The sequence below is a fragment of the Aplidium turbinatum genome, chromosome 3 (assembly GCF_918807975.1).
Source record: "Aplidium turbinatum chromosome 3, kaAplTurb1.1, whole genome shotgun sequence".
NCBI classification, from domain to species: Eukaryota; Metazoa; Chordata; class Ascidiacea; order Aplousobranchia; family Polyclinidae; genus Aplidium; species Aplidium turbinatum.
In genome coordinates this window covers 22,094,197-22,382,554 of record NC_137474.1, presented here as the reverse complement: position 1 = coordinate 22,382,554, position 288,358 = coordinate 22,094,197, and the positions used below count along the sequence as shown (strand labels likewise).

At 36.2% G+C, this 288,358-nt stretch overlaps 2 protein-coding genes across 2 annotated transcripts; both read left to right on the top strand.

Moving 5' to 3' along the window:
• The first annotated feature begins 68,089 nt into the window (after window positions 1–68,089).
• On the top strand, window positions 68,090–280,624 carry LOC145767602 (vacuolar protein sorting-associated protein 33A-like). Its single transcript, XM_082579455.1, has 10 exons — window positions 68,090–68,222; window positions 137,917–138,198; window positions 147,190–147,411; window positions 215,297–215,471; window positions 228,406–228,590; window positions 229,022–229,148; window positions 245,837–246,042; window positions 277,934–278,068; window positions 279,485–279,647; window positions 280,291–280,624. Exons 1-10 carry the CDS (start codon window positions 68,106–68,108, stop codon window positions 280,482–280,484), a joined length of 1,806 nt encoding a protein of 601 aa, XP_082435581.1. The 5' UTR covers window positions 68,090–68,105; the 3' UTR covers window positions 280,485–280,624.
• LOC145765960 (uncharacterized) lies at window positions 139,513–140,232 on the top strand. The gene is made up of 2 exons (XM_082577616.1): window positions 139,513–139,743; window positions 140,047–140,232. The coding sequence occupies exons 1-2, from the start codon at window positions 139,513–139,515 to the stop codon at window positions 140,230–140,232; spliced, it is 417 nt and encodes a 138-aa protein (XP_082433742.1).
• Window positions 280,625–288,358: the final 7,734 nt, after the last annotated feature.

Genomic DNA, 288,358 nt, shown 5'->3' with positions numbered 1-288,358 from the left:
ATTATTGAAAAAAAGTTGTCTTTCCAAAAAACATTTTCAAAAATTTTTCTAAGACATTTCATACAGTGAAAAATAATTTTTTTTTGCGAAACTATCTAATTCTTTCAGTTTGGAACTAACGTCATTAAAAATTGTCTAAGAAAGTTTTTTTACGTACTATAAGTGAACATTATTGAAAAAAAATTGTCTTTTCAAAATCTTTTTCAAAAATTTTTCTAAAACATTTCATACAGTGAAAAATAATTTTTTTTTGCGAAACTATCTAATTCTTTTAGTTTGGAACTAACGTCATTAAAAATTGTCTAAGAAAGTTTTTTTACGTACTATAAGTGAACATTATTGAAAAAAAATTGTCTTTTCAAAATCTTTTTCAAAAATTTTTCTAAAACATTTCATACAGTGAAAAATAATTTTTTTTTACGAAACTATCTAATTCTTTTAGTTTGGAACTAACGTCATTAAAAATTGTCTAAGAAAGTTTTTTTACGTACTAAAAGCGAACATTATTGAAAAAAAATTGTCTTCAAAAAACTTTTTCAAAAATTTTTCTAAGACAATTCATACAGTGAAAAATAATTTTTGTTTCGAAACTATCTAAATCTTTTAGTTTGGAACTAACGTCATTAAAAATTGTCTAAGAAAGTTTCTTTACGCACTAAAAGTGAATATTATTGAAAAAAAATTGTCTTTTCAAAATCTTTTTCAAAAATTTTTCCAAAACATTTCATACAGTGAAAAATAATTTTTTTTTGCGGAACTTTCTAATTCTTTTAGTTTGGAACTAACGTCATTAAAAATTGTCTAAGAAAGTTTTATTACGTACTAAAAGTGAACATTATTGAAAAAAAATTGTCTTTTCAAAAAACTTTTTCAAAAATTTTTCTAAGACATTTCATACAGTCAAAAATAATTTTTTTTTGCGAAACTATCTAATTCTTTTAGTTTGGAACTAACGTCATTAAAAAATGTCTAAGAAAGTTTTTTTACGTATTAAAAGTGAACATTATTGAAAAAAATTGTCTTTTCAAAAAACATTTTCAAAAATTATTCCAAGACATTTCATACAGTGAAAAATAATTTTTTTTGCGAAACTATCTAATTCTTTTAGTTTGGAACTAACGTCATTAAAAATTGTCTAAGAAAGTTTTTTTACGTACTAAAAGTGAACATTATTGAAAAAAAATTGTCTTTTCAAAAAACTTTTTTTCAAAAATTTTTCTAAGACCTTTCGTACAGTGAAAAATAATTTTTTTTTGCGAAACTATCTAATTCTTTTAGTTTGGAACTAACGTCATTAAAAATTGTCTAAGAAAGTTTTTTTACGTACTAAAAGTGAACATTATTGAAAAAAAATTGTCTTTTCAAAAAACATTTTCAAAAATTTTTCTAAGACATTTCATACAGTGAAAAATAATTTTTTTTTGCGAAACTATCTAATTCTTTTAGTTTGGAACTAACGTCATTAAAAATTGTCAAAAAAACTTTTTTACGTACCAAAAGTGAACATTATTGAAAAAAAATTGTCTTTTCAAAATCTTTTTCAAAAATTTTTCTAAGACATTTCATACAGTGAAAAATAATTTTTTTTTTGCGAAACTATCTAATTCTTTTAGTTTGGAACTAACGTCATTAAAAATTGTCTAAGAAAGTTTTTTTACGTACTAAAAGTGAACATTATTGAAAAAAAATTGTCTTTTCAAAATCTTTTTCAAAAGTTTTTCTAAAACATTTCATACAGTGAAAAATAATTTTTTTTTGCGAAACTATCTAATTCTTTTAGTTTGGAACTAACGTCATTAAAAATTGTCTAAGAAAGTTTTTTTACGTACTAAACGTGAACATTATTGAAAAAAAATTGTCATTTCAAAAAACTTTTCAAAAATTATTCCAAGACATTTCATACAGTGAAAAATAATTTTTTTTTGCGAAACTATCTAATTCTTTTAGTTTGGAACTAATGTCATTAAAAATTGTCTAAGAAAGTTTTTTTACGTACTAAAAGCGAACATTATTGAAAAAAAATTGTCTTCAAAAAACTTTTTCAAAAATTTTTCTAAGACAATTCATACAGTGAAAAATAATTTTTTTTTGCGAAACTATCTAATTCTTTTAGTTTGGAACTAACGTCATTAAAAATTGTCTAAGAAAGTTTTTTTACGTACTAAAAGTGAACATTATTGAAAAAAAATTGTCTTTTCAAAAAACTTTTTTAAAAATTTTTCTAAGACATTTCAAACAGTGAAAAATAATTTTTTTTTGCGAAACTATCTAAATCTTTTAGTTTGGAACTAACGTCATTAAAAATTGTCTAAGAAAGTTTTTTTACGTACTAAAAGTGAATATTATTGAAAAAAAATTGTCTTTTCAAAATCTTTTTCAAAAATTTTTTCAAAACATTTCATACAGTGAAAAATAATTTTTTTTTGCGGAACTTTCTAATTCTTTTAGTTTGGAACTAACGTCATTAAAAATTGTCTAAGAAAGTTTTATTACGTACTAAAAGTGAACATTATTGAAAAAAAATTGTCTTTTCAAAAAACTTTTTCAAAAATTTTTCTAAGACATTTCATACAATAAAAAATAATTTTTTTTTGCGAAACTATCTAATTCTTTTAGTTTGGAACTAACGTCATTAAAAATTGTCTAAGAAAGTTTTTTTACGTACTAAAAGCGAACATTATTGAAAAAAAATTGTCTTCAAAAAAAAATTTCAAAAATTTTTCTAAGACATTTCATACAGTGAAAAAGAATTTATTTTGCGAAACTATCTAATTCTTTTAGTTTGGAACTAACGTCATTAAAAATTGTCTAAGAAAGTTTTTTTACGTACTAAAAGTGAACATTATTGAAAAAAAATTGTCTTTTCAAAAAACTTTTTTAAAAATTTTTCTAAGACATTTCAAACAGTGAAAAATAATTTTTTTTTGCGAAACTATCTAATTCTTTTAGTTTGGAACTAACGTCATTAAAAATTGTCTAAGAAAGTTTTTTTACGTACTAAAAGTGAATATTATTGAAAAAAAATTGTCTTTTCAAAGTCTTTTTCAAAAATTTTTCCAAAACATTTCATACAGTGAAAAATAATTTTTTTTTGCGGAACTATCTAATTCTTTTAGTTTGGAACTAACGTCATTAAAAATTGTCTAAGAAAGTTTTATTACGTACTGAAAGTGAACATTATTGAAAAAAAATTGTCTTTTCAAAAAACTTTTTCAAAAATTTTTCTAAGACATTTCATACAGTAAAAAATAATTTTTTTTTGCGAAACTATTTAATTCTTTTAGTTTGGAACTAACGTCATTAAAAATTGTCTAAGAAAGTTTTTTTACGTACTAAAAGCGAACATTATTGAAAAAAAATTGTCTTTTCAAAAAAAAATTTCAAAAATTTTTCTAAGACATTTCATACAGTGAAAAAGAATTTATTTTGCTAAACTATCTAATTCTTTTAGTTTGGAACTAACGTCATTAAAAATTGTCTAAGAAAGTTTTTTTACGTACTAAAAGTGAACATTATTGAAAAAAAATTGTCTTTTCAAAAAACATTTTCAAAAATTTTTCTAACACATTTCATACAGTGAAAAATAATTTTTTTCTGCGCAACTATCTAATTCTTTTAGTTTGGAACTAACGTCATTAAAAATTGTCTAAGAAAGTTTTTTTACGTATTAAAAGTGAACATTATTGAAAAAAAATTGTCTTTTCAAAAAACTTTTTCAAAAATTATTCCAAGACATTTCATACAGTGAAAAATAATTTTTTTTGCGAAACTATCTAATTCTTTTAGTTTGGAACTAATGTCATTAAAAATTGTCTAAGAAATATTTTTTACGTACTAAAAGTGAACATTATTGAAAAAAGATTGTCTTTTTAAAAAAATTTTTCAAAAATTTTTCTAAGACATTTCATACAGTGAAAAATAATTTTTTTTTGCGAAACTATCTAATTCTTTTAGTTTGGAACTAACGTCATTAAAAATTGTCTAAGAAAGTTTTTTTACGTACTAAAAGTGAACATTATTGAAAAAAAATTGTCTTTTCAAAAAACTTTTTCAAAAATTTTTTTAAGATATTTCAAACAGTGAAAAATAATTTTTTTTTGCGAAACTATCTAATTCTTTTAGTTTGGAACTAACGTCATTAAAAAATGTCTAAGAAAGTTTTTTTACGTATTAAAAGTGAACATTATTGAAAAAATTGTCTTTTCAAAAAACTTTTTCAAAAATTATTCCAAGACATTTCATACAGTGAAAAATAATTTTTTTTGCGAAACTATCTAATTCTTTTAGTTTGGACCTAACGTCATTAAAAATTGCTAACAAAGTTTTTTTACGTACTAAAAGTGAACATTATTGAAAAAAAATTGTCTTTTCAAAAAACTTTTTCAAAAATTTTTCTAAGACCTTTCATACAGTGAAAAATAATTTTTTTTTGCGAAACTATCTAATTCTTTTAGTTTGGAACTAACGTCATTAAAAATTGTCTAAGAAAGTTTTTTTACGTACTAAAAGTGAACATTATTGAAAAAAAATTGTCTTTTCAAAAAACATTTTCAAAAATTTTTCTAAGACATTTCATACAGTGAAAAATAATTTTTTTTTGCGAAACTATCTAATTCTTTTAGTTTGGAACTAACGTCATTAAAAATTGTCTAAAAAACTTTTTTACGTACTAAAAGTGAACATTATTGAAAAAAAATTGTCTTTTCAAAATCTTTTTCAAAAACTTTTCCAAGACATTTCATACAGTGAAAAATAATTTTTTTTTGCGAAACTATCTAATTCTTTTAGTTTGGAACTAACGTCATTAAAAATTGTCTAAGAAAGTTTTTTTACGTATCAAAAGTGAACATTATTGAAAAAAAATTGTCTTTTCAAAAAACTTTTTCAAAAATTATTCCAAGACATTTCATACAGTGAAAAATAATTTTTTTTTGCGAAACTATCTAATTCTTTTAGTTTGGAACTAACGTCATTAAAAATTGTCTAAGAAAGTTTTTTTACGTACTAAAAGTGAACATTATTGAAAAAAAATTGTCTTTCCAAAAAACATTTTCAAAAATTTTTCTAAGACATTTCATACAGTGAAAAATAATTTTTTTTTGCGAAACTATCTAATTCTTTCAGTTTGGAACTAACGTCATTAAAAATTGTCTAAGAAAGTTTTTTTACGTACTATAAGTGAACATTATTGAAAAAAAATTGTCTTTTCAAAATCTTTTTCAAAAATTTTTCTAAAACATTTCATACAGTGAAAAATAATTTTTTTTTGCGAAACTATCTAATTCTTTTAGTTTGGAACTAACGTCATTAAAAATTGTCTAAGAAAGTTTTTTTACGTACTATAAGTGAACATTATTGAAAAAAAATTGTCTTTTCAAAATCTTTTTCAAAAATTTTTCTAAAACATTTCATACAGTGAAAAATAATTTTTTTTTGCGAAACTATCTAATTCTTTTAGTTTGGAACTAACGTCATTAAAAATTGTCTAAGAAAGTTTTTTTACGTACTAAAAGTGAACATTATTGAAAAAAAATTGTCTTTTCAAAAAACATTTTCAAAAATTTTTCTAAGACATTTCATACAGTGAAAAATAATTTTTTTTTGCGAAACTATCTAATTCTTTCAGTTTGGAACTAACGTCATTAAAAATTGTCTAAGAAAGTTTTTTTACGTACTATAAGTGAACATTATTGAAAAAAAATTGTCTTTTCAAGATCTTTTTCAAAAATTTTTCTAAAACATTTCATACAGTGAAAAATAATTTTTTTTTGCGAAACTATCTAATTCTTTTAGTTTGGAACTAACGTCATTAAAAATTGTCTAAGAAAGTTTTTTTACGTACTAAAAGTGAACATTATTGAAAAAAAATTGTCTTTCCAAAAAACATTTTCAAAAATTTTTCTAAGACATTTCATACAGTGAAAAATAATTTTTTTTTGCGAAACTATCTAATTCTTTCAGTTTGGAACTAACGTCATTAAAAATTGTCTAAGAAAGTTTTTTTACGTACTATAAGTGAACATTATTGAAAAAAAATTGTCTTTTCAAAATCTTTTTCAAAAATTTTTCTAAAACATTTCATACAGTGAAAAATAATTTTTTTTTGCGAAACTATCTAATTCTTTTAGTTTGGAACTAACGTCATTAAAAATTGTCTAAGAAAGTTTTTTTACGTACTATAAGTGAACATTATTGAAAAAAAATTGTCTTTTCAAAATCTTTTTCAAAAATTTTTCTAAAACATTTCATACAGTGAAAAATAATTTTTTTTTGCGAAACTATCTAATTCTTTTAGTTTGGAACTAACGTCATTAAAAATTGTCTAAGAAAGTTTTTTTACGTACTAAAAGTGAACATTATTGAAAAAAAATTGTCTTTTCAAAAAACATTTTCAAAAATTTTTCTAAGACATTTCATACAGTGAAAAATAATTTTTTTTTGCGAAACTATCTAATTCTTTCAGTTTGGAACTAACGTCATTAAAAATTGTCTAAGAAAGTTTTTTTACGTACTATAAGTGAACATTATTGAAAAAAAATTGTCTTTTCAAAATCTTTTTCAAAAATTTTTCTAAAACATTTCATACAGTGAAAAATAATTTTTTTTTGCGAAACTATCTAATTCTTTTAGTTTGGAACTAACGTCATTAAAAATTGTCTAAGAAAGTTTTTTTACGTACTATAAGTGAACATTATTGAAAAAAAATTGTCTTTTCAAAATCTTTTTCAAAAATTTTTCTAAAACATTTCATACAGTGAAAAATAATTTTTTTTTGCGAAACTCTAATTCTTTTAGTTTGGAACTAACGTCATTAAAAATTGTCTAAGAAAGTTTTTTTACGTACTAAAAGTGAACATTATTGAAAAAAAATTGTCTTTTCAAAAAACATTTTCAAAAATTTTTCTAACACATTTCATACAGTGAAAAATAATTTTTTTTTGCGCAACTATCTAATTCTTTTAGTTTGGAATTAACGTCATTAAAAATTGTCTAAGAAAGTTTTTTTACGTATTAAAAGTGAACATTATTGAAAAAAAATTGTCTTTTCAAAAAACTTTTTCAAAAATTATTCCAAAAATAATTTTTTTTTGCGAAACTATCTAATTCTTTTAGTTTGGAACTAACGTCATTAAAAATTGTCTAAGAAAGTTTTTTTACGTACTATAAGTGAACATTATTGAAAAAAAATTGTCTTTTCAAAATCTTTTTCAAAAATTTTTCTAAAACATTTCATACAGTGAAAAATAATTTTTTTTTGCGAAACTATCTAATTCTTTTAGTTTGGAACTAACGTCATTAAAAATTGTCTAAGAAAGTTTTTTTACGTACTAAACGTGAACATTATTGAAAAAAAATTGTCTTTTCAAAAAACTTTTCAAAAATTATTCCAAGACATTTCATACAGTGAAAAATAATTTTTTTTTGCGAAACTATCTAATTCTTTTAGTTTGGAACTAACGTCATTAAAAATTGTCTAAGAAAGTTTTTTTACGTATTAAAAGTGAACATTATTGAAAAAAAATTGTCTTTTCAAAAAACTTTTTCAAAAATTATTCCAAGACATTTCATACAGTGAAAAATAATTTTTTTTTGCGAAGCTACCTAATTCTTTTAGTTTGGAACTAATGTCATTAAAAATTGTCTAAGAAAGTTTTTTTACGTACTAAAAGTGAACATTATTGAAAAAAAATTGTCTTTTCAAAAAACATTTTCAAAAATTTTTCTAAGACATTTCATACAGTGAAAAATAATTTTTTTTTGCGAAACTATCTAATTCTTTCAGTTTGGAACTAACGTCATTAAAAATTGTCTAAGAAAGTTTTTTTACGTACTATAAGTGAACATTATTGAAAAAAAATTGTCTTTTCAAAATCTTTTTCAAAAATTTTTCTAAAACATTTCATACAGTGAAAAATAATTTTTTTTTGCGAAACTATCTAATTCTTTTAGTTTGGAACTAACGTCATTAAAAATTGTCTAAGAAAGTTTTTTTACGTACTATAAGTGAACATTATTGAAAAAAAATTGTCTTTTCAAAATCTTTTTCAAAAATTTTTCTAAAACATTTCATACAGTGAAAAATAATTTTTTTTTGCGAAACTCTAATTCTTTTAGTTTGGAACTAACGTCATTAAAAATTGTCTAAGAAAGTTTTTTTACGTACTAAAAGTGAACATTATTGAAAAAAATTGTCTTTTCAAAAAACATTTTCAAAAATTTTTCTAACACATTTCATACAGTGAAAAATAATTTTTTTTTGCGCAACTATCTAATTCTTTTAGTTTGGAATTAACGTCATTAAAAATTGTCTAAGAAAGTTTTTTTACGTATTAAAAGTGAACATTATTGAAAAAAAATTGTCTTTTCAAAAAACTTTTTCAAAAATTATTCCAAAAATAATTTTTTTTTGCGAAACTATCTAATTCTTTTAGTTTGGAACTAACGTCATTAAAAATTGTCTAAGAAAGTTTTTTTACGTACTAAAAGTGAACATTATTGAAAAAAAATTGTCTTTTCAAAAAACATTTTCAAAAATTTTTCTAAGACATTTCATACAGTGAAAAATAATTTTTTTTTGCGAAACTATCTAATTCTTTCAGTTTGGAACTAACGTCATTAAAAATTGTCTAAGAAAGTTTTCTTACGTACTAAAAGTGAACATTATTGAAAAACAATTGTCTTTTCAAAAAACTTTTTCAAAAATTTTTCTAAGACATTTCATACAGTGAAAAATAATTTTTTTTTTGCGAAACTATCTAATTCTTTTAGTTTGGAACTAACGTCATTAAAAATTGTCTAAGAAAGTTTTTTTACGTACTAAAAGTGAACATTATTGAAAAAAAATTGTCTTTTCAAAAAACTTTTTCAAAAATTATTCCAAGACATTTCATACAGTGAAAAATAATTTTTTTTGCGAAACTATCTAATTCTTTTAGTTTGGAACTAATGTCATTAAAAATTGTCTAAGAAATATTTTTTACGTACTAAAAGTGAACATTATTGAAAAAAGATTGTCTTTTTAAAAAAATTTTTCAAAAATTTTTCTAAGACATTTCATACAGTGAAAAATAATTTTTTTTTGCGAAACTATCTAATTCTTTTAGTTTGGAACTAACGTCATTAAAAATTGTCTAAGAAAGTTTTTTTACGTACTAAAAGTGAACATTATTGAAAAAAAATTGTCTTTTCAAAAAACTTTTTCAAAAATTTTTTTAAGATATTTCAAACAGTGAAAAATAATTTTTTTTTGCGAAACTATCTAATTCTTTTAGTTTGGAACTAACGTCATTAAAAAATGTCTAAGAAAGTTTTTTTACGTATTAAAAGTGAACATTATTGAAAAAAAATTGTCTTTTCAAAAAACTTTTTCAAAAATTATTCCAAGACATTTCATACAGTGAAAAATAATTTTTTTTGCGAAACTATCTAATTCTTTTAGTTTGGACCTAACGTCATTAAAAATTGCTAACAAAGTTTTTTTACGTACTAAAAGTGAACATTATTGAAAAAAAATTGTCTTTTCAAAAAACTTTTTCAAAAATTTTTCTAAGACCTTTCATACAGTGAAAAATAATTTTTTTTTGCGAAACTATCTAATTCTTTTAGTTTGGAACTAACGTCATTAAAAATTGTCTAAGAAAGTTTTTTTACGTACTAAAAGTGAACATTATTGAAAAAAAATTGTCTTTTCAAAAAACTTTTTCAAAAATTTTTCTAAGACCTTTCATACAGTGAAAAATAATTTTTTTTTGCGAAACTATCTAATTCTTTTAGTTTGGAACTAACGTCATTAAAAATTGTCTAAGAAAGTTTTTTTACGTACTAAAAGTGAACATTATTGAAAAAAAATTGTCTTTTCAAAAAACATTTTCAAAAATTTTTCTAAGACATTTCATACAGTGAAAAATAATTTTTTTTTGCGAAACTATCTAATTCTTTTAGTTTGGAACTAACGTCATTAAAAATTGTCTAAAAAACTTTTTTACGTACTAAAAGTGAACATTATTGAAAAAAAATTGTCTTTTCAAAATCTTTTTCAAAAATTTTTCCAAGACATTTCATACAGTGAAAAATAATTTTTTTTTGCGAAACTATCTAATTCTTTTAGTTTGGAACTAACGTCATTAAAAATTGTCTAAGAAAGTTTTTTTACGTATTAAAAGTGAACATTATTGAAAAAAAATTGTCTTTTCAAAAAACTTTTTCAAAAATTATTCCAAGACATTTCATACAGTGAAAAATAATTTTTTTTTGCGAAACTATCTAATTCTTTCAGTTTGGAACTAACGTCATTAAAAATTGTCTAAGAAAGTTTTTTTACGTACTATAAGTGAACATTATTGAAAAAAAATTGTCTTTTCAAAATCTTTTTCAAAAATTTTTCTAAAACATTTCATACAGTGAAAAATAATTTTTTTTTGCGAAACTATCTAATTCTTTTAGTTTGGAACTAACGTCATTAAAAATTGTCTAAGAAAGTTTTTTTACGTACTATAAGTGAACATTATTGAAAAAAAATTGTCTTTTCAAAATCTTTTTCAAAAATTTTTCTAAAACATTTCATACAGTGAAAAATAATTTTTTTTTGCGAAACTATCTAATTCTTTTAGTTTGGAACTAACGTCATTAAAAATTGTCTAAGAAAGTTTTTTTACGTACTAAACGTGAACATTATTGAAAAAAAATTGTCTTTTCAAAAAACTTTTCAAAAATTATTCCAAGACATTTCATACAGTGAAAAATAATTTTTTTTTGCGAAGCTATCTAATTCTTTTAGTTTGGAACTAACGTCATTAAAAATTGTCTAAGAAAGTTTTTTTACGTACTAAAAGTGAACATTATTGAAAAAAAATTGTCTTTTCAAAAAACATTTTCAAAAATTTTTCTAAGACATTTCATACAGTGAAAAATAATTTTTTTTTGCAAAACTATCTAATTCTTTCAGTTTGGAACTAACGTCATTAAAAATTGTCTAAGAAAGTTTTTTTACGTACTATAAGTGAACATTATTGAAAAAAAATTGTCTTTTCAAATTCTTTTTCAAAAATTTTTCTAAAACATTTCATACAGTGAAAAATAATTTTTTTTTGCGAAACTATCTAATTCTTTCAGTTTGGAACTAACGTCATTAAAAATTGTCTAAGAAAGTTTTTTTACGTACTATAAGTGAACATTATTGAAAAAAAATTGTCTTTTCAAAATCTTTTTCAAAAATTTTTCTAAAACATTTCATACAGTGAAAAATAATTTTTTTTTGCGAAACTCTAATTCTTTTAGTTTGGAACTAACGTCATTAAAAATTGTCTAAGAAAGTTTTTTTACGTACTAAAAGTGAACATTATTGAAAAAAAATTGTCTTTTCAAAAAACATTTTCAAAAATTTTTCTAACACATTTCATACAGTGAAAAATAATTTTTTTTTGCGCAACTATCTAATTCTTTTAGTTTGGAATTAACGTCATTAAAAATTGTCTAAGAAAGTTTTTTTACGTATTAAAAGTGAACATTATTGAAAAAAAATTGTCTTTTCAAAAAACTTTTTCAAAAATTATTCCAAAAATAATTTTTTTTTGCGAAACTATCTAATTCTTTTAGTTTGGAACTAACGTCACTAAAAATTGTCTAAGAAAGTTTTTTTACGTACTAAAAGTGAACATTATTGAAAAAAAATTGTCTTTTCAAAAAACATTTTCAAAAATTTTTCTAAGACATTTCATACAGTGAAAAATAATTTTTTTTTGCGAAACTATCTAATTCTTTCAGTTTGGAACTAACGTCATTAAAAATTGTCTAAGAAAGTTTTTTTACGCACTATAAGTGAACATTATTGAAAAAAAATTGTCTTTTCAAAATCTTTTTCAAAAATTTTTCTAAAACATTTCATACAGTGAAAAATAATTTTTTTTTGCGAAACTATCTAATTCTTTTAGTTTGGAACTAACGTCATTAAAAATTGTCTAAGAAAGTTTTTTTACGTACTAAACGTGAACATTATTGAAAAACAATTGTCTTTTCAAAAAACTTTTTCAAAAATTATTCCAAGACATTTCATACAGTGAAAAATAATTTTTTTTTGCGAAACTATCTAATTCTTTTAGTTTGGAACTAACGTCATTAAAAATTGTCTAAGAAAGTTTTTTTACGTACTAAAAGTGAACATTATTGAAAAAAAATTGTCTTTTCGAAAAACTTTTTTAAAAATTTTTCTAAGACATTTCAAACAGTGAAAAATAATTTTTTTTTGCGAAACTATCTAATTCTTTTAGTTTGGAACTAACGTCATTAAAAATTGTCTAAGAAAGTTTTTTTACGTACTAAACGTGAATATTATTGAAAAAAAATTGTCTTTTCAAAATCTTTTTCAAAAATTTTTCCAAAACATTTCATACAGTAAAAAATAATTTTTTTTTGCGGAACTATCTAATTCTTTTAGTTTGGAACTAACGTCATTAAAAATTGTCTAAGAAAGTTTTTTTACGTGCTATAAGTGAACATTATTGAAAAAAAATTGTCTTTTCAAAATCTTTTTCAAAAATTTTTCTAAAACATTTCATACAGTGAAAAATAATTTTTTTTTGCGAAACTATCTAATTCTTTTAGTTTGGAACTAATGTCATTAAAAATTGTCTAAGAAAGTTTTTTTACGTACTAAAAGCGAACATTATTGAAAAAAAATTGTCTTTTCAAAAAACTTTTTCAAAAATTTTTCTAAGACATTTCATACAGTGAAAAATAATTTTTTTTTGCAAAACTATCTAATTCTTTTAGTTTGGAACTACCGTCATTAAAAATTGTCTAAGAAAGTTCTTTTACGTACTAAAAGTGAACATTATTGAAAAAAAATTGTCTTTTCAAAATCTTTTTTAAAAAGTTTTTCCAAGACATTTCATACAGTGAAAAATAATTTTTTTTTGCGGAACTATCTAACTCTTTTAGTTTGGAACTAACGTCATTAAAAATTGTCTAAGAAAGTTTTTTTACGTACTAAAAGTGAACATTATTGAAAAACAATTGTCTTTTCAAAAAACTTTTTCAAAAATTTTTCTAAGACATTTCATACAGTGAAAAATAATTTTTTTTTTGCGAAACTATCTAATTCTTTTAGTTTGGAACTAACGTCATTAAAAATTGTCTAAGAAAGTTTTTTTACGTACTAAAAGTGAACATTATTGAAAAAAAATTGTCTTTTCAAAAAACTTTTTCAAAAATTTTTCGAAGACATTTCAAACAGTGAAAAATAATTTTTTTTTGCGAAACTATCTAATTCTTTTAGTTTGGAACTAACGTCATTAAAAATTGTCTAAGAAAGTTTTTTTACGTACTAAAAGTGAACATTATTGAAAAAAAATTGTCTTTTCAAAAAACATTTTCAAAAATTTTTCTAAGACATTTCATACAGTGAAAAATAATTTTTTTTTGCGAAACTATCTAATTCTTTCAGTTTGGAACTAACGTCATTAAAAATTGTCTAAGAAAGTTTTTTTACGTACTATAAGTGAACATTATTGAAAAAAAATTGTCTTTTCAAAATCTTTTTCAAAAATTTTTCTAAAACATTTCATACAGTGAAAAATAATTTTTTTTTGCGAAACTATCTAATTCTTTTAGTTTGGAACTAACGTCAATAAAAATTGTCTAAGAAAGTTTTTTTACGTACTATAAGTGAACATTATTGAAAAAAAATTGTCTTCAAAATCTTTTTCAAAAATTTTTCTAAAACATTTCATACAGTGAAAAATAATTTTTTTTTGCGAAACTATCTAATTCTTTTAGTTTGGAACTAATGTCATTAAAAATTGTCTAAGAAATATTTTTTACGTACTAAACGTGAACATTATTGAAAAAAGATTGTCTTTTTAAAAAAATTTTTCAAAAATTTTTCTAAGACATTTCATACAGTGAAAAATAATTTTTTTTTGCGAAACTATCTAATTCTTTTAGTTTGGAACTAACGTCATTAAAAATTGTCTAAGAAAGTTTTTTTACGTACTAAAAGTGAACATTATTGAAAAAAAATTGTCTTTTCAAAAAACTTTTTCAAAAATTTTTTTAAGATATTTCAAACAGTGAAAAATAATTTTTTTTTGCGAAACTATCTAATTCTTTTAGTTTGGAACTAACGTCATTAAAAATTGTCTAAGAAAGTTTTTTTACGTATTAAAAGTGAACATTATTGAAAAAAAATTGTCTTTTCAAAAAACTTTTTCAAAAATTATTCCAAGACATTTCATACAGTGAAAAATAATTTTTTTTTGCGAAACTATCTAATTCTTTCAGTTTGGAACTAACGTCATTAAAAATTGTCTAAGAAAGTTTTTTTACGTACTATAAGTGAACATTATTGAAAAAAAATTGTCTTTTCAAAATCTTTTTCAAAAATTTTTCTAAAACATTTCATACAGTGAAAAATAATTTTTTTTTGCGAAACTATCTAATTCTTTTAGTTTGGAACTAACGTCATTAAAAATTGTCTAAGAAAGTTTTTTTACGTACTATAAGTGAACATTATTGAAAAAAAATTGTCTTTTCAAAATCTTTTTCAAAAATTTTTCTAAAACATTTCATACAGTGAAAAATAATTTTTTTTTGCGAAACTATCTAATTCTTTTAGTTTGGAACTAACGTCATTAAAAATTGTCTAAGAAAGTTTTTTTACGTACTAAACGTGAACATTATTGAAAAAAAATTGTCTTTTCAAAAAACTTTTCAAAAATTATTCCAAGACATTTCATACAGTGAAAAATAATTTTTTTTTGCGAAACTATCTAATTCTTTTAGTTTGGAACTAATGTCATTAAAAATTGTCTAAGAAAGTTTTTTTACGTACTAAAAGCGAACATTATTGAAAAAAAATTGTCTTTTCAAAAAACTTTTTCAAAAATTTTTCTAAGACATTTCATACAGTGAAAAGTAATTTTTTTTTGCGAAACTATCTAATTCTTTTAGTTTGGAACTAACGTCATTAAAAATTGTCTAAGAAAGTTTTTTTACGTACTAAAAGTGAACATTATTGAAAAAAAATTGTCTTTTCAAAAAACATTTTCAAAAATTTTTCTAACACATTTCATACAGTGAAAAATAATTTTTTTTTGCGAAACTATCTAATTCTTTTAGTTTGGAACTAACGTCATTAAAAATTGTCTAAGAAAGTTTTTTTACGTATTAAAAGTGAACATTATTGAAAAAAAATTGTCTTTTCAAAAAACTTTTTCAAAAATTATTCCAAGACATTTCATACAGTGAAAAATAATTTTTTTTTGCGAAGCTATCTAATTCTTTTAGTTTGGAACTAACGTCATTAAAAATTGTCTAAGAAAGTTTTTTTACGTACTAAAAGTGAACATTATTGAAAAAAAATTGTCTTTTCAAAAAACATTTTCAAAAATTTTTCTAAGACATTTCATACAGTGAAAAATAATTTTTTTTTGCGAAACTATCTAATTCTTTCAGTTTGGAACTAACGTCATTAAAAATTGTCTAAGAAAGTTTTTTTACGTACTATAAGTGAACATTATTGAAAAAAAATTGTCTTTTCAAATTCTTTTTCAAAAATTTTTCTAAAACATTTCATACAGTGAAAAATAATTTTTTTTTGCGAAACTATCTAATTCTTTCAGTTTGGAACTAACGTCATTAAAAATTGTCTAAGAAAGTTTTTTTACGTACTATAAGTGAACATTATTGAAAAAAAATTGTCTTTTCAAAATCTTTTTCAAAAATTTTTCTAAAACATTTCATACAGTGAAAAATAATTTTTTTTTGCGAAACTCTAATTCTTTTAGTTTGGAACTAACGTCATTAAAAATTGTCTAAGAAAGTTTTTTTACGTACTAAAAGTGAACATTATTGAAAAAAAATTGTCTTTTCAAAAAACATTTTCAAAAATTTTTCTAACACATTTCATACAGTGAAAAATAATTTTTTTTTGCGCAACTATCTAATTCTTTTAGTTTGGAATTAACGTCATTAAAAATTGTCTAAGAAAGTTTTTTTACGTATTAAAAGTGAACATTATTGAAAAAAAATTGTCTTTTCAAAAAACTTTTTCAAAAATTATTCCAAAAATAATTTTTTTTTGCGAAACTATCTAATTCTTTTAGTTTGGAACTAACGTCATTAAAAATTGTCTAAGAAAGTTTTTTTACGTACTAAAAGTGAACATTATTGAAAAAAAATTGTCTTTTCAAAAAACATTTTCAAAAATTTTTCTAAGACATTTCATACAGTGAAAAATAATTTTTTTTTGCGAAACTATCTAATTCTTTCAGTTTGGAACTAACGTCATTAAAAATTGTCTAAGAAAGTTTTTTTACGTACTATAAGTGAACATTATTGAAAAAAAATTGTCTTTTCAAAATCTTTTTCAAAAATTTTTCTAAAACATTTCATACAGTGAAAAATAATTTTTTTTTGCGCAACTATCTAATTCTTTTAGTTTGGAACTAACGTCATTAAAAATTGTCTAAGAAAGTTTTTTTACGTACTATAAGTGAACATTATTGAAAAAAAATTGTCTTTTCAAAATCTTTTTCAAAAATTTTTCTAAAACATTTCATACAGTGAAAAATAATTTTTTTTTGCGAAACTATCTAATTCTTTTAGTTTGGAACTAACGTCATTAAAAATTGTCTAAGAAAGTTTTTTTACGTACTAAACGTGAACATTATTGAAAAAAAATTGTCTTTTCAAAAAACTTTTTCAAAAATTATTCCAAGACATTTCATACAGTGAAAAATAATTTTTTTTTGCGAAACTATCTAATTCTTTTAGTTTGGAACTAACGTCATTAAAAATTGTCTAAGAAAGTTTTTTTACGTACTAAAAGTGAACATTATTGAAAAAAAATTGTCTTTTCGAAAAACTTTTTTAAAAATTTTTCTAAGACATTTCAAACAGTGAAAAATAATTTTTTTTTGCGAAACTATCTAATTCTTTTAGTTTGGAACTAACGTCATTAAAAATTGTCTAAGAAAGTTTTTTTACGTACTAAACGTGAATATTATTGAAAAAAAATTGTCTTTTCAAAATCTTTTTCAAAAATTTTTCCAAAACATTTCATACAGTAAAAAATAATTTTTTTTTGCGGAACTATCTAATTCTTTTAGTTTGGAACTAACGTCATTAAAAATTGTCTAAGAAAGTTTTTTTACGTGCTATAAGTGAACATTATTGAAAAAAAATTGTCTTTTCAAAATCTTTTTCAAAAATTTTTCGAAGACATTTCAAACAGTGAAAAATAATTTTTTTTTGCGAAACTATCTAATTCTTTTAGTTTGGAACTAATGTCATTAAAAATTGTCTAAGAAAGTTTTTTTACGTACTAAAAGTGAACATTATTGAAAAAAAATTGTCTTTTCAAAAAACTTTTTCAAAAATTTTTCTAAGACATTTCATACAGTGAAAAATAATTTTTTTTTGCAAAACTATCTAATTCTTTTAGTTTGGAACTACCGTCATTAAAAATTGTCTAAGAAAGTTCTTTTACGTACTAAAAGTGAACATTATTGAAAAAAAATTGTCTTTTCAAAATCTTTTTTAAAAAGTTTTTCCAAGACATTTCATACAGTGAAAAATAATTTTTTTTTGCGGAACTATCTAACTCTTTTAGTTTGGAACTAACGTCATTAAAAATTGTCTAAGAAAGTTTTCTTACGTACTAAAAGTGAACATTATTGAAAAACAATTGTCTTTTCAAAAAACTTTTTCAAAAATTTTTCTAAGACATTTCATACAGTGAAAAATAATTTTTTTTTTGCGAAACTATCTAATTCTTTTAGTTTGGAACTAACGTCATTAAAAATTGTCTAAGAAAGTTTTTTTACGTACTAAAAGTGAACATTATTGAAAAAAAATTGTCTTTTCAAAAAACTTTTTCAAAAATTTTTCGAAGACATTTCAAACAGTGAAAAATAATTTTTTTTTGCGAAACTATCTAATTCTTTTAGTTTGGAACTAACGTCATTAAAAATTGTCTAAGAAAGTTTTTTTACGTACTAAAAGTGAACATTATTGAAAAAAAATTGTCTTTTCAAAAAACATTTTCAAAAATTTTTCTAAGACATTTCATACAGTGAAAAATAATTTTTTTTTGCGAAACTATCTAATTCTTTCAGTTTGGAACTAACGTCATTAAAAATTGTCTAAGAAAGTTTTTTTACGTACTATAAGTGAACATTATTGAAAAAAAATTGTCTTTTCAAAATCTTTTTCAAAAATTTTTCTAAAACATTTCATACAGTGAAAAATAATTTTTTTTTGCGAAACTATCTAATTCTTTTAGTTTGGAACTAACGTCATTAAAAATTGTCTAAGAAAGTTTTTTTACGTACTAAAAGTGAACATTATTGAAAAAAAATTGTCTTCAAAATCTTTTTCAAAAATTTTTCTAAAACATTTCATACAGTGAAAAATAATTTTTTTTTGCGAAACTATCTAATTCTTTTAGTTTGGAACTAACGTCATTAAAAATTGTCTAAGAAAGTTTTTTTACGTACTAAAAGTGAACATTATTGAAAAAAAATTGTCTTTTCAAAAAACATTTTCAAAAATTTTTCTAAGACATTTCATACAGTGAAAAATAATTTTTTTTTGCGAAACTATCTAATTCTTTCAGTTTGGAACTAACGTCATTAAAAATTGTCTAAGAAAGTTTTTTTACGTACTATAAGTGAACATTATTGAAAAAAAATTGTCTTTTCAAATTCTTTTTCAAAAATTTTTCTAAAACATTTCATACAGTGAAAAATAATTTTTTTTTGCGAAACTATCTAATTCTTTCAGTTTGGAACTAACGTCATTAAAAATTGTCTAAGAAAGTTTTTTTACGTACTATAAGTGAACATTATTGAAAAAAAATTGTCTTTTCAAAATCTTTTTCAAAAATTTTTCTAAAACATTTCATACAGTGAAAAATAATTTTTTTTTGCGAAACTCTAATTCTTTTAGTTTGGAACTAACGTCATTAAAAATTGTCTAAGAAAGTTTTTTTACGTACTAAAAGTGAACATTATTGAAAAAAAATTGTCTTTTCAAAAAACATTTTCAAAAATTTTTCTAACACATTTCATACAGTGAAAAATAATTTTTTTTTGCGCAACTATCTAATTCTTTTAGTTTGGAATTAACGTCATTAAAAATTGTCTAAGAAAGTTTTTTTACGTATTAAAAGTGAACATTATTGAAAAAAAATTGTCTTTTCAAAAAACTTTTTCAAAAATTATTCCAAAAATAATTTTTTTTTGCGAAACTATCTAATTCTTTTAGTTTGGAACTAACGTCATTAAAAATTGTCTAAGAAAGTTTTTTTACGTACTAAAAGTGAACATTATTGAAAAAAAATTGTCTTTTCAAAAAACATTTTCAAAAATTTTTCTAAGACATTTCATACAGTGAAAAATAATTTTTTTTTGCGAAACTATCTAATTCTTTCAGTTTGGAACTAACGTCATTAAAAATTGTCTAAGAAAGTTTTTTTACGTACTATAAGTGAACATTATTGAAAAAAAATTGTCTTTTCAAAATCTTTTTCAAAAATTTTTCTAAAACATTTCATACAGTGAAAAATAATTTTTTTTTGCGCAACTATCTAATTCTTTTAGTTTGGAACTAACGTCATTAAAAATTGTCTAAGAAAGTTTTTTTACGTACTATAAGTGAACATTATTGAAAAAAAATTGTCTTTTCAAAATCTTTTTCAAAAATTTTTCTAAAACATTTCATACAGTGAAAAATAATTTTTTTTTGCGAAACTATCTAATTCTTTTAGTTTGGAACTAACGTCATTAAAAATTGTCTAAGAAAGTTTTTTTACGTACTAAAAGTGAACATTATTGAAAAAAAATTGTCTTTTCGAAAAACTTTTTTAAAAATTTTTCTAAGACATTTCAAACAGTGAAAAATAATTTTTTTTTGCGAAACTATCTAATTCTTTTAGTTTGGAACTAACGTCATTAAAAATTGTCTAAGAAAGTTTTTTTACGTACTAAACGTGAATATTATTGAAAAAAAATTGTCTTTTCAAAATCTTTTTCAAAAATTTTTCCAAAACATTTCATACAGTAAAAAATAATTTTTTTTTGCGGAACTATCTAATTCTTTTAGTTTGGAACTAACGTCATTAAAAATTGTCTAAGAAAGTTTTTTTACGTGCTATAAGTGAACATTATTGAAAAAAAATTGTCTTTTCAAAATCTTTTTCAAAAATTTTTCTAAAACATTTCATACAGTGAAAAATAATTTTTTTTTGCGAAACTATCTAATTCTTTTAGTTTGGAACTAATGTCATTAAAAATTGTCTAAGAAAGTTTTTTTACGTACTAAAAGCGAACATTATTGAAAAAAAATTGTCTTTTCAAAAAACTTTTTCAAAAATTTTTCTAAGACATTTCATACAGTGAAAAATAATTTTTTTTTGCAAAACTATCTAATTCTTTTAGTTTGGAACTACCGTCATTAAAAATTGTCTAAGAAAGTTTTTTTACGTACTAAAAGTGAACATTATTGAAAAAAAATTGTCTTTTCAAAATCTTTTTTAAAAAGTTTTTCCAAGACATTTCATACAGTGAAAAATAATTTTTTTTTGCGGAACTATCTAACTCTTTTAGTTTGGAACTAACGTCATTAAAAATTGTCTAAGAAAGTTTTTTTACGTACTAAAAGCGAACATTATTGAAAAAAAATTGTCTTTTCAAAAAACTTTTTCAAAAATTTTTCGAAGACATTTCAAACAATGAAAAATAATTTTTTTTTGCGAAACTATCTAATTCTTTTAGTTTGGAACTAACGTCATTAAAAATTGTCTAAGAAAGTTTTTTTACGTACTAAAAGTGAACATTATTGAAAAAAAATTGTCTTTTCAAAAAACATTTTCAAAAATTTTTCTAAGACATTTCATACAGTGAAAAATAATTTTTTTTTGCGAAACTATCTAATTCTTTCAGTTTGGAACTAACGTCATTAAAAATTGTCTAAGAAAGTTTTTTTACGTACTATAAGTGAACATTATTGAAAAAAAATTGTCTTTTCAAAATCTTTTTCAAAAATTTTTCCAAAACATTTCATACAGTAAAAAATAATTTTTTTTTGCGGAACTATCTAATTCTTTTAGTTTGGAACTAACGTCATTAAAAATTGTCTAAGAAAGTTTTTTTACGTGCTATAAGTGAACATTATTGAAAAAAAATTGTCTTTTCAAAATCTTTTTCAAAAATTTTTCGAAGACATTTCAAACAGTGAAAAATAATTTTTTTTTGCGAAACTATCTAATTCTTTTAGTTTGGAACTAATGTCATTAAAAATTGTCTAAGAAAGTTTTTTTACGTACTAAAAGCGAACATTATTGAAAAAAAGTTGTCTTTTCAAAAAACTTTTTCAAAAATTTTTCTAAGACATTTCATACAGTGAAAAATAATTTTTTTTTGCAAAACTATCTAATTCTTTTAGTTTGGAACTACCGTCATTAAAAATTGTCTAAGAAAGTTCTTTTACGTACTAAAAGTGAACATTATTGAAAAAAAATTGTCTTTTCAAAATCTTTTTTAAAAAGTTTTTCCAAGACATTTCATACAGTGAAAAATAATTTTTTTTTGCGGAACTATCTAACTCTTTTAGTTTGGAACTAACGTCATTAAAAATTGTCTAAGAAAGTTTTCTTACGTACTAAAAGTGAACATTATTGAAAAACAATTGTCTTTTCAAAAAACTTTTTCAAAAATTTTTCTAAGACATTTCATACAGTGAAAAATAATTTTTTTTTTGCGAAACTATCTAATTCTTTTAGTTTGGAACTAACGTCATTAAAAATTGTCTAAGAAAGTTTTTTTACGTACTAAAAGTGAACATTATTGAAAAAAAATTGTCTTTTCAAAAAACTTTTTCAAAAATTTTTCGAAGACATTTCAAACAGTGAAAAATAATTTTTTTTTGCGAAACTATCTAATTCTTTTAGTTTGGAACTAACGTCATTAAAAATTGTCTAAGAAAGTTTTTTTACGTACTATAAGTGAACATTATTGAAAAAAAATTGTCTTCAAAATCTTTTTCAAAAATTTTTCTAAAACATTTCATACAGTGAAAAATAATTTTTTTTTGCGAAACTATCTAATTCTTTTAGTTTGGAACTAACGTCATTAAAAATTGTCTAAGAAAGTTTTTTTACGTACTAAAAGTGAACATTATTGAAAAAAAATTGTCTTTTCAAAAAACATGTTCAAAAATTTTTCTAAGACATTTCATACAGTGAAAAATAATTTTTTTTTGCGAAACTATCTAATTCTTTCAGTTTGGAACTAACGTCATTAAAAATTGTCTAAGAAAGTTTTTTTACGTACTATAAGTGAACATTATTGAAAAAAAATTGTCTTTTCAAATTCTTTTTCAAAAATTTTTCTAAAACATTTCATACAGTGAAAAATAATTTTTTTTTGCGAAACTATCTAATTCTTTCAGTTTGGAACTAACGTCATTAAAAATTGTCTAAGAAAGTTTTTTTACGTACTATAAGTGAACATTATTGAAAAAAAATTGTCTTTTCAAAATCTTTTTCAAAAATTTTTCTAAAACATTTCATACAGTGAAAAATAATTTTTTTTTGCGAAACTCTAATTCTTTTAGTTTGGAACTAACGTCATTAAAAATTGTCTAAGAAAGTTTTTTTACGTACTAAAAGTGAACATTATTGAAAAAAAATTGTCTTTTCAAAAAACATTTTCAAAAATTTTTCTAACACATTTCATACAGTGAAAAATAATTTTTTTTTGCGCAACTATCTAATTCTTTTAGTTTGGAATTAACGTCATTAAAAATTGTCTAAGAAAGTTTTTTTACGTATTAAAAGTGAACATTATTGAAAAAAAATTGTCTTTTCAAAAAACTTTTTCAAAAATTATTCCAAAAATAATTTTTTTTTGCGAAACTATCTAATTCTTTTAGTTTGGAACTAACGTCATTAAAAATTGTCTAAGAAAGTTTTTTTACGTACTAAAAGTGAACATTATTGAAAAAAAATTGTCTTTTCAAAAAACATTTTCAAAAATTTTTCTAAGACATTTCGTACAGTGAAAAATAATTTTTTTTTGCGAAACTATCTAATTCTTTCAGTTTGGAACTAACGTCATTAAAAATTGTCTAAGAAAGTTTTTTTACGTACTATAAGTGAACATTATTGAAAAAAAATTGTCTTTTCAAAATCTTTTTCAAAAATTTTTCTAAAACATTTCATACAGTGAAAAGTAATTTTTTTTTGCGCAACTATCTAATTCTTTTAGTTTGGAACTAACGTCATTAAAAATTGTCTAAGAAAGTTTTTTTACGTACTATAAGTGAACATTATTGAAAAAAAATTGTCTTTTCAAAATCTTTTTCAAAAATTTTTCTAAAACATTTCATACAGTGAAAAATAATTTTTTTTTGCGAAACTATCTAATTCTTTTAGTTTGGAACTAACGTCATTAAAAATTGTCTAAGAAAGTTTTTTTACGTACTAAACGTGAACATTATTGAAAAAAAATTGTCTTTTCAAAAAACTTTTTCAAAAATTATTCCAAGACATTTCATACAATGAAAAATAATTTTTTTTTGCGAAACTATCTAATTCTTTTAGTTTGGAACTAACGTCATTAAAAATTGTCTAAGAAAGTTTTTTTACGTACTAAAAGTGAACATTATTGAAAAAAAATTGTTATTTCGAAAAACTTTTTTAAAAATTTTTCTAAGACATTTCAAACAGTGAAAAATAATTTTTTTTTGCGAAACTATCTAATTCTTTTAGTTTGGAACTAACGTCATTAAAAATTGTCTAAGAAAGTTTTTTTACGTACTAAACGTGAATATTATTGAAAAAAAATTGTCTTTTCAAAATCTTTTTCAAAAATTTTTCCAAAACATTTCATACAGTAAAAAATAATTTTTTTTTGCGGAACTATCTAATTCTTTTAGTTTGGAACTAACGTCATTAAAAATTGTCTAAGAAAGTTTTTTTTACGTGCTATAAGTGAACATTATTGAAAAAAAATTGTCTTTTCAAAATCTTTTTCAAAAATTTTTCTAAAACATTTCATACAGTGAAAAATAATTTTTTTTTGCGAAACTATCTAATTCTTTTAGTTTGGAACTAATGTCATTAAAAATTGTCTAAGAAAGTTTTTTTACGTACTAAAAGCGAACATTATTGAAAAAAAATTGTCTTTTCAAAAAACTTTTTCAAAAATTTTTCTAAGACATTTCATACAGTGAAAAATAATTTTTTTTTGCAAAACTATCTAATTCTTTTAGTTTGGAACTACCGTCATTAAAAATTGTCTAAGAAAGTTCTTTTACGTACTAAAAGTGAACATTATTGAAAAAAAATTGTCTTTTCAAAATCTTTTTTAAAAAGTTTTTCCAAGACATTTCATACAGTGAAAAATAATTTTTTTTTGCGGAACTATCTAACTCTTTTAGTTTGGAACTAACGTCATTAAAAATTGTCTAAGAAAGTTTTCTTACGTACTAAAAGTGAACATTATTGAAAAACAATTGTCTTTTCAAAAAACTTTTTCAAAAATTTTTCTAAGACATTTCATACAGTGAAAAATAATTTTTTTTTTGCGAAACTATCTAATTCTTTTAGTTTGGAACTAACGTCATTAAAAATTGTCTAAGAAAGTTTTTTTACGTACTAAAAGCGAACATTATTGAAAAAAAATTGTCTTTTCAAAAAACTTTTTCAAAAATTTTTCGAAGACATTTCAAACAGTGAAAAATAATTTTTTTTTGCGAAACTATCTAATTCTTTTAGTTTGGAACTAACGTCATTAAAAATTGTCTAAGAAAGTTTTTTTACGTACTAAAAGTGAACATTATTGAAAAAAAATTGTCTTTTCAAAAAACATTTTCAAAAATTTTTCTAAGACATTTCATACAGTGAAAAATAATTTTTTTTTGCGAAACTATCTAATTCTTTCAGTTTGGAACTAACGTCATTAAAAATTGTCTAAGAAAGTTTTTTTACGTACTATAAGTGAACATTATTGAAAAAAAATTGTCTTTTCAAAATCTTTTTCAAAAATTTTTCTAAAACATTTCATACAGTGAAAAATAATTTTTTTTTGCGAAACTATCTAATTCTTTTAGTTTGGAACTAACGTCATTAAAAATTGTCTAAGAAAGTTTTTTTACGTACTATAAGTGAACATTATTGAAAAAAAACTGTCTTCAAAATCTTTTTCAAAAATTTTTCTAAAACATTTTATACAGTGAAAAATAATTTTTTTTTGCGAAACTATCTAATTCTTTTAGTTTGGAACTAATGTCATTAAAAATTGTCTAAGAAATATTTTTTACGTACTAAAAGTGAACATTATTGAAAAAAGATTGTCTTTTTAAAAAAATTTTTCAAAAATTTTTCTAAGACATTTCATACAGTGAAAAATAATTTTTTTTTGCGAAACTATCTAATTCTTTTAGTTTGGAACTAACGTCATTAAAAATTGTCTAAGAAAGTTTTTTTACGTACTAAAAGTGAACATTATTGAAAAAAAATTGTCTTTTCAAAAAACTTTTTCAAAAATTTTTTTAAGATATTTCAAACAGTGAAAAATAATTTTTTTTTGCGAAACTATCTAATTCTTTTAGTTTGGAACTAACGTCATTAAAAAATGTCTAAGAAAGTTTTTTTACGTATTAAAAGTGAACATTATTGAAAAAAATTGTCTTTTCAAAAAACTTTTTCAAAAATTATTCCAAGACATTTCATACAGTGAAAAATAATTTTTTTTGCGAAACTATCTAATTCTTTTAGTTTGGACCTAACGTCATTAAAAATTGCTAACAAAGTTTTTTTACGTACTAAAAGTGAACATTATTGAAAAAAAATTGTCTTTTCAAAATCTTTTTCAAAAATTTTTCCAAGACATTTCATACAGTGAAAAATAATTTTTTTTTGCGAAACTATCTAATTCTTTTAGTTTGGAACTAATGTCATTAAAAATTGTCTAAGAAAGTTTTTTTACGTACTAAAAGCGAACATTATTGAAAAAAAATTGTCTTTTCAAAATCTTTTTCAAAAATTTTTCTAAAACATTTCAAACAGTGAAAAATAATTTTTTTTTGCGAAACTATCTAATTCTTTTAGTTTGGAACTAACGTCATTAAAAATTGTCTAAGAAAGTTTTTTTACGTACTATAAGAGACAGTGAAAAATAATTTTTTTTTGCGCAACTATCTAATTCTTTTAGTTTGGAACTAATGTCATTAAAAATTGTCTAAGAAAGTTTTTTTACGTACTATAAGTGAACATTATTGAAAAAAAATTGTCTTTTCAAAATCTTTTTCAAAAATTTTTCTAAAACATTTCATACAGTGAAAAATAATTTTTTTTTGCGAAACTATCTAATTCTTTTAGTTTGGAACTAACGTCATTAAAAATTGTCTAAGAAAGTTTTTTTACGTACTAAACGTGAACATTATTGAAAAAAAATTGTCTTTTCAAAAAACTTTTTCAAAAATTATTCCAAGACATTTCATACAGTGAAAAATAATTTTTTTTTGCGAAACTATCTAATTCTTTCAGTTTGGAACTAACGTCATTAAAAGTTGTCTAAGAAAGTTTTTTTACGTACTAAAAGTGAACATTATTGAAAAAAAATTGTCTTTTCGAAAAACTTTTTTAAAAATTTTTCTAAGACATTTCAAACAGTGAAAAATAATTTTTTTTTGCGAAACTATCTAATTCTTTTAGTTTGGAACTAACGTCATTAAAAATTGTCTAAGAAAGTTTTTTTACGTACTAAACGTGAATATTATTGAAAAAAAATTGTCTTTTCAAAATCTTTTTCAAAAATTTTTCCAAAACATTTCATACAGTAAAAAATAATTTTTTTTTGCGGAACTATCTAATTCTTTTAGTTTGGAACTAACGTCATTAAAAATTGTCTAAGAAAGTTTTTTTACGTGCTGTAAGTGAACATTATTGAAAAAAAATTGTCTTTTCAAAATCTTTTTCAAAAATTTTTCTAAAACATTTCATACAGTGAAAAATAATTTTTTTTTGCGAAACTATCTAATTCTTTTAGTTTGGAACTAATGTCATTAAAAATTGTCTAAGAAAGTTTTTTTACGTACTAAAAGCGAACATTATTGAAAAAAAATTGTCTTTTCAAAAAACTTTTTCAAAAATTTTTCTAAGACATTTCATACAGTGAAAAATAATTTTTTTTTGCAAAACTATCTAATTCTTTCAGTTTGGAACTACCGTCATTAAAAATTGTCTAAGAAAGTTCTTTTACGTACTAAAAGTGAACATTACTGAAAAAAAATTGTCTTTTCAAAATCTTTTTTAAAAAGTTTTTCCAAGACATTTCATACAGTGAAAAATAATTTTTTTTTGCGGAACTATCTAACTCTTTTAGTTTGGAACTAACGTCATTAAAAATTGTCTAAGAAAGTTTTCTTACGTACTAAAAGTGAACATTATTGGAAAACAATTGTCTTTTCAAAAAACTTTTTCAAAAATTTTTCTAAGACATTTCATACAGTGAAAAATAATTTTTTTTTTGCGAAACTATCTAATTCTTTTAGTTTGGAACTAACGTCATTAAAAATTGTCTAAGAAAGTTTTTTTACGTACTAAAAGTGAACATTATTGAAAAAAAATTGTCTTTTCAAAAAACTTTTTCAAAAATTTTTCGAAGACATTTCAAACAGTGAAAAATAATTTTTTTTTGCGAAACTATCTAATTCTTTTAGTTTGGAACTAACGTCATTAAAAATTGTCTAAGAAAGTTTTTTTACGTACTAAAAGTGAACATTATTGAAAAAAAATTGTCTTTTCAAAAAACATTTTCAAAAATTTTTCTAAGACATTTCATACAGTGAAAAATAATTTTTTTTTGCGAAACTATCTAATTCTTTCAGTTTGGAACTAACGTCATTAAAAATTGTCTAAGAAAGTTTTTTTACGTACTATAAGTGAACATTATTGAAAAAAAATTGTCTTTTCAAAATCTTTTTCAAAAATTTTTCTAAAACATTTCATACAGTGAAAAATAATTTTTTTTTGCGAAACTATCTAATTCTTTTAGTTTGGAACTAACGTCATTAAAAATTGTCTAAGAAAGTTTTTTTACGTACTATAAGTGAACATTATTGAAAAAAAATTGTCTTTTCAAAATCTTTTTCAAAAATTTTTCTAAAACATTTCATACAGTGAAAAATAATTTTTTTTTGCGCAACTATCTAATTCTTTTAGTTTGGAACTAACGTCATTAAAAATTGTCTAAGAAAGTTTTTTTACGTACTATAAGTGAACATTATTGAAAAAAAATTGTCTTTTCAAAATCTTTTTCAAAAATTTTTCTAAAACATTTCATACAGTGAAAAATAATTTTTTTTTGCGAAACTATCTAATTCTTTTAGTTTGGAACTAACGTCATTAAAAATTGTCTAAGAAAGTTTTTTTACGTACTAAACGTGAACATTATTGAAAAAAAATTGTCTTTTCAAAAAACTTTTCAAAAATTATTCCAAGACATTTCATACAGTGAAAAATAATTTTTTTTTGCGAAACTATCTAATTCTTTTAGTTTGGAACTAACGTCATTAAAAATTGTCTAAGAAAGTTTTTTTACGTACTAAAAGTGAACATTATTGAAAAAAAATTGTCTTTTCAAAAAACTTTTTCAAAAATTTTTCGAAGACATTTCAAACAGTGAAAAATAATTTTTTTTTGCGAAACTATCTAATTCTTTTAGTTTGGAACTAACGTCATTAAAAATTGTCTAAGAAAGTTTTTTTACGTACTAAAAGTGAACATTATTGAAAAAAAATTGTCTTTTCAAAAAACATTTTCAAAAATTTTTCTAAGACATTTCATACAGTGAAAAATAATTTTTTTTTGCGAAACTATCTAATTCTTTCAGTTTGGAACTAACGTCATTAAAAATTGTCTAAGAAAGTTTTTTTACGTACTATAAGTGAACATTATTGAAAAAAAATTGTCTTTTCAAAATCTTTTTCAAAAATTTTTCTAAAACATTTCATACAGTGAAAAATAATTTTTTTTTGCGAAACTATCTAATTCTTTTAGTTTGGAACTAACGTCATTAAAAATTGTCTAAGAAAGTTTTTTTACGTACTATAAGTGAACATTATTGAAAAAAAATTGTCTTTTCAAAATCTTTTTCAAAAATTTTTCTAAAACATTTCATACAGTGAAAAATAATTTTTTTTTGCGCAACTATCTAATTCTTTTAGTTTGGAACTAACGTCATTAAAAATTGTCTAAGAAAGTTTTTTTACGTACTATAAGTGAACATTATTGAAAAAAAATTGTCTTTTCAAAATCTTTTTCAAAAATTTTTCTAAAACATTTCATACAGTGAAAAATAATTTTTTTTTGCGAAACTATCTAATTCTTTTAGTTTGGAACTAACGTCATTAAAAATTGTCTAAGAAAGTTTTTTTACGTACTAAACGTGAACATTATTGAAAAAAAATTGTCTTTTCAAAAAACTTTTCAAAAATTATTCCAAGACATTTCATACAGTGAAAAATAATTTTTTTTTGCGAAACTATCTAATTCTTTTAGTTTGGAACTAACGTCATTAAAAATTGTCTAAGAAAGTTTTTTTACGTACTAAAAGTGAACATTATTGAAAAAAAATTGTCTTTTCAAAAAACTTTTTTAAAAATTTTTCTAAGACATTTCAAACAGTGAAAAATAATTTTTTTTTGCGAAACTATCTAATTCTTTTAGTTTGGAACTAACGTCATTAAAAATTGTCTAAGAAAGTTTTTTTACGTACTAAAAGTGAATATTATTGAAAAAAAATTGTCTTTTCAAAATCTTTTTCAAAAATTTTTCCAAAACATTTCATAGAGTAAAAAATAATTTTTTTTTGCGGAACTATCTAATTCTTTTAGTTTGGAACTAACGTCATTAAAAATTGTCTAAGAAAGTTTTATTACGTACTAAAAGTGAACATTATTGAAAAAAAATTGTCTTTTCAAAAAACTTTTTCAAAAATTTTTCTAAGACATTTCAAACAGTGAAAAAAAATTTTTTTTTGCGAAACTATCTAATTCTTTTAGTTTGGAACTACCGTCATTAAAAATTGTCTAAGAAAGTTCTTTTACGTACTAAAAGTGAATATTATTGAAAAAAAATTTTCTTTTCAAAATCTTTTTTAAAAAGTTTTTCCAAGACATTTCATACAGTGAAAAATAATTTTTTTTTGCGGAACTATCTAACTCTGTTAGTTTGGAATTAACGTCATTAAAAATTGTCTAACAAAGTTTTTTTACGTATTAAAAGTGAACATTATTGAAAAAAAATTGTCTTTTCAAAAAACTTTTTCAAAAATTATTCCAAAAATAATTTTTTTTTGCGAAACTATCTAATTCTTTTAGTTTGGAACTAACGTCATTAAAAATTGTCTAAGAAAGTTTTTTTACGTACTAAAAGTGAACATTATTGAAAAAAAATTGTCTTTTCAAAAAACATTTTCAAAAATTTTTCTAAGACATTTCATACAGTGAAAAATAATTTTTTTTGCGAAACTATCTAATTCTTTCAGTTTGGAACTAACGTCATTAAAAATTGTCTAAGAAAGTTTTTTTACGTACTATAAGTGAACATTATTGAAAAAAAATTGTCTTTTCAAAATCTTTTTCAAAAATTTTTCTAAAACATTTCATACAGTGAAAAATAATTTTTTTTTGCGCAACTATCTAATTCTTTTAGTTTGGAACTAACGTCATTAAAAATTGTCTAAGAAAGTTTTTTTACGTACTATAAGTGAACATTATTGAAAAAAAATTGTCTTTTCAAAATCTTTTTCAAAAATTTTTCTAAAACATTTCATACAGTGAAAAATAATTTTTTTTTGCGAAACTATCTAATTCTTTTAGTTTGGAACTAACGTCATTAAAAATTGTCTAAGAAAGTTTTTTTACGTACTAAACGTGAACATTATTGAAAAAAAATTGTCTTTTCAAAAAACTTTTCAAAAATTATTCCAAGACATTTCATACAGTGAAAAATAATTTTTTTTTGCGAAACTATCTAATTCTTTTAGTTTGGAACTAACGTCATTAAAAATTGTCTAAGAAAGTTTTTTTACGTACTAAAAGTGAACATTATTGAAAAAAAATTGTCTTTTCAAAAAACTTTTTTAAAAATTTTTCTAAGACATTTCAAACAGTGAAAAATAATTTTTTTTTGCGAAACTATCTAATTCTTTTAGTTTGGAACTAACGTCATTAAAAATTGTCTAAGAAAGTTTTTTTACGTACTAAAAGTGAATATTATTGAAAAAAAATTGTCTTTTCAAAATCTTTTTCAAAAATTTTTCCAAAACATTTCATACAGTAAAAAATAATTTTTTTTTGCGGAACTATCTAATTCTTTTAGTTTGGAACTAACGTCATTAAAAATTGTCTAAGAAAGTTTTATTACGTACTAAAAGTGAACATTATTGAAAAAAAATTGTCTTTTCAAAAAACTTTTTCAAAAATTTTTCTAAGACATTTCAAACAGTGAAAAAAATTTTTTTTTTGCGAAACTATCTAATTCTTTTAGTTTGGAACTACCGTCATTAAAAATTGTCTAAGAAAGTTCTTTTACGTACTAAAAGTGAATATTATTGAAAAAAAATTGTCTTTTCAAAATCTTTTTTAAAAAGTTTTTCCAAGACATTTCATACAGTGAAAAATAATTTTTTTTTGCGGAACTATCTAACTCTTTTAGTTTGGAACTAACGTCATTAAAAATTGTCTAAGAAAGTTTTCTTACGTACTAAAAGTGAACATTATTGAAAAAAAATTGTCTTTTCAAAAAACTTTTTCAAAAATTTTTCTAAGACATTTCAAACAGTGAAAAAAAATTTTTTTTTGCGAAACTATCTAATTCTTTTAGTTTGGAACTACCGTCATTAAAAATTGTCTAAGAAAGTTCTTTTACGTACTAAAAGTGAATATTATTGAAAAAAAATTGTCTTTTCAAAATCTTTTTTAAAAAGTTTTTCCAAGACATTTCATACAGTGAAAAATAATTTTTTTTTGCGGAACTATCTAACTCTTTTAGTTTGGAACTAACGTCATTAAAAATTGTCTAAGAAAGTTTTCTTACGTACTAAAAGTGAACATTATTGAAAAACAATTGTCTTTTCAAAATCTTTTTCAAAAATTTTTCTAAGACATTTCATACAGTGAAAAATAATTTTTTTTGCGAAACTATCTAATTCTTTTAGTTTGGAACTAACGTCATTAAAAATTGTCTAAGAAAGTTTTTTTACGTACTAAAAGTGAACATTATTGAAAAAAAATTGTCTTTTCAAAAAACTTTTTCAAAAATTTTTCTAAGACATTTCAAACAGTGAAAAATAATTTTTTTTTGCGAAACTATCTAGTTCTTTTAGTTTGGAACTAACGTCATTAAAAATTGTCTAAGAAAGTTTTTTTACGTACTAAAAGCGAACATTATTGAAAAAAAATTGTCTTTTCAAAAAAAAATTTCAAAAATTTTTCTAAGACATTTCATACAGTGAAAAATAATTTATTTTGCTAAACTATCTAATTCTTTTAGTTTGGAACTAACGTCATTAAAAATTGTCTAAGAAAGTTTTTTTACGTACTAAAAGTGAACATTATTGAAAAAAAATTGTCTTTTCAAAAAACTTTTTCAAAAATTTTTTTAGGCATTTCATACATTGAAAAATAATTTTTTTTTGCAAAACTATCCAATTCGTTTTGTTTGAAACTAAAGTCATTAAAAATTGTCTAAGAAAGTTTTTTTACGTCCTAAAACTGAACATTATTGAAAAAAATTGTCTTTTAAAAAAAATTTTTCGAAATTTTTCCAAGACATTTTCTACTGGGAAAAATAATTTTTTTTGCGAAACTATCCAATTCGTTTTGTTTGAAACTAACCCAGTAAACATTGATTGTTGGGGCAACATTGGCAAGATGCAGACACCAACGTTGGCAAGATGTTTTTTGCACCATTTGGATGCATCTGTCCAGCGTTGGCGTCTGCATCTTGCCACCGTTGGCTTCTGCATCTTGCCAACATTGGATTATGCATCTTGCCAACGCTGGCTTCTGCATCTTTCCAACGTTGGCAAAATGTTTTATGCACCATTTGGATGCATCTGGCCAGCGTTGGCGTCTGCATCTTGCCAACGCTGGCTTCTGCATCTTGCCAACCTTGGCTTCTGCATCTTGCCAACACTGGCTTCTGCATCTTGCCAACGTTGGCAAAATGTTTTATGCACCATTTGGATGCATCTGGCCAGCGTTGGCGTCTGCATCTTGCCACCGTTGGCGTCTGCATCTAGCCAACGTCGACTTCTGCATCTAGCCAACGTTGGCTTCTGTATCTTGCCAACATTGGCAAAATGTTTTATGCACCATTTTGCTTCATCTTGCCAACGTTGGCATCTGTATCTGGCCAACGTTGGCAAGATGGCTTGTGCACCATTTTGCTTCATCTGGCGCTGTTCCAGACAATTGTTCACCTAATCAAACGTCATATAAAAACCGTTCAAGTCTACCGAATATTACGTCATGGAAATTCCTAAAACATGTGCCAAAATTGCACCATCGTTCGTAAGACTGTGTCAAACCTGTTTAAACCTGTTTCAGTTGAAACCTGTTTAAACATGAAATGTTGCGTCGCGCTAACTGCTGGCGTGCCTTTGAGTTATCACAAATTTTTCTGATTCATTCTCGAAGTTGTTTGTTGGAAGTCGGTCGCACATTTAACTGGTTTATTTGGTGCTTGCTAGCTGGACAAATTCTCCGTCTTTTATCCAAGTAATCTGTATCGTAGTGACAGTTTTAGAGGTGTACGGCTTTGCATCTCGATTTCGATAGCCGCGGGCTAATTTTACAGGAATACACTTTAAGAATAGACGTTTCGAGGAGTGTTTCTTTTTCGGTCACTACATGCAGACAAACGGATCCGGGAACTTTATGTTACAATTTTCCCACGAAGAGATTATGGTTTACCGCTGTGACCAGGCGCCTAAATTTTGGTTGACTTTTATGCACCATGACGCTGCTTCATCTGACCTATTGACTATTGTGATGCCCGCGCTTTGACCAAGGTTGGCCATGCGAAGCAAGCTGGTGCATAAAACATCTGAACAGCATTGGCATTTACATTTGCCAAACGTCTCTGTACCTAAACTTCGCTCATCACCAAAAGTTTATTGTTGAACCTAGCTAATCCTTGGGCAAAAGAACAGCAGCAACACGGATTTATAAGCAACACTAATCCCTTTGTGACAAAGCAAAGTAACAGACGAGCTTCTTATATTTTCACATTTATTAGAAACAAGCCACATCAAATCGTATTGACAGATGGATATTCATTGCACATCAGCAGCTTTTTCTTGCGTATTTTTATCATTCTGAATTCCTGCGAATGAATGAAAATATTTAATTCCAGAGGGCTGTTTGGCAACAGTGTAGGATTTAGATCAGTTGTCGTCCAGGATAATACGAAGTTAATTGACAATCTGCAATATCAATGTAATATCCCTCTCTCCAACGTGCGTGACAAAAAACTTATCATTCGATTCTGCGCCACGCAGAGCGATAATCAAGTTCCAATACATTCTAATTGCGTGTACAGATAGTTATTCAACAACTAAAGCAACACATTTGCAGTTGTCTTTCAAACATACAACAAGCTCACCAAAAGTTAGTTTTTGCCATTTTCGGTCACCTTGCCTGTCCTTCCAATTTCGAAATCACTCTGAAACTCTTCATCAATTTGTGCACGGCAGCAGCTTTGTCGTGCGCCATCACCATGTCTAATCATGAAAGTAAAAAAAGAAGTGTTAAATCAGTATATAAATGCCGACATAGCCTACTAACCACCATGTTCGTTGTTCACATCAATGCGAGTACACCACTAAAACATTTTCATACATTACTCAATACTCTACATAATTACATCATACGTTAATCAAAAGAGCAAAATGGCATAGTTATGACATAATCATTTAGTCGTAGTAGAAACATTTATCCGTACTCACCAAGAACAACCTTTTTCAGATTCTTTTTTAAACAATCAAACGAGTGCTTAGACTTCACGATGTTTTTTTTTTCTTTCTTTGTTCTCGACATGACTTGAGCTGTGTTGTGTTCGATAATAATAGTTGGAATAAGTCCACTGATACAATCGCTTGCATTTTTGCCAACAACTTGACTTAGATTTGCCACCTGCAAAATGTAAATCGAATGTAATGACAGGGGTTTCATCCATCATATTAAAAAGCTTCAGCACTTGTTACAGAAATTTTCGACTGTTACAAATGACAGCCAACGTTTAAAGTTTTATTTGGGATTCCAGTCGTCTGTTGTGTTGCGTATGTAGGTCGCAGTGTAGGCTATGTTGTCGCAATGGGCGCAAAATAAAACATGTTATTATTATTATTATTCAGTTGACGGCAATGAAAGCTACATTTGCAAATACTCTACAACCATCACAGACCTATCCACACGACATAAAAATACAAACACATTCAAGCAGTCAGGCAAACACTGCCGGAGCAGCAGAATCAAAGATTGAGCAAAACCTTACACATGTTGTGGGACATCACAAGCTCTGCTACTTTGCTGATATCTTCTTAGCACTCATCTAGGAGCACTGGCACTAAATTTGTCACGAGAATATTTCATATGAAAGTTTTCCATTGGTCATTGAGTTTTATAACTTTCTCTAAATTGAGTTTTATAACTTTCTTTAAATTGTGTAAACGTAGCCTAGTGACAAAAACGACTTTACACAATTATTTCAGGTTCAATGAATAAAAGACATTCACTTACCAGGTTTTCATAAACATTGTCGTAAGTCATTCCTATAGTTTCATTTTGATCATTTCTAAAACTTCTTTTGGCTCATTTCTAATTGATCATTTCTAAAACTAATATCTCAATTGAATTCGATTTTTTATATTTTCGATGCAAGAAGCGAAAATTCCTCTTAGCGCTGTTCACATAAGCATTGTGCTTTCGGCTCTCCACGTAATTGTGTATTGCGCACAACCGCCATGCTTGAACAGTCGAAGTGAATCGAGTGACGTCATAATCCCTTTAGCAAAGGATTAAGTCATGGCCTTTGTCTTCCTTCATCAAAACAAACCAAGTTCTTCTGCTAAATTGCATCTCCCCACGTTGATATAACACATCGCCGCATTCTAAAGCTTTGTTGCCTATTTCACTTCAACGCGTCATATTGACCAGTCAAAGTTTAAGTAGTGACGTCATAATGGAGTTTTCACAACAATTATTGTGCCTGCAGTGTTGTTCTATGCACCGCGGGAGGAGAAAAAACGATTCGCTGGATCGTTGAAAGTAAAAGTAGCAATCGTTTTGTGAAATCTCGCTTCAAGAAATTGAGGAGAGATTTCGACGCAGCATGACTGCTCCTGAAGCTGGGATTTGCCCACCAGTAGCAGTGTCAGGGGAGTTCAGGGAGTACTTTTGAACTCGGGCCCTGGATAATCAGGGGCGCCGGAACGATTTTTGACTGGGGGGGCAAGATTACGAAAAAAGGGCACTTTTGTTTACTAAAAGGCCAATTTTTTTTCAAGTTTTAAGATAAGATATAGCGATAATGCTAATCTATCAGCTCACTATGTGTTGAGTAATGATAGCATACAAGTGTCCGGTATGCAAAGAAGGGCATCATGCTATGTTATTATAGGCTTGCCATACGTCCTGGTTTAGCCGGGACAGTCCCGATTTTAAGGCCTTGTCCAGTTGTCTCGCCCGGTTAACCAATTTGTCCCGGAGTTTTCAATTTGAGATTTGCAAAAAAAAATTCTTGAGCTAGTCATCTTAAACAATTCTTTCTCAAGTGGGTCTGCGGAAAATATCAACAAAATGTTTCAGAAGCAAATGATCAACATCGACTTCTTTTTCGATGAGCACGTTTTGGTAAAGAAATAGATGTCTAAGAGTGAGAGGAAAGAATCATGGCAAAATGCAACGACATCTCTTGAACAAAAGTAAACTTTTAACAAAAACATAACCATTCCAAATTTTCAAAACCTTGTCGAGTTTGTGTTTTGTTTGCCTGGGACATCAGCACCAGTTGAACAATTTTTTTCAATTATGAACAATATGTGGTCTGATGACAGAGGCCAAATGCTAGAACAGAATGTCAAAGCTCTCCTCACTTGCAAAATTAATGTTGCTTTGACATGTAGTGAATTTTATGAAAAGATAAAATCTAACACTGTAGCCTACTTTCGAAAAAGGTACTTAGCACAGAAAAATATTATTAGGCCTGATTCATGTGCTCATAAATATTGTTAAGTTCCCTTGCTTTCGTTGGAGAAATAGGCTTAAATATATTGGTAATTTTCCCATATTAAATAATTATAGTTGCATTAAATTATTTTGTATTAGGCCTACATTAAGATTATTTGCAGTTTTATATGCGTCCCGGATTTGCATTTCTAAAAAATGGCAAGCCTATGTTATAATGATGTAACCTACTGTCAAGCCTTAAAGCAGCCTGCGGCCATGGCCGCTAAGTAGTGCTTGAATGACCGCCGGTGCTACCTCCTCAATCGGCCAAGTTTGGCCGCCAGTCTCTTCTAGCCAATTATTTAATTTCGCAATAGAATGATCGTGGATTAACTGTCGAAAATATGTAGTGTCAAAGAGTGACGCAAAATTAGATCAGCGCGTCATAATCGCCACTGTTGCATTGTGCGGGAATATTTGTTATTGCTGGAATATATCCATCTGCGATCAACAGCGCTGTAAGTCTTGTTTGTAATTCCCGATGTATATTTGAATAAAGTCTTATTCGAAAGTGCTAATTTACATCGGCTGGCAATATTGTCATTTTTATGTCGAATCGATGTTGTCGGACATTGAATCGTTGTTAAAAAGGAGAACTAGGTTAGTTGACATCCGAGGGGAAAACATTTTATCATCCTATTTTGCAAAAATGATGCTTCTTTTAGTAATGTCCTTCACATCATTGAAATACTTATTTTATTACCTTGCCGTCATTGTCAACACATGTCGAACGTTGCTTTTCGTTGCTAAAAACAATTCTAGATGAGTGGCGAACTTCTTTAAAATCAGCCACATTGGAGACACTCGTGGGAGTGTCGTTAGATGGTCTCGCAGTACTGGATTACAATCCCGATGAAGCAGTTATTGCGTGGTGCAACGATTCTATTGTAGGACGTCGCCCAGACCCAGACTTCAACAACGCTAAGTGATGATTTTAGCATTGTTGCAAGTTTAATTCTATTTACTTGTGCTATCGTTATTTTGTATTTTGGCCTCCAAGCACGCAGATTTGGCCGCCGAGAAGGAGCTCCCGGTAGGCCACGATGGCTGCCGAAAAAACAACGAGTTTTAAGGCGAAAAGCAGAAATTGTTATATTGTAGAATGTGCAGTAGCTTACATGACTTTAAAAGGGCACCATTGCCTCCCCTGCCCCCCCATCTGCAGAACAATTGAGGGCAGGGGGGCATTCGCCCCCCCTGCCCCCCCGCTTCCGGCGCCCCTGTGGATAATGTTAGGAACCCGTAACTTCTTCAAGGTGTCCGGAAAAACAAACAAACTACCGCGTATATTTAGATGTAGTGCGTTATTCTTAAAACTGTTTAGAGGCCCAAAGATCTCATTGGTACCGGGCCCAAATTATCTTCTCACTGGCCTGGTCTGTAGCAAATGATGGTGTACATTTGCATAAATTGAAAGAAAACTTTAGAATAGTTGTTTAATTGGCACGGGCTAGGGAGGGGCACGAAATTGCAAAATCAACAATTCAATAATGAGTACACCTGAACTTTATGCTATGGGTCAATGTTGAAGCATTACCAACTTTTATTTTTATTTTGGTTGAAAAAACCCCCCGGATAATAATCAGATATCAAAAATGGGGGGGGGGGGCGCAAATGGTTTTTCAGAGATAATTCCAAAACCACTTGTCAGAAATGCTTGCAATTGGTCTTAAAAGATGCAGAACAACAGTCTGAGAAGTTTGGTACCTTATTTTATAATCTAACAGAACATGAACATGATATATTTCTTTAAAAAGTGAGATTTTTCCTTTTTCTCACACCTAAAAAACGTTAATTTTGCATATTCTCAGAGTTTTGAATGAAAAAAATATGCTTACAACCTACCAAATTAGGCTAGTGATGGAGTAGTTACAATAACAGTTGCCAGTCTTCTTCTGTAGATTGGAAGAAACAGTTAAAGTGTTCTATGGTCTTAAACGGAGGGAACATAACAAGTATATATATAAACTGGGTAAAGTAGCCTACGCAAAAATACATACAAACAAGTACACAAAATAACCTCTAAATACACACATTAAACACAGAAGAGGGCTGCAGTATGTAAAGAGATATAGTCTACAAAGTTACAATACTGTGAACACATTCTCCAAGAAAGTTCATTCAGCGTTAGATGCGGTTAACGTTTCGATGGCAGAGTCAAAATCTTCCCATGTTACAGTTGAGGAACACTGAAGTTTACTCAGGTAAACTTTCAGGTTCTGGGCATATGTTTGCATGGGCAAACGTTTGTAGTTCTTTTTCAATCTAAACAGTTCACTCGGTCTAGGAAGTGACAAACAGGTATCACGAGCATATCTTACTTGGTAGTACATAACATTTTCCTTAGTTTTATCATCATAAACACTCAGTTCTAAAAATGAATCAACATCAGCAGCATTACTAAAAGGACCACCAAACTTCTTCAAGAAATTAAGATCACAAATTTTTCTCTGATCGTTGTGAAGGTGTTGATGCAAGGCCATGTTTTACTAATTCTGATTGTGTTGTATCCCATAGTTCTATTATTTGGGTAACTTTTTTGGCATTTTTGTAGTGTTTTTTTAATTCTATGTTTTCCTTCAGCTCGACTAAATCCACCAATTTTGCTTTGACACGTGATGCACTGCTAGCATTCAACTGTTTGGCCCCACTAATTTTGAGTTCATAGTTAATGGAACCCACATCTCGTTCACTGTCCAGGTTATTGATTGGTGCCATATCCAGTTGCGCACTGTCTTTCTTTGTAAGGAGCTGAGCACTCTCTTGCGAAAAGTCTCCAAAGCCAAATACATCACCTCGTTGTTGAAAAAATCCAGCAGCCAAACGGGGAAGAACTATTTTTAAAACGTCAGTGATTCGGCCTTTGTTGGCGTTGATTTGCTGCTGAACTTCCTGCATCAATTCTTGTGGCCATTTTGTACAATTTTTAAATCTTTCAACACTGATGAAGTCAAAGGCAGGTCTTGATAAGTCTGTCATTCGCTCGGGATCACAAGTGGTCAGATCATGATAAAGGGTTTGCATGGTTGGGATTAAACTGCTGTATTGCAATTGATCATAGTAAGTGATGCTGAGATATGGCTGAACTAAATGAATTCCAATCACAGCACCAACAGCGCAAAAAACACTAAGAAAATCTACGTCTTGAAAAGCCCTAACAATGCAAGCTAAGGTATTAGTGATGTGGTCATACTTTTGTAGAAATAATTGCACATCCTCTTGAATGTACAAAGCAACTGCACAAAGATACACAAATCGATTAAAACGTTCCATCTTCAAAGAAACGGCCAAATTTTTCTTTGGTTTAATAAATAAACTGAATTCATTTGCATAATTCCACGACTTGTGATCAAAATTTGGGGAAATAAGGCGAGTCAAACAATCAATATATTGCTCAAACACTGTTCCATGTGTTGTCGTTGCATTCACTAGGAAAGCTGAATATATTTTTTGAGGACCTAACGTACTCTCAATGTCACTGATGACTTGCAAAAGTTTCCTGTTGAACATGAGGCAAGGATGTGTGTGACAAAAGAGATGTTGAGGAATATGGTCAACACCAAGATCTATAGCAACCATTTCATCCACATGAAGGTTATGTGTAGCTGAATCTGTCATCTGAAATGTAATTTTCTTGAAAATTTCTTCAACTGCAACTCCACTCACAGTGGATAAAATAGCAAGGATGGTCTGCTTTAATAAGGCCAAGTTTTCTCTGCATTCACTGCTCACAGGTAAAGCTGGGAGCCTTCTATAAGTACCATTAATGGTGATTCCTTGAACACAATATCCTCCAGTTCCCTGGACCTTAGAGCCATCAGTGTGATAGGTTACCACAGCATCACCGCTATCCATAATCTCCTCTACCAAGCAACCTAAAGACAAAGCATGTATGGCACCTCCAGCTCTTCGAATGCTTCTGCGGTGGGGAGCAGTATCAAGGTCAATCAGCTCTTCATTTTCATTATGATATTTCCAGTTTTTCCGCCCAAACATCATGCGACCAGTTTCAATCACTGCAGCTGTTGCTTGCATTTTGGAGCAATGGTACTTACTAATCAACACATCAACTGTTCTGTAAAAAGTTGGCCTTACAATGTTTGAGCTCTCTCTAATATGTCTGTATTCTTTCGGAATGCTATCGCTTGAAGATTCATCAGTAATAATGTGACTATAGTGCCTTTTCTTGCTTTTAGATTGTTCCATTTCTGGAGAATAATCATCATGGTCATCAGTTTCCATTGCAACTTCAACATCTTGTGCATCAATAGCTTCAACAGCACTTGCTACAGCCAACTCTTCTTCTCTCCTTTCTTTCTCCTTTTGCTGCATCTTCTCGAATGTACGTTCTTGAGCAGTTTTCCTCTCCATGCATTTTTGCCATCTTCTATCTATTGCTTCTTCACAGTATTGCTTGCGAACTGTTCTCATGTCATCCAGAAACTTCCACTCCATTTCTCCCATCTTTACTCCATACATTTGTTCCAAAGCCACTCTTCGTTCTTTATCTTCACAAAATATATCAAATAACCTGGTCATGGATGCATTGAAGTCAGTGAAGATGGACTTCTTTACTGGTTGCATATAAATTTTTGCTTTGACTTTTTCAGGGTATCTTTGAACAAATTATAAAGACTAATAACACGCTTCTTGACTGTCTTCAAACTCACAGTGTATACGTTGCAATACATCCAATGATCCATTAGATTACATGCCATGATATGACATGCCTCATCTACAGTTCTTAGAGCTTTTCCAGCACGGTGATCACGCAGCAAATATATCATACACTGAACAATATCTTTTTTGGATGGCAAAATTCCTTTTTTCAACTCTTCTGCTTCAGTGTACGTTTCCTCTGCAACTACTCTTTGGGTTTTTGATCTTGTGGTGTATACCCCACTAACAGATGCCATCTAATTTGGCTAATTACAACAAATATATGTTTTAAAAGTTTTGCTTACAATATAACTCTGAAACATACCAACAGAGCACATTAAAAGGTACACTGGTACAGTATACTCACATTCATTGAAAAAGCATTTACATTTTTGGATCTAATATTAGTTTTCTCACTCCTAATATAGCCCACTATATAGCTCATGGAGTATAGTTTAAATAATTTTTGTTATTAAAGCACTTCAATACTTAATCATTAACAAGTAAATGTGATATTAAAGTGCATTTTCTCATGAAAATATTTAAAATCTTTTTTTTCTGGAGGGAAAGTAGTAAAAATTGACATATATTTTATGATTTTAGAATATATTCTTTGGTTGAAGCTCCAAAAGTGGTCCTTAATTACTCACCTAATTTTTCTGCATCTTTTGAGACCAATTTGAACAGTTTCTGACAAGTGGTTGTTCAATCATCTCTAAAAACCACATTTTTGCCAGCGCGACCCCCCCGGATTTTTTAAAATCTCATTATCCGGGGGGTTTTTCAAACCAATTTCAATTTTTTTTTTCTCAGTGCTCTAAGTATGTCTCATAGCATAAAATCAAGGTGTACTCATACCAAAGTAAATTTTAAGCTCCCCCCCCTAGGCCACAACGTTGGCAACATTTTTAACCGATGTTTGCTCACACAAGCATATTTTTAAACAAAACCGCATAAAAAAGGTTTGTAGGCTATTGATATTTTTAAAAATGGAAATAAGTAATAAAAGCATTGGCTACTCTTCTGACCAACGCTGGTCTTAAATATTCATAATATACTTGTACGATATCAGAAAATAATAACAGCATTGATAGCCTATTATTAAAATTTAAAATTGTAGCGAAATGATGGCATAGCCTACATTTGCTTAATTTGAAAAAAACACCGAAATTGTTATGAATTGGCACAACGTTGGCAATGCTTCTGACCGATGTTAGCCAATCACACAACTGTGTTTTGAAGCAATACCACATGAAAAGAGGTTTGTGTTAGTATTTTTCAGGTTTGAAACAAATAAACCTGAAATAAAATCTTTGAGACCTTTTTCAACGCTTAATAAGAAGTATTGAAATTGTTGGCGTATTGTTGGCAATGTTGGACGAAATTGCCGACCTTGTGCCCTCACATCCAGCATATAGCCAACGTTGCAATTGTTTATTTTGTGGAAACGTGTAGGCTAATGAAAACTTTAAACTGTTTCGGTATCAAGCACGTTATCGCGTTCGCTTTTGTTGCTCATACCTTTTTCTAGACCTCTGCTCATTTTGGCATAAACAAACTGAAATGAAACTACTTTGTTGGCAAAGCATTGGCTACTCTTCTGACCAACGCTGGTCTTAAATATTCATAATATACTTGTACGGTATCAGAAAATAATAACAGCATTGATAGCCTATTATTAAAATTTTAAATTGTAGCAAAATGATGGCATACATTTGCATAATTTGAAAGAAAACACCGAAATTGTTATGAATTGGCACAACGTTGGCAATGCTTCTGACCGATGTTAACCAATCACACAACTGTGTTTAGAAGCAATACCACATGAAAAGAGGTTTGTGTTAGTATTTTTCAAATTTAAAACAAATAAACCTGAAATAAAATCTTTGAGACCTTTTTCAACGCTTAATAAGAAGTATTGCAATTGTTGGCGTATTGTTGGCAATGTTGGCAAAATGTTGGACAAAATTGCCGACCTTGTGCCAACATACCCAGCATATAGCCAATGCTGGCCCAGCAATCAATGTTTGCTGGGAACTTAAACGTGAGTGATTCAAACAATTTGTGTATCATGTGTTTTTATTCATTGGCTCACAATTGTCGTCAATTCTTTTTTAGTTATGCCATGTCAGACTGTCATAACTAGGGGCCGCTATGTTCCCGACAATTATTCACCAAATCAAACGTCATATAAAACCGTTATGGTCTACTTAACCTAGCTGGCATCTTACGTCATGGAAATTGCTAGAAAATGTCCAAATATTGCACCATCGGTCGTAAGACCTGATGAAATATTGCATTAGCCGCTTGAACACCTGTTTGAATGACTTCATAATTGTCTTTCATTATTGCGTCACAGTTACTGTCTACGTGCATTTGAGATATCGCAAATTATTCTAGTCATTCGTAAAATTGTTTGTTGGAAGTCAGTCGCAAGTTTAATTGTTTGCTTGGTGCTTGCTAGCTGGACAAATTTTCCGTCTTTTATCCAAGTAATCTGTTCTGTAGTGACAGTTTTAGAGGCGTACGGTGTTGCGTCCCATTTTCGATAGCCGCGGGCTAATTTTACAGGAATACACTTTTGAATAGATGTTTCAAAAGAGTGTTTATTTTTCGGTCATTACATGCAGACGAACGGATTTGGGAATCTTATGTTACAATTTTCCCACGAAGAGATTATGGTTTACCGCTGTGACCAAAGACAACTTTGGTTAACAAAACGTTACAAATATTCATTCTATTCACTACGATCTTTGGTTGCCGGTCCGCGAATTTTTTTTTAAAAGTTTGCCGGTCCCCCACTACCACTGGTCTAACACAACCGCCGGCTTGCCAGCCGAGTACTGTGTAATGTGCAAGCAAGGTGCATATATTGCCAAAGCTAAGCAACATTTCAACACATAAAAAAACCAAGAAACACCTTGTTTATTATGTCTCTAGCTTTATTGCGAACGTAGTTGATACGAAGCACTTCATTAACAGAATGATAGCGTGTCACAATAATGGCGGTAACGGATTAGCTCACGTGGTCATAGAATAGAAAAAGGCGAAGTGACTGATCTCTGGACAGGTATTGTGTTGCGTAATGATATTGTAGCGATCCATTATTTCAACATATAAGTTTTCCTGCCTTTTACTAAAGTTTCTGTAGTTTTCCGTGTAAACTGCTCCCGAAGTAAATAGAAAAAAGGGAACAGAAAATAAAAGGGTTTGTTCGCCCTTTGACGAGAGTTCTATCAAATCGGACCTGCTCTATCAAATCGGACTAGCTCACATCAAACCAGCTCAGTTAGACCAGTTCAGCTCTCAGAAAAACATTAAATTGGTTGTTTAATTAAAATGTAATAACTTGTGATAATGTTTCACGATTCTGTAATTTCATTATTCTGTACTGTTTAAATTCAAATTGTGTTATAGACCTACAACATTATACGAACACCTTCTGATAATTTAAAATTATAATTCGAATAACAATTGTGTGGAAATTAGTTCATGGAGTCAGATAGCCAAACTAGATAAATTAGATAGATAGAAATTTCATCAGGTAGTTAGACAGCCTTCATCTTAATTCAAATTATAAACAAACCATTCTCATACTTAAACTTATACTTAAATATAAACTATCCTTACACTTAAACTTATACGTTAAATATAATAATAATAAATATTACCACATTGATGACCCCGCACGTAAGTAGGTTTTTAAAAATAAAAGTAAGTTTAACAAGATAACCAAAATATGGAGACTCTGGTAAGTACATTATGCTACAAAACTTTTATTTCTACGTCAATAAAAAAAAAAAAACACGAGCTCACAATTATTTTGTAAAAACATGTCACCTTTTATAATTTCACGCGTCGGTTTTTAACAATTTTTCTGTAGCGTATTGTAGCCTACTTTTTTAAAGCACCATGCCGGCAATTTATTGCTTGTTAAACGTAACTGATTTTTCTTGTTCGCTCAATAAAGCGAATCGTTCAACGGCAGACTACTCCTTTCAGCAGCCGATGTCGACAATTTATTTAATTTTATGCCGAAACGCCAATTGCCAATGTAATGTTTTTAAACGTTGCTTAGATAAAGCCTACTAATTGCCAACAAGTTGCCGTTGCAGGGAAACATAATTATGTAATTTTTTGTAGATTTATCGCAGTGTCAAATGTTACTTAAATCCTTAGCTCATTTTAATATATATTTTTTATTTTTGCCTTAACCTAAACATGCAACTAGCGTGCGAGATGACGAGGTTCGAGCCTCAATCTCACTTTTTATACAGACGTACACGTGCAGGCACAGCTCTGCAAAGCGTTATGGTGTCGCTTCCAAGCAACCATCCGTGAGTTTGTGCGTCTTTTTACTCCGACAAGGAGATCTCCGAATAGGAGAAATCATTGTGAAGACTTTGCTTCACAACTTTGCCACCCTTATGTTCTCAGCTGAAGCATCAGTTTGTATAACTCTGTGGCGCAAAGACAGGGGAAATTATGCGAAGCCACCCCAAGAGGGTGTACTTTTCGTGTGCCCCAATTTTTTTTAATATTACTAGGAGCTAACACGATTTAAGAAACGTTGTTTCTGTTTCGAAGTGGCTATTCTTACAACATATTGTAAAAATAGCCTCTGAAGCTATTCTTACAAGCACCACTCAAGCAAGACGTTGTTTACTCGAGCAAGACCTTAATGCGCTCAGGCGTTCACCCGTCGCTCATACGTAATTTCGCGCGCTAATGCGCTCAGGCGTTCACCCGTCGCTCATACGTAATTTCGCGCGCATGCGTATTGGCTTGTGCTGCACACGTGATCGTAGAGTGGTGGACCGCGGTACTAGTTGCTGATTTTGCTGATCGAAACTACACGTCAATGAATCCATCGTCATCATGATTACGAAGGGAGCATTATATTACAGTTTTGAGACACTTTCTTCGGCTATTAAGCAATGGGAAAAAGAAAACTTTGTCAATGTTTATGTGAGAAATTCCATAACAATTGAACGCGCAAAACGACGTCTAGCACTTACATCCACAAAAACCTGGAATGAACAGTTGAAGTATCGTACAATACAGTATGCTTGTGTGCATGGAGGAAGAACACCCAAATCATGTAGTCAAGGAAAAAGACCAAATCAAAGGTAAGTAATGATGGTTTTGTCCTTGGTGCCCATAGGTTGAGCTACTCATATATATGCATAAGTTTTGCTAATAGATTGAGTTTTGCATAAGTGCAAATTGCCTACATTCCTTATGAATGCTGAGAACTTATCCGTAAGTCTCATAGAATTATCCATAAAGACATGCCTTATGGGTACTTCAACGCAGCTTTTTGGCAATTTGACGTGACTTATGGGTTAATCGACTAGATTTATGAGAATGCTCGGCTGAACTTGTGGTAATTTAACGTGACTTTATGGGTAATCCAGCCGGACTTATGGGTAATTCAGGTGGGCTTATAGGTAATTGGATGCAACTTATGGGCAATTCGACATGACTTGCAGGTAGGCTACTTCAACGTGAGTTATGGCTAATTCAGGTGTACTTATGGGTGATTCAACACGGCTTATGTCACCTCATCTTTGTTGTTTTTCAGTACTTTTATCAAAGGTTGTCCATTTGGAATCAAAGTAAATGCAACGGCAGATGGAAAAGCGCTATGCATCACTGAGATTAGTAATGTCAATGATCATAATCATGATTTCAATGAAGTAAGTGGAAATAACCCTTTGTAGTAGTCATAGCCTTTGAGCTATGGTCACACTAGCCCTGTATATGATAGGGAGGCTTTCATCAGAAATTATGTGAAGGATAAAAAAGAGCAATAACATTAGGGGGGGGGGGGGGTTAATCGGCTTTTTTTTCAAATTTTAACCCGGGTTTTAGGATACAACAGTACATTCTAAGACCTCTAGTAAAAAAAATTTGAAATTTTCGTCCAAAACCCCCCCTCTATCCAAAAAATTACTTTTCGTGTATAATTACATTTTGATTATGACACTTGAAGTTCAAATATTGTTTGCTACTGTACTAAAACACGTTAAAAATGTTGCAAGACAGTTTTTCTAATCTTGACTTCATCGTAAGACACGGTAAAGTGGTCATTTCACTTTGCGCGCATGACTACGCACATGCTGAATATGACCAGTGTGTGCGAAACTGGTCATATTCAAGCCGCCGATTCACCAAACCTGGTGATCTTGCTCATCTCTGTGGGTTGGACACCTGTCAAAAGATATGTCGTTTTCTTGATTATGTGCATATAAATTATTTTTCAGAATGCATTTAATTTGATGCCTAAACAACGAAGATTAAATGAAACAGAAAGCAGTGTGATCGGAGAAATGCTTGCCACCAAAGCAAATAAAAAGTTGGTACAAAAGCACATTGCAGCTTCTACAGGAAAAACAGTTATTCTTAAAGATCTCCATACTATTGCCGCAAAACAGAGACCTTTGTATGAAAACACCTATGATGAACTTATTAATGAAATGAAGAAAGAACAAGGTTAGTTGACAGACAAAACTTTTTTGTCTGTTATACAAGATATGTTCATGCTAAATAGTAGAGATGACTTTCCATGTGCAGTATGATAAGTAGTGATAGAATGAGCTCCGGTTCCGGTCAAATTCTGGCTCTGTGCTGGAGGTGATGTGACTCCGGCCTAGAGCCGGAGGTGTGTGTGCATTGCAAGCTGTGGTTAGGGTCATGACCTTGGATAAATCTAATTTTTTTGCATCATTGTAGTACTGCAGCAATGCAAGAATAGGCTACCAGGTTGCCTGTAACATTGGTCAACACCGTAGGCGTATTTGCAATCTATAGGTTGCTGCTGCAGATTGAGTGTCACATGATATTGTGAGCATTCTTCCTGAACCATTTCAGATATAATGTCAATTAAGCAATTCGCGATTGACCTCTCGCCGTAATGGTTTAGACTGCAGATGAATTATTTCGATGACGTGGGTTCAATTCCCACCATTGCCAGTTCAATTTAAAGTGTTGACCGCCTGGTTTACCGGTCAATAGACTCCGTCTACTGCAGTGAACTGCGGATTACCAGTACGCACATCATAGTAGGCTACACAAGAAAAATATCTAATTTTCAGACGTTTTTCTATTCAGAAAACGTTCGTCTAGTATAACCAACACAGAACATTAGCAGTACCCTACAACGTGTGGAAAATTTGCAACATTGAGCTATAAAGGGTCAATTGAGAGTATTTTTTGCTTCATTTTCTTCACAAGAATTCATTCTACTTTCCCAAACTCATGCTCCAAAATTTTTTGTTGCAACATAAGGCGCTATGGGGATTGTAAGATTAAAAGCGGGATCAAGGAATTCAATCAAAGGTCTTCAATATCTTGAAACAATTCTACATTGAGTGGATAGAAATAGAAAACATTGCTAAATTTGAAATCTACGTAAAAGTTTACTCCTAATGGATCCTTTTAACGGACCCTAAGCATTGCCATGTGGCATCTTTTAGAGAATTGGGCGAGAGTGGTATACAACTGCTCAGTTGGAACATTGATTATATGATGTAAATATTACCAAAGGCCTAAACATCCTTCCTCTGGCCAATAATTAGAATAACATAGAATAGAAAACAAATTTCACTAAAAGTTGATGTTTTTGCTTTTAAATCTGATGGAGTGCCTAATAGGCCTAATTGTTTCGTGCTATTTTAGTCTGGCCTAGGATTGCCAAGATTCTTGCTTTGTAGGGTATACTAATCCTCAGTTTATTTTCATTTTAGGTGCCGCAGTAGATGTGTTTGCAGATGATGACAAACAATTGCAGGCGATATACTTTCAAACGAAAGACATGCGGGAAACCTTTGCGGCATATCCCGAAATGCTGCTGATTGATGCAACCTACAAACTTAATGACTTGAGAATGCCATTATATGTTATGCTGAATGTTGATGGCTTAGGTCAGAGTGAAATTGTGTGTCTGTGGCTGGTAGCCACTGAAGACAAACTGACTATCAGCAAGCTCTTAACTCAGTTTAAACTCCACAATCCAGCTTGGGATAAAGTGGAGGTTGTAATGGCTGACAAAGACATGACAGAGCGGGATGCCATGATGAAAATGCTGCCTACTGCAGAAATTTTAATTTGCTATTTTCATACCCTTCGCACTTTTCGTAGAGAAGTTTCCATGGAAAAATTAGGAATTTCTTCAGCCCAAAGGCAGGTATCACTGGAAATTTTAGGAAAACTGGCAAATGCCAAAAATGGGTCAGCTTATAATTTACTGTATAACCAATTTGTTGAAACAGTCCCAATTGCTGTCACAACATATTATAACGATAACTGGCATGCTATTCGACATCAATGGGTGGATGGACTGAGCAATTTGAAAGCTAATTTTTTGAACAGAACTAATAATCGACTGGAATCCATCAATGGAAAGTTGAAAAGTGTCATAACAAGATACTCAGGAATGACCATGTTTTTTAAAGATCTGATGGCATGTATCCAATCTCTTTCCACCGAACGTGACCACAAAGCGTCAAATGCTTTCCTTAAGGTTCCAATTGATGCGATTTCGAGTGTGGCGGAGAGACAATACCAACAGCTACTGACACCATTTGCATATATTCATGTGCAACAACAATTCAAGTTAGCGGAAAAGGTTGTCATGTCAGAGATTTTGAATGATTCTGCCATAGTAAAATCTCGTGTCCATGGGGAATTGGCAATCACAACAACAGCATGTCCTTGTGGATTCACATCATCAATGCTGCTACCTTGTAGGCATGTCTTGGCAGTTAGAAGGCAGCTCCATATGTCAGAGTACAATCCCAATCTTTGTTCAGAACGGTGGACAATGCAATATTTTCTTAAATCCCATCGCCTGACAAGAAACTCACTGGACAACGGTCCTGCATCCACATTACCAGCTGTTGAGATTCTTAACAAGCCTCAAAGAAGATGTGTTTTATCAGAACAGCAAAAGTATCGCCGGGTTCAAGATATTTCCCAGAAGATTGCGTTAATGATATCTGAACAAGGAATGGATGAATTCCAGTACAACCTGGATAATTTACGACAAATTGCAGAGTTCTTGCAGGAAGGAAAGAAATTCCAAGTTGTGAACTTTTTGGGTCAAACTCAGAAAGGTAGGCCTATATGCTAGCACTATTTACTAAATCAGAAAAACTAGCCTACTTTTTCAAATATCTGAAGAGATATGGGTTACTGCAACTTGCGTCGTGATTTTGCAGTCAATTCTTTTTTGAGCAATGGTTTTTATGGCGTTGAGCTATCCAATATGTGGGCTAATATGTACTGCATGCGCACTAATTTACGATTATACAAGGTTGCAGATGCTCAGTAATTCTGCTCTTGTGAACAACTGCATGATCAGTTCAGTTCAGTTCAGTTGTTTTTATTTCTGACCATCATATCAAAACAATACACGTCAGCATAGCAAAGGTCGAGAAAAAGGTAGAAGCGACAAAACGCGAACGTTAAAACGTGCTTGAGACCGAAGTAAGTTATTGAGTTGAAAGAAATTTGGCACGGTCGCAACACCTTCAGAAAAATTTAAGATATAAAGGGAAAATAAAAAAAGAAAATGTTACGAAAACAACATATATTTAAGCTATAGCTTTATTAGCCCACATAGCTTTAGCTGATATATTTAAGATTTGTATGGACAGTTGCTATGAAGATCGGCCATGGTGCGTTATCAAGAGTGCTGATGGTCATAAGGGGAACATGTCTTGATGCGTTTAGCTCATAGCAAAGAAGAGCAAGGCAGGCAAAGAAAACCCCACAAAGAAATCCTACCACGGGCAAAGCCATTTCAAGCGCAACGCACCATAGGCCTTGCACGACTCACAAAATAGATAGGCTATAACTTGACGACATAAAAACAATGAAAAAAACAAGTAAAACAAACTAGCAAAAACAACATCATCATCTTGCGGAAATTTAATTATACCCAGGGAAGTTATGTCTTGAAGATATCAAGCGTGCTTTGATAAAAGTTGCGTTGATAAAGCGATAATTTTAGACCTCAGTCAGCTAAACTCGTCACCTCCACACTGATCCAACGTGAGCAAACGTTGAATCAATGCAAAAACGACAGGCATCGCCAGCTGGGATGTAGTAGTGGCATGACACAGTTATATGATAAATTTGGGTTACCGTATGTTTTACACGTTAAACCATAACAAAAATGAAAAAAAAAAAAAAAAAAAAAATCCAATTTGGCATGTTAGAAAAATAGATAAACAATCAAACAATAGCATGACGATCCAGTCCAAGATATTGATATAATAACAACTGGTTGGAGCACATGGCCACCGCTTCACCGAAAGATGGCGATTGGTCGAAGAGGATGGAAAAACTTCTGCAGACTCTGTCGAACTTCTGTGGACAAAAAAAAAACAAAAAACACAAGAACCAGAAGGCCAGTAGGAGTACTTACAATCTTACTATTTTGCTAATAAATCTACACACATTGGCCTATCATTTCTGGGCAAAAAAAAAATATATATATATATATTAGTAAGTTTGGTGCATGTAATACTTAGATAGGATTATTTCAAGAAAGTTCATTTTTGATTGTTCATTTTTGATTTAAAGCCTTTTACAGTTTTGCATTCATTTCTTATAGTAGGGGAAAGCTTGTTCCAAACTGTTGGCCCCATGTACCGTATTGATTGTTTGCAAGTGTTTATTCTGCAATATATCGGAATATAAGGAGAATTACTTCTTGTTGTTAGGCTACTTGATTGTTTACACATAATTATATCATTGAATGTTGTGGGAAGTAGCTTTTTTGAATATTTAAACATGAAAGTTGCAATCTCTGTATTTTTCATGTGGTTAATTGATTTTAAATTATTGAGTTCCATAACTCCTTTTATGCTTTCTCTGCGGTTAATGTCAAATACAATACGAAGAAAGTTATTGCATGTACGTTGCAGCTTTTGCAATGAAGTTTTGTTTTCATGACACCATGTTGAGATACAATATAATATCTGACTCTCAACTAGAGAATGGTAAATGGAGAGAAGTGCTTGTTTGTTTAGGAAAGGCTTAATTTTTTTTGTCACGCAGAGTGTTGATCTTATTTTTTGAAGTAAGATTTCCATATGAGATTTCCATGACAAATGCTCGTTTACAATTATTCCCAGAAACTTTATTGAGGCAACTTGTTCTATGTTGTTTTTTCGAATATTTAAGGGTGGGTTGCATGATAGTGTCTTGCTTCCTTGACTTGAAAATAATATATGTTTGGTTTTGGTGACATTTAGAGACATTCGATTTGTTGATAGCCATTGATCTATGCATACAAGCTCTTGATTTGCCATATCATATACAGTAGAAACGGTTTTATTTTTATATATAATGGTGGTGTCATCTGCAAACATAATTGCAGTTCCGTGTTGAAGGCAGTTAGGAAAGTCATTTACATAAATCAGGAATAGAAGAGGGCCTAAGATAGACCCTTGTGGGACACCCAAAGATATGTTGTTAACATTAGAAGATAGTGTGCCATTGAAAACCACTCTTTGTTTTCTATTACTCAGGTAACTCATGAACCAGTCATAGGCCACGCCTCTTATTCCGAAATGATATAATTTAGCTAGCAATATTTTATGGTCAATGGTGTCAAATGCTTTAGATAAATCAAGAAAGATTCCTAATGCAAGATGGTTGTCATTGAGTATACTGGTAATACTTTCTATTAGCATTGAAGCAGCATGGCTTGTGGAATGATTTTTTCTGAAACCAAATTGATTGTTATAGAAAAATTTATGTCTAATTAAAAACGAGTATAATCTGTTGTACATGATTCTTTCTAATATCTTTGAAAAAACAGGTAGTAGGCTGACTGGTCTGTAGTTGTTTGAATCTTTGCAGCTACCCTTTTTAAAGATAGGTATCACCTTCCCCAATTTAAATGAATTTATAAATTTTCCACTCGTTAAAGATAAGTTAAATATATGAGTTAAAGCATGCAGTATATTGTTTGGGGTTGACTTTACAACTATGGATGGTATTTCATCGATGCCACTGCTAGTTTTTGCTGGCATAGCATGAATAATATTGTTAATTTCATTCAAAGTAGTTTGATAAATATAAATTGTCTCAGAGCATGGAGAATCAAGATATGTTGAAAATATTGTATTTGATTTGGGAATTTTTTTTGTAAGGGAATGGGCAGCACAGGAAAAGTGATCATTGAAGTGATTTGCAATAGTTAATTTGTCAATGACTGTACTATCATTTATTTTGATGCCATGGTTAGTCTTAGACTGGGATTTACCTAATAGATTGTTGATTGTTTGCCTTTTCAGGCACTGATACTGGAAGTGCTGCTGCAACATCTTCCAGCAATGATCCTGGAATTGTATTTCCTACGGTCTCAAACAGTACTTTACAGCACACACCCGGTGACGTCTTGTCGACCGTTGATACCAGTGCGATTATGATGCAGACTCCGTCCAGTTCTGTTCAGTCTTTTACAAGTATGTGCTGTTTCTGAAAGCTTCATTTCTGATTAGTTGTTTTTTTTCTTGCATTGCATGCTGCGCTTACACTACGTTTCATGTTTCTTAAGATTATAGCACGGTCTGCATTATTTGATAACTAATGAGTTTATTGACAGGTGATGCAGCATTGCAAATAATCATCGAAAAACACCTAGCAGATTTTGATAGATACTGGATTGGTTGGCATTCGGTAACCACGCCAGAAGCATGTTTTGGCTGCAACAAAATCTTGTTTTCAAAGGGTTAATGTAGATTTGTTGACACCTCAAGTGCTCGCTTCCGACTCAAAATACGGTATATCACAATATCTACTGCCAGTGCACGTATTTACGATTATACGACATTATGTTCCGCCCAGGACCGTAACCTCGTCAGTTTGGCCCCCATTGCAACAGTGCAACACATCCAATAATTGTCCAGTAAAGACTCGTGCAACGCTTCTATTGTTTCTTCATTGCTCAGAGGTGATTCTTTTCAGGCACTGATACTGGAAGTGCTGCCGCAACATCTTCCAGCAATGATCCTGGAATTGCACTTCCCACAGTCTCAAGTAGTAGTTCACAGCACACACCCGGTGACGTCTTGTCGACCGTTGATACCAGTGCGATTATGATGCAGACACCGTCCAGTTCTATTCAGTCTTTTACAAGTATGTGCTGTTTCTGAAACATTCATTTCTGATTAGTTGTTTTTTCTTGCATTGCATAATGCACTATGTTTATTAATTTTTTAATAAAAACGTTGAAATAGTGATGTTTTCTACGTTGTAGCCTATATTCGATTCTCGTTGTGTTTATTAACAGATGATGCAGGATCAATTAAATTTCCACCGAAGATGATGAAACGTGGCAGGCCAAAAGGAGCTGGATTGACAGTCATTGGGTTACCACGCAAGAGACAAAAAAAGAGCGGACCAATTCCATTCAGACTGAAGTCGTCTTTTCAGAAAGAAGCAGGTTTGTTGCATTTATGTTTGTGTGACTTCATTTTTGTTATAGCCTACGTTAGTTTAAAAAACTACACTTTGACTTCTGTGGGCCTGCCTAGCCGATAGGCTACGTCAAAGCGTACGTAGGCTACATCAAACAAAGTCACCCATGGTCATATTTTTCAGCAATACTCAGTTGGTTTGTCGATTCTGAGGTAGTAGAAGAGGTCTTGCGTCCATTCAGCGATCGACTGATCGAAGAAAATGAAATTGAAACATTGCCCGTTGGGTGTGGTTTTACCGTTCTGACAAGGTCAGCATCACGTTTCACACCAACAATGGAGTAGAGCGACAGAACAGGACTCTGAAGGAATACATCAGCTCCAGAAGAGATAAATCGTTATCTGCTCTTGTAACGCTTCTCCGCAAGGAATTTCTCCCTGACAACAAACGTCGGTTAGTCACTTTCTAGAAAAACCGTTGAATGTTGCCACTTTCTGCATGTTTGTCTGCTATTAATAACCATAGACAGATAACACTAAGCAACCACAGGGCATTTAACAAAATGAGTTACAGTGAACATAAATAGTAAAATACGAACGTTTTCGGCCATACACATGTTAGCCCTTTTGAAGTAACGAAAATTAACTAATTTTACACCATCCACATTGAAAATAAATAACTGATCTACACAATGAATTGAAAAAACGAAATGCGTAAGAATGAAATGACAAAGCAGGGTAGAAAGGCACATCACATGGCGGCACACCCATTAAAGACCATATATTCGATTGCCAATCATGTTCAAACAACAAACCACCCTTGGAATTTATTGTGTTAAATGCCGTGTGGTTGCTTGATTTTATCTGTGTATAGTTGAAGAAAGTCACCTCTTTACCAAAATTGTGCTACTGTACTAATAATTCTGTTATCTTTGCAATGTTTAGGTACGAACAAGAAAACATGTTCTCACCGGAATTTTATCGGAATTATAACTCTTCGATTCCTGATTACTTGAAAAATCGGCCCAAACATTTTATTCACGAATGTTTGAATCGTATCATTTCATCCCAAGACGTCACCGCCAGCTCCATTGTTCAAGATGGAGATACGTTTGTTGTGAAAAGCACTTCATCAGAAGTATGCTACAGAACAACCTTTGGCAGTTACAACTGAAGAACTGCAGTTACAACTAAATCTCTGAAGGCAAAACGAAAGCGCGGATCGGCTAGAAAAGTTGCGTGTGATCCACTGCCACAAAAACGTGCGATACCGAACCCCTACGCTCACCGTTATGGAGAGCATGCAGATGCAATGAGGGCTGCTTATGGTGCAACATCTCTGGACGCAATGAGGAAAGCAACTACATAGAACAGACTTGTTTGCAATCAAACCAGGCGACAATGAGCGATTGGCACTCGCGATACCCCCCGTATTCAGGGATAATATGCGTGTCTGTGACCGCAGGGGACCTGGAGCCGAGTTGTTTTGCACGTTGATAGCACCATGCAGTTGCAAGCACAGTAATAGGCTACTGAGCTCACATTTTGAACAATTCTGTGATCTTCACACCAAGGTTTTTTTCAGTTGCTAACACGGCCACAAATCGCAGCGCATATGCGTGCTTAGTGTTAAGTAACAGCCTAGTGGAAAGCATTGTGGATTGAATTTGCTAGTTCAAATATATTGATTCCGGTACCCAAAGCCTCAAATGAATTCACGAATATCGCAATTGTTAACAATGGCATATAAATTAGGATGTTGCTTAGTGTACACAAAGTGGGAAAGTATTGCTTGAAGAGTTGATTCCTAGGACAAAAATTGAACACTGTAGGGCGTAGGCTATGTCGAGCAGAAACTGGTTTAGTGTTTTAAGGTGGTCAAAAATGTAAGCATGCGTCTATTTGCATCCAACAAATAACGAAACTCTAAACTTCTCAGTTTGGTCGGGAAACAAGAAGGGTTGCGAGAACAAATGGCAGGTATCTAGGTAAGGAGAGGAGGGACACATGAGTGATGATCTGGGCTAACAATTACTGTGCTGTGCTCAAAATATGTACAGTTTTTGTTTAACATGTGCGGTATTAACTTTTTGTAAATAGCCAATGCACTATGGTACTTCCACAATTATAGTGGAAGTACCACAGGCGGTACCGAGTTTACGAGCGGTACCTACATTTTATGCATGACATCGCTGCAATTATGCCTTACACAGTTCCATTTTTACAACACTTTTTCCGTTGCCGCTGATTGCGAGTCGATAATGGTAGGCTATGTGGCATAACATGTAGGCAACCCTTCTTTTGTCTCCGACACGTTCACGAATGAAAAAGCGAATAATCTGACTAAAGTGGCTTCATTTGTATTACTTTATTATAGGGAATGTTTCATAAATTATCCTTGGTACCACGGCAAGAACGCGCCACATTACAAGCCGAGATTTTGCGCTTAGCTTTCGTATTTTTTTTTCAGATTTTGGGTTCATCCATAGGACCGTAAATCACAGTCGGGAGTATGTTTCAGCCACAGGTGTTCACACGAACCACGTAGAAAGCCTGTGGCTGAACTGTAAGCGAAAATTTAAACGAATGAATGGAACTAAAAGGGAGGTGATCCCAGGATATTTAGATGACTTTATGTGGCGGCGCCAGTGGACCCGCGATCATCATTTCACATTTCAATCATGTCCCAGACAACCATTTTATCTGTTCCAGATCTGCGAAAGATCTGGTCAGATCCGTACTAGATCTGTTAATATAAAGAGCGTGCAGTAATGCAGTTGTAGCTTCCTGCGGTGTTTTCTTACGCTTTCTCATGTCACTTTACTGTTATGATAGCTGGAAGCCTTGAAAAAGCTATCAACCTCAACTTTTGCTTGTCAATAGACAGAGATATGTTCTTTAGATTAGCGTTTATTAAATGCTGGTATCTTTAAAGGTATTTTTGGAATAAATGGTTAAACTCGGTCAAGTTCAACTCTTTACCTAAGAAATATTTTTAACTTTTAGAGTCTGGCTGACCTTCATTTAGATAGACGATAGCTTGTGCTTTCCAGCAATGGTTCAATTGTTAAAATCGAAGCAGAAACAAGCAACTTACAACTAATTTAATAAAGACATATAATGATCGCAGACCGGGGAGACTTGTATAATTGCTTCGATTCGGAAATGCAACGAGTCATCGGGCGCTATTTCCTTGTGTTTGAAGCCCGGTTGCTCGCTTTGTGAAAAAGCTATCAACCTCAACTTTTGCTTGCAAATAGACAGAGATATGTTCTTTAGATTAGCGTTTATTAAATGCTGGTATCTTTAAAAGTATTTTTGGGATAAATGGTTAAACTCGGTCAAGTTCAACTCTTTACCGAGGAAATATTTTTAACTTTTAGAGTCTGGCTGACCTTCATTTGGATAAACGATAGCTTGTGCTTTCCAGCAATGGTTCAATTGTTAAAATCGAAGCAGAAACGACAGAGATGTGTTCTTGATTAAATGCTGGTATCTTTAGAAGTATTCTTCGGATAAATAGTTAAACTTGGTCAAGTTTAACTCTTTTCTAAGGAGATATGTGGTGTTTTTCGGGCCTGTGTTACATTGCTATTTAGTAAAGGCGGACACTTGCATGCTTTTTTTGTCATGGTTGACTGATTTCACCCCACTTTTCCACCATTTTTTGGTGGATTCCTCCTCCGTGACGTCATCGCCTTTTTAACCAGGGCGGCGAGCCGGCGACTTGTATACCAGCTCCAGATCACGCATGAGCGCATATTGATGTCAAACGTAATGCTTGAGTGGTGCTTGTAAGAATAGCCTCTGAGGCTATTTTTACAATATGTTGTAAGAATAGCCACAGCCTTTCTGTTTTTTAGTTTGCATTGCACTACTGTAGATGCACAAGTTTTTTTTTACCCTGTAATGGAACTTTTTGTGTAAGCTTGCTTGGCATTTGGCCATTATCTTTTGTCTCTTGAGAAGGCAGAATCGCTGTCACGTGTTCTGGTGCTGAGATCGACAAAACAGCACTATCCATCACACTTAAACTTTTACTATCCATTGATGACATCACTCGCATCGACTCAACTGACACTATATAATTTCTTCCATTTGTAATTTTGTATCGAAATATGGCTGATCAACGTTGGATAACCGTTTTGTAGCAAATCCCTGAAAATCTTCCCGACAACCCATAGGGTTGACTGCAAATCTTAGTGTTCAGTGTTCACTGTTCACGTTGCATGAACAGTTTTCGATGTTTTAGTTATGTTGCTGTATAACGTTTTTTTTCGTCAACAGTGCTATTATCGCCACCAATGATGTCACACGCTGTGAACAACAGTGATGGACCTTCGAACCCCAGAAATGTAGCTAAACAACAACCTCATCAATCAGTGACGTCATCCGCCGAACAGTCGACGGGCAGCTCATGTGATTAAAAGCTGCAAAACCTTGCGTTTACGTTGTATTTTAATATTGTAATTACGTAACTTTTTACTGTAGTGTTTGTGTATTTTTAACAGCACCAAGCTGTTGTGTTGAGACGAATGGTCTTAAGGATTGTCCACTCCAGCATTCGTCCATTTGTTTATTTTGAAGTCTGCAGACTCGCAGCAATTTAGGTTATTTTTGTTTGTTCTAAATACATGTGACTGTTTAATCATCCTATGTAGTTCTTTGCAGGACAGTACAGCGTCTTCCAGTATAGCCATCTCAAGTACGCCTACTTCGGAAAGAGATGCATCTCAGCCAATTGGCAATTCTTTTTCAAGTCTCTTGTAGACTACAAGCTGGCCAACCTGCTTTTCAAAAGCTCTTGCCTATACACTGTAGGTTATATAGCTTCATCGCAAGAAAAATGCAAATATCGCATTAATGCGAATTCGTTGTCTTTTTCTCCAACTGTCTGCATTCTTTCCAATGCAGACCTAGTGGTTGTCAATTTCAACCTTTCTCTCTGTATAAGTTGTCTGCTCAATGTTTTTGTTTTATTGTGTATGGTTGAAGTGACTGCAATTGAGAGTGTGGCATGCAAACGGTTGGCATGGCATGTTACTAACCTAATTAACCTATGTTGGGCAAGCATGCATATGCCCACGAAACATTAGTTTACATACTGTATGAAACAACCGCATGGTTTTAAATCATGTACTGCATCTTTTTTATTTCTGTGTTGTGTTTGCAGTTGCTGAACGACTGTTCAAACTTATGCACATTTACGATTTTGTGAATGGTATTTAGACCTGTCGATGCCTATGTTCTTTTGTTTTAATTAGTTTTGTTCGCCTTTCAAATCGGATCTTTACATTTTGTACAGGTCGACTTATAAACCAAGTCGCTAAATATTTCAAAGTTGAACTTGTAATAAATTTGCTTTGCCTTTCTCAGAAATCATCATGAACAACCAAGATCAAAAACGCAAGTGTTCTGCCCTTTTCATCGCCTGCAACGAAAAAAGTGCTTCAGAGCCACTTGCAACCGATTCTCTAGCGCCTCACAGCGAATGCAAAGGCCGAATGTCAATGATCTCCAGCTGCGTTGATCTCTAGCAAACAAAAAGGAGACAAGGCTGCTGCATTTGCATCAACTCAATCGGCATGGTCTGCTTTTCAACAGAAAGAGCCAGACAAACAATGAATGCCTGCTACGGTTTTCAACGGCGCTTACAAAACAATTAATGTTTCTACGAGGTGGACTCTTCAACACAGCACAAACTCAGACATTCCTTTGCGGAAGGCGGTGGAACCACGCAGAATCACTTCGCGACACGATATCACAAACACAACACCACATTATTATCATAAACACTAAACATACCTATTTCATATTATGTCTGTCACAATTGTGTTAACGTTTTAACTCCTTAAATTTGAACTAAACTTGGTACCCTTGGTTCCAATTTAGCCCAAATTTGGGGGGGCCTCTGTAGCGATCCATTATTTCAACATATAAGTTTTCCTGCCTTTTACTAAAGTTTCTGTAGTTTTCCGTGTAAACTGCTCCCGAAGTAAATAGAAAAAAGGGAACAGAAAATAAAAGGGTTTGTTCGCCCTTTGACGAGAGTTCTATCAAATCGGACCAGCTCTATCAAATCGGACTAGCTCACATCAAACCAGCTCAGTTAGACCACTTCAGCTCTCAGAAAAACATTAAATTGGTTGTTTAATAAAATGTAATAACTCGTGATAATGTTTCACGATTCTGTAATTTCATTATTCTGTACTGTTTAAATTCAAATTGTGTTATAGACCTACAACATTATACGAACACCTTCTGATAATTTAAAATTATAATTCGAATAACAATTGTGTGGAAATTAGTTCATGGAGTCAGATAGCCAAACTAGATAAATTAGATAGATAGAAATTTCATCAGGTAGTTAGACAGCCTTCATCTTAATTCAAATTATAAACAAACCATTCTCATACTTAAACTTATACTTAAATAAACTAAATAAAATATAACCACAATATGACGTCATCACCATCCCCCTTTCAATGAAAGGCGTTATGCATAGGATCGCAGGTTTACTATAGTATGAAGGAGAGATCATTTGGGGGTTAGGTTACATAATGTAAAACGTATGGCAACACATATGATTACGATATGGCTAGTCTAGTGATGCAAGCCGCGCCGCGCCGCGTACGCGGCCGCTTTTGACTTTTTCGCCGCGTGCCGCGCCGCGCCGCGTGGAAGGTTGAAATGACAAAGCCGCGCCGCGCCGCTTGCCGCGTAAACTTTCAAGAAATTAATTTTTCGTAAACGTAAACTTTCAAGAAATTAAACTTTCGTAAACGTAAACTTTCAACTTTTCAAGAATCAGCTATGAAACTTCAAATTTAAATTGGAAACACGGATCAGTTATTTTTCCCTTCGGAAACCCTAAGATGGAAAGCTATGCAAATGCAAATTGCAAATGGCTTGCAGTTGACAGGGTTTTAGGGCTTGCTTGTCAGGGAAGCTGTACGAATGTTTTTGGTTAGTAGCCTAGCTGATAAGCTCAGTTACCAGGCTATAGGCCTAGCGCAACTACCGCATTATTTACTATATCAGTTAGCCCAGTGAGTTCAGGCTATAAGTTTTACTCTTGTGTGTGTAGTTCATATAGCCACTGGCATTATAATTGCATTATTGCTTACAAAAAGTGTTCAAAAGTCCTGATACTGGATCCAGGAACATTCTATTTGTCTTAGTTTGTATTATGTCTTAGAACTTAGATGCATTGCTGATAAGAGAATATGATCTGGTTAGCCTGGCCAATTAGTGCACAACTGTATTGGTACTAGGTTACCAGTTATATGCCATGGATGCTTTTTCCTACAATTGACTTTCTAAACAATAACTCGTTAAAATATTTTTTTTTAATTTTGTAATTTGCGGTGTGCGGTGCGGTGCAGTGTCAAAGTTCCAGATAAATTGCGGTGTGCGGTGCGGTGCGCGGATAGATGAGTCAGTTGCGGTGCGGTGTGCGGATAAAAATTTTGGGTTCGCTGCATCTCTACTACACAATGCAAAACGTATGGCAACACATATGATTACGATATGGCTACACAATGCAAAACGTATTGTAACACATATGATTACGATATGGTTACACAATGCAAAACGTATGGTAACATATATGATTACGATATGGTTACACAGTGCAAAACGTATTGTAACACATGTGATTACGATATGGTAATTATATTTACAGCGAAAGGGTAAATGCTCAAGAGGTGAAGATGCAAGCATAATGCTAGAAGTTTTCAATGATATCTGGGCTAATGCAGTTAAAATAAGTTTTCAATGATATCTGGGCTAATGCAGTTAAAATATATCACATATAACTCCATACACAAATGCAGAATGTCATCAGGCTGTAGGTTGTTAAGGAAATTACGTAGTATGGTAATCATTCAACCACACAGGGGCTCTACGCATCCGTCTTGGTCGTTCTGAAGAGCTACTTCTGGGGTAGCTTTCAGAGGGTGCGTCATGGTTGTCTAATGGGGTTATACTGTTTGGTATATCGAAGAGCAGGTCGCTTTTGTCGATACGAAGGTGGACCCTGTTCCTTTTATACCTTGTGCCAGAAGCGGAGTCGATTATGTAGGTGCGCGAAGAAGGTATTGCGGTCACTCTCCCTCGTTCCCAGCTTGTACTGGGTGGGCTTTGAAAATAAATTCGTTGTCCAATTGGAAATGGACTCATATCACGAGCGTTTTTATCATAATTCCTTTTTGTGGCATTTCTGCGATTAAGCCTTTTTTCGGTGTGCATGGTGTTGCTAGGTTTGGTGATTATAGGTATCACTGATCTAAGTTTTCTGCCAAAGAGGATCTCTGCCGGGCTGATGTTTACGTCTTGGCGCGGCGTGTTCCTGATTTCAAGCAGGGCTTGGTATTGGTCGGTTTGGTTGAGAAATGTGCGCTTAAGCATGGTTTTTACACATTTAACCGCTGACTCTGCTTTCCCGTTTTCTCGTTGATGGCCTGGGCTGGAAGTTATATGGATGACCTGCCATTTTTTGCAAAATGCGTTAAAGCCATCAGACATAAACTGTGGACCGCAGTCTGATACCACACATTTGGGAATGCCGTATCGCGCAAAATGCTTTTTTAAGCAGCTTATAACTTGTCTGGTGGTGGTTGACGTCATCACGTCGATTTCAATGAAATTAGAGTAGTAGTCGACCGTTATTAAATAACTCTTTCCTTGAAACTCACACAGATCAATACCAATTTTCTCCCATGGCGCCGTTCCTTCGTTGTGTTGTTTGAGTGTCTCTTTCTGGTTGCTTGGTTTTGTTTGTTGACAGATTATACAATTGTCTGTCATTTGTTTTAGTTCTTTTGGTAATCCTATCCAAAACACGGTCTCGCGTGCTCGCCGCATCATGCTGTCATAACCTAAATGCGCAAGGTGTAAATTGTCTTTGATCTCGCGGCGCAAATTTTTTGGGATAAATATGCGCTCTCCCTTTAGTATTAAATTCTTTTCTTGCGTCAGGCATTCTCGAAGCGAAAAATAAGGTTTGATGTTTTCAGGGAGATCATTTTTGGTAGCTGGCCAACCTTCTGTTATGATCCTCAACAGTGTTTTTGCTTCGTCATCGCTTTGCATGGCCTGTTTTACTGCAATTAGACGTTCGTCTGGTATGTCCTCTAAGACGTTTAAGTTCATTATGTGATTCGGTTGATTCTCTGAGTCGTTAAGTTCAGGGAAGGCTCTACTTAGAGTGTCGGCAATGACAAGGCTGGCTCCAGGCATGTATTTGAAATCAACATCGTATCTATTCATGCGCATCAGCAGGCTCTGTATCCGTTTGGGGGCCTGGCTTAGTGGTTTTTTAAGTATGGTTTCGATAGGTTTGTGGTCGTTGTGTATTGTGATTTGTCGGCCATAGGTGTATTGGTCAAATCGCTCCAGACCAAATATGACTGCTAATGTCTCTTTCTCTATTTGTGCCCAATTTCGCTCAGATTTTGTGAGGGCGCGAGATGCATATTCGACAGGTTGATCGTCCTGCAAGAGAACAGCACCAAGTCCATCCTTGCTGCTGTCCACCTGTAGAATCACTGGCTTTTGCGCGTCAAAATAGGCCAGTATTGGGGGTTGCTCGATTTTCTTTTTAACCTTTTGTATTGCCTGCTCACACTCCTCACTCCATTCCCACTCTACGTTTTTTCGGGTCAGTCTTCGTACGGGCTCGAGGTCGTTTGCCAGATTTGGCATGAACCTCGATAGATACTGAATCATGCCGCAGAATCGTTTTACGCCAGATATATCTGTGGGTGAGGGCATGTTTCTTATTGCTTCTATCTTTGATGGATCGGCTTGGATCCCGTTTTTCGTTACCTTGTGACCCATAAACGTGATTTCCGATTTCTTAATGATCGCCTTTTGATCATTGAGCAAAATTGGTATATTTTTGCAGCGCTGTCGCAAAGCTCTCAGGTTATCGTCATGGTTATTGATGGCCTGGTTTTCATTTGACCCACAACCAACAACAATGATGTCATCTGCGACAGCGAAGACACCGTTTAGGTTTTGCAACGCCTCCATTAGTCTTTTTTGAAAAATTTCGCTGCTTACTTTGAGACCGAATGGAAGTCTATTCCACCGATAGCGACCATGCGGCGTGATCATTGTTGTTAGTTTGCTCGCTTCTTCATCTAGTTCGATATGCCAATAGGCGTGTTTTACATCGACCTTTGAGAATATTTTGGCATTTGTTAAGGAAGGTAAGATGTCGTCAAGCGTTGGCAATTTGTAGTGTTCTCTTTTTAATGCTGTGTTTAGTGGCTGGGGATCGATGCAGATACGTAAATCTCTATTCGGTTTTTTTACTATTGCCATTTGACTAACCCAGTCTGTTGGTTCATCAACGGGGGATAGTACGCCTTGCTCTACCAGCGATTCGAGTTCGAGTTTGACTTTCTCTTTGAGCGCGACTGGCACATTGCGACAGGGTAGGGTTGTAGGTTTTACCCTTGGGTCTACTGTTAAAGACGCACAACCGATGTAACCCAGTTTTGTGTTATTTACATTGGCGATAAAAGCATCATCATTAATCGAAATCAAATTCAAGTTTTTAACTGTGGATAATCCTAGAAGACAGTTCAAGTTATTATCTACAACAGTGAATTTAACACAGTAGGTTTCCTTAGTTCTCGGATTGATAACATCGAGTAGGGCCGTACCTGCTGGTTTGACTGTCGTTCTATTCCACATCGTCAATGTTTGTGTAGTCGGAGTTATCTGACTTCTTTTTACAAAGCACTTGCATATGGTGTTGACGTCAGCTCCGGTGTCTAGCTGGAAACGAACTTCCTGTTCATTTATATTGAGTACTGCGGTTAGTCCTCGTTTCTCACTTCCTTGTATAGCACACAAATATGCGTCTTCTTCTTCTGAGTGCACGCTTGGTTCCATGTTGTGGACCTGGTGTAGGCGGCTTCGGCATTTTTCTGAAAAATGATTTCTTTTCCCGCAAGTGGAACACGTTTTTCCATACGCTGGGCACATGCTTCTGTTGCGGGGATGGTTTTGGCCACAAAATTCACATTCAGCGCTTTTCTCATAGCGTGAAAAGCGTCTCTGTGTTGCCTTGTTGGAATGGTGTTGTACAACTTTGTGTATGGACTCAGCAGGCTTTGTTTGCAATTCTTGCAATTGTTTGTGCGATGCTTCACGGGCTCGGCAGATTTGTATTGTTTTGTCAAGCGTGAGTGTCGCTTCGCATGAAAGCTTCTCTTGCAGCGCCGTCGGGACAGACAGTATGATTTTGTCTCGCAAAGCCCTGTTTCTGTCTGGAAATTTGCAGTGTTCGGCTTTTGCTTTCAATTCGGTCAGGAATGCGTCGAAGGGTTCTTTATATTCTACTTTGTAAAGCCTCAATGTGGAGATAACATCGTTCTGTTTTGGGCTGCAATATTTTTCAAGTTTTTCCAGCAATATTTTCGGATCGTCTTTGCTCTCTTCTGCGGTATATTCAAAATGTCTCATTTCCTGGATCATGCTCCAGCCTGCGCATTGTTTAACGATTGCTGTCTGCACCTTGTTGTCATCATTGTATGCTTTGGTCGTCAGCAAATAGATATCCACCATTTCACGCCATTGGTGATAGGACTCGGCAAGGTTGCTGTCCAGTGGATCAAGTGGTGGGGGCAGTCTATGTTGGCGATCTGACATCTTGTCTGTCTATGACGCTGGTTCAATTTAACCTTAGTGCCACTTCTATCTGTATGTCTTCGATTTGCTGACGCTACGGCTGAGTTCAAGAATCTTACGCTGCCACCATGTTTATTATGTCTCTAGCTTTATTGCGAACGTAGTTGATACGAAGCACTTCATTAACAGAATGATAGCGTGTCACAATAATGGCGGTAACGGATTAGCTCACGTGGTCATAGAATAGAAAAAGGCGAAGTGACTGATCTCTGGACAGGTATTGTGTTGCGTAATGATATGACGTCATCAACACACCTAAATAAAATAGGCTACCAAACTCCTCTTAAAGTTCTCTCACTAAATTTGTCCATGAAGTCACTGATTCAGAAAAAATAGCAGAAATGGATCTTAGTTTAACCATAGCGTGCTCAATTGATCACATTGGTAATGTGAAGAAGTATCATGGTAACATTTTCACTAGTTATTGCTGTAAAAATAAAACCTAGAAACAGAACACAAATTCAACTATTGGAAGTTGTCATAAGAATTCGTTCTCACCTGTTGGACCAAAAAATGTGTTGCAAAATCTTCAAGTGCACCCCAAATATGATTGAATTGCACAACAGTGAGAATTTGTATATTTCATCAGAAAATGAATAAACCAACTATTCAGAAGAAATTCTTCAATAATCCAATAAAATATAAGTAAATTTGTTAAATATATATGTATATTTCATTATTTTTAATATAAACAGGTAAATATCCATTTAGCCTTTTTTATCTAATATTTTCCTTGTTTTGGTCTTTTTTTTTGTATTATTTTGCATTAAGACCTTTCCATAGTCTGGAAACCGTGATTACAATGCTTATTTTACCTTGTTTGAGTTTGGCTTATTTTTGGCCTTTTTTCTACCTATTTGGCCTCAAGTTGGCCTTTTTTCTTGGTGAGTTTGGCCTTTTTTGCAAATTTTAGTCTGGCAACTCTGTGGCGGATTCTATACTTGCACTAACTTGCACTCAAGCCTCTATCCTAAATCCTACTCCACAGAATATAGTTATTTTAATGTAATGGGTCTGAATATGAATTCAAATCATTTATCGTCTGGTTGCGTTAATTTTAGTTTAATTAGAGAAGACTCAAGAAAGGAACTTCTTCATCTATTGGATAAATGTACAGGGAGCAAGGTATGGAGGTTGTTGAAAATATTTGTCCAGAAACATTTGCAAATGGTTTTCTTTTTATGTCGCTTAGCCTGCCAGACAGGCTTAATTTCAGAGAAAGTTAACATTTTTATTGTAATTTTGTTTTCTGAATTGTTGCTCTGTTTGATGATTTCCCCGGTGCTTGATGTAGTTATGATACCATTAATATTAAAATAATATTTCAACGACACCCGTCTATTTCTCAACAGTCAAAATGCATCCTTGGACTTTTTTCATTTCATAATAATAATAATAATGTTAGTTTTTATATAGCGCTGTATCCATCGCAGAATGCGTTTCTCCTCAGCGCTTTACAAAGCAGACAGTGTCAATGCAGCCGTATAGAGGCGCAACTGAGTACATTATTACCCGAATCCACTCCATTACTCAGTGCCAAGCAGAAATTAGATTCAGTACCATTTTTAAAAAGCCTTTGGTATGACCCGACAAGGTATCGAACCCATGCCTACCGATTCAGAGGCGGGCGCACTAACCACTAAGCCACCGAGCCGGTTTTTATAATTAAACATAGCGAATTGAATGTGGCTTATGGATGCAACATAATTCGTACTATGAACAATTCGTACCGTCAGTTCGTACCTTGAAAATATAAAAAAAAAAATTAAAAAAAGCCGAAGTTGCTGATTGGAGTTTCCGCAAACAAACAAAAACTCTTAGGATGATTAGACTACCGGAAATTTTAAAATGTTTGCGGAAACTCCGACTAACCCTAACCCAGCGACTTCGGCAAACTCTTAGGATCATTACTGGAAATTTTAAAATGTTTGCGGGAACTGCGGATAAACGGAAACTGCGTTCAGCGACTTCGGCTTTGTTCTATCGGAAACTCCGATGATCAGCGACTTCGGCTTTTTTTAAACTTTTTCTCTCCGGATTGGGGTTTTCGCAAACAAGCAAAAACTTTTAGGATGATTACCAGAAATTTTAAAATGTTTGCGGAAACTCCGATCAACCCTAACTCCTAACTCCAACCCAGCGACTTCGGCAAACTCTTAGGATCATTTTCGGAAATTTTAAAATGTTTGCGGAAACTGCGGAAAAATGAAAACTGCGGTCAGCGACTTCGGCTTTGTTCTATCGGAAACTCCGATGATCAGCAACTTCGGCTTTTTTAAACTTTTTTTTCTCGATCTTTTTAAGGTACGAACTGACTGTACGAATTGTTCATGGTACGAATTAGGTTGCACTCGTGGCTAATATGCCTTTTAATATACTAAGGGTCGAATGCACCAACACTGATTAACTTAAACAATGATTAAAGTTAATCATTGATTAACTAAACAGTGATTAAAGTTAATTCGTTGTTGGTATGCACCAACAAAATTTTGTGCATGATTAGTTAATCAATGATTTAATCAGACTGTTGATGGTTTTTGCTGAGTCATAACTCTAGCAATGAGTATTTCTATGATTTGTTATGGGGTTCAGTACAGTTCAGTGGTGGAAAAAGGTAGGCCTACATACATTGTTTGTTCATAGCAATGGCAAAGAGCATTACATTTGCTGATAAATTATTTGGTAGAAACGTAAGCTGGACCGGTATTCACAAAGTTGCTCGAAATGATATCTGGTGTAATATGTGAGCCAGGCACTAAGCAGCCCTTTTGTCAGGTGCCAATGAAGCACCTTTTTAAAGTGCTCCCTGGTTTTAACTACTGAAGTTGGTGTGCCGTAGGGGAGATGTGTCACCAACGGGTCATTTTTCACATATTTGTTATTTTCTCTCCATACAAAGGTCATGCATCCTCCTTTTTTGGCATAACAGTAGGTTACATACCCTGGTATATTCAGCCAAAAAAGTTTTTTAATTTTCCAACTACTAACTGCCGAAAAATAACTTTTAAATGATAATAAAAAGTGCCCCGTTGGTCAAACCCCTATACCACCAACGGGCCACTGCTATTCGACCAACGGGTCACTTCTACTTGGCAAAAAGCTGATGCACTGGTGCTTATTTTGGACTATTTAATACACGAACAACATACAAACAACACAACAACATAAGCAACAAGCACTAGAAACATGCTTTTATTATGAAATTTCATTTCATATTTTCATATTCAATTCAATTTGATAATATGAGATTCAAGGGTTTTTGGTGTTTATTTTACTCTTTTTAAATCTCATATTTTTCTAAAGTTGCAGAAAACTGTAAGATAGGCTATGAGACAGGTGTTTTGTAGATGCCACGGGTGTTGGTGCAGTAGTTTTCTCACTATCCATTGATTCATTCTTTAACATAACGAGCCAACGTTGTTCGTGATATATCATATTTTTTCACCGAGTTTCGAACAGAAATATTTTGTTTCAAAACATCTTCGACAGCTTTGTTGAGATTTTCAGAAGTAAACAACCTTGTTTTATTGCTAGTTGTTTTAATTTCTGACATGTTTAGTCTGACTACATAAAGAAAGACGTTGTTGAACAATTAGCTAGTGACCCACTGGTCAAACAGGTGGGTGGTCCGTTGGTCAGATACATGATAGTTCTTGGATTTTATGACCTAGTTTAATGATGGATAAAATTTAAACATTTAACTCATTGCAATTTCATTAATCAATGAATAAGCAATCAGCAAACAAAAAATAGTCTTGAAAAAATAAACCGATGGGTGAAAAAAATTGCAGAAAAAAAATGTTCAAAATTTACTGTCTACCTTGTAAAACATACTTTCCTTCATAACAATATGAAAAAAAATCACAGGTCCCCGCAAGGAAGATTTCCAAACCCAAAAAGGTTAATCTTGATACCACAATAACATTTTTCGTGCTTCCAACTTTTATTTTAAGAAATAGAAGGGTGGTCCGTTGGTCGTACCCTGTCCGTTGGTGGAACATCTCCCCTACCTTTCACTACATTGCAGAAGCAGCCTGAAATCAGCTGAATTTAGCAGATGCAGTTAGGCTACAAGGTTGTTCATCAGAAATTTGAAAGTGAATCTTTGAGACAATTCCACAGTGTTTTCTAACCGGGGGTAGGAGAGGTGTTATGACAATATAATATCAAGAAACCATTTCTCATGCTTTTTAAGAAGTTGTGAAAGGGCATTTCAAGTGTCAGCAACGGTTGTGCAAGGTCACTTTGCTTTTCAAAACTTTAGGGGCCCGGATTTTTGCTTGGTATCGGGCCCGAAATGTTCTCTCAATGGCCCTGATAGAAACCATTGCATTTTGAAAGAGGTTTATCTTGTTTTTGACCATTTTGTGCTCGAAATACTCAGAATGAACTAAATTTAATGTAATTTTTTCAAAATTTTCTGAGGAAGGCCTCCACCTGTTACTGGGGTTGCCTAGGTCAACACACTGGAGGGGGTCCATCTGCATGGATTAACTCCTTGCTGTTTGAACTCCTGGCAATGCCACTACAAGACTACAGGGTGCTAAACTGTCCAGACCAGTTTACAATAGTGCTCAGGCTTTGTTAAAAACAACATGTTTTATTTTACGCCCATTGCGACAACATACAGTACACTGCGATTACTCATGCAACACAACAGACGACTGGAAGCAGCGAAGGAACCATACAGTTATCAAGCAGACGCTCTCACCACTCAGGCGGCTAGATGTTAAGGTGGAGGTAATAGAATGCTTTTCATCAAGACACAACTGCCAACTAGAAATTTATTTTCATAAACATTGGGCTAATGTTAATTTTTCTGAAATAATTTGACTACATTATTTTACTGTTTTGTATTTCAGTGTAGGATTAATATTTCACAATTTTTTCTTGACTGTTAAATTTAATTCATTTATAAAATGTCAAAACAACGATTGCAAAATTTTTCTCCACACGAAAAATACCTGTTTCTCACTTGCATTGCAATATATCGCAATATTACTGAATGCAAGAAGACTGATGGTGTGACTATACACAGGGCTGCGATTTTTGCCTTTTTCGGTGACGAGGTCACTCGACACGCGCCATCACTATTCGACAAACGCTGTGCCTTACAGAAAAAAAAAAAAAAAACGAAAAAAAAGGAAAATAAAAAGGAAAAAAAACTGAGAGAGGACTAAACATCGTCAGGTCGAGAAACAATCGGGGGGGGGGGGGGGCATCACGTGATCCAATCATAAGAGTGCTGACTTACGTAAACTTTCCTTCGCCAGGTACTTCAAAGCAAGGTCTAAAAGCGACGCTTCACACGAGAAACTCCCAAGGCGTCAGCGCCGCCATTTTGAACACTGCGGGAGAATGCTTTGATCGAAGTTCCAACGCCTGGCATCAAACATTTTGCAACACACGTTTCGTGCTATTCGACACAACGGGTTTCTTTTATAGATGAAATAACCTAGGCTACGTTGAGTTGTCAACGTCTATGCCAGTTTGTATTTCGCAGTTTGAGCTAATTAACAATATTGCTCTGGTAAAATGACTGTTAGATTCTTGCTATGAAAGTTTTTCACATGTAGAAAACAGCCTAGTTTCCGACCAGACGTTCAGAAATACAGATGAAAAAAGCCGCTATTTTTATCGAAAGGAACGTTTTGAACACTGCGGGAAAATGCTTTGATCGAAGTTCTAACGCCTGGCATCAAATATTTTGCAACACACGTTTCGTGCTATTCAACACAACGGGTTTCTAACTTTCTTCGAAGTAGGCTACTTTTACTTGTCAACGTCTATGCAAGTTTGTATTTATGTCTGACTTATGCACTTGTTGTTCCAAGAATGGAGAATTTTTTGCAATGTGAATAAAGAATAGTAGACAGATAAACACGGTTGCAACTCGAATTCCTTCCACTAAAAGGGTTTCTGTGATTACGTAATGGGCGATTTTGCACTTGCATTCACAAAAGCACACAACCTAGCTAGCAAAACCCGTCGTTTTTACATTGATTCAATGTCTGTAGACGTTGAATCAAAAAAACGAGAAGCGAAAAATATACTAGAGTAGTCTATCACGACCGCACTGTTTGATTTGTTGTGATGTAATAATACCAAAAGTAGCGATACGCACGCTGTTACGTTAATTCACCTTAAATAACTCAGGGAGGAAAAGTAAGTTAATTTTGGGTTACCTTTAAAGTAAGTTAACAGCACAAATCGATTTAAATTTCCTGGAGGGTTATATTGCATAGGCTACCCAGACAGCAAAAATCATCATATTACATTGATTCAACGTCTACAGACGTGAAGTCAATGCAAAAATAACAAATTTTGATGCCTGCGTATCACTGCCCAAGAAGAAATTTACGTTTGTTTTACATTAATTCGACATCTAGCGACGTTGAATTGAATTATCATAAAAATACGTTAATTGTTCAACCAGGTACCGGTAACAAATTAATAGCTCACTGCGAGATGATTGCCTCGATTGACGTTTACACTAACATAATTTCGGCACAATTGGGACACTGCGAGCAAACACGAGTCTGTTTGATAAAGAACTAGCTGTCAGAATCGGAATTATCAGATACTGTATCGGAGGATGAGGTTGTCGCTTCGTCACTAGAATACTTGAAGACGCAAAACTGCCCGTTCATGAACGCGCGATGCCATATGATCGAAAGCATTACTTTACTGCCCAAGAACCATTTATCAAATTTTGTACTACTTTTTTAACTTGACCCCTTAGCTTTTCTAATTCCAATTTGTTTCCGTCATAAAATTCTTTACAAATTTTGCAAAATACCTCACTAAGTTTTCCTTCTGTTTGATAATCTATAGCAGGTAAATTCTACTTTTTAACTGTATCTTCTTTCACTATAATTTATATTCGCAATGACATCGGTTAACAATAAGCATTCGATGAAAAAATAACTTTTGCGTAACAATAAGCCGGTATTTATAAGGTTGCAAACTTTTTACAGTTCACAAGAGCATTGTCAGCGCATAAAATAGCTTGCGTGATGCTCTGGGCTACCGCCGTGTGACACGCGATGAAGAAACGCATAAAATTTCGTTTGATTAAACACTAAAGCATACGGCAATTGCCGCCGTAATCCAAGGTTTGTTGATTTGGCGACGGCAATGTTTTTGCCGTCGTAGATACAAGCTAATTTCGAGGGCTGTATACATGTCCGGTAGGTACATAACTTAGCGCTTGATACTCCTTTGCAATCACTCAACCAGCGTGCGATCAAAAGCTTAAGTAAGTGACTCTGATACCACACAACTTGTGCGGTAACTCGCGGCCAAACGCTTATAATCTGACTCCTGTGACGTCATATTACTATTCGACAAACAAACGCAGAATTTTTGGTCGTTCGACAAGAAAGAAAAAATCGCAGCCCTGACTATACACAACAAAAATGATGCCTGGCGGGAACTCACCAAAGATTTTAATGGTGCCTCAACCTTCGCAGTTAGAGAAGAGGGTACGCTTCGAAGGTTGTGGACAAACATGAAGGCTCCGGCAAAAAAAAGGGTCTCTTTGGCCCGCCAAGAACACTTCACCACTGGCGGTGGTCCACCCCAAAAGAGTAATGACACCAAAAAAGAAAATTTGAATTAGCTGAACAACTGATACAGGCACAAATCGAGCAATGTAAGAAATAACAAATTTGAGCTTTGCTACTCTGTTTAAGTATTTATGTGATAACTAGGGCGATTTTTGTAACCAAAGTTACTTTTTTATAGTTGTACCAATTAACAAAAGAAATGTGTAACCAAAATTTCATGGTTGTGTGGAGTCAATGTTTAAGATGCTATAAAGTTACCAAAAGTCACTTTTTGTGTTTTTAGATTACTTTTCATTTGTTAGGTCACTTTATTTTGCATACTTTTTTGCCTAATTCTCCTATTTGTATATCTTTTATTGCTACTGGAGAGATGAATTTACATTTTATGTAATGCCAAGACTTTTAATATATCTTCTACTATGGTATGGATTTTAGGTATGCACGAGCCCATGCTTGTTCGTATCACGTGTATTACCGAAAACTCGTTAATAAACTTTTGCGATCAAACAAATTGTGTTAACTATATTTAACCAATTGTTTTCCCTGCAACAGCTAAATTGTTTGTTTTTTCCTGCTGTTTTCCCTGCAACAGCTAAGTTGTATAAAGTGTTCGATTGACAGAAACTTCTTCCCAGAGAATGTAAAACATTACATTGTGTAATTTGAATGTGTAATTCTGATTTGAGTACAAATTGAAACTAATTTAGATGCTTTTTTATGTAGAATTGCTGCCATTTCTTTCGCTTTCTTGTTTTCGTTGAATAAAGTTACTTTTTGGTGACTTTTTTGCAAAATTGAAGTAATTTTGGTTACAAAAAATCGCCCTAGTGATAACATTTTGTATATGTACAATTGAATGGTTGTAACTTTTCGCTGTTCGTAATTGTTATTCTTACAGAACAATTTAGAAATAAACACACCAGGTAGCTGTAGCCATGGTTTCATAACTTCATTAAAACAGACAGAAAAAACTAGTACCGTACCTCAGGATACTACCCTGCCAGCAAATCAACCACTATTTACATTGATTCAACGTCTGTAAATGTTGAATCAATGTAAAAAAATTATTTGCTGGCTGAGTATTTACTCACAGATCCCTCATCAGGTGTACAATGAAAGAAAACAGCAACCGGCTCGTTTACAGCACTGGGTGAAAATCAATCGATTATGCTAAAAACATTACTTTAGTTTAAAAATATTGACAACCCATGTCCTCCTGGTGACAAGATTGGTGTATGAGTTTCAAGACCGGATTACTTTAGAAGTATTGATTGATAATTTGCCGTCTCATTGCGTTTCCACCAACTGTGGACATGGGTTGCTGTTGGCTCCTTATGCTGGAGTTGGCGTGAGATAAAGATTCTTCAAAATCCACAAATTCACCACGGCGAACAGCAAAATTATGCAAACAAGCAGTTGCGACTATAATGGGAGGGGTGTTGTCCAGTTTAGTTCAGAGAGGAATTCGCAAGCACCGAAACCTTTGCTTCCAAACTTCGCTTTAGGAGGTCTTCAGCATCAAGTTCAGCACAATCCACTACATTCACTGCATTAACCATGTTGTTATTACTATTTTTGTATCTAATTGTACACACTGGTATTCATAAATTCCATACATGTAATGAAAATACAAAGTGATAGGTGTGCATGGTCACTGTGATTAGGTAAACATTGATGACAAGCAAAAGGGTTAGGAATGGACAATGTACAGGCCTCGAAATTCGTTTTTGTTGACGGCCGACAAACGTGTCCGGTCTGAGCAGCTATCTCGGCGGACAAATTAAGTCTCGCGGCGGACACACCAGTTTTAGCGTCGATTGTCATGCTTAATCACATAATCTTGATAATTCTTCGGCATTTGAGAACTATAGCTACGGTTTAGAAGGCTTTTTTAAAATCCAGCGAAGTCAGTCTGAAAGGCTTTCATCTGACCAACGACGTGCGCTTGAAGAGTCAAAGCGCCGTGTGGCTGCTTAATTCGCTGTATAACTGGTTAACTTCCACCCAAACGAGGTCGCGTGGCTTTTTGCATCACAATCCTCTGGGCACGAGTCGGAAAACTTCTACGCGAACGCCACTATTTTCTGCTGTGCAAAGTTCACTAGGCTTTTTTCTTTAGGTTTATTTTTGCGTGTCATGTGAACGAAAGTGAATTTTCCCTGGGTCTTTTCTTTCTTATTGTAATACTAAAACGTAACAAATTTTGCTGCATCTTGCTATAATAGCCTACTCGTGCAATCTAATTTTGTAACCAACCTTGCTTTATCAACATCGCTCGGAGATCAAAGCCAGACATTGTGACGTAAGACTTGAACTAGGTTGCGTGGGATTAGTGTAAAAGTACCGGTATTCCCATCGGTTCTTAGCGAAGAATTCACCTTTGTTACGCTATTTTATTGTCACCAATCGTTGAAGCAACGTAAAAATCGAAAGTTTTCCTGCTTGAATAGAAGCTAAGGGATACAGTATTCACATTTTCTAGTTGCGCGCTAGAATGCGCGGGAAATTATACATATATTTGCAACAATTATTCGTGCTATGCAATGACGATTTGTATCGCTATTTCTCGGCGGACAAATATGACCGATCTAGATGGTACTTGCCGCGGACATCACATGCTGTGACGGCGGACATGACCGCCGTGTCCGCCGTGAATTTCGAGGCCTGATGTAGTATGAGTATCAAGTATGTATGGTGTACAACAACTCCTAACATAAAAATAGTTCTATATGTCATGAAATACCAAAATATGAACAGTCACATATATAAATATATAAAAAAACAATGAAAACTATTAATACTACAAAAAGTGCTCAATGCCAAGCAAAAAGGCAAAGCAGAGCGAATTAAATCAAATGTAGTTATTACTATCTGAAGCCTTTACAAATTGTTTCACCTAACGGATCATCAGAAGGTCTTATTCAAATAGAATCTATTTTAATAATAGATTCTATTTGAATAAGACCTTCTGATGATCCGTTAGGTGAAACAATTTGTAAAGGCTTCAGATAGTAATAACTACATTTGATTTATATAAATATATATATGTTCAAACAGCTTGTCATACAATTTTTAATAGGCCTGGGACAATGTATTCTGGAACATCCCTAGAAAGGGGTCTAAAAGTAGTATCTATGTTGTACAACAATTCCTACCATAGAAATAGTTCTATATAACATATCATTAAATGCTAAAATATGGACAGCCACATGTATATATCAAATATAGTTATTACGGTATCATACTCTCTAAAACCTCTACAGCCTGTTTCACCCTAAAAGAAGGATCAGCAGAAGGTCCTTATTCGAAAACAGCATGTTAAAAAATTTGTTATAGGCCTGGGACAGTGTATTACAGGTATCAAGCCATCAGTAACAGCGCATATGCTACAATCAGGGGTGCCGGTAAGCTACTGCACATATTGCAATATAACAATTTCTGCTATTCGCTTTTAGCCTAATTATAATCTTTCATTTTGCCTCAAAATAATATTCACGGCACAAAATTCTGCAACACAGTAGGTTACATCATTATAACAAAGCATGATGCCTTTCTTTGTATACCGGACACTTGTTCATTACTCAATAGTGAGCTGATAGATGAGCATTATCGCTATATCTTATCTTAAAACTTTTAAAAGAATTGGCCTTTCAGCAACAAAAATGCCCTTTTTTCATAATCCTGCACCCTCCCAGTCGAAAATTGTTCCAGCACCCCTGGCTACAATAACCAAATTTTGGTAAGCAACCCATAACCTCAACTATTTTATATACAATTATAAATCAGTTGCTGTCCATGAAAAGTGAAGAACCTTTACAATTACATTTTGGTCATTCTAATCCTATCACACCTTCCATAGTTCAAAAGGTGCAGCCTGATGTTGCAATTACCAAGAACTAATACAATACCAGTACTAGAAACCTTTGCTGGAAAGTTAATCAAGCTTTAAACCTACTCTGGAGCTGTATTAACTCTGTTACTTAACTTGCCTAGTTAATCACAGTTTAATCATGGTTTAAATAGCCCTTGGTGTTGGTGCATACGAAAGTCTCACTTAATTGTAGTTTAATTCATGATTAAGTTAAATACAGTTTAATCACTGTTGGTGCATTCGACCCTAAATATCTTTATCAACTCCCAAAAATTTAGGTCTGGCAGCACTGCTTTCTCAAAATGCAGTAGGCTACCAGGTTTGAATGATTGTGTGTGCATTAGAAAAATAGTATGGTAATGAATTATATAAAAGCATTCATTTCCGTCAATATCAGTTGAGCCAGATAAAATAAAATGCAATGGGCTGGATTTGCTTGCGTGCCGTAGTTTGCCCATTTTTGGTATAGCTGATACATGTGTGAAGAAAGTTTTGAAGTTTTCCGGTAGTTTGGTATTATAGAATTTGAACATAAATTTGCTTATTTCTAGTTTATAAGTGGAATTTACATTTAGTACACACTGGGTTTTTTTTTTCGGTCATTTATCGGTCATTGACCGATTTTTTAGCACAATGTTCGAAAAAAATATAGTCAATTCGGTCAAAATGTCCGAAAAAATACGTACGCGCTCAAATCGATTTCAGTGATTGCAAAGAAGCTTCTTGCGCCACTGTACGATTTCTTGTCAATCGGAAATACAAGACGTAGACTTAGTGTTTAAACGTTGATCCAATGTCTTATTGTATGTGATAACGCAAATACAGAAGTCAGTCTTCGAAATTAGCGTGGGCAATCGGCACTTGCCGAGCTGATTGCCGACGCAGATGCGTAAATGGCGCATTAGCGTTGGCAATAAAAATGCTGAGGCCACAGGAGCGCTTGTAAGGACTAAAAGATTACAAAAAAAAAATAATTTTCTTGGACTACACCAGACTCTTACTATTGCTGGATGTTTTATTTAGGTTACTTCCTACTTCGCCGGCGCTTAGACACGTGCCCAGCTGAGAGAATTGAATCTTTCATAAAAATATCATCCTATTTGCATTGATTCAACGATGGTAGACGTCAAATTAGTCTAAGCATCTACTCCTTATCGCGCCTCGCGACTTTGTGTTGCTCGCAGTATCTCAATTGTGCCGAAATTATGTTAGTGTAAACGTAAATCGAGGCAATCTTTTCGCAGGAAGCTATTAATTTGTTACTGGTACCTGGTTGAGCAATTAACGTTATTTTATGATAATTCAACGCCACTAGATGTCGAATTAATATAAAACAAACGTAAATTTCTTATTGGGTACTGTTGTTACGCAATATAACCCGCCGGGAAAATTAAATCAATTTGTGTTGCCTCGAACATTAAATCAACCCAAAATTAACTTACTTTCCCCCCGTCAGTTACATAACGTTTATTACTTAACAGCGTGCGTATCGCGTTGCTCGCTGTATCGCTAGTTTTTGGTATTATATTACATCACAACAAATCAAACAGTGCGGTCGTGATAGACTACTCTAGTATATATTTTGCTTTTCGCTTTACATGTTTTGGTACAATTTTTTCGTAATAAACGTTTACATGCAATTGCCGAGGCAATTTCAACTTTTGCCGTTTGACCTTGACAATGTTTTTGCAAAAATAAAAATATGTTAATTTCGAAGACTGAAAGTAACGTTTGTCTGTTCTAACTTTTCTCAGATAAAACACGACAACGTTTCTCAGCGAAACTTAATGTTGTAGCTAGTCAGGAAGTGCAAATTTTCGTTTGTATCAGCTACTTCAAAGGAAATATTTTCATCAGAAAAAATGATCGAAATAAATAAAAAATGACCGAATTTTTTCAAGTCATTTCGGACAAATGACCGAAAAGTCTCAGCGAAAAAAAAAACCAGAGTGCACATATATGTATATACCATTATCTTGTACCGTTATAGAGTGGCAGTAATTTCGTTTTCATTTCAAATGCTCCTGGAACAATTTTAATTACCTTATTTTGTACATATGCCTTGGATTCTATTCAAGTATTTTGTGACTGCGCAATGCGCATCCCCAGCTAATAATGGGTCCACGTCTATTAGGCGCTGACAGTTAGGCGCTGGTCTAATAGGCGCGCACACTGTGGCGTCTGGATATTTAGGTGCGGAGCACTGTGGCGCCCGGTCATTTAGGTGCTATTCCTAGTAAAGTCTGCAGATTGTATCAGCTTGGCAGGTAGGGGCGTAGGGCAATGCTTTTCACACAAAATATTATATTGAACAGAAAAATATGTTGTTTTGTTAATGCGTGTGCGTTGTTGGTCATGGCTTCAGTGAGTGAAGTTGCTTAAACCGGCAATGCTTTTTCACACAAAATGTTAAATTGAACAGAAAAATATGTCATGGCTTCCGTGAGTGAAGCTGCTTAAAACGGCAATGCTTTTTCACACAAAATATTATATTAAACAGAAAAATATATGGGTGCAGCTGCTTGAACCGGCAATGATTTTCACACAAAATATTATATTATTATCGTAGCCAAAAAAGGACAGGCAAAGACTATGGATCTGCCATGATTTACGACGTAGGGATACTTCCGTAGGATTACTTCCAATAATGTTCGGAAGCTTGAATAATTTATTGACAAAGCTTTCACCAACGCAAACCTGGACTAACAACAAATAAAACAATAATAAATCAATAAAACAACAATATATTTTTCTGTTCAATATAACATTTTATGTGAAAAGCATTGCCGGTTTAAGCAGCTTCACTCACGGAAGCCATGATATAATTTTCTGGCAAGCTGCCAAGCTGTTACAATCTACAGACTTTACTAGGATTAGCACCTAAATGACCGGGCGCCACAGTGCTCCGCACCTAAATATCCAGACGCCACAGTGTGCGCGCCTATTAGACAAGCGCCTAATTGTCAGCGCCTAAAAGACTTGCTCCCCTAATAATTCCATGTTGTAGATGCGAGCAGGACTGCGATTTTTGCCTTTTTCGGTGACGAGGTCACTCGACACGCGCCATCACTATTCGACAAACGCCGTGCCTTACGGAAAAAAAAAACAAATAAAAAAGGAAAAAAAAACTGAGAGAGGACTAAACATCGTCAGGTCGAGGAACAATCGGGGGGAGGGGGGCATCACGTGATGCAATCATAAGAGTGCTGACTTACGTAAACTTTCCTTCGCCAGGTACTTCAAAGCAAGGTCTAAAAGCGACGCTTCACACAAGAAACTCCCAAGGCGTCAGCGCCGCCATTTTGAACACTGCGGGAGAATGCTTTGATCGAAGTTCCAACGCCTGGCATCAAACATTTCGCAACACACGTTTCGTGTTATTCGACACAACGGTTTTTTTTTATAGATGAAATAACCTAGGCTACGTTGAGTTGTCAACGTCTAGATGCCAGTTTGTATTTCGCCGTTTGAGCTAATTAACAATATTGCTCTGGTAAAATGACTGTTGGATACTTGCTATGAAAGTTATGCTTGTGTAGAAATGCACATGCACATGTAGAAAACAGCCTAGTTTCCGACCAGACGTTCAGAAATACAGATGAAAAAAGCCGCTATTTTTATGGAAAGGAACATTTTGAACACTGCGGGAAAATGCTTTGATCGAAGTTCTAACGCCTGGCATCAAATATTTTGCCACACACGTTTCATGCTATTCGACACAACGGGTTTCTAACTTTTTTCGAAGTAGGCTACTTTTACTTGTCAACGTCTATGCAAGTTTGTATTTATGTCTGACTCTGACTTATGCACTTGTTGTTCCAAGAATGGAGAATTTTTTTGCAATGTGAATAAAGAATAGTAGACAGATAAACACGTTTGCAACTCGACTTACTTCCACTAAAAGGGTTTCTGTGATTACGTAATGGGCGATTTTTCACATTCACAAAAGCACACAACCCAGCAAGCAAATCCTATCGTTTTTACATTGATTCAACGTCTGCAGACGTTGAATTGAAAAAACGAAAAGCGAAAAATATACTAGAGTAGTCTATCACGACCGCACTGTTTGATTTGTTGTGATGTAATAATACCAAAAGTAGCGATACGCACGCTGTTATGTTTCAACGTTACAAATCAACCTTAAAAAACTCAGGGGGGAAAAGTAAGTTAATTTTGGGTTACCTTTAAAGTAAGTTAACAGCACAAATCGATTTAAATTTCCTGGAGGGTTATATTGCGTAGGCTACCCAGACAGCAAAAATCATCATTTTACATTGATTCAACGTCTACAGACGTGAAGTCACTGCAAAAATAACGAATTTTGATGTCTGCCTATCAATGTCCAAGAAGAAATTTACGTTTGTTTTACATTAATTCGACATCTAGCGACGTTGAATTATCATAAAATAACGTTAATTGTTCAACCAGGTACCGGTAACAAATTAATAGCTCACTGCGAGATGATTGCCTCGATTTACGTTTACACTAACATAATTTCGGCACAATTGGGATACTGCGAGCAAACACGAGTCTGTTTGATAAAGAACTAGCTGTCAGAATCGGAATTATCAGATGCTGTATCGGAGGATGAGGTTGTCGCGTCGTCACTAGAATACTTGAAGACGCAAAACTGCTCGTTTGTGAACGCGCGATGCCATATGATCGGAAGCATTACTTTACTTCCAAAGAACCATTTATCGAATTTCGTACTACTTTTTTAACTTGATCCCGTAGCATTTCTAATTCCAATTTGTTTCCGTCATAAAATTCTTCACAAATTTTGCAAAATACCACACCAACTTTTCCTTCTGTTTGATAATCTATAGCAGGTAAATTCTACTTTTTAACTGTATCTTCTTTCACCATAATTTATATTCGCAACGACATCGGTAAACAATAAGCATTCGATGAAGTAAATAACTTTTGCGTAACAATAAGCCGGTATTTAAAAGGTTGCAAACTTTTTACAGTTCACAAGAGCATTGTCAGCGCATAAAATAGCTTGCGTGATGCTCTGGGCTAACGCCGTGTGACACGCGATGAAGAAACGCATAAAATTTCGTTTGATTAAACATTAAAGCATACGGCAATTGCCGCTGTAATCCAAGGTTTGTTGATTTGGCGACGGCAATGTTTTTGCCGTCGTAGATACAAGCTAATTTCGAGGGCTGTATACATGTCCGGTAGGTACATAACTTAGCGCTTGATACTCCTTTGCAATCACTCAATCAGCGTGGGATTAAAAGCTTGAGTAATTGACTCTGATACCACACAACTTGTGCGGTAACTCGTGGCCAAACGCTTATAATCTGACTCTTGTGACTTCATATTACTATTCGACAAACAAACGCAGAATTTTTGGTCGTTTGACAAGAAAGAAAAAATTGCAGCCCTGGATGCGAGTGTATTATGCTACAGTCCTCGAAGCTAGCGGCCGTAGTAACTGCTGCCAGCAAACGTCATAATGGCCATTCTGTTACGGCAATAAAAATGCCGTCGCAGCTGCACATCTAACCTTAGCTAAAGGTTGGTGAAGGGTTCTCATTGAAAGAGCTTTGTCATTTACAACTCCAAAAGTTTTAAAAAATACCAAAGTACCACCTTACCGATCATTGCTTCTGTGTGATAAATATTGTGAAGTATTGCAAAGTAACAGAACAGCACTGACTTATCGAAGTATATATACAATCATCCATTGTTTCAGTGAAACTTTACCAGTTTTAACTTACTTTACTCTATTAGTGAAATATTTCACAGAAGGTAATATGCTAGAAATGTAAAATTTCCTGACATTTAGTTTTTATTCTTTGCGAATTTTCTAAACCTACACTGGTAATTTTTCTACCTTCCTGCCCTTCTCAATAAGCATTTCGTTTCAGGTGGCTAGACATTTTCATGCAATGCTAGATATACTGCATATAATTTAATGTTAGTGCAATTACTTTGAAATGTAAAAACGCCCAAAAATGCCTTATGTATAATTGTATATTTATGAGTAAGTGTAATTTTTTGTTTAGTTTAGCGTTACTCAATGTCATAATTCCAAAATTTCAATTTTGAAGCTATTTTCGGAAAACTATAATAAAAACCGACTTTCTGACGTTTTTTCATCTCAAACACTTTATTTCATTAAATTTGTTGGGTAAAAAATTGATTTCTATACGCACAATACACATGGCTTTTATCTTGTAAAATATTTTGGCTATGTGATTTTCATAGCTCCCGTTATTAGCGATTGATTAGCACGGGGCTAAGATAGCCCGTGATGTACTTTCCACGTACGAAAACAGCTTGTGCTAAGATAGGGTTAAGACCATTTTTAAATGCAAGGAGTTTTGTATTTACAAAATAATAGTAGCTTGCATTGCTACTAACTAACCAACTTACTAATGCCAAAAATGTACAATGCCAATAAGGAAAAAAGCTTTATTACTGGCTCTGCAATGAGTCTGCATATATAATTACGTCTCAGTCTTTGAAATTGTGATAGCGTCGGCAATTGCCGAGGTGATTGCAGATGCTTGAATGGCGCATTAGCGTCGGCAATAAAAATGCCGAAGCCACACGAGCTCTTGTAAGGTTAGGGTTAGACTTGAGGGTTACAGGTAGAGGTAGGAGAGTACAGGTAGAGGGTTACACTAGGGATTCCTCCCAGTCGTTATGCCACAGCCATAGATTTGTTCCTTAGTCAACACCCTGATGGATCTCTATGAAAAAGAAAGAGGCGTGTGGAATCACTGTGGATTGGTATCAAAGCCCGAAAGTCGCAAAACCTGGATGCTTCATGGCGAACAGCGAAGACAGTGTAGATTTACAGCCAAGCGATGAGCCTCTTGATTAGGGTGTACCAAAAAAAATAAAGTTGTTTGGATTTTTTAGCCTATTTGCTAAAACTAGCATTTGGGGTCACAATCAACTTTGCAACAAACATTTTTTAATTTCAAAGACGTCTTACGCCGGTACTCTGCATTTCCGTGACGATGCGGCCAAAAATTCATGTTTTGGTCATATATTCAGATCCGTCAGTGCTAGAGACTTCATTCTTGGTGCTATGGATGCAGAATGTCCACTTTCCTATCACCATTCAATACATTTATATACCCTAAGAAAGTCTTTACTTTTTGAGTTTTTTGCCAAAAACTGATTTTTGCCCTGTTGTCATAGGAATTTATCCAAAATTAATCTTAAAAAACATGAAATTCAACAGATAATTCATGCTGAATGTGCATATTTATACTGGTACCAGTATGTATGATAGTTTAAATCCAGCTGCTTTACTAACTGCTTTTCATTTGTTTTTTGAGACAATGCAATTTAAGTGGTGTAATTAGCACAGTACAAACCGCATCATAAGCCAGTTATATTACAAAGCAACATTACAAAGCAAGAAACACTAACAGTTAAAACAAGAATGTTTGTCTTGTTGCAGACAAATATCAAATTAGCCAATAGTAAGGTTGTAAAGGGGTGGAAAGTTTCCGGGAATTTTGGAAACTTTCCTGGAAACTTTCCGGGAATTTTGAAGGACCCGGGAATATTGGGAATATTGGGGAATTTTCATTTGGCATTTATTATGTTTAAAAATTTTGTTAAATATTTCATCAATTAGAAAAAAATATCAAAAACCAATCTTAAGCATTTTTTATTTTCTTTAATTATTCTAAACACTAATTTGGTGTTAATTAAGAATGAGGCTTATGCATACTTTTTCAATATTTAAAAAAATACTGATCATATTTGGGAACACTCACACCAAGGTCCGCAATACGCTCGCAAATGAAAGGGTGGAAAAATTAGTATCAGTCAGGTCAAACTTGGCATTGTTTGAGCCCTGTGAAGACAAATCAACTCAAATTGAAGTTGACTCTGAAGTCGGTGACGCTGCCAGAACAGTCATTAGTACGGTACATCATCTGAAGAAGCCGAGCAGGAGGAGATGCTAACCGGCAGCAACTAGAACAACGACTTTGTAACTGACTCAGTATTGTTTTTCTTTGTAAAAAACAGATTGGTGATAATTCATTTTTGGAGATATTAAACTAAACCATGTGTTTGTATGTTCTTAAGTATTTTAGTTATACATAGTACTTTTATTCTAAACAGTATAAAGCCATTATTTTCCTGTTTCAACATCAAATTGAGATTGTTTTGAATGTTTCCGAAAATTCCCCAAAATTCCCGTTAATTCCCAAAATTTCCATGGAAAGTTTCGGCTCTGAAAATTCCCGGGAATTTTGCAACCCTAGCCAATAGCAATAGGCCATTAACACAACTTGTATTTGCAATAGGTTCAGACTTCAACAATAAAGAACCAGAAAATCGTACATGTGGTACCGGTATATCTGTAATGACCACCAAAAAAACGTGGGATAAAATTAGAACTGAAATGGGTAGTCAAATTAAGAGAAACAGTGGAAAACTCCCAAAAATGCTCAACATTTGCGGTACAATCTACTGTACAATGGGATCGCCAACTTTTGCATCCTATACAGCACACTCAAACAAAAACGCAACACATGGCTATACTTTTGTAATGCCTCATTGAAGATGAAGAGATCCTTTTGTCTCTAAGTGATGTTAAATAGTGACTCTGAATCTGATGCGATAATTCAACAATTACAAAAAATCTGATATGGCTGGTTTAGTGTTTGATACCACTTCTGTGAACACTGGTTGTAAGAAAGGTATTGTGAAACGTCTTAAAGAATATTTTAGACGAAACCTCCTTCTATTTGCTTGCCGGCACCACATCTTTGAGTTAGCAAGTGGTGCTGCATGCAAAACTGTTTAAGTGTTTATGAACTGGAGAGACGTCCTCTCCAGAAAACAGCACATTTAATGCTTTGAAGGAACTCTGGTCATCACTGAACCTTGATGATTACGATATTTGTGACAACAGTGCTTGGCCACGATGGACTAACACCAGATGTGCTGATGTTTTGTTACCTGGCTCTGAGTATTCAAACAAATTCCGTAAGAATTATAGAGAACTTCTTGTGCTTTCTGTTGTGTTTCTCGGAGGAGCATTACCAAAAAAGGAGAACTTTGCATTTAAAGCTCCAGGTGCCACCAGTTATGCTAGAATAGATGGATGGCAAAGCTACTCTACACTTTTAAAATTGCTTTATTTCGATCGCAGTTGAAAGCAAAAAGTGTTTTTAATGAAGAAGTTCTGAATAAGGTGTATTCTTTGGCAACTTTTCTTTAAACTCTATATTATGTAGAAAGCTGGTTAGAGTGCGCTAGTGCATGCGATGCCTCACTGAATGACTTACTGCTGCACAAGCAGCTGAGTAAAGATATTCCATTAATGAAGAATTATGCATCTTATCTCCCTGCTCAATTGAGGCACATTGCTGAGGAAAATTTGAAGAAGCTAGACTGCCATCTCTGGTATCTAACTGATATCTAACTGAACGCTTGGTGGTGATAAGCTTGTTTGGTAAAAAATTAACTGCGTCGGAAAACTCTATTTTAAGAAAATCCTTTTTAAATGCAAAAAAAAAACTACACGTTACCATAAACCAGATAACTGAACAGCAAATGCCCAAAAACATCAGCAAGGACACGCAGCTGCGAGATTTATTTGGCTCACAATCATGGATTCTTCTGGACACAATGGGAATAGACTCTTCTTTTCTAAACAGCCATCCAAGGAAATGGGCAGAAGACAGCAATTTCTGATGAAGAGATGGTTCACAACATTTGTGTTGTTAATGATTCATGTGAAAGAGTATTAAGTTTGTTTCTCGACAGCCGATTTGTAGCAAGAATTGACAGCGATAGACACGTGTTTCGCCCATGAGGCTGGGCTCATCAGTATCGCACCGTATTCTGCCACAAATTTATTCGACCACCGCTTTACCAGTCAGTTTAACTCTTATCTTTGTGGAAACAAAGAAAGAGCCAACAAAACCAGCAGGCGCCAGGGCAGAGGACATGTGAAGAGAGGGGCGTTCTTCCCGGCTATCAGCACAAGGCTGAGCACTCGCTAGTACAGCGAGCAGCTGCGATTCGCTAACCATAACGGTGTAGCTTCCACGCAAGCCATTCAGACTTTCCAATCAACGATATGTTTCTCGGCAGCCGATTTGTAGCAAGAATTGACAGCGATAGACACGTGTTTCGCCCATGAGGCTGGGCTCATCAGTATCGCACCGTATTCTGCCACAAATTTATTCGACCACCGCTTTACCAGTCAGTTTAACTCTTATCTTTGTGGAAACAAAGAAAGAGCCAACAAAACCAGCAGGCGCCAGGGCAGAGGACATGTGAAGAGAGGGGCGTTCTTCCCGGCTATCAGCACAAGGCTGAGCACTCGCTAGTACAGCGAGCAGAATACGGTGCGATACTGATGAGCCCAGCCTCATGGGCGAAACACGTGTCTATCGCTGTCAATTCTTGCTACAAATCGGCTGCCGAGAAACATATCGTTGATTGGAAAGTCTGAATGGCTTGCGTGGAAGCTACACCGTTATGGTTAGTGAATCGCAGCTGCTCGCTGTACTAGCGAGTGCTCAGCCTTGTGCTGATAGCCGGGAAGAACGCCCCTCTCTTCACATGTCCTCTGCCCTGGCGCCTGCTGGTTTTGTTGGCTCTTTCTTTGTTTCCACAAAGATAAGAGTTAAACTGACTGGTAAAGCGGTGGTCGAATAAATTTGTGGCAGAATACGGTGCGATACTGATGAGCCCAGCCTCATGGGCGAAACACGTGTCTATCGCTGTCAATTCTTGCTACAAATCGGCTGCCGAGAAACATATCGTTGATTGGAAAGTCTGAATGGCTTGCGTGGAAGCTACACCGTTATGGTTAGCGAATCGCAGCTGCTCGCTGTACTAGCGAGTGCTCAGCCTTGTGCTGATAGCCGGGAAGAACGCCCCTCTCTTCACAAGTATTAAGTTTGTTGACAAAATTCCACAGCAACCTCATCACCACAGCGGAATGGCCCGTTTCGGCGAGTCCGATTCGGCGAGTCCGATTCGACTAGTCCGATTCGGCGAGTTCCCTATTCGGCGAGTTTTTGAAATTTTTTTTTTATTTATTTTATTTATTTGGTTCAGACCAGAAGATAGAGGTCCATAGAAACACGCCAGCACACACATACAAATAAAATAATTGAAAATCAAACAACAAGCATTGTACGGTTATAATGTTGTAAATACATTGAACGAGCGAAACACTCAGAGGTCATTAACGCTTTGATATAGGAGTTAGAAGAGCTGCAACACCGATTTACAAAGCTAGCAATGCTCTTCCGTAGCAGGGCATAAAAAGAGTTCACGTTGTGGTTTACTTGGATGTGACTAATGCTGCAAATTTTAGGCAATTTGAACAGAATTCTGAACGAGTTGTTATATGCAACTTTCAGACGATTAATAGCAGACGATTTGAAATTTATGCAACTTTCAGACGATTTGAAATTTTTAAAAGGAAATTATCGGGTACCGTAGCCTAATTGCAATTGCCGTTTTTACATCGTTTTAACGTCGCTAAACGTTGAAATCGTGCGGAAAGGAATAAAAATAAAATGTTTGAACTATTAATTAAATTAAAATTCGTCATGTCAGTTCAGTTGTTTTTATTTCTGACCATCATATGAAAAACAATACACGTCAACATAGCAAAGGTAGAAGCGACAATTCACGTCAACATAGCAAAGGTGTAGAAAAAGGTAGAAGCGACAAAACGCGAACGTTAAAACGTGCTTGTGACCGAAGTAAGTTATTGAGTTGAAAGCAATTTGGCAAGGTTGCATCACCTTCAAAAAAATTTAAGATATGAAGGAAAAATAAAACAAAGAAAATGTTACAAAAAAAATAATGTTTATGTCTATAAGTTAGTACTTTTGAATAGTTAAAATCATAGGCGCCTAACTATTTTTTTGGCCGTGGGAGCGAAAGCGTGTTTCATCAGCAGCAACGTAAATTCAGCGAAATGTCACGCAGATGGATGACGTAATTATGTCGTCACACTAGGATTGCTTTTATTGCCACACTCGGAGTTATCGCTACGTTCGACCTACCGTTAATTATTATAAACAAAGCTCGACCAAAACACATGCTATGCGTCTGCGTTGGCTAGCGGTTGATGGACTGCGACTCTTTAAGCTAAGCGCAACATAAAGTTTAGCAACGAACTAGATTTATTAGCATGAAACAAGAGACGAAAAGGTTTACTAAAAGGTATACTGTAAATGGAATGAAAATACTAACTTGATCATATGCTTGAAAATATACCTGTTGAAAGCAAAATCATTCATGTTTACATCAATTCAACAGCACGTCACCTTTAACAGGGTTCGATCTTAGCGCTGGTCCTCTGGCCAATGTCTAGTGCGAGTTCCCCGCGGACCAGTACGAATCGTTTCGCACTGGTCCGACTGTCCAGTGCGAAAATATCATTGTGTTATGACTGTCGTTTGATCGTTTAGAGTGCGTGGTTTTCGTTTGCGCTTCTATTCAAACAGGAAAACACGTGATCCATGCCTGTTAAACCGTAAGAAAAAGGCAGCAACATCACGTGTTAAATCATAAGAAAAAAGCAATCGCAACATCACGTGACGATGTTAAATCGGAAGAAAAAGGGGAATCGCAACAACGCGTGAGCTCTGGTAGCCTAGTACAGTACTCTCAAGAGATTTGATGCATAAAAATGTTAAGATTGTGCTAGAGTTTAGAGAGCATTTGAGTGATGAGGCCATAGACGCCTAAGCCGTGGGGGCCTGGCCCCCACGCATATTTCTGCGTGGGAGCAACTTTTTATGCTGCATTGATACATAAAACAATAGGTGAACTAGCGATCGGCAGCAGGAAAACATTTTTTAATGCAAACCGCAACAGCTTCGCGATAAATAATCACTAGAAGGAGTAGCGATGCTACAATCCCACCCCAGACAAAAAAAATCTGTCATTTTTACATTGATTTAACGTCTGCAGACGTTGAATCAATGTAAAAATGACTGATTTTGCTGCCTGAGACATAGCAAAAATCTGCCATTTTGCGTCGATTCAATGTCATCAGATGTTGAATGCACCCAAAAACAACATAATTTGCTACGTTGATGCATCGAAAGTCGAAACCTCTGCAGAGAGTTGTCGCGGCAGTGAATCCCTTGCTGTGAAAATGAACTTGACGTCTCGGCCCGAGGTAACCACTAACCAACGTAACAAGGGCTGGTGCAAACTGCATGGCGCACACACGGCATAATCAACACAACAACGGACTCGCGCAAACTGCATAGCGCACACACGACCGTTGCCATAGAAACCCGATCAAAGGCGGGGAATATGCGGATCTTTTGTTTCATCTGCAACACGAAAACGGGCTTATTACAGCGAATTGAAACTTGAAAGCTGGTCAGCGATAAGTTGCGATATTGTAGTGAAAAGGGAGCAATGTCAAGTCAAAAACTTAATCAAACGTCTCTCTGTAACTATTTTTCAAGGGCTGTTTACGGATGTCAGCAACTTTTAAATTTATTCAAGGTGACGTGATGTTGAATTGATGTAAACATGAATCATTTTGCTTTCAACAGGTATATTTTCAAGCATATGATCAAGTTAGTATTTTCATTCCATTTACAGTATACCTTTTCGTCTCTTGTTTCATGCTAATAAATCTAGATCGTTGCTAAACTTTATGTTGTGCTTAGCTTAAAGAGTCGCAGTCCATCAACCGCTAGCCAACGCAGACGCATGGCATGTGTTTTGGTCGAGTTTTTATAATAATTAACGGTAGGTCGAACGTAGTGATAACTCCGAGTGTGGCAATAAAAGCAATTCTAGTGTGACGACATACTGTAATTACGTCATCCATCTGCGTGACATTTCGCTGAATTTACGTTGCTGCTGATGAAACACACTTTCGCCCCCACGGCCAAAAAAATAGTTAGGCGCCTATGAGGCATCAAATTAACTTAATAAATAGGTTAAATTAATAATGATTGTTGACTGTTATTATTGAATTGGGTACTATTGAATAAGAATACCGTACTTAAGGTTTATGCAAGATTGCTTAAAGAATTCGCGTTCTGTTCAATAAAGTTCTCTTTATTACAAAATTTATCAGTAAACGGACGGACCAGTGCGATCTCGTGCGGACCAGTGCAAATGGTGAGCCACTGGTCCGGTTGGCCAGTGCGAAAAAAAGTTAAGGTCGACCCATGGCCACCTAAAGATGGTACCCGGTCAATTGGTCGAAAGACAATTGGTCGACAGTCATTTGGTCGACAGACATTTGGTCGACAGGACGTTTGGTCGACAGACATTTGGTCGACAAGACATTTGGTCGACAGGACATTTGGTCGACAGGACGTTTGGTCGACAGACATTTGGTCGACAGACATTTGGTCGACAGGACGTTTGGTCGACAGACAATTGGTCGACAGACATTTGGTCGACAAGATATTTCGTCGACAGGACATTTGGTCGACAGAACGATTCATTTTAGGGTTAGGGTTAACTAACCCTAACCTAACCCTAACCCTAACCCTAACCCTAACCCTAGCCCTAACTCTAACCTAACCCTAACCCTAACCCTACCCTAACCCTAACTGTAACCCAAATGTCCTGTCGACCAAATGTCTTGTCGACCAAATGTCTGTCGACCAAATGTCTGTCGACCAAATGTCTTGTCGACCAAATGTCTTGTCGACCAAATGTCTTGTCGACCAAATGTCCTGTCGACCAAATGTCTGTCGACCAATTGTCTGTCGACCAAACGTCCTGTCGACCAAATGTCTGTCGACCAAATGACTGTCGACCAAATGTCTTTCGACCAATCGACCGGCCACCCTAAAGATACGGCCTGATTTGTCACATTTTGCAGAAATTTCCAGGTTTTTCTAACTTTGGGCGAACGTTTAAATAAATTTTTCTAAAAATTAGATTTTTACGTTTTCTTTATTCTTTTCCCCAGAGGACACAATAGGTTTTAACATCCTCACATGTTGAAAAACAAAGAAAATTTGATTTTATAGATTTTAGTCAGACTGTTAATTTTCAATAACAGTCTGATTTAGCGTTTTTCAACTTACTTTTTCTCATTTGCTACTGCTTCCCCAAGGCAACAAAAAAGTTTTTTGTCATTAGGAAACCGCAAAAAGTAAAAACATCTCGAAAAATGTCAGTTAAGCACTAGCAGTAGCTGTAATCAAAATCTGCAAAATGTGACATATCAGGCCGCATCTCCAGGTGGCCATGGTCGACCCCTGTTTAATAAATTTAAAAGTTGCTGACATCCGTAAACAGCCCTTGAAAAATAGTTACAGAGAGACGTTTGATTAAGTTTTCGACTTGACATTGCTCCCTTTTCACTACAATATCGCAACTTATGGCTGACCTGCTTTCAAGTTTCAATTCGCTGTAAAACGCCCGTTTTCGTGTTGCAGATGAAACAAAAGATGCGCATATTCCCCGCCTTTGATCAGGTTTCTATGGCAACGGACGTTTGTGCGCCATGCAGTTTGCGCGAGTCCGTTGTTGTGTTGATTATGCCGCTTGTGCGACTGTGGGCAGTGCGGTTTATACCAGCCCTTGTTACGTTGGTTAGTGGTAACCTCGGGCCGAGACTTCAAGTTCATTTTCACAGCAACCGATTCACTGCGGCGACAATTCTCTGCAGAGGTTTCGACTTTCGAAAGCGACAGGAGGCTGTTTGCAAGCGCATTAAGTTAAACGCACGCTGCGTCAACGTAGCATATTATGTTGTTTTTGGGTGCATTCAACATCTGATGACATTGAATCGACGCAAAATGGTAAATTTTTGCTATGTCACAGGCAGCAAAATCAGTCATTTTTACATTGATTCAACGTCTGCAGACGTTAAATCAACGTAAAAATGACAGATTTTTTTGTCCGGGGTGGGATTGTAGCATCGCTACTCGTTCTAGTGATTATTTACTGCGAAGCTGTTGCGGTTTGTATTTAAAAATGTTTTCCTGCTGCCGATCGCTAGTTCATGTATTGTTTTATGTATCAATGCCGCATAAAAAGTTGCTCCCACGCGGAAATATGCGTGGGGGCCTGGCCCCCACGGCTTAGGCGCCTATGGTTAAAATGATTAGTTTGGATCAACAAATGTGTGACCTACACTCCTACAGCTTAGATTGAAAGGAAATTATCGGGTAGGCTACCGTAGCCTAGTTATACCGACCAGCAAAAATTTGTTCCAAGAACCCAGTTAGCCTAACAGTTCATTTTTACATTGTAGTTAACAGAATGAAAAGGCTAACCAAATGTGTGGCCTATCGTTTTAACGTCGCTAAACGTTGAAATCGTGTAGAAAAAGGTGCTTTTGCTGACTAGGATACGTTGAAACTGAGAAACATTCACAGAAGCCCTACGATACGTTGCATTTTTAAGATAATGTATTCAGACGTTGAATCAATGTACAAATGAAATGTTATGCTAAATGGGTTCTTGAAACAAATCGTAGGGCTTCTGTGAATGTTTCTCAGTTTCAAAGTATCCTAGTCAGCAAAAGCTCCCTTTTCTACACGATTTTCAACGTTTAGCGATGTTAACACGATAGGCCACACATTTGTTTAGCCTTTTCATTCTGTTACTACAATGTAAAAATGAACTGTGTTCTTGGAACAATTTTTTGCTGGTCGGGATAACTAGGCTACGGTACCCGATAATTTCCTTTCAATCCAAGCTGTAGGCCACACATTTGTTGGTCCAAACTAATCATTTTAACTATTCAAAAGTACTAACTTATAGACATAAACATGATCTATTTTATTATTTTTTTGTAACGTTTTCTTTGTTTTATTTTTCCTTTATTATATATCTTAAATTTTTCTGAAAGTGTTGCGACCGTGCCAAATTTCTTTCAACTCAATAACATACTTCGGTCACAAGCACGTTTTAACGTTCGCGTTTTGTCGCTTCTACCTTTTTCTACACCTTTGCTATGTTGACTAGGGTGGCCAAAAAAAATGGAAATTTTTTATTTTTGTTTGCACACCCTCTCATTTGAGGAGGATTCATGAAAAAATGACACTGTGAAAATTTGAAGTGAATCCGACAAGAGGAAGTGCTCTCCCACCGACCTCTAAATTTGCTTTCTTTGGCATAATTCATCAAAATTCCTTGAATATGTGACGTAATTCTTTTTTGACTTATCTACATTGCAGTTGCAGCATTTTTGTGTTAACCATTGTTTTACTCTGAATTTATGATATAATAAGTGTTTCCACATGCAGAAAAACATAAATAATGCACAAAATAGATCACATTAACAAGCGTTTGGAATGAAATTACATGCACTGAACTTTAGCGAAAACCGTATAAAAGTACGTTCACCAGTCACAATCGCAACGCTTCAGGTGATAACACATTGCCCAGAAAAAGCAAAAGAAATGGTTGTAAAGAGTCAAGCGATTGATTTTATTTAATGGAGCTGTTGGCACGTTGGCGTTTACTTGCACTTGTTGGAAGCAGCTTTCTGTGGTGCTCGATCACCTGATAGAGGAGCTGGCGCTGTTGTTCATTTTCCGTAAGGACTTCATTGAAGTCAGTAGCTAATTTGACTGCCCAGTGCCCGCTCTGCACAATCATTGACGACTTTGAGATCATGGCATGCAAGAACTAGCAGCCTTCGATTAAATGCCTGCTGCATGACAGTGATAGCTCCAGTGTGGATTCCCGTATTGCTTGATGTCGTGTCAAAACAAAGTGCAGCTAAGTGCTCTGCTACAACTCGTGTATGAATTCCACTACTTTTTGGCCCATTAGTGATCCCGTTCCAACAGGCAGCTTCGGAATGCCAAGCAGTATCTCAACATGCATACCAGAAACTACAATGGCCAAAGATTCGCACTTTGTGCCATTGGCATTAGTCAAATATTTACCATGAAAATGAACAACAAGTGGAACTGTAACTGTTGGTTTAAATTTTTGCAGCACTGCAGCTGCCAGGCTTTCACATGAGGTGTTTCGAGCATTCATGACAGAGGAATGTGACATTGTCAATTCATTTATATCAATTCCAGCTGCAGCAAGAGCAGGAGTGACGATCATCATTGCTTGACGACTTGATGTTATAGTTCTGTTCAGTGCTGCATTAAACAGTGGATTATCGATAATGCAGCGTTTTGGTAATGGCTGCTCCTACTGGGTTTTCTTTTGTTTTGGTGTTATTTGGATTTACGGTGCAAACAGTGGGTCACTGGAAGAATCTTCATCATTTGCTAATCATTTTCAGATGAGAAAGCAGCAGCACTTGATGGTACTGGATCAATGCGATTTCCGTTGCGTCTCTGTTCATCATCTTTGCGCTTTCTATACTTTGCAGCAGCTTGCCGATGCATTGGGTCCTCTGTTGTCATCAGTATCTGTCATGCACCACCTTGGTCTATCAAAAACTGGCAATCTTCTGGTATTGTTATGCGGCATTCCCAGTTAGCATGTGCAATATCAAATAATGCACTTAAGCTCTGGGTGAAGTCAGCTTCTGAGGTCAGCTGGGAAGCTGAATTTCGCCTCCCTTTGTGCTTTGATTCTCTTATATGCTCTAGACGGATGCGTTTTAGTTTGGTAACAACGTGAGTCTTTGCAGTGGTAGCGATATTAGCTTTCACTCACAAGAACTGTACTGCAAGCAAGTGGCAGTGTAACCTTATTGATCTTCATCTCGTAGAACCACACCCCATACAGGCAGCTGACATAGCCCCTCAAGGGAGTCAACACTAGAGAGTGGGTGTCCATTTGTTGACTCTCTTGAGGGCCATGTCAGCTGCCTGTATGGGGTGTGGTTCTTCGCCGTCTACTACGAGATGAAGGTCAATAAGATTACACTGCCACTTGCATGCAGTACAGTTGCAGATGAAGTAATATTAACTACTACCATCTATGCCACTTTTTGGTTTGCAGCACCTTCATCAATATCTGCCCCTACAAATGACCTAGCAATGTTACAGCTCACAGAGGATTAGAAAGAGGTTGACAATGCAATTTCTCAAGTGGCAAAAAAAAGTTGAGGTTGCGCTTGTGGTACATCAGTGAGGATCTTGCTGCACTGCCTTTATTCAGTGATAATAACACAGATGATGAAAAGAAGGCAATCGTTAATGCTCTTAAGAAAGACCCATTTCCCGAAGATGTTCGTCGTGTTGCCCCAAACAAAATTGTCAAGTTTTAACGTCTCTCTTTGGCACAGTTTGTAACATAGCGTTCACTTAACCTTTTCGAGTCACTGCTTCTGTTGACACATGGCGTGATCGTGATGATTATAAAGAAGCATGCAAAGTTTGGCGTCATCTCAAAGCCGTCAATGATTGTGCAGAGCGGGCAGTCAAATTAGCTACTGACTTCAATGAAGTCCATACAAAAAATGAACAACAGCGCCAGCTCCTCTATCAAGTGGTCAAGCACCACAGAAAGCTGCTTCCAACAAGTGCAATAAAGTCAACCAATGGCTTGACTCTTTACAAACATTTCTCTTGCAATTTCTGGGCAATGTGTTGTCACATGAAGTGTTGCGATCGTGACTGGTGAACGTACTTTTATGCGGTTTTAGCTAAAGTTTAGTGCATTTTATTTCATACCAAACGCTTGTTAATGTGATCTATTTTGTGTATTATTTCTGTTTTTCTGCATGTGGAAACACTTATTATATCATAAATTCAGAGTAAAACAATGGTTTACACAAAAATGCTGCAACTGCAATGTAAATAAGTCAAAAAATAATTACGTCACATATTCAAGGAATTTTGACGAATTATGCCAAAGAAAGCAAACTTTGAGGTCGGTGGGAGAGCACTTCCTCTTGTCGGATTCACTTCAAATTTTCACAGTGTCATTTTTTCATGAATCCTCCTCAAATGAGAGGGTGTGCAAACAAAAATAAAAAATTTCCATTTTTTTTGGCCACCCTAATGTTGACGTATTGTTTTTGATATCATGATCAGAAAGAAAAACAACTGAACTGACATGACGAATTCAAGCACGTTTTAACGTTCGCGTTTTGTCGCTTCTACCTTTGCTATGTTGACGTGTATTGTTTTTCATATGATGGTCAGAAATAAAAACAACTGAACTGACATGACGAATTTTAATTTAATAGTTCAAACATTTTCTTTTTATTCCTTTCTGCACGATTTCAACGTTTAGCGACGTTAAAACGATGTAAAAACGGCAATTATAATTAGGCTACGGTACCCGATAATTTCCTTTCAAAAATTTCAAAACCTCGCCGATTAGGGCACTCGCCGAAAAGGGCTCTCGTTGAATAGGGAACTCGCCGAATCGGACTAGTCGAATCGGACTCGCCGAATAGTAGCAGACCCTCACCACAGACAAGCAACAGAAACAGTTTTTATATAAAATAGTCCAACAGTTTTCGAAAGAACAAGCTATTACGCAACATCATCCGAAAAATTCACCAAACGCAATATGATCAAATACTTTGCTTAGCTTCTAACACAAAGAGCCTTTTGAAGACTGCTATAATGCTATATACCGTAGTAGTTTTATAGACTGTGTTATTGAGATTGGACTCCAGGGTTAAGTTGTAGATTATTCTGCATTGTTGCTGTTAGTTTTAACTATTTTAATTTTAGTTGGTATGTAAAACTAATGTCTCATGGTATTATCCTATACACTGAATAGTCCATATTTTGTGTACAGTATTGTGATGATGTTCTGCCACAAACTTGCACTGCTAGCATGTAACTAGCTTACTGCAACATATCAGTGCTTAAACAACAGAATTATACATCGCATGCTAGAGTAATGAGTATGAAATAATGTAGTTTGGTATATGCGACATTGATTCGTAAATGTAATGGTAGGCTACATTCACTTACCCAGTAAATAACTGATTCGGTGATGTATGGTCATTGGCCAATTCTTTTCTTTGATTTATAGTAATCACTGTCTGTCAGCTGAATACCAGAAACAGGTGTAAAATTACATATCAGCATAAAATTCATATTTCCATGAATTTTTTGTTGAATTTCATGTTTTTCAAGATTTTTTATGGATTAATTCCTATGACAACAGGGCAAAAATTAGTTTTTAGCAGAAATCTCAAAAAGTAAAGGCTTCAGGCTATATAAATGTATTGAATGGTGATAGGAAAGTGGACATTCTGCATCCATAGCACCAAGAATGAAGTCTCTAGCACTGACGGATCTGAGTATATGACCAAAATATGAATTTTTGGCCACGTCGTCACGGAAACGCAGAATACCGGCGTCAGACATCTTTGAAATTAAAAAATTTTTGTTGTAAAGTTAATTGTGACCCTAAATGCAAGTTTTAGAAGCTATAAAATCCAAAGAACTTTATTTTTTTTGGTACACCCTACTCTTGATGTGTCTGATTCCAGGGCTGACGCGACAACCTCATCCTCTGATACAGCGACAACCTCATCTGCACATAATAACATTTTCTTTGTTTTATTTTTCCTTCATATCTTAAATTTTTCTGAAGGTGATGCAACCGTGCCAAATTTCTTTCAACTCAATAACTTACTTCGGTCACAAGCACGTTTTAACGTTCGCGTTTTGTCGCTTCTACCTTTTTCTACACCTTTGCTATGTTGACGTGAATTGTTTTTGATATCATGATCAGAAATAAAAACAGCTGAACTGACATGACGAATTCAAGCATGTTTTAACGTTCGCGTTTTGTCGCTTCTACCTTTGCTATGTTGACGTGTATTGTTTTTGATATGATGGTCAAAAATAAAAATAACTGAACTGACGTGACGAATTCAAGCACGTTTTAACGTTCGCGTTTTGTCGTGCTATGTTGACGTGTATTGTTTTTGATATGATGGTCAAAAATAAAAATAACTGAACTGACATGACGAATTGTAATTTAATAGTTCAAACATTTTATTTTTATTCCTTTCTGCACGATTTCAACGTTTAGCGACGTTAAAACGATGTAAAAACGGCAATTGTAATTAGGCTACGGTACCCGATGATTTCCTTTTAAAAATTTCAAAAAATCGCCGAATAGGGCACTCGCCGAAAAAGGCTCTCGCCGAATAGTAGGGTGTTGCAGGCGCCCCATGAAATTTAAATCTTGGTTTCACCATGCTTACCTTTTTTGTGGTACTGTGTTTAGATCAGTAGACCACAAATATGAAGTTTCATAAATTTTCATCGACGTTTACCTCCACCGCCGGGGCCATTTTGAGGCCCACTTTTTGAAATTTTTCATGTATTTTGCCACTAGAGGGCAGTGTATAAGTTTTGCAATATTGGGGTATATTTAAAGGATGCCCTATGATGTTCTGAATTGTTTAAAAAAAAAATTGGAGAAATGGGATAAGTATATCCTAAAATATTCAAGTTTTGTCACTCATTTTTTGCACAATACTGCCCCTAGTGGTAAAAAGAAAAATTAAAATATTTTGAAAACTACTCATCATATTGTTATGGAACTTGCATGCACCCCCCCATTTTCATGGGTAAGGAATTTGATTTTAGCAATATTTTTGCAAAATATTACTAGTATTAGTGAGAGCTGTGATGTCTATGTATGAGGATGCAAGAACAAAAGTAAGAGTTGGATCAAATTATTCAAACGAGTTTTTTGTGAAGGTTGGTGTACACCAAGGATCAGTTTTGTTACCTCTGATATTTGCTAATGTGGTTGACGTTGTAACTGAAGGAGTGAGGGAGGGCTTATTAGGTAAAATTTTGTATGCAGACGACCTGGTCTTGACAAGTAATAGTATGGAGGGACTGGAGAGAAAGTTTGAGAAATGGAAAGAAGCATTTGAAACCAAGGGTATGAAGGTGAATCTTGAAAAGACAAAAGTGATGGTGAGTGGAGCAGAAGGAACAGTTGTTGAGAGCAAAGTAGATCCCTGTGGAATATGTGGTAAGAGAGTGATGAGAAATTCAATGCAATGCAAGGAATGTGGAAAGTGGGTACATGCAAGATGTGCTAATGTCAAGAGAGCCGCAACAAGATTGGCGAAGTGTTTTGTTTGTGGGAAATGCAGTAAAGGAAGGAATGAAGTGGAAGGCCATGATGATGAGTTCTGCCATGGCATCGAAACAGTGACAGACTTCTGTTATCTGGGTGATCGGATAGATGGAAGTGGTGGATGTGAAGCAGCGGTGACAACAAGGGCAAGATTGGGCTGGGCAAAGTTCAGGGAATGTGGGGAAATGTTGTATGGCAGAAAATTTTCACTAAGGATGAAAGGAAAAGTATATCGGAGCTGTGTGCGGCCTGCAATGCTATATGGTAGCGAGACATGGGTATTGAGAGAGAGTGAACTGGCAATCCTGAGAAGAATGGAAAGGTCAATAGGTGAGAGCAATGTGTGGGGTGAAAACGAGAAGGGAAAAAAAGACTGAAGAATTGTTGGATATGCTAGAGATGAGAGAGACCATAGACCAACTGGCAAGGGCAAATGGAGTAAGATGGTATGGACATGTGATAAGGAGGGAGGAAGGAAGTTTTCTTAGAAAGGCACTAGATCTAAAGGTGGATGGGAAGAGGAAACGCGGTCGTCCAAGAAGAACGTGGAAACAACAAGTGAAGGATGAATTTAAAAAAGTCGGACTGAAGGAGGAAGATGCAAGGGACAGGGTGAAATGGAGAAAAGGGATAAAAACAATTGCTGCGCGGAAACAATCGGCCACCCCCACTAGTGGGGAACAAACCGACGATGGATTATGATGATGATTACCACTAGAGGGCGGTAGTTCTAATTTTGAACTATTTTCCTGTGAAAAGACGATATTGTTGCATTTCTTGAGCTGTGCTTCTGAAGAAGACAATTTCATGGCTTATGCACAACAAAATTTATTCAATTGTAAAGAAACTGCATGCATACCTGTACTATATCAATAAATCCAAACAGGCAATGTGAGTCTTAGTTAACACAATTTCCGCAAAGGCAGTTTTGTGTTGATAAACGATGTTTTCTAAGATTTGGTATCTTTCTTCAATCCTCCTCCACCGCTTGAATATAGTTTTGCGGATTTTTTTCTTGTTTTGCTACATGAAGAAAGTCGGATACCACGTTTTACCCCTCTCTCTGCTGTGTCATTACAGACTCTGAGTGCACTTATGATACCATTAGCAGAAGCATTGCCATCATCTATTTCCCACTCTTTTGGGTGTTTGACATGAAAAGTTGTTGAAATGTGCAAAAGTTCAAAAAACATTTTGCTGCTGGCATTTGCATAGGAGCACAATGACAATGAGTTATCATTAACAATGTCTGGCAGCTCTGGCTCACCGTATCCATTACCAAACCTGTTTGTAACCTGGCCATGGAAACTTGCATTTAAATGCAGCAGAGGTTTAGCCAAAGCTTCCTTTTCATCAATAGTGACTTGTTCGAATGTTCGTCCCTTAGAGCTAAGGGGATCAGCTCCCCAGTTACATACCATGTGTGCCTACCTAAAGCTTTTAAAGCAGCAATACTGATAGTTTTGTCTACTGCATCATAGCTTTTGATATTACTTACCAGTTGCAAATCTTCTCGGGGTGCTGATGCAGCAATTGGACAGTTGAACCACCATACATTAAATTAATACAAAAGTACAAAGGTCAACAAATCACTCTAATTTTTGTATTTGTGACTTGAAAATGATTCTTTGCGGTAGAAAGTCTTACAGCATAACTATCTTATAGCAATAGAGCTGCTTTCCCATCCACCTTGCTCGATGGACTGTACCACATTTCATGAAGTTGTACTGTCCACTGTTGATTCCAATCTACACCGTCATCAGGTCTAAAAGTTCTTTGTAATCACCCCTCTGATAATTTTGCATATCGCTCACCTAGAACCGAACTATGTTATGTCCACTTTTTGCAAAAATCACTTTTTCAACTTTTCTTGGGTTTTGGACATAGCTCTATCTGATGGGATGCTCAGATTTCTCTTATGTCCATTATTTTAGCTTTTAGCCTATGTTAAGTCCTGCAGAAATTTCAAAATGTTCAAACTAAACTGTGCTATGTCCTCACCTGGACTTAACATAATGTCAACCTATTAACTGTGTCTGGACATAACATAGTTTGTTGGACTTAAACTAGTTGCTACTTTAGACCGATTGAAAATGCTGGACATAATACATGTTGTGAAAAGGTGATCTTCAAGTTTATTTATTGATGGTAAATTCTCAGCACCTTTTTACCATTGTGTCACTCAGAGATGACACAGGCTGTGTAAGGCTGGTTGCTATGGGTCAGAGAACATCCCACAGCTTGTTTTCTGTGTGACAGGCTGCTATTTTGACAAATTGATAATGCATTAATGATAATGACCAACCTTTCAGTTTTTCTCCAGTCCAGTCCAGTTTTTTCTCCAGTCTTTCTAAACCAATCCTACCATAGTGACAATCACTGAGTTTAGCCAAGTTGTTGACTTCAAAAAATTTGTGAATGATTTAACACAATACTCACAAATCATGCGAGGCTAAACTTTTGATTTTGATGGTGAAAAAATACTGTGGACCAAGATTATGCAATTAAAGTTTTGCAAGGTAAATCCAGTCAAGCTATACTTCAAGTACAAATATTCAGAGCCTTTCAGTGAGATAGACTTCATAAAATCAAGTCAACAGAGCAGGAGACGACTTGCAAAGCTGAATTTTCATTGCCGTTAGTTATGGTACTACCCAAACGTTACAAGTCACAGCTTGCAGTAAAAAAGGACAAAAAAGCCGATTTGATGAAGTTATTGTAAAAAAACCTCATTCCTCCACACCACTTTTATACAGACATTCCAGAAGTAGCTGAACAATGAACACCAATGCTAGTTTTGCTTTTGTTTCAGCTGCACTCATCTTGACTACCAAAAGAACTGTTGAAAATTCTGAGATCCTATGTATCAATTTTGCTAATATTTAGGTCGCAGAGTCATTATCTTTCCTTGTAATTTCATTATGTTGTTTGTTCGTTCTGTAGATAGCCTTCTGTTGGAAATTAGCATAGAGATTTTATTTAACGATTCCTTGAATTCTAGTTTTATGAATGCATCACTGGTTTGCAGTGATGTACGTGCATACAAAAAATATTGACGCCGTCAGCGTAAACGCAAACGTTCGAAAAACCATACACCGTATGCGTCAATGTAACTTGTGAAAAAAGTTGACAACGTCAGCGCATACACTAGCGTAAACTCATTTGGTTTGCTAGGTGCCAAACATTCACACGGTATAAACCACTCGAAACAAACAAGTTTTATTTTGAATTTCCACGAAGAAACACAAGCATCTGAAGTGTTCATCTGACATTTTGCTGCGTTTTGGTTTCAATATGTCTTTGCCCATTGAAACCATTCTTTCAACTGCAGCACTGGAAGGTATTGGCGTGTTGTAGCGAAAAAAATACATAAAAAAGTATGCGTTGACGGTTGACGCTATGCGCTAAAAAAACGCGAAAACTTTACGGCGTAGCTAGGCTCAAGCGACAACTATCCAAAAAAATGTGGTTGTAAGTGTTAGCGCAAACAAAAAGTCTACGCCGCAAGGCGTAGAATTTGAGGCGTATACGTACATCTCTGCTGGTTTGTGATAATGATTAAGATTGTCAGATCAACTAATCTAGTAAATACAGTATTATATTGTTTAATAACTTAGTGTTTTGATTGGGATGTTTTTTTTAACGTCCAGATGTTAATTTAGTTGAGCTGTTAGGGAGATTATTTCAAAGTCTGATGAAAGTTGGTGATTAGGCAGCTAAACTAGAAATTCAGAAATCTTAGTTATAGTTCTATCTAACAAATGTGATTGCAGCATAGAACAATAAAGCTATCAGCTATTTACTAACTAGGTCTTTTGAGGAAGCCATGTTCCAAAAGTCCAAAGAAGACCAATCAGATTTTATAGCACTATTGCAGAAGATGTGTAAGATGGCAAAGAAACAATTGAACATAATATCACATACGACTAAGTGAAAAGATTGTGTAGTATCAAAACAGGAAATCATGGTTCTACACTGTCAAAAAAGTTTACAAATGCTACCTGGAGGCTACTATCTCAATTTATAGCTCCATCTCAAGTTATTTCAATGTAAAAACAGTGGTTGCAATACTTTAATCGATTTTATAAGTATGCTATGTCCGTTATTTCATGAAATTGCCAGTTAGAATTTTCAAAATCAAACAATGTTAAGTCCGTCCGATGCTTGAAAAAACACTATATTGCTCACCCTAGTGGTTAAAAAGTATCATAAATGATGCCTAACAACTAGCAAGGTATTACTAGTCACACTGGTACAAAATATTGCATACATATCGGGAGATAATTTACAAAAACCCAATTCAAAATCTATTTTCCTGTTTTTCTCAAAACTTGAAAAATGGACATAACATAGTTCGGTTCTAGGTGAGCGATATATGTGCTTACACTTTTCTGCTTTGAGTTGTTACAAATTCTCCCAACTCTTTTGAGGATTTTTGGTGTGCAGTACAGCTGCAGCATGTGGGGTTGCATTGAATCCTTTGTTCCGGAATCTTTCGAATAGTTCAATGCCTGGAGATCTTGACGTTTCGACTTACAGGGCTTCCCACACATGAGAAAGTATAACTTCTCCAATATGTTTTCTGCATGCTAGGCAGAGAAGTGGTTTGTCTAGCTTTATTTGAAGAAAAAATGCATGCAGCAGAGAGATGGCTTGAAAAAAGTTTTTGGGTGTTGTTGTTTTAAATTTTTCTTTTTTTTAAGGCCATTTCTCTGCTGCATGCATTTCTCTCTGCTGTCCATCGAGCAAGGTGGATGGGAAAGCAGCTCTATTGCTATGAGATAGTAATGCTGCAAGACTTTCTACCGCAAGGAATCATTTCCAAGTCACAAATACAAAACATAGAGTGATTTGTTGACCTTTGCAGTTTTGTATTTAACGGATGGTGGTTCAACTGTCCAATTGCTGCATCAGCACCTCGAGAAGATTTGCAACTGGTAAGTGACATCAAAAGCTATGCTGCAGTAGACAAAACTATCAGTCTTGCTTCTTTAAAAGCTTTAGGTAGGCACACATGGTATGTAACTGGGGAGCTGATCCCCTTAGTTCTATGGGACAAACAAGTCACTATTGATGAAAAGGAAGCTTTGGCTGGAACTCTGCTGCGTTTAAATGCAAGTTTCCATGGCCAGGTTACAAACAGGTTTGGTAATGGATACGGTAAGCCAGAGCTGCCAGACATTGTTAATGGTAACTCACTGTCATTGTGCTCCTATGCAAATGCCAGCAGCAAAATGTTATTTGAACTTTTGCACATTTCAACAACTTTTCTTGTCAAACACCCAAAAAAGTGGGAAATAGATGATGGCTATGCTTCTGCTAATGGTATCATAAGTGCACTTAGTGTCTGTAATGATTCAGCAGAGAGAGGGGTAAACGTGGTATCCGACTTTCTTCATCTAGCAAAACAAGAAAAAAATTCGCAAAACTATATTCAAGTGGTGGAGGAGAATCGAAGAAAGATACCAAATCTTAGAAAACGTCATTTATCAACACAATGAAGATGCACAACTGCCTTTGCGGAAATTGTGTTAACTAAGACTCACATTGCCTTGTTTGGATTTATTGATATAGTACATGCATGCATGCAGTTTCTTTACAATTGAATAAATTTTGTTGTGCATAAGCCATGAAATTGTATTCTTCAGAAGCACAGCTCAAGAAATGCAACAATATCGCCTTTTCACAGGAAAATAGTTCAAAATTAGAACTACCGCCCTCTAGTGGTAATATTTTGCAAAAATATTGCTGAAATCAAACTCCTTACGGGTCATTCTATTATAATACAGTCACACTGTGTAACCCACCCTCTCAGAATTTCTTCATTTTTTAATATGTTAGAGCTACTGGAAAATAATAAAGATTAGCATTTACGCTGTCAAAATCCATCAAGTGGTTTTCAAGATATCGACAGTTACATTTTTGCCACTAGAGGCGCTGTTTTCGCATCACAAAAACAAAAAAGGCTTATAATTCTTATTTTTTAAGATACAGAAATAATGAAAATATGTATTCTTATAGTTTTTGGGGCAAGGAATTCAAATATGTTATTACATTTGTGAAAAAGCAAAGAAAAACACTTTAATTTATTGAACAAAAGTTTTGGGGTGCTTCATTTCAATGCCCCATATCTCAAATCTGCAAAAAGATTTTTTGCCCCAACCAATGCTAAACTGTCAAGAAAAGCTACCTGCTTCATGTGCAAAAGTATGATAAATACGTTTTGTTTCAAACTTCTGCAATTGACAAAAATGTTTCATTGCTATATTCACAATGTTTTCAATCAATAGACTTGAAGTGTAATATGGTACCTAATACATGATCACATTTTATTCTGTTTGAATTAAGGCACTAATGATGCTCTACAGTAGCAGAGCGAAATGCATATTCCATAAATAGGGCTCTGCTGATTCTCCATGCACTTTTAATAAAAAATACATGATCACACAGCATATGCAATATGCATTATGATGTCAATCATGGTAAATGTTCTGGAGTAACAAGATATCCAGGCTATTGTTTCATGTGTAAAAGTAAGATCAATGTAATTTGTTGCAAACTTTTGCAATTGTCATGAAAAAAAACAATATTAGACAAACAACATTTTATGGGTAGCCTACTTCAAAATGCACTTCTACACAGTACACAATAGTTAGTGATGCTATCTATGATTTGATATGTAAATTGAATGTAGAGCATACACAAAACTGCAATATATCAGGACTGAAAAGTGCCAGTAATAAGTCAAGGAGAAACCAGAATAATGAGTGCAAGATTTTGCAGGGTTGATCGGTTTAAACTGGGGCGGTGTAAACTGCCCGGTTAAAACCTGGTTTAAACCGGGCAGTTTTGACCACCTATTACTGGTCAAAACTCCTTTAGTGTATGAATCAAGTTGCTTTTCAATTGAATTAAAAATATTACCCTCCATGTTTAGTAGTGATGTTCAACTATATTTTGTTTTGATCAACAATAACCTATATGCTGGATTTGGAACAAAAAATATTCAATTTCTCTGTTTATTTTTGATATTTCAGTCAGTTGGTATTTTAATTATTGACATTTCAATTGCGTGGTTATTTTTATTATTGAGAAAATTCAAATTCTAAAAATAAGTTTCTGATGAACCAAAAAAAGCTTAGTAGAATGATGAACCATTTGCACAGCCAACTGAACTACAAGAATTTATTCTAACAATCTTTTTTATGAAAAACATTTGCCATAAAATTTGCGCAACATTTGCCCTCCCGTTGCGTAGCACATAAGACGTAGCACATAAGACGTAGCACATAACACGTAGCACGACATGTAATGTCTTGTTTTTGGCGGCGCTGAAACAAGAGAAAAATCCAAGATAATTATAATCTTTCGTATGAATTTTGCAGGCAGCCATCTGTGGCTGCCTGACAGGTCGGTATTGGCGGCCATTAATGAAAGTTCAGGCGGCAATGGCCGCCAGCTATTTCGAGGCCTGCATATCAAAATGGTCACAACTGCTTTTCTATTTCCTAAATAGCCCATAGCCCAGGTAGCCGACCATTCACTACATAAAAATATTTTTCTGGGTTTTCACCGGTTAAAACCAGGTTTAAACCGCTTTGTGGTCAAAACCAGTTTTGACCACTTAGAGATCAACCCTGATTTGATAGTTTGACAAAGATTTCTAGCTAATTAGTACAGTGGCAGCCAACCCTCAAATAAAGAGAGGGCACTCAATGATGATGAATAGAAAATTACAGCTTCCACTAAGATAATAACGCAAACTCTGCATCAGTAATTTGATAAACACGTCCAGTTCTGCTGATGCTCGGTGCAGCAACTTTTGATATAACTTAAAATTGTCTTAGGAACATATAAAATATCATCATGGTTTGGCCATTGAAACGTTTGACGTGGCCCACTGGGATGCATGAACTTGACTAAAAGTTCTTCATCAGCTGCTGCATCATTCAAGATAATACCAATCCACTATGCCTGGTCGTATTTCACTGCAACATACTCCTCAACATTGAAGTTTTCAGTTTGCTGATGGCTATCAAAAAATTTGAAACCACCTGCAAACAAATGATCCTCTGCTATGAATTTAAACCTGATGCTTGCAATACATTCCGAGGAAAACAAATGATAGCTTCTGGTCCCTGGTATTGTGTGGCCTTGAATGTATCTTTTATTTGAAGCTAGTCGAATATCAATGAGCTTTTCTTTGGATAAAAATAAAAACTGATTGAAGGCATAGCTGATTTGCAATAACTGTAAGCATCTTTCGCTGTCAGAATTTGATTTTGGCATGGCTGAGCTAAATTTTTGTGGAAAAGTTTTCGCTTAATTGCCCCACCAAGTCCATCACAAGAAGTCTTGTCATGACTTGTAACAAAGAAATTCTAATTTGCAGAAAATCCAAAGAGCTGTTGATGATAGGTCAGACTTAAAAAAATTTGAAGTTTTTTGTATTGCCCAGCACACCCATCTGAAAAGTACATACTCGATGGGTTGAATGAATGGATAGTTTTGTTTCAAATAGTGAGCCAATTCTTCTTGTATTGCAAACACAAACCTTGTATTCTGATTCAGGTCATCAGAAAAGAAGGCCATGCTCTGTTGAATATAAGATGAAGTAGATACTGCAGAGCATCATTAGTGCCTTAATTCAAACAGAATAAAATGGGATCATGTATTAGGTATATACCGTATTACACTTCAAGTCTATTGATTGAAAACATTGTGAATATAGCAATGAAACATTTTTGTCAATTGCAGAAGTTTGAAACAAAACGTATTTATCATACTTTTGCACATGAAGCAGGTAGCTTTTCTTGACAGTTTAGCATTGGTTGGGGCAAAAAATCTTTTTGCAGATTTGAGATATGGGGCATTGAAATGAAGCACCCCAAAACTTTTGTTCAATAAAATAAAGTGTTTCCCTTTGCTTTTTTCACAAATGTAATAACATATTTGAATTCCTTGCCCCAAAAACTATAAGAATACATATTTTTATTATTTCTGTATCTTATAAAATAAGAATTATAAGCCATTTTTGTTTTTGTGATGCGAAAACAGTGCCTCTAGTGGCAAAAATGTAACTGTCGATATCTTGAAAACCACTTGATGGATTTTGACAGCGTAAATGACAATCTTCATCTTTTTCCAGTAGCTCTAACATATTAAAAAATAAAGAAATTCTGAGAGGATGGGTTACAAAATTTCAAAATTTTGACTGTATTATAATAGAATGACCCTTACCCATGAAAATGAGGGGGTGCATGCAAGTTCCATAACAATATGATGAGTAGTTTTCAAGATATTTTAACTTTTCTTTTTACCACTAGGGGCAGTATTGTGCAAAAAAATAGTGACAAAACTTGAATATTTTAGGATATACTTATCCCATTTCTCCAATTTTTTTTTTAAACAATTCAGAACATCATAGAGCATCTTTTAAATGTACCCCCAATATTGCAAAACTTATACACTGCCCTCTAGTGGCAAAATACATGAAAAATTTCAAAAATTGGGCCTCAAAATGGCCTCGGCGGTGGAGGTAAACGTCGATGAAAATTTATGAAACTTCATATTTGTGATCTACTGAGCTAAACACAGTACCACAAAAAAGGTAAGCAAAATCCGAGAGGGTCGGGGGCGCCTGCAACAGGTCTGCTACTATTCGGTGAGTCCGATTTGGCGAGTCCGATTTGGCGAGTCTGATTCAACTAGTCCGATTCGGCGAGTTCCCTATTCGCCGAGAACCCTTTTCGGCGAGTGCCCTATTCGGCAAGTTTTTGAAATTTTTGAAAGGAAATTATCGGGTACCGTAGCCTAAATATAATTGCAGTCTTCGAAATTAGCCTCGGCAATCGGCAATTGCCGAGGTGATTGCCAAGGCAGATGAATGCATGGCACATTAGCCTCGGCAATAAAAATGCCGAGGCCACACGAGCGCTGGTAAGGACTACAAGGTTACAAAAATAACCCTAATTTTCTCAGACCACACCATCCTAGGAGGTTGATTCAATCTTACTATTCTTCTTCTTCTTCAATTGCCTTGCCTGAACCAGGCATCGACGGCCTCAGATGAATAATTAGACCAAATGTTCCTATTATATGTTGCATGGATGATTGTTTCTGTCTTGTCGTTAAATTGTTCCAGATGTGTTTGTCTTTGTCTGCCAGGTGCCCGCTTTCCAAAAATTTTACCAGTTAAAGAGAGATGCTCCAGTTTTTGTTTTCTTACTACATGGCCGAGAAATTTATATTGTCTGGTTTTCATACTTTTTAACAGAGTTCTGGTTTGGTTCACTTGATGTAGAATTTCTTTATTTGTTTTCTTTGCCAGCCATGAAATGCGTTGCATTCTACGGAAGCACCACATTTCAAAAGCATTAATCTTTTCTGCCATTTTTGTTGAAATATTCCAGGTTTCAGAGTTGTAATGAAAAACAGGATAAATATAGCATTTTAAAACTCTAGATCTTGTTTTGAAAGAGATATTTTTATTGCAAAGAATTGGTTTCATTTGTTGGAAGCTTGCTTTTGCTTGGGCTGTTCTTATGTTGAGCTCTGTTTCGTCTCTTGCATCCCAATTCACCATAGTACCGAGGTATTTGAATTTTTGGACCTGTTTAAGAATTGTTCCATTAACTGATAAATTACAAATAGGAGTTTCGGTTGCTTTTTTCTTTGTTATAACCATTGTTTCTGTTTTCTTTTTATTTAATTCCATGCCAAATATCTTGCTTTTCGTACACACAATATCTAATATGTTCTGCAGTTTTACATCCAAGTCGGCTATCAAAACGGTGTCGTCAGCATATCGTATGTGGTAAATGTTGTTTCCTCCAATACTAATACCTCTTTCATCTTCAATATGTCTTAAAATTATTTCGCTGTATAATGAGAAAAGGTCAGGTGATAGCACACAACCTTGTCTTACTCCTTTCTGAATGGGCGTGTAGTCACTGCAGTCATCATTTATCCTGATTGCAGCTGATTGTTCGTAATATAAATTTTGAATGATTCTTAGATCTTTGTCGTCTATTCCAATTCTATCGAGCATGCATAACATTTCATTGTGTTGAACTCTATCAAAAGCTTTTTTATAGTCGATGAAGCACAAGTACAGGTCTTTTTGCATTTCGATTGATCTTTGAGCGAGGTTTTTCAGAATGAAGACCGCATTCCTTGTTCCTTTATCAGGCATAAACCCATATTGGCATTCGTTTATGTCTGGGTGTAATTTGTTTCTAACTCTGTTCATGATGACTCTCAGCAGTAGTTTAATAATATGGGATATTGTAATGAAAATAGATTTTGTCATATCAGTTGGAATTTCACCGGTGTCATATATTTTGTTGAAGAGTGCGTGGAGTACGTCAATGCCAATGTCATCTAGTACTTTTATCATTTCTGTGCTTATTTCATCTGGGCCTAATGCTTTGTTTGTTTTTGTTTTACTTAAAGCAAATGTTATTTCACTTTTTAAGATGGTTGGTCCTGAAAGTGGCTCAGAGAATTTAAACGGTTTTGTTGTTCTTTCTGGGTCCCCATATAACTCTTCAATGTATTCTTTCCATCTGTTAAGGATCTTGTCTTCTTCCAAAAGTATTTCACCTGATTTAGACTTTAAACACCCAGATTTGTGTACTGATTGGAATTTTCTTGTTATTGCTTTAATCTTTTGGTGTGCTTCACCTGATGTGAAATTGTAGATTTTTTCAATAGTAGCACATTCGTTATTGAGAAAGTCTTCTTTTGATTCGTTGCAAGCCTTCTTTATTTTGTTGTTTAAGCGTTTATATTCTAAGTCATTCTTGTTCTTATATTTTCTTCTCTCTTTGATCATATCTAAAATTTCGGGTTTCATCCAGTTCTTATGCTTTGAGGCTTCAACCGTGGGAAAAATTTCAGCTGCTTTGATTAGAGAATGTTTAATCACGTTGAAGTCTTCCTCTGTTGATGTTGCGTTTTTGTTGTTGGTTTTTGAGCTGATCATTTCATTTTCGAATTTTTGTTGATATTCATTTCTTAGGCTAATATCCTTGCAGAAGTTCCAATCAATTTTTTGTTTCTTTTTAAGTTTCTTAACTTTTTGTAGTCTGAGTCTAAACTTGGCAACCAATAGGTTGTGATCGCTGTCGCAGTCGGCTGTAGGAATTGTGGAAGCATCTGTGATAGTATTTCGAAATTTTTGAAATGTCAGAATATAGTCAATTTGATTTCTCGTGTGATTATCAGGACTCTTCCAAGTCCAAAGTTTTTCAGGGTTTTTCGTAAACCAGGTGTTGGCAATGTACAAGTTTTGTTCGTGACACCATTCAATCAATGTTGTGCCTCTTTCATTCATGTATCCTAAACCGTTGTTTCCAGTTGTTTTTCCATGAGCAATATTTCCGACCTTGGCATTGAAGTCACCCATTATAATTGGTATTTCGTTGTGTTTACAGTTTTGTAGGGCTCTTTCAATGTCGCCGTAAAATGTGGTAATTTCTTCATCACAAGCAGTACTTGTTGGCGCATATACTTGTATTAGACTAATGTCATGTTGTAAGTTCTTTAGTTTTACGAGAAGAACACGGTCTGAAATTGCCCAGAACCCAGACAAATTAGCACAAACTTTGGGATGAAGTATTATTCCAACTCCATTAGAGTGTTTTTGATTTCCTGAGTAAATTACATTGTAACCATTCTTCTTTATTTGCCCACTATCGTTCCAACGCATTTCAGCCAAACCAAGAATGCTGATCTTCAATCTCTTCATTTCTTCAATGATATTATCAAGTTTTCCTTTTTGGTAAAGTGTTCTAACGTTCCATGTTCCAATTTTCAATGTTTTGTTTTTCCATTTTTTTCTGAGTTTCTTTTTCATTTGTTGCTGTGTTGTTTGTGGGGCAGTAGCATTGTGACGATCTGGTCCAGCCTGCCCACAAACTGGAGTCCTACCGAGCGAGGAACCTCCCAAAGGGATTGTTCCCTTTACGCTGTTCTTGTTATACTTTATCTTTGTAATATTCATGAGGTATGTTGAGCCATGATTTGACTAGCACAGGCCATTGCTAGTGCCAGAGCTCCGTTGGCCTACTAGGACTTTGCCCCAGCGTTTCCCGATCCTTACTACGAGGAAGTGGAGTTGGTCTTTCAAGGATCTATTGCTTGCTTGCTATCTATTGCTTGCTTGACAAAGCTCACTCTAAAGGTTAACACGTTAACCTATTACTTACATGTATTCGACGTCTGTTGATGTTGTGTGGTTCGTTGTGAAAGCGGCGTGATTGTTTCTGATATAGCTGGACGAGATAACGGAAGGCGAAGCTTGCTTACTATTGCTTGATGTTTTTATTTGGGTTACTTTCTACTTCGCAGGCGCTTATAGAAATATCACCCTATTTGCATTGATTCAACGCCAGTAGACGTCAAATTATTGCAAGCATTTACTCCTTATCGCGCTTCGCCTTCCGTTATCTCGTCCAGCTATATCAGAAACAATCACGCCGCTTTCACAACGAACCACACAACATCAACAGACGTCGAATACATGTAAGTAATAGGTTAACGTGTTAACCTTTAGAGTGAGCTTTGTTAATTGCGGTTTGTCAATTCTTGCTACAAATCGGCTGCCGAGAAACATATTAGTGTAGTATTTTGCAAAATTTGTAAAAAATTTTATCACGGAAACAAATCGGAATTAGAAAAGCTATGGGGCCCAGTTAAAAAAGTAGTACAAAATTGGATAAATAGTACTTCGACAGTAAAGAAAAGTAATGCTTTCGATCATATGACATCGCGCGTTCATGAACGGGCAGTTTCGCGTCTTAAAAAATGACGTCGTTGTCATTTCTTATTGGGCGTTGTTGTTACGCAATACAACCGGTCGGGAAAATTAAATCGATTTGTGCTGACTCGAACGTTTATCGCTACGTTTGGTATTATTACATCACAACAAATCAAACAATGCGATCTTGATAGACTACTCTGTTATATTTTTCGCTTCTTGTTTTACATGTTGTGGTAGCCTACAATTTTTCGTAATAAACGTTCACAGCAATTGCCGAGGCAATTTCAACTTTTGCCGTTTGGCCTCGGCAACGTTTTTGCCGAAGTAAAAGTATGCTAATTTCGAAGACTGAATTGCCGTTTTTACATCGTTTTAACGTCGCTAAACGTTGAAATCGTGCAGAAAGGAATAAAAAGAAAATGTTTGAACTATTAAATTAAAATTCTTCATGTCAGTTCAGTTGTTTTTATTTCTGACCATCATATGAAAAACAATACACGTCAACATAGCAAAGGTAGAAGCGACAAAACGCGAACGTTTAAACGTGCTTGAATTCGTCATGTCAGTTCAGTTGTTTTTCTTTCTGATCATGATATCAAAAACAATACACGTCAACGTAGCAAAAGTGTAGAAAAAGGTAGAAGCGACAAAACGCGAACGTTAAAACGTGCTTGTGACCGAAGTAAGTTATTGAGTTGAAAGAAATTTGGCACGGTCGCAACACTGAGAAACATTCACAGAAGCCCTACGATTTGTTTCAAGAACCCATTTAGCATAACATTTCATTTGTACATTGATTCAACGTCTGAATACATTATCTTAAAAATGCAACGTATCGTAGGGCTTCTGTGAATGTTTCTCAGTTTCAACGTATCCTAGTCAGCAAAAGCACCTTTTTCTACACGATTTCAACGTTTAGCGACGTTAAAACGATAGGCCACACATTTGGTTAGCCTTTTCATTCTGTTACTACAATGTAAAAATGAACTGTTAGGCTAACTGGGTTCTTGGAACAAATTTTTGCTGGTCGGTATAACTAGGCTACGGTAGCCTACCCGATAATTTCCTTTCAATCTAAGCTGTAGGAGTGTAGGTCACACATTTGTTGATCCAAACTAATCATTTTAACCATAGGCGCCTAAGCCGTGGGGGCCAGGCCCCCACGCATATTTCCGCGTGGGAGCAACTTTTTATGCGGCATTGATACATAAAACAATACATGAACTAGCGATCGGCAGCAGGAAAACATTTTTAAATACAAACCGCAACAGCTTCGCAGTAAATAATCACTAGAACGAGTAGCGATGCTACAATCCCACCCCAGACAAAAAAATCTGTCTTTTTTACGTTGATTTAACGTCTGCAGACGTTGAATCAATGTAAAAATGACTGATTTTGCTGCCTGTGACATAGCAAACATTTACCATTTTGCGTCGATTCAATGTCATCAGATGTTGAATGCACCCAAAAACAACATAATATGCTACGTTGACGCAGCGTGCGTTTAACTTAATGCGCTTGCAAACAGCCTCCTGTCGCTTTCGAAAGTCGAAACCTCTGCAGAGAATTGTCGCCGCAGTGAATCGGTTGCTGTGAAAATGAACTTGAAGTCTCGGCCCGAGGTTACCACTAACCAACGTAACAAGGGCTGGTATAAACCGCACTGCCCACAGTCGCACAAGCGGCATAATCAACACAACAACGGACTCGCGCAAACTGCATGGCGCACACACATCCGTTGCCATAGAAACCTGATCAAAGGCGGGGAATATGCGCATCTTTTGTTTCATCTGCAACACGAAAACGGGCGTTTTACAGCGAATTGAAACTTGAAAGCAGGTCAGCCATAAGTTGCGATATTGTAGTGAAAAGGGAGCAATGTCAAGTCGAAAACTTAATCAAACGTCTCTCTGTAACTATTTTTCAAGGGCTGTTTACGGATGTCAGCAACTTTTAAATTTATTAAAGGTGACGTGCTGTTGAATTGATGTAAACATGAATGATTTTGCTTTCAACAGGTATATTTTCAAGCATATGATCAAGTTAGTATTTTCATTCCATTTACAGTATACCTTTTAGTAAACCTTTTCGTCTCTTGTTTCATGCTAATAAATCTAGTTCGTTGCTAAACTTTATGTTGCGCTTAGCTTAAAGAGTCGCAGTCCATCAACCGCCAGCCAACGCAGACGCATAGCATGTGTTTTGGTCGAGCTTTGTTTATAATAATTAACGGTAGGTCGAACGTAGCGATAACGGGTCCACGTCTTTTAGGCGCTGACAGTTAGGCGCTGGTCTAATAGGCGCGCACACTGTGGCGTCTGGATATTTAGGTGCGGAGCACTGTGGCGCCCGGTCATTTAAGTGCTATTCCTAGTGAAGTCTGTAGATTGTATCAGCTTGGCAGGGAGGAGCGTAGGGCAATGCTTTTCACACAAAATATTATGTTGAACAGGAAAATATATTGTTTTGTTAATGCGTGTGCGTTGTTAGTCATGGCTTCAGTGAGTGAAGCTGCTTACACCGGCAATGCTTTTTCACACAAAACGTTATATTATAATATTAAGCAAAAAGTTTACGTAATTTAGCCTACAGTCTTTTTCATCGAGAAATTCCAAAGTAAGGGGTTGCCTAGTCAGTTTTGACTGCCAATTCCAATGAGTGAAAGAAAAAAAATCCACTGCGTCCCCATCTTTAAGAAGTCCTCATCTGATAACTGCACCGCCAAAATATTTTTTTTAATTAGCCAAAAAAGGACAGGCAAAGACTATGGATCTGCCATCATTTACATTATTTTTTTGCTTGAAATAAGCTACCTTTTAACCTTGGACGTAGGGATACTTCCTTGGTCATCATGGCAAAAATCTCAAGGCGTGTGTAATGTATACGTCCGTGGTCGCGAAAGAGTTAACTAAAAATGAACTCAGTAATGTTCGGAAGCTTGAATAATTTATTGATAAAGCTTTCACCAACGCAAACTTGGACTAACAACAAACAAAACAATAATAAATCAATAAAACAACAATGTATTTTTCTGTTCAATATAACATTTTGTGTGAAAAGCATTGCCGGTTTAAGCAGCTTCACACACGGCAGCCATGATATAATTTTCTGCCAAGCTGATACAATCTACAGACTTTACTAGGAATAGCACTTAAATGACCGGGCGCCACATTGCTCCGCACCTAAATATCCAGACGCCACAGTGTGCGCGCCTATTAGTAGGGGGGGGACTTAGACCAAAAGTTATGCTCTAACCCCCTGAAAATATGGAGAAACATGTAAAAACACCAACCATCTTACTTTTAACGCGTAAAAATAACGTTTACCCCCTTGAACATAGGGGTTGAAAGTTTTGGAATTTTTCAAATTTTTTGCTGTTTGTGGTACGTAAACAGTGACTAAACACTACTTTTTTGATTCAGTCACAATTGTTGTGATTGCTTCACTGAAGTCTTCCATTGTCACATCAGTCTTTGATACAATATTTTCAAGGTATAGTTTCAAGTTTGTTATGTATGTGTGAAGTGGAAGCTTCTTGTGTCCTTTTTTCAGCTTAAAAATATCGCTAGTTTTGGGAATGGATAACGATGTGTCCCTGGCGTAACGTATTTCCCTGTACAATCTGTCTGTCTTGGTCCTTTCTGCTTGAATTGAATTTGCGTAATTGTCGAGCTCCATTGGTGAAGTAAACGGTCCACCTAAGGATTTGAGAGCTGCAAGATCTTTTTGGCGTCTTTGGTCTAGTGCAATATTAGCGGACATTTTGTTTTCTGATATCGTTTTCTGCAAGTTATCTTGAAGTTTTCTCCACTCTAGCTGCAATTCGGGAATAAGGATGGTTTTTTTGGTATAACGTTTGAAAGATCCAGAAGGCATACTTTCAATTAGATCTTGGGATTTATTTTTTACTTGTGATGAAGAGGCTGCTGGTAGTTCTCTGGCCCCTCTGCGAGATAGTTCATAGTTAATGAACCCAACACTTCTCTCAGAGTCAATGTTGTGGATAGGCATTTTTTCCAGTTTTTCCTGATCCATGTGGGCTAAGGATATATTTGCCTTTGGGTTATGATCTCCGAATCCAAAAATGTTTCCTTTTTGTCTCTGGAATGCTTCAGCGATAGTTGGAAGAAGAACTTGTAACATGCTTTTAAGTTGTGCTTTGTATGTGGATGTCACTTGTGCAATGCTTGCACATATTTCTGGGCTGTACTTTGTGGCATGAAAACGATCGGATGACACGAATTGGAATGCAGGGTTATCAAGATCGAATAGCTTTTCAGGATTTGTGTTGTTCAGATCCTCATAAAGTTGATGGAATGCAGGTGTTAGTTTAGAGTATGTATTAGTTTGGGACAGAGTGAGTGACAAAAAAGGTTCAACCAGATGTAAACCCAGAAGAGCTCCAATACAAAACATAACATCTAAAAATTCGATGTCAAGGAAAGACCTAACAATGCATGCTAGCTGATTTGAAACATGACAAAATTTACGCAAAAAATCAGCTACGTCTTCCATATGATACAATACAATAGCGCAGGACAAAGTCAAACGATTAAATCTTTCATCTTTGAGGCTTACTGATAGATTTTTTCTTGGGGCAATGTGAAGGTCAAAGTCTCTGGCTTTATTCCATGGTTTGTGATCAAAATCATGATTAATTAGCCTTGTTATGCAATTAAGAGCTTGTTCAGTGACACTTCTTGCTGATGAGGTTGCATTAACAAGAAAGTTTGCATAAATTTTGTCTCTTCCAATTGCGTTTTCCAAACTTGCCCAGTGCTTATTTATTTCACGATTGAACATCAAGCTTGGATGAACATTGCAGAAGACATGATCAGGTAGTTTTTTTGTTTGAAACTTTTCAGCCACTGTGTGGTCCACTTGAAAATTATGTGAAGTTTGATCAGTCAACACAAAGTCAATCTTTTCATATATATCTTTAGCCTCCACATCACTAGCCACAGAGAGGATCCGTAGTGTATTCATTTTCAAGTCTGCCAAATTAGCTCTGCTTTCTGAAACAATGGACAAGGTAGGCAGTGCTCTATATTTTCCATTTATTATTATTCCCTGTACAATGAAAGAACCAGCTCCTTGTTTTTTTGATCCGTCATTAGCATATGTAATGGCTGCATTATTCTCAGAAAACATAATTTCTTGAACAATGGAATCAAGAGCCATTGTTTCGATGCTTTTGCCGGTTTTCCTTATAATATGTCTGTCCGGCAAAGTGTCCAAATCGAGTTGATCCGGGTCACTACCATGAAACTTCCAAGTTCTTCCAAACATCTTGTTTGCTGTTTCCACGATAGCTGCCTCTGCTTGGAACTGAGACATATGATAAACACTTTTTAGTTTGTCCAAGGTTTCATAAAATTCACTGCGAACATTTCGCAAAGTAAGTCGAACATGCTGGTATTGCTTTGCCATAGTGTCATCAACCACATGATTAATAGCTACTTTCCTCCTCTTTGGCTTAGGCTCTTCATCATCAGTTGGAGTGTCGTCTGAAGTGACCTCAACAGCACTAGATTGTTCAGAGTCTGAAAGCATCTCATTTAATTCAGTTAAACCTTCATTATATTCTTCCGTGATTCTTTTTTCGGAGCACCTCAATCGTTCAAGAGCATGAAGATCTTGCTTTCGCCTTTCCATTGTTTTACACCACTGTTTGTCAATGTAATCCTCACAATACATTTTTCGTTCTGAGCGTTGATCTTTCAGAAAGTCCCATTCCATACTGGTCATCGTTACTCCATGGAGAGCTTCAAGTTTTTTTCTTTGAACGTTATTTTCACAAAATATATCAAAAACACCACTGGATCTGTCATTGAAGTCATTCACTCGTTTCTGATGCCGATTGTTTTGACGAGATTTTCTTATTCTCAAAAGATACATAAATTCATCATAAATTTTAACAACACGATTTTTAATTGCAATAGTGGAAACTGTATACAAATTGCAGAACAACCAATGTTCTTGCAACATCATTGCTATCATACCAGCAGCATCCAATTTACTTCTCTCATTTGCACCTGCTCTCTTAGGCTGTAACAAGTACAACATATTTTCAAGGACTGCCTTTTCTACAGGAAGGGATCCTGCTGGAAAGCCAGCTGCTTCAGTGTAAACAACATCACCTAATTTCTTTTTTGCTTTGGACCGAGTTTCAAAAGCAGACATTATTAGGTGTAAATAGACTGCTAACTGCTCAAAGGGGATAATAGTACACTTTCAGATTTCTGTATCTTCAATATAATATAGGTTTATAGTACATCTAAAAAACAATAAAAATCAATGTTTGCTCTGGGTCTGTTTTGGTTATGGTATACTTGACTGCAATATTAGAACACACCATCAAGGTGTTGGCCAAACAAAAGTTGTTTCAAAGAGCAAATTAAACCTTATCCTCAAAATAAATCAAAAAATCCAAATAAGGTTAAGGGGCAGTGGCCCCTGCTCCATCCTTCTCTACACCATAGTAAAACTCTGTAGATTTAAAACTGAACCAAAATAATCATTTTATTGCAACTGTTGTACTGATAGTCACCAATGGCTAGGTTGGTTTCGCCACAAGCTATAGCCTAGCTTCTACAAGATTGTAGGCTAAGAGCTGTCAGGCATTAGCCTAATATGGCCTACTACAACTTTGAATTGTATCTAAATCAGTACTCTCTTCTCCATTGGAAAGGCTTTATACTCATTGATCAGGCAATATTCCAATGTAAAGTAGCCTAGTTGCCTTGCACTATCACTCATACTAACGTGTACTGTACACTGTACAAACAATCAAAAGGCACACGCTTTTATGACATAGTCTCCAAAGCAGAACACATGTTGCCATTCACAAAAAAAAATACTATTTTTTAACTTAAATTCAATAAAGTGTGTCACTAAACAACTAAAATATCTTTCTACATACTGGTAAATTATCAAAAACTGCTTAAAACTACAAAGGAACAAGTTTTGCGAGATAAAATGTGTTAAGACTTGATCGTATTGGTTTATATGGCAACACTGCAAGAAAATATCCAAAATCTCAAAGTGGTCATCTTCAAGGGGTATGTTCAAGGGGGTAAACGATCTTCCAGAGGCATAAATTTGGGCTTGCTGGAGTTTTTATATCTCGGTCCATATTTTTAGCCCATTAGAGAACCGTTTTTTGCCAAAAAGCGTTCTAAGTCCCCCCCCTACTATTAGACCAGCGCCTAACTGTCAGCGCCTAAAAGACTTGCTCCCGCGATAACTCCGAGTGTGGCAATAAAAGCAATCCTAGTGTGACGACATAATTACGTCATCCATCTGCGTGACATTTCGCTGAATTTACGTTGCTGCTGATGAAACACGCTTTCGCTCCCACGGCCAAAAAAATAGTTAGGCGCCTATGATTTTAACTATTCAAAAGTACTAACTTATAGACATAAACATTATTTTTTTTGTAACATTTTCTTTGTTTTATTTTTCCTTCATATCTTAAATTTTTTTGAAGGTGATGCAACCTTGCCAAATTGCTTTCAACTCAATAACTTACTTCGGTCACAAGCACGTTTTAACGTTCGCGTTTTGTCGCTTCTACCTTTTTCTACACCTTTGCTATGTTGACGTGAATTGTCGCTTCTACCTTTGCTATGTTGACGTGTATTGTTTTTCATATGATGGTCAGAAATAAAAACAACTGAACTGACATGACGAATTTTAATTTAATTAATAGTTCAAACATTTTATTTTTATTCCTTTCTGCACGATTTCAACGTTTAGCGACGTTAAAACGATGTAAAAACGGCAATTGCAATTAGGCTACGGTACCCGATAATTACCTTTTAAAAATTTCAAATCGTCTGAAAGTTGCATAAATTTCAAATCGTCTGCTATTAATCGTCTGAAAGTTGCATATAACAACTCGTTCAGAATTCTGTTCAAATTGCCTAAAATTTGCAGCATTAGTCACATCCAAGTAAACCACAACGTGAACTCTTTTTATGCCCTGCTACGGAAGAGCATTGCTAGCTTTGTAAATCGGTGTTGCAGCTCTTCTAACTCCTATATCAAAGCGTTAATGACCTCTGAGTGTTTCGCTCGTTCAATGTATTTACAACATTATAACCGTACAATGCTTGTTGTTTGATTTTCAATTATTTTATTTGTATGTGTGTGCTGGCGTGTTTCTATGGACCTCTATCTTCTGGTCTGAACCAAATAAATAAAATAAATAAAAAAAAAATTTCAAAAACTCGCCGAATAGGGAACTCGCCGAATCGGACTAGTCGAATCGGACTCGCCGAATCGGACTCGCCGAAACGGGCCATTCCGCTGTGGTGATGAGGTTGCTGTGGAATTTTGTCAACAAACTTAATACTCTTTCACATGAATCATTAACAACACAAATGTTGTGAACCATCTCTTCATCAAAAATTGCTGTCTTCTGCCCATTTCCTTGGATGGCTGTTTAGAAAAGAAGAGTCTATTCCCATTGTGTCCAGAAGAATCCATGATTGTGAGCCAAATAAATCTCGCAGCTGCGTGTCCTTGCTGATGTTTTTGGGCATTTGCTGTTCAGTTATCTGGTTTATGGTAACGTGTAGTTTTTTTTTTTGCATTTAAAAAGGATTTTCTTAAAATAGAGTTTTCCGACGCAGTTAATTTTTTACCAAACAAGCTTATCACCACCAAGCGTTCAGTTAGATATCAGTTAGATACCAGAGATGGCAGTCTAGCTTCTTCAAATTTTCCTCAGCAATGTGCCTCAATTGAGCAGGGAGATAAGATGCATAATTCTTCATTAATGGAATATCTTTACTCAGCTGCTTGTGCAGCAGTAAGTCATTCAGTGAGGCATCGCATGCACTAGCGCACTCTAACCAGCTTTCTACATAATATAGAGTTTAAAGAAAAGTTGCCAAAGAATACACCTTATTCAGAACTTCTTCATTAAAAACACTTTTTGCTTTCAACTGCGATCGAAATAAAGCAATTTTAAAAGTGTAGAGTAGCTTTGCCATCCATCTATTCTAGCATAACTGGTGGCACCTGGAGCTTTAAATGCAAAGTTCTCCTTTTTTGGTAATGCTCCTCCGAGAAACACAACAGAAAGCACAAGAAGTTCTCTATAATTCTTACGGAATTTGTTTGAATACTCAGAGCCAGGTAACAAAACATCAGCACATCTGGTGTTAGTCCATCGTGGCCAAGCACTGTTGTCACAAATATCGTAATCATCAAGGTTCAGTGATGACCAGAGTTCCTTCAAAGCATTAAATGTGCTGTTTTCTGGAGAGGACGTCTCTCCAGTTCATAAACACTTAAACAGTTTTGCATGCAGCACCACTTGCTAACTCAAAGATGTGGTGCCGGCAAGCAAATAGAAGGAGGTTTCGTCTAAAATATTCTTTAAGACGTTTCACAATACCTTTCTTACAACCAGTGTTCACAGAAGTGGTATCAAACGCTAAACCAGCCATATCAGATTTTTTGTAATTGTTGAATTATCGCATCAGATTCAGAGTCACTATTTAACATCACTTAGAGACAAAAGGATCTCTTCATCTTCAATGAGGCATTACAAAAGTATAGCCATGTGTTGCGTTTTTGTTTGAGTGTGCTGTATAGGATGCAAAAGTTGGCGATCCCATTGTACAGTAGATTGTACCGCAAATGTTGAGCATTTTTGGGAGTTTTCCACTGTTTCTCTTAATTTGACTACCCATTTCAGTTCTAATTTTATCCCACGTTTTTTTGGTGGTCATTACAGATATACCGGTACCACATGTACGATTTTCTGGTTCTTTATTGTTGAAGTCTGAACCTATTGCAAATACAAGTTGTGTTAATGGCCTATTGCTATTGGCTAGGGTTGCAAAATTCCCGGGAATTTTCAGAGCCGAAACTTTCCATGGAAATTTTGGGAATTAACGGGAATTTTGGGGAATTTTCGGAAACATTCAAAACAATCTCAATTTGATGTTGAAACAGGAAAATAATGGCTTTATACTGTTTAGAATAAAAGTACTATGTATAACTAAAATACTTAAGAACATACAAACACATGGTTTAGTTTAATAACTCCAAAAATGAATTATCACCAATCTGTTTTTTACAAAGAAAAACAATACTGAGTCAGTTACAAAGTCGTTGCTCTAGTTGCTGCCGGTTAGCATCTCCTCCTGCTCGGCTTCTTCAGATGATGTACCGTACTAATGACTGTTCTGGCAGCGTCACCGACTTCAGAGTCAACTTCAATTTGAGTTGATTTGTCTTCACAGGGCTCAAACAATGCCAAGTTTGACCTGACTGATACTAATTTTTCCACCCTTTCATTTGCGAGCGTATTGCGGACCTTGGTGTGAGTGTTCCCAAATATGATCAGTATTTTTTTAAATATTGAAAAAGTATGCATAAGCCTCATTCTTAATTAACACCAAATTAGTGTTTAGAATAATTAAAGAAAATAAAAAATGCTTAAGATTGGTTTTTGATATTTTTTTCTAATTGATGAAATATTTAACAAAATTTTTAAACATAATAAATGCCAAATGAAAATTCCCCAATATTCCCAATATTCCCGGGTCCTTCAAAATTCCCGGAAAGTTTCCAGGAAAGTTTCCAAAATTCCCGGAAACTTTCCACCCCTTTACAACCTTACTATTGGCTAATTTGATATTTGTCTGCAACAAGACAAACATTCTTGTTTTAACTGTTAGTGTTTCTTGCTTTGTAATATAACTGGCTTATGATGCGGTTTGTACTGTGCTAATTACACCACTTAAATTGCATTGTCTCAAAAAACAAATGAAAAGCAGTTAGTAAAGCAGCTGGATTTAAACTATCATACATACTGGTACCAGTATAAATATGCACATTCAGCATGAATTATCTGTTGAATTTCATGTTTTTTAAGATTAATTTTGGATAAATTCCTATGACAACAGGGCAAAAATCAGTTTTTGGCAAAAAACTCAAAAAGTAAAGACTTTCTTAGGGTATATAAATGTATTGAATGGTGATAGGAAAGTGGACATTCTGCATCCATAGCACCAAGAATGAAGTCTCTAGCACTGACGGATCTGAATATATGACCAAAACATGAATTTTTGGCCGCATCGTCACGGAAATGCAGAGTACCGGCGTAAGACGTCTTTGAAATTAAAAAATGTTTGTTGCAAAGTTGATTGTGACCCCAAATGCTAGTTTTAGCAAATAGGCTAAAAAATCCAAACAACTTTATTTTTTTTGGCACACCCTAATCAAGAGGCTCATCGCTTGGCTATAAATCTACACTGTCTTCGCTGTTCGCCATGAAGCATCCAGGTTTTGCGACTTTCGGGCTTTGATACCAATCCACAGTGATTCCACACGCCTCTTTCTTTTTCATAGAGATCCATCAGGGTGTTGACTAAGGAACAAATCTATGGCTGTGGCATAACGACTGGGAGGAATCCCTAGTGTAACCCTCTACCTGTACTCTCCTACCTCTACCTGTAACCCTCAAGTCTAACCCTAACCTTACAAGAGCTCGTGTGGCTTCGGCATTTTTATTGCCGACGCTAATGCGCCATTCAAGCATCTGCAATCACCTCGGCAATTGCCGACGCTATCACAATTTCAAAGACTGAGACGTAATTATATATGCAGACTCATTGCAGAGCCAGTAATAAAGCTTTTTTCCTTATTGGCATTGTACATTTTTGGCATTAGTAAGTTGGTTAGTTAGTAGCAATGCAAGCTACTATTATTTTGTAAATACAAAACTCCTTGCATTTAAAAATGGTCTTAACCCTATCTTAGCACAAGCTGTTTTCGTACGTGGAAAGTACATCACGGGCTATCTTAGCCCCGTGCTAATTAATCGCTAATAACGGGAGCTATGAAAATCACATAGCCAAAATATTTTACAAGATAAAAGCCATGTGTATTGTGCGTATAGAAATCAATTTTTTACCCAACAAATTTAATGAAATAAAGTGTTTGAGATGAAAAAACGTCAGAAAGTCGGTTTTTATTATAGTTTTCCGAAAATAGCTTCAAAATTGAAATTTTGGAATTATGACATTGAGTAACGCTAAACTAAACAAAAAATTACACTTACTCATAAATATACAATTATACATAAGGCATTTTTGGGCGTTTGTACATTTCAAAGTAATTGCACTAACATTAAATTATATGCAGTATATCTAGCATTGCATGAAAATTTCTAGCCACCTGAAACGAAATGCTTATTGAGAAGGGCAGGAAGGTAGAAAAATTACCAGTGTAGGTTTAGAAAATTTGCAAAGAATAAAAACTAAATGTCAGGAAATTTTACATTTCTAGCATATTACCTTCTGTGAAATATTTCACTAATAGAGTAAAGTAAGTTAAAACTGGTAAAGTTTCACTGAAACAATGGATGATTGTATATATACTTCGATAAGTCAGTGCTGTTCTGTTACTTTGCAATACTTCACAATATTTATCACACAGAAGCAATGATCGGTAAGGTGGTATTTTGGTATTTTTTAAAACTTTTGGAGTTGTAAATGACAAAGCTCTTTCAATGAGAACCCTTCACCAACCTTTAGCTAAGGTTAGATGTGCAGCTGCGACGGCATTTTTATTGCCGTAACAGAATGGCCATTATGACGTTTGCTGGCAGCAGTTACTACGGCCGCTAGCTTCGAGGACTGTAGCATAATACACTCGCATCCAGGGCTGCAATTTTTTCTTTCTTGTCAAACGACCAAAAATTCTGCGTTTGTTTGTCGAATAGTAATATGAAGTCACAAGAGTCAGATTATAAGCGTTTGGCCACGAGTTACCGCACAAGTTGTGTGGTATCAGAGTCAATTACTCAAGCTTTTAATCCCACGCTGATTGAGTGATTGCAAAGGAGTATCAAGCGCTAAGTTATGTACCTACCGGACATGTATACAGCCCTCGAAATTAGCTTGTATCTACGACGGCAAAAACATTGCCGTCGCCAAATCAACAAACCTTGGATTACAGCGGCAATTGCCGTATGCTTTAATGTTTAATCAAACGAAATTTTATGCGTTTCTTCATCGCGTGTCACACGGCGTTAGCCCAGAGCATCACGCAAGCTATTTTATGCGCTGACAATGCTCTTGTGAACTGTAAAAAGTTTGCAACCTTTTAAATACCGGCTTATTGTTACGCAAAAGTTATTTACTTCATCGAATGCTTATTGTTTACCGATGTCGTTGCGAATATAAATTATGGTGAAAGAAGATACATTTAAAAAGTAGAATTTACCTGCTATAGATTATCAAACAGAAGGAAAAGTTGGTGTGGTATTTTGCAAAATTTGTGAAGAATTTTATGACGGAAACAAATTGGAATTAGAAATGCTACGGGATCAAGTTAAAAAAGTAGTACGAAATTCGATAAATGGTTCTTTGGAAGTAAAGTAATGCTTCCGATCATATGGCATCGCGCGTTCACAAACGAGCAGTTTTGCGTCTTCAAGTATTCTAGTGACGACGCGACAACCTCATCCTCCGATACAGCATCTGATAATTCCGATTCTGACAGCTAGTTCTTTATCAAACAGACTCGTGTTTGCTCGCAGTATCCCAATTGTGCCGAAATTATGTTAGTGTAAACGTAAATCGAGGCAATCATCTCGCAGTGAGCTATTAATTTGTTACCGGTACCTGGTTGAACAATTAACGTTATTTTATGATAATTCAACGTCGCTAGATGTCGAATTAATGTAAAACAAACGTAAATTTCTTCTTGGACATTGATAGGCAGACATCAAAATTCGTTATTTTTGCAGTGACTTCACGTCTGTAGACGTTGAATCAATGTAAAATGATGATTTTTGCTGTCTGGGTAGCCTACGCAATATAACCCTCCAGGAAATTTAAATCGATTTGTGCTGTTAACTTACTTTAAAGGTAACCCAAAATTAACTTACTTTTCCCCCCTGAGTTTTTTAAGGTTGATTTGTAACGTTGAAACATAACAGCGTGCGTATCGCTACTTTTGGTATTATTACATCACAACAAATCAAACAGTGCGGTCGTGATAGACTACTCTAGTATATTTTTCGCTTCTCGTTTTTTCAATTCAACGTCTGCAGACGTTGAATCAATGTAAAAACGATGGGATTTGCTTGCTGGGTTGTGTGCTTTTGTGAATGTGAAAAATCGCCCATTACGTAATCACAGAAACCCTTTTAGTGGAAGTAAGTCGAGTTGCAAACGTGTTTATCTGTCTACTATTCTTTATTCACATTGCAAAAAAATTCTCCATTCTTGGAACAACAAGTGCATAAGTCAGAGTCAGACATAAATACAAACTTGCATAGACGTTGACAAGTAAAAGTAGCCTACTTCGAAAAAAGTTAGAAACCCGTTGTGTCGAATAGCATGAAACGTGTGTGGCAAAATATTTGATGCCAGGCGTTAGAACTTCGATCAAAGCATTTTCCCGCAGTGTTCAAAATGTTCCTTTCCATAAAAATAGCGGCTTTTTTTCATCTGTATTTCTGAACGTCTGGTCGGAAACTAGGCTGTTTTCTACATGTGCATGTGCATTTCTACACAAGCATAACTTTCATAGCAAGTCCCCAACAGTCATTTTACCAGAGCAATATTGTTAATTAGCTCAAACGGCGAAATACAAACTGGCATCTAGACGTTGACAACTCAACGTAGCCTAGGTTATTTCATCTATAAAAAAAAACCGTTGTGTCGAATAACACGAAACGTGTGTTGCGAAATGTTTGATGCCAGGCATTGGAACTTCGATCAAAGCATTCTCCCGCAGTGTTCAAAATGGCGGCGCTGACGCCTTGGGAGTTTCTCGTGTGAAGCGTCGCTTTTAGACCTTGCTTTGAAGTACCTGGCGAAGGAAAGTTTACGTAAGTCAGCACTCTTATGATTGCATCACGTGATGCCCCCCTCCCCCCGATTGTTCCTCGACCTGACGATGTTTAGTCCTCTCTCAGTTTTTTTTCCTTTTTTATTTGTTTTTTTTTTCCGTAAGGCACGGCGTTTGTCGAATAGTGATGGCGCGTGTCGAGTGACCTCGTCACCGAAAAAGGCAAAAATCGCAGTCCTGCTCGCATCTACAACATGGAATTATTAGCTGGGGATGCGCATTGCGCAGTCACAAAATACTTGAATAGAATCCAAGGCATATGTACAAAATAAGGTAATTAAAATTGTTCCAGGAGCATTTGAAATGAAAACGAAATTACTGCCACTCTATAACGGTACAAGATAATGGTATATACATATATGTGTACTCTGGTTTTTTTTTTCGCTGAGACTTTTCGGTCATTTGTCCGAAATGACTTGAAAAAATTCGGTCATTTTTTATTTATTTCGATCATTTTTTCTGATGAAAATATTTCCTTTGAAGTAGCTGATACAAACGAAAATTTGCACTTCCTGACTAGCTACAACATTAAGTTTCGCTGAGAAACGTTGTCGTGTTTTATCTGAGAAAAGTTAGAACAGACAAACGTTACTTTCAGTCTTCGAAATTAACATATTTTTATTTTTGCAAAAACATTGTCAAGGTCAAACGGCAAAAGTTGAAATTGCCTCGGCAATTGCATGTAAACGTTTATTACGAAAAAATTGTACCAAAACATGTAAAGCGAAAAGCAAAATATATACTAGAGTAGTCTATCACGACCGCACTGTTTGATTTGTTGTGATGTAATATAATACCAAAAACTAGCGATACAGCGAGCAACGCGATACGCACGCTGTTAAGTAATAAACGTTATGTAACTGACGGGTGGAAAGTAAGTTAATTTTGGGTTGATTTAATGTTCGAGGCAACACAAATTGATTTAATTTTCCCGGCGGGTTATATTGCGTAACAACAGTACCCAATAAGAAATTTACGTTTGTTTTATATTAATTCGACATCTAGTGGCGTTGAATTATCATAAAATAACGTTAATTGCTCAACCAGGTACCAGTAACAAATTAATAGCTTCCTGCGAAAAGATTGCCTCGATTTACGTTTACACTAACATAATTTCGGCACAATTGAGATACTGCGAGCAACACAAAGTCGCGAGGCGCGATAAGGAGTAGATGCTTAGACTAATGATTGGCAAATAAAGTTATTTCTCTCTCTCTCTCTCTCGCTCTCTCTGTTGGATACTTGTTACAAAAGTTTTTCACATCCAGAAAACAGCCTTGTTTCCCACCAGATATTCAGAAATACAGATGAAAAAAGCCTTTATTTTTATGGAAAGGAGTTTTCATGCAGAAGAACATTTTGAACACTGCGGGAAAATGCTTTGATCGAAGTTCCAACGCCTGGCATCAAACATTTCGCCACACCCATTTTGTGCTGTTCGACACAACGGGTTTCTTTAAAAGATAAAATAACCGAAGTAGGCTACTTTTAGTGGTCAACGTCTATGCCAGTTTGTATTTTGCCGTATGAGTCAATTAACAAACTTGACTCTGTGAGATACTTATTACCATAGGCGTCATTTCAGGGGTGCGAAGGGTGCTTGAGCACCCCAAAATGAAAATCTGAGGTAACAACATAAATGCGAGAGCACCCCTGGGTCCTGGTTTGCATACAAAATACACCGATTCAAATGGAAATTTGCATTGCTAAATAACGTTTTTTTTTTCTTTCTTGAAAGTCGTTTCACCAAAGCGCAATATTTTCAGTGTTTTACATTTGTGTGTGGCACGCAGCGCCACACATATCAAGGGCAGACATGATTGTACTATTGCGTAACAATTAAGCACAAACACGCGCACTGCGTCAAGAAGTGCCGTTCGAGAGAAAACAATTTGTCTGGCTCGAAGAAAATTGCTGTTTTCTACTCAAACGTCTACAAAAACGTTCTGCAAACGGCGTCAGGTGCAATCGTTAGCCGTTTCCCTTCTTCATCATACCGAATGGCAGACTTGCTACGAGAGCTGCTAGAGAATCCCACAATGAAAGACGACGAAATTGCTGTTTTCTACTCAAACGTCTACAAAAACATTCTGCAAACGGCGTCAGATGCAATCGTTAGCCGTTTCCCTTCTTCATCATACCGAATGGCAGACTTGCTACGAGAGCTGCTAGAGAATCCCACAATGAAAGAAGCCGATGTTACGAAAGTAAGCCAATTTTATGATGGTGATTGGGAACGCAAGGATTTGCTGCGTGAACGCAAACAGTGGTTCGCTTGTTGCAAACGTGACGGTGATGTTGTGACAGTGAATACGCTACGTCAGAATTTCATTGCACAGCCGTCAATGGTCGATATAATGCCAATTATATATGCAGCTTTGGTAACTTACATTGTTATGCCGACTTCTTCCTGTGAAGCCGAACGTTCCTTTTCGTTATTACGACGCTTGAAGACCTACCTTCGCAGCACTCAAACGCAACAACGACTGAACAATTTGGCCGTTAATAGGTAGTTATCGCGAATTGGCGGAGAAATTAAACATGGAAGAACTTGTCACGGAGTTTGTTTCCAAGACAACGACCCGCAGAAACAAATTTGGATGTGATTAATTTATAGCAAGCCGCATTATAAGGCAGACGTGAACAAATTAAAGTCGAATATATTTCAATATTCAATGCATTTCAATATTCAATATTCAAGACTCTGTAAAATACCTGGGTGTATTTATTGAGAGTTCTCTCTCAGATGAAAATGATATTTCAAGGCAGGTACGCTCTCAGTACTGTGCTGCAAATAATGCAAAATTTCACTTCGCTAAATGCTCACCCGCTGTAAAAAACATTCTATTTCGCTCTTATTGTATGTCCTTTTACGCATCCCAGTTGTGGAACAAGTTTAGATCTTCTAGTATAAATCGATTACATGTTGCTTACAATGATTCTTTTAGAATATTGCACAACTTGCCTCGTTATGTCACTTATGTCAGTGCCCGTGAATATCAAGTGATGTATAATATAACGTTTGATGCTTTATTGAGGAAAAACATGTTTTCGTTTATCAACCGTTGCATTCACTCCTCAAATCGCTTTATATCAGACCTGATGTCATCTGATTGTTTTTATCGTTCTGAATACTTTCAATTCTTCCAACGCTCATTATATGTAAATTTGTAACAGTAGATAGCCCATTTAGTGAAAGGTTAAATCGACGGCATCCAAAGTGGCTCTCTGTGACCTTTGTGCATTTGCAGTTTGTGTATTATTTCGTTGTTTTTGTTTTTAGATATGGACAACTTCGTCTGACGCAAATAAACAATAAAATAATAATAATAATATTCGTTCAGCTAACTACAGTACAGGAGCCTACCACTGCTACAGTTGCTGCTATTGTTAGTGTGAAGTTAATCATGCCATTAAAGTGCTGTGTTCCACTGTGTAAAGGAAACTATGATTCAAGCTTATCAAAATTATCAGTCTATAGGTTTCCGAAAAATGAGCAGGAACGTCTTAAATGGATTAAAGTTATCCCACGAGCAAACTTGAATGTGACGAAGCATACAGTTGTGTGCAGAAAGCACTGGCCTAGTGATGCTAAATTTGCTTCAGTGCTATATATTTGAGTAAAAAACTAGAGTTTATTTCAATGATTGTTAAAGTCTGAAAAGTGTAAAAATATACTAGGAAGCATAATTATACTGTAGCTGCAAATGCACATACACCAAGTGAGTTGGAAAAATCGAAGTATACGTTGGAGCATATGAGGTTAAGTTCACATATTCGTTGATTTTCAAGCAAGGTAGATTAGATCCAACAATAACGTTATGTTGATGATAATTGTGCCTTGTTAATGAATATTGATGTTTGTGTGCTACCGCTGTCAACAGCATTTATTTTTGGCTGGTTCTCAACTGATAATTATTGTAAAATCATTCAGTTATGAGATGCGTTCTTTTGCCTGATGAAGTGTGGTTTATGTACAAGAAAGCTTAGTAGAAAGGCCACATTACACTTCAGCTTGTGTGCAACTCAGTGCTGCTTGGTTTTGCTTCAAGATATCAAATTATCCGAGATAAACGCCAGACAGCAAAATCCTGACAATCAGCCTCCAGTCCAGACAGCAGCATGAGCGTTGTCAAGACCTCTTATATAGGCCACCATGATTCAATGTAAGATCACTTTCGCCTCGCATGTAATACTTGTTTTCATTTCTATCTGATCGTTTGACACACCGCTGCAGTCTATTCGATTACACATACAACAAAATTATCTTTTATGTTGATTCGACGTTTCATGACGTAGGCTAAACATGGTTGAATTTACTATTAGATTGAGTCATTTGTTTTAACATTTTCCATCGGTCAGATTTTCAATTGATTAGCCTATATTGACAATTTTCATAAGATAACTTAGAGCACCCCTAATTTCGACAAATTTAAAAAAAAAATTACGCCAATGCTTATTACGTAGATTTTTTCACATGTAGAAAATAGCCGAGTTCCAACCAGATGTTCAGAATCAGAAATACAGATGAGTTTGCTTCCAGAAGAACAGTAGGAAGTCACTGGGTGTGGACAGGGCAAGTAGTAGTGGTAGTAATAGTCCAGTTTTAATCCGGTGAAGTCCTGGTTGCCGAGGGTGGCCGGATTCACCTCCAGATGCCGCAATCGCCTTCACACCCTGCCTCCACATCGATCTGTTTAACGCGTCCTCTCTTGTCAAGCCCACCTTGCTGCTTTCTACCTCAACTTGCCTTTTCCACGTTTTCTTGGGCCTTCCTTGTTTTCTACGACCTTCCACTTGCAACTCCAGCGCTCTTCTCAAAACATCATCTTCATCCCTCAATACATGCCCATACCACCTCACTCCATTCGCTTTCGCCAACTTATCAACATTTTCATTCAACCCAAGCAAGTTCATAAGTTAGTAGGCAAGTTGTAAGAAAGTAGTAGGCAAGTTGCGTAGCTCTGCCTGATTACAGATAGGACAGTCTTCAGTTAGTCAGTATCCCATTATGACCAAAAAACAAAAGAATCCTCCACTAACACGGATGGCAAAAGCTTCTGACTTGCATACTTCGCTAACTGTGTTAGCGTGCGGGTATGTGCATAACCATTTACATACTAAACGAGACTGCGAGAATAAAGTGATGCCAAAGGAAAACATCTCACAGTGAGTTAAGGGCTTTTTTCTTTTGTGATCCTCAGTTTTGCGTTTACAACACTTCTCTTCCTGGAGCAAACACAAATAATGTATATTACAGACGAAATCGGTTAATAGTATACTGCTTAAACGTATCAATCGTTTATTTGAATCAAAACCTGAAATCCCAAACCAAATCCAATCTGATGTTAAGTAAAAACATCGGTTAAGCGCATACCGCTTAAAAGAATAAGTCGGATAAAAGCATCAGGATTTGCTTCTAGTTTACATACTTCATTCATTTAATCGTATAATTATACCCGTTAGGGAAAAGAGAATGTCTCTTTTTTGCTTCGCATTATTGTCTGCAATGTTCAAAGGCGAAATGAAGCAAAGGTGAGACAGACGCATGCGCTCAAAACAAAGACAAGTGTCTGTAATCCCAGACCATAATCTTATGTGCTAGACATCGCACTACAAAGAACCAATTTTCGCACAGCTGGGCTTCATTAAAACAGAAGAGCACACAAAAGGAATAATCACACTAAAGAAGTTTAAATGCTTTTGATGTCACCCGTCGGTGACTGGCCTTCCAAGAAATGGACATGGACAAATTATTTCGGCTTGAGAGGGAAGTGTTGGAAAGCATGTCCAAAAGTTTTTACCAGAAAACTTTGGAGAGTTTTTTTTAAATTGCTGAATAAAAGTAGCCTACTGTTGTGAAATGCAGTGCATAATTTCATTTGTACAGTCTCGTTCAGTTGAAGAACATTGCAAATTAATTATTTTACCAGACAGCGCAAAAGACTTGAAAAAAACTTTGCGATTTCAAAACAATGTGTGTGAGCGGTGTTTTTCTACCATACCACTATTTTCGTAGGCCACGTTCCATACTCAAAACTACACAGCTGGTACGAGCTAAAAATAGCACGCTTGAATCAAAAACTTCAACGGTCAAAGTTCGCGTTGTGACGTCACAGAGATCGGTGAGATGAAAACAAGTCCGATTGCTGCAGTTTGCAGAAAAATGCTTTGATCATACCTGCTCAGCCAAGTCAGCAAAGCTGGTCTTTTTTGCATTGTTTCAACGTCTGCAGATAATAAATCAATGTAAAAAGGACCAGTTTTGCTGGCTGGACATACAGCATAGTGTTATGTAACACAGAACTAGTAAACTCTTTAAAGTTTAACCAGAATTGTAAACAGTTGTAGGAATCATCAGTTGTAATGTGCGTTGCAGCCTAGTCAGCACAGGCATCTTCCCTACAATTACGCCCATTCACAATAAAGCTTTTTTTTAGTAAATTGGTTAAACGAATCAATCGTATAATCGTATCAAAACGTCTGGCAAATAGGTGATTCGATTAACCGATTTCGTCTGTATATACAATACAGTCTTCGAAATTAGCATAGTCTTACTTCGGCAAAAACGTTGCCAAGGCCAAACGGTAAAAGCTGAAATTGCCTCGGCAATTGCTGTGAACATTTATTGCACAAAAGATTGTACCAAAACATGTAAAACGAGAAGCGAAAACTATGCTAGAGTAGTCTATCATGACCACATTGTTTTATTTGTTGTGATGTAATGGTAATAATACCAAAAGTAGCGATACAGCAAGCAACGCGATACGCACACTGTTATGGTAATTTACGTTAAATAACTCACGGGGGAAGTACGGTAAGTTAATTTTGGGTTGATCCATTGTTCGAGTCAGCACAAATCGATTTAATTTTCCTGGCGGGTTATATTACATAACAACTATGCCCAATAAGAAATTTATGTTTGTTTTACATTAATTCGACATCTAGCAACGTTGATTTATCATAAAATAACGTTAATTGTCCAACCAGGTACAGGTAACAAATTAATAGCTCCCTGCGAGAAGATTGCCTCGATTTATGTATAAGCTAACATAATTTCGGCATAATTGGGACACTGCGAGCAACACAAAGTCTGTTTGATAAAGAACTAGTCAGAATCAGTATCATGTATCAGCGTGACGAGATAACGGAAAAGCGAGGTGCAATAATGAGTAGATGCTTACAGTAATTTGACGTCTACGGGTGTTATCACTCAATCAATGCAAATAAGGTGATATTTTTTATAAAAGATTCAGTTCTCCCAGCTGAAAACATACAGCAATAGTAAGATTGAATCAACATCCTAGTCTGGTGTAGTCTAAGAAAATTAGTTTGTATTGTAATTTTGTGGCTTTTACAAGCGCTTAAGTGGCTTCGGTATTTTTATTGCTGACACTAATGCGCTATTCATGCTTCTGCTAATTTCGAAGACTACAATATACAATTTTACATGTCCGGTAAGTGCACAACTTAGCGCTTAATACTCCTTTGCAATCACTCAACCAGCGTGCGTTCAAAAACTTAAGTGACTCTGATGTACATCCACACAACTTATGGGGTAATTCGCGGCCAAACACTTATCTGACTCTTGTGACGTCATATTATTATTCGACAAACAAACGCGGAATTTTGGTCGTTCGACAAGAAAGAAAAAAATTGCAGCCCTGGTTATATATATTTAATATCTTTTCAGGTATTACCGATTTATTACCCTTTTAGGGTAAAATAGTGTACACTGTACAGGTTTTAGAAAGTAATAACTATATTTGATATTGATTGCAGGCTTTGGTTTGGGATTCAGATCTAACTGAACAGTTTGGACTTATTGCTGAATATTCACTGCTTAAAGAGTATGAAGTCGACAGAATGTTTCCTTTGCGTGCCTCTCGTCTTCCAAAATCTTCTGCTCAGCATGTTGTGTTTGTGACACGGCCAATTCTCGCATTGATGGAGCTCATTGCTCTAAACATTAAAAAAGAGGAAGAAGGTGATGGCTTTGGAAGAAAGGAGTATCACATCTTTTTTGTGCCTTGGAAAAGTTTTTTATGTCTCCAAAAGCTGCAGGTTTATTGTTTTTTTCATATTTTAGTTTATAACCGGCTCAGTGGTTAATGTGTTCGCCTCTGAATCGATATTCGATAGGCACTGGTTTGATACCTTGTTGGCCGTTGGGTCATACCAAAGGCTTTTTAAAAATGGTACTGAATCTAATTCCTGTTTGGCACTGAGCAATGGAATGGATTCGGGTGATAATGTACTCAGTTGTGCCTCTATAATACAGCTGCATTGACACTGTCTGCTTTCTAAAGCGCTGAGGAACAACGCATTCTGCGATGGATACAGCGCTATATAAAAACAAACATTATTATTATTTTAAGTGGCATTTTGACATTAAACTTCATAACTTTGTTTTTTATTTTATATCATTTTGTTTTTCATCATTAACGCGTCTGAGACGAACATACTAGCTACTATAGGCTTGTTGATACAGACGAAATCGGTTAATCGTATCACCTATTTGCCAGACGTTTTGATACGATTATGCGATTGATTCGTTTAACCAATTTGCTAAAAAAAAAGGTTTATTGTGAATAATTGTTAAAAAGACGTCTATGCTGACTAGGCTGCAACGCACGTTACAACTGATACTTAACACTATGCTGTATGTTCCAGCCAGCAAAACTGGTCCTTTTTACATTGGTTTATTGTCTGCAGACGTTGAATCAATGTAAAAAAGACCAGCTTTGCTGACTGGGAGAGCGTGTAGGATCAAAGCATTTTTCTGCAAGCTGCGGCAATCGGACTGCAAATCGGCAATCTTTCATATCACCAATCTCTGTGACGTCACAACCCGAACTTTGACCGTTGAAGTTTTTGATTCATGCGTGCTATTTTTAGCTTCCTACCTGCTGTGTAGTTTTGAGTATGGAACGTAGAAAAACGCCGCTCACACTCACTGTTTGTTTTGAAATCGCAAAGGTGTTTTTTCTAAAGTCTTTTGCGCTGTCTGGTAAAATAATTAATTTGCAATGTTCTTCAACTAAACGAAACTGCACAAATGAAATTACGCACTACATTTCACAACAGTACTTTTATTCAGCAATTTTAAAAAAATTCTCCAAAGTTTTTTGGTTTAAACTTTTGGACATGCTTTCCAACACTTCCCTCTCAAGCTGAAATAATTTCTCCGCGTCCATTCCTTGGAAGGCCAGTCGCCGACGGATGACATCAAAAGCATTTAAAACTTCTTTATTGTTCGGAGGGGGTAGTTCATCGGTTTCCTCGTCAACAATTTCAATGTCGTCGGCTTGATCATGCACTACTTCGGAACACAGTTCTTCATCTGTTTGCACTCCCGTCACTTATAAATTGTCATCTATGCAAACAAACTCGGCATACGCTTCTTGTGTCAACGCTGGGGGGACTTCTTCTGGTAAAAATCCTAAAAAAGGTTCATCCGAACCAGCAGGAGTTAATCCGCGGAAAAAACAATTTTGTATTGTCTGTGCAGTGACGTCCTGCCATGCGGCGCACATAAAATTTATAGCGTCTAGAACATTAATTGCACGTGCTACGTTGGTGGCTGTAGCGTTTTCATCAGCATCGATGGTGACCAGAAGTTTTTGCAACATACTCCGTCGATAATGATGTTTGAAATTCTTGATGATACCTTGGTCTAAAGGCTGGACAGAAGAAGTTGTGTTAGCTGGAAGAAACACAACTTCTACTTGCTTAAGGTGAGTTTTGTCGATGTTGTGTGCAGAACAATTATCCAGCAGCAAACAAACTTTTCTTCCTTCTTTTTCCATCTTTTTTTCGAATTCGTTTATCCATTCTTGAAAAATAGTTGCCGTCATCCATGCATTCTTGTTAGCCTTGTAGCTTACTGGCAATACACTCATGCCCCTAAAGCATCTGGGTTTTGCCGATTTTCCGATCACTAACGGCTTTCTTTTATCAGAACCATCCAGATTCGCCGTCAGTAGGACAGTTAAACGCTGCTTTGATTTTTTAGTTCCAAATAGCTTTTCTGTTTTAAAACACATTGTTCCTTCGGGCAACGCTCGGAAGTACAGGCCTGTTTCGTCACAGTTGTAAATATCACAAGCTGCATACTTGGAGTGTATGTCAGGCCATACCTTTGACACCCAGTGTTCGGCTGCTACATAGTCGTGATCTTGTTTTTCGCCATGCTGTCTTTTAAAAACAATGCCCTGGCGTTCTCGCCATCGCTGAACCCAACTCATTGATGGGTCAAAAGTGATGCCCATTGACTGGGCCAAGTCTTTTGCTTTTTGTTGAAGCATTGGACCATTGATTGAAAGTCCTCTCGTTTTGGCCTGTTTGAACCAACGCAACAAGACCTCTTCCACATCTTTTTGTGAACTGTTTCTGCAACGTTTCCTCGAGGGATTGATGTTGTTACGATGGTTGTTCAAGAGCTTTTCCCGTGCCTTCCATATCCGTGAAATTTGCGCCTGTGACACATCAAATTTTGCTGCAACAACTCTTTGCGGAGTTTTCTTCTCTAACTCTTTGATTACAATTACTTTTTCAGCTAAAGACAGATCTTTTCGTTTTACAGATTTGCTTGACATGTTGACTTCACAAAGCGGATAACTAAATGATTTTTCAAAAGTTGTTTAGATTTATCATTACAATTCTAACAGCGTTTTTCCTATCCAAAATGTTGTTGTCTCAATGTTTGTTTCACACGTTAATATTGGGAGGTGTGATTTTTCCTTTTGCCTGTCTGTCATCTTTGTTTCATGTCGCCTTTGAACATTGCAGACAATTAAACGAATCAAAAAAAGAGACCTTCTATTTTCGCTTAAGGGTACAATTATACGATTAAATGAATGAAGTATGCAAACGAGAAGCAAATCCTGATACTTTTATCCGACTTATTCTTTTAAGCGGTATACGCTTAACCGATGTTTTTACTTAACATTAGATTGGATTTGGTTTGGGATTTCAGGTTTTGATTCAAATAAACGATTGATACGTTTAAGCAGTATACTATTAACCGATTTCGTCTGTATACCATACCAGCACGACACACGTCAATGAATTGGAATAATAGTTTCTTTAACACCTGTTGTGTGCAAAATAGCGTCAATAAAGAATTTTCATATTTGGGGATTTTTAGCCAACTGTCACTCTTTTTTCTAATTGATTTGATTAATTGAATCTTTATTCTCGGACTGGGAAAGCTTCTTGTAGAACTTAATCCTGGCAGTTTCGCATACCGTATTATTTATCTGTCTATAAGTCGCATTTGTGTATAAGTCGCACCCCAAATTTGGCTCAAATATAGGTACAAAAATTTTTTTAGCAAATTTTATTGAAAAACAACAATCAATACTTTTCACACAAAATAATAAAAATGCCGCATCAATTCGCAAAAACAATTGTTTTGAAATGAAAAAAATACCGTACTTTCATGTCGCCACGTGTTTGCTTGCCGAGACGTGCCTTTTTCTCATTGCAATCAAGCGTGCCGCAAACGCACATGTGAGATGTTCGTGTTAAAATTCACATACATGCTGTGCAGTGAGCATGTTAATGCGATGCTCGCAATCCTCGCACACAAAATACAAACGCTTAATAGCAGCGCTAACGCGCGATCTGTAGCATTTGTTTGTCAGAAGTTCAGAACCTTGTGTACAAGTCGCACCCCAACCTTTTTGGGCAAGATCTGGTGCAAAATTTTGCGACTTATACACGGATCAATACGGTAGAGATGCAGCAAACCCAACATTTTTATCCGCACACCGCACCGCAACTGACTCATCTATCACCGCACCGCACACCGCAATTTATCTGGAACTTTGACACTGCACTGCACCGCACACCGCAAATTACAAAATTTTTAAAAAATATTTTAACTCGTTATTTTTAGAAAGTCAATTGTGGCAAAAAGCACCCATGGCATATAACTGGTAACCTACCAGTAAAAGTACAGTTGTGCACTAATTGGCTAGGCTAACCAGATTATATTTTCTTATCAGCAATGCATCTAAGTTCTAAGACATAATACAAACTAAGACAAATAGAATGTTCCTGGATCCAGCATGAGGACTTTTGAACACTTTTTGTAAGAAATAATGCAATTTTAATGTCAGTGGCTATATGAACTACACACAGAAGAGTAAAACTGATTTTCTTGAAAAGTTGAAAGTTTATGTTTACGAAAGTTTAATTTCTTGAAAGGTTACGTTTACGAAAGTTTAATTTCTTGAAAGTTTACGCGGCAAGCGGCGCGGCGTTGTCATTTCAACCTTCCACGTGGCGCGGCATGCGGCGAAAAAGTCAAAAGCGTACGCGGCGCGGCTTGCATCACTACAATACGGTACATGTAGACTGTAGAGGCTTTGAATCCCTGATGCAAGCTCGGTCACTGAGATTGACGGGAGCACGTTTTTTAGGTGCTGACAGTTAGGTGCCGGTCAAATAGGCACACACTGTGGCATCAGGATATTTAGGTGCGAAGCACTGTTGTGCCCGGTCAATTGGTCAATTAGGTGCTATTCCTAGAAAAGTCTGCAGGTTATATCAACTCGGCAGGTGGGCAATGCTTTTCACACAAAATGTTACATTGAACAGAACAACATGTCGTGGCTTCCTTGAATGAAGCAGCTGCTTAAAGTGCAACTGCACAGTCGAATTAACATTGGTTAGAATCCATTACTAAGACATTCGGTTCGGTACTGGTTGAAAAACTCACTTCCTTGCAATTGAGGCCCACAGCCAACAAACCAACCTTTTTCCCATGCTTTTTTCTGCTTCTCTCACACACTACCTGGAAGTGGCAAACTCGTCAATGCCATCTAGTGATACGACGTCAGTTCAAGGCAAACTTAGTGGAGACCAAACTAGCCGAGATAGGCTTGGTTGCTAGTTATTGTGCAAAAAGCGATTGTCTCTCCAAGGTCTTATGCACAGCTAGAAAGTTAGCCATTTTGCACAAGTTAGCACCTTACAGGTCTTCCTTTCGTTACCGAAATATTGCATACTTCCTGCAAATTTTCCCATGCTTTAATTTTTCAAACTTTGTGGGGCTGCGCACCCTATAAAAGTCGTCCAATAGAGAAAATATTTTGGTTGTATGAGACTGAAATCCGATCAGATTACTGATTAGACCTCAAGCAATTTTTATTTCAAAAGTTGTAAAACAATGAAACATCCTAGTATACGACTATACGCGTTTTACAAACTGTGTAAATTTTGCTTGGTGACTGCGCACTTGGTTGACAGGGTGATCTTGCCGCATGTATAACAGAATCTGTACGGATCATTTTTACACATTCTCATTTCTCAATGTAGTGTGAAAAGAAAACTTAGTATTGTAATACAAGCGTGTCGTATATACAGTTGCGCTCAATAGTTTAAGACCACTTACGATTTTTCGCTCTAGCTGCATTTTGACTCTCAATAACTCATTTGTTTTCACTCATTCACGCTCAATAATTTGCCTGTTTATTTATTTATGATTAACAAACACTAAACACAACACCCGTTTTTAAAAAACACAAACAAGTTCATTTTATTCAATATTTTGTATGATCTCCTTTATTTTTGACCACTGCAGCCATTCTGCGAGGCATACTCTCCACAAGATTACGGCAGTAGGCTATTCAGAGGTAAATTTTTTAGTCCACACTACTTTTATTGCTGTTTTTAGTGATTGCTGGTAGGAGGTTGATCTGCCACTTTGTTCTTCATTACTGGTAAGTGCCACAAATTTTCAATAGGCTTCAAATCCGGACTGTCACCTTGCCAATCCAGGATTACAACATTTTGATCCTGCAGATAGTTTTTAACTATCTTTGACCTATGGCATGGAGCGCCATTTAGCATGAAAATATTGCAATCATGCACCATCGTGTGGATATCTGACTTTTCCTTGAGGACATTTAGATATTTGGCACTATTCATGGACCATGGTGGTTCCTGGCTGTAGGAAGTACCATTCGCAGACAGCCAGATGACGGAATGGCCCGTTTCAGCGAGTCCGATTCGGCGAGTCCAATTCGGCTAGTCTGATTTGGCGAGTGCCCTATTCGGCGAGAGCCCTTTTTGTCGAGTTCCTTATTCGGCAATTTTTTGAATTTTTTTTTTAAATTATTGGGTATCGTAGCCTAATTATCATTGCTGTTTTAGGGGTTGGGGTTAGAGGTTAGGGTTGGAGTTAGGGGGTTAAAGGTTATGGGGTTAAGGGTTAGGAGGTTAAGGCTTAAGGGTTAGGAGGTTAAGGGTTAGGAGGTTAAGGGTTAGGAGGTTAAGGGTTAGGAAGTTAAGGGTTAGGAGGTTAAGAGTTAGGAGGTTAAGGGTTAGGAGGTTAAAGGTTAGGGGGTTATTTGAATGTTTAGCGGAAACGATCTAAAAGCGGCAATGATAATTAGGCTACGGTACCCAATAATTTTTAAAAAAATTTCAAAAAGTTGCCAAATAGGGAACTCGCCGAATCGAACTAGCTGAATTGGACTCTTCGAATAGTAGCAGACCCGCCAGACCCGCCAGACCCGCCAGACCATGATTCTTGGGGGTGTTTTATTGTTTGAACGGTGTAACAATATTCATACCTACAACCAACTGGTCTTCTAACTAGATGCTTGCTAGAGGTAAACTGTTGCACACTTGATTCGTCAGAAAATAACACTCTCCTCCACTTTTCAGCTGTCCAATCGAGGTGGGCCGTTGCAAATCTTTTAGCTTTCATGGAAGGTGTAAGCCTCGGTTTTTTGGCTGCTTTATAGGCTTTGAAGCCAAATTCATTGCTAAGACGGCGTTTAATGGTAGATGTACTTACATTTGTATCTTTACGCAACAAAGCCGGTCTAATTTTTTTACTGGAACACGTGGGTGAGCGCACTACCATCCTCATCACACGGTCATCTCTTGGACTGGTAACCCTGGGTCTACCACCCTTTTTCAAGTCCACTAAACTTGCAAAGTTTTTAAATTTAACTATTGCCTGATGGACTGCTGTCTTGCTGAACTTTAGTTTTTCCGATATTTTTCTTTCTGATTACCCTTCTTCCTTTAATATAATAATTTTTGACCTTTCCAAAGCTGATAAGCTCCTGTTTTTGCCCATTTTTTTCAGCAACAAATCTTGAAAAAGAATTTGACTTTTTTATTTCTGAAAGAAATTAGCTCATTTATAATGGCTTAAACAGAAGGCTCTGTTACATAACACTGCAGTAATGGCATAAAACCCAATATGACATAACATTTAAAATGATTTCCATAGATTATTGTACGGTAAGAATCCAAAATTTTGACAGGTGGTCTTAACTTTTGAGCCCGACTGTGAACATGGTAGAGTATTAGTACACATAACTCGCAATATAGCTAAACTAATAAAATGTTGTAACTATCATCTAATTTAAACACTCAACCAGCCTGTAAAAAACAATTCTAAGTAATATTAACGTTTTAAGCATCAGGTGTATTCATTATGTTCTTTTCATTGTGATGTCATTGAACTTTCGTTGTGATGCCATCAAAATTTGATTCAACTGCTGAATCGTTTTATGACATCACAATTTTCAATCGCAGGGCCCTGAAGCTTTCAAAATTTGAAATGCAATTTGCCAAAAAACTAAACTTTATGGAAGAAAACGTATAACAATTTTGGATTTAGCATCGAAAAGCACATTAGGAACCGTCAACACTTTGGCAACCTTAAAATTAACGCAGCACAGTGTTATTGATCTGAATACTGAAAAGCTTGGGTGTTCATCGGGACAGTCATCATTTCTAGCACTAGTTGCAACGTTTATCTGATGAAAGTAAAAGCAACAACAAACAGGTTGATTTAGTGCTTCGAAGACATTTTGTGCAACATGACAATGCGCATCTTCAGAGCGAATAACATACAAAATAAAATTTACAAAGTTATATACTGCAGTGCGTAGAAGGCAAGAAAAAATTAAACACACATCATTTTGAAGATTGGCCAAACATGTTTGAGTGGTTACTTTCCACATTAACCGTAATCGTTGCAACTAGTGCTATTGATTATAAAAAGAAATCACTAACTTCGATTTGATTAGTGGATGCTTGCATGATTCAACGAGATTGCTTTCTATTACTTGCACGTTCAACTGGCATCACCATTTCATGTTATTGACTAGTTCAGGGTATCCCAAACTGTGGTCCGCGGACCATTGGTGGTCCGCGACGACTGCACAGGTGGTCCGTGGCGATATGACAAGAAATTAAAAAGTCACACATATAGCCTACATAGTACAGTACAGTACCGTATGATAATGTGCGTAAATGATAATGACAAGGATAAATGATAATGTTGCGGATATGTTTCCTGTTCTGTGTGACTACATTATACCAACAAACCCTTAATTAATGCAGAGTTGATTTTCTCTGATGTTGCAAAACATTTGGAATTGCTTTCTGCACATTTCAAGAAGTACTTTTCAAAAGAGACATATGAGAATTTTGACTGGATTTTAAACCCTTTTGTTGTTACAAAGACTGATCTGTCAGGACGCGAAGAAAAAGAATTAGCCAAATTATCATCTGATCGAACTTTAATGCTTAGTTTCAATCAAACAGCTATTGCAATTTTTTGGTTGAGTGTTGTGGAGGAATACTCATTGCTATCGCAAATAGCAACTAAAATTTTATTGTCTTTTGCCACGACCTACATGTGTGGCACAGCATTTTCAGCTCTTACCAACATGAAGACAAAATACAGGTCCAGACTTTCCATGGACCCTGACTTACGAGTTTGCCTTTCACAAATAACTCTAAGATTTGATGACATATGCAATAAGAAGCAATCCCATTCGTTCCACTGCTGTTGTCAGTTTTTAAATAAACTAAATTCGGTTTTATTCATTTTTACCTTTGTGTTGGGGGTCCGCAAATAAACAGATTCACAAATAGTGGTCCGTGGCCCAAAAAAGTTTGGGAAACCCTGGACTAGTTTATTTCAGGGGTATTTTACAACTGCATGTACCGTATGTTATATTTTAATTTCAAGCTTCTTGAACTAAAATCTTTTGGAAACCTTTTTTATTAATTTAGGAGCTTGGTGTGTTTGGTGCTCTCACTAACATAGAGGAATACCGACTTGACGTCATCGCACTGGATTCAGATCTTCTTTCAATGGAATGCCATAACTCGTTTTATGATGTCACAATTGATGGGGATGAAACTTCATGGCATTTAGTTGCAAAAGCTATCACAACAATACAAAAGCAATATGGTGTTATTCCAATACTGCATGGACAAGGTCCATGCACAAAGGTACAACTTTGTGACAATTTTTTCATTGTCTTTAGAGAAAATATATAGAACAATTGCAAACATTTTGTTATTATCAATCAAATAGAATTACTGTGAATAGCAATATTGCTATTGCCTTGCTGCCAATCCTGAAAGTTCAAACATTGCACTCCGGCCATCTCAGATAATGCTTTCCATTTTTTTAGTTTTGTGTTGCATGTACATTGTACAATTGTACATTGTACAGCATAAATCTAAAATTTCATTAATGTTTACTCCGCCTGCCATTACAGATATTGGGACTTTCTTTATGAAAAAATCCACTGTTAGCTACTGAATAGGGTAGGCTGAAAAAACCTTTTTTTTGGAAATTACGAATGGGGGGGTCTTAATGCCTGGCAAATGATCCAAAAACATCCCAAAATTTTTTTGGGGGAGTTGGGGGCAAAAACCAGCCTCCAGCTCCCCCATCAAGGTCATGCGGGAGTCAAATGTCATGAAAATGCTGTAACTCGAGAACCGCTTGTGGTAGAAAGCTGTTCTTACACTCAAATGATGCAGAATAATCATAATTCTATCTGTCCTAAAACAACTTTTCATTTTAAAGTTTTTCATTTTAAATTTTTCGTTAATTAATAATTAATTATTATAGATAGTAATAACTATATTTGATTTAATTCGTTCTGCTTTGCTTTTTTGCTTAGCATTGAGCACTTTTTGTAGTATTAATAGTTTTCATTGTTATAGTCAATTGAGTGTATATGACCAAAAATGACCGAAATAAATAAAAAATGACCGAATTTTTTCAAGTCATTTCGGACAAATGACTGAAAAGTCTCAGCAAAAAAAAAAACAGTAAAAAAACTGGTCGGCTCGTAAAGCTGACCAGTTTTTACGAAGATTCGATGTGTTCAAACCATACTTACCAGTCCTTTATTTTTTTAAATGAATATCTTAAAGCTGGAAGACATATGTACACCAGAAATAAAAAACACATATTCAGAGTCTACATGAACCTATACCCTTCTGCCTACTGTACATTGTTTACAAGTTCTTCACTTTCACTCATTCACAACCATAACACTAGATATCAATCAAACAATAATTATTTTGTTAATCGCACTAATACAAAATTTGGCAAAAAATCTAATTTGTAAGTATTTGGACCAGTGGGGTGGTTAGAGTCTCCAAGCAATCTTAAAAAGTTATCTTTTTATGATTTCAAAAAAACATACCAAAGCATCAGCTTTGCAAAGTTGTAATACTTCATAAGTGGGTCTTCATTTGGCCTAAGCATGATTTTTTTGTTTGTAAGTATACTATTATTTGAACATTGCATAACCAGATTTTGTTCTGCCATTTTAACCAAATGGACTAATTTTTTTTATAACATTTTGTTAACAAATCGTTCTTGACCAAAATAAAACTAGCTTGGATGAGTGCCCGGTTGGCAGAGGTGGGCAGTAGCGCACTACTTTTTTGGTAAAAGTAGCGGTAGCGGCGCTACTTTTTAGTTGGAGTAGCGGCTGCAGTAATGGCGCTATTTTTTTCAAAGTAGCGGGTAGCGGTAGCGAGAGAGGCGCTACTTTTTTTCAATTGCACTCCCGCTACCCGCTACTTTTTAATTTAAAGTTAAAAAAATACTCGTTTTTAACAACACTGGCTTTGTTAAGCAGCTATATTATATAGCCTATATAATCGGTTTGGTTGCACAGTTTCGGTCTTTTAAGAATCTTGTTTTCCGGCATGGAGCTGCGATCCTAGGATCAAGGTATGAAATCGATAATGTTCCTTTTAATTTTTTAGTGTCATTTTAGACAAAAGTAGCGATAGCGCGCGCTACTTTGGTCCGAGTTGCGGGTAGCGCACTACTTTTGTAAATTGGTAGCGGTAGCACACGCTATTTTGGTCCAAGTAGCGGTAGCGGGTAGCGTGCTACTTTAAAAGTAGCGGGTGCCCACCTGTGCCGGTTGGTATGGACAAGCTGCTCTTCAACTTTGATCTTGCTAGTTATGTAGCCTTCTATGTTGAGCAGCAGGATGGTGGGCGTTTGAACTTGTCCTTTGCCCCCTGCAGCTGTGATGTTTGCGTGGAGGCTCTTTGATGACAAGTTTCATTTGGCATTTGCTTTGATGCACATGTTAATCCCAGAATGTGGCACGAGAAGCCACAAGTTACTCATCTTAATCAATTATTCTTTCCATCCCATTTTTACTAATTGTTCAAAACAGCAAGGACATCTTTTCAACTCACCAAAAGTACTGTGGCATTGAAACCGCCTCCTCTTAGTTAGATTGTTTTCACAAAGTGAGTCCCAAAAACTGCCCCAGCAGAGGGTTGAACAATAAACATTTATGAAATTATTTGAAACTTTGGCATTATGCTCTACGTGGATTAACACAGGACCAAAACAATTGAGCAGTGGTTGAAGTACGGGGCTGCAACAGATTTTTAGGGCAAACATACAAGCTGTATTTATTGATTGTTACCGTAATTTTAGATTTTTTTAATAAGCCATTTTTAAAAATACGTTACTAATTAATAACGGATTACCGGTATGTAATCGTGTTTTAATGTTTTTTTTAAGGGTTCTGTGACGCAGAGTAATTTGTTATGAAATCGTAAAACTATTGAGAATGAGGTTAGCATGACTCAAAGTAGATTTATGACTGGTAAAGGAAGACAAGGGGGAATCCTTCACTTCAGAACAATTTGTGAGAGTTACAATGCAGTAAAAGTTGTTGTTCCAATATGCATGTTTTACTGATTATGAGAAAGCATTTGATAGAGTTAACCATGAGAAACTGATTCACTGTTTGTCCATTGTCCAATATTGAATGGCAAAGACTTACGTTTTATTGTCAATTTGTACTGGAATCAAAAATATTTATTTACGTAGAAAAAGATTTGTTTAAATGAATTGATATCAAGCGTGGAGTACGTCAAGGCTGTGTACTTTCTCCATTAATTTTTAATTTCGACGCATTGATGATATGAAAGAGGTAAAAGTTGGCGGTTTTAACATAACAAATTTACGCTTTGCTGATGATACTGTTCTGTTGGCTGAATCACAAGAAGATCTTCAAGAAATATTGGACAATGTTAACTCAATTGGTAAAGAATTTAAAGGGTGGGGAAACCCAAATTAACTTTTGCGAGTTTTTTGTGTCAGCGTGATGTCATTGTGTGCAACATGCGTTTTAGCAAAAAAAATCTAAATTTTGTTGCCCTCGTTTCGCTAAGGCCGCTTTTGTTTGATCCTCGTTGGCGAGGCCGCACGCGCATCCCGCCGTGACGCTGTACGCTGTGACGTCACGAGGACAAGGTATATCGCTCACCTAGAACCGAACTATGTTATGTCCATTTTTCAAGTTTTGAGAAAAACAGGAAAATAGATTTTGAATTGGGTTTTTGTAAATTATCTCCCGATATATATGCAATATTTTATACCAGTGTGACTAGTAATATCTGGTTGTTGGGCATCATTTATGATACTTTTTAACCACTAGGGTGAGCAATATAAGTGTTTTTTTTAAGTATCGGACGGACTTAACATTGTTTGGTTTTGAAAATTCCAACTGGCAATTTCATAAAATAACGGACATAGCATATTTATAAAATCGAATGAAGTATTATAACCACTGTTTTTACATTGAAACAATTTTAGATGGAGCTATAAATTGAGATGGAAGCATCCAGGTAGCAGTTGTAAACTTTTTTACAGTGTAAAACCATGATTTCCTGTTTTGGTACTACACAATCTTTTCACTTGTGTGATATTATGTTCAATTGTTTCTTTGCCATACTCTTACACATCTTCTGCAATAGTGCTATAAAATGTGCCAGGTCTTATTTGGACTTTTGGTTCATGGCCTCCACAAAAAACCTGGCTAGTAAATAGCTGAAAGATTTATTGCTCAATGCCGCAATCACGTTTGTTAGATAGAACCATAACTGAGATTTCTGAATATCAAATTTAGCTGCCTAATCACCAACTTTCATCAGACTTTGAAATAATCTCCAACAGCTCAACTAAATTAACATCTGGACATTAAAAAACATCCCAATCATAACACTGTAAGTTATTAAACAATACTGTGTTTACTAAATTAGTTGATCTGACAACCTTAATCATTGTCACAAACCAGTGATGCATTCATGAAACTAGCATTCAAGGTAGTGTTGGGCGATATTGAAAAAAACAAAACGATACGATATTTGAAAAAATACTCGATATTTCGATACTTTTCGATATTTTTGTTCTAATTAAGAAAAGAGTTTCTCAGTCTTCAAAATTAGTAATAAAAGGTTTCTACAGACTCTTAACCTCAGTTCTGGCTTCTCGGTGTTATGGGAATTGCTAATCATCAATAATTGTAGGATCCATGTGAGAGGATTCAACCAAACGTATAATAATCAATAAAAAATCAACCAGGTTTGGTAACTACAAAAATTTATTGGTAGAGCTTTCGCCGCCGTAAAGGCGGCTTCATCAGTACTCTTATTCAAATAGAATTCAAATTGATTCTATTTAAATAAGAGTAAATTTGAATTCAATGAGAGTTATTTGAATTCAAATTGATTCTATTTGAATAAGAGTACTGATGAAGCCGCCTTTACGGCGGCGAAAGCTCTACCAATAAATTTTTGTAGTTACCAAACCTGGTTGATTTTTTATTGATTCGAAATTACTGTCGGCAATTGCCGACGTAGATGCATGAATGGCGCATTAGCGTCAGCAATAAAAATGCCTAGGCCACACAAGCGCTTGTAAGGTTAGAGTTAGACATTCCTCCCAGTCGTTATGCCACAGCCATAGATTTGCTCCTTAGTCAAGACCCTAATGGAGCTCTGTGAAAGAGGCGTGTGGATGGGTATCAAAGCACGAAAGCGGCAAAACGTGGATGCTTCATTGCGAACAGCGAAGACAGTGTAGATTTATAGCCAAGCGATGAGCCGCTTGATGTGTCTGATTCCAGTGATGACGCGACAACCTCATCCTCCGATATAGCATCTGATGATTCCGATTCTGACATCTAGTTCTTCATCCAGTCTTCGAAATTAGCATATTTTTACTTCGCAAAAACGTTGCCGAGGACAAACGGCAAAAGTTGAAATTGCCTCGGCAATTGCTGTGATCGTTTATTACAAAAAAAAATTGTACCAAAACATGTAAAACGAGAAGCGAAAAATATGCTCAAGTAGTCTATCCCGACTGCACTGTTTGATTTGTTGTGATGTAATTAATACCAAAAGTAGCGATAAAGCGAACAACGCGATTACGCACGCTGTTACGGTAATTCACGTTAAATAACTCACGGGGGAGTAAGTTAATTTTGGGTTGATTCAACGTTCGAGTCAGCACAAATCGATTTAATTTCCCCGGACGGTTATATTGCGTAACACAATGCCCAATAAGAAATTTACGTTTATTTTACATTAATTCGACATCTAGCGATGTTGAATTATCATATAATAATGTTAATTGCTCAACCAGGTACCGGTAACAAATTAATAGCTCCCTGCGAGAAGATTGCCTCGATTTACGTATGCAGTACACTAACATAATTTCGGCACAATCGGGATACTGCGAGCAGCACAAAGTCTGTTTGACAAAGTACTAGATGTCAGAATCGGAATCATCAGATGCTGTATCGGAGGATGAGGTTGTCGCGTCATCACTAGAATCAGAAACATCAAGAGGCTGATTGATTAGCTGTAAATCTACACTGACTTCGCCGTTCGCAATGAAGCGTCCACGTTTTGCCGCTTTCGTGCTTTGACACCTATCCACACGTCTCTTTCGCAGAGCTCCATTAGAGTGTTGACTAAGGATCAAATCTATGGCTGTGGCATACTGGCATAACGACTGGGAGGGGTGTTTAACCCTAACCTTACAAGCGCTCGTGTGGCCTCGGCATTTTTATTGCTGACGCTAATGCGTCATTCATGCATCTGCGTCGGCAATCACCTCGGCAATTGCCTGTTGCCGACAGTAATTTCGAAGACTGAGACTTTGTGCTGCTCACAGTATCCCGATTGTGCCGAAATTATGTTAGTGCATACCTTAATCGAGGCAATCTTCTCGCAGGGAGCTATTAATTTGTTACCTGTACCTGGTTGAACAATTAACGTTATTTTATGATAATTCAACGTCGCTAGATGTCGAATTAAAGTAAAACAAAGGCAAATTTCTTATTAGACATTGTGTTACGCAATATAACCGTCCGGAAAAATTATAGACACGTTATTTTATGATAATTCAACGTCGCTAGATGTCGAATTAATGTAAAACAAACGTAAATTTCTTATTGGGCATTGTGTTACGCAATATAACCGTCCGGGAAAATTAAATCGATTTGTGCTGACTCGAACGTTGAATCAACCCAAAATTAACTTACTTTTCCTCCCCGTGAGTTATTCAACGTGAATTGCCATAACAGCGTGCGTAATCGCGTTGTTCGCTTTATCGCTACTTTTGGTATTATTGCATCACAACAAATCAAACAGTGCGATCGTGATAGACTACTCGAGTATATTTTTCGCTTCTCGTTTTACATGTTTTGGTAGAATTTTTTTGTAATAAGTGTTCACAGCAATTGCCGTTTGGCCTTGGCAACGTTTTTGTAGGGGTTTGCAGTTACGAGTTAGGGTTGTAATAGTTAAAATATCGAACGATATTGAAATAAATATCGATATTGAAAAAATATCGTATCGTATCGAAAATTCGATATATCGCCCAACGCTAATTCGGTTAAATAAAATCTTTATGCTAATTTCTAACAGTATCTACAGAACGAACAAACAACATAATGAAATTACGAGAAAAGATAATAACTCTGCAACCTAAATATCAGCAAAATTGATACTTAGTATCTCAGAATTTTCAACAGTTCTTTTGAGTACTGTAGTCAAGATGAGTCCAGCTGAAACAAAAGCAAAACTAGCATTGGTGTTCACTGTTCAGCTACTTCTGGAATGTCTGCATGAAAGTGGTGGTGGTGTGGAGGAATGAGGTTTTTTTGCATAATTTCATCAAATCGGCTTTTTTGTCCTTTTTTACTGCCAGCTGTGATTTGTAACATTTGGGTAGTTCCATAACTAACGGCAATGAAAATTCAGTTGCAAGTCGTCTGCTGCTCTGTCAACTTGATTTTATGAAGTCTATCTCACTGAAAGATGACTCTGAATATTTGTACTTGAAGTATAGCTTGACTGGATTTACCTAGCAAAACTTTAATTGCATAATCTTGGTCCACAGTATTTTTTCACCGTCAGAATCAGTGAGCAAGTCTTTTAGGCGCAGACAGTTAGGCGTTGGACCGTTGGTCAAATAGGCGGCAACACTGGCGTCAGGATATTTAGATGCGGAGCACTGTGGCACCCGTTCATTTACATGCTATTCTTAGTAAAGTCTGCAGATTGTATCAGCTTGGCAGGTAGGGCAATGCTTTTCACACAAAATGTTATATTGAAAAAAAAAATATGTTGTTTTGTTAATGCGCGTGCATTTATTTGTGTTTAGTCATGGCTTTAGTGAGTGAAGCTGCTGTATCTGGCAATGCTTTAGTAAAAAATATACCGTAGGCTATATTCAAGCGGGTGGTAGGCTTGAGTGAAGAATAACTTAGTTTTCCGTCAAAACTCCGACTAGGTTTTGCCAAACCTGAGCTGATACAATCTGCAGACTTTACTAGGAATAGCACCTAAATGAGTGGACGCTACAGTGCTGTGCACCTAAATATCCTGATGCCACAGTGTGCGCACCTATTTGACCGGCGCTTAACTGTCTGCGCCTAAAAGACATGGACCCCAGAATCAAAAGTTGAGCCTCGAATGATATGTGAGTATTGTGGTGAATCATTCACAAATTTTTTGAAGTCAACAACTTGGCTAAAATCAGTGATTGTCACTATGGTAGGATTGGTTTTAAATGACCCATAGCAACCAGCCTTACACAGCCTGTGTCATCCCTGAGTGACACAATGTCAAAAATGTGCTGAGAATTTATCATCAATACATCAACCAGAAGATCACAACAACTTTTCACAACATGTATTATGTCCAGCATTTTCAATCAGTCAAAAGTAGCAACTAGTTTAAGTCCAACATACTATGTTATGTCCAGACACAGTTAATAGGTTGACATTACGTTAAGTTCAGGGAAGGACATAGCACAGTTCTGTTTGAAAATTTTGAAATTTCTGCTGGACTTAACATAGGCTAAAAGCTAAAATAATTGACATAAGAGAAATCTGACTGAGCATGCCATCAGATAGAGCTATGTCCAAAACCCAAGAAAAGTTGAAAAAGTGATTTTTGTAAAAATTGGACATAACATAGTTCGGGTCTAGGTGAGCGATATAGCTCCTTTCCTATGAGATGCTGGTTTGTCCTTCAAGATAGTTACTATGTTGTCTCCACCTGCATCTGCGGAATTCCACTTTAAAAACAAAAGCGATGAGATGTTACAAAGCCACTTTTATTTCAAAATAAGACAACACATAATGGTAGAGGAACGCGGATGGATCGACCAAGATATCCCCATACCCATCAAACAAATTGCCTATAGGCAATGTGTCTGTAACGTTTGCAAAAATAAAACTTTTTACGCTCGTGTTTGCATTCAAAAATAGTAAGAGGTTTTATCAGCAGTAACTTGTGGTAATAAAGAACTGTGTTGGGTCGCGGGCTGTGTAGCAGTATTGTAATGTTGCGTATAAGCCATGTAGGCGGTCTCCAGCACCCACGGATTGAGACAAACTCCCTCAAATCTGGGATGCTGTGCTATGCAAGATAGCCTACGTCTCCAAGCATAGCTTCCATGTGCTCAGTTTGTATTTCGTGGAAGCAGACAGCTTCAGATTGTTCCTTCATTGCAACACAACCTGAACAGTGAACATGAACACCTGCGAATTTGAAATTGCTAAATCAATTCATCAGCATTGATAAAACGAGCAATTTCATACATTGGCCTCTGCGCATATAAGTGTTGAGTATAAGTGAGTGCATAAGAAAGTTCAATTGACTGAATGTTACTTACCACTCAGTATTTCTCAAACGATCATCACTGACAGGAGCTTCGGTGTTGTCAGCAAGATCAAGCTTCGCAAGTTCATTTTCGGTGTATTCTGGTTCATAGAGGTAAGGTTACAGATGTACTGCACTGTGGTCGTTATCGCTGCCATGATCTTCTTCGGATTCATAGGAAAAACTTGTATCAGATTCAGCCATTTTCAAGCAAAAACTTAATGATAGCTTAGTTACAACCTTGCAAATATGTAAAACTTTACAAGTATTGTTAGATAAATGCTTGTAAACTGAAACTTAACAATTCTTGCAAATTTTTAGGTGTTACAAGGTCAAAGCCTGCAACACAGAACAGCGGTGTAAAAAATCAACTGTTTTTTTGGTAGAAAACTGAGAAAACCCTGACATTGCAGCATCTGAAACATCAGGCCGCAAAAAGTCAGAACACAAATGCCCTGGAACAGAAATAGCTTCCCAGTTTCTTTGGTTGGTGGACATATTCTCTAGATCGGTTGTAAGCAAGACATTCAGCAGCTCTTTAACGTAACCTTAACCCATTAAACGCCGCACCTACTTCTAGAAGTTAATTTTTTTTCATTTTTTCATATGTTAGTAGCACCCTTCCAGTTTCGATAATTAGTGAAAAAAATTGAATTTTTTTTGTTTGTTTATACAAAATCTGAGGCGTTGCAGAAACGCAACGTCGGCGGTTAAGCAATAATTTTTTTTCTAATTGTTTGACTAATTGAGTGTTAAGACTCCTTTCCTTTTTTGTCCTCTGCGTCTCTTTTTTGACTGTTTTCTTTTTTTCCTCTAAACATATAAAAATCTAAGACCATATTTTAGTCAAGTGCGAAAACATAGTTTTCTATTCACAATTGCAAACAAAGAAATCATGTTGCATAAAAATATACCAGTAATAAAAGTACACAAAAAATGCACTCAATAAAACACAATGTCCTTGAACACATCTACTTTGGATTATTGCCTGTTTTTGTGGTACAATTCATTGCAATGCTGATAAAGAGGAACGTCACACATCCCACAAAGAAAACGCATTTGGCTGTGACACTGTCTGCAATGACGTCTTTTATTGCAGGAAATAGTTTTTAGAAAGTGGTGCGATGTAGAACTACTTTGTCGGCTATATTCAAGAGCAAACCACTTGGCCGGCCAGTGGCAAAGATTGCAAAGTGTTTGAAGTTAAAAAGTTTCACAGTCACTTGTCGTCAAAACTCTAGTCCCAGCAATTTCCTTTCCAAATCTTTCAGCTTGTCAACTTCTTTGGAGAAGATAAGATAAGTAAGAAGCCTTTTTTCTACTCCATTTTACTTCCGATAAGCTGCGTTTTTTCTTCGGAACTGGGTTCGTTGGCCCATCATCACTTTGTACTGGGTTGCAATGAATTTCAATCTCTCCTGCAGCGTCTGGTAGCACTGCTCCACTTTCTGTCAAATCGTTTTCGTCCACACCCTCTTCGTCGCTAACTACAGCAGGATCTGGTGGTGCCATGACCATAGCAATTTCCTCTTCACAATATTCCATATCTTCAAAAGCGGCTAATACCTCCTCTACAGTAGGAAACTTCCGGCGAGACATTATTTAGTGTAACGTAATGCGTTCCGAAAAAATAGCAGTAGCTGGGCCTGCCTCTTCTAAAAATCAGTTACGGTGTGAGACAGAAAACAAAATCCAGCTTATTTTCGGTCAAGCCATCAGTAAGACAACTAAGTATTGTTTATAGTTGGACAACTGGTTAGTGGTTACTGGCTAGCAATTCTCAGAAATCATTTGCAAATCAGGTCAATTGTCACTTTATTGTTTCGTAAATGCTATGTTAGAAAACAAACAGAAGTTTTCGCCCGTAATCAGCATCTTTTTACGAAACAATGGTTCGGTCTACTACACTGCATAATAAAGTATCGGTTTTACGCTGACGTTGCAGAAATGGTACAGCAAAGTTTGCACTAAAATATCAGGGATATCTAAAGAAGGGGATACGAAGGCTTTTATTACGTCTGACAATACAAGGGCTTTTGTTTATTGTAAAATGACAATTGGCACCGATAGTAGTTTAATAAATCTTGTTATGATAACTTGCATTGCGCTATTAGCATCAGGCCTGGATATTCACAGCATGCTCATGGTTGCTTGTTAATTCAACTACCCATATACTTGCTTTACATCTAGCCTACTGCAAAGGCTTTGTTTAAAAAAAAAAACAGCTTACTGGTAACTTTTCAACTGTCTTTGTAAACAAGTATTCTTTAAACATGCTCTTTGTAACGTTTACTAACTGTCTTTGGTAGCTGACTGTACCAGTTGCACTACAAAACTTTCTGCAATTTTGAAAAGAACCTCATGTTTCATGCGCTACAAACTACCGCCGTGGTAGTGTCATGAGAATAAGGCAATCGCTGCGAGCCTTCATATTTCCTTCTCTAGATATCCCTGTAAAATATTTCTGGCTCTTCACACATTTATGTGCTTACACTGATATGTTCTAGCATCACTGCACTATACTTTAAGCCAATTTTTGAAATTATTTTATTGAATTAATGCATATTTCAATACGACTAACAAAATGCGCTCGAAATGCGTGAAAAGTGTCGTAAAAGAGCGATGATTTTAAGTATACAAAATTTTTTATTTTTTTAAAATAAGGTTTTAAACACTTTATTTAGAGTTCAAATGACAAGAATATTCAGTTTTTTAGATAGAAAGTTGCTCTTAAAATGCGTTTATAGAGGTTCAAAGTAAGCGTTGCAGCAACGCAACGTCAGCGGTTAATGGGTTAAAAAAAATATTAAGTGAACGTCTTTGCAAAAATTGTTAAGTTTCATTTTGTAACATCTCGTCACTTTTGTTTTTAAAACGGAATTTCGCAGATGCAGGTGGAGACAACATAGTAGCTATCCTGAAGGACAAACCAGCATCTCATAGGAAACGAGTTATGTACCTTGTGACGTCACAGCATCATGGCTTGATGCGTGCGGGGCCTCGCCAACGGGGATCAAACAAAAGCGGCCATAGCGAGACAAGGGCAACAAAATTTGGATTTTTTTGCCAAAACGCATGTTGTACACAATGACATCACGCTGAAACAAAAAAATTGCAAAAAGTTAATTTGGCTTTCCTCCCCATGTAATATGAAAATTAACGCTAAAAAGACTAAACGATGATCTCAAAATTACCAGACATTCCAGTACTCCAAATTATAACCGGCAATGAAAATATACAGAAAGTATCTTTTTCCTATCTTGGACATTTAATAATGGAAAATGGGATGTGTGACAATGAAATTCTAAGACTGATAAAAATAACAAGAGCTAGGCTATGTAACATGTACCATGTTTCTAACTAACAAATTTAAATTATGAAAACATTTGGCAGAAACCTATGATGAGAATTGCAATTTGCAAATGTACTTCGTGAAAATTCGAAGCCTAAATAATGCTCTCACGGAATTTAGGTGAGGCTTCCTGTTAACAAGTGTCACTCTCACAGAATTTAGCTCACCACATCCATATTTCTGCAATGACATCACTGTGTAACTGTTCCGCTTTCATAACTCCCACCATAAGCTATTACTGATATAAAGGCACTATATTATGAAATAAGTGAGGAATTGAAAAATAATGGTAACGTATATAAACCAAAAAGATTTCCATTTGAAAAGAGAGTTTAAAAAACAGAAAAGACCGATCAACTCTGGAATAAGAAGGTAAAATTTCTGTCGGGAGAATGTCACTTTTCTGATACCCATCGATAGTTTTACAAACAGTAAGTGTCATTCAAAAATTTACTTTTGAGCAATCTTTTCTTTAATGACCACCCCTGGCTTGCTTTACCAAACACCAAATGTGGTTTCCCAGCATTGCATTGTCCCAGTGGCCTTTATGTCCTTTTTACATTGGCTCAATATCTTGGTGAAATCTTTTCCCATGCTCCTCACTGAAGTAACCAAGGTTTTCTTGAAAAACATCCAGATGAGCACATAAAAAATAGTTTTTTAGACATGAGACAACCCATGGTTTGGTAACATTTGATCAGTTTTTCCCACCAATTCTTTGTAATTTCGGTCCTTTTTGTTTATCAAAACTCCATCATCTACGCTTTAAGATACTTGCCACTCTCCCATTTCTGTTTGATTCTTTCTTCCAAGCTTTAGCACTTTAGCATTATGCTCATCTGGGGACCCACAAATATTCCTCCTTTCGTTTTGCCAACCGATAGTCTGGGAAATATTGAGCTGATTTCTTGATAAACTTGTCTTTGAAAATCCAAAGCGTTTACAAACTGTTTTACCAGACCTCAGTTGATATGAAGTGATTGCAGTGTTTTTCCCTGGTTAGAAGAGACTTCCTAGTAACGTAAATTTCTGGAGTTAGTTTTTCTCGTGTTGGCCAATAAATTTTCTCATAATGCTCACCATCAGCTCTACTACTCCACAAGCACAAAAAAGCAAGAGTCGCCAAAATCACCACAAACATATCACTTAAACTGAGCGTAACTGATGTTAACTAGAGATGTACCGATACCAATATTTTGGTCGATACCGATCCCGATACCGATATCACTTTTTTAGGTCGATACCGATACTGATACCGATATTTTGGCCGATACTTTAGTGTTACAAAAAGAAGCAATTTTGGTATTTGCAAGGAAATATATCAAATGCTAAGTTTTACCTTATTTGCATAAAACTATTAAAAAAAACTTTGGATTGGCATAATTTATTAAAGATTCAAGAATCCAATCTCAACCACATTGTTGTGTCATAATAGTAGGTTTTAGTAATGAAAGGCCACCGTAATTGAGGAGTGGGGTATAAGGGAAGAAACATTACATCATAATTGGGGTTTCTGAAAAATTAATAAAATGTTTGCGCAAACTCTCCAAATAAGGCTATCATAATTGATAATAAGATGTAAAATGTAAACCAAGTGATTTGTGTAGTCGTACAAAAACTACTCGACAAGTAATGTGCAACCTAAGGGCGTTTGGTTAAAAAGCTTTTGCCAGGCCAAGACTACCCAGGTAGCAAAAATGCACAATTCTGCATCGCTCCCACCCCGCCAAACGCTCAAAAAACCTGTGCAACTCGGCTGCCCCCAGCAAGCCAGCTCCTCTTAGCCGCAACAAAATCACCAAGCCCAAACAATGTCACAGCAGAATAAGTAGGCCCAAAAAGAAAGCAATGGGGCCACAAATCCTCAAAAAACCAATCAAAATGGTCCCGTTGCGCCCAAGATGACAACCTCATTGCAAAGAAAGGAGCGTCCCCCCCGGCCACCAGCACAAGGCTGAGCACTCACCAGCACAGCGAGCTGCCGCGACCCGCCAACCACAACGGTGCAGCTTCCACACTAGCCATTTTAATTCTTGTCGATGTCAATTCTTGCTACAAAACGGCTGCCGAGAAACATATAGTTGATTGAATGGTCTAAATGGCTAGTGTGGAAGCCACACCGTTATGACCAGCGAATCGCAACAGCCCGCCGCACCAGTAAGCGCCCAGCCCCGTGCCGACAGCAGGGAAGGACACTTCCCCCCACAATGAGGCCGCCATCCCAAGCGCAACAAGACCACTTATTGATTAGTTCAGTGAGGATTCGCAGTCCCATCGCCCCCACCCCGAGCCCATCCAATCCGCCACGACATTGTTCAAGCCTGGTGAGTCCACCTCAACGAAAGGCGGAAACCAAATCACAAACTGACAGAACCAGCCCACCAAAATAACCAAGCCACACGGGTCCCTCAAACGTCCAGCAATGCAAAAACGATGCAAAACTACACATTCCCGCCACCTGGGTATTGGGTAGTCTTGGCCTGGTTTTATCCTCTGCTGAGAGCAAAAAAGAAACACAAATGATAAACATTGGAGAAATTGAGTCTCCTTCACAACTTAAGAATCGAACAACGCAAAACTGCTGAAACAAAACGTTTTGTTTGAGTGAAAGAATCACTGTAAGCAAACAATGCCAAAAAGGTGCGCCCATGAAGTCATGGGAGTGTGAGGTATCAAAAATTTGATCAGGTTGTTATTTTTCTACTTCAATGTGACGACATTGACGTTAGTTACTACTTTAAAAAATCTATATCTTTGCTTCTTCAGAAAATCCGCAGAAAACGCCCTTTTTTACACGTTTAGTATCGGCCACAGTATCGGCCAAATTTTGCCGATACCGATACTCAAAAAATGGCCGATATCACCGATGCCGATACCGATATATCGGTACATCTCTAATGTTAACCCTTTGCTTTTCAACGTTTTTTCGCAAGTTAACTGCTCAAGGGGGGCCGTTTTTGGACCAAATTCAACCAGCTGTTACGTGTGATCTGCTGGTTCTTTGTGAGCAGAATTTGTTCTGATGTGTAGAAAAATCACTTGTCTATAAGTTTGAAAGATTAATATTCTGACATTTTGTATGCTAAACTTGATATTTCATTATTTGCAAAGGTACCCAAAAACAATTGTTTTTCTTTATCTTGCCACCTTTTAATTACTGTGCTAATCCAATTTTACACAAAGCGCTGCAAAACAATTAGCTCGCTCCAACGCAATGCGGAGTGTGTGTGCCAGTGTATTATGTTAGATAGCTTTGGGGGCGAATCTTACATCGGGCTTTACTTCTGAAATATTTGATGCAAGAAACCCATAGATATTTTACTAGTTGGAAAATCAGGCATTGTTTACATTATGTTACAATGTAAACAATGACTGAAATTTTCCCTAAACAATGACGGTTTGCATTGTTGTGCAATGCAAGAATGACTATTTATATCCGCCTGATATCAATGGTGTATATCGTTTTCGATATCAAATGTTTAGTTTTCATGGAACCAAGCATCCCTCAGCAATTGTACCTAAAATATTGAATTTTTTGTTTATGTGGTTTTGGCTTACGATCGCATGTAGACATTTCGATGTGAGAGGAGTAGCTTGTAATACTATTGAAAGTATCTGAAATTTTCAATTTGTAAACTTGTTTATTTTTAAATTATTGATTTTCACGACATCGTCTAACAAAGAACCAAAAGCCATTCCATTTTCATTGTAGCACGTTAATGACAAATCATGTAGGATACTCACTAACATACAAATAACGCTAGGTTTGAGTACCTCTTTTATTATAGATTTCTATCAAACAGTTTACTTGTGCTGTCGTTGTAAGCGACAAACACAAAACAAAAAGAAAATATGGTTGGACAGAAATTATTACGTGAAAGAGGTAGTCAAACAATAAGTACAAGCAAAGCAGCGATTATCCCAGACAGCAAAATCTGTCCTTTCTCTACATTGATTTAACATCTTCAGACGTTAAAGCAATGTAAAAATGACAGAGTTTTCTTTCTAGGAATAGTTTCTAACAAGAACAAAGAAGTTACCATATGGTTTCAACGGGTCTGCTACTATTCGGTGAGTCCGATTCAGTGAGTTCCTAACCTCTAACCCCTAACCCTAAAACGGCAATGATAATTAGGCTACGGTACCCGATAATTTAAAAAAAAAATTGAAAAAATCTCCCGTTAAGGGATCGGACTCACCGAATCAGACTCACCGAATCAGACTCACCGAATCAGACTCACCGAATCGGACTCACCGAATCGGACTCACCGAAACGGGCCATTCCGGGTTTCAACAACAGATGTGATTTTACCGTAGTTTCAAAGTTTATGATAAAATGCAATTGATTGAGTTTCGCTTTTAGCAGCATGATCGTTGCTTACTTCACAGTGTAGATTCTAACGATCTGTTTAAGCCTGATGCTGCTAGTTAGTTGTGGCAATATCGAATTACACGAGCTTTCGGAACACAGTTCCCTAGTCATGTGCTATGACAAGTGGTGTTAAATTCAGTGAGGGGTTCTTTCATGTGGCTTTTTGGTTTAGCTTGAGGCTGCCAGCTGTTGAGTTTCTGTGCTGTTAGGCGCTTTGCTGTGAAATTTTGTTGAATCAGTTGTTAGTAGATTAGGTGACGTAGTTCTTCCCTTTCGGCACGGTTGTTGATTTTTGGATTTTGCCTGCTGATGAATATGGCCTCTTTGAAACGTAATTGCACCGCGTCATTTTTTTGGCAATAATTTTAAACTCAAAGTTAGCGTGGCACTGTTGTTGATATCAAAGACCGAACTTTTATGTGAGCTGAGGTGTTCTTTGATGCGGGAGTGGAGTGGGAGGATCGTGCTGCCTATATAGCTTTTCCTGCATTTTTTTGCATGTGATCTTGTAGACACAGCTCTTGGTGGTACACATGTCGTCGTTCCGTAGTTGGCAGTTTTGCAGCCGGCAAGGTTCGGATTTTTGTGTTTTTTTAAGTGCGTTTCGGAGGGTTCGTGAGCGTCGAAATAGGCGGACTGGCAAGTCCAGGTCTGTAAAGATTTTCTTTATTTTACTATCCGCGTCGTCGCTCATATTATAAGGAAATTCGAAATGTATTGGGTTGTATGGTGTCTGAGGTGGGTGTTGTCTGCCTTGTCGGTGTCGTCGTCGTCTGGGTGGTTGCTTAAGAAAGTCCTTGGGGTATCCGTTTTCCCTGATTGTTTTTTCGAATTCAGTCAGGTGTGGTGCAGTGATGCTGCTTTATTGGGTGAAGAACATCTATCCCTTCTTCTCTGTATTTCGTTTAAGAGTATGGTCCTTACTGCTTGTGGGTAGGGCCAAGTCGAAGTGTGGGAGTAGTTTTGCCTTTGCTTTTTTTTGGTAGCCTAGAACTCGTGGTGGACTGTGCCGTCTTTGTCGATTTTTAAGGTGAAGTCCAGTAGTGTGATGGTGTTGTCTGCTGTTGGTAGTTCTATTTCAAAGTTGATGGTTGGGTGCGCTTGGTTGAGAGCATTTTGGATGGCTAAAGCTTCTTTATTGTTGACTGTCAGCAAGAATGTGTTGTCAACGTATCGTCTGTAAGGAGTGAGGTTTGTTTGGTTCCGCAATGTCTGCTTTTCAAGGGTGTCCATGAAGAGGTGGGAGTGGTTTTATGATAATTAAAAGTTGACATAGAGCTACAATAAAAAAACAAAAAGAAAACAATTAATTTGTAGTCTATCCGATTGCTCCAACACTTTTTCAACTTTTCTAAACCTTTAGATATCGTACCCCACAGGATTGAGAATCTTCTTTATGACCTCACGATGTCTAAACAACACAAATTGTTGAAACAATTTGGCTAGGTACTATTATACAAATAAATACAGTTCAAAGAAATCTTTTTGGGATAAGTTCTGACTATGTTGCATCTGAAACGTAAAAAATGATGATGGTAAATGATTCAACAAAACACGTGTTTTATAATTCTTCCTCAAAGATTTGTTGCAGCAAAATCATCACAAGACGTGAAGCATCTGCAAAAGAACACTGTCTGATCTACACAATTATAATGGTTATCATGCAATTATCGAGTTGCAAATGACATTTATTGTCTATCCTGGTGATATTCGGCCAGCTTGGAGCAGCATGCAATACACGCGTTTATGGCATGTCCATTACATGACGGTTTTTCGCAGTTTTCACACAAGGTTTTTATTTTTGACATGCTGTTTTTTCGCTTCTGCCCTGGACCTGCAGCTTCCATGCAACACATTCCACATCGCTTTTGCAACTCAGCCTTTAGTGGAAATTGTTTCAGTAGTGTATCATTGGAGGCACTACTATCTGCTTGAATGCCTCACGTAATGCCCATAACCAGGTTGATATTGTGTCGTACGGCCATTTACAAGCCATTGAGTGACCGCCGTAGTATCTGGGGCTTAATTAGGCTCATAGCTAAATCCACGCCAAACTCAAAAGAATTCTGTTTTCGAGGATCTTTGCCACTGTTAATTACAAACACAGTTGATGCATTTATGCGTCAAGTATCTAAAAGAAAACAAATCAATCAAGATCACCTTTTCCGGTTAGTTTTTCCCACTTTTGAAGTATCTAAAATATATAAAAATGCCAGGATTGTCCATCGCTTTGATGTGGTTTTTACAGCGTTGTTTCCCATTTGTTGGTCCATCACATCTGTACCACCTTTCGTAAAGTCGTAATGCTTTAAATGGCGTTTTTTTTAATGTCTTTTGTGACTCCTAGCAGTGGCTGGACTGTTGACAGAAGCAGGACGTTTCTCATACCTTTGCTCTTTGTTTTTACAATGTAAGAATGCAAAACAATTTTTTTTTACTTGTTCTTCCCAAAAACATTTGTAGGAGTAAACTTCCCGATTTCCACAGGTTTTCAGTTCAACAGATAACCTTCTCCTGTTTACTTGCAAAGTTCCCACGCACGTTAGGGTGCATCAAACCCCCCAATGTCGATGAATTGTCATGTAGATCGGTACCAACAGGGGCGCAACTAGGGGGGCTGTCTAGTCGGCATGACAGCCCCCTTTAAGATTTGCAACTTCAAGAAGAGGGACGACTAACTAGACTGAGACTTACGTACTACTTAACGTGTGTCCGTTCAAGCTACGTCCTATGCAGGCCTCGAAATTTGTACTTTTTTCCGGCGGTCAAGCATGTCCTACCAGACTGGCCCTTTCAGCGGACATTTAATATCTCAACCGGACATATTTTTTGCATGTAGATTTTGCACAAAATCACACCACAGTAGTCGTGTTTGTAGAAGAAGATTTTCTACAACAGAATAACTCTGCAATGGTTGATGGCTTAATTAACCGACCCTGAAGTGTACTGGAGCAGTTTGCTTGCAAATAAATCAGTGCGTTAATGACAGTCGTGTAATCATAGGCGCCGACTTTTGAAAAAACCTTGGGGGGCGAAAAAGGTGATGACGTCATAACCATAACGCTATTTTTCTTAATTAAAATAGTGTTTTGATTAAGCTTACTGTCTTGTTTATATTAACACCTAGGTCGGAAGCGAATTTATTAGAACTACTGCTTGAAACGATTAGTTTTACGCATGCAGTAGCCTGCGCCTAGTAAAAAATTTTGATACTGTTAGCTCATAATTGGAACAGTTGGAAAACAAGCCGATTCATTTCCTTTTCGTGCGAGTAAATAACAACGATCAAGACAGTGAAGTTATCGAAATAAAACGCAAAAAATCATGATCTCAAGCGGAGTGCGAACCCGCTATCGGTTTTATTGACCTCGTTTTGCTAATTACTTACCTTCAAAGCGTTAACAACGACGAAGTGTGTTCTCTTCTGTTTTTTATCGAATACCTTATATACTCGAGTATAAGTCGACATGTTCGCAAGTGATTTTCACCTCAAAATAACAGGGTCAACTTATACATGGGACAAGCTGTTGTCTCCAGCTCGGCTGTTTTCAAAATGAACGCATTTTTACTGCGGCAAAATCATTGCCGACGTAGATTACAGAGTTTAAAATGGCGTCGGCCGAAGTAAAAGTTTTGAATACGTTTATTTGCAGTGATTTAAACTTAATTTTCAAATTTAATGATTTTTTGTCAATTCTAAACTTTATGCACTTGTTGAGCAATATGCAAAGCTCACGAGACAAAACAGCGGAAGGAGCTCTTTTAAGAGATCGATTTTTTTATTTTTGCATATAGGGATATAATCGTTCTTATTACGCAACATTCCATGATCGTTGAAGTCGATGTCAAAGCTTAGCGGCCGCATAAAACAATGATTTCAGGTTAGCTAGGTCATAATAGCGGTAAGAAACGTCGTTAATGCAAGCAATATCTGCGACCAAGACCATTAAACACCTTTTCTTTTATCGGTTTTCGACTTAATTCTCACACATTGCGAACAAAACAATGCGTTCGGTTCTGTTGAAACATGATTGATCTTACAGCGGGAAGACCTTATTGAAAATAGCGCGTCTAATTTAGCTGGTTTACTTGATATTGCAGTGAGTAGTTACGTGACCATTCCAGCAGCGTAAGTTACTCTACCATTTACTTTGAAATTTCCTTACCTTATTATGAGAAAGTCATGCGATCAGCTGCTGTTTTGCGGGCAAGAGCAACGTAGGCTATTTTTCTCTTTCGGCATTCTTTAAGTCCGTTTAAATGATCTAACTCTCTTTCGCGAAGTGGTTTATCTTTGAAATACCACTTGTAATAACCATTTTTGTTGCTCCTCAACCATAAGTTTACGGGGGGCGCCGCCCCCCGGCCCCCCCGGAAGTCGGCGCGTATGATTGAGGCAATGATCAAATGTGATTTAAGAAGTCAATGAAAACATTAAAAATTAGTCAGATTGCAATGAAAGCTGGATGCTGAAATGCTTTTAAGGTGATTTAATTAAATGTAGCGATGTACAAGAATTTTCAAAAAACATTTGAAGAAAAGATATTAAAATGTGAAGGTAATCACAACACAGCTGATGAACTATTTTTGCTCACATGACTTTGCTATTGTAAATTCTAGTCCTTTTATGCAAGTATTAAGTCAAGTCAAGGTTATTACTTTTGCTTAGGTTAGGATATAATGTGACAATAAAAAGTTGAATTGCACGAAGAAGTGAGTAACTTTGCAGCAAAATTCTTGGTGTTACCTTCCTGTATGGAGAAATAAAAGAGACAAGACAAACGACTCCAGCGTCTGCGAATAGTTTTGCAACTTCTCTTATTCTACGGATATTTTCTTCACGGTCTGTGGGGGCAAACCCTAAATCCTGGAAGAAGAAATTTTACATAATTTTGCCTTTTACGTTAAAATTTAATTTTACATTGAATGGACAACAACAAGCGTAAGTTTTAAGCACAAATTCTGCCTCGAAAAATTGTATACAGACCCAAGAGAACAAAAGTTGTATTTTTGCATTGTTTCAACGTCGACGTTGGCAAAGCAAAACGCTACATTTGTAAGTTAATGACTCACTTTATTTAATCCATGTCTAATGTTATCCCCGTCCAAACTGTATGCAGGTATGCCTTTCGAACATAGATACTCTTCTAATTTCATGGCAACCGTCGTTTTCCCCGCGCCAGATAAGCCTGAAGTGTAACAAAAGTATCTCGTCAAAGTAAAAACTGAGGTCATTTCATTTTATCATATTTTGTTATACAATAATTGCTCAAAATAATTAATCGAAGCACAATTGGAGGCATTAACAACCATTTTGAAATTATCTTGGAAAATTCTTTCAACTTAGTATCGAGCAATACATGATTCTTCTTACCTGTGAACCAGACAGTGCATCCCCGAAATCCTCCCTTTTTACCCATAACCTGTCCCCTCTCATCTCGAGACACCCGATGTTGCTGATACACGATGTTTGAAGCCATTGCTTTCTGAAAGAACAAAGTATTTGTAAACAGCTGCTACCATAGGCGCCGAGTTTTCAAAATAGCTGGGCGGGCGAACACGCTGTCACATCATGAAGGTTATTTTGTGTGTTTTTCAAAAGGGCGATTTTGCGAGGTTGTTGGGCTAGCCTAGTTTTACATTTAAGTATATGTCTCCTCTAACACGATTTGGAAACAAGTAATAAATGTAATTGGTACGCAACAACGTCTGGTCCTGGTAATTCAGTTTCGCATATTTTTTGTGATTGGTATGTGCGGGTTGCGGGACGAAAACTGCAATACTGTACTAGTTCCATAATTACATTACTATTGTTGATACAACACGCACTAGCGGGCGCACAGATAAGAAACAAGATGCTGTAATGCAACGCAGAAGCGATTTCACGACAATTCAGCTCCCGAGAAGCCATTTAGCGATAAACTGCGCTATTGAACCGAGCTTACATTGAATCTACAATTAGAACAGTTATATAACGAAGGAGCTGAATTGCAACTAATGACAACCAACGGTTTCATCCAGCCAAACCAAGAGGTGTGCACATTTCTTATCAGTGACGTAACAGACGCAACTGTGATGATTGAGATGACAAAATAGAGCATTTTGGCAGCAGAGTTAATTGATAACGTCTTTTGAGAGAAAATTACTCTTTTGAAAAACAATGCTACAGTTTTTACAACGATAAAACATCTGGCGATGTTAAAACGATGTAAAAGCAGTGGAAATTGAGGTCAGACTTTTGCGCAAATGAAGTTCCTCGCATGTTTGCGCAATTTATTTAATTTATAGCACTGGGCTACGAGTGGCAGAGTGGAGACAAACGGCGCGGCCGGACACTTTTGCTCGCTTAACGGCGAATCAACGTTGTTTAACGTTGCATGAATGTTACAATGGCAATAATTGACGAAAACTAATAGCTTAATTAATAGGTCTAGTAGGGGCTATCATATGGCGACAAAACCCTGCGAATAAGGTAAGTAGGCTAGGATCAGAAGGTGGCAGATGGTTACAGAAATTTTGGGACTTAAATTGCATTAATTTTTTTTTTAATTCCTGAAATGTCCGGCTGGCGCGGCCCGCCCGCCCGCCCGGGACTCGGCGCCGGTGCGTGTAATGACGCAATAAACACAATTGAAATCAGCGTAAATAAGGTCGCCACATTCGCCTAAGCACGTGCGGAACCCGGCTGAGACTTGCTTCTCTGTGACGTATCGTTTTAACAAACGATCAATGTAACGCAATAATCCGCATTGTTAAAATTATAATACAATATATCCTGCCGAAAAGTTCAGACAACTTTATTTCAAGGCGACATTGCAAGGCATTGAAATGATGTAAAAATGGCTACTTTTGACATCAGCTCGTTAACCAGGCCACTTTAATGTGATCTTTAAAGCAATTGCCTGTACTATTATTTAAGGATGTGCCGATTAATCGGTATCGGCAATTTTTGGAGAATCGGCATCGGAAAAAATTGCCGATTCTTTCCTATTCTTTATCGAAGTTTCCTAATCAAAAGTAGCGCGAGCGCGTGGAAATACCGATCAAAGAACGGCTTCTTTGAACAACCGCATCAGCGTCAACTAGCATTCGGAGAGCGGTAGTCTTAAACTCTAAATTATGATGATTGTCCGCCATTTTGTAAACTCTTGTTTAGTAGGCACGAGATCAAAATACTTTCTTTCTCTGAAATGACGAAAAACGTTCAAAGAGAAAGTCAGACCAGATAAAATATAAAAGTTGGATGATTACACAACGGTTAGACGTAATAGTTATTAGCTTGCAGTATGCGAGGCGCTAAAAGCAAGTTAAGAGAAAAAGCGAGGGGGTATAAACTGCAAAGAAAATGAGAACAACTGTCTGAAAGATTCAAAACGCTTTTAGAAAAAAAACTAAGGGCGTCAATGGAAAACAACGTGTGAAGTTGCAAGTTATATCTTTTCAGAAGCTGAATTGCAGTGAATTAATCTTGTCACTTAGTAAACACGTGAAAAAAGATTACCTCGTTTGCGCAATAATCACTTGATTGTTTGTTCAACCCATGAAACGGACTATGTTACAGCCAAATGCTGTCCCAGCTCTAGTCGGCATTCGTCAAAATTAGGGAGTTTTCTTTGTTGTGTAGAATATACCTTAATGCAGACATTTTTAGCGCAGCAAGAAGAGAAATGATTTGGTGGAAAGCAAATAATACTATGTTTCCTGAGCTGAGCAAAATTGCAAATAAATTGCTTTCGTCACCACCATCGTCGATCGAAAGCGAACGAATTTTTAGCACAGGTGGCAATATTTTTACGTCTCAACGGAACAGACTTACTCCAGCAACTGGAGAAAAGTTGATGATATTGCATTTTAATTTACGTGCCTTTAATTTTGAATATTAAAAAGCGGAAATGTTCTTTGTAATTATTGTTTAATCGTTGTAAAATTCGTAGTCACTGAAAGTTGCTTAATGTTAATTTACTAAGCAGAGAGAAGTAACTTCCAAGTATTGGCCTATTACGCTTAATGCGTTCAACAAACGATCGTGTGATTGCGCAAACGTAATCAAACCAGCTACCCGGTAATCTTCACGTGTTTGCTAAGCAACAAGATTGGCTGCAACTCTGCGTTCGAAAACAATACTAATTTCTTCACAAGATGTTTTTCTTTTTTCGCCTATTGATGCACTTTGAATTCAAGGCTGGTGTGTTACTTTTTTAAAGGTTTTTGTATATTCAATACCGCTGCGTTCATTTTCTTTTACACTCTAGTCTTTTTATCTTCTTGTTTCAGGCACCTTCTTGAATTCTGCGAGAAAAATACTGCAAACCGCACAAGATAATATTTTGCACACTGCATTAAGCTACGTTGATTTTGCACTCTGTGAGCAATGGCGATTTTTCTCTTTTCACTGATTTCCGCAACAAATAAAACGTGTCTATCACCACTTTGTAGCGCGCAAGAAGCGAAGAACTACCGTAAAAAATCACGCTGTCCAGAGCAGGCGACAAAGTGAACGCTTGTAGACATTTCAAAGGCAGCAACTTGTATCAAAATCGCAACCACTTGTAGAGCGCCAACTAAAAGCAGCTTTAATCATTTAACCAAAGAATCGGCATCGGCAAAAATTCTGTAATCGGCACATCCCTACTATTATTGCTTCAGCTCCGTATTTGTTCGCGTTAAACAAACAATTGTTACAATTCGAATTTAAAATATATTTTTGCTGCATTAGCTCTATTTTTGTCAAGAGTTTTGCGGCGGTCATTTATGACCGACCAATGAGCCGGCTTCGGCAGACATTCGAGGTCATTCCGGAGGTCATGTCCGCCATGACCGCCGGATATTTCGAGGCCTGCTATGCATACCAAACTTGTTTCACGCTCAAGTCGCATAAACCGCAATACAAAATATTAAGAGACCGTCATTTATTCATGCAATATGATGTCATAAAAACAAAATGGCTTTGGAAACCGGCTCAGCTTTACGCTTACAACGGCATGAAAAAGAAGCTTTGCAAAGCCATCATTTTAACAAGTTCTCATTCTCAGGTTCAAGCGTTTTCTTCTTCTTGCCTTTGTTCTCTCAAAACAACACACGCGCGTCGCGCGCACACACGCGTAAGGGACCTCTGTTAATCACATGCAGAAATGGATTGGCATGCACGACGCACGTGACTTGCAGGCGTTTGGCGGTAGGCGGAGCATTTTTTCAATTTTTTTTTTTCAATTTTTTTCCTTTCTCCGTATTATTTCCGAATCCAATTACTCGATAAAAAGTGGTTTTTAGATTCGATTCTGGATGGATTCGAATCTTAAGGATTTGAAATTCTACTTTGGGCATTCCTACTTAGGATGCAACCTTATTAACCCACAAAACGAAACTGCAGCTGGCTTTAGGCTAGTCTGATTTGTAATCTTCGTATGGTCGCAACTTCACACATTCTTAAACCAATTTTATAATTTTGGTATCAAAAAGACGGCAATTAAATTTTCTTTACAATCTTGACATGTATCCAGGCCCTAAGCTTGCGTGGACTACTTTTTAAAATGTGGGCTTGGAGAGCAAACAATTTGCTACCTACTTTCGAAAGCGTGGGAAACTTTTTTGAGAGAGTAACAAGCGCGGACAGAGCGAAACCGGTCGCTTCGCACGTCACAGAATTGGATCATTGCGCTGTCAAATTACACTAGGCTAATATTCTAACAATCTAACTGTGATATATCCAATTCTACAAATAATTGTTAGTTTTCTCTCTCGTTGCCGACCCCCTTTGATTTTTTCTAGTTGCGCCGCTGGGTACCAATGTTCCATTTAGGCCTAAAACAAAGTTTGTGAAATTTGGTTGGAATCCGCACCTGCCTATGTGGGCAACCATCAATTTTTCTTTTCAGGGTTGCCATTTTGTAAATACTATATATAATTAAATGAAGTTTCGCATAATTAACTTTAATAAAGTTTATGATTTCTGGGGGAAAGTGCACCATAGCATACCTTATTTATTATTACAGCGTTTCCGACATTTTCAGGTTTGGAATCCAGCAATTAGGCTTTGGTTTCACTTTCTCTTTTGCAAATTTTTGTAAATAAATAGAATCTTGGGCAAAATTCTATCTTTTCAGATTTCTGATTGTGGTCGTACGTTAACATGACAACTACTAGAAACAAAATATTTGGCTTAGGTGATGCTGTCACTAAATGCGATGGCGAAATAACAGGAAGTCGTTTTCCAACTGCGCTACAGATTTTGAGATCTATTATCTTTTACTTAGAGGATGGATATAGTGAAAATCGCACAAAATATGAGGCTGCCAAGATAGTGTACATGAAAACTATTCCATTTTTTGAAAAAGGAGGCATACCCATGTTAGCTGAGCAGCCATGTTGTCAAAAAATCATAAAACTGTTACAGGAGAATGAGAAACTGAGGAGAATACCGAAGGCACAAAGAACAACTCCTGCTGTAATTGCTAGGGTTGAACAGTACCAAAATGACCTGTCGAAAACATTCTCTTTATGGAATCCAAATTTCGAGCAAATAATACAAAACCCAGAAGACATAGAATTTCTAAAATCGATAAAGACTGATAGAATGGCTACTATAGCTGGTTTCGATGTGAAATCATTTTCAAAACTGAAAAGGAAACAGGAGAGAATTGTAAGTGCAGAGAAACGGCATGAGAAGTCTGCTAAAGAAACTGAAACTTTATTTTCTACTGTTGGATTCGAAAGCAGCTCTAGCGAGGATGAAACGCCGCTATCATCATTTATACCACAACAAGCTCCAAAATCTCACAAAAGGACTGTGCGCACAGGGACCGAAGCTTTCATTCCACATGACATTGTCAAATCTCCAAAATTAGTAGCATTAGCTACTAGAATAAAAATGACAGCAGCACAACAAGCTGCGTTCACGGAGGCTTTCGTAGAAGAAGCTGGAGGAGATGCTTCAAAAATTACAAAATCTTACTCACAAGCTGACAAGGCCAGGCGTCAAGTTAACCAAGAAATAGCACAGGAATGTAGAGAACTGTGGATGCCACCGAAGTTTATGTCGCTACATTGGGATGGCAAAGGGCTCCTAACCCTCGTCAATAAGTACGAACACGAAGAGAGAGCGGTTGCCGTAGGTGACTCGAAAAGAACTGAAATTACTAGGAATTACTATGGCGGTTGCCGTAGGTGACTCGAAAGAACTGAAATTACTAGGAATCCCAGCTTACAAAACAGGAACTGATCAACGGGCTAGACATATCATCTCAAACTTAAGTTGTGGATTGTTCCATAGCTGGCAGTGCTCGGAGAATGTAGTCAATAAGGTATGTGATACTACATCGACTAATACAGGTCAAATGACAGCAGCCTGTATAAGTATTCAGCAACAACTTGATCGAGCGTTGCTATGGTCAGCATGCCAACACCACATCGGCGAAATCATAGTGTCTCATGTGTTTGAAGACTTGAACATTGAGTCATCAAAGTCTCCGGAGATCACTGTTTTTACCAGGCTCAGGACAAGCTGGAATCATCTTCCCCACGATGGGGATCAAGGACTGAGCCACTTGGATTTAGAAAGCTTTTCTTTAGAGGCACGTCCTCTTATTCAAGAATGGATAGATGAAGTCCTCGAACTTGCAAGAACTCAGCTAGAGTATAGGCGTGATGACTACAAAGAAATGATGAGTTTATGTGGCCTATTTAAGTTCTGATACTGTGAACTTTAGCTTCAAACAACCAGGTGCCATCCACAAGGCCCGATGGATGGCCAAGATCATATATGCCGTAAAGATTGGGTCCACGTCTTTTAGGCGCAGACAGTTAGGTGCCGGTCTAATAGGCACGCACACTGTGGCGTCAGGATATTTAGGTGCGGAGCACTGTGGCGCCCGTTCATTTAGGTGCTATTCCTAGTAAAGTCTGCAGATTGTATCAGCTTGGCATGTGGGGCAATGCTTTTCACACGAAATGTTGTATAGAACAGAAATATGTTGTTTCGTTAATGCGCGTGTGGAGATGAGGTGCGAGACAACCAGGGTTGGTTGATTTAAATCAAATGATTTAAATCATTGATTTAAATCATGATTTAAATCAAACAATAAAAATCAAAAAAATCAATTAAAAAAATCAAATGATTTTTTATTTGCTAAAATAAAAATAAATACATCAACAAACGTTTCACTGCTTCTCTGTAATACAAAAGTTATATTTAAATACTTTAGGCTATAGGCTATGCATGCTTTGAAAGGCAACTTAGTTTACTTGGCAGTTCACAAACGGTGTTGTTCACTAAACATAGTTTTTGAGCGAGTTTTTTCCACTTTTGGTCTGGTTCAATCAGAAGCTCGAAATCGATTGGGCACTGCAAAAGCTGGTGAGCTTGTATCACGGCGAGCTATAATAGAGGCCAGCGCATCGTGCACGCACGAGATCTGACTGACGGCCGATATGCTTTATGTAAAAAAACACGATTTTGTCACTTTCCTGGAACGTTATTAATAGTTAGGTGATGTTTCGTCAAAATTTATTAATTATTGTAATTAATATACAAACAATATCACATGGATATAACTTGATCATCATATCATATGTTTTACTGTATTACAAATAGCATTTAGTAATAACAGCAGTTTTAGTAGTTTAGGTAAGCAAATGACAGTGGAATCGCTGCATAATGTTGATAGACCACAATTTCTACGAATCAGTTTTCTGCATTTCCCCTATTGACTTTAAACAGTACGTACTGTAATTCAAAAAATTCAAGTAGCCTACTGGATGCATAAAATATAAAACCATTAACAGTTTAAAAGCACAGAAAAACTTAAACATGGTAGAAATAAAGTACTGAGCATCATACATATCTGCAACTAATTTCCATACAACATTAATAGCAATTTACACAAAATCATGCTGATCAATAGTTTTCAATTGAGTCATGCCTTCACAGGATAATGCAGGTGAGCCGGACGTTGCTCAAACTATATCGTTCGTTAGATCGCGCTGCAAAAGATCTTATGTGTTGGCCTTCTAGACAGATATTACATCCAACTCTCCTATACAATCAGAAAATACAGTGAGATTAGAGCAGTAGAAACTAGTAAACAAAAATATGCCTGCTGGTAATTTTATCCAAGAATAGTTTTGAGTTTAGACAATAGACATATACACAAAACAATAAGCATGTAAGCAGTTCTGGCCACATCAAAATGAGTCAGTGTTCACCCTCTGAATCTGATATTGTATGGTTATCTCTGAGTCATCAGTTGATGGAGGGAGAGGCACCTGGTGTTGGTTGATCAGGATCAGCGTTGGTCTCTGTAGTTCATACCATTGATAGTGCGATGTTCTTCTGCCATATAGTCACTTATAAATGGTGAAATTCTGTTTTCATATTCATCTGACAGACAGAGCTATACTTCAAAACTTTAAGCTCAACTCTTCAAATATCAACAGTCAATAAATTAATCAATGAAGCCAGTCTGCCTAGCCCTAGAGTGACTGCCTAAAATGCAAAAACAATAAGGTTAAACAAAATATAAAGCTGTAATTTTACAAAATGAACGAGTAGAAGAGAAAGTCAAATGAGTCACAATTATATTGTGATTTACTACAATAGAACTATAGAAGTGGTTAATTGTAGATGGTGAATGATTACTACTGATAAATGCAGCCATATAACGAAGTAGAAAATACTTACTAAATAAATACAGTAGAAATGTTGTTTAAAAACATTAAAAGTTGCATGGAAAGTAAAAGCTTACCTGGAAAAATATACAAATAAACTACCAGGCATTTTTATCACATCAGATCAGCTAAATAAAGATTCAAAGAAAGATTATGCCTTTAGCTATCAGCATGTATAGACTATATTCTACGAAAGTTTTAGCACTTTCAATGCACTTTCTTTTGAGCATCTGGGAGACTGCAACAGGGCATAGTTCTTTAAAAATACATTAGCCAATGTGCGACAATGTCATGAAAAAGCAATGTCGTTCAGATATGGATAGAAAGTTACAGGAAATAAATTTTCGACACATTTCGCCAACAACACTTGTAAAAAAGATGTAACAAAATACACACCACTGTACAACACTATCCTTAGGACGTGTCAGACCACCTCGATTTAATTTATCAACATAAGAACCAAATCTTTCATAATAGAAGTATGTGTCTTCTGCAATAGCACATCCATTCTTCAACTCAACATACCCAGCAATATAAACCATTGCAATTAAAACCTCTTCTGAAACTTTCCCTTCCAAAGCACATAAGCTATCCAAAATTTCAAGCTCACTTTCTACAAGATCACGATTACAAGCGGCACAAGCATGACCTTCGGCAACATCAAACTTTAAATCTAATTGCAGTGAGAGCTTCGCATGTTGAATTCTTACCTTTTCCAAAACTGACTGAGCAGTAATGAAATAGGTACCTCCAGACCCTTGTCGAAGTTTACTGAAGCACTTTTCTAATGGGTCTGTTGTAAACCAGCCAAAGATTACAAAATCATTTCCACATGAAAGTAAATAATTTGCTAGATCTACAAAACCATGGCATATATGATACAAGAAGTTGGCAGTATCTGCCGTTAACTGACGAATTCTGACTGAGCCAGTTTTCTTCATTTTTTCTGCCATGCTTGCAACATCTAGCAAAAACTGTAGCCTTGGGTCATCGGGTGACCGAATCACTGCCCTAGTTGGATCGTTACATCTCACATCAGTACCAAGTCTTCTGACATTAAGAATCTTCCATAATTTAATGAAAATTTTGATAAAATTTGCTGTACCTGCAACAGGAAGATGTTTCAGTTTCGGATGAGTTTGTAAAGCGGCGACAGTTTCATCACAAAACACCTTCAGACAGGTTGACACCTTTTGCCTCTCAATTGGTTTTGGAGAAACAGCCACATTTGTTAACTTCGAAAGCTTCAGTTGATGATTTGTTTCCATTTCATGTAACCGCTTTAGATCACTCCACTTTGCAACCTGACGCTTACCATCAAATTCAAATTCCAGCTCGCCACACTTTTCAGTGAGCCAGTTATTTCGAATACATTTCATAACATGAACATAATCATACAGCAAAAATGTTCCTTCATCTTTGAGCCATGGTTTCCCCTTAACCGTGTTAAGTTTCCTAAAACATTTTTGGTTGGTTTGATGCCCATCTGCAATAATTGCTAAAATGTTTCCACCAGACTGATTGATACATTGCAAAATAGGTTCACTTTGACTGATTAAAAAATCTGATGTCAAATTACTCACTGGTAGAACTTTTGCCAGGAACTCCGGACCACCAAACAAGCACTTTACCATCATCCCCAAAACAGTTTTTGCTAAGCATTCTGGATGATCTGCAGCTTTGCCGAATAGTGTGCCACCATGGTATGTGATCATAGATTTAATATATACTTCATCCCACAACAAAACACAGTTACGTTGACGCGCAGGTAAACCATCTAAAACATTTTTTAAGAAAGCCAAATCAGTTATGTTATCCACTTTCGAAGTAATACGTTTCAGTGTACTAACACTCGGGAGCTTGTAATCTTCACGAAATCGGTTGTATAATGATCTTGACAATGCGAAATATTCAAATGCTCTAGTGACTGAATCTGGTGAATAAATAGCTTCCCCAACTTTCTCTTTTCCCATGGCACTCAGTTGCTCAAAAATGATTTGGGTTTTGTGGTTTTGCTCTTTATGTTTTAAAAATCGAATAATTTCATGAAGAGTAGACCAACGATTGCAAGAAGTGACTCTGTTTGCTCAAAGTGTGTTAACTGTACATGAGGATCCACAGTGAAATGATTCATAGGTTAAATCACTTTTTATTTTGATTATGAAATGTGGTACACCTTGCGTCATTTTTTTTGACTGAATAATTTTACTTTCATCATCACTGTACACAAATAATTCTGAATCATGTAACTTCTTCTCAACCTCATTCAATGTAAGCATATCAGCCTTTTCAAACTCTGCGATCTCATCTGGCAAAACACTTCGAACACTGACAGAAGATTGTATTGTTTTTCTGCATTTGGGAGGAGGTGAGGACAAACAGCTTCTTGGAATATTGGGAAAGACACTTGGGGGTTCACTGGGGCGCAGTTTTCCACGACAAGCAACCATCTTGCAATCATCTGGCCAATGTTTGCGACAAATCGCTGTGTGTTTCGTTACTACTAAATTTGAACGCGGTATCATGGCTATCCATTTCTTTCTGTCTTCCTCATCCTGTGGTAACTTATATATGGACACAACAATCCCAGTAGACTTATAATTTGAATTGCAGTTTGGTACGCAACACTTTAAAGGCATTTTTTAAAACAGAGGAATTATCTTTCATGCAAATTAATCAGATTAGTAAATCTAAATAATATCAAACCATGCATGTTAACTACTTTCTACTGACATGCAGATCATGAATTCTCAAGATGTATGTATTGCAAAAATCAAAACATCTCGAGAAATAAATAAAAGCATAACAAATAAAGATCCCCCATCATGCATGTATTAAATGAAGATGCTACAAAACTAAACAGTTGTTGAAACTGGGCAGTCAATCTATTAAAAATTGTTGTACTACCAGTATAGCCTATTGAAAGTTACTATTTAAGTTAGTTAAGATTTGTTAGAACTCTATACAGTAAGTATACGGTAATCCACACAAATTAATAACATTACATTCTACAAAGATTAGCTTTGGTACTGGTATTTAAGAAAATAAATGTAATATCAGTGAAATACTTTTTTGTGAATATTGATATGTTATCTATAAGAAAATGGTGAGTGGACAGAAGACATGTTGCTGGCAAGCAAAAAAATACGGTAGCCTACATGAAGATTTGTAATATAAAGTACAGGTAAACATTTAGTATCAACATTCAAACTTGACTGAAGCTGTTAAACTAACTTACCAGTAGTGAGTAACATTGCATACAACTGAACATATAAATGGAGATTTATTAAATAGGCCTACTCTATTTGCTAACTTTAATAAACCTGGAAGAAATACAATTTTCTGCCTACTTTACCCACAACATGCTACAAGGAAACTGGGCAGAAACTTATTATTAAAGAAAACATAGATTGGTAATGGCAGTTTGTTGTGAATTTTCTGTGTAACCAATGACTTCATGAACAGATAAAAGCTCCTTGAAACAAAAACATTGTAGCTTATACCTAATTTTGTTAAACTAAGCTGCATAACTGTAACTGCTTCAGCTTTTCATAAAGTTTGTAACTAAACTTCTACTTTCTGGCAAAGATGCATAGTTAGTGAACAAGTTAAGGAAAATATAAAAAATAAGTTCAGTAAAACTAGAACCTTAGCATAAAGTATAGACTATAGATGAAACATCTTCCTCACAACTGATTAAGTTAAGAATAGGCCGTCAGTCACGTTTGAAGTACGCGCGATGACCTGGCCTCTACTAGAGGGCGCCATGGCTTGTATTTATGTACAAACTTCTCAATGCAAAATAAACTGCAATTTTGTGTCATCTGAACTTTTATTGTTTTGGTATGGAATGTCGGTAACATAATTATATTACACCGGTAAACATTCTTTGCAAAAGCCAAAAAGAGTGGTTGTAGGCTATGCATCAGTTGAGCAAAAAAGCAAAGTGATGTGTGCTCAAACCTAAGGAAAGATCTTAGTGTAGTGAGATGACAGTCTGAGACGTACCTCAATCTCGATATGCACATTATGATTTAGTATAAAGCAACATATCACACCTACTTAAAAATATGTGCAATAGACAGGCTAGCCTACAATATGATAATAAAAATGATTAAACACTTGCAAACCAAAGCCTTTCAATCAATCAAGGGGTTAAAAATAATTCTGCTATCTTACTACAATCATCTCTTCCCCCCAAGTAGACTCGACGCTTTTTTATATAAAAAAAATCAAAAAAATCTGATTTAAATCAAAAAAATCCGATTTAAATCAAAAAAATCCGATTTTTTTGATTTTTTTAAAAAAATCATGATTTTTTCCAACCCTGGAGACAACGCTCTACTACTCTTGATATTAGCACATCTCCAGTTCTCCACAGGACATTTTCTATGCATCCTGACTAAAAGTGAACTCAGTCATGTTCGGAAACTTGAATAATTAATTTATTAATAAAGCTTTCGTTGACGCAAACCTCGACTAACAACAAATAAATGCCGAACACGCGCATTAAAACACAATATATTTTTCTGTTCAATATAACATTTTGTGTGAAAAGCATTGTCGGTTTAAGCAGCTTTACTCACGGAAGCCATAACATATTTTTCTGTGCAATACAACATTTTGTGTGAAAAGCATTGCCCTACATGCCAAGCTGATACGATCTGCAGAATTCACTAGGAATAGTACCTAAATAACCGGGCGCCACAGTGCTCGCACCTAAATATCCAGACGCCACAGTGTGTGCGCCTATTTGACCGGCGCCTAAAAGACTTGCTCCCTAAAGATTGTACTGCTAGAAAGGCAAATATCTGAGCTGCCAAAGGGGACAATAACTACCAGTTCTCAAATACAGAAGCTAAAACGATTCGTGACATTCATTTCTCTGGTGTATTGTCAATGGTGGTTTTGTTGCACAGTAGCTGTCGACGCCCCATGGAACAGCTTAACTTTATATCACAAGATTCTAAAATACGGAACAGTGAACGAACTGATATCAAACAGTGCAGCAAAGAGTTTCAAACGACATCTATGGTATCTTTCTGCTGATATGGTACCATTGGCTCTCTTTAGTTCAAAAGTTCCGAATGCTGAAAAGAGACAAATAGCCGATAAGCTCATCAATATGAAGCCAGCAAATCCACTTGTATCACCGCTAGATCGCACTTATTCCGGATACGAAAAGCCCAATTTCCCAAATGAAATTACTCTCGTATCATGTCTGACAGATTTCATCAAAGTTGATTCGTGGTTTTTCTTCCATATCTTGGAAATAGACGATAGTTTTCTCGCTTTGCCTGTGGGCGAATGGTTGCAATCTGCTGCTTAGCAGTCAGCGCTTCTCTACGTTGGTTCAGTAAATGTAGTCAACGATGTCGCTGAGCGTGGTGTACAACTGGGTACCGATTACTTACGCAGCGCTAGGAGTGAGAAACATATTCAAAACACTATTCAAGTTGTTGAAAGTAACAGGAAGCACATTCCAAACTTACGCAAGAGAAAATCTGTGCCTGCAGAAACCGTAACCAAGTGATATTAAATGACTATTGCTTTTTCTAAGACTGAGAGTACCGGTACGTTTAAGCATATTGGAAGACATGCTACACAATTTAACACGGTCAGATTTTCCACTAGCATAATCTTGAATAAAGTTATGTTCAAATACTTGTGAGTTTATATCAATATCACTTCATGCCATTCAAAATGTGCTTAGACTAATATTATAGCATTTATCTCATTTTTTGTTTTTTTGAGATTTTCAAGCTTCCGGTTGCCCACATAAACGCTATCCAATTTCAATGATCTTTGAACACAGTAACTAACTTGGTTAGTCTAACAACAGGTGGGATCTACAAATTAATTTCTCAAAAAACATAAAAATTTTGGGGAGACGAAACGCACGTGATGTTGTGAGATAGCCACCAGTTTGCAAGAGAAATGCTGGTGTAGAGTCTATCAAAAGAAATATTTCTTCTTTGGAGATCGACTTGGCCTTGCAACTTTTCGATGAGGTGTTTCACAATATTTTCTGTGCCTGAAACATAGTAAGGCATTGGATCTTCAACTGGTTTTCCGCAATAAGGTGCTGCAATGAAGGTATAGCTGTATCTAACAGCATTTACCGATTTGAATAAAAGTCCATATTTTGCCGGCTTGCTCGGGTTGAACTGTTTGAATCCTATTTTCGTGCGCATGGGATAGAGAGTCTCATCAATTGATAGGTAATCATCAGGGACAACATGCTTGGAGCAAATATCGTTGAACTTTTCAAAGAGTTCCCGTATTGCAGCAAACCTATCTGACTTCCATCTTTCGTTTCTTGTTTCCTGATTATCAAAAAAGATGCAAGAATTAAGAAATTGAAACCGGTTCTTACGTATAGTGGCACCAAACACTGGTGGACCAACTATGGCAGTGGTCTCCAACCTGTGGGTCGCGACCCCAAGTGGGGTCGCGTTAACAATTCCTGGGGTCGCCATAACTCACCATATTCAATTTATTACCGAAAAAAAGACTGATACTTTTTCAAAAAAGTTTTTTGTTCTACTTCTAGTTCGCAACCTTTGCCTGTGTTTTGGACTCCTTGGAGTAGGCCTACAGCTTGCTACCTCGTATCACAATTAAACCATTGTGGTGCAATAATCAAAAACGCAATAGTTGCGACAAGTATAGGACACAGATCAAAAGCATTGACGATGCTAGTTTAGACTAACTTTTTATTATTCAAGGTGACTCCAGAACGTGCGAATAGTTATTTATGCAGGACTGCTGGTGTAGTGTGCAGACATTTCCCCGGCTGTTTGCGGTTTCCTTTGCAGCTGGTAATGGTAATTTGTAGCTATACAGTACTAAGTATAGCTTAATAATATACAAAAATGGTAGCAAAATAAGACCAGAAAGAGATCATATTACGAGGCTATTTTAAAACTTGGTTTCACTGAATTTAATGGCAAACTAAAGTGTGTGATCTGTCTTAAAATTCTAGCAAAAGATTCGATGAAATTAAACGTCATTTAAAAAAAAATCATCCAGGCTGCGTGGATAAACCATCTGAGTTTTTTCGTAAATTGCAATCTCTTGCATCACAAGCAAGTGTGATGAAAGCATTTACTGCGGCAAATAAAGCTGCTGTTTATTTTTCGTATGTCGCCTCTTATCAGATTGCAAAGCAAAAGAAAGCCCACACAATTGGAAAAAAAATGCTGCTGCCAGTAATGAAGGAAGTTGTGAAAATCATGACTGGAGAAAAAGAGAGCAAAAAAACAATTACTTTGGAATACTTTTGTGTAGCCACATTTCTCTGTAATTGTGTGTACTTACTCTTATTATTTAGTTTCAGCATTACTTGAAATATTTTTCTCTGTATCGGAAAACAAAATGGGGTCGCATGTAAATGCTGATTTTATTTTCATTTAAATTGGGGTCGCTTCTTAAAAAGGTTGGGGACCACTGAACTATGGGATCATAAAATACCTGCACGTTTTTACCATTCATTCCAGTGAGCCCCTCACGTACATTAGCCCCAAACATGCGGATGTTTCAGTGTTGTCAGTATCGTTCGTGAATGTGAATGTACTGCGACTTGTGGAAGCATCAAAAGACTTACGAGCGTTCCGTATACAATTGTTTGTTGCGGTTACTACCATTTCTAGCATCACTGAAGTAAAGAACAGTTCCCATACACCACCGGAATCAGTCTTCAGCTGCAATTCTTGTGATGGACCAGGATTGCCAAGGATTGCGTTATGCCGTGGTTGGTGACCATTGCTGAGAGGCCTGCCACTTTTCCACATTATGAAAGTAGTTGCAGCACGTTTTCGCAAGTGGAAGGATAGAATAATTATTAATATTCAGAGCAAAGTCAAGGTAATGCACTGGCCTTGAGGGGAGAGATGTGGCTTTCCTGGGTAAATGAGTTGTAGAAACTCCATCTTCATTTTCATTTTCAGAAGTCAAATCGGATGCTGACGGTGAATCCATTGATAAAAAAATCATTGTCTGCGTACAATTGGGTGATTGATTCTTCTTCTTCTGCACCAGAAATCAATCTGCTCTATCGCCTCCTCGGCCATGAAGCATTGTCTTGAGATTCTACGAATGTTACACGTTTTATACTTTCAGTAATAAACTAAAATACTAAATAAAGCAAATAAAAAATATCCTAAAGGAATGCAACAGTTTTCCGAAGCTCTATTACAAATTCAATTTATGCGTCAGTCTTTTCTTGTTTTATCATACCCTTCCTGCGTAAAAACAGAACAAATTTTCACATTCTACCGTAGGCTACCCCGATTAGTAGCAGTTGGCTAAATAAGTAACAGCATCAGGCCTCAAAACAACCTTTTTTTTTCCGGCATCCAAACGTGTCCGACTTAAGCAAGCTGTTCGGCGGCCAATCACAAGCACATGGCAACTATCGGAACTTCGACACGCATTAACATACGGTCTTCGAAATTAGCACATTTTCACTTCGACAGAGACGTTGCCGAGGCCAAAAGATTAAATTGCCTCGGCAATTCCTGTGAACGTTTATTACGAAACAATTGTACCAAAACATGTTAAACGAGAAGCGAAAAATATACTAGACGTAGTCTATCACGACCGCACTGTTTGATTTGTTGTGATGTAATAATGCCAAAAGTAGCGATAAAGCAAGCAACAAGATACGCACGTCGCATGCTGTTACAGTAATTCACGTTAAGTAACTCAAGGGGGAAAAGTAAGTTTATTTTAGGTTGATTCAACGTTCGAGTCAGCACAAATCGATTTAATTTTCCCGGCGGGTTATATTGCGTAACAACAATGCCTAATAAGAAAGTTACGTTTGTTTTACATTAATTCGACATCTAGCAACGTTGAATTATCATAAAATAACGTCAATTGCTCAACCAGGTACCGGTAACAAATTAATAGCTCCCTGCGAGAAGATTTCCTCGATTTACGTATACACTAACATAATTTCGACACAATTGGGATACGGTACTGCGAAAAACACAAAGTCTGTTTGATAAAGAACTAACTGTCAGAATCGGAATCATCAGATGCTGTATCGGAGCACGAGGTTGTCGCGTCAGCACTGGAATCAGACACATCAAGAGGCTCATCGCTTGGCTGTAAATCTACGGTCGTCTTCGCCGTTCGCAATGAAGCATCCACGTTTTGCGGCTTTCGGGCTTTGATACTAATCCACACACCTCTTTCTTTTTCGTAGAGATCCATCAGGTTGTTGACTAAGGAACAAATCTATGGCTGTGCCATAATGACCGGGAGGAATATCTTACCCTAACCTTACAAGCGCTCGTGTGGCCTCGGCATTTTTATTGCCGACGCTAATGCCCCATTTACCGACGCTAATTTCGAAGACTGAATATATCGTCCGTGGGGGAGCGTGGAGGCAACAAGTGAGGGATGGGTTTGGGGAAGTCGGACTGAAGGGGGAGGATGCGGGGGACGGGTGAAATGGAGAAAAGGGATTAAAACAATTGCTGCGCGGAAACAATCGGCCACCCCCACTAGTGGGGAACAAACCGATGATGGATTATGATGATGAATATATCGCATCAATAAAGTGTATTGTGATGTCACTTGCATCCTGCGGATGTCAGACATCAGCTGCTTGGTCATTCAATAATGTTAACAATTCAAGCATAGACAGGGTGTATTGTGATTTATTGGGTACTTTGACTACTTTCTAATCCTTTGTGATTATAAGTGGCAAAGTACTTTATTCACAAGGCCGCTTGCGTAAAAATTTCTCGTAATTTTCTGGCGGACAAATGCGGCCGACGAAAGGGCGAGACCCGGCGAACAAAATGTTTGTTTTTGTAGGTTAATTGCGGCCATGGCCGCGAAGGCCGCCTTTAGTTTCGAGGCCTGAGCATAGTAATATACAGCACTAACAGCAATAGCATAATCCATTCACTATCTAGATGAGGTGCCGCTTTGCAGATCTTCATACTGTTTTCATTATTGCAAAATATTGATCGCAAGATATGGCGTAAATTCATTTGTTAGCTAAAGTAACTTTACTGTGGTACTAAGCTACCCTATGTTCTATACACCCTTTCCGGCTCTGTTGCTTTTTTACTTTTACTTCGATTCGTACATGTAGAATCTTTTTCATTGGATAGTCGAATGACTAATTAATTATCACCATTTACTGCAACGGCCTTGCTTTACTGCATCGGCCTAATAAACTTATGAGTTGTTTGAGTTTTTGTAGAATGGAATAAATCTGGCTTTGATAAAATAAAACTGTCACCGTTTATTAGTTATTTTGTAAAGAACTAATTTTTCTGTACTTTAGGCAGAAGCAAAACAAATCAGTTGGGTTTGAATGACGCTATTGAAACCCAATTACCCTTCGGTCTATCATCTGTATGTGGTGTAATCTATGCCTGTCTATGATAGTCTCCTGTTATAACATAAAGCTGAAAATTACGTTTTGTTAGTTACTTGGAAGAGAAATTATTTTGTTGTACCATAGACAATTGATAGACAACAAAGTAATTGGATTGAAAAACACTAATCAATCCCAATTAGCCTACTTTGTTATCTATCCATTGTCTATGACAGGGCTTCCCAAAGTGGGGGTCGCGACCCCTTGAGGGGTCGCATAACAAACTTCGGGGGTCGCAAAAAGTATACAAATTTTACACAAAGCACTGCATATTAATATTTGTGTGCAAGACGCTTTGAAAGTTATTAACTTTATTAAGAGTTGTGCACTCAATAGGCTACCATATTTTGCAAATTTATATAAACTTAGTGAAATACGGAATAAGTTAGGAGTTTAAAACCCTCTTTGCTGCATTGTAAACATGGATTTCAAAACTAAAACCAATGCTTTAAAAAGTTATTAGTGTCAAAAAATTAAGTCGTGATTTTTCCAACGGAAAAAAGGTTAGACTTTGTCCGCCGTTTTTGTAAAGATGTTTTTGGAAAGGCTTTTCAAATTATGCTATTTGTCAGACTTGTTTGAAAAAGGGGAACGTATTTAATTTGTCCTTCCAAGGAAAAAACATTTAAGTTTTTACATTGAAATCTAAAGTTGGAGCGCTCATTAAAAATTTAAACATCTGGAAACATTAGATTGAAAATGAGTTATTTGAAATATTCTTATTTACTGAAAAGTTTTTGGATAACAATGGCGTGGAATCAATCGTTATTAAGCCTCTGATTATCGACACTTGTCAAGGCTGTTGAAAGAGTTTAATTTAAAAAGTATTTTCTTCTAAAGCTGGACAATACCAATTTAGATTAGATCCAAATCCATTTGCAATGCAAAAACAAAGTACCGACACTACCGAGCGCCTCTCTGTCAAATATCAGAAAAAATTTGCAGATCTATTTTTTTACTCTAAATTGTGGCTTGAATTTTCTGGAAAAAAGTTTCACACTTTTTAGCTTAGCCTAACGTTAGAGCTGAATATTCACCATTATATGGCTCAGCAGTAACTGCACTCCTGCCGTTTATCTCTGCGTATATGTGCGTGTCAGTGTTTTCGACGTTGATAAAATACCGTTCTAGCGTAAGTAACATTGAAACCGCCTTGAGACCAGCATTGACAAACATCGAGCGACGGCTAGATTTGCTTTGTAGCAGAGAGCAGTCGCACCCACCACACTGAATAAATGTGTTTATTTTTAGGTTCTGTTTCCAGCAGGCTACCAGTAGTAAAGTAGTAGGCTTCGGGTACGGATAGCTTGTTTTAAATTTTCATTTAAATTAAGCCTTTCAATGAACATCACAAACGCATATTTCGCATTGTTTATCTATTTAACCGTAATGGGTCGCGGAAAATGTTAGCAGATTAAATGGGGTTGTGAACAAAAAAGTTTGGGAAGCCCTGGTCTATGATATTAGCTATGTAGAAAACGAAACTTGTGCAGTACGTCACGTAATAATTTGGAACTTCTAACGCGATTTGGCAAATCAACAAAAATTTCAAGATTATGGAAACGAAAAGAGCGAGTTTTCTATTATTCAAACATATCCTGCACAAATAAAACGTAATTGAATGTTCATGGCAATAGCCTACTGGTAATCTGACATGTGGGTAGGGTGAGGCTGGTGCCCCTTAAAAATTAAAAACTTGAGCTAGTCATTCGGCCCTTTGTATATATGTTCTACAGCCTCTCTTTACTCACTATTTGAAAGAAAAGATGTGAAGAAGGACCATTTAAGGGTGCCAGTTTTGATTTAAAAATTTGAAAAAAATGGCGTTTTTGTTAAAAAAACACATAAAGTGCGTTTCTAATTCAATGAAAAATTTGTTTTTGCCAAATCATCAGCAAAAAGGAACTTCATTGTCAATACCATTTTTCACGGTTTTATGTTGTTTAAAAGACTCAACGATAAAATAGGAATGATTTATAAAGTCAATTTGTGTCGCTGTCTTTGGTTAGAGAAAGAGATTTGGTTCCGCTCATGTTCTACAACTTGCAGCACATTTTGAAAGTTTTCTTTTTGCCTACATCCACTGATAAAATCACTTGTGAGTTTAACTCCTCTTTCTGCACAATCGTTGGTAACCAGCAGAGATTTGATAACATTTTTGGTATTAAGAAAATTGATATCCATTTTCCACAAGGAGACAGCCACAAAAACTCTGAGTTGTTCAACACTTCAAAGAAAAACCAAGAGTCTTGTTCGAACCAATCCTTGTATGTAATTGAGTAGGCTAGGTGAAAGTGCAAATATCAGGAACTGTGGTTTTCCAAACCCAGTGCCATATCTTTTTAAGGGTTTTGATGTTTTTTAAAAGACAGCAATTTTGTAGCTATAGCTTGCTTGTCACTTTTATTTACTTTGTTACTGAACAAGATCATGGGGACAGATTCTGCTGTCAGATACCAAAGATGTTTTTTGAAGGCAAATAAAGCTGATTCTGCAATTTCTTCATCAATTTCTTTATAAACAAGGATTTTTTTCAGAAGCTTGATGTCATTGTAAGCAGCATCAGCAGAGGAACCACATTCTATCCACCACTGAACATAAACCAGCACAACTAATTTTTGTTTATGTAGTTTTATTGTTGTGTCTTGCCTGCCTTTAATTTTACAAAACGTTGAATTTTCTGCATTTGTTTTGGGGTAAAAATAGTGTGACTCTTTGGAAGGGCAAGAATTTCTTCGCATAAAAGTGACATTTTAATAGCATAAATCAGTTTTGCCATCCATCTGGCTTCATGCATTGTCCTACAGCTCAAGAACCTGCACTTTTTGTGTACATCGGAGATGTGTGCTTGTAGATAGAAGGCTGTGAGCTCAATCAACTCTTTGTGATCATCTCTTGGTGTTTTCTTGGAATGTAAGATAGCTTTCATTACTATAATCAGCTCTTCTTTGTATATTTCAAGTTCAGGGTGAGCATCTTTGATATAGGAAAATGAAATTTTGTCTAAACTACTATACGACGAGTTGTTGAAGTTTTCTTTGAATCTTTAAAATATCATAAAATCAGGCGATTTTGATGATTCTATTTGCAGATTACACTGGTCAACAAAAAAAAAATTTTTTTTGATACAGAACATGAAAACAGGTGTTCTTAGCTGAATTTGGGGCGCTGATTTCAAATATGAAGTCAGATTTTCTCTATCACATCACGTTTCTGAGATACCGACATGAACCAAATTTTGCTATTTTCAGCATATAGCAAAAAATTCGAGCGCTAAAACAATCATAAAAAGTCAATAAGGATAAAAAAGTTATCGACCATTCAACAAGAACGTAAACAATAAACAATCAAAAGCAGTCAACAGTAATGTAAACAGCAATGTAAACTTCAGTGATCAGGGGCATAGCCAGGGAAGGGGAAAGAGGCACCATTGTCCTGCCGAATTGTAAAAAGCTGATTGATTAAGAGTGGTCTTCTTTCATACAACAAAGATGCCTCCATTTCCACATCTGTGTTCTCCCCACTGCTCACCGGTTTATCGCTAAATAAGAACTCCTCATCTCTTACTGGAGGAAGCAGAATAGCAATATCAGTACCATGGATAACGGGTAGAAGAGCTGAAGGGCAAACTGGATATTCAATCTTAGACTTGTTTTTGCTTGAAAACCTTTGATGTTGGTCATGCAAACGTAGCCTAACAGTCTGAGTGATGGTTACTTTGCTCACGCCATATCATTGGCACAACAAAAGGCATAGCCTTCCTTTTACCATCAAGCCATAACAGAAAGCCTGTTCTGCACCGATTGCAGCAAATGTGTGTGGCCCAGCTCTTGTCTTGGTCACTGACTTGACATCCAAAGTAGTGCTTGTACACAAACTTGACTCTGGTGGAGAGCTTCATAGTCTGGGAAAGTGGAGTGTATTCTCCACATATGTAACAAAACTTGTCTGGATGGTTCAAACAAGCTCGCCTTGAGCTGCTTGGTCGAGAACTCATACTTCTTGCAGTCTCTATTGCTGACTAAGTTAGTAAAAAGTATACAATAACCTGAAAAAATACATTGTGAAAGTTATGCCTCCAAACACAATAGCCTACTAAGCTTCACCAAATACATTAGTTGCGCATAACTGCAACACAAACGCCGCAACAACCTCAAAACCAATGATACAGTCAGTTGATGTAATACCTAGAACTGAATGTAACCAGCTGTCCATTATGACAGATTATGATGTCACAAAAGCAAAAAGCCAAAGGTTATTATTATGTCATTATGTACCTTTGTCGGAGACAATTAACTGTAGAAAAATTGATTTTTTTTGCTAAGAAACGAACAAAAGTGTAATTATCTTGAAATCCTGACGTGATAGGAAAATTTTGACTTCAGATTCGAGCTCAGCACACCTGAATTACCTAGAAAAGGTTGTTAGACTAGGTTGTAAAATTTTCTTGTTGACCGATGCCTGCATGCAATCATGCATACCAAAGTAACGATTTATTTAACTTATTTTGGATGGCAATACAGCCAGCTGTGACGTGGCCAGTCTTGGAGCTGGTGGTGTCAAACACCATAGCTCCCACTAATGCTTTGCAGTTCCAATCATCAAGTAGCTTTTCTGTTGCAGTACCGACCAATTCTCCCATAGGCTCCGATGAGCCAGCAGGTAACTTAGGCGTTCTTAGTAGTTTTAACGCCACTAGGACCAGAAACAAAGACAGGTATCCTTTCATCAATGACCTTTTAAATTGAGGCTGGACATCATCTTTCTATCCGAATGTAGGGATCCAGTTTCATGTAACGGAGGTTGCCACTTTTCTTTAATGGCACTGGCAGTTTCTTTAGCTGTTTCGGTGCAATACCTCAGTGCCTGTGTATTAGGGTGGTCCTTAAAAATCATTTTTTTGAAATTTACTACTCCTAACCCTTAAAAAGTTTCGTCCTTACAAAAAATGAGGTCTTGCAAATTGTTTTTAAATTTGAAGATAATTTAGAGGGTGCACAAGACCCCTCAAGTTCTGCATCCCTCTAAAAATGCAAAATGTGAATATCTCGAAAACTGCTTGAGCTAGAGATGTGCTTTTGGTGTCTAAAGATGCAAAAGACAAGGTTTTCTATATGCTTTTTGAACATTGAATATTCCTATCTTGTGTAGAAAAGCAGTTATTTTGAAAAAACTACTTTTTAAGGGTTTTGCGTGTAAGATTCTTAGTTAAACAATAGAGTAGACCAAAAACCACAATTGTACAATTTACTTTTCTAACCTGTTAAATTGTGGTGCACGGTCGTTTGGTCGACAGACATTTGGTCGACAGGACGTTTGGTCGACAGGACGTTTGGTCGACAGGACGTTAGGTCGACAGAACGATTCATTTTTGGGTTAGGGTTAGGTTTAGAGTCAGGGTTAGATTAGGGTTATGGTTAGTTAACTAACCCTAACCCTAAAATAAATCGTTCTGTCGACCTAACGTCCTGTCGACCAAACGTCCTGTCGACCAAATGTCTGTCGACCAAACGTCCTGTCGACCAAATGACCGGGTACCTTAAATTGTGATGTTACAAGTAAACAAATAACACTGTTTAAAGTGATTAGAAATCCAGCGACCTGAGCAGCAGATACACAATGTTCATAATGTTTAACAACCTGTAAGTACTGTTTTCATGTCCCTAAGTCTAGTTGAGTTCCGACCTAATGTAAAACTTCATGCAATTCATGTAAAACTTAAAGCTGAGTTCCGAGCTAATGTTCCTGTGGTTGTCAACTGGGATGGACAGCTTCTCAGAGACTTGACAACCAAACAGCATGTCGACCGCTTGGCGATTATTGTAACTGGTAATGGGGTTTCTCAGATGCTGCAAGTAGCAAAATTGCCAAACAGAACGAGATCAAAACAAGCAAAAGCTGCTGTAGAAGCTCTCAATGAATGGGGCCTAAAACAGGGTTGTCCAAACTTTATGGGACGCGGGACGCATTCGGCAAGGAAATTAGATCGCGGGCCGCAGTTGACATTTTTCCTCTTATACACTGTCTCACCGTACCAGATGTAAAGTAAAACACGTACATGTGTAAATGAATCTTTATATTTATCATAAAAACATATTGGGGAATAGATTAAAGAAGCTAAGATGTGAATACTACGAATCAGAGAGTTTTGGAAATTTTAAGCAACGTCAGTAGACCAGGAAACCGTAAAAATAACTGACAAGTATGAATAAGAATAAACCATAAATTTATTCGTAAAAAATATTTAAGGAAGTACGTAAAACGGTACAGTTTACTTAAAATTCAGTGAGGGTGTGCCTGCATTTTGGAAGCCAGCTCCTTTGTGTCAATGTCAACTGAGGTTAAGGCTAAACGAAGGCAGGCTTCGAGAGATGTTTGTTTAAGTAGATTCCTCTCTTTGGATTTAATCGACTTCATTGCGGAAAATGCTGCTTCACAAAGGTAGGTACTGCCAAACATTGACAGCAAGTGCAATCCAAAACGGCGTAAATTAGGATAATGCTCTTCAGAAAGAAGAGGCCAAAATTGAGTGATTGGCAGTGTAGCTTTGCTTAATAAAAACTGGTCACTTTGCAAGTCACACAATTCAAGCTGCAAATCGTCATCGGCTTCTGATATAGTTATAGTCAGCGGAGCATTGAATACATTGAAGTTTTTTGGATTTAGCCATCAAAAGTGATACATCATAAGAAGCAATGGTTGTAGAAGACGAAGGCTTCACTAATTGAAACATGTTTTCTTGACGCTTACGCAGGTTTGATTTGAGATCATTGAGTAGGGCTCGCCGCGCCTCACCAGTGTATTTATCATAGCCAGTGACATGAAGAGTGCTGTAGTGTCATTGTACATTGTACTCTTTCATAACAGATATCATTTCATTACAAATTAAACATAAAACTTATATGCGGATTTTTATAAATTTACCATTTTAAGGTTGTTTTCCTAGGGTCAGCTTATATGCGAGGATATACGGTAATTTTTAAAAGTTTTCTAGAAGAGGCGGCGGGCCGCATTGAAGGAGGTCGCGGGCCGCATGCGGCCCGCGGGCCAGGCTTTGGACAACCCTGGCCTAAAAGAACAAGTGATTGCATTATCATTTGACACTACTGCATCCAACACAGGGCGAAAGCTTGGCTCATGTGTCCTCATTGAACAAGAGCTGCAAAAAGACCTATTGTATCTAGCATGCCGCCATCATATTCATGAGCTGCTAGTACAAACAGCCTTTACCACAATCATGAAAAGCACTGCTTCACCAGATGTTCTAGTATTTAAAAGATTATAAACACGCTGGGAGTTTATAGACAATACGAGGTTCACCACAATAGCTGAAAACAAAGAAATAGCTGATACAGTCATCGATGTAGATCTAATAGCTTGGGCTGAAAAATCTTTGAAGGAAAGAAAAGATTTACTTGATGATAACAGAGAATTTATAGAGCTCTCGTTAATTTTTATGGGAGCTATTCCTCCGAGGGGTGTTCATTTTATGACTCCTGGCCCAATTCATAAAGAAGTGTCGAAGATTTTGTACTCACTCATTAAAAGTTTGGATGTTGTATGACTAGTTTAAACTTACAGAAAGAGAAAGGAGTGGGCTCTTGCAAAGGTGTATTTTTGCTACAAAATTGTACGGCATGGATAGACTCTCCTGCTGCGGCCCCGAATAACGATCTAAATCTTTTGAACTCTTTTAAAGCATACTCCAGCATTAACACTGCAGTGTCGAATGCTGTATTATCCACTTTTCCTCCCACATGTAGTATCTGTCTGAAGAACTAGCTGCCCTTGCCTTTTTTGATCGTTCTGTATCGGCCCAAACCAAAAGACTCATGGTTAAAGCAATACAAGAGCGGGAAGAAACTGAGGATGCCCCTTAACGACTGACAATCAAATTTGCAATACTGATCGACTGGAGTTGTCTGACAAGGTCACTAAGGGGTCATTGTCACTGTTCAAAAAACTGGACATATCAACTGAGTTTATGGAACAGGATCCCGAAACCTGGGCAATCTGTGATGCTTACTGTGAGTCGTCAAAGGTAGTAGACACTCTAACTGTCACAGATGACCACACTGAGCGAGGTGTACCTCTCATGGAGGAATATAACCGCATCCTCACTCACAATGAAGAACAGGTTCAGTATCTGATGCAGGTGGTTGCAGACCTTCGGAAACGATTTCCAAACTGCAATAAAGCCACTTTAGCTGACAAGCATGTGTTGGCAAACAATTAACATTGCGGACAGAAAAACTATGTGATTTTTATGCCAAAGCAATGCGAAAAGCTAGTTAATTTTGCGGTCAGTGATATTCTGATCAAGCCCAATAATTGGTCGTAATGCTAAGCTTATGCTTTGTATAGTTATATACTTTGTATAGTTTATTATAGTTTATTCCTATTTTTGATTACAAGAAGTGCTTTTGTAGTCTTTTTCAAAAACAAATTACCGAATCTCAGAATTTAAGTGCATTTTCTTGTAAGGACCACCTTACCCCGACCCTGTTATTTGTGTAAGGACCGCCCTATTACCCTACAACACATGTTTGCAATGTTCTATTTGTTTACTTGTAACATCACAATTTAACAGGTTAGAAAGGTAAATTGTAGAATTGTGTTTTTTGGTCTACACTATTGTTTAACTAAGAATCTTACGTGCAAAACCCTTAAAAAGTAGTTTTTTCAAAATAACTGCTTTTCTACTCAAGATAGGGATATTCAATGTTCAGAAAGCATATAGAAAACCTTGTCTTCTGCATCTTTAGACACCAAAAGCACATCTCTAGCTCAAGCAGTTTTCGAGATATCCAAATTTTGCATTTTTAGGGGGATGCGAAACTTGAGTGTTCTTGTGCAACCTCTAAATTATCTTCAAATTTAAAAACAATTTGCAAGACCTCATTTTTTTGTAAGGACGAAACTTTTTAAAGGTTAGGAGCAGTGAATTTCAAAAAAATGATTTTTAAGGACCACCCTACTGTGTATGATTAAGGTTCACCTTCGACACGTCTCCACCACATGCAGTGATAAATTTCCTTATCATTGTGGAAGCGGCCACAGGGCTAATTTTGTTCCTCAAACAACACCCAACTATCGAAGGGTGTTTGGGAATATCATAAGGCACTCAAATCGTTGTGCCATCGTTAACGCTTTGACGATGACACATTTTTGAAGGTGTTGGCAAAGTAATTTCAGTTCCCGAGTCATTATCAGATGAAAAGTCTGTTGTTTCATCAAGCGTTGTGTCTATGAATGTACGGTATCTAACTTTTTCCTGTCTTCTTTTTTTTTAGCTAATTCTACAGAGTGCTGCTCTCTTTCCATTTTTCTTTTTGTTTTTCTTATTGTTACCATTTCTCGACCTGCAAATGTGGCAATCCTGCCTGTCATCATACTTTCTAAACATTTGACATCTTCTTCCTTCTTAATCAACTTGAATATGATTTTAGTCCACAACCGCATAGTCTTGATTAAAACATTCTGAAAATTATTATTGCTGTATTGTGATCACGATCAGCGGCATTTATCTTTTGCAACTTTTTAAAATCTTTGTCGTAAAAATTAACAAGTTTTTCCTCCGGGTCTGCTACTATTTGGTGAGTCCGATTCGGTGAGAGCCTTTTCGGTGAGAGCCTTTTCGGTGAGAGCCCTTTTCGGTGAGAGTCCTATTTGGTGATTTTTTTTAAATTATCCGGTACCGTAGCCTGATTATCATTGCCGCTTTTACATCGTTTTAACGTTGAAATAAGACCCTAACCCTATCCCATAACCCTATCCCCTATCTCCTAACCCTTAATCCCTAACCCCTAACCCTAAAACGGCAATGATAATTAGGCTACGGTACCCAATAATTTAAAAAAAAATTACTGAATAAAGCTTTCACCGAAAAAGGCTCTCACCGAATCGGACTCACCAAAACGGGCCATTCCGTTTTCCTCCATATTCTTTTGGCTACCGGTTGCGTTTATGTTTGCAAGTGAATATAATCTTAGAACTATTTGATTAGCAACTTTTTTGGCAGCAAAGTTAGTGCTGGTGATTAGTGATTATTACGTTTTTATACAAACTGCTCTACTGATAAATATTTTTTTTCAACGGTAAGTTTGGTCTGTTACGCCACTGCACGCACCTCTGTACATAGTTCATTGTATCGCCTTAGTACAAGATTCATGTTCTATGTTTTTGTAGGCTGAACTGAAATGAATTGAAAACCTACAGCAAATTGTTGACTACATTAGTACATTAGCCTTGTTGCCGTCTTGTTGTTCTGCCATGTAGATGGTAGGTAGCTACCTCCAAGTAATGCCTGCAATTCTCATGTATTTACAAGCGGTATGACCATTACCACACCTTGATCATATTCTTGGCCTGTCGAGTAGATTCAAAAATGATTAACATTGCTAAAAATGGCAATTTCTTTAGATTTTGCTATACGAAGCTGGAGGGTATGCATAGCACACCACTGCAGGAATTTAAACACAAAACTGGCACCCCAATGGATCAACCAATTTTTCTGAAACTTTGGATTTTTACTATTTATGTGATGTAGAGCATTTAATAAAAAGGCCAGAAAAATTGGGATTCATAGGGGCATCAGCCTCACCCATTGTGGAGTAAAGAAAGCTATCACATTGTGTATACATTTAATATGTATTTTTTAATAATTGAATTCTGTAGGAAAATCAATGTCATAAGATCATAAAACTACAAAAAATAAGCATACAACAAATGTTGATAAAAAGTAGCTTATATAATTTCATATCAAACGCCATTCATAGCTAGATCCAGTGGTGAAATGTGATGTCACAATCACAAAAAGTAAATGATCATCGAGTTTGGAATCTGTCTACCACCTAAGAAACACGGTGCAAAGGATCAACCTTGAATTTCTGTAAACCCATACTATATATATACCACTAATTAGGCTACACTTATTGCAGCACTACGATGAATTTTCTCATGTTCTAAGTGTTTTTTTATGCTAGCATGAACACCTGAAAGTTGGTCTTCACCCATTTCTTCGTTCTAAAGAAGACTACATTTTATGTTTTGAAAGCACTGTTGTATGAGAATGTTATTTCGAATAAAATGATATGATACAAGGCTCTCTGTAATGACAGCACAAAAAAAACTCTATCAAAGACAACAATATCTGTGTAATAGATCTACCAATACATGAATAAAGAACACGTTTCTGGAAGTTTTTATAGCTACATAAAGCCTTCAAATCTAATCAAACACATTTACGGCAATTTTTGCTCATTTCATAGAATTTTGATTTGTATTGGTTTTACATGTCTTTCGTACAGTGACATTGTATACAGCAATGGATAATGATATTTGTTGGATTGAACTTCTACTGTTTTCAATAATTTGTATGTGAGCATTTGGTGGTGGATATCTATTTCCCGAGTTGCTAAAAAGATAAGGTAGAACGTATTCTTTTTTATGACCAACTGCGTGCTCACTGGCTGGTATATTATAGCACAAGAAATGTTTGGACATTGTGCGATTTTTTAATGCAATGCTATGAAAAAGGAATAACATGTTCTATTGTCCACTCAATAAGAAAATCTTTTCTGTTTTATATTGGTTTCACGTCTTGAGACGTTGAATCAATGTAAAAAAAAGAAATGATTTTCTGACTGGACTGCTCTAACCATACGCGCCGACTTCCGGGGGGCATCACCCTCCGTAAATTTATGGTTAAGGGACAACAAAAATGGTTATTACAAGTGGTGTTTCAAAGATAAAACACTTCGTGAAAGAGCTTAGATCATTTAAACAAACTTGAAGAATGCCGAAAGCAAAAAAAGCCTATGTTACTCTTGCCCGCAAAACAGCAGCTGATCACATGGCTTTCTCATACGGTATGGAAATTTCAAAGTAGATGGTAGAGTAACTTACGCTGCTGGAATAGTCACATAACTATTCACTGCAATATTAACTAAACCAGCTAAGTTAGATGCGCTATTTTCAACGAGGTCTTCCCGTTGTGAGACAATTATGATTCAACATAATATACATACAAATTAACTGTATTTTATTGTATTTTTTTCAGATGTAGTTAATTTGTATGTATATTATTCCTGAAGAGGACATCTTGTGATGTCGAAAACGTTCGATACTTAATTTGTTGCGTAGTTTTATGTTTATGTAAATGTAATAAACTTGAAGATGTTAAACTTGATCACGTTGCTTGGCTTCGTATGCCTATGGTTCAACAAGACAAACTCTCTACCGAAGCTCTATCTTATGTCTTAATATTAATTTTCTATCTAATCTAAAGTATACAGCATTATATAAGAAATTGAATCCAGTCTCAGAGCATATAAATCACTGTTAGTGATGCAAAGAAAAAAATCTGACATTTGATGGTGGGTTAGGAACTGGTAAGGTTGAACTGTAAGGAACTGGTGCAATGAATGAGAGTTTACTTGGATATGTCATAGCTGTTCTTCCGCTGATTTTGCGATACTTCGATATGTTTATGATGCAAAGTCATCATGACGATGTTGTGGGTCTCTCAAACTCATGGAACTACAAATGGCACAACTTTTCCAAAACCCACTCAATCAACCTTCAAGATTAGATCGACAGCTGCCACAAAGTCCATGTAGCTTTCATGACTAATCCTGATTACAGACGAAATCGGTTAATCGTATCACCAACTTGCCAGACATTTTGATACGATTGATTCGTTTAACCACTTTGCTAAAAAAAAGGTTTATCGTGAATGGGCGTTATTGTTGAGAAGACGTCTGTGCTTACTAGGCTGCAACGCACATTACAACTGATACTTTCTACAAATGTTTATAATGCTGGTTAAACTTTAAAGAGTTTACTAGTTTTGTGTTACATACATAGACTCCTTAAGTAAAGGACTGGAATGTTGCGATCTCGGGGTTCGTAACTTGAGTCTGAAGGATTAACTTGAGTTCTGGGCTGAAATGACTTCTAGAGAAGCTAGAAACACAATCTTGGATTCCCTACTAGGGTTTTTGAGGATGGCGAGTTCAATAGTGTTACTTTCAAAACCATCTGTGGTCATTTTCAAGGTCAAAATGGTATATTTTAAGGTCAAATTACAAAATTTTGGTTATTTTTGCCCATTTTTGCGTCTAAATCGTAAAGCAAAACTGTTTGAAAGAAGTATGTGACGAAATATGCTATTACATAAGCATATGTATTTCTCAACAGTATGGCTATTATCTAAAGGAGTCTATGAGTACAATATAATACACAAATTGACAATATCATACATAACAAGATGACACCATAATAGACAATGTCTATCACTAGTTGGAAAGCTTTTCTTGCCTCTTGAGGCATCCCAAAGACTTTTCTTTGTCACTTACATTGAGGACATAAGCTTTCAATAGAATGTTAGCTAAAGTAGTACAAGCAGCATTATTACTAGCTAAAGGTGCATCTACAAATGATAACTCAGCAAAATGAAACCGGCAACGCATTTCAGTATTGTCATGCAAATTACAGCTATGATTTTAGTAAATTGTTACGTCACAAAAGCTTGGAACCGCAGTGTTTTGCAAGGGCATATGAAATCACCAAAATATTTCCCAAAATAAATAAATAGAACTTCAAAGAACTTACGCAGTGTAGAGAAAATATCTTACACAATAGATGCAGTAGGTGCACAATATCATATTTCATCACAGACTTTTTTCAAACAGTTTTGCTTTACGATTTAGACGCAAAAATGGGCAAAAATAACCAAAATTTTGTAATTTGACCTTAAAATATACCATTTTGACCTTAAAAATAACCTCAGATAATGTTGAAAGTAACTCTATTGAACTAGCCATCCTCAAAAACCCTAATATGGAATCCAAGATTGTGTTTCTAGCTTCTCTAGAAGTCATTTTAGCCAGGACTCAAGTTAATCATTCAGACTCAAGTTACAAACCCCCGAGCATGTGAGGTTCCAGTCCTTTACTTGAGGAGTCTATGGTTACATAACACTATGCTGTATGATGTTCCAGCCAGCAAAACTGGTCCTTTTTACATTGATTTATCGTCTGCAGATGTTGTATCAATGTAAAAAAGACCAGCTTTGCTGACTGGGGCTAGAGCATGTACGATCAAAGCATTTTTATGCAAACTGTGGCAATCGGACTTCTTTTCATGTCACCGATCTCTGTGACATCACAATGCAAACTTTGACCGTTGAAGTTTTTGATTCAAGCGTGCTATTTTTAGCTTCGTACCTGCTGTGTAGTTTTGAGTATGAAACGAGGCCTACAAAAATAGAGGTACGGTATGGTAGAAAAACACGGCTCACACTCATTGTTTGTTTTGAAATCGCAAAGGTTTTTTTTTCAAGTCTTTTGCGCTGTCTGGTAAAATAATTAATTTGCAATGTTCTTCAAACTACGCACTGCAGTTCACAACAATAGGCTACTTTTATTCTGCAATTTTTAAAAAATCCTCCAAAGTTTTCTGGTTTAAACTTTTGGACATGTTTCCTTCTCAAGCCGAAATAATTTGTCCGTGTCCAACTGTCCATTCCTTGGAAGGCCAGTCGCTGACAGATGACATCAAAGGCATTTAAACTTCTTTATTGGGAAGTGTGATTATTCCTTTTGTCTGCTCTTCTGTTTTAATGAAGCCCAGCTGTGCAAAAAATGGTTGTTTGCATTGCGATGTCTAGCACATAAGATTATGGCCTGAGATTGCAGACACTTGTCTTTGCTTTGAACGCATGTGTCTGTCTCATCTTTGCTTCATTTCGCCTTAGAACATTGCAGACACTTATGTGAAGCAAAAAAGAAACATTCTCTTTTCACTTACGGGTACAATTTTACGATTAAATTAATGAAGTACCGGTGTGCAAACAAGAAGCAAATCCTGATGCTTTTATTCGACTTATTCTTTTAAGCGGTATACGCTTAACCGATGTTTTTACTTAACTTTAGATTGGATTTAGTTTGAGATTTCAGGTTTTGATTCAAATAAACGATTGATACATTTAGACGATATATATACTATTAACCGATTTCGTCTGTACTACTGTCCATCCCCAAATATAGTCTAGATTCTGTCTGAAACATGATAATGCTGACAGACAGACAGACACAGATCATAGCAACCATAACCGCATAAAAAACCTGCAGTTTATGGAAATCATGAAAAACGGAAATCATCATATCACAAAAACGATCAATTATAGAAAAAACTAGTAACATTTTTGGAATTAGCGCTTGAAAATCATACAGATACACTTAAAATATGTAGCCAAACAAAAAAAATTTTGAATTTTGTTATGTAGTGAAACCTGCCGTTTGCGATGGTTTACGTATCTCAAAAACGATCAAAGAAAAAAACTGATAGCATTTTTGGAATCAGCGCTTGAAAATCATACAGATACACTTAAAAAATGTAGCCAAACAATTTTTTTTTTAATTTTGTTACGTAGTGATAATTAATTAACTTATAAAACCATCAACAAGCCTATAATATAATTGTTACCACATTGGTGGCATCTGAACGGAAGTCAGGTTGAAAATGAATAAAAGCTTAATTAATAATTTGCGCCCCATTTTGGTGACACTCAGACAAGTAAGTTTAGAAAGATTTTCTCCAAAATAGTTATGAGAAATGTGGTAGGTAGGCTATGCTACAATTTTTTTAATTCTAAGGTAAAAAAAAACTTATAGTCAAACAGGCAAATGCGCGGAGGTTTCTTGAAAACTTTATTCTACATCATTTAATAAGCGGAAAATTTGTCTTGTTTTTGTTCAGTTATGTTGGTCAAAAAAAAAAAGAAAAAAGAAAAAAAAATATGTTGGTCTAGTACTGCTCTATAATTATGCAAAAAATTGCAAACGTGCGACTTGTGGTTTAGCGTTACGGTAATTATCGCAATTACTCGCGCATTCATGCACTTTTTATTAATGCGCATTGGCCTAACGCGCTCTCGCATTTGCAAATGCGCGGTCCATGACTAGTGAATTACATCTTTAAACAACAGCGAATAAATCTGCCACTTATTGCCACACTCTCCAGTTTGCACAATTTAACGTCTAACGAGGTTGATTCAAAATCGTTAGACGTTAAATCAACGTTAAAACATCGACTTTTCCTGGCTGGGTTGTTTTAACTCTAGACCTGACAATTCATTTACTATAATTTCGCAAAAAAAAAAAACGTTTCTTTAACACAGAAGTTTTATCAACGTTACCTCATTGTGATTGGATTATTTCGTTGTAAGTACAAACAGTAAACAAAAATACTGCAACAATAGTAAAAATTCCCAGCAATGGGGATCTGCGACCAGACCATAAGTCTTCGAGTCAAGCAGATACCCTTATTTCTAATAAAAATCTTTATTTGCGATAGCAGTTAATTAACGAAAAGTACGGTACAAATGAGCGTTAAACTTTACCAGTCACTAAGGACAAATACATTGAAATCAAGAAATAACATGACAAATATTTCAAAAACGAAATGGAGTCAGAGTGTTGGTTGCTAAACTTCTGCAGAAATATAAACAAAAATAGAAAATAACAAAAAAGTAAATCAAAATTACTCGTGTTAATAGTGGGCGTTCAGGGAATATTTATTTTGTTTATTTAAAAGAATAAAATAATAACTTGCGGAAATTCACAGGTAAGGAGTTCCATATTTTCACTCCAGCATATTTAATACTACGCTGAGCAGCGAATACATTCAAATAACGTGCGTGTCAATCTAGGAAAGATAGTGTTTACGCTAAGAAATATTGTGATGCAATAATACCATGAAAAGAGTCGGAAGATAGCCCTAATACAATAAAAACAAAAATGTGCATTGAACAAAGAGACGATTGGTGGTAAAAGAAAGTAGAAATGCAGCTGTGAAGGTTTTTTCCATTGTTTTCTATAAATAGACGAGATTAAATAAACAAACTAATTTTCGAAGTTTTTAACAAAGCGTTGGTATGCTACAGCCCATGTCCTCTTTTTCTACCGTTTCAAAGAGTTTTTTAACTTCCTGAAAGTTCTTGAGTTGCCATCGACCACCGCAAAGGGCCTCAGTTTGCGCTAAAGCTATTACGTTGTCTGCCTTGAAAATATCAATGTCCTTGGGTAAGTGGGAGGACGTGCTGTCATATACTCCTTCCTCGCCAGTATGCTCCTTCAAGCAGCAGTCTATTTCAAGACAGTCAGAAACCGACGCAATGCACGTCCAGTCGTCCAATGTAGAGCAAGTTCTTCTTCTTTGAGGAATATATACAATACATGCATACCATCGACTTCTGACTGATGCTTCATCGTTTGGTGGAGACATAGTTTGCCAAAACAATTTCAAATTATGTTCCCAACTGGAAGCTTGCGAAAACAGGGAACACTTGGCTCGCTTTTCTTTCTCAACAACACCCTTTTTTTTTGACATCCTCTCCTCCTTTTCTTGAATTGCCTTTAAAACGTCGTCACTAGTTATCACCCGTCCTTTCAAGTCCACCTTTTGCCGTTTCTGAGGGGGGTTGTGACGTTGGCTCCTTTATTTTGGTTAGCAACAGCTCCTCAAAGCTAGCTGTTGCACTGTCTTGCAGTTGTGCAAGTGCAATAGGCCATGGAATCCACGTCGCTACCCACTCCATTCCATCACCAGGTGGAAGGTCAGGTTTTTTCCCAATAGCCAAACAAACATTACAATCACACATTCCCTCTGCTGTGATCGCTGTAGCTGTGCTACTGGAAGCAGGAAGTGTTGCAGTAGCAGGCCAACATTTCTGGGGCGTATAAAAAGCTGTGGCAAGTAAATCTTCATCTTCCATAGACTTTCCCTCTGTCACCCACTTTTCGTATCTTTTCACCAGCCGTCTATCTAAACGCTCTCCTGGATATTTCGACTCATCCACTGGATATAATCCAGTAGTTTCAAAGCCCCTTTTAACGTTTTTTCATTAAGGCAGTCTCGCCAAATTCTGCAGAGTTCATCCACAAAAAAAGACTTTCCAAGTGCCTGCTTGGCTCCATAGACAGTACACCATTTATTTAGAACCTCTTCCCACTTTCGTTTTTATGGACCAAAACAAGTTACATCTAGTGGCTGTAATACATCGGTGACATGAGGTGGAAATTTGATTAAAATAATGTTGTTGTCCATAGCTGTTTTTATAACTCTGGCTGACACATGACTGAGATGTCCGTCCATCAATAGCAAAATGGGTCTCACCTTTACTGTTGCAATGAAATGTTGGAACCACTCCAGAAACATGTCACTGTCCAGTGTCCATCCACCCATTTTCACTGACAGCGTATGTAGTGCTGCTAAGTTCGTTAGTACCCTTCCACGTACTCTGTACATTTTTCCCTTGAAAGATGACCAGTGGGGAAAACACATCACCTGCAGCATTACAACTAGCCAGAACCGTTGTATTTTGCCGACCTGCTCCACAAGTCACTTTGTAAGCTGTTTTTCCATGTGGACTCACGATATTGCATCTTGCAGGATCGTGTGGGAAACCAGATTCATCGCAATTCCACACCTGGTGCGGTTGCAGGTTGTAGCCATTCACTACCTTGGAAGGAGATCGTAGAAACCATAAATGATAAATGGATTACATGTAGCAGATTTTCTTGCGCTACTTATCATATTAGCTCTTTTCATGGACAGATGATTACGTTTCATAAAATTGCGTAGCCGATCATAACCGGCTTCCCTGATGTAAACCTAGTTTCGAAGTTGTTGATTTCTTAATATTCTTGAACCACGTCCAGAATGTCGTTCTGCCGTGGGCTAAACCCATGCTGGCACCGAACCTTACACACTGAGCCAAGAACGCCTCTACTTCCTCATCCAGTTCTGGCTTTCGACCCATTTTTCGTTCAGGAACGTCATCCATCCTTGCTATCCTGCCCCTTATAGTGCTTTCTGGAATACTGTATTTCTTGAAAACTTTTCGCACGCTACTGGTGCCTAAGTTGATTTCTTCAAGAGCTAACTGCATTATGTCTTCAGTCCACAAAAAAGCCATTGTATAATATAAGTAAAGATAGCTTTAGAATAATGAAATAGAGTAAAGTATTAGGAAGCCTGCATTTTTTTTTAAATACGTTATTTATATGAGAATATATAGCGTAGGCTAATTAATAGTTATTGTTAAACTATATTTTTTTAAGCTCGTTCTGACCTTTTAAAGAAAATCACAACCTCACTATATTTTCTTAAGTTCGTTCTGACCTTTTAAAAAGAAAATCACAACAGACGTTGAATCAATGCAAAAATGACGGATTTTGCTGTCTGGGCTACTGAGCCATGTGATAAATTAAAGCCTTCGGTTGCGTCATAATGAATAACGTAATTCCAACTTATCAAACGAAGAGCAAGATACGCGTGCCGGTATTTAAAAGAGAATAACGGAGAAAAAAGTAGGAACCGAGGTAAAGTTGTTTACCACAAAAATGAGCGTCACCGCTAGAGATGTAAAAGAACGTTTTTTTTTGTTTTTAAAAAAAACGAGCTGGTTTTTTGTTTTTTATCGTTTTTTTTTTGTTTTTTATTCGTTTTTTTTGTTTTTTTTACTTATTTTGACATTAAATGTCTCAATATGCAGCAATTAGGGTAAACTCATTGCAATAACGTCTCTTTCAACAAAGAAACAGTGTCATAACTTGTATAACTTACTTTAAATCAGACTATATGTCTGGTATAGGCCTATTTTTTCATTGCAATTTTGTAGATCCCAAGTCTCAACACCCGAGCCTTAAAGATTTCTCACTGTCTCAAATAGTAGTAACAGTGTCCTATGGATGGCACATCTCAAGTATTGTCTGTAATTTGGTCGAGCCAGTTGTTAAATGCAGTACCACACTCGTTTACAGTTTCGAAGCCACCTGGGATTTTGGTTAATGGGCATGTTAGGACCAGGTGGTCAGTGACAGTGTCCTGTTATTCTACTTAACACAAGCACTTTTGACCAGCACTCCACACCTTTTCCAGTACAACGTCAAGAGGTTGTTCCAGTTGATGTGCATTTGGTGCAAACTTGATGAAACTCACACAAGCGGTTCTCGAGTTATAAGTGAAGTAACCTTAGCCACTAGGTGGCTTCATAGATAAGGAGCACTAGAAAAATGGCAATATCTCAAGAACCGCTCAACATATTTGGATAATTTTTAGCTCTACCCCAAGGTTTCTGGGGTGGGCTATCTGTTTATAAACATTAAAACAAGTTTTGGCGACTACTTTTTTAGATAAAAAGAAATTAACCTCTTGTCGTTACGCACCAATAAAACCATGATGCGTAACTTAAAAAATTTTTTTTTTTAAATCGGGTAGAGGAAAAATTGATGAAAAGTTTGGCAAAAGCAGTGCAGTGCTAAAGCCTCAACTTTTTGCCCAAATTACATTTAAATGTAGTGTGTGACAATCAATGTGCAAGGCCTCGCGTCGGGCTGCTTTGCGTCTTGACAGAATGTGCTGTTTTCATCATGGAATTCTTGAGCGGTATGTTATTATCGGTCAATGATCAATGACCAGTAGTAACCTCTAATTGTGAAGTCGTTGTTATGTAACGTAGTTCTAGATCATTCTGCATCTGGAACATTCTGTTGTTTTCACAATTGCCAATATCGTTTGTCATGATGTCACAAGGTTGTTTACGAATGGACCTCTGATTACGAAATCTGTATTATGTAACGTGTGTTTTCTAGAATCATTTTCCCTACGTGACAATCTAGAGACTTCTGTTGTTTACATTTAAATGCTGCTTGATAGAACAATGGTTCTTTATGATGTAACCTTACGTAACCTTCTCGAAGTTACTACACCGAAACAACTTTCTATAAATAGTGGTGTAGTTTGCATTATGATGATTATTATTGAGTTGATTATTATGAGAGTTGTGTTATGAGTTGTGGATTGGTAGTTGGTACAGAAATTATTGTTGATTGAGAGTTGAAGTAATCGAATACAAGTAGATGAGAATTGGTGCTGATATAAATTGTGTTCGAAATTAGAGTTGTTTGAGAAGCCGTTCGTTAAAGTCCTTCAAGAAGTTAGATTATCATTTCACTAGTGGAACTTTTCGACATTTAATTGACTGCTTTTCGGTTTGACCCATTAAACTACGTCATTGAACCTTTCCAAGTCTTTTTCCTGGTAAGTGATAGAAAGAAATCGTGACATAGTGAAAGATGGAAACATTTTGATGTTTTTTATTTTCCCTGAAGAGGTTCAATACTCCTTTGTGATGTCATAGTCATGTTTGTTTTTCTTTAATCACACCATTGTGCTGTCATAGACATTTTTAAAAGAAGTATGGTTGCACTTATCCATCCAAATTGAACTACTGTAGTTTTCAGGACTTTGAGACTTTAGCACTTTTCTGTTTTGCCAAACTTTTCATCAATCTTTCCTCTACCCAATAATAAAATAAAAATTAAAGTTACACATCATGGTTTTATTGGTGCGTAACGTCAAGAGGTCAATTCTCACTTCTTTTTACTCCAGTGTAGTTCCCAAATAAAATAAGTTTTCATCTTTGATGTTTGTTTTGTATCTTTATCCTGCATTGCGGTAGCCTAATATGGGTAAAACTTTATTCTTGTCAGGAAAAGTATTATGAAGCATTTATTCTCTATGTGAACACTGAGCAGTGTTGAAAAACTCCACTTTAAAGGGAATTTTTCTTCATTCATGGTTGGTAGTTACTAGCAATAGTTAACATGGGTGGTGGGCATTTGAAACGAACATTAACCTAAACCTTTTCTGACAAATGCACTTACTTTTGATAGCTAAAAATATCAGTGATAAGATCTCTTGCATTATGATCAAACACAAATGATCTGCAGGAAGCATCAATGACAAAGTGTCTAAGTCTAAGACCTTACAACACACGAAAAGAATACTTCTGTTTCAACATTTATAAAGCATATTCATCGTTGTTAAGCTATCAGTTTAAAAACATGTTTAAACAAGCTATTGGCAATAGCTTGCATTAGTGAATTACCACAAACAAGGTAATGTGTGTTCTGAATACTGCCATCTTGTTTTTGCCAAAATTTCGTCAACCCATTGAGTGTGTACAAGAATAACCAGTAGGCCTACCGGTATACTAACATCGTAGGCTACCTTCCATAAAGGCCACTTCCATAAAAGGAAAAAGAAATTAACTCATCTACATTATGTCATGTATCAAATTGCATTAATTCAATGTTTGTCAGGTCTACTGCCACAAACATGCCTGAGAATGAAAAAGAAGTGAAACAACGTAGGCTATAGGGCTATGCAAAAAACATATGCTGCTGCCAAGCACACACACTTAGGAATTTCAGCACACACACTTAGGAATTTCAGCACACCAATAAAACCAATTTTACTAGTTTAATGTTTTTCAAGAGCACTATAATGAAACTAAGCTGCAAATTGTAAAAAATGGCAACTTTTCCAAAAAAATATGAAAAAAACCCAAAAAACGCCTGTTTTTTTTCGCCCAAGTTTTTTTTGAAAAAAACACGTTTTTTTTTGAAAAAACACGGTTCTTTTTTTTTGCATTTACAACTCTAGTCACTGCGCAATAACGAAATTTTCGAAAACCTTTTCGAATGCGCTGATTAATGATTTTAATTAGGAAAAAAAGCCAGAAAGTAGAAATTTTTTCATTCAGGTTAAAGTTAAACCACTCTGCGTTGGACTAAAGCGCAAAGTAACTTTGTCACGTTGCCTTGCAAAGCGGAAGATCAAAGTTCGCAAAACCGGTAGTAAAGTTGATTTTGCGCAAAAAATAGGTGTTTGAAATCAATGCTTGATTACTCCTACGTTTGACTTGATATAGGCATAATTATTTTTTGTAGTCAGAGTGTAAAGATGGAGGTTTGATATTATCGTATTGCATCGCCGGTTAATATTTGTTTTGATACTCTAATTTGATGGACCGCGCATTATCGTAAAAACTGTTCGACCGCGCATTTGCCAGTTTGACTATACTCATAATTATCCTTCAAAAACATGTCACTTTTTAACATTTTACACATTGTTTCGCCAACAAGTTTGTGTAACCTACTGCACTTTATAAGCGTAATGTTATTGATTGTCAAACGTAACTGATTTTTATTGTTTGCTCATGGAAAGTAATTAAGGGGACACCTCTAATGAAAAAAAAAATTTTTGAAAAAAAGTATATTTTGGACTGAAAATATAGAGAATTTCATCAGGATTCTGAATATATGGCAGTTTCTTCACAATTCCAATTCATTCCCTGTTAAATTTTAGAACTAGTGGAGCTACCACGCGACCCAAAAGTCCAAAATATGCCAGAACGATGATATGATATGCTGAAAATATACTAATAGTAGCAACAGAAAAGCCCTTTCTGGTTTTATATTATATTTGTGGTATTTGTAGCTGTTGTTTCGGTCCTGCTTCAGCAGTTACGAATTTCCTGTATCCTAGCATTTCAAAGCCAGTAGTGACAGTAACAATAGCCTAGCTGAAAATGCACGATTTGCTTTGTATTTGCAAACCATAACTTTAAACGCGTTTTACTCAAAATGACATTTTTTTGCAGTAAATGTTAATTTAAACAAACTCATTTGTTTATTTCTTGTCCGAATTGGCTAAAAATTGGAATGCATGCTGGTACAATGGTATTGCATCAACCTATGAGAGCTTTTTTAAAAATTTTATTTCTTGACCATTTTATTGAAAAAAATGTGTATAAATATTTTCGCACACAAGTAACTTTCAAAAAATTTGTTTTTTATTAGGAAAGTGACATTTTAGAGAAAAAAGCTCTCATAGGTATTTGCATATAAGGTAGATCTAGCATTTCATAACATTTCTTGTTGCTATATGGTGCTGGTAGTGAGAAACAGTGTTTTCTATTAGCATGTCAAAAAATAATTATTGAAATATTGTCTGTGTTTGAAGGAAGCTCATTGCATCAAATTAAACTTTTATTTCATGAGACTTGCATATTCAGATGTGTCTTTTCATGCCCTTTTCAGAAATATATGGTATGTGGGGGTTCCCACAATAGTTAGCTTATCTGGGGCAAGCTTCTCAGCCATCAGCGAATATTGGGATTTCATTAGAGGTGTTTCCTTAAGTGAATTGTTCAACAGCAGATAGCTTATTTTAGGCGCAAATGTCGACAGTTTTATTTACATTCTGAAGCGTCATTTGCCACTTTTAATATTTTTAAACGTTCACATTAGATTCCCTAATTGCCAACAAGTTGCCTTTTCAAGGAAATATAACCATGTAATTTTTTGTTGAAAAATTGCGGTGTCAAATGTAACTTCAGTTACTTAGTTCATTTCAGCATAGGTCAGCATTACAGTCCCAATCTTATTACTGACTTGTAGGCACTGCTTTGCAAAGCATGGTTTTGCTCCCAAGCAATCGTAACTTTTGTACATCTTTTTACTTCGACGAGGAGACATCGACTTTGCTACTTTTACATACTATTCGGAAAAATGAAAAATGTTTTAATCAATCAAAATTTATCAATTCATCAAAGGATATTAAAATGCTATATCTGGTCAACCCTTTTATACAATTCTGAAACTTGGCTAGTGTCACGAAAAATAGAGAAACGTATTGATGCCTTTGAGCTCTGGACATATAGGAAAATTCTCTTATATGTCCATATAAGCAAAATTTTCTTACAAATAGTCAATAAAAGAAAACTGAAATATTTCTAACACACAATAATTAATAAATTAAATATTTCTTGATTATATAACTGCAGACAGGACTTCACTGTTTCAGGAAATCCTTATTACTATGCTATAAGTAATGCAGCGTGGGATATTTCCATTTGTGGTTCGCAAGGAACCACATTTGGGAACTTTCACCCATCTTGCCAGAGTGCTCAAACTACCAGGACAGTGAGCTTTGCGCAATGCAACAGCAAGATGTCTGCAAACAAAGTGCACAATTGGCGAACCAAGAGCATTACATAACTGCAGACAGGATGTCACTGTTTCAGTCTCCTCAGTGTAGTAAATCGTACACTTGGTAGGAACGCCTTATTACTGTATAAGTAATGCAGTGTGGGATTTTTCATATATTTTTTGGCCTAAATTTTATAGGCCATAAATAAAAATTTGCATAAAAAATAGCCATTGTAGAGTTCTTCACTTTGAGCAAATCAAGGAGTGATATTTGTAAGGACATAAAATTAACAGAATGTTGGTCTGGAAAACTCTCAAAAAGCACAAAGAAACCCGGAATTATGTCAAAAATTGACTTGGCCAAGGTCGCCCTCGAAGCGCCAACAGCCCAACACTTCAAAATTGATAAAATCAACCAGAGAAAAAGTGACCAGAAAGAACCAGCTAAGTAACCCAAAGAGATCCATTCAAAAACTGGCAAAAGAGGCAAACGCCGAACGTGGCCTATGGAACCATTTTCACAGTTCTCAAGAAGGATTTGAAGATGAGCCCATTCAAGCACATGAAGAAACAGTTGCTAAATGCCAATACCATTGAGAAACGTCTCTCCAGAGCCAAAATTCTGCTCTCACGCATTGAAGGAGGCACGCTGCCAAACCTTGTGTTCAGCGATGAGAAGAAATTTGATGTCCAGCATCATTTTAGCAGTCAGAATGATCAAGAGTTGAGAGTTGGTAACGTGGAACCCCGGATAGTCACTCGGAGACAAGAGGCGACTCAACGAATTAGGAAGGAGTCCATTGATTTTTGTGGACCAAAGAATGACATTGAACCAAGAAAACTACCGAAATGATATTCTTGGCCAGTTGTAACGTAAAGTTGTAACGTTATATATTATTGATGACCCTGTATCAGGCCTCGAAATTCGTTTTTGTTGACGGCGAACAAACGTGTCCGATCTGAGCAGCTATCTCGGCGGACAAATTAAGTCTCACGGCGGACACACCAGTTTTAATGTCGATCGTCATGCTTAATCACTTTATCTTGATATTTCTTCGCCATTTGAGAAGTATAGTTAATAGCTATACGATTTAGAAGGCTTTAAATTTCAGAGAAGTCACTCTGAAAGGCTTTCATCACACCAACGACGTACGCTTGAAGAGTCAAAGCGCCGTGTACCGTAGCTGCTTTACGCCGCATAACTGGTTAACTTCTACCAGACGAGGTTGTGTGGCTTATTGCGTCACCATGCTCTGGGCACAAGTCGGAAAACTTCTACACTAACGCTACTATTTTCTGCTGTGCATATATACCACTAGGCTTTTTTTAGGTTTATTTTTGCGTGTCATGTGAGCGAAAGTGAATTTTCCCTGGGCTTTTTCTTACTGTAACACTAAAACTTAAATTTTGCTGCATCTTGCTGTAATAGCCTACTCGTATTTCTAATTTTGTAACCAACCTTTCCTTATCAATATTACTCGGAGATCAAAGCCAGACATTGTGACATAAGACATGAACTAAGTTGCGCGTGATTAGTGTAGAAGTACTGGTACTCCCATCGATTCTTAGCGAAGAATTCACCTTTGTTACGATGATTCAATGTCATCAATTGTTGAAGCAACATAAAATTCAAAAGTTTTCCTGCTTGAATGGAAGCTAAGGGATACAGTACGGTATTCACATTTTCTAGATGCGCGCTAGAATGCGTGTGAAATTGTATTCTCGCAACAATTGTTCGTGCTATGCAATGACGATTTGTATCGCTAGTTCTTGTGTTATATCTGGCGGACAAATATGACCGATCTAGAGGGTACTTTCCGCTGACATCAAATGCTGTGACGGCGGACATGTCCGCGGTGTCCTCCATGAATTTCGAGGCCTGCTGTATAGTCACACTCAATAGTCATGTACAACTCAAAAATTGTTGAAGTCCCTGTATGAAAAATTTCTTAGCATAAGTTCAGTCTCATACCACTGGTGGTCTGTGTGCCCAAGTTTAGGAACCATATAATTCGCACAACATCTTGCAAAGCTCAGTTAAATGGACTCTAGAAAAAGTACCATGTTTTCAAATTACGGGTGAACTGTTTTATTCCAATTTTATAAACGTGTGGATGGATCTATGATATAGCTTATGTGAATAGTAATATTAATTAAAATTGTATGTAGGTTTACACATTCTTAATTTTAAGCATTGATTTGCTACTGGTTTGAGGCCATGAACTTATTGCTACTTACTGTATCAGAAAATATGCAACATGGTGCAAAAGATGTGGTCGGAGATTGGTGACCACACTGACGAAGAGCACTCACAGATTGATAATCTCGTCATCATTGACCGGAGCATCGACCTGATCACTCCTCTGGTGACCCAACTCACTTATGAAGGTCTCATTGACGAATTTTATGGAATAAGCAACAGTGAGTGGAAGATAGGAAAAATATTTGATTGCATGCTGAAAAACACAACACTGTCTTTGAGAGACCATGCAAACTGGATCATTGACATTTAAATTTTGAACCTTCATGTTCTGTTCAAGTAAAATTTTCATTAATTTTTGTTTAATTTTCATACAGCAATTAACTAACATAGGTATAATATATTCACACATTACAATTTTCCTCTTTTGAAGAAACTTGCACCGTCAGTCTTGTGTGGTTTATGCATTAGATCTGTTCAAAATTCAAAACTTTTTTAATTTTTTAGCTTCTCGCATTGTTTCCATGCTTTTGACCATGAGAAGTGCGAAAATGATAATCATTTTGCTCTCAGATGATAGGATACCCTGACTCAAGAGGCCTAAACATTTCTATTTTTACCAAAATCACCCATTCTTGACCTGTTAAGCCACGATCCTCATGGTGGAACTATTTTGCAATGCCTTACTGATAGCACACAAGTGGAAATCAACTTTTAGATGTTTGGTATGATTTTGAGAAGTGGGAACTTTGAAAATTAAGAATCAGCACTTAGCGTTGCTAGTAGTGAAATACATTTTTGCTTATTTCAGGCAACCTATAGACATTTTCTGAAATTTTCAATGACTCTAGTCTGACAGAAATAGACCTCAGATTTAGTTCTGACGATGACGTTATGGCGACGTCATAAAAGTCATGATGGCATCATCCCAAAGTTTTAATTTTGTGCTATCATCATCTATTAAAGGGCAAGACATTAGCTCATTATTTTGTAAGATAAAAACAATAAAGTTAGTAGGATACATAGCGTTGTTGGTGCTTTCTATCCCTGTTAAATTGCAAGCGTGAAAACAATTGAACTGCGCAAATAAGAAAAAACACTCACTGTTAGAGAAAAACATTTGCTGTAAGCTAATACTGACACTACCGTTTTTCAAAACAGACTAAGTTTCCTGCATAAAAATAAAGCTCAGAAAATAAATTACAGCTGAACATTAACGAAATGCATATGCAAAAACAGGGTCTGCTACTATTCGGCTAGTCCGATTCGGCTAGTCCGATTCGGCTTGTCCTATTCGGCTACTCCGATTCGGCTGCAGTCTTTTTCGGCTGGTTTGTTCGATTTACAGAAGGATTTTGTTGGATTACAGAAGGATTATGGTTGGATTTTCAAAAATTTGCCGAATAGGGAACTAGCCGAGAAAGACTGTACCTGAATAGGGAACTAGCCGAAACGGGCCATTCCAACAAAAACAATGGTATGCAATGCTACACAATGTTACTGCTTTAAACTTCTTTGCTTTGTAACTTGGTGCATGGTAATTGTTAGCATGATAGAAGATGAGACCATTGAATTTTTGATGGATGAAGATACAGCTACTGCAAAATGACTTCGGACCTTTTTGCGTACAGAAAAATTTATGCCAGTTTGTAGTTGTGCGTTTTACATCAGATCACACGACTAACAATAAGCATTATGACTAACAATGCAAAGATTGTGAAAAATGTGAAGAAGATTTTAATAATGACAAAATAATAAGAATGGTCGATTGTTTTTATTGAAAGGTTTCATTGTATACAAAATGTTAGTTTTTCTTGAAAATTTAGAAAGGTCCGAAGTCATTTTGCGGTAGCTGTATCATGTAGAAATGTAGAAATCAAACTGAAAACCGTCGAGATGACTATGTTACGGAATCCAGCCCATCAAATAGTTTGGAAACAATTGTATTGGCATTCCCAAAAGTAGTAGTCTATGGCCAATGGAAAATTTGCACCACAGATGATCATCTTTCGATGTCTAAAAATAAAACCAATACCATACCAGGGTCTGTTACTATTCGGCGAGTCCGACTCGGCTAGTCCGATTCGGCGAGTTCCCTATTCGGTGAGAGCCTTTTTCGGCAACTTCCCTATTCAGCAATTTTTTAAAAATTCAAAGATTGAATATTATTCAATATTCAGACATTGAATCAATGTAAATACGAACTGTTAGGTTAATTGGGTTCTTTGAATCCCACATCACTGTCTGTATGCAAACTTAGAATATATTAGTTATTTTTGTCATCAAATTACCTACTACTTAGCCTAACTATATTTTTAGAATCATTCTTTATTACAAAATACATGGAAAATCAGCAGAGCCCTATTGGCATATGCATTTCGCTCTAACTTTAGAGCATCTTTAGTGCCTAAAAAGCAAACATAAGAAAGCAAAACCTAAAAACTGTCACTAAATAAATAAATAAATGAATCTGCAGTAGCCTAAGATACTGACCAAGACTAACTGCCAAAACTAACTGGTAGAATACTGCGTAAATATTAACTGGCTGCGTAAAATATTTATAGGCAAATTTAAATTATATTTAAACTAAACTACACGAACCTAACTACTATGACAAAATAATGATGACAATGCGCAAAAACAAACCAAGGTTGATGAGAGTCGAATGGCTAAAGCAATACGTACAAAATGAAACTGTGTGAAGATAGCATGTCAAAATAAAACTAAGTGACAGAACATAGCAAAATCAATGGGTCCATGACCGAAGTGTTAAGTGCAAATCAATAAGATAGCGCAGCGATAAATTCACAATAAAATGAAGCTGGAAAAGCAGGACCAGCGATCAGAAACCTCTACTTAACAAGAGGCAAAATCATTCTCTTGATGTTAATCGAAGATTTGATTAGTGATGCCCATTTATCTTCGCACATGTCCAAATCTGCAACGGGTGGCTTTTCAACAAATGTTACTGTGAAACAGTCTGCAATAGATGGTTTTGTGTTTATGTACAAAGAGTGGCAGGAGGCGTAATGTTTGAGTAATGCCGCCTTATCACCCCCCGGACTGGTGTCAAAAGTGTTCCATGCAGACCTATGGCCGGACCACCTGGTAGAAAAGCGATTGGAGGTTTGGCCAACATATTGTTCCGAGCAGAGTTTGCAGGAGGCAACATATATCCCGTAGTCGCTACAATTAAGGTCTTGCCGAAGTTTGATTACACTATCCCTAGATTGTATTACCCGGGTCCAAGGAACCATATTTTTATTATGGTTCCGGAAATTACCGCACAAAGCACAATGTCCACATGGTTTAGAACAGCCGAGTGTCTTTTCAAGATTGTCCGAAAGTGCAATGGAACGGTAGTTGGTCAGGGTGTTGCCAAGAGTGAGAGGTCTTTTATAAACAATGCATGCTGTCGGTTGTAGGGCTTTTTCTTTGGCAGTAAGTTTCATGGTAGTGGAAAATGAAGAAGCCCAAATTGTGCGTTTATTGGTAGTTTTATGATTCTTGGGGCCAAACCATTCCTTCCAATTTTTTGCTAATGTAGTGATGCGTTCTACCATGTCCTGTTTAAAACCAGAAAAATTACATTTATTCTGTAGTCTTCATAAAGAGTTGAAAAAATCTTCATCCAGCTCGTTGAGACGTCTTAAACGTACACATTCACTAAAAACAATAGACTGGAAAATATGTGGGGGGTGAAAAGAAGAGCCGTGGAGGAAGGGTCTGTGTTTTGCTGTGGGCTTTTGGAAGTCTCTCGTGGTAAATCCTATTAGGTTAGATTGATCCGTAACATGAAGCACATCTAGGAATTCAACCTCTTGGTCCTTCAAAGCTGTATTAATGCAGCGAAATTTGAGCGAGAGGCCATATTTTGTAAACGCTTCTGTGAGCGTCTGTTGGATATTGCGTGTATATTCGGCTCCTTCCGAAATCCACATTATGTCGTCGATAAACCTAACAAACAATACAGTATATTTCAGTTGCTGGGCTAAGGACTTAATAATATAGTGGACTGCAATGTTGGCAATAGAAACCGAATGGTTGTCACCTGTGACAATACCGTTTTGCTGTTTGAAAAACGTCTCGCGATACTAAGTGACAACGTTGTCCAAACAAAACATAACTAACTCAATCAACTTCGTTGAACCAACTTCGTTGAAACCGGAGTGCAATTTTACAGCTTCTCGCAATGACTGTACGATTAAATGTCTAGGGATGCTTGGGTAAAGAGCAGCAACGTCAGCGGCAACCAAAAAGAAAATAGGTTGCTCACCAGGTGGTGAGGAGCAATTTTCGTTCAACCAACCTTCCTTCCATTTAACCAATTTCATGAGATAGTCCCGGCTATCTTTGCAGTATTCATTAACCATGTTCTTGCAGTAATCAATGCTAATGGGGTTGAGAATGGATTCCAATAGGGCTGTCACTCTGGAAGTGGTAATATTTCCAGCAGATTGTAAAGTTCGAACAGGAATATCAAAGGCTGAAATGGTGTTTAATACTTCAGGAGGTAGTTTGTGGGTTTTAAACAGTGGATAAGTATAGGCTGGTGAACGGTTGGAGAAGTATTTGGCTGAAGATCCAGTAACCCGTTGATATGCATTATGTTTAAATGTAAGTCCAGCAGTATGATAGAGTTGTGCTTCATTTATTACCCCTGTATCATGGAGAGTTTTGAGGTAAGAATCACATTGAGATCTAACATTTTTTAGGTATTTTTCGACACTTTTATTATGATTATTCAAGTCGGTTTGCTGAAAGTTCGATGAAAGTTCTCTGCGCATAATGGAATCGTAATCCACAAAATCAAGAACAACGATCTTACCATCTTTGTCCGACTTGCAAATTACAATAGCGTGATTATTGACCAAGGACTTCAGTTTCGTTAAACTTTTTTTGAGATCAAGGCTAAGGTTATTCGTGAGAATAGATACCTTGCATCTTCTTCTAGGTTCCTCATTTTTGATCTGATTGATTCTGTGTAAGCAATCGTTTTCTCGTCAAGTAGCGCTACATCTGGCCTAGAATATTTCGGGATTTTAAGTTTCTTAGGTATTTTCTGTAGTGGGGGTTGTGTGGAATCCTTGAAGATACATTCCCACTCGACCCTTCTGATGTGTTCTTGTGTGTTATGCCATTCATTGGTTTCCACTTGTTTGGACCACCGAGGTGTAGGGACAAAATTGAGGCCTTTCATGAGCAGAAGTTTGTCTGAATCAGTAAGTTTTGTTTTTGATTTATTTAATATCATGCTTTCCGCTATTTCAAGTTGTTTTTTTATCTTTTTAAAGGATACCCGACTTCTGTACCTAATTCTATCCTTTTTGTTTTTCGAAATATAAGTGGTAGGTTGCTCATTGGAAAAGCAGTTGGGTTTACGTGATTTCTGTTTATTCTTTAACCAAAGCAGTTTGTCATGGTAGGAAGAATTGATTCGTTTCTGGAACTGAATTCTTCCCTCATCAACAGTATAGTTGGTAGGCAATTTGTCTCCCAAACATTTAATCTGGCGTGACAAATCTTCGAGTTGAGGCCTAATTTCTCTCGTTTGTTGGACAAGCAAAAGGTCATTGTCAATACCCTTCCTGTAAAAACTCCTAAGAAGAACTCTCTTCCTGAGGCATAGCTTTAAGAATAATAGTTTTGCTTTCAAAGTAGTTTGCTTTTTCCAGATCTTAATCACTGCATTCATTTTTGACAGGGATCTCTCCTTTCAAATCGACAATACATATATTGATTTCCATTAAGGATATGCTAGGGGATCTCCTGACTAAGAAGCAGCGGGCCAGCGATTCTCCATCAAGTATCAATTAATCATTCTTTATTACAAAATACATGGAAAATCAGCAGAGCCCTATTGGCATATGCATTTCGCTCTAACTTTAGAGCATCTTTAGTGCCTAAAAAGCAAACATAAGAAAGCAAAACCTAAAAACTGTCACTAAATAAATAAATAAATGAATCTGCAGTAGCCTAAGATACTGACCAAGACTAACTGCCAAAACTAACTGGTAGAATACTGCGTAAATATTAACTGGCTGCGTAAAATATTTATAGGCAAATTTAAATTATATTTAAACTAAACTACACGAACCTAACTACTATGACAAAATAATGATGACAATGCGCAAAAACAAACCAAGGTTGATGAGAGTCGAATGGCTAAAGCAATACGTACAAAATGAAACTGTGTGAAGATAGCATGTCAAAATAAAACTAAGTGACAGAACATAGCAAAATCAATGGGTCCATGACCGAAGTGTTAAGTGCAAATCAATAAGATAGCGCAGCGATAAATTCACAATAAAATGAAGCTGGAAAAGCAGGACCAGCGATCAGAAACCTCTACTTAACAAGAGTTTTTTAGGCACTAAAGATGCTCTAAAGTTAGAGCGAAATGCATATGCCAATAGGGCTCTGCTGATTTTCCATGTATTTTGTAATAAAGAATGATTAATTGATACTTGATGGAGAATCGCTGGCCCGCTGCTTCTTAGTCAGGAGATCCCCTAGCATATCCTTAATGGAAATCAATATATGTATATTTTTAGAAGTCGTGCTGCCAGACCTTTTTATTTTTTGTACTAAAATTCGTATCATCAAAACTACTTTACTTCTGTAGCTTTAATGTTTTATACAAATTGTTGCAACTATAATCTTTCTCCTTTATTTGTTTTTGACTACAATATTTTTGAATTTTTATCACTACCTTTTTGGTGAAAATACAGTACAATTGCATTTAAATCGCCATAAAATTATTTCACTTGTAACTTTTGTAAAACTTTTGGAAAGTGAAATTGATTGAACAAAGTTTATTTGAACAGAAGTAGTATGTCTGTATTTCATTACATTTAATTATATCTCTATTGTTATTTACTTTTTTCTGAATATGCATGGTCACACTGAGCCGGTTTTCTGCAATATTTATTTTTCTGAGTCATTTATGACATCACAACCAATGCGAGACTCTCAAAGTAAAAGCTTCAGAAAACTTTTCACTTTTTGAATTTCTTTTTTATTTACATAGAATCAACCTATTCAGACATGAAATCAATGTAAGAAAAACGATAAGCCAACTGGGTGATTCAATGTATTCAGACGTTTAATCAATGTAAAATTGAACTGTTAAGCTAACTGGGTTCTGGGAACAAATCGAAGGGCATCTGTGAATGTTTCTCAGTTTCAACAGACAGTATCCTAGTCAGCTAAAGTTCCCTTTTCTACACGATTTCAACGTTTAGCGATGTGAAAACGATGTAAAAATGGCAATTTCTGCTGGTTGGGATAACTAGGCTATGGTACCCGATAATTTCCTTTCAATCCAAGTTGTAGGCCACACATTTGGTTAGCCGTTTCATTCTGTTACTACAATGTAAAAATGAACTGTTAGGCTAACTGGGTTCTTGGAACAAATTTTGCTGGTTGGGATAACTAGGCTACGGTACCCGATAATTACCTTTCAATCCAAGCTATAGGCCACACATTTTTTGATCCAAACTAATCATTTTAACTATTGAAAAGTACTAACTTATAGACATAAACATGACGAGTTTTTGTTTTTTTCTGCATGATTTTAACGTTTAGCGGCGTTATAGCGATGTAAAAACAGCAATGATAATTAGGCTATGGTACCCGATAATTTCCTTTCAAAAATTTCAAAAAATCGTCAAATAGGGAACTCGCCGAAAAAGGCTCTTGTTGAATAGGGAACTCGCCGAAAAAGGCTCTCGTTGAATAGGGAACTCGCCGAAACTGGCCATTCTGACCATACAATAACCATAACAAACCACTTCATCTAAAGCAGGGGTTCCCAACGTGTGGTACGCGTACCACTAGTGGTACGCAAAGGTTTTTCAGGTGGTACTAAGTAGTTTCCGTTTTTTTCACAAAAATCTGGATTCACAACTTTATATTTTGTTTATCTGGTTTTGTTTACAGAAAAAAATTCCGGAAGCCTATTCTTATTGTTACGTAACTATTCCCTGTTGTTTCGTATCATTACGATCTTCAGAATACAGGTCATGTCAATTGTCAACAAGGAGCACAATTGCTTTGAAAAGCCATACAACGCTGTGAGACAGTGGGCGTTAATTATCTGAAATGATTGCTCTTGATAGATATCATCTACTGTTTTATAGCTTAAGCTACAAATAGAGTTGAATAATGCTAGAATAAAATGTTCAATAACAGTTGCAAGGAATGTTAACCAATAAACTTCTGGCTTAGTATGGCCTCTTCATATTCAACGCAAGCTTTCCATGCTATTCCACAGCTACTGATTTCCCTTCCTTGTGGGAATGTGAGCAGGGATTTTCAGCCATGATGAACATCAGGTCAAAAATTCAAAACGGATTAAGTGCGCCTGGAAATGATTTTCGATGCGCTGTTAGCAAATTTACACCGCGCATTGACCAATTGGTGGACAGTAAACAAAAATCTCATTAAATTTAGTTGTGGTCCTTTAGTGCAAAGTAATTTATTCTCACACGAGTCAGTTCAATCATAAATAGCTAAAAATCGATTTCGATCAGCTAGTGGCTAGATCATCTTCAGTTAAGCTAAAAGCAAACAGCACAAAAAATCAAATCGTGAAAGTGTGAAGGAATGAAAAACGATAAAAGTATGCGCTTCAACTGATATAAGATAAAAAGGCTCAGCCGGTTAGAAAATCAATATAAATATCATTTAAGATTTGTAAGATAAATGAAAAGGCCATTTTGTCATTCTTACATGTTAATCTTGGGTTTTGAAATAAAGTTGTAAATACAATTTGGGTAGAGAGGTAACTTTTAAAAGTATAATCAAGTGCCTTACCTCGCGAGCTTGAGACATTTGAATTACGCTCGTACTTTGGTGCTAATCATTATCCGACTTGGTTTTCAATAAGGTTTTTGAATCTGGTTTCCACTACGTCTCCAGTTGAGGAGCCTGATTTCAAGAACTTTTTAACAATCTCGTTTATTGGTAAGGAATCCAAACATTTTGCCACAAATTTATCCAGATTCAGCCTTGAAGTTTAACGTTAAGATTTTTCCCATCTATAAAACATTTAAAACTGGTTACTATTTTTAGTTGAAATATAAAACTCCTTTCCGCTTATGTTTAAACATCGTGTATAAGTTCACTTGCTGGCGTGATGCAAGTTCGACATCCATTGGTATGACCACACGACATTTGGCGATGAGAGTGGGAGTGGGAGAGCATTTGAGTTTGGCACCAAGATTCACAAGTCATTGATCATCAAATCTTTTAACCCAGGGCTGAACAGGCAATTATTTTCTGGTGGAGCCTCTTATCTTTCAACAGTTTTTGATTGAATTGTCACGTCTTGTGCTTTTCGTATTTTTGCTTTGTTTGTGCTACTATCTCGTGTTGTGCTTCTGTCCGTCTTGCATATACTGCTTGAGTCCTTCTCTGAACAATTAATTAATTTTACCTCTCAAATACTTGACCCGTCGTGCTGCGTGATTTTTCGGTCATCATTTTGTGTGAGGTAGTTAAGCAAGTTTCTCAAGTGTTTAGATTTGACCATATTTTTGTTGTGATATCGTATAATTCTTTGGTATATCTTTCAAAAATTGTTTTTTTTATATGCTTGAAAAGGGCTGTATGACGAGCCGAAAACGTTATGTTATTGTTTTATGTTTTTATAATGTTAAATGTAGTGTTGTTGCTGAGTTATGTCTGTTTAAAGTTGTAAATGTCTTGAAGAAGTGTCGAAGGATTTTATAGCACTGAAAATGAAGGCAGTATTGTTCTTGAAATGTTTGTATGCTGCACATGTTTAGCATCTACATTTTAAGCTCTTTATTAATTGGTTAAAGTGTGGTCATTGCTTCACGCTTCAAATACATCATCGTTTTTTTTTCTGTGCTGCCAAAAATTTCGCTGCACTTACGGTATGTTCAATTCTAGGCTTTCTGATTGGTTCAGTTGTCAAAAAAAAAATTGTAAGAAAACACAATGCGGAAGAAATGTATGAAACTTGTACGGTCTTTGCTGAACAACTGTTTAGAACTAAGTGCAACTGGTAATAACTGAAAATCTAGGTCATTTTGTTTCAAGAATAAGATGAGAGTTGTCATCACAGTATTGGGTAAGACAGGTATTAGGGAGAGACACCACACACGATAGCACTTAGGTTACAACAGAAGGTTCTCCAGCGTGATTTCCCAAATGCCCATCGCAAAAGAACGTCATACAAGCTGTCATTCACAAAGTACTAGTGTTTTCACTGATACAGTTTCATTTGTGCTTGTTTGTAGAAGTTGTGGAAAAACCTGTAGCTGTACCACTTTGAATGTCATATTCAGACTCAATTTCCCAAGTATAACCAAAATCAATGAAACATCTCTGGGATTATACGTTGTGGTAATCACTGATCAGTTTAAATATAGTCAAGTGGGGTAAAAAGATTGTTTTTCAGAAAGGTTGTGATAGATATTTTAGCTTATCATCAAGTATGACCACTAAAGTTGGTCACAATATAAAGAGCATGTCTGTCTATTATCCCACAATGAATTTTTTTAAATCCATTAATGGTTTGAAAATTATGCACAAAATACCTGAATTTTTTTTACCCCAGCTTTGGGGTAAAAAAAACACCTGTTAGTATAGCAAACTTCTTCTTTATTATCATAATATTGGTTTCATGTGTCTTGCTATTGATTTCATACGTAGTGTAAATGATTCTCCACCAGAGGAAAGAAGCTTTGTGTAACTCATATATCAAGGATTGTGAGAGATGCTGAACCTATCATAGTCGAAGTCGAAGGGATAAGCCATGATAATGATGTAAACGATTGTGTACCCAATTTTTGTATGCACTTTTGATTAAAATGCACATTGTGAAATTGCAAAGTCTCGTTTCTAATAAAAATAGCAGCAAGACAAAAAATTGTGTCTGATGTACTTGTGCAGCCATCTCGAATTTTAACTGCAGCTCTAGTTTAAACGTGCGGGCGATTGAATTTCACGGATTGTAAATCCCAGAAAATCAATCAGCAGTTTGTGAATGAACATAAAACTAAAAACCAACAGACAGGAAATCAAACAAGTTCAGTTTGTGTATGTATGATTGTATGTGTTATGCACAATCAATCGATGGATCACTCTGTGCTCTCAATCTGCGCTATTGATCGAGTAACCCGCAACACTAATCTTAACCTCGGATCCCCAATTCTAACTACATCAATTGATTGGGCAATGGGCATGACACATGCATATTGCATACATTGGCACTGATGCATCCAGAAGTTTGTTTTTATATCTTTTGGTGATATACTGCTTGGCAGTTGATGTAACACCAATATGAAGCCAAAATCTTCCATAAAATGCTGGTCACAGCTGTAATCTCCGTGGGAAAGTTGTAGGATGAAATTCCCAAATCCTTCGTCTGTATGCGATGACACCAAAGAAACACACTTTTGAAAGCCTTTTCACTAATTGTATTTCACAAAACACAGCAACACGGGCTGTTACAAAAATAGCGCAACACGGTACGCTCTAACAAAAAACAACTTGTCACCACAAAACAGATTTCCAGATAAATAATGGAAATGTCGTCTAGTTGTTACCCAAAGCAGAACTGTTTAACTGTCACAGCGACAGTCTACAAAATGAGAGAATTGATTGCGATATTTCAAATACATGTAACCCGTCTCTATGACGTAACAGTCCATATGCATTGTTAAACAATTCCACAGGTGTTAAAAATGGATGATGAAATACCTTTCATTCAAGATGATGCAATAGGTTATAATTCAAAATGATACAATAGTTCACAGGTGTTACAAAAGAATGATGAAATCTCTGCTCATTTTTTAGCAATATTCCATGACGTAAGATGCCAGATTAAGTAGACTTTAACGGTTGTATGTGACGTCTGATTTGGGGAGCGATTGTTCGTAACAAACGCACTGTTTTTTTTACCCCAAATCAACAAAATTTATTGGGGTAAATAAAACACCTCAATAATAATCTACACTAACATTTGGAGGCCCCAGTCTTTCTTGCATCAAGTAGCCTCACAACATAGTACTTACAATATAACATTTAAACATTCATACTAACTATCACTAAAACTGAACAAAAACCTTTAATAAATTTCTCCGAACCTTTTTTTGCACCCTTTGCTGGCCATATTTACTTTATTTAACATATCTCTTCTTTGTCAAATCCAATCTTTTTCCTCTACCCCTCAAATTATTCACCGGAGACTACTTAACCACTTCCGGTCGGCTACAGCCGACATTTTTTTTCGTCGGACGTCGGCAACTCCCGACAGACTTTTCTTGGTTTGACAGCCGTAGTCGCCTTTTGCTGTCCTTTGCTAGCAGTTGAGAGGGGAATCACCTAATGGTTCTGTTATTTTCAGGCAATGATTCAGCTGTAATAAATCAACGTTATAGCGGAATTTTGTTTGTGAGCTTTCTGTGTTGCCTGTGATGTGAGCTTTCTGAGCTACTGTTTCAGCAGATTGGCTGCTGTTTCGCATGAGCGACTTGAAGTTATTCCAATGGTTGCTTAGCTGTACGAGGAGGCAACTCGAATTTTCTTTTGTTGTAAACCGAAGTATTTTTCCACAGGGGCAGGTTTAGTCTAATGGAGGGCCCGGAGCACTTTTAGATCGGGGGCCCCCATGCAAAAAATTATTAAACCCGCCTACAAAATTCATTTTACAAAGTTTTCTTTTATTTTGATGTAAAAATTAAATGTCAATCACTGACAATGTTTGCTTTTATACAAGACACTACTTTTTGTACAAGACAGTGCAAAATGCAAAAACGCGAGAAAAAAATGCCGATTGCGCGTCACGATTGCGTCACTCAAACACCGATGGGTGGTGGTTAAACAGAAAGTAAAAAATTTGAGTGAATATCTACTCATTTTAGATGTAAATGGGTAAGTGTTTTTTTTTACCCCAATACCCCCACTGTTTTTTTTGCCCCACTTGACTATATTCTATTAATTTAAAAGAGGTACTTCTTGTTTAGTTTGTTTCCGTTATGGCAACAACATGAAATTAATTAGAACCGTTTACCATGTATCCAATCTTATACAATGCGCATTCTTTTCATAGTTTTTTCTGTCCTTCTTCACGAAAAAAGTTCCACCGTGCTTTAAATCCTTAATCACCTTTTTGCATTGCAGCCACAGCAAGCTTTCCTCCTGAAAATTTTTCAAACACATCGAAGTCTGATGATCTCACAACAGAAAAAAAGAAAGTTCTCTTGTCATCGAAAGATGAATTGTTTGCTCAATTACGGGATTGCAACTTCAATGCTGTGGGTCCGATGCTGAAGAAACGAGCCAAACTAATATCTGAAAAGTTTGAAGTTAGAACAATTCTTTTTTGGTATATTTTATATCTGCTTATCCTAAAAAGTTTTTAATTTTGTCAACTTTTAAGCAAAGTCTATCCGTTTTGCATAAAACTCTCCAAAATGGTTTGACTAAGATGTCAAGTAGTATCTAGTAGTTGAATACCATTTGATGACAATAGCTTCTTTTTTAGGTTAAATGGAGGGTTGAGATTCCAAACATTCACTTGTTGAACTCCTGAAATAGTTTATTATCATGCTGACATTCCATCACCCTTGATACATATATTTCTGTATTATAACTTATGTCTTGGTGAAAATTTTCATCATGTTCTTCAACGAAGTGCCATCATGTTTTCCGGAAATAATAACAAATAAGTAATGAAAAACAGTACTAACAAGTAACTAATTTTCCCATAGGTTTATGTCTGTCTTTTTTATCTCAGGAACGACATGCAGTAAAAACTGTTGGAGAAATGAAAAACTTTGTATCTCTTCTTCCTCAAATGCAACAGTCTAAAGCAATGTTGGCTTTGCATACCAGCATAGCGGAACTTATCAAAGAATTCACAGGTTTTATTTGTGTAATTTTGAAAAGCCTTAGATCAGTGGTTCTCGATATTTTTTTTGACTCGGGCCCCACCAGAATTCAAGGTCCCATTGCTTTCATTTTGAGTAATTAGACTAATTTTCAATTCATTCCTTGAACAGGGGTGGCCAACACGTCGATCGCAATTGACTTGTCAATTGTCAAGTCTCAACTGGTCTATCACATCACATTTTGTATTGACTTCAAGAAGTCAGCAAGATTCTTAAAAAGCTTCTTTTTCCATAAATATCTTAGAGAAAATTGTCGATCAACTCCGACTATTTACTTGGTTCAGGGCTTTATTATTTATGTAAACAAATTACCTGTCATACACGGCTACACGCCTATTGAAGCACATTATCATGTAATAAGACTTAAAAAAGTGCCTTTGCAAAAAGAAGCAGTAGGTTTCGAATTGGATTGCTGCTTGCGTTTAAAAAAGAGGCTAGTCATTTATATGAGGGTTGTTACGTGCATTTATTGCTGCCACCCTTTGCTTCATATATTCTACTAAATAAACTGAAATATGAATCTATTCTATTGCTTAGTGCTGACGATGGTCTGAAACAAGTAGGCTACTGGATACTCATTATGAGGATCGTCTCACCAATGATACAATCGTGCAAGATTGCCAAGCTTAGAAGCCACCGTACTGCAACGCCGCCTCCGCTGGACAGTATACATGTCGTGACGATGAAACCAATGAGGCTTCCTTGAACAATGGTCTATGGAGAACTGAAGACAAGGAAAAGACCAAAAATTCGACATTAAGATCAGTGAAAAGTATCCTTGAACCAAGCTAACATTGATCTGGAATCTTGGGAACAACTTGCCAGTGACAGATCAATCTGGAGAAAGAATACTAGGAATTGTCCTCCTCCAAAGCCTTATCCTACATTACCATCTGAAGCCACATCCGACAGCTTGAATAGGCTACAAAACCAATGCTCAGACACGAGCTTGAGCTGATGACAACGGCTGACAATGGTAAATGTGTGATAAATGTAAATCCATTTACAGTAACGATGTCGCAGGAAAACAGTTCCTTAGCGACTTCATTATCGACCGGTCAATCGCTAATTAAGAAATTTTCTGGTCGATCGCAATCAATGAGAAGTTGGCCAGCCATGTTAAAAGACATTACGTATTAGCATTACAGTGGCACATCAATGCAACATTTCGTAATTGGCATTCATGTATTTGTTTTTGAATATTTTTGCAGACAACTTTTTGTTACATCAACGCAAACCAAGTAACGCAACAGAAATAGCAAAGAGCAATTGAAGCGTTTAGAACGAAAAGTGACTAAGTCACACAATACTACTAAGGAGATATTGACATGTACACTTTTCAATTGCATTTTTGAAAGATTGCTTCACATTTTGTTCTGTTACATCAATCCATTGTCAAAATAACATAGTTTGTTATTGGAGTAATGAAACCAAAGTTGCTTTATTTTCATACAAAAACAAAATTTGGTTTTTATTTTAACCCTTTGAGGACCATTAATTTTCTCCAAAAAAATATTTATGTAGAATTTGTTTGTTTACACTTCATATGTCATATAAACAACACCTACGCAAAAAAAATTAAAAAAGGATGTCCATCCTAAAATTTAGCATAGATATCAAATACTACGTTAGGGTATCAGCAGTGGCAAATTTTTAAAGTTAACTGGGTGGAAATCGGCCTAATTTCATGGGACACACATATGTCCCAGCGGCGGTCCTCAAAGGGTTAACACAAACTTTCATACAAAAAGTACATGGAATGACTTCTTTTTTGAATGTTTTGTAAATGCCAACCAGTTCCTATGTTTCAAACTTTACTTATGTGGTGGGAGATGAAATAACAGCATTAAGAAAAAACGATCTCAACAAGTGATGTGAAGTTTTGTAAATTTACCCCACATTTTGTATATTGTCATTTATGCATATCTTATGAAAAAATACTGTTGATTTGCCTGAAAAATATAAATTCTTTTCGTCAAGACCTTTCACTTAAAAAAAAAAAGATTTGAAATCCAAGTTACCCATTTTGAGTTTTACACATTTGAAACATTGTTACGCATGACTACACATGAAAAACTGATCAATTTTTACTCCAAATTTCCAAGGTTCAAAGGTCAAAAATTATGTAAACTTCACTTAATTCTTATCCAGCATACTTACAAAAGTGATTTTGCCAAATACTGGACAAAAATGTTGACCTACTTCAGAGCTGCAAGAGTTTGAGTAAGCAACAAATATTTTATGTGCAAATGCTATGTAAAATTTGATGGCAGCACTGGAAAATTCAACTCGCGATAACATTGCAAATACAAGTTCGATTTCAAAAATTCAAAGTTTTCTGTGCTCAGAATGCTGAGATCTATGTAACTGCAAAGTATCAATTTGAAATTCCAGGGTATGGTTAACTGCTCTGGATCACTTGAAGAATACTGACCCGTAGGCTACCAAGTAGCCTACTTACTTGCATACCCTGCTATCACCTTTTATTTAGGCTACCAAGTACTTATAGGCTATTTGCATACCATGCCTTAACCATTTATGTAGGCTACAAAGTAGCCTACTTACTGACATACTATGCCTTCACCATTTATATAGGGTATCAAGAAGCCTACTTATCTACATAACATGCCTTCACCTTTTATGTAGGCTACCAAGTAGCCTAATTACTTGCATTTGCATACCCTGCCATCACCTTTTATTTAGGCTACCAAGTACTTATAGGCTACTTGCATACCATGCCTTAACCATTTACATAGGCTACCAAGTAGCCTACTTACTTACATACCATGCCTTCACCATTTATATAGGGTATCAAGAAGCTTACTTACTTGCATACCGTGCCATCACCTTTTATGTAGGCTACCGTACTTGTATACCCTGCCTTCATCCTTTATATAGGCTACCAAGTAGCCTACTTACTTACATACCATGCCTTCACCTTTTTTATAGGCTACCAAGAGCCTAGTTACTTGCATACCAAACCTTCACCTTTTTTATGCATAGCCGAGTGGTAAGAACACTGGAACGGCAATCGAAAGGGCGCTGGTTTGACACCACTCAAGAGCATGCGGCTGTGTCTGTGGCAGGACACTTGAAGGCATGCCTGAAGGTGGACATGAAGATTGGCTTCCTTGCCTTCCCGTCCACTTAATTTAAATCTTCAACCACCGGGTGTAAGCCTGGATACGACAAACAAAAACAAAACCTTTTATATAGGTTACCAAGAAGCCTACTTACTTGTATATCCTGCCTTCACCATTTATATAGGCTACCAAGTAGCCTACTTGCATGTTTAACTGTATGGTGATTGATGAATCAACCATGTTTGATGGGTGTGCGGCGTACACACTATGAATATACGCCACTGCAATATCCCTGGAATGGGGTGATTTACCGATTAGATCCGTGTTGTTCACCGTCTTCCTGGCGTTCAATTAAAAAATGGTTTTCGATTTCGCCATTTACTAGACAAACCTCCTAAGAAACTCGAGTTGCTAAGCGATCTGTTTCCGACAGCCCTCCCTATTGTTAGTGTCCACCACGCAACTTCGTAATTTTACGGCACGATGTTGATCTACTGCTTTGTGATAGATCACGAACATAATTGGACATAAAACAATTAAAAAACCTGCAGATCATATTGTTGATGATATCATGGCCCATGGTGCACTTTGAAATATCTTTATAATTTTGCCAAAGATCAATCAATGAAACTGTGAGAAGTCGCACAAAAAAATGTTATTTTTCTTCAATCGCTAAGAATTTTTGCTCCAGGAAAGGTTCAGAGCGAATTAAATTGAATATGCAGTAGCAATGTTAATAATAATAATAATTAAATTTGCAGGCTTCATCACATTCCCTATCAAAGACTTTTCATTCAATTACCATAACGGCAGTTGAATTTGACAAAAGAATGTCAGAACAAGCAGAACAGGGTTTGCTGCGAAGCTGAGAATGGGCCACTGCTCCTGTAACATAATAAATGTTGTTTAACTCACAAACCGATGGCTTGAGTGAATGATCCATTTCTTCAAGGAATAGGTCAATGTCTTCTTCAACAGCATATGATGTTCTTGTTGTAGCACTGTCATCAAAATCGTCACACAAAGAAAAACCAGAAAACTTTATAAGAGAAATAGCTTTGATCTTTCGTTCGTTCTGTAAAACTTGCTGTACAGAAATGAAATAATTGCCCCCACACATTTGACGATACCAATTAAATCTGGACTCTAAAGCATCTGATTGCAATTTTCCAAGCAAGACATAACTAAAACCGAGATAAGACAGAGAGCCAACAAAGTTTGTTTCAAAGCTAAACATGTCCACTTGAAGGCAGTCCACTTGAAGACCAAGTTTCAATAAATTTAGCAAATTTTTCAAGATAACACAACTTAAAATGGGATCTCGCAGTGGGTATCTTTTGTGATGACCAATAGATGGTGTCTTTACATCAACAATTTTCCACATATTGAGAACAATAGTGATGAAGTCAACAGTTTCGTTCCATTGTTTTCCTTCATTCACACAAGATGTTTTTAAAGAACGAACGACTCACAGGGTGATTGTCACAGCAGAGTGATACAACATTAAAATCAAATTCAGCCAATAAGTGTAAGACATCCCACATGGCAAGTTTAAGTTTCTATGTATCCAAATGATAAGTAGGGACCAATGCTATCACATCTTCGGAATTTACCGCATAAAGAAGAGGCCATAAAACACAGAATAGTGGAAGCAACTTCCCTTCCATTAGTCAGGCCCACTAGCCTTCCAGATGCATACTCAATTCTGCTAGCTGTGTAAATTTCATCCAGCATGAGGTTGACATTAGACTCAAGTGAAGTCAACCCAGATCGCCGTGCTTTTAAATATTTAACAGAAGCATTTTGAGTTGGTGCACCAAGTTTATGTGTGATACGACGAAGTGTTTTTTCTGAAGGCAAAATTAAAATTTCATATTTTAAAAGAACTCTGTAAGCACTTGCACTTGTTGACCATACCAGATATGCAAAAACAGTGGTAAATCTAGAGTACTTTGTCGGTTTGTAGAACCTCCAATAAGCTTCAGTTGCTCAGTAATGAAATTTATTCTTTTACAATCAGGAAAAAATGCTTCAAAAGAAGTTGTAAAATCATCAAGAACATCATCAAAGCTAGTTGCGTGACAAGATGGTAACTGACATTTTAGGTCAGCAAGCAGGTTTGTGACTTCACTGAAACGACTTCTTGTGCCATTTGCAATATTAACATTGTTTTTTCTTTTTTTGCTACTCAAAAAGGACCCGTATGACAAATCAACAAAAATCCGCAACCCCACGCTTAAGGATGGAATTTCAGCAGTCATGTCAACACTACAAAGAAAGAAAATGTCATCTTTCAACAACGCAGTAATTTCAGAGGGCATGGCTTGTTCTGTCTGTATTCGCTCATATATGTCTTCAATTGATCTCACCTGGTTTTTCGAGAAAGTTTACGGATCCATTTTTCTAACAATTCATGATTTTGTAAAGGAAAACTGTGCATTAGGGTGGGCCGTCAATGCACTTTTTTTGTCAAATCACTTAGCAACTCGGCTCAGATAGGAGGCTTAGGTCACAAACAATTAATCTAAAATTTTTTTTTAGATCGGGCGGCGGGAAGACGCCGCACAAAAAAATCAATATCACCTAAATACAATAAAAAACGTTTTTTTTTTCCAAAAAAAAATAAAAAGTGCGGTAATTAAAAAAGTAAAAAATACACAAAACGACGTAAACACAGTCAAAAACAATCACAGAACGTAATCTTTCTTTGACTCAAAACGTGAACGCTGTGAGCGAGCAGCAGTTCGCGTCAGAATGAGTTCATGTCTGCGGTCATGGCCGATGACTTCATCGCTCACTTCGGTGACGAGTTTGATTGCGCGCTCAACTGCTTGTGTGCAGCACGGAAAACTGTCAATCGATGTAGGAAAATCGGTCTCGACGAAAAGCTCTGTGAGCTGTTGGATGCTGAAATCGCGTAAAATTGGTGGCTCAGTGAGCTTCTGCTTGCTCCACCGGAGCAACGAGTTTGTTGTCAAGTCTGTGTACTCAAAGTTTATTTTGGGAATTTCGAAACGACGTATCCCACCCGTGTAATCGTCCCTTGCTTTCTGGATCCGATGAACTGCGAGCTTACGCATTGGCTTAGACTCGTCATGCAGAAGAGCCAACACTACATTCTCCGGATGCGCAGCGAAGGCGTTTGTCTGTAGGCAACTGTCGACGACTTTTTTTAATTGGCCTGTCAGATAGCGAGTCAGCTTAACCAACCGAAGGAAAGACCGAGCAGCGAAGTGAATCTTATTGTTTCGCTTGATAGTAAACCACATGGGAGCGTAAACTTTAACGATGTACTTCGTCATTTCTATCAGCGCCTCTGTTGGTTCTGGCTCCGAGATATAAAGTCGGCATATCCTTGAAGCGAGAGTAAGCCATCGTGCATGACCCTGTTTTCCTGGATCACGGAATCGAATGCTTTCTGGAGGCAGACTTCCCTCGATGACCAACACGATATCGAGCAGATACTTTTGATCGCCGCTAATATCCATCACCTCATCGACTTCTGTCAGGTTGGATTTTATCTTCTCGAACTCGACGACTGCAAATTCTCCCATTTTGTACTTATCATTAGCGACGACACGGCCAATAAATCCTTTGAAGGTTTGCGGTCCTGATGATTTCCCGTCCAACTCGCCGAAGAGATGCCGAAGCGGGAGTTCGTTGAGGTGAAACTGGCAAATCGACCATTGTACCGCACTCCCGATATGTTGCTCAATGCTGGTGATGGCTCCTGTGTGCTTACCTGTATTGACGACAGTTCCGTCGCAGCCAACGACCTGAATGCCTTTCACGTCAATTCCCTTGACTTCAAGAGCAGCCAACATCGTTTTGGCAATGTTGTTTCCAGTTGAACGCCCTTGAATGGAAACGTGGTCGATATATTCACCTCCTGGGTATTTCAGCATCACGTAGTGGTCTTCGATTGATTTTTGACGATAGCCAGTTATGCCATTCAATGTAAGGGCTTTATCCTTTCTGCCGTCAAAGTAAAGGCCTTCAACTATTGTGCCGAGCGATATTGAAGCAAAGTGATTCATCTCTAAACGAAGCCGTTTTCGTGCACGAACGAGCTTGTTTTTATCCACTACCATCATCCGATTGAAATCATCTTTTGTGTCCAGTAATGTTGCGGTGGCGAGGGCAGCTGCTGCTCTACTCGAAATTCTATACCTTTCCGCCTCACGCGCAACTGTACGAAGATCGAAAGTACATCGCTCCTGCTCTTCTTCGATTTCTTCTCTGCCGATCGATTACTCTGAAGGGAAGCGCCTTCTAGGAGTTTCTTCTGTATTGTCGTCATCCGAGTCTTGAGTACATTCTTCGCGTTCTTCCCGCTCTTTTTCTCGCTTCTCTCTCAAAAGCAATTGCTCCTTCCGCTCGTCCCTCTTCTTCTCAGATTTTTCCGCCTTCCAATCGACGTTTCCAATGAAACCAATGCGTGCTCCGCGTTGGTCTTTAACAAAATCAACCTCGCGTGAATGCAGCGATTTGTCGTCAACGACGTCGAAAAGAGTGTCGAGGCAAAGACTGGCCTTCATTGAAGCTTTCCATTCAGCCGTCTTTCTTGCCGTGGGGATTTTATTCTTCATCTTAACCATGGCCCATTGCTTCAGAATCTTCTTGATCACTCCCTCACGCGTAATGATCGCCACTGTGGCGAAATTGTAGATGCTTGTTATCTTAGTCGCCACTGCTTCCGCCATTTCGCGCAGCCCCATTTCCTTCTTGCAATCTCCGGTGTCCTTCTTCTTCATGATTTTGTATTGTTCTTTCACTTGGGCGCAATATCGGAGAACGTCACCACTGGTGGGAAGAACCAGTTCATTCATTTCTTTGGCAAAGCCGAACACCGGATCAGCAGATCGAGTATATGCGGCCATGTTATAACTATTGCAGACCAATTAACTGCAATTAATTGGTAAACTGCCACCGGTAGCCTACTGATTACTTGTATTCAATCAATCAATGTAAAATTCGACGTAGGCTACCGCCACCACTACGAATTACTGTACTGAATACCTGTAATAAATTGCGAATTTTGTTTTAAATTTCCCTCCACTATTGTGAATAAACTTTTCACTGAAACAGAACCCAATTATACTTGCTTCAGTCAGTAGGCCAATACCCTACCTGTTTGCCTTCTCTGAGCACTAATATATACCTGATACCTGAGTACTGTGAGTAGTCCATATTACCTTGCCTTCACTTTTATATCTACCTTACCTGCAATGCTCATACCATGCCTTCACCTTTTATATAGGCTACCAAGTAGCCTACTTACTTGCATACCCTGCCATCACCTTTTATGTAGGCTACCAAGTACTTAGGCTACCGTACTTGTATACGCCTTCATCATCTTAGGCTATCGTACTTGTATACGCCTTCATCATCACCAAGTAGCCTACTTACTTGCATACCAAACCTTCACCTTTTATATAGGCTACCAAGAAGCCTACTTACTTGTATACCCTGCCTTCACCATTTATATAGGCTACCAAGTAGCCTACTTGCATGTTTAACTGTATGATGATTGATGAATCAACCATGTTTGATGGGTGTGCGGCACACAAACTCTGAATATACGCCACTGCAATATCTAGGGTTGCCATCGACATGAACCCCAAAATAAGGACAACAGAAAAATTAAATTTTCATACAAAGTAAAACAAACGTTTTTGAACAAACCTCAGCATTTATACGAGCCATTATATATCACATGCCATATTGTTTGCCAGAAACAATGTGTTCCAGCAACTCATTGTTCGTAAAAAAATACTTTGTGCATCTCAAGACAACTCAGGTCTAGGTTTACTTTTACTGTAGTAGGGATTTGGCTGTCATTCCACTAAGTTTATTCACTAATTGTTGAAAATAAGACAAAATAAGGACTCAAGTCAAAAAGAAGGACATTTCCTAGCAATAAGGACAGTAATATTTTCTTAGATAGAGTTCTTCAAAATAAGGACAAATCTTAGAAATAAGGACGTTATGGCAACCCTGTCAATATCCCTGGAATGGGGTGATTTACCGATTAGGTCCCAGTTGTGCGCCGTCTTCCTGGCGTTCAATTAAAAAATGGTTTTCGATTTCGCCATTTACTCGACAAACCTCCTAAGAAACTCGAGTTGCTAAGCGATCTGTTTCCGACGGCCCACCCTACTGTGCATTGACACACGTTTTGGTGTTTTATGCCTATCATAGCCACTTTTACAGCCATAAGCAGAGCAACGTCCCATATTTCGAAATTTGTTACAAGCTACACAACCTGCAACAATTGATCAGGTGTCTTTATTTGTAAATGGAATGACTAAATGAGCCTAACATTCAATTCAATATAGTTTTGCTGCTGGCACAAACATGTACAAAACGGCAAAGTAAACATACGAATTTGACACCAACAAAAGGGAAAGATCGCAAAAGTTTAAAATATACATCAATAAAACAGTGTTACCACTATCTTAAAATTGCACAGCCACCAAACCTGGAAGCGAAATAAAAAAAAAACTTTATTTTTTGGGAAAATAGTCCGACAATTACACTTACACGTGCCAGGGCGATGTAACTGAGCTGAATTGGAAACATCACTTTCTAACTGATTTCAACCTTGTATGCTTTAGTTTTGCGGAAATTACAAAATACCATAGCTAACTGCTTACTACTATTATGTAGCCTAGGCTATTTACAAAACTTGACTTCTTGCAAACTTGCATGCCTTATTGCTGTGCTGTTAGGCTATCAATGTCACTCAATACAAGCCTTCTTGTATTTACTGTCAACAATCAAAAACGTGGTATTTCTTGATAATGTTTTATGCTTTGTAAAGTTGTACATAGGCTACTTTTGTACCGAGCAGTACTAGAGATGTACCGATATATCGGCATCGGTGATATCGGCCATTTTTTGAGTATCGGTATCGGCAAAATTTGGCCGATACTGTGGCCGATACTAAACGTGTAAAAAAAGGCGTTTTCTGCGGATTTTCTGCAGAAGCAAAGATATAGATTTTTTAAAGTATTTTGGTCCCAGGCAAAGCCGGAGCCCTTGTTAGGTTCCTGCCTTCATGGTGAAGCGACATAGGAGTCGTAGTTTACAGGTTCGAGTAGACCCTCGGGGTCCCATTTGGAGAGTGGAGACGCCTTCACGTCGTCATCGACAGCCGACAAGGTTCCTGATTCATCGACAGCTGACGAGGTTCCTCATTCACCCACAGCCAATGAGGTTCCTAATCTTTCGACGTCGATCGCAACCGAGGACTCATCATCTGTCTCAAATCAAGGACATATATTGAGGCGGTCACAGAAAAGACGCCAACCACCCCTCCCCTTCATTATGGGTGGACATAAGTTTTATTGGGTGTTTTGTAGAGATGTACCGATACCATTATTTTGGTCGATACCGATACCTGATAGTAGGTTTTAGTAATGAAAGGCCACCGTGATTGAGGACTGGGGTATAATGGAAGAAACATTACATCATAATTGGGGTTTCTGAAAAATTAATAAGGGGTTTGCGCAAACTCTCCAAATAGGCTATCATGATTGATAATACGATGTAAAATGTAAACCAAGTCATTTGTGTAGTCGTACAAAAACTATTCGACAAATAATGTGTAACCTAAGGGCGGTAGGCACTTTAACATACTGATATCCCATTGAACCACGAACCATAAACCAATCAGAAGCTACGCTGTTCATGACGTCATTAAGGTTGCGTTTCTCAGAACAAAGGAAAAATGCAACTTTCCACCGCTACTATTACTCTTGTTTGTTGTGTAATTACCAAAAAAAGTTTAAAGTAATAATCAACTCTCTGGCTGAATGCTGAAATGGTCACAATTGGACGGACAACCTAACATCTGATGGTTCGTGGTTCGTTCAATTGAATAGCAGATAGCAAAAATGTATAATTTTGTATAGTTTTTACGTTGCTAAACGTTTAAAAAGCCCTTGTAACTTGGTTGTTTTTAGTAAGCTGGTTCTATCAGTTTGTGATTTAATTTCCACCTTTCGTTGTAATAAACTCATCAAGCTTAAAACAATGTCAAAGTAGGCTGAGCAACAAACTCTCACAGCCACAGTTATCACCACTTGCTGCTGACAAGTCAAAGAATATCTGGGTCATTCTATTATAATACAGTCAAAATTTTGAAATTTTGTAACCCATCCTCTCAGAATTTCTTTATTTTTTAATATGTTAGAGCTACTGGAAAAAGATGAAGATTGTCATTTACGCTGTCAAAATCCATCAAGCGGTTTTCAAGATATCGACAGTTACATTTTTGCCACTAGAGGCGCTGTTTTCGCATCACAAAAACAAAAATGGCTTATAATTCTTATTTTATAAGATACAGAAATAATAAAAATATGTATTCTTATAGTTTTTGGGGCAAGGAATTCAAATATGTTATTACATTTGTGAAAAAAGCAAAGGGAAACACTTTATTTTATTGAACAAAAGTTTTGGGGTGCTTCATTTCAATGCCCCATATCTCAAATCTGCAAAAAGATTTTTTGCCCCAACCAATGCTAAACTGTCAAGAAAAGCTACCTGCTTCATGTGCAAAAGTATGATAAATACGTTTTGTTTCAAACTTCTGCAATTGACAAAAATGTTTCATTGCTATATTCACAATGTTTTCAATCAATAGACTTGAAGTGTAATACGGTATATACCTAATACATGATCCCATTTTATTCTGTTTGAATTAAGGCACTAATGATGCTCTGCAGTATCTACTTCATCTTATATTCAACAGAGCATGGCCTTCTTTTCTGATGACCTGAATCAGAATACAAGGTTTGTGTTTGCAATACAAGAAGAATTGGCTCACTATTTGAAACAAAACTATCCATTCATTCAACCCATCGAGTATGTACTTTTCAGATGGGTGTGCTGGGCAATACAAAAAACTTCAAATTTTTTTAAGTCTGACCTATCATCAACAGCTCTTTGGATTTTCTGCAAATTAGAATTTCTTTGTTACAAGTCATGACAAGACTTCTTGTGATGGACTTGGTGGGGCAATTAAGCGAAAACTTTTCCACAAAAATTTAGCTCAGCCATGCCAAAATCAAATTCTGACAGCGAAAGATGCTTACAGTTATTGCAAATCAGCTATGCCTTCAATCAGTTTTTATTTTTATCCAAAGAAAAGCTCATTGATATTCGACTAGCTTCAAATAAAAGATACATTCAAGGCCACACAATACCAGGGACCAGAAGCTATCATTTGTTTTCCTCGGAATGTATTGCAAGCATCAGGTTTAAATTCATAGCAGAGGATCATTTGTTTGCAGGTGGTTTCAAATTTTTTGATAGCCATCAGCAAACTGAAAACTTCAATGTTGAGGAGTATGTTGCAGTGAAATACGACCAGGCATAGTGGATTGGTATTATCTTGAATGATGCAGCAGCTGATGAAGAACTTTTAGTCAAGTTCATGCATCCCAGTGGGCCACGTCAAACGTTTCAATGGCCAAACCATGATGATATTTTATATGTTCCTAAGACAATTTTAAGTTATATCAAAAGTTGCTGCACCGAGCATCAGCAGAACTGGACGTGTTTATCAAATTACTGATGCAGAGTTTGCGTTATTATCTTAGTGGAAGCTGTAATTTTCTATTCATCATCATTGAGTGCCCTCTCTTTATTTGAGGGTTGGCTGCCACTGTACTAATTAGCTAGAAATCTTTGTCAAACTATCAAATCAGGGTTGATCTCTAAGTGGTCAAAACTGGTTTTGACCACAAAGCGGTTTAAACCTGGTTTTAACCGGTGAAAACCCAGAAAAATATTTTTATGTAGTGAATGGTCGGCTACCTGGGCTATGGGCTATTTAGGAAATAGAAAAGCAGTTGTGACCATTTTGATATGCAGGCCTCGAAATAGCTGGCGGCCATTGCCGCCTGAACTTTCATTAATGGCCGCCAATACCGACCTGTCAGGCAGCCACAGATGGCTGCCTGCAAAATTCATACGAAAGATTATAATTATCTTGGATTTTTCTCTTGTTTCAGCGCCGCCAAAAACAAGACATTACATGTCGTGCTACGTGTTATGTGCTACGTCTTATGTGCTACGTCTTATGTGCTACGCAACGGGAGGGCAAATGTTGCGCAAATTTTATGGCAAATGTTTTTCATAAAAAAGATTGTTAGAATAAATTCTTGTAGTTCAGTTGGCTGTGCAAATGGTTCATCATTCTACTAAGCTTTTTTTGGTTCATCAGAAACTTATTTTTAGAATTTGAATTTTCTCAATAATAAAAATAACCACGCAATTGAAATGTCAATAATTAAAATACCAACTGACTGAAATATCAAAAATAAACAGAGAAATTGAATATTTTTTGTTCCAAATCCAGCATATAGGTTATTGTTGATCAAAACAAAATATAGTTGAACATCACTACTAAACATGGAGGGTAATATTTTTAATTCAATTGAAAAGCAACTTGATTCATACACTAAAGGAGTTTTGACCAGTAATAGGTGGTCAAAACTGCCCGGTTTAAACCAGGTTTTAACCGGGCAGTTTACACCGCCCCAGTTTAAACCGATCAACCCTGCAAAATCTTGCACTCATTATTCTGGTTTCTCCTTGACTTATTACTGGCACTTTTCAGTCCTGATATATTGCAGTTTTGTGTATGCTCTACATTCAATCTACATATCAAATCATAGATAGCATCACTAACTATTGTGTACTGTGTAGAAGTGCATTTTGAAGTAGGCTACCCATAAAATGTTGTTTGTCTAATATTGTTTTTTTTCATGACAATTGCAAAAGTTTGCAACAAATTACATTGATCTTACTTTTACACATGAAACAATAGCCTGGATATCTTGTTACTCCAGAACATTTACCATGATTGACATCATAATGCATATTGCATATGCTGTGTGATCATGTATTTTTTATTAAAAGTGCATGGAGAATCAGCAGAGCCCTATTTATGGAATATGCATTTCGCTCTGCTACTGTAGAGCATCATTAGTGCCTTAATTCAAACAGAATAAAATGTGATCATGTATTAGGTACCATATTACACTTCAAGTCTATTGATTGAAAACATTGTGAATATAGCAATGAAACATTTTTGTCAATTGCAGAAGTTTGAAACAAAACGTATTTATCATACTTTTGCACATGAAGCAGGTAGCTTTTCTTGACAGTTTAGCATTGGTTGGGGCAAAAAATCTTTTTGCAGATTTGAGATATGGGGCATTGAAATGAAGCACCCCAAAACTTTTGTTCAATAAATTAAAGTGTTTTTCTTTGCTTTTTCACAAATGTAATAACATATTTGAATTCCTTGCCCCAAAAACTATAAGAATACATATTTTTATTATTTCTGTATCTTAAAAAATAAGAATTATAAGCCTTTTTTGTTTTTGTGATGCGAAAACAGCGCCTCTAGTGGCAAAAATGTAACTGTCGATATCTTGAAAACCACTTGATGGATTTTGACAGCGTAAATGCTAATCTTTATTATTTTCCAGTAGCTCTAACATATTAAAAAATAAAGAAATTCTGAGAGGGTGGGTTACACAGTGTGACTGTATTATAATAGAATGACCCATCTATGTCTTTTGATGTGGTCGATTTGCGTCACATTTTTGTGTTTTTCTTTATAGTGATACTTGCTCTTCGCTATTTCTGTTACGTTACTTGTTGTGGTGTAGCACGCTCATCACTATCTCTCTTGACGACAGCGCAGTGTGAGTTTTGTGATTTTGAAAGTTAGGCTACAGAACAAAAATCGCCAGAGGCTAAATTTTCATGTCAAGTTAAATATTTCTGCTTCTGGAGTGTCCCACGATCGAATTTGTTAATTCATTGTTCGATAAAATGTTTAAATGATGTCACATCATTATGCCGATTTGAGATATAATTTCATTGATGACATCGTATGGATGAAAAACTTTTACAAGTTTTATATTCTGCTGAGAGTAAAAAAGAAACACAAATGATAAATATTGGAGAAATTGAGTCTCCTTCACAACTTCCTTCAGAATCGAACAACGCAAAACTGCTGCAACAAAACGTTTTGTTTAATTGAAAGAATCACTGTAAGCAACCAATGTTGAAAGGTGCTCGCAAGAAGTCATGGGAGTGTGACGCATCAAAAATTTGAACATTGTGATGGTAATTTCTGGTAGGTTTCCGTCACACGTTGAAGCAGTGTATGATCATGTGTTTCGTTTTTCTTTGTTTATTGCATTGGTCGGTTAGTGCCTGCTTATTTGCAGACATTTCTGAATAAATACAGTTTGTTTGCAATGACTAAAGAAAAACAACAAGTCGAAGAAACGGAAGTCTCCATCTTCCAGCAATCTAAGTAGTTAGACTTGGAATTTCTTAATGTAGAGAGAAAAAAGTTTTCTCTGCCTATAAAACGTTGAATGGTAGTTTTATTAAATATATATAGATATGATAATATAGTTTCGGCTGAGAGTTTGCTTTTTTATACCAAAGACAGGCAAGACACAACAATACCACAGGGTTGAGCATTACAACAGTATATATTTTTTACATATTTACAAAATAGTTTAACATTCAAGCGTTTTCGGCTTAACCTAAGCCCTCATCAGGAATCTGAAAATATTAATAAAATGCAATAAATTTCAACTTCTTGAAGGTAATTAGCTAACTAATTGTAAGCATCAAGAAATACGCAGCGGTTAAAAGCAATAGTGTGGAAAACAAACAGACGGACGGAAAACAAAATTACATCAGAAAAAGGCAACCACATGACTACAAACGAATTAGCACCACAGGGAACGTGATCCATCTAACTTAGTAAATGTTTAGTAGAATGGACGCGCCGCCAGCAAATAATTGTTTGTTTAAATTTGGGTTGTAGCGTTTGATTAATAGCGCTTCTTGAATTTTTGTGTCAAATTGGGATTTGCCTTTGCGTAAAATTTTAAATGAGTCAGCAGAGAATTTTCGATTTGTGCAAAAGGAACACTCCATAATATGGTCTTTGATGGCACTATTCTTTAAGTCTCTAAAGTTCAAATGCTCCCGTACTCTCGTGGTCAAATGTCTGGTGGACATACCGATGTATGTCAATGCCGAATCACACGGACATGTAAAACTGTATACGACATTTGAACAGAGAGGCGATCGGTACATCTCTAGTGTTTTGTAATTTGGTTTGTTTTCGTTGAAACAATGTACCTTGCTTTCGTAGGTTATCCCTTAGGTCTTCTCTTTTGTGTTTTGGTTAATCTGCGCTTCATGTTTTGTTTGACCGTGTATATTTTGGTTGAATGCCTTTTGAAAGTATTGTTTTATTCTTGCGATTTGAATACAAGTAGAAGACTTTTGTATGACTCTTGTTGAATGAGTTAAAAACACAACAATTGTCATGTCAGGCACCTTGGTAGAGATAACCACAAATTTTCTAAAAATATAGACATCAATTAAACTTGCAGGTTTCACCTAATATTACATGGTTTACATACAAATTTATGCTAGTTTGAAGAAATATCTATACCAAATAGCAAGCACACCTTTATGACACATTTATGTAATAAATGTCCCATGGTCGACCATTCTTGCTTTCAGATGATGATTATTTCTTGGACGCACTTTCTACAGAACAGGAAATCCTTAACGGGATGGGAACGGATAAAATTCACCCTTTTATTGAAGAATGTATATTCAAGAAACGTCCTTTAACACGAGTGCTTCGATTGCTCTGTCTTCAATGCATAGTTAACAATGGGCTTCGATCAAAAGTTTTGGAACACTACAAACGGGAAATTATTCAGGTTTGTCTGTTTGTTGTGTGAGTGACCTTCCTTCATTGTAGAATGGTTTGTTATTATGGCCGCGTTTTTGAGTAAGGTAAACCTTTGGTTATCTTCAATTTCATAACATGAGAAATCTCTGGTTCATGTTAGCTCGTTGCAATTTCCCTAATTCTATAGCCAGGGGTGTGCAATTTTTTGCTAGCAGCCCAAATACTAATTTTTGAATCATACCACATGACGATCTTTATGCAACTGTAGCGGACAGCAGGTAACTTAACTTATCCCGCCCATGCCTAGCTGTAATACTAAGTCTACAGCGACATTTTGGGCGCAACAATGCATATTCAGAAATGATCCGAGAATGAGGTCTGGGCTTCTTTATTACATATATGATTTTATTGTCACCACATAACTTAAATTCAGATAATATGAAACCAAGGAACTTTCAGAAATAATTAATTAAACTACCATTCAACGTTTTATAGGCAGAGAAAACTTTTTCTCGAACGGTAGAACTTTTTCTTTGAACATTAAGTTTGTTTTAACAAAAAAAACCTCAAGCGAGTAATGTCGGTCTGGAATTGCATGCGGGAAGTGATTTTCTGATGTCTCTGGATTTATTAATATTCAATTGAACACTGAGAATATGTCCTTATAATGTTTGTAATGTATTGTATTGAGTTTAAATTTAACCGTTGTTATTGCGTTCATAAACGTAGTTGCACTGATGAGAATTTAATATTCGAAAACGCGTTCTGCAACACTGTTTTTTGCACTCTGCAATGCCTGATGCAGATTTATCTGTAGATTTCCATCACGCATTGAAGCGGTGATCTGACAATGAAATTTTCTGCGGTTCGAGAAAAAGTTTTCTCTGCCTATAAAACGTTGAATGATAGTTTAATTAACATAACTTAAAAGATTGCAATCGTCTTTCCACAACAGAACATAATTCAAATCATAAGCTCAACCCAGGAAACTACACACTGAACGTTGACTGACGGAGCCAGAAGTAATATCACTACTGTACCAAAAGCATATTATAGTGACCTGCACCAAAATTAAGCCATACTGGGTGCAGCAAAATCAGACTGTGCTCTGATAGCGGCAAAAATCATTTGTACTGATTGAACCAAAAATCATACCGTACTCTGACATACTCTCTACACCAAAATTAATACTCGTTGTGTTGAATTGAAGGCCAGGACGCGATATACATAGTCACTGAGGCATTCAGCATCTGTAGGCTATAACGTACGCAGCAGTGGCCGAGTGGTTAGTGTGTTGGGCTCGCAGTCGAGAGCCTGCATGTTCGACTCCAGCCACCCGTACTTGCTGTTGTTTCTCTGGGCAAGAAACTTTACGATAATTGCCTCTACCCAGTGATCGATTTCGAGTAATGGGTAGTACCAACTTTAAGTCATAAGCAGAGTAGACAACCGGAAACAGACATTGCCGTCGGCTGCAGCGTGGGTCAGGTGAATGTCGGAAGGCGTACACCGATGCATAGCGCTCAAGTCCGCTTTCCCGCAATGTAGAATAAAGATAAACAAACAAACGTTGTTGTTTTTGTTTGTCGTATCCAGGCTTACACCTGGTGGTTGAAGATTTAGATCAAGTGGACGGGAAGGCAAGTTAGCCAATCTTCATGTCCACCTTCAGGCAAGCCTTTAAGTGTCCTGCCAAAGACACAGCCGCATGCTCTTGAGCGGTGTCGAACCGGCGCCCTTTCGATTGTTGTTCCAGGGCTCTCACCACTCGGCTATGCAGCCGGCTATAATGTTGAAAAGACGAAAAACTACGTATATGTGATTGAAACTGCCGGTTGCAAGAATGCGTTTAGCTTATGGGCATGCAAATTCTTGAGAGGCACGCAATTCCTAATCACGCCTTCAGAATCCTGAAACGCAACTGCACAATTAGTTGAATTCCTGGGTAGCATTACATATATGCAAAAGAACGACAATTTCATGACGATAACAAACGTTGAAAAGACCTAAGCAGAAACGCAGAGCGCTACACAACATTAGACTAAAAGATTATCGCAAAACGACCTGCGTAAATTTGTATTATTATTGGTTTAACAGGCCTCGAAACAATTTTTTTTCGGCAGCCAAACGTATCCGACTGAAGCAAGCTCTTTGGCTGCCAATCACAAGCACGTGACAGCCATCGGAACTTCGACACGCATCAACATACAGTCTTCGAAATTAGCACATTTTTACTTCGGCAGAGACGTTGCCGAGGCCAAACAACAAAAGATTAAATTGCCTCGGCAATTGCTTTGAACGTTTATTACGAAACAATTGTACCAAAACATGTTAAACGAGAAGCGAAAAATATACTAGACGTAGTCTATCACGACCGCACTGTTTGATTTGTTGTGATGTAATAATGCCAAAAGTAGCGATAAAGCAAGCAACAAGATACGCACGTCGCACGCTGTTACAGTAATTCACGTTAAGTAACTCAAGGGGGAAAAGTAAGTTTATTTTGGGTTGATTCAACGTTCGAGTCAGCACAAATCGATTTAACTTTCCCGGCGGGTTATATTGCGTAACAACAATGCCTAATAAGAAAGTTACGTTTGTTTTACATTAATTCGACATCTAGCAACGTTGAATTATCATAAAATAACGTCAATTGCTAAACCAGGTACCGGTAACAAATTAATAGCTCCCTGCGAGAAGATTTCCTCGATTTACGCATACACTAACATAATTTCGACACGATTGGGATACTGCGAACAACACAAAGTCTGTTTGATAAAGAACTAGCTGTCAGAATCGGAATCATCAGATGCTGTATCGGAGCACGAGGTTGTCGCGTCAGCACTGGAATCAGACACATCAAGAGGCTCATCGCTTGGCTGTAAATCTACGGTCGTCTTTGCCGTTCGCAATGAAGCATCCACGTTTTACGGTTTTCGGGCTTTGATACCAATCCACAGTGATTCCACACGCCTCTTTCTTTTTCATAGAGATCAATCAGGGTGTTAACTAAGGAACAAATCTACTGCTGTGCCATAACGACTGGGAGGAATGTCTAACCCTAACCTTACAAGCGCTCGTGTGGCCTCGGCATTTTTATTGCCGACGCTAATGCGCCATTTGCTGACGCTAATTTCGAAGACTGAATACATCGCATCAATAAAGTGTATTGTGATGTCACTTGCATCCTGCGGATGTCAGACATCAGTTCTGATCAGAACTGACGATGCGCTAGCAAGTGCGAAATATATTTCTGTTACATCTACTGACTACTGATCCCTGTTACCTTAGCAATTGAGGTTTTAGCTTTCGAGATATGGAACAGGGATCGTGTCAGAACAAGACTAGGTCAGAAAGCGAGGCAGACTCCGACTCAGCTCAGCAGCAGCCTAGAGCAGTTAGCTAGATTTATGAAAGTTTGATATTGTGTTTGTCCGTTACCATATTTTTCATGAATTTGTGTTGATTGTAAATAGGGCTTTAAACACCAAGACTGTCGAGATGACTATGTATGTAGTCAGAAAGGGAGGGTGGGAACTAGCCCTAGCGCATTAGACCCCCCTTCATAAATTGAAAAAAATTTTTCAAGTAAAAAAAAAAAGTCATAAGTAAATTCTTTTTTAATAAAAAAATTCCCATTATAGTTGTGATTCGTTAATGAAGACCATGTTTTGAGTCAGGGAAATATCAAAGATGCTTGTTCTAACAATTGTTGGGTACTCACTGCAAATGTCATTAACAAGTTTTGATTGCAAGTGAAGAAAGAGTAACTGTCAAATGTTATTCTAAAGCCAGCCCAACATATCAGGATCAACATGGAGATGGTCAAAGGATGAGGACATCCATGATTACCCTACAAGTGATGTTGTGCAGGCTATAGCCACTCCACGCCTTATCCCTGGAGGAGAGAGAAATGTTTCCTATTACATACCAGAACTTCATCACATTTGGGGATACCATAACTCAAATTGTGTGAATTGACTTGAAAAAGTCGTAAATTTCCATGAATTAAAGATAATTGCCAGAATTTATATCCTATAAATAAATTGCTTTTATCTTCCACTAGTAACAAGTGACCGCTATGATGATGCAAGTATTGATAAGACTATAAAAATATAGTAAGGAATGAAAGAACAAGGATAGAACAACACTTCAGCAGGGCTGGAAAAAGCAGGGTAGCACCACTATTTGGAAATGCATGACAACAAATTCAGAAATGCATGCAATTTATGTATAATGTATATAATTGTAATGGTAGCCTTTGAATATTAAAACAATTTTTTTTTAAAAAACAACCTTTTTTCAACCAAAATTTTCCGAAATTGCTAACCATAAATTTTCCTATTCGGAAATAAACATTTTTTCCATCACCATGGTTCAGTGTGGCAAAAAAATTCAATAATGAGATAGGATCTGTCCGTTACTTTTTGTAATGTCTGTCCGTTACTTTATATCAAGGTTTCAAACTAATTGTTGCGCAAACACTGCATCAGGGATTAGCAAAAAATACTACTTTTAAGATGGGGGGTAGATCTCAAATTAAAAAAAAACATTGATCTATTGGGTTTGGGAGCTGAATTTAGATAAAAAGTGCATGTGAAGTCTGGCTAGTGGTTTTTCCCAATTCTATCTGTCCGTTACTTTATTTCAATAGTCCTTAAAATTTGTAATACTGAAACCAGACCCAAATTTTTTTCCTACACAAACCATCATGCTTAGTAGTTTTAACAGTTAACACGCTAAATATTGAAGAGCTGAGGCTCTTGTGGTCTTCAAATTTAAAGATTTTTGCATCAATGTATGTCCGTTACCAAATTTTATTTTTGAAATATCACCTAATATTATTGTCAAATAAACAAATATTTACGAAAAACAGGTTTTACTCAATGTGTCCGCCATTTGCGTCGATAACAAGTCAGAGCCGCTTTGAAAAGGACCTGCAAGAGTCACGAATAACTCTTTGATGTATTTAGGTCCATTTTTTTTTCAGATTAGTCTTCAGCACTTCCAAACTTTGGTGGTGTTAAGTTCTTCCTTTGAAATGAAGAACGGCACATTGGCTGAAAGCCAGTTTTGCGTTCTCTTAGCTTCATATGAAAGGGCAGAATCTTGTTGGAATGACCAATTATGTTTTTTTAAGTGTTTCCTTGCCCAAGGCAACAATGAACCCTCAAGAATATCATTTCGGTAGTTTTCTTGTTTCAATTTACTCCTTGGGCCACAAATATCAATGGACTCCTTCCTGATTCGTTAACTGTGGCCCACACCATCACTGATGCCGCCCCTTGTCTCCGAGTGACTACCCTGGGTTCCATGTCACCATCTCTTGACCAAACATGATCATTCTGACTGTTAAAATGATGCTGGACATCAAATTTCTTATTGCTGATCATAAGGTTTGGCAGCGTGCCTCCTTCAATGCTTGAATGAGCTCATCTTCAAATCCTTCTTGAGAAATGTAAACATGGTTCCATAGGCCACGTTCGTCTCCTTTGCCAGTTTTTGAATGGATCCCTTGTAACGTTAATTATTGATGAACCTGTATAAGCATTGCAAAGTTGCAACTTGACTGTAAAACCCATTCTACTCTTAGCCGATCCACAGCTGTAAAGCGGACATATTTCGCCTTCACTAATCCAGCAAAATTGTTCAATAGACTAACAAAAGTAAACTTTTTGATGATTTAAATTTGTGTATTTTAGTTGTTTTGTCATAAAGTGCATCTAGTATTCAAAAGTTTTGGAATACAGTGTTATCATATGTGGAATTTTGTCCTTAATTAGAGAAAAATTCAAGCTTGTTTTGGACAAAAAGTTGGAATTGGAGAAATTGAAATTCGAAATGAAAGAGAGAAAGAAAAGGCCTGTCCTGGAAATATTCTGGAACCGGAGTTTGAGAGGGCAAAGATTTTTCAAAGCATATTCGGAAAATGGTTGGAAAGCAGTGCTTTGGAATAGGATCAAGACAAATTTTAGAGATGACTTGGAAAAAGTACACTACTGTAGAAGCCAATCTGCAGTGGAAAATGTTGGTGGAATGGAGGTGTAATTGGTGAAAAGTTAAGAGTGACTGAGGATTGTGAGTTAACACTTGAATGAGTTGACTAATAATTTTAACCATGATTTTGCGGGACATTAAGATCCTCAACATGGAAGCTTTTCGATCAACAATCCGTTCATCAAAGATGCATACAACCTTAAGCTCCGTGAAAAAGAATATGTGATTGAATTATGTTATGGGAATTCTATTTTGCAGGTCAGATACAAAAAAATCATTGTCATATTTCCGGATATCCCTTGGAAACGATTATTCGTGTCTAACTCTCACACCATCTGATTGATTGAGATTGTTTCAACCATCTACTTATACGAGAAATCTTTTTCATCTTTAACTTCAATTACTGTAAAACAATGCTTAATCAAGTGCTATGACGAATGGTGTTGAAGTCAGTGAGTCATTCTTTAATGCGACTCTTTTATTTAGCTTGAAGCTGCTGTTGGTCGAGTTTCTGAGTTGTTAGGCGTTATTACTGTGAAATTTTGTTGAATTCGTTGATTAATAGATTAGGTGACGTAGTTACCTCATAACCACTTGCGGACGGAATTGTTTACCGACAGCGATGTAGCTCAGACGGGATTAAATTTAACATTTTTCGGTGTTTTCCCTTAAGAACAAGACATAGTGTTTCCAAAAATAATTCAAACATTTGAATTTTCGAAAGACGTATGTATCTGCCATCCGTCTTTTCATCATGTACCAAAATGCGTAAATATACGTCCGCCGTCTTCCAGCAACACTTTTCTTTGCGTACAAGTACGCCATCCGAGCTGAAGTGGTTAAAGAAGGACTTCTCGAAAGCTTAAAAGCAAAAGCTTAAGTTTTATTAAAAGCTTAAAAGCAAAGGACATGCCCAATTGACCCATCTCACCAGCAACAAAGGGCGGTGAATTTTGCATCATCGAAACAGAAAGGTACGATGCAGCGGCCCAACAGCACCTGAGCGACCCAAAAGTAAACAATACTTCAAGGATCACAAAAGTCCCAACCATAGAACGAAAGCTTAACAGCACGTGGAGGACTATAGCCACCAGAGCGCAACTACCATATCACGTGACCAGATCTTACATCACCAACCTATCAAGTATGCCACGGTTCTACCACCTGATCAAGACTCACAAAGAAGGACCTGACATCAAGATTCGTCCAATCGTCTCAAGTACAAACGGGCCTGTCGCTAAACAGTCAAGAACTACTCAACCAACTCAGAGACATGCCACGAGACACCCTGAGAAAATACAACTTCTCCTTCAGCCTGTATGTGACAGCAATGTACACCTCCGTCCTTCCTAAGGAAGCGATCAACAACGTGATGCAAAAACTGTTGACGGGAAGAACACAACTCTGCAGCCCATTCCACCCTGAAGAGATCGGTTCCCTCCTCGAGATTATCCTTCAAAACAATGTCTTCACATTCAAGGAGTAGTTCTATAGCCATTAGCCAGGTTGCTGGTCTACCAATAGGAAACGCCGTATTTGGAACCCTAGCCATCCTCTTCATAGACACCCTGAAAAAGCAAACACTGCACAAGCAGACAAACCTCACCCTCCACAGATGATACGTTGACGACACATTCTTGCGGACGGTCAACGACAGAGAAGCCTTAGCCACTCAAAATGCCCTCAATCAAGAGCTTGATTGAGGGCATTTACAGCTATTAACTTTGAAATAGAACTACCAACACCAGACAACGTCCGTCCCTATAGCTCAGTTGGTTAGCTCGTTGGAACAAAGAAGCTTCAAGATCAAGCGGCGCCTGTTCGACTCTCGAGGTGTGCGCTTGAGCAACACACATTAAGGACTGCTCTCCATTCAACGGCATCTAATGGATGGAATAGTTCCCCGCCAACAAGACTTCAACAATCGGAAACTTCACTCTGTCAATCTAGGTGACCAGGCCTGTGTCAGTGATTCAAAGACTCTACATCTACAAGTATGCAAAACTCCTAGGATTTAGCTCTGCAAGAAGCTTTCCCAGTCCAAAGATAAAAATTCAATCAAACAATCAACGCCTTCTCACTACTGGACTTCACCATAAAGACGGCACAATCCACCATAAGTTCTACCAGAAAAAAAAACAAAGACAAAACTACTCTTCTACTTCGACTCGGCCCTATCCACAAGTACCAAGAAGACCATACTTCTAAACGAAATACAGAGAAGAAAGGACAGGTGTTGCTCACCTAACAGAGCGACACCACACCTGACGGAATTCGAAAAGACGGTCAAGGATAACGGATACCCCAAGGACTTTCTTAAGCAACCAACCAGACGACGACGACACCAGAAAAACAGACAAACCCCCCTGATTTTATAAACCCAATACATTTTGGATTTCCTTTTATGAGCAACGATGCAGATCGTCAAGTGAAGAAAGTTTTCAAAGACCTGGATTTGCCACTCTGCCTCTTTCGACTCTCACGTACCCTCCAAAACGCCCTTAAAAAATGACGAAAATTCGAACTTTGCCGGCTACAAGACTGCCCACTACGGAATGACAACATGTGTACCACAAAGAACTGTGTTTACAAGATTATATGCAAGAAATGCAGGGAAAGCTACATAGGCAGCACGATCCGCCCACTCCACTCCCGCCTGAAAGAACACCTTAGCTCAAAATTCGGTCTTTCATCAACAACAATGCCTTGTCGACTTTCAATTTACAATCATTGTCAGAGAAAACAATGCAGTACAATTACGCTACAAAGAGGCCATTTTCATATGTAATCGAAAAATCAACAACCATGCCGAAAGGGAAGAATTACGTCACCTAATCTATTAATCAACTAATCCAACAAAATTTCACAGCAATAACGCCTAACAACACAGAAACTCAACAGCCGTCAGCTTCAAGCCAAACAAAAGAGCGCATTAAAGAACGACTCACTGATTTCAACACCATTCATCATAGCACATGACTATTGACTAGGGAACTGTATTCCAAAATCTATTTCGCAGTATCAGGCTAAACTAGGCTGTTAATATCTGCATTGTGAAGTAAGCAACGATCGTTCTGCTAAAAGCGAAAGTCAATCTATTGCAATCCATTGTAACCTGGGCGCTACTGCCCCCTAGGAAGCGCTGTTGAGTTTTAGAGGGCCGGAAATATTCAGGGGACATTTTATTCAGGAGATATAACGATGTTTTCCTCACTGCAAATTTGCTTTACTAGTTCTGCTAGATCAAGATCAATGTAGCCTATATTCGGGATTTGTATAGGCCTACTAGCCCTATTGCAAATATATAAAAGAGGTGATCTGAGGCTCTGTTCATCAAATATTGCACCTGATATAATTAAGTTGGCAAATTCTCACCAGGCCCAAGATAGTCATTAAATACATTTTCTTGCTTTTTAATGTGTAGTTTTTATATACCTTCTTATTACTGTTATTGTTTTGAGTTTTTTGTTTGGGACACATGCATGTTATAGTTAAGAACTGAGTGAAATACTGCCCTAACTGAAAATCTTGAAGTAAATTCACCATATTCTCAGAAATTAAATTTTTATTTCCTAATTGCACAGTAGGGTGGAGTGAAATTTTTTTTTCTTTCAAATCAAAAAGTCTAGTTTACCAAAATTCGTAGTTGACCCCAAAAACATCTTCAAACACAATTTTGGGTCGATGCCCCCCAGAGGGTGCAGGCACAACCCCCTAAGGTTTGAAAAACCCAAACTTTATAAAAAATTTAATATCTCATTAGCCACAGACGACAGAAAGTCGGTTGATGGCTCAAAATCATCAGAAGGTACAAGTTTATATTACCTTTAAGAGAAGTGTTTTTACTAAAAGCATTACAAAGTGGTCATTTTTGCAATAATGTAATTTTAGTTGTAAAGTTACGTCAAATTTGGTCGATTTTGTAAATTAAGTTAATCTTTTGCTTAGTATGTGTCATAGAAGTAAAAAATCAAGCAGATTCATTGTCATTTAACAATATTAACAATTCCAATTTTCTTAGCGAAGAAAACTGCTGTAAGAAATGCACTTAATTTAGGAGCGTGAGACCAGAGGGGGGGGGGGTACCCAAAAAATAGTATATCCAATTTTATTTTGATAGATATTAAATCTAAATCTAAAATATATATAATAAACGTATAAATCTAATATTATAAAGTATAAATCTAAAGTATAAATATAATAAATATATAAATCTAATACTAAATCTAAGCTGTATACCAAATTTTAGGTCAAAATATTGAAAAACCATTCATTAGGGGCAAAAAATGTGATTTTTGACCCTAGCAAGGGAATTTTTTTCATAAAAATTAATTTTGGATATAAAATCTGACACAGTTGAGGGAATCAGTTGATTTAAAAGTATATTCCTACTCATTTTTCAGCAATGAATCCATTTTTGGTGGTTAAAATCATCTATCTCATGTAGAAAGTGGCCAAAACTTGCTTTTTCTTCCAAAAATACTGAAAAAATACCCCTCGAAAAAAAATTATTGTAAAAATCTTCTTGCTGTGCCCCCCACATCCCAATTCCAGTATTTTAAGCCCTCGTGTGGGAGGGTCAGAATAAATGCAAACATTTTGGTGCAGGAAAAAGTGAAAAAGCTCTTGAAATGGCCAAATGGTGCCATTTATGGTATACACGCGAGAATTTGAAAATTTGCTTCATTACATAGCACATATATACACAGTATATTGAGCACAAGGATAGACTATAGCCTAGGTATCAGTGTTAAGTCAGAAGCCCTGGAGCCTTTCACACAGTTTGGTCCTGGGAAAACATATTCCCTTCCACATTGGCGTTGGAGACATTCAGCACTTCCTTGACACATGAGATGGTACAGTTTTTACTCCAGCTCTCCACTCAGGCAAATCTCCTCCCACTTTGATTTAACCTCATAGTCTTGGAGTAGAGTCAACTGGTCTTTTAAAAGCTGCTCATGCAATGGCTTTAACAGAGATTTTAGCTACACTGCATCCAACTTTTCCACACAATTCACTAGAGGGAATGTAAGGTGTTGTCCAAAGTAAGCAAGCATTCTCAATTCAGTGATGAAAACATCACACTGTATGTAAATACGATATGCTTGAGCCAAAATGTTGTTTGCTGGTGTTTCATCCAAAAGCTTTTCAAACAAAGGCAATGCTTGAAGTAATCCTGCAGCACACAAACCAAGCTTGCAAAACCTTCCTTCAAAGTATAAAACCATTTTCTTCTGTTGATCATTTTGGATACTTCAAGGAGATGCTTTCAGCCAAAGATTATAGTATTGGACATCTTGTGAGAAAGGACTCTGGTGGTAGTAGGAATACACTTTTAAATCAACTGATTCCCTCAACTGTGTCAGATTTTATATCCAAAATTAATTTTTATGAAAAAAATTCCCTCGCTGGGGTCAAAAATCACATTTTTTGCCCCTAATGAATGGTTTTTCAATATTTTGACCTAAAATTTGGTATACAGCCTAGATTAAGTATATCTATCAAAATAAAATTGGATATACTATTTTTTGGGTACCCCCCTCTGGTCTCACGCCCCTAGTTAACTACAGTGAGCTGATGTAAAAATGTTCAATTACGTGCAAGTTATATGACCAAGTTCAAATTTATCATAAATCAAATTTCAGCAAATTGTTCAGACATTAAATTGATTTTTGGTACTGAAGCACGGCATTAGCATACGAGACTTAATTTTTTGTCTGATCATGCCATCTCGTCTGTGAAAACCTTCAACGCTTGCAGCAGCTTCAGTTACAGGGTTCGATCTTAGCACTGGTCCTCTGGCCAATGTCTAGTGCGAGTTTCCCGCGGACCAGTACGAATCGTTTCGCACTGGTCCGACTGTCCAGTGCGAAAATATCGTATTTTGTCGTTTGATCATTTGGAGTGCGTGGTTCTCGTTTGCGCTTCTCTTCAAACAACAAAACACGTGATCCGTGTCTGTTAAACCGTAAGAAATCCGTGCATGTTAAACCGTAAACCGTTAAACCGTAAAAAAGGCAATCGCAACATCACGTGTTAAATCGTAAGAAAAAATCAATCGCAACATCACGTGATGGTGTTAAATCGTAAGAAAAAGGGTATTCGCAACAACATGTGAGCTTTGGTAATCGCAACAACACATAACAGATCTTCTGACCATCCAGCTACAGTCAGCAGAAATAAAAGACTTCGACCCCAAACCTGCCATACATCCATGGCTGTCAAACGATTCATCTGTGAGGTCAAGAAGGCCCAACACTGGCTATGTGTTTACAAGGCCAGACAAACTCACATCGGATTCCGATTATGACCCCGTGATTGTCCCATCATTATGATCCATCATCCAATTCAGAAATTGAAGAAGAGCCCCAAGTAGATTGATTGTCTTGCCTAGATAAACTGTTGTTACTGAGAACCGCTGCCTTAGAGGGAGCTCATTGAGATGCAGCAAGCACACCACCCATTGCAATGGACGCCCAAGCTTTTTTTCAAGGGAAGTAATGAAACCAGATTTTTTTTCCCTGTCATAGTTGCTGTTCCGTTTGTCCCAATGATGTTCAGCTTGCTTTCCATTGCTGTGCCTTCAATTGCACCATACACGGCTTGAGCAATTTGTTGACCAGTTCCATTTTCTGGTGTAATATGTGTGATGTAAAATTCAAAGGGTTCACCGATAACTACATAGTGCTCTTCAATGATTCTGGTTTAATGATAGTTGCTCCCTTGTTTTACATTGGTAATGGTGACTAGGGTGGAGTGGAAAAAATTTTTTTTTCAAATCAAAAAATCAGATTAACCAAAAGTGGCGCATGGATCTAAAACCAACTTCTGAGAAGGTTTTGGGTTTGTGCCACCTACACCCAGGTGGCCCATAATTTTTAAAGGTCATCCGAGGGTCAAATTTCATGAAAATCCCATAACTTGGAAACCGGTTAAGCTAGAATGTTGGTTTTTGGCTTAAAATTTCCAGAAGGTCCATGTTTATATATGCTCTAATGCAACTTTTGTCTCTATTTTAACTACATAAGCTGATAATAATAAAAAATGACGTTTTAGTTTGAAAGCTATATAACGTGAAGAAGTGAAAATGCTATATTTGAACTATTTGCATGCATAGTTATGTGTTAAGACATAATAGGTACAAACTAACTAAGCACTGCTTAAAATACTTTCTAAGTAATTAGTACAAAGGATATGCAAGCAACAATCATGGATATGTGACAAAAAAACTCAATTACAAAAATAATGTAGCAAAGACTCATATGCAATAATGTTACAATGTTATTTGGCATTAAGTTTCAAAATTAACATGTTTGGTTTCCATGAAGTTTATAAGAAACTACTTACAATCAGGGTCGCATTTTAAAAATTATCATGTGTTGAAAAAATATTGAAAACCTTCAACCTGAAAACATCAGGACTATCAAAGTCAGAAAAAATATATTTCGACTCTGATCCATTGCAAATTTGGGCAAGGCTGACTGGGCTTTGGTAAAGACCCTTGCCAACCTTAATCCACCACTGTTTGCAATGAGTGTTACAGAAACCATGACATCAACTCATTTATAATTACACGTATACAATAGCAATACACAGCCAGAGGCTCCGAGAGAGGGGGGGGGAGTCGGGCAACTTTCCCCCTAGCATAACATTATAACTTTGCTGAAATAAGGTATTTGTCGAGTGAATATTGTTTGGAATTGTAATCCACAAAATGCAGAGAAGCATGGATTTAAAACTGCTTAAGTAGGCTTCTTGAATGAGGCAGCTTTATTTTGAATTTCCTATCTGGCCTGGTTACACTTGAAAATTACACAAGCTACAGTAAATCAATTACTCCAAAAATGATATGACCCCGAGAGTCAAACCAGCGCCGCGTTAACAGGGCGGAATTACGCCTGGCCAATGCAGTTTTTGAAGTTAAGGTTCCGTTGGTCAAGCAAAAATTGTAGGCTACACGCTTAGCCAAACGCAGCAGCACCAGTTTTCAAGTTAAAACAATAGAAAATTGATGATGCAGAAATCAGTAGGCTTAACAGCATCAAATTTTAGGTCTTGAAGCAGTTTGACATCGCCTACCTTAATACGAGAAAGATTGGTTCTTGATGAGATACATTTGAAGTTACATATACTATGATCGAAAAATACTTGGAACTGCCTATTTCATTCAAAAGTTGTTTTTTTTTAAGTTGGTACACTATCATTTTAGTGGCAAAAATGGGCCCCCCTCAAACGTGAAAAAACGAAAAACTACTCGCTTTTCCTTTACAATGTTATGCTAGGGGGAAAGTTGCCCGACTCCCCCCCCCCCCTCTCGGAGCCTCTGGCTGTGTATTGCTATTGGATACGTGTAATTATAAATGAGTTGATGTCATGGTTTCTGTAACACTCATTGCAAACAGTGGTGGATTAAGGTTGGCAAGGGTCTTTACCAAAGCCCAGTCAGCCTTGCCCAAATTTGCAATGGATCAGAGTCGAAATATATTTTTTCTGACTTTGATAGTCCTGATGTTTTCAGGTTGAAGGTTTTCAATGTTTTTTCACCACATGATAATTTTTGTAATGCGATCCTGATTGTAAGTAGTTTCTTATAAATTTCATGGAAACCAAACATGTAAATTTTGAAACTTAATGTCAAATAACATTGTAACATTATTGCATATGAGTCTTTGCTACATTATTTTTGTAATTGAGTTTTTTTGTCACATATCCATGATTGTTGCTTGCATATCCTTTGTACTAACTACTTAGAAAGTATTTTAAGCAGTACTTAGTTAGTTTGTACCTATTATGCCTTAACACATAACTATGGGTGCAAATAGTTCAAATATAGCATTTTCACTTCTTCACGTTATATAGCTTTCAAACTAAAACGTCATTTTTTATTATTATCAGCTTATGTAGTTAAAATAGAGACAAAAGTTGCATTAGAGCATATATAAACATGGACCTTCTGGAAATTTTAAGCCAAAAACCAACATTCTAGCTTAACCGGTTTCCAAGTTATGGGATTTTCATGAAATTTGACCCTCGGATGACCTTTAAAAATTATGGGCCACCTGGGTGTAGGTGGCACAAACCCAAAACCTTCTCAGAAGTTGGTTTTAGATCCATGCGCCACTTTTGGTTAATCTGATTTTTTGATTTAAAAAAAAAAAATTTTCACTCCACCCTAATGGTGGTGGAGAGTCCTTTCGCTCATCAACATAAAGTCCATCCACAATATCGAACTGTAATTCTTCTTTCTTCTGAATTTTTTCTCTGTACTTTTGTCGTTCAATCCTTAATTTACTTCGGTCAATAACTTGTGATTTATCAATGTCAGTTACTATACCAAATGCTTTGAGAGTGGCAGTAGCAGTAGCAGCACCTGCTCTATCCGAAATTCCAAATCTTTCACAAGTTATTGCTACTTCTTTTAGAGATGATCGGTTTTGTGTGGTAGATTTGGTTGGCAATATTGACAAAGCTGAAGAACCTCCCTCACTCTTACTTGTTTCACTGTCAGTGTCTTCCATCGCTACGTTGCTTATTAATTCCAAATTGCTAGCACTTGCTGAAGGAGTATTTGATTCAACTTTTTCTTTAGAAGCTACCATTTACATAAAGTTGATATCAGATGGAGCTAATTTTTCAACAACATCTGTGCATTTTCTTTCTCTCGGTCCTTTTTGGTTCACAAAAAATATCAAATAGCTTGTGTGAATCTTCCAAAAATATTGTCACTTTTTGTTCAAAAGCAGCTCCTACTTCTTGTTTTAAGAATTGCATCAACTTTTCGAAATTTTTCAACAAGTTTTGATATTTTCCAACTTATAGTGTTTGACGCTTACACAGTACACATTGCAATGAAGCCATATCCAATTAAAGCTACATCCGTGCCTAATCATAACAGATTAGGACTAAGGGAGTCATTAACAATTCGGTTTTGTAGCCAAGCGCCACTGGCCCACCGTACGCATTTACACCATACTGAGCATAAAATATCAACTGAATATACAAAAATTGACCAAATTTGACATAAATTTGCGACTAAAATTACATTATGGCAAAAATGACCACTTTGTAGTGCTTTTAGTAAAAACGCTTCTCTTAAAGGTAGTATAAACTTGTACCTTCTGATGATTTTGAGCCATCAACCGACTTTCTATCGTCTGTGATTAATGAGATATTAATTTTTTTATAAAATAGGGGTTTTTCAAACCTTAGAGGGGTGTGCCTGCACCCTCTGGGCCCTGGGGGGCACCGACCCAAATCTGTGTTTGAAGGTGTTTTTGGGGTCGACTACGAATTTAGGTAAACTAGACTTTTTGATTTGAAAGAAAACAAATTTTTCACTCCACCCTATTGCACAGCCCTACAATGCAGAGTTCTATACAAATTCACTGCATCACTCATCAACTTTCATGTGCAATGCCTTACTAATAGCTCACAAGTGAAAATCAATGTTTGGCATGATTCTGAAAAGTGTGGAGGAATTTAGAAGATTAAGAAGCAGCATTTAGCGCCACTAGTGGTGAAAATGCATTTTGCTGATTCAGGCAACCTATACTCATTTTTTGAAATTTCTCAATTAATCTAGTCCAGTGGTTCTCAACGGGGGTGGTACCGCCCCCGGGGGTGTTCTGATTTTGCAGGGGGGGGGCGGTATGATTACCTCGGCTTAAGAGGAGCGGTATGATTATTAGGGGGCATTCTGGTTTAACCCATCTACCGCCCAGCGTAACGATTTCGTCAAAGAGCTTGTATCTTAGTGGAAGCATTTCCTATCGCATACCTGGTGGAAAAGGGATTCAGCTGTGTTGTTCTGCTACATACCAAACAGCAAAACCCACTTGACATTTCAATAAGAGGTGATCTTCGCATGTTTCTCACTGGATTTACACCGGATGTGAAACTTGCACTTTCTTACCAAGCCCAAGGTTCACACTGACTGCCAGTAGGCTATACTATTTTCATGCTCGCAAATATACATTTGCTTTAGGCTACATCAAATATAGTCACTAGTCTCTAAGACCCTTACAGCATGTTTCACCCTAAAAAGGAGATCATCAAAAAGGTCCTTATTTTAATAGAAATATAATTCTATTTGAATAAGGACCTTCTGATGATCCCTCTTTTAGGGTAAAACAGGCTGTAAAGGGTTTTAGAGACTGGTAACTAGCCTATATTTGATGTGATTCGCTCTGCTTGGGTTTTTGCTTGGCATTGAGCACTTTTGTAGTACCTTATTAATAGTATATATTTTTGTTTGTCGTATCCAAGCTTACACCTGGTGGTTGAAGATTTAGATTAAGTGGACGGGAAGGCAAGGAAGCCAAAGCTGTGTCTTTGGCAGGACACTTAAAGGCATGCCTAAAGGTGGACACGAAGATTGGCTTCCTTGCCTTCCCGTTCACTTAATCTAAATATTTAACCACCATTTGTAAGCCTGGATACGACAAAAAAAAAGTATATATTTATTGTTTTATATTCGCTTTTCGTAATTAATCGTTTTTTTGGGGGGCGGTAAAATTTTGCCAGTTCATAAAGGGGGCGTTGGGCCAAAAAAGGTTGAGAAACACTGGTCTAGTCTGACCTCACATTTATTTCTGATAATGACGACAATATGACGTCATCCTAACATTTTGAACTTGCACAATAAAGATCTATTAAAGGGCAAGAGATTAGCTCATTGCTCTGTAAGGTAAAGCAGTAAAATTAGTAGGCTACATTGCGTTATTGTTACTTCCTATCCCTGTTAAATTGCAAGAGTGAAAATAACCGAATTGCGCAAATAAGAAAAAACACTCACTATGAAAGAAAAAGTGTGTTGCTGTAAAATTGACACTACCGTTTTTCAAAACAAACTAAATTTCCTGCATAAAATAAATCTCAGAAACTAAATTACAGCTATACATTACTAAAATACACATACACAACCGTGGTATGCAATGTTGCTGTTTCAGGCTTCTCTGCTTTGTAACTTGGTGCATGGTAACATGATTGAACATGAGGCCGTTCAATTTTTTGTGAAAGATGATGGAGATTTGACTGATTATCGTCGTGATGACCGTGTCACAGAATGCAAGCCATCAACTAGTTCGAAAACAATTGTATTGGCATTCCCAAAAGCAAGCAGCCTATGGTCAATGGAAACATTTGCACCACAGCTGATGCTTTTTCTATGTCTAAAAATCAAACCACTGCCATAGCCGCTACTGTAGTAAAGACTGGTGGTGCAAGCCTTGACGAATTTTAAATCTCAATATCGACCACAAGAAGAGAATCAGTTTGAGGTACTACCTGGCCTAGTACCGTATTTTACGGACCATAAGGCGCAATTTAAATCCTTTTTTTTCCTCATAAATTGATCGTGCGCCTTATAAGCCGGCGCGCCTAATGTATGGATCAAGTAGTGCTTTATTGTCTACACTCAAAACCAGTACCGATACTATTATTATATAAATAAACCACCGTCTTACACAATAAACTACGGTAAAAGCAACTAGCAACTGTGATATTCACTAGGCCCATTTTTTTCTTTTGCTCGTTTCTTTGAATAAAATACAATAACCATAAAAAATATTGAGCATTTTTGTTTAATGAGCTTTATACGCTAACCCATACTCCTTAAAATAATTTGCGTTCTATAGCCCGGTGCTTGTGTAATATGAACAAAAAACTAATCAAAGCAATTTATTGACAGTGCGCCTTGTAATCGGGTGTGCTTTATGGTCCGTAAAATACGGTACCTACATGAACCAATTTTTAAAGTAAGTATCAAAACACTTTTCTTCATTGGGTTGCAAACTCTTGGAAGATATGCTGGGTTCGCAGCCAGGTCAGGCTTTAGAAACTTTGACAGAAACAGTGTTTAGGAGACCAAAATATCAAGAAGGAAAACTCCTGGGTGTGCCAAATTCCGGAGATTCTGCTGGTGCATCCCAAGCAAAAGCATCACGAGTTGCTCAGCGCACGAGACCTAAGGAATATATGGTTGCAACAGTACAATTGACAAGACGCTGTTAAACGTTTGGAGGAAGACCTGGATAGAAAATTGTTATACTGTAGTTTGCTTGACTCCACCATGGGCTAGAGTAGTTAAGCAGATAACTTTAGATTTCTCGTAAAATACTTCATTTGGTGACACAAGCATGAAAATTGGCACATATGTACCTTAGACCATGTAGATTTCAAAAGTTTAATTAACCAAACGAAAATTCAAAGCGGCGGCCCGTGACGTCAAAATTCAAAATGGCCGCCATTCCGGTCCTGGACTGACGTAGGAAAGTTGTTTTATGAGAGCAATTTAGGTGTTTTTCATCTCTTACTATCTTGAAAATGTTTTTTGTAACATTTTTAGCCAGTGTTTATGATTTCAGATTGTACCTCTCACTAAAAATCTTCACAAATATCGGGAAAAAAACGTTTTTTAGTGTTTTTAGCGAAAAAAGGGTGGTCATATGTTACTTAAAAAATGATAGCTTCAGCAAAATCCCTCGTTACTGTTCACCCTCAAATTCAGTGTATTTAAAAAGAGACAGAAGTAGGGGTCCAAATCGAAAGTCACTAAAGTAAATTTTTCGAGCAAACAGAGGTGGTATTTGTAGTAAAATCTGATTGTTGATTTGTCAATTATTACAAATAATTATGTTTCGCGGGCGTCAGAAATGAAGTTTTGTGCGTAACTATTGGTTAGCTGCCAAGAGTAACGCACAAAATTTCCTTTCTGACGTTGCCGAAACGACAATGTTAACCTTGACCAATAGCAAGACTCAGTATCAGCTATGACAGAGTTTTAGAGATCTCAACCCAACTCGAAGAAGCAACAGTCAACAGATTTGTAAATATAGGTGTTGTTTGCCCTCCAAAGCTCAAGTTTGATACTTTTACTGTGTCGGCAGTTGACAACATTGACCATAATCCTTCGGCGACAACAGCAACAAGCTCATTCCACGGAACAAGTACTTCACATTTTCAAAGCCAGTTTGGTGGAATACCACAGAACAAACTAGAAGTTATCCGAAGTGTAAAGAATATACCAGATTTGCCTGACTCGCACACGGTTGTCAAACATGCATTTTTCGCTAAACAACCACTTCCACCTGCGTATGACATACAGAAAATACCTAGCCCATCTTTATTCCTGATTGACAGACAGTTCAACTGGCTAGACCACGTACTTCTCACTGAAGAATATGATGACAAGGTGCAAGCAACGTGGTCCGCATTCAATGCCTCACAGATACAAAATCACAAATTCGACGTCAGCTTTTCGTGCATTTCACCACTTTTGAGGGATAAAGCATGTTATGGATCAAGTCCAGCAAACTATGTATCTTAATCCGTCTCAAACACCAGTCATTACAGCTGACCAACCTCTTTTTGCACTATCTAAACAAGTGCAATGGTATTGGCCTGATGAATACGGCAACTTGGTCATCATCATGGGTGGTCTTCACATTGAAATGGCTACATTAAAACTATTAGGTACATTTCTGAAAGGTAGTGGCTGGACAACTGCTCTTGAAGAAGCCAAGGTAGCATCATCAGGTACAGCAGAATCTTTCATTTCTGCATCCAATGTAGCAAAGACTAGACGTATCCACCAGGTCACAGCGTGTAGTTTGTATGCATTGGTGCGTTCTGCAAAAGAAGTGGAGACACCAGGCTGACTTTACAATGAGGTGGAATTCAAAGAATGGTGCGCTAGGAAAGCGGATGATTTTCCAATGTTCAACTACTGGCACACTGCATTCAATCTGGAACTCTCATTACTAGGTTTTGTGGGCACTCTCCGGGAAAGAAATTTTCCTGGATACAAGGAGGCTCTAGCAATACTCCTTCCAAAATTCTTTAGTGGTGACAGAACTCACTACTCAAGGTGGCTGACCATACACTTACTTGACATGTTGTCATTGAAAGATATATTTCCTGATGTTTATGAGCAGTTCATGAAAGGGAAGTTTGTGATTCAGAAGACCAACAGAGAATATTCTGCGATTGCTATTGACCAAGCCCATGAACAGAATAATGCTATTACGAAAGGAGATGGAGGGATAAATGGAATCACAGAACACGAATCAGCCTTGCTACGATGGACGGTAGCAGGCCCTGAAGTCTGTAGAATTATACAGGAATATGAATGTGTTTCTAAAAGTCGAGAGAAAGTATCCCTAAATCATCACGAAGCAACACCATCAGCACAGAAAGCATTTCTCAAAGACGTCATTTCTCTCACCCGAACCATTGAAGAGATGGGCAATCCCTATCTTGAGGAGTCAACTTCAGATCTGCTTACTCTTAATACGAAAAATGTCATGGAGCAAAAGGTAACAGATATGCTAAAAGACTATGATACAAAAGGTAAAAATCAGTTGGAAAACTTCACATCAGAATTAGACAATTCTACTCACCAATTGCTCGGAACAAATCCACACTGTTTAACTCAAAAAAGACAACACGAAAAGGGAATCAGAGCACATTGAAGGGTGACTGCAGCCTTTTTTCAAAGCTCTTTATTTCATGCCAGATACGACAAGTTGATCTGCCTGAATTTTTTAGCCATGAAAACCAACGATTCCCAGCAGCTTTAAGTTCAGGAGGTGATCTTTACCAAACACAGAAAGCAGATTTATTGGGTTGCCTAGAGAATGTGGTACCTGCACAACCTGCTTTACTGGACGATGTAGACATGATGGTGATAGATGGAGCATGTTTAGTACACTCTACTACACCAAAACATCATACGTTTGGTGAATATGCCCAGAAGGACTTCGTGGAGAAAATTAAGCCATATGCCAGAAAGCACAAACAAACAGATGTTGTGTTTGACACTTACAAGGACGGAAGCATCAAATCTCATGCTCGTATAAAGAGCTAATGGTAGCAGGCGGAGAGTTACTCGAGATGGGAGAGTCTCAAAGAACTGGCCAAACTTTTTGCAAAATACAGACAATAAAAAAGAACTTCATCCATTCTTAGCTGATTCCATCCAAGAATTCATGTCACCGGATGATATCGTTTACGCTTCCAAGAATGAAAAAGTTGTTACTAATAATGACAATTTAGTCAATTTGAGCTCAAACCAAGAAGAAGCCGATACCAAAATGTTTGTTCATCTTCATCATGGTTTCAAGTATGAAACTATACAAAAAGCAGCCATCCTGGCTAATGACATTGATGTGGTCGTTATTGGAATTGGCTTGTTTGAAAACTTGAGCAAGGATGGACTTCACGAACTCTGGATATCTTTCAGGAGAGGAAACAAAAGAAGATGGATTCCTATTCATCAGATATTTTCTGTCCTGGGCCCACAGAAATGCAAAGGGCTGTTGTTCTTTCATGCCTTTAGTGGCTGTGACTCTTGTTCGGGCATGAAAGGGGAAGAAGTCGTTCTTTGCAACATGGTCAGTGTATTCAGATGTGACGCCAACATTTCAGAAGCTCAGTCAGTGTCCAGAGGAAATAAATGCAGAAGATTTTGCGATCCTTCAAAATTCACTGTATATCTTTATGATAAAAGTAGCACTGATGATAAGGTAGACACTGCAAGAATGACTTTGTTTACACTTAAAAATAAACAATATAATAATATTCCACCAACAAAAGATGCGCTGAAATTGCATGCACTTCGGGCAGCATATCAGGCCGGACACATTTGGGACGAGCTCTTGAAAGGAGTCCAAAATTACCATCTGCAAGTAACTGGGGGTGGAAATCTGGAGATGGGGGAACATGGGACATTATGTGGACAAGAAAAGATCCCGTAGCCGAAGCATGCAAAGAACTAAGACGATGCAATTGTAAAAAAGAATGCAAAAGCTGTAAATGTAAAAATGTAAATTTACCATGCACTTCATTATGTTCCTGTCCTTGTGACCATGAATAGATATTATTTACATGTGAATCATTGTCATGAACATGATTTACGTACTCAGTAGTAACAACTGATAACAGAAATGTTGACTGTACATGAATCGTCTTTTTAAGAAAGTATTTTAAGTCTGTTTGGGTGGAAGTATCAAAGTTTAGACTATTTTGCACACCTGACTGTCAAATTTGTGAAACCCTTTCTCTGTCCATAGTACGTTACACACTTGTTTTTGTTGAATACCATCTTAAATCATTCATACTGTCTTAAAAGTAACATTTTCAAGGTAGTAAGAAATGAGACACATCTACATTGCTTTCATAAAGCAACTTTCCTACGTCAGTCCAGGACCTGCATGGCGGCCATTTTGAATTTTGACGTCACGGGCCGCCATTTTGAATTTTCGTTTGCTTAATTAAACTTTTGAAATCTACATGGTCCAAAGTACATGTGTGCCAATTTTCATGCTTGTGTCACCCAATGAAGTATTTTTAGGGTTATCTACCTCACTAGAGGTAATCATTGGTGCAGTGTGAGATATTGTTTTTGGTAGAGTAAAAAGTTCTGAAAATCCATGGTGTAAAGAACTTGCAGGCGGATGGTCTGAAAATAACAAAAAAATGTCCACAGTTTATGAAAGTTGAATCTGACAAAGTTTAGGTGGCTTATGGTTCAGTGAATAAATAAAAGAAATGCTGTCTCGATGGCGTGAAATTTTGCAGAAGCCCTCATCCCCAAGAGCAGACAGGGATGTGGCAGACATAAGCTTGATTCTGCTGGGTGAAAATCCATCAAGAGGTGTCCTTTAAAAGAGACTTCTAGCATCTGTCCGTAGATCCCATACGCTGAGCAACTCGAGTAATGCTGTTGAAAAGTTGGTTGGTGGTACAGAACTTACAAATAGCAAAAGGTTGGTCATAGCTCGAATCTGCAGGTTTTCGTTTGACTCTCTTCAGGAGCTACTGTATCATCAGAATAAAATGAACCGAATGTGGTGAGCATTTATGGTACTGTAGAAGGAAAAAGAAAAACGAAATGTAAATTTGGCTAATTAGAGTAATTCAAATTAACAAAGAAGCTTTAAGGCATAATATGCCTTAAACCTCCTTCGTTTGGTTTGAATGTATCTGATCAGCCAATTTACATTTCGTTTTTCTTCTTTTTTCTAGCATAAATACTTCAACACATTTGGTTTGATTGTGATGATGCTTTTGCTTGGGATGCACCAGAAGAATCTCTGGAATTTGACTAACCCAGGAGTTTTCCTTCTGCATATTCGATCTAGTATCTCACACTGATACGGCTAAAGATTCTGAAGTCTGACCTGGCTTTCAACCCAACATATCTTCCAAGAGTTTGCCACCCAATAAGGAACACAATGCTTTGGTGTTCGCTCCTTTCGAAATTAGTTCATGTATGTGTAGTTTAAGTGTCATTTTAAGCTGATTCTCTTCTTGTGGTCAGTGTTAATGAATTCGTCAAGGTTTGCACCACCAGCCTTTAATAGGCCTACAACAGCGACAGTGGTTTGATTGTATGACATTGAATAAGGATCAGCTGTGGTGCAAACTTTTCCATTGGCCATAGGCTACTTGCTTTTGGGAATGCCAATACAATTGTTTCCAAACTAGTTGATGGCCTGCATCCTGTAACATAATAATCATGACGGTTGTCAGTCAAATCTCTATCATCTTTTACGAAAAATGTAATGGCCTCATCTTCAATCATGTTACCATGCACCAAGTTACAAAGCAGAGAAGTTTGAAGCAATAAGGTCATTGTGTAACTGAAAATTGAATGAGGCTGTTCACCAAACATTTAGTTAAATAACAGGATGCGTTCTACTAGTGCAAATTAAGCTGAACTATCACAAGACGTAATTTTGACTAACTTAGATAGTTGGAGGGACCCCTAAACAATACAATGTAAAAAAAATGTGTGGTGACTTTAATTTTATACAGTCTATGATTTTTTTCCGTTTAATTGATCCTAAAACATAATAAATGTGGTAAATACAAAAACATTTTTAGCCTACGTGATAAATCTAAAAAAATTAGATTAATTTAAGGATTATTTTAGACTAAAATAGATCGATATTAGAATCAGTATATTAGTGACATAGATTGTAAAAACAAATTACCTTCGTTTAGGTACCTTCTGAGAACTGTCCATAAACCACCCCTTACAGGCAGGGTTACATTCACGTTTGCCTGAATGTTTAGTACCACTCCACTTTTTGATATATAAGATCGGTTTTATCTTTTTCATTTTGTAAGAAGTCTACCATAGCTACTGCTGAACGTGAATATTTAAGCCAGTGGTAACTAAAGAAGGGGATATGAAGGCTTTTAATACGTCTGACGATAGAAGGGCTTCTGTTTATCCTAAATAATCTTTGTTTACCGTAAAATGACAATTGGTACCGGTAGTAATTTAATAACTCTTGTTGTGATAACCTGCATTGTGCCATTAGCATCAGGCCTGGATACTCGCTGCATGCTCATGATTACTTGTTAAGAAAACGGCTTCCTGGTAAGTTTTCAACTGTCTTTCCAAACAAGTATTCTTTAAATATGCTCTATGTAACATTTTGTTATGTATTTTAGTTTATTTGCATTGAAACGATGTACTTTGTTTTCGTTTCCCTCAGGTCTTCTCTTTTGCTTAATATTCATCCGCCTGCTTTTGTTAATTGGCACTTCTCGTTTTGGGCTTACTTTGCAGGTTTCACACTATATCTTGGTTGTGCAATTTTATAATAAAACAGAATTCCAGTATGACTCTGATTGAATGAGCTAAAAACACAACAGAGTTATTTGGCGACGAGGATGGGATGCTGAACGTCTGAACGAGAAACTTACAGTGGTACGCAGAAGTGTTCAGTTTTAGTCCCTACGAGTTTTACTTTCTATAAATTTTAGTTTTTTTAAAATTATTTACAATATGGAAAAAGTCGTGGAATTAATGCAGTCGCAGCTGGAACACATGCGACAACAGATGCAACAGCAAGAAGAACAGGCGCGACAACAAAGGCAGCAGCAAGAAGAACAGGCGCGACAACAAAGGCAACAGCAAGAAGAACAGGCACGACAACAAATGCAACAGCAAGAAGAACAGGCACGACAACAAATGCAACAGCAAGAACGTCATCATGAAGAACAACTGAAGGAGTTGATTTCAGCCCTCAAAATTCCATGCGAATCAGAAAGCCAAAATCGATTATCTCAAGCCATTCCAAAATTTTGTGAGTTTGATTCAGCTTTAGAACTTTGGACTGATTATTGGTCACGTTTTTGCACATTTGTAAAAGCACAATCCGTTCCTGATGATAAGAAGGCTCAAGTTTTCCTCACTAACCAGTCAGCCAGCATCTACAAGATGATCCTCAATCTGGCCGCACAAGAGTCTACAGCAAAGCCAATCAATGAACTTACAATGGAGGAAATTTCGAAGTACATGAAGGCACAGTTCGACCCTAAGCGCTTCGTTATTCGTGAACGATTTCGCTTCTGGAGCAACTTGAAGCGGAAACCAGGTGAGACTGTTCCAGAATTGGGTGCACGAATAAGGCAAGCCGCTGCCACGTGCGACTTTTCTTCTATTACTAATCCTTTAGATGAAGCTTTGCGTACTTGTTTTATGTGCTCGGTAGGAAACGAAGCAGTTCTTAAAGCTCTCTTTAAAATTAAACCTGACGATCTTACTTTTTCACGTGCTCTTGAAATAGCCATAGAAACTGAAGACGCTGCAAAAGTGGCTAAGGAGACGGTGTTTGGCACTGAACCGTCGGTGGTACATAAAGTTAAAGGCACCGATAGACGATATTCTTTCAAGAAAGCTACAGTAGCCAGTGCTAATGCGAACAAGCAAAGTAAGTGCTATCGATGTGGTAACTCTAATCACCTTGCTAACAACTGCAGATTTAAAAATGCGATCTGTCATTTCTGTAAACTTACAGGGCATGTACAATCCGCATGTCGTAAAAAAGCCGCTCAAGTTCATTCTTCTAAGGTCAACTGCATACAGGAGGTAAATACTGTTCATAATTCGTCGAGTAAAGTTCCTAAACTCGAGGTTCAAATTTTTATTAAGTCTTTTCCCGTCTTAATGGAACTTGATACAGCTACAGGGGGAAATTTCATCTCTTCTGAAGTTTGGTCGCAGCTAGGCAAACCTATCTTGCAGACTCCGCAGCTACGTTTTCAGTCGGCAAGTAAGCACTCGATGCCTATTATTGGATCTTTCACTGCCGAAGCGAGCTGCAACAAATCGGGAAAGACGACCACAGTTCAATTTATGGTATGTGAAATCCCTAACCTTAACTTATTAGGGCGTGATGCTATTCAAGCACTAGATATTTCGGTAGATAAGTTCTTTTCTTCATCTTTACATGCTATTCATCGTCACAACGACATAGATTTTAACTTGCAAAATCATGTTCCGAGTTATGTGACCAATACGAAGACTTATTTAAACCTGAGTTAGGTTGTCTTCAGGATTACGAATTAGAGATTGAGTTTAACTCTGATTGTAAACCAGTGTTTTCAAAGCCCAGACCAGTGCCTTTCGCCATTCAAGAAGACTTAGCTCTTGCCTATGACGCCGGCATAGAAAAAGGTATCTGGACACCTGTACAATTTTGCGACTGGGGAACTCCTGTAGTACCAGTTCGCAAGGCTACCGAAGGTAAGAAATCCAAATTAAGAGTTTGTGGTGACTATTCCTCGACGGTTAATCCACAACTTAAAACTCACAGGCACCCTTTGCCTCTTCCAGAGGATTTAATGCGTAAACTAGGGGGTGGCCACGGATTCACTAAGATTGACCTGGCAGATGCTTATAACCAGATTAGGTTAGGTCCAAAGAGTCGAAAAATATTGGCATTAAGTACCCATAGAGGGGTTTTATTGCAAAATGTTATGCCGTTTGGCATCTCTTCTGCCCCAGGCCATTTCCAAAAGATAATGGATGATTTAACTAGTGATCTTCCAGGTGTAGCAGTGTACCTGGATGACATTTTGATAAGTGGAGCTACAGCGGAAGAGCATTTCCAGAACCTTAAACGACTACTCGATCGTTTATCTTCGAAAGGTCTTAGATGTAGGAAGGAAAAATGTAGATTTGCCCAGGCAAATGTCGAGTACTTGGGTCATGTTTTTTCTAAACAGGGGATTTCAAAGGGTCCTAAAGTCGATGCAGTACTGAACATGCCTGCTCCTTCCAATGCTGGTACTTTACGTTCTTTTCTGGGGTCGGTTCAATTTTATTCTAAGTTTATGCCCCCAGATTTTTCTACAGTAGCGCAACCGTTATATCATTTAACCAAGAGTGGTGTTCTTTGGAGATGGGAACACAAAGAAAAATGCGCTTTTGCAAAATTAAAAACGTTTCTTTCCGCAGACGATGTTCTCGTACACTTTAACCCGTTGCTTCCTTTAGGAATTGCGTGCGACGCATCAAGCGTGGGCATTGGCGCCACACTGTTTCACCGCTCCCCGGACGGAAGCGAGAGGCCAATAGCAAATGTGTCGAAAATCTTGACGAAGGCTCAAAGAAACTACAGCCAAATCCAAAAGGAGGCTTTGTCTATCATCTTCGCTTTGAAGAAATTTTATCAGTACCTCTACGGTAGGAATTTTATTTTGGTAACGGACCATAAGCCTTTACTTTCACTTTTTGGTCCAGATAAACCTACCCCTTCGCTGGCGGCTAACCGGTTAGCACGCTGGGCGTTGTTTTTGAGTCAATTTAGTTATACTATAGAGTATCGCAAAACAACGCATCACCAAAATGCTGACGCCTTGAGTCGTCTTCCGTCCAACGATGACACAATTTTTGATGGGGAGGAAAGTGCAGATGATGTTGATATTGTCTGCGCAATTGATACGTTGGATTCGCAGGTTAGTCATTCCGATTCTTCTACTTTGCGCAAGGAAACTTCGAAGGATCCAGTCTTGTCTAAAATCATTCGCTTTACACAAGAAGGATGGCCTGCGAAATCAAGTTCTAACGATCCAATCGAACAGTTTAGAAGAGTTGCTGATTCTCTAACAACATGTTATGGTTGTTTATTATATGGTTCTAGAGTAGTTATTCCTTTTAAACTCCGCAATGATATTCTTTCTCTTTTACACGAAGGTCATTTCGGCATGCAGCGAATGAAACAGCTGGCCAGGACAGCAGTCTACTGGCCCAATATCGATGCGGACATTGTCGACCTCTGCCGAACATGTACTACATGTGGTGAGCATCAAGCTGCACCAAGCAAGGCTCCTATCCACCCATGGATAGCTCCAGAGAAGCCTTGGAGTCGAATTCATGTCGATCACGCTATTAATTTTTTAGGTTCCAATTGGCTTATTGTTACCGATGCTTATAGTAAGTATCCTTCTATTCACCCAACTTCGTCCGTATCGACGTCTGCTACTATTGATCTTTTAGAGCAGGATTTTGCCCATTTTGGATACCCCCACTCCATTGTCTCAGACAATGCGACTACGTTTTCTTCAGAAGACTTCAAGAATTATTGTAAAGCTAGGGGTATAGTCCACATCACTGGAGCACCATACCATCCAGCTACGAATGGTGCTGCCGAGCGTTTGGTGCGCACTTTCAAACAGGCGTTGAGAAAATCGTCGTTACCGCCTAAAAGTGCGACCACTCAATTCTTAATGCAGTTTCGGCGTACGCCTAATGCCAGTGGTTACTCTCCCAGTGAGTTATTAAACCACCGACAACTACGTACTAAATTAGATATTTTACTTCCTTCCTCAGCTCAGATCACGAAACCATCGACGAGTCCTTCGCCTCGGAAACAAAACCGGAAAACAATTAACTTCGATGTTGGTGATCCTTGTTATGCTTTATACTTTGGTTCCAGGCAAAGCCGAAGCCCTCGGTGGGTTCCTGCCGTCGTGGTGAAGCGACACGGGAGTCGTAGTTTGCAGGTTCGAGTGGACCCTCGAGGTCCAATATGGAGACGCCATATCAACCAGCTACGTCCGCGTTACATCTCGCTGGAAGACGGGGACCCAGGGGAGACTACTTTCACGTCGTCATCGACAGCTGATGAGTTTCCAGTTCCATCGACGCCGATTGCGACCGAGGATTCATCGACGCCGACAGCGACCGAGGATTCATCGACGCCGATTGCGACCGAGGATTCATCGACGCCGATTGCGACCGAGGATTCATCGACGCCGATAGCGACCGACGATCCATCATCGTCATCGCATCAAGAACAAACATTAAGGCGATCAAAGAGAAGACGCCAACCACCTCTTCGTTATGGGTGGTCATAAATTTTATTGGGGAGGTGTTATGTATTTTAGTTTATTTGCATTGAAACGATGTACTTTGTTTTCGTTTCCCTCAGGTCTTCTCTTTTGCTTAATATTCATCCGCCTGCTTTTGTTAATTGGCACTTCTCGTTTTGGGCTTACTTTGCAGGTTTCACACTATATCTTGGTTGTGCAATTTTATAATAAAACAGAATTCCAGTATGACTCTGATTGAATGAGCTAAAAACACAACACATTTACTAACTGTCTTCTGTGGCTGACTGTACAACAAAAGTTTCTGCAATTGTGAAAAGAACCGCATGTTTCACGCGCTACAAACTACCGCCCTGGTAGTGTCATAAGAATAAGGCAATCGCTGTGAGCCTTCGCATCCCCTTCTTTAGATATCCCTGATTTAAACTTATGCAAAACTTGTCTATAACTCATTCTTATTTGAATTTTTAGATATTGAGATATTTTCATATTAGCAAGGTGTTAATTCTGTTCGTGGTGTAAATAAGTAGCAGGATGGCATCTTCAAGAAAAAGGTGTTAAAATGACCCTGATGTTTTTGTTTCATGTGTGGCAGTTATACTGCTCCTAACCAAAGGCAAACCATAACAAATTTTGTGAAACAAGCATATCTTGCATACTTCAGAATTCGCCTGGGTGATCAGGACAAATCGTGGGCTCCACATGCTGCATTTAAAGCTTTTGTAGAAAACTTAAGACGATAGTTCAATGGAAATCCAAAAGCCTATCAGAACATTCACGAAAATCATGCAAGCGAAAGATTGTCCCAGAGTAACGTTTCCCAAATGTGCATGTGAATTTCCTTTTTTCTGTAGAATTGAACGTAATTTTACGTGTCTATTTAATTTTATTTTTCTTTGCTGGCGCAAACATATAGCGAATTACTGTACATTACAAACACACAACTGTACTTGTAGCACCAACAAAAGGAAAATATGACAAAACCAAAAGGTTTAAAATGTGCATTGGGGATGTACACAGCCACCAAACCTACTTCTTAGCATGAAAAAAATAACAATGTACGCAGCCTACTCTTGAAAAAAAGAGCGTTGAACGTTTAGTGTTAGCAGATTAACTTTGAAGAATTGGGTTCAAGTTACCAGACTTCAATAAAACAAGAAAATTAAAAAATGAGTCATGAAATGCCTCAATGTTTTCATTAATATTATGTTTGTATCTCTTGTGTATTTTTAGACTTTATCACAAACCTTGTTGACAAAAAGGGTCAAATTCCCTGAAACGCCAACTCCATAGTCTACCAATATAGATCAAGAGTCGATTTTTACCAAAAACAGCATCAGATATTGTAAAATCCTGATGTTATACAAAAAATCTGATGTGATTTTTGAATTCAGCACCTAAAATGTACCCTAGAATGGCATTTACTATGATGCTGACACAAAATGTGTGTTGGCTTTTGTAATCCATTTTTCACATGGTGTGATACTTTTTGAACTTGAATGTTTGAAATTTTATTCCAAAATAATCCTTGTTTCTTAGTATCACTTTGTGAGAGAGAGAAACCTTTTATTTTGTCTTGTAAAAAGCGTTTGCCGTCACGATATTATTACGGCCAGCGATGGGGCAATAAAACTTTGGGTGGTTTTAAAGGTAATGACTACTGCAGTAGATACAATTCTGTTTAGAATAGTTGCCCAGTGCGTTCTAAATTTAAAGTGCCTTTTGTCCTGTCATGTGGCTTTAAGATTTGCGCCGTCGAATATGAGTTGACATTAATGTAAATCTTGTCTCAGACTTACGGATACAAACACGTCATAACTTTTCACAAGTTGGAAAAATGTGGAATGTTGTATCTAGCAGGAGGTGTGGGAAGTTATAACACCATTTGCAAATCTCTTCGCCTTATGGTTGAAGACATCAATGAAAAGGTATGAACGTCTTGACTCTTGAGCGAGACAAAGATTTATTTCCTTAAATAATTGAGAAACGTTTATAATGCAAACGAATTTATTTTCACACGAGTCAGTTCAATCATAAATAGCTAATAATTGATCAGCTAGGTCATCTTCAGTTAAGCTTATTCAAATAGAATCATACTATATTTGAATATGATTCTATTTGAATAAACTTAACTGAAGATGATCTAGCTGCTAACTCAGAGGTGGGCAATCTACGGCCCGCGGGCCGCATGCGGTCCGTAACAACTTTCTGTGCGGCCCGCGAAAGCCTGAAACAAATATATAATGAAATAATCGTAAAATTGCTTGAAAATTTTAATTACTACAATGACTGAATTAAACTTTTTCTTTATATATTTCATCTTGATAAAGATAAATTATAGTCTTTTTGTCGCATTGTAGTAGTTTGTTTCCCTAGCCACATTGTGATCTTGCATGAATGCATGGATATTATTAGTGTCAAAGCAGCCATTGCTAAACAGCCGATTACGTCACAATCGAAATTTCTGACTTCGGTCTGTCGCATCATGAGGCTTTCTTTTTCGTTTTGGTTTTGGATCAAGGCCAAGACTCTTGGTGTTGGTAGAGAGAAAATCGGCGATTGCGACAGTTTTTCTGATTATGTTAATTCGCTCACAGATGTATTCTGTTTAATTCGCTCAAAGTGCGTCTGGCAAAGTGTTATCTTGATGTGGGTTATATTCAAATAAATAATTGAGACGAACATTTTTTATATCTTTTATGTAATACATGTACTGTATATAAAATCTCCGTTTCTTTCGTCACTTTAAAAATAAATAAAAGCTTGTGTTTTGACTATTTTAGATTTGATGTTTTGGCTTATAATCTTAATTATACTATACTGCGGCCCTCGAACAAATTCAGATTCAGAATGCAGCCCTCGAGATAAAAAGTTTGCCCACCCTTGTGCTAGCTGATCGAAATCGACTTTTAGCTATTTATGATTGAACTGACTCGTGTGAAAATAAATTCCTTTGCGTTACAAGACATGTAACCGAGTCGTTCATTCAAGCATTGTTGTGGGTTTGACAGTTGACACCTGTCAGAAGATATTTCATTTTCTTGAGAAACGTTTATATTTGCTTTATGTACCACTGGCGCAGTCTCACCCCCGATAGTCTTGTTCGTATTTCTTTAAGCATTTTCACTTTTGACAAATTTAAACCAATGTCAACGACATGTTTCTCGGCATCCGATTGTAGCAAGAATTGACAGCGATAGACACCGTGTTTCCCCAATGAGGCGGGCTCATCAGTCATCAGTATCGCATTCTAGTGGGTACAGCCTTGTGCTAACTGCCGGGAAGAATGCTTTTTACATAATGTCAGACATATTAATTATATTTTATCAATGTGTTGTTGCTAGGAGCCTGAGGACATAGCCTACGTATACAGTGGCTATGCTCCTCTCAGCATCCGTCTGGTGCAAATCCTCTCCCATCCTGGGTGGCGCAGCATCGATGAGGTTCTTCGTCTCCTTCCTGGCCCCACAGTGTCCTGTTTGCAACAGGTTAAGGCGAGGAAAAAATGTAAGTTCCTTTTGTTCAATTAATGATACGTCATTTTTAAGTGTCTGGGCGTGTCAAAATCTTTTCGAAGATTGAGGTTTGCACGTCGCATTTTGGATATAAACGCTACACTGGTCATTCTGTTGTCCTTACTTGACAGCACCCAACCATGCTCCAGTTGCTTCTACCCATCGACAACAAGTGCTCAAGGATTTTGTCAGTTTTTTTTATCATTGATCTGCTTTATATTGTTGTCACTATCAATTTCAGCAGTTTGATTTCACACACTACCAGTTTTTGCGAGCCGTCGGCATTGTTTCTGTTACAGCATGGACCTCCGAACGTGGTGATGCAGCAGGCTTCACAGGCAGAAGGTACCACAGCAGGCTTCTTTAAATGTAACCTGCTGTGGTACTTTTACTGCCATAAGCCATACTATTTATATAAACAACATTATTGATGTTACATTATATGCTTTCGGTATCTAATTGAATTACGCCAACTATCTTTTCATCGTTTTTTTTTTTACAAACCAAAGCAAGAGAGAAGCTGTACAGTACACCCAAGCAGGAACCACTAAGTTGTATTGAATAAATATTTTGAACGATATTTTTGTGGTGGTCCTGCGGTAGACTTTGTATTTCATAAAGTAATTTTTTTCCAGGGCAAGGAAGCGTGAGCAGTGATAGCTCCTCGTCCACTGTCACGTTGGTATTTTTTGTCGGAGGAGTAACTTATGCCGAAATATCTGCTTTGCGATTCCTTTCCAACCAGAGGGGTGGACATGAGTACATCATAGCCGCTACTGGCATCATCAATGGGAGCACTACTTTGCGGCCACTGATCGAATCGAATTGAAGAGCGATGTATTTCATTGTCCATGGACTCACTGATTCAAAATCCTCGCTAGCCGCGCATTCAAACTCCTAAGTTTCAGCAATATTTCAAATTTGTTATTTTTAATGCAGATTTATCAATAAAGAAGATTTGTGACGCTATTTTGATACGAATTATAATTCTTACTTGCGTTTACAAATCTGTATTAAATATGACAAGATGCTTTAGGTTAGGTCAGGATAAGGTCAGGATGAACGTTGTTGGGGAAAATTTCTTGCCTTCTAACAGAACTTGGATCAACGTTTCTTGCAGTCTCTTCATTATAAGCGCTTTCTCAGATGTCGGTGCTTTCAAACATCTTTGAGATTATCAAACTCCCTAACTTTGAAGACTTCTTTTTTCACAACTCACAACAGCTTAGTTTCTTATTTATTTTCAATAGAAGAAAGGGATTTGATTGCTAAAAAAATAAAAAATTAATTGCTAATTTTACACAATTCGAAATTAAATTCATATGCCTGAGTCGATCTCTATTTCCATAGAGTTAATTTTTTTTCATTTACTCAAATTTAGCGTATCTGTCATCAAATTCTCATTGCTCACGTTAACAAGCATCTCTTTAATAGCATAAAGTTCTGAATTTTTTTTCACGTAGGGCTTGGTTTTTTAAGTAAATAGTTCGAAAATAAGCTTCAGGTTTCTGCAAAAACCTTTCCTCATATCCAAAAAGTTGGCATCTATTTTGATCCTTTTGTTGCAATCACTTTGTTCAAAGTGTTCAGCCGACTTGTAAAATCTGTGAAAAACACGGTAAATGTGATAAATTTTCATCACTCGGAAGAATTTCTTTTTTTTTCTTTCCTTTATAATTTACAGTAACTTTATCTCGCAGAAAAAATAAAATTTTAGTTTTGTGAAGAAAATCTTTTTAAAGCCACCACATGCATTCACTGGCTACCGATGCAAGACTGTTATAAATGTCAGAATCTTTTGCTATCCAATGAAGTAGAGCTGCCTGAAGTAATTCTTGAATAGTAAAATTTTATCGATAGTGCAAATCAGTGTAAGAGCGGACTGATATCAGATCTATATAAGTCTTTACTGTGACGTTGCGTTTACTACCAACATATGCAGTGATATAGCGAAAGGTTAGTGTTAGACAGGCCAAAACAGCTTAAATAAGGTTACGGAACAAGCATCGCCATAGGCCTGCTTAAATTTTGTGGTTTCATGCGAAACATTGACGGGGGAAGGTTCAGTTATACTTTTAGCCTCCCTTATAGCTTGTTATTAATGCATGGTTAATAATGTTGCTTAGAAAACAAATTGGTTTCAAAATTGTAGTTTGTGGATGTATTTCAGCTGCTTATGCGATGCACCACATGGCCTGGATTTGTGGATATAGCACAATGTGTGATAAACGCATCGTCAGATTTTCCACTTTTGACAAAAGTAACAATTTGTTGTTATCATATCTCACAAACCTAACGTTTATGAACGCAATAACAACGGCCAAATTTAAACTCAATTCGTTACAAAGATTATAAGGACGTATTCTCAGTGTTCTATTGAATATTAATAAATCCAGAGACATCAGAAGATCACTTCCCACATGCAATTGCAGTCCGACATTACTCGCTTAAGGTTTTTTTTGTTAAAACAGACTTAATGTTCAAAGCAATAAAACAACCATCACAATAATCATCTACCGAAGTATACTAGAGCTTCGGTAGAGAGTTTGTCTTGTTGAACCATAGGCATACGAAGCCGAGCAACGTGATCAAGTTTAACATCTTCAAGTTTATTACATTTACATAAAACTACGCAACGAATTAAGTAGGCTATCGAACGTTTTCGACATCACAAGATGTCTTCTTCAGGAATAATATACATACAAATTAACTACATCTGAAAAAAATACAATGGTTAACTAAATCCATAAACAGAAAAAGACAAAAACTGCACAGCACTTCTGACTCGCTCAAACTCAACGATATAGGCTCCACGAGAATCAAAGGTAACTGCATCAAAAGGTGTTAAACAGATCACATGATATGGTAGAAAGGCAAGGTGCGAAAAAACTAATTTTAAAATACAGAGAGCAAGAAAGACGAGCCGCAAGCATACAATTGTCTGTTCAAAAGTGGATTGTGACGTTTTATGTACAAGGCTTCCAAGATCTGAGTTGATTTAGTTGTACAAGGCTTCCAAGATCTTAGTCTGAGTATCAAACTAAGATCTTGGAAGCCTTGTACATAAAACGTCACAATCCACTTTTGAACAGACAATTGTATGCTTGCGGCTTGTCTTTCTAGCTCTCTGTATTTTAAAATTAGTTTTTTCGCACGTTGCCTTTCTACCATATCATGTGATCTGTTTAACACCTTTTGATGCAGTTACCTTTGATTCTCGTGGAGCCTATATCGTTGAGTTTGAGCGAGTCAGAAGTGCTGTGCAGTTTTTGTCTTTTTCTGTTTATGGATTTAGTTAACCATTGTATTTTTTTCAGATGTAGTTAATTTGTATGTATATTATTCCTGAAGAGGACATCTTGCGATGTCGAAAACGTTCGATACTTAATTTGTTGCGTAGTTTTATGTAAATGTAATAAACTTGAAGATGTTAAACTTGATCACGTTGCTCGGCTTCGTATGCCTATGGTTCAACGAAGTATACTAATTTACAGTACTTAGATAAGCAATGAAAATTAATAGACGGTATTGTTATTAATATCAATTCAATATGATTTCAGTGATTAATTATGATACAATGCAATACAGTAGCGTATCCAATTAATTAGCGACGACCTTTTAAAGTACACATTAATTCGAAAAGAAATAAGAATTTATCAAAAATGTCAGTCATTTTTTTAGAAGATTTCACCGGCGGTTACAGGACCATCTATGATTGTTACCTTGACAGAGTCAACTCTGATTGATCATGTAGGCTACGCCTTGGAGAGTAGCTAGTTGAGAAAATTTAGATAATACGAAACCAAGGAAGTTTCCAGAAATATTTGATAGAACTACCATTCAACGTTTTATAGGCAGAGAAAACTTTTTCTCGAACCGTAGAAAATTTCATGATCAATGTATTGTATTGAGTTTAAATTTGGCCGTTGTTATTGCGTTCATAAACGTAGTTGCACTGATGAGAATTTAGTATTTGAAAAACGCGTTCTGCAACACTGTTTTTGCACTCTGCAATGCCTGATGCAGATTTACTTGTAGATTTCCATCACGCATTGAAGCGGTGATCTTATCGTGAAATTTTCTACGGTTCGAGAAAAAGTTTTCTCGTGATAGGCATTCGTGATCGATCGTGAACATTTGTTGTATTTATTATTTAATTTGTTTACAGTACAATAAAGAGATTTAACTTGTCGCAGTATGTCCTTGTCATCTGATAATGAGGACGTGATATGCACACCTAAATACTTAATATTTTCAACAAACTCGATCGGTTTTTGGTCAACAATAATCCTTGGGGAAGCAGACAGATCGATATGTTTGGGCTTAAATAATACCCCAAAGTCTTGGCAGATTTCAATCAATTCAACCAACAAGACTGGGACAAAAGCCGCAAAGGTCATCAGCAAACATAATGTGATTTAGCAATGCATTCCCTACATAGCAACTCACTTCAGACATGTTAAGCTTTTTGGATAGATCATCAACATAGAGGGCCAAGAGGCTGTAGCGCACCTAGCATGAGCCACTATATATATAGTGGTTCTGGCGATAGGCTACATCAAATCAAGTAGCCTAAATGTTGAGGAGAATGGACGCGCCTCCAGCAAATAATTGTTTGTTCAAATTTGGATTGTGGCGTCTGATTAACAGTGCTTCCTGAATTTTGTAGTCATATTGGGATTTTCCTTTGCCTAAAATTTTAAATGAGTCAGCAGGGAATTTTTGATCTGTGCAAAAAGAACACTCCAAGCTGAAAACTTAACTCTGTTAGAAAACAAGCTCAATTCGAATCTAGTTGAAATTAATAGCTGGATAAATGCCAACAAGTTAACCATCAATGTCGTGGCTGAGTGGTTAGCGCGTTGGGCTCGCAGTCGAGAGTCTGCATGTTCGACTCCAGCCACCCGCACTTGCTGTTGTTTCTCTGGGCAAGAAACTTTACGATAATTGCCTCTACCTAGTGATCGATTTGGAGTAATGGGTAGTACCAAATTTAAGTCATAAGTAGAGTAGACAACCGGAAACAGACATTGCCGTCGGCTGCAGCGTGGGTCAGGTGTATGTCGGAAGGCGTACACCGATGCATAGCGCTCAAGTCCGCTTTCCCGCAATGCAGGATAAACATAAACAAAAACAAACAAAAAATGCTTCTAAATCAAATTTATTAGTAATTCAGCCAAAAAAACACTCCAGCAATCTTGATAAAAATCCATGTTCTCTATAACGATGATAAATTAGAAATAGATGACCATGCTAAATATCTTGGAGTAATTATTGACCATCAACTTTTGTTTAAACCCCACATCGATGATCTAAAATCGGTCCGTCGGCATTTTGTCTGAATTGAAATCTTTCATTCCTCCGAAAACCAGACTTCAATTATATCACTCGCTTGTGCATCCCAATATACAATACCAATATGGGGTTCCACTTTTAAGACAAACTCCAAGCATTCCAAAACAAAGCAGTAAAAATCGTTGCGGGAGGTAGCTAGATGGTCGGATCACTTGACTCCATATTTCAAACAACTAAATGTTCTTAAAATACAAAATTTGTTCAAACTCGAAACTGCAAAATTAATGCATAAATATGAAAACAATTCTCTGCCATGTACTTTTTCGAATTATTTTAAAAAGGCAAAGATGTGTAACAGAACTGATGAAAGCAGATGTCATTGTGACAGAAGTGGTTAAGCTAACATTCTGTATAGGCCTACATAGATCAAGCACTACAGTTGCTTCTCAAAAGGTCTTCTTTATTGATTACCCAGCATACAAGTCGATGTCATCAGATAGCCGAGACAAAAACAGGTCACGCCAAGTTCTGTCAATTTGAAAAGAAGAAAAAAGAACGAATCTTGTCACGCTAGTCCTTTTATCACGAAACTATTCATCCGCTCGAGTGCTGCCAGGTCCAATGCTAATGAATTAATAAAACTTGAAACAGTTGAATTATGCTAATAATGTTAAAACTTGAAAGTAGGCTAAACAGTAGAATTATGAGAACGTTGGACTGCACTGCAGAATATTGGTTGATGACGAATACGAGACAGCAGTCGGTACATACGTTGGCCCCAGTCAAAACGACATTAAAACATAGGAGAGATGTCGTGAATGACGAAAACAGTAAGTTATGATTTAGGGTTAGAAACTGAAATTAAATACTGGGGCGCAACTGTAAAATCAGCCATGAGAGAAAAAAATTTACAAGCGTTTTTTTTTAGAGAAAAATTAAGCATATATACAAACAAGTAAGCGTCCATGGCTGTCCATGTCCTGCCTCCGAAGAGATAGAACCTGACACCCATGGAAGCAAACCAGAAAGGTAAAAAAAATGTATGTAGCCTAACGTTGCGCGCTCGGTTGTGCGAGACAGGATGTTATAAAGTCATATTATTAGTTCGAGTAAGTTACTTTGATGAGGGAGTACGAGACAGCAGTTGATGTGAAAGTTCGATGATATATGATGAGCACGACAGCAGGTGATAAGGAGTTCAGTTAGTAGTCCATTGATGGATGAATAGCACAACAGCTGTTGAGTTGTGAGTCCGTTGATGTGTGCCGAATATGACACGAAAGAAGCCAGCTTGTATAGTTGCAAGCTGTGTGACATGCAGCCATTGCATGTCGAAAGTGGCGCAAATAACGGCACTGGTTTGGTTGACGTCGCGGTGTGCATCTGACGTGGAGAAGGCTTGAAACGTCGCGGTGTGCTTCTGACGCAGAGAAGGCTTGAATGATGAACGATGCAGCAATTGCACGTCGAAGATGTGTCGCAGGAAGTAGCGGCAGACATGGGGTTGACCATGTTGGTTGCGTCGCCGGCTGTGAATAGCCGTATTGAAATCATCTCCGTGGAGGCATCTCGTGTTGAGGAATGTGATGAGGGACTGTTCAACTCAGTGCAAGTCGTGGAGAACATGGGGTGCTGTGGTGCCATGTTGAAGTGGTCTCATCAGTGAGCCTGTTGTGACATCATCGTGGTGTTGTATTGAAATCCCTTGAGGTCTTGCATCAAGTCTCGCAGCAACCGTGTTGATGGGCGCGTCTGAAACGAAATTGATACAAAATAGCGACCACTAAAATGTAACACATAAGCAGTATAAGGACACATTACAAAAAAATGGCGATACATGCAGGCACACAAGTTGTTAAATTTGCAAAGCATGACGTGGTCATGGCGACTAATGCCGGCTGATGATAGGTAGGAAACTAGACATGAAACTATGAGAGTCGTAGTATAGGTACTGAGTAGGCTCAGCACTCATCAAAAAAAAGCGACAAACACGAGCATAAAAAGTTGTTGCAACGTCACGTGACTGTAATTAAACGAGTAACTATAGAATGGATGAATGGATGCAGTTTTGATGTCTTGCTCAGGACGGTAAGCTACTGACTGGATGCAGTTTTGACGTCTTGCCCAGGACGGTAAATTACTGTAGAATTCAGTCGTTAGGCATACAGTTGAGTTTGTTGTGGCATAGTAAACACAGAAAGTACATGACGTTGTCATGGCGTAAGCTTAGATAGGCCTACTTAGGCAAAATAGAATACAAAACAGCAACACGAGTTGCGGCAAGATGATGGTAAGTATAACACAAGGTGGCAGTAGGCTTAAGTAAAAGAGTGTACAAAGTGACGTGAGCGCAGAGAGACATCATGACTTGTTATAAACGTGGCAGTTGTTAGGAAATCGATGCTAATGGGGAGATTGATAATGAGTATGGCTGGCAATTACCTGTAGGCTACAGTAGGTACTGGTCAATTACAAAAAGTTGAAAAAATAAATTTGCATGCAGTGGTTTGTATGGCAACCACAAGGATAAGGTACCATGGAATAGAAGTTATAAATGGTTAAAAATGGTTAATATAGGCTGCAAGATTATTAGAAATATTTTTTAAAAAAATTTTGCATGCAGTAGTTCCTATAGCAACCACAAGAATAAGGTACCTTGAGAATAGAAGTTAGAAACTATGCATGTAGACTACAGTAGGAGATAATTAGGCTACAGAAAGTTAAAAAAAAAGTTGCAAAAACGTGATACATTACCAGGTGGCGTTGATGTTTTTATTGCAGGTCGTGAGTTCTGAAAATTTACTCGGGGTCACCACTGTAACAGAAGAGATTAAAGCAGATGTCATTGTGACAGAAGTGGTTAAGCTAACATTCTGTATACATAGATCAAGCACTACAGCTGCTTCTCAAAAGGTCTTCTTTATTGATTACCCAGCATACAAGTCGATGTCATCAGATAGCCGAGACAAAAACAGGTCACGCCAAGTTCTGTCAATTTGAAAAGAAGGAAAAAGAACGAATCTTGCCACGCTAGTCCTTTTATCACAAAAATATTCATCCGCTCGAGTGCTGCCAGGCCCAATGCTAATGAATTAATAAAACTTGAAACAGTTGAATTATGCTAATAATGTTAAAACTTGAAAGTAGGCTAAACAGTAGAATTATGAGAACGTCGGACTGCACTGCAGAATATTGGTTGATGACGAATACGAGACAGCAGTCGGTACAGATGTTCATTTTCGCAATACCAGAAATGCCATTGACAAGGATAAATTTTATGTTACTCAATACGCATCTTCAAAACTTCAACCCAGCTTTAAATATAAAGGTGTGGAAATTTGGAACTCAATCCTGTTGGAAATAAGAAAAAACTCACCTAACTCATTTAAAAATCATCATAAAAATTTT

What these genes read in the sequence shown, in the direction of transcription:
- LOC145767602 (XM_082579455.1), top strand. Translation starts at nt 68,106, where the DNA reads ATGGGTCTGAATATGAATTCAAATCATTTATCGTCTGGTTGCGTTAAT. An exon ending in TAATATCTGAAAAGTTTGAA is followed by an intron (nt 228,591 to 229,021) that starts GTTAGAACAATT and finishes TTTTTATCTCAG; the next exon opens with GAACGACATGCAGTAAAAAC. An exon ending in TTGAAGACATCAATGAAAAG is followed by an intron (nt 278,069 to 279,484) that starts GTATGAACGTCT and finishes TGTTGTTGCTAG; the next exon opens with GAGCCTGAGGACATAGCCTA.
- LOC145765960 (XM_082577616.1), top strand. Translation starts at nt 139,513, where the DNA reads ATGCAAACAAACTCGGCATACGCTTCTTGTGTCAACGCTGGGGGGACT. An exon ending in CGTTTTCATCAGCATCGATG is followed by an intron (nt 139,744 to 140,046) that starts GTGACCAGAAGT and finishes ATGCCCCTAAAG; the next exon opens with CATCTGGGTTTTGCCGATTT.